The 235,110-nt window shown below is 43.8% G+C and overlaps 1 protein-coding gene and 1 long non-coding RNA gene across 2 annotated transcripts; one reads left to right on the top strand and one right to left on the bottom strand.

Moving 5' to 3' along the window:
• Window positions 1-63,133: 63,133 nt before the first annotated feature.
• Window positions 63,134-212,777, bottom strand: mlsl (malate synthase-like). The gene is given in 17 exon segments (XM_034180985.1): window positions 63,134-63,355; window positions 84,337-84,452; window positions 104,482-104,549; window positions 104,624-104,696; window positions 117,593-117,685; window positions 120,799-120,877; window positions 138,157-138,355; window positions 139,573-139,729; window positions 158,211-158,270; window positions 158,352-158,462; window positions 164,849-164,925; window positions 190,563-190,625; window positions 190,628-190,652; window positions 190,842-190,909; window positions 190,912-191,059; window positions 191,179-191,307; window positions 212,727-212,777. Coding segments are annotated over 17 exon segments (1,677 nt in total). The 3' UTR covers window positions 63,134-63,195.
• On the top strand, window positions 168,825-180,802 carry LOC117519776. The gene is made up of 3 exons (XR_004563412.1): window positions 168,825-169,085; window positions 171,416-171,428; window positions 180,789-180,802. It is a non-coding gene; the product is annotated as an uncharacterized LOC117519776 (long non-coding RNA).
• Window positions 212,778-235,110: the final 22,333 nt, after the last annotated feature.

The raw sequence follows: 235,110 nt of genomic DNA, 5'->3' as shown, positions 1-235,110 counted from the left end.
TGCCCTTTCACAACAGTAAAGTGTTGTTATTTGACTTCCTCCATTGTCCGTTCATTTGCGCCCCCTGTTGTGGGTCCGTGTACCTACACTTTCCCAACAGGCTCCTGTCTGTTCCCATGGGTTCCTGTGAGCTCCTGTCTGTTCCCGTGGGTTCTTGTGGGCTCCTGTCTGTTCCTGCAGGCTCCTGTCAGTTTGAATGGGTTCCTGCCTGTTCCTGTGGGTTCCTGTTGGTTCCTGCGGGCTCCTGTCTGTTCCCGTGGGTTCCTGTGGGCTCCTGTTTGTTTTTGTGGGTTCCTGTCTGTTTCCGTGGGTTCCTGTGGGCTGCTGTCTATTCCTGTGGGCTCCTGTCTGTTGTTGTGGGTTTCTGTGGGCTCCTGTCTGTTCCTGTGGGTTCCTGTGGCCTTCTGTCTGTTCCTGTAAGTTCCTGTCTGTTCCTGTCTGCTCCTGTGGGCTCCTGTCTGTTCCTGTGGGCTCCTGTCTGTTCCTGTGGGCTCCTGTCTGTTGTCGTGGGTTCCTGTCTGTTCCCGTGGGTTCCTGTGGGCTCCTGCCTGTTCCTGTGGGTTCCTGTCGGCTCCTGCCTGTTTCTGTGGGTTCCTGTGGGCTCCTGTCTATTCCTGTGGGCTCCTGTCTGTTCCCATGGGTTCCTGTGGGCTCCTGCCTGTTCCCGTGGGTTCCTGTGGGCTCCTGCCTGTTCCTGTGGGCTTCTGTCTGTTCCCGTGGGTTCCTGTGGGCTCCTGTCTGTTCCTGTGGGTTCCTGCTTGTTCCTGTGGGCTCCTGTCGGTTCCTGTGGGTTCATGTCTGTTCTCCTGTTGGTTCCTGTAGGCTCCTGTCTGTTCCCATGGGTTCCTGCCTGTTCCTGTAGGCTCCTCTCTGTTCCCGTGGGTTCCTGTGGGCTCCTGTCTGTTCCTGTAGGCTCCTGTCTGTTTCTGTGGGTTCCTGCCTGTTCCTGTGGGCTCCTGTTGGTTCCTGTGGGTTCATGTCTGTTCTCCTGTTGGTTCCTGTAGGCTCCTGTCTGTTCTCATGGGTTCCTGCCTGTTCCAGTAGGCTTCTCTCTGTTCCCATGGGTTCCTGTGGGCTCCTGTCTGTTCCCATGGGTTCTTGGGAGCCCCTGTCTTTTCTGGGTTCCTGTCTGTTCCCGTGGGTTCTTGTGGGCCCCTGTCTGTTTCTGCAGGCTCCTGTCTGTTTGAATGGGTTCCTGCCTGTTCCTACGGGTTCCTGTGGGATCCTGTCTGTTCCTGTGGGTTCTTGTGGGCTACTGTCTGTTTTTGTGGGTTCCTGTCTGTTCCCGTGGGTTCCTGTGGGCTCCTGTCTGTTCCTGTGGGCTCCTGTCTGTTCCTGTTGGTTCCTGTGGGCTCCTGTCTGTTCCTGTGGGCTCGTGTGGGCTCCTGTCTGTTTCCATGGGTTCCTGTGGGCTCCTGTCTGTTTCCGTGGGTTCCTGTGGGCTCCTGTCTGTTCCTGTAAGTTCCTGTCTGTTCCTGTCAGTTCCTGTGGGCTCCTGTTGGTTCCTGCCTGTTCCTGTGGGCTCCTGTCAGTTCCAGTGGGTTCATGTCTGTTCTCCTGTTGGTTCCTGTAGGCTCCTGTCTGTTCCCATGGGTTCCTGCCTGTTCCTGTAGGCTCCTCTCTGTTCCCGTGGGTTCCTGTGGGCTCCTGTCTGTTCCCGTGGGTTCCTTTGAACTCCTGTCTGTTCTGGGGTCCTGTCTGTTCCCGTGGGTTCTTGTGGGCTCCTGTCTGTTCCTGCAGGCCCCTGTCTGTTTGAATGGGTTCCTGCATGTTCCTGTGGGTTCATGTTGGCTCCTGTCTGTTCCTGCGGGCTCCTGTCTGTTCCCGTGGGTTCCTGTCTGTTTTTGTGGGTTCTTGTGGGCTCCTGTCTGTTCCTGTGGGTTCCTGTCTTTTCCCGTGGGTTCCTGTGGGCTTCTGTCTGTTCCTGTAAGTTCCTGTCGGTTCCTGTGGGCTCCTGTCAGTTCTCCTGTCAGTGCCTGTGGGCTCCTGTCTGTTCCCATGGGTTCCTGTGGGCTTCTGCCTGTTCCTGTGGGCTCCTGCCTGTTCCTGTGTGCTCCTGTCTGTTCCTGTGGGTTCCTGTGGGCTCCTGTCTGTTCCTGTGGGCTCCTGTCTGTTCCCGTGGGCTCCTGTGGGCTTCTGCCTGTTCCTGTGGGTTCCTGTGGGCTCCTGCCTGTTCCTGCCTGTTCCTGTGGGCTCCTGCCTGTTCCTGTGGGCTCCTGTCTGTTCCTGTGGGCTCCTGTCTGTTCCTGTGGACTCCTGTCTGTTCCCGTGGGTTCCTGTGGGCTCCTGTCTGTTCCTGTGGGCTCCTGTCTGTTCCTGTGGGTTCCTGTGGGCTTCTGTCTGTTCCTGTGGGTTCCTGTCTGTTCCTGTGGGCTCCTGTCGATTCCTGTGGGCTCCTGTCTGTTCTCCTGTTGGTTCCTGTAGGCTACTGTCTGTTCCCATGGGTTCCTGCATGTTCCTGTAGGCTCCTCTCTGTTCCCGTGGGTTCCTGTGAGCTCCTGTCTGTTCTGGGTTCCTGCCTGTTCCTGTGGGTTCCTGTTGGTTCCTGTGGGCTCCTGTCTATTCCTGTGGGTTCCTGTGGGCTCCGGTCTGTTCCTGTGGGCTCCTGTCTATTCCCGTGGGTTCCTGTCGGCTCCTGCCTGTTCCTGTGGGTTCTTGTGGGCTCCTGCCTGTTCCTGTGGGCTCCTGTCTGTTCCTGTGCGTTCCTGTGGGCTCCTGTCTGTTCCTGTGGGTTCCTGCCTGTTCCTGTGGGCTCCTGTCTGTTCCTGTAGTCTCCTGTCTGTTCCTGTGGGTTCCTGTGGGCTCCTGTCTGTTCTGGGTTCCTGTCTGTTCCCGTGGGCTCCTGTCTGTTCTCGTGGGTTCCTGTCTGTTCCTGTGGGCTTCTGTCTGTTCCTGTGGGTTCCTGTTTGTTCCTGTTGGCTCCTGTCTGTTCCTGCTGGCTCCTGTCTGTTTGAATGGGTTCCTGCTTGTTCCTGTGGGTTTCTGTTGGTTCCTGTGGGCCCCTGTCTGTTCCTGTGGGTTCCTGTGGGCTCCTGTCTGTTTTTGTCGGTTCCTGTCTGTTTCCGTGGGTTCCTGTGGGTTCCTGTCTGTTCCCGTGGGTTCCTGTGGGTTCCTGCCTGTTCCAGTGGGTTCCTGTGGGCTCCTGTCTGTTCCTGTGGGCTCCTGTCAGTTCCTGTGGGTTCATGTCTGTTCTCCTGTTGGTTCATGTAGGCTACTGTCTGTTCCCATGGGTTCCTGCCTGTTCCTGTAGGCTCCTCTCTGTTCCCGTGGGTTCCTGTGGGTTCCTGTCTGTTCCTGTAGGCTCCTGTCTGTTCCCGTGGGTTCCTGCCTGTTCCTGTCACCTCCTGTCTGTTCCCATGGGTTCCTGTGGTCTCCTGTCTGTTCCTGTGGGCTTTTGTCTATTCCTGTGGGCTTTTGTCTGTTCCTGTTGGCTCCTGTCTGTTCCTGCTGGCTCCTGTCTGTTTGAATGGGTTCCTGCCTGTTCCTGTGGGTCACTGTGGGCCCCTGTCTGTTCCCGTGGGTTCCTGTCGGCTCCTGTCTGTTTTTGTGGGTTCCTGTCTGTTTCCGTGGGTTCCTGTCTGTTCCTGTAGTCTCCTGTCTGTTCCTGTGGGTTCCTGTGGGCTCCTGTCTGTTCTGGGTTCCTGTCTGTTCCCGTGGGCTCCTGTCTGTTCTCGTGGGCTTCTGTCTGTTCCTGTGGGTTCCTGTTTGTTCCTGTTGGCTCCTGCCTGTTCCTGTGGGTTCCTGTGGGCTCCTGCCTGTTCCTGTGGGCTCCTGTCAGTTCCTGTGGGTTCATGTCTGTTCTCCTGTCTGTTCCTGTAGGCTCCTGTCTGTTCCCGTGGGTTCCTGCCTGTTCCTGTCACCTCCTGTCTGTTCCCATGGGTTCCTGTGGTCTCCTGTCTGTTTCCGTGGGTTCCTGTGGGCTCCTGTCTGTTCTGGGTTCCTGTCTGTTCCCGTGGGTTCCTGTGGGCTCCTGTCTGTTCTGGGTTCCTGTCTGTTCCTGTGGGTTCCTGTGGGCTCCTGTCTGTTCTGGGTTCCTGTCTGTTCCCGTGGGCTCCTGTCTGTTCTCGTGGGTTCCTGTCTGTTCCCGTGGGCTCCTGTTTGTTCCTGTGGGTTCCTGTCTGTTCCTGCGGGCTCCTCTCTGTTCCCGTGGGTTCCTGTGGGCTCCTGTCTGTTCCTGTGGGCTCCTGTCTGTTCCCGTGGGTTCCTGTGGGCTCCTGTCTGTTTCCGTGGGTTCCTGTGGGCTCCTGTCTGTTCCTGTGGGCTCCTGTCTGTTCCCGTGGGTTCCTGTGGGCTCCTGTCTGTTCTTGTAAGTTCCTGTCAGTTCCTGTGGGCATCTGCCAGTTCTCCTGTCAGTTCCTGGGGGCTCCTGTCTGTTCCCGTGGGTTCCTGCCTGTTCCTGTCGGTTCCTTTGGGCTCCTGTTGGTTCCTGTCGGTTCTTGTCAGTTCTCCTGTCAGTTCCTGTCAGTTCTCCTGTCAGTTCCTGTGGGTTCCTGTCTGCTCCTGTGGGCTCCTGTCTGTTTCCGTGGGTTCCTGTGGGCTCCTGTCTGTTCTGGGTTCCTGTCTGTTCCCGTGGGTTCCTGTGGGCTCCTGTCTGTTCTTGTGGGTTTCTGTCTGTTCCCGTGGGCTCCTGTCTGTTCCTGTGGGTTCCTGTCTGTTCCTGTGGGCTCCTCTCTGTTCCTGTGGGTTCCTGTGGGCTCCTGTGTGTTCCTGTGGGCTCCTGTCTGTTCTGGGTTCCTGTCTGTTCCTGTGGGTTCCTGTGGGCTCCTGTCTGTTCTGGGTTCCTGTCTGTTCCCGTGGGCTCCTGTCTGTTCTCGTGGGTTCCTGTCTGTTCCCGTGGGCTCCTGTCTGTTCCTGTGGGTTCCTGTCTGTTCCTGCGGGCTCCTCTCTGTTCCCGTGGGTTCCTGTGGGCTCCTGTCTGTTCCTGTGGGCTCCTGTCTGTTCCCGTGGGTTCCTGTGGGCTCCTGTCTGTTCTGGGTTCCTGTCTGTTCCTGTGGGTTCCTGTGGGCTCCTGTCTGTTCTGGGTTCCTGTCTGTTCCCGTGGGCTCCTGTCTGTTCTCATGGGTTCCTGTCTGTTCCCGTGGGCTCCTGTCTGTTCCTGTGGGTTCCTGTCTGTTCCTGCGGGCTCCTCTCTGTTCCCGTGGGTTCCTGTGGGCTCCTGTCTGTTCCTGTGGGCTCCTGTCTGTTCCCGTGGGTTCCTGTGGGCTCCTGTCTGTTTCCGTGGGTTCCTGTGGGCTCCTGTCTGTTCCTGTGGGCTCCTGTCTGTTCCCGTGGGTTCCTGTGGGCTCCTGTCTGTTCTTGTAAGTTCCTGTCAGTTCCTGTGGGCATCTGCCAGTTCTCCTGTCAGTTCCTGGGGGCTCCTGTCTGTTCCTGTGGGTTCCTGCCTGTTCCTGTCGGTTCCTTTGGGCTCCTGTTGGTTCCTGTCGGTTCTTGTCAGTTCTCCTGTCAGTTCCTGTCAGTTCTCCTGTCAGTTCCTGTGGGTTCCTGTCTGTTCTGGGTTCCTGTCTGTTCCCGTGGGTTCCTGTGGGCTCCTGTCTGTTCTTGTGGGTTTCTGTCTGTTCCCGTGGGCTCCTGTCTGTTCCTGTGGGTTCCTGTCTGTTCCTGTGGGCTCCTCTCTGTTCCTGTGGATTCCTGTGGGCTCCTGTCTGTTCCTGTGGGCTCCTGTCTGTTCCCGTGGGTTCCTGTGGGCTCCTGTCTGTTCCTGTGGGTTCCTGTGGGCTCCTGCATGTTCCTGCCTGTTCCTGTGGGCTCCTGTCTGTTCCCGTGGGTTCCTGTGGGCTCCTGTCTGTTCCTGTGGGTTCCTGCCTGTTCCTGTGGGCTCCTGTCAGTTCCTGTCTGTTCTCCTGTTGGTTCCTGATGGTGTTTAGTCGCACCGCTCCCCCACCTGTCAAAATGCATAGAACAACACTGCCACCTACTGGATGGAAATGTGATTAGCAACATATATGTGTATGGATCTGAACTGCAGTTCTACACTCAGAATGTCTCAATATTGAGTAAGTGAGCAAAGTGATGAATGCGTGTAATCTGTGATTTACAAATGCTGAATCACATTTCACAAACAGAATTTCAGCTTTGCAAATAAACATTTATTTGTAAAAATCCACACATCGGAGCAGTGTCTGCAGTGATGCGGTCGCTGTATCGGATTGTCATGGTGAAGAGAGAGCTGAGTAGGGGGGCAAAACTCTCGATTTACCAATTGATCTACATTCCGACCCTCACCAATGGTCATGAGATTTGGCTCATGACCAAAAGAACGAGATCGTGAGTACGAGCAGCCGAGATGAGATTCCTCCGCAGGGTGGCTGGGCGCTCCCTTACAGATAGGGTGAGGAGCTCGGTCACTCGGGAGGAGCTCGGAGTCGAGCTGCTGCTCCTCCACGTTGAAAGGAGCCAGCTGAGGTGGCTTGGGCATCTTTTCCTTATGCCCCCTGGACGCCTCACTGGAGAGGTGTTCCGGGCATGTCCCATTGGGAGGAGGCCCCGGGGAAGACCCAGGACACGCTTGGAGGTACTACGTCTCTCGGCTGGCCTGGGAACGCCTTGGGGTTCCCCTGGAGGAGCTGGGGGAGGTGTGTGGATCGGGAGGTCTGGGTGGCTTTGCTTGAGCTGCTGCCCCCGCGACCCGACTCCGGATAGAGCGGAAGAAAATGGATGGATGGACCCACACACAAGTTACAAATCAGAAATTTGTGTTTGTGGATCACAAAGCACATGTACAAATTAAGGGATATTTGTAAATCAGCCTCTGTGCATTTGCGATTATTAATGAGACAAATTTAACTCCATACACGCTGCTCAGTCTGTGGGCGAGTTATCACACAACACCAAAATAGCAGAGACGCCGTTCCAACGACAGCGGCGAGCTGGTGGAAGTGTCACTGCTAATTTTTTTTTAAAAGCCAAATTTATTAACAATTCAAGAACAACAAAACAACAACATTGACAACACAATCCAAACACAAAACATACAGCAAAGTACAAAGACACTAGGGAAACAAAAACAAACAAAAAATAAAACAAATTGGAAAATGAAAAAGAACAAGAGGTTACATGTACTCTAGGGGTTTTCATTTTCAAGTTTACAGTCTTTAACAAAATTTGATAATTTTATACTATTTTCTTCTTCATAAATGTAAGTGATTGAAAGAATAAAGTTTTTTTGAAAAACATTGAAGTTTGGTTTGAATTTTTTTTTTTTTTTAACTTCGCCATCATTGATAAAACATTCAAAGCTAAATCTACAGCTATAGGTACGGTTGGGCCTACATCACTTTCACGTAGTTACAGTCGCCATTTTGGGTCGCCGCTGAAAACAAACTGTACACGCACTCACAACCATTGTTGCTATAGTCATCTTTACTGCTGTTTATTCGCAAAGGCCTGCCGATTTGGTCATGCCTAATGGCGTAGATACGGCTGGATATCCGGGTCCCTGATGTGCGTGCACATAGCAACGCGCATAGTAACCAGCGAGCTGCTGAAAACAAACCGCTGTCGCGTACATTTCCTACTTGACATCCATCGCGCTCGCATCATTCTGCCACATTTTTTTCTACTTAATCATTTTTTTCTACTTTTCTACTTACCAGTTTTTACAGAGAATGCCGCGATCGTGTGCTGCAGTAATAATGCTTCAAAGGCTGTGGAACGCTACGGCCGCAGCCAAAGCAGAAATGTCTCGACCAGCCACGTCCCAGGCCAATGAGGGCGAAGTCAAAGCTTCATTTCGGCTCACCTCCTGCAGCTGCCTCTCTTGGTGAACCTGCTACAGCAGTAACCTCACCCAGAGAGTTCCTGCCTCCAGCTGACCTGAGTGACCATGAGGACCCGCCTTGTCCAACGTCACATGATTACGTTAACATGGAACAGGTGTCGTAAAAGGAAGAGCTGGAACACCCGAGAGCAGAGAACTCACAGCTGAAGACAGAATGTGTTCCTGCGAGCCAAACAGAATGAGGAGAAAAGCAGAATGTGGCGCTTTGGGAGCTCCAAAAAAAACACTTTTTGATCTTTTAACTTATTGTGGTTGGTACAGCCAACTGCAGCACACGATCGTGGCATTCTGTGTGAAAACTGGTGTATATTAAGTAGAAAATGCCGCAGCAGAACGCTGTGAGCGTGATGGACGTCAAGTAGGAAATGAGCGTGACAGCGGTTTGTTTTCAGCAGCTCACTGGTTACTATGTGCATTGTTATGTGCACACGCATCAGGGACCCGGATGTCCGACCGTATCTATACCAAGTAAGACATTCTCTTTGTCCAAATGAGACTGCGATGTAAATTTAGATGAACAGCAGAAACAAAAGTCCTCCCAGAAAACATTTACAGATCCACAGTCAAAAAACAAGTGATCAACAGTCTCAATTTCGCATTCACAAAAGGTGCAGTAATTCTCTTCAAAACCAAACCGAAGTCTCAGGAATTCTTGGAAGGATATACGAGGTCTGTTAAAAAAGTATCCGACCTTTTTATTTTTTTCAAAAACCATGTGGATTTGAATCACGTGTGATTGCATCAGCCAAGCTTGAACCTTCGTGCGCATGCGTGAGTTTTTTCACGCCTGTCGGTTGCGTCATTCGCCTGTGAGCAGGCTTTGTGTGAGCAGTGGTCCACCCCTCTCGTTGGATTTTTATTGTGAATAAATGTCTGAACGATTTGGAGCTTTGCTGCATCAATTTTTTCCTGAAACTGGGAGAGACCTCCAGGTGGTAACCATTCGGAAAATTTAAATGACTTTGAGGGACGATTTTATGGGGATTACACAGATTAAGGAGTGCTCCAGCTGGTTTAAAGACCGCCCACAGCTGCTGAGAGCGCGCCGTGCTCCGAGCGCCGATCGACAGGCTCAAACCCCTCTGAAACAACCAGATCATTTCCAACGTGAAGGCTTTGTTGATTCGGGACGTCGTCTGACTTACACAAAAATGGCAGGAGACATGGACATCAGTACTTTTTCGGCACATTCCACTGTTACAGGAGTTTTTTTCATGGAAAGAAAAGTGGAGGATTGCGGCACAAAACCACCTCCGTGTTGGTCTCAGACGGTTTTCAGACGGCTGTCAGTGGGTTTTCAGTCGTGTGACTAACCGAGAAATTGTGGATGAGCCTGGACATGCCAGAACATGTCCTGTGAGGCTTCATCACGGCATTGCTTTGCGCCATGCGGCAGCGCCGCGACGCACGGAATTACTCCGCTCCTCTTTCCATGACAAAAACTCCTGTAACACTGGAATGTGCCGTTCATTTCCAAACTGGACGCTGTGTTTTATCCGGGACGTCCTCTGACTAGCACAGGAATTGCAGAAGATGTGGACATCAGCACTTTTTCGGCACAATGAGACAGACGTGCGGAGGAATTCTGCGCGTCGCAGAAGGAGGTGGTTTTGTGTCGCACCATGAGCGACACGGTGGCGCAATCCTCCACTTTTCTTTCCATGAAAAAAACTCCCGTAACAGTGGAATGTGCCAAAAAAGTACTGATGTCCACGTCTCCTGCCATTTTTGTGTAAGTCAGACGACGTCCCAGATCAACAAAGCCTTCACGTTGGAAATGATCTGGTTGTTTCTGTTGTGTGGGCCGCCAGAAGAGGATGTACTGCTGGCCCACCACCAAAGGGCGCCCTGCCTGAAGTGCGGGCTTCAGGCACGAGAGGGCGCTGCCGCCACGGACACAGCCGGGAGTGACAGCTGTCACTCATTAATTCCTGACAGCTGTCACACATTCTTCATCATCGCACTCCATAAAGACCAGACGTTATCTCCACCTCATCGCCGAGATATCATACTTCATTGGAGGTAATTTCCTCAGCCGTTTGTGTGTTTTGCAATATATCTGTATATTGTGAGTGTTTGCAGGAGTACCGGTTCTTTTTTCTGTGGAGGCTGAGTGAGTGCAGGACGGCACTCTTTTCCCCTGAGGAATCACTGCGGTACTCTGCAACATATTGAGTGAGAGGTGGAGGTGGCATTCCCACCGCTGTTGTTACTGGGTGTACACACACCCACACGTGACTGTCTTTGTTCTTCGCCAGCAGCACCAGATCCGACAGTCGGGGACGGTGATCACCTGGGAATTCGGGACTTGGCGGCTCCAGTATTCACCAGGTTCTGTGGGGGCGGAAATCGTGTGGTTCCGGCTCTTCTCAGGACAGACGTCTTCTATCCTCGAGCCTGCCCACACGTCACCTTTGTAATTTGACTGCAATTATATTCTGAGATTGTCTGTATGTTCGTTGTGCACGTTTCACAACATTAAATTGTTACCTTTTGGCTCATCTATTGACCGTTCATTTGCGCCCCCTGTTGTGGGTCCGTGTCACTACACTTTCACAACAGGATATCTCGGCCAGCGTCATGGACTCCGAGGGGTGTCACCCGGCTGTTGAACGACCAATGGGAGAGCAGGGAGCGCAGGCGTCTGCAGGAGGCGTGATTGGTGAGCTACAGCACATTCTCACCGCCTTTACGGCTCGGTTGGATCAAATGACCGAGCAAAACATCCTCCTGAACCACAGGGTGGAGGCTCTCTCCGCGCAGGTGGTGGCAAGCGCTCAGGGCGCTGCTGCAGCTCCTCCTCCTGCCGACCCTGTGCAGAATATGAACGTTCCAGTGGTGGTTCAACAACCCCTCCCACCATCCCCTGAAGCATACATAAGCCCTCCTGAGCCGTACGAACGTTGTGTGGAGACGTGCGCGGACTTTCTCATGCAATGTTCGCTCGTCTTCGCACAACGTCCCGTCATGTACATGACATGTTTAGCCGCATGTTCTCCTTGAATTGCTGGCTGTCTGAGTGGTGTCCAAAAAATGAGGTGGGCTTCATTGATAATTGGCAAAGCTTCTGGGGAAAACCTGGTCTTGTTAGGAGAGACGGCATCCATCCCACTTTAGATGGAGCAGCTCTCATTTCTAGAAATCTGGCCAATTTTCTTGGATCCTCCAAACTGTGACTGTCTAGCGTTGGGACCAGGAGGCAGAGCTGTGGTCTTATACACCTTTCTGCAGCTTCTCTCCCCCTGCCATCCCCTCATTACCCCATCCCCGTAGAGACGGTGCCTGCTTCCAGACCACCAATAACCAGCAAAAATCTATTTAAGCAAAAAAATTCAAAAAGAAAAAATAATATAGCACCTTCAACTGCACCACAGACTAAAACAGTTAAATGTGGTCTATTAAACATTAGGTCTCTCTCTTCTAAGTCCCTGTTGGTAAATGATATAATAATTGATCAACGTATTGATTTATTCTGCCTAACAGAAACCTGGTTACAGCAGGATGAATATGTTAGTTTAAATGAGTCAACACCCCCGAGTCACACTAACTGTCAGAATGCTCGTAGTACGGGCCGGGGTGGAGGATTAGCAGCAATCTTCCATTCCAGCTTATTAATTAATCAAAAACCTAGACAGAGCTTTAATTCATTTGAAAGCTTGTCTCTTAGTCTTTTCCATCCAAATTGGAAGTCCCAAAAACCAGTTTTATTTGTTATTATCTATCGTCCACCTGGTTGTTACTGTGAGTTTCTCTGTGAATTTTCAGACCTTCTGTCTGACTTAGTGCTTAGCTCAGATAAGATACTTATAGTGGGCGATTTTAACATCCACACAGATGCTGAGAATGACAGCCTCAACACTGCATTTAATCTATTATTAGACTCTATTGGCTTTGCTCAAAAAGTAAATGAGTCCACCCACCACTTTAATCATATCTTAGATCTTGTTTTGACTTATGGTATGGAAATAGAAGACTTAACAGTATTCCCTGAAAACTCCCTTCTGTCTGATCATTTTTTAATAACATTTACATTTACCCTGATGGACTACCCTGCAGTGGGGAATAAGTTTCATTACACTAGAAGTCTTTCAGAAAGCGCTGTAACTAGGTTTAAGGATATGATTCCTTCTTTATGTTCTCTATTGTCATATACCAACACAGAGCAGAGTAGCTACCTAAACTCTGTAAGAGAGTTAGAGTATCTCGTCAATAGTTTTACATCCTCATTGAAGACAACTTTGGATGCTGTAGCTCCTCTGAAAAAGAGAGCTTTAAATCAGAAGTGTCTGACTCCGTGGTATAACTCACAAACTCGTAGCTTAAAGCAGATAACCCGTAAGTTGGAGAGGAAATGGCGTCTCACTAATTTAGAAGATCTTCACTTAGCCTGGAAAAAGAGTTTGTTGCTCTATAAAAAAGCCCTCCGTAAAGCTAGGACATCTTTCTACTCATCACTAATTGAAGAAAATAAGAACAACCTCAGGTTTCTTTTCAGCACTGTAGCCAGGCTGACAAAGAGTCAGAGCTCTATTGAGCTGAGTATTCCATTAACTTTAACTAGTAATGACTTCATGACTTTCTTTGCTAACAAAATTTTGACTATTAGAGAAAAAATTACTCATAACCATCCCAAAGATGTATCGTTATCTTTGGCTGCTTTCAGTGATGCCGGTATTTGGTTAGACTCTTTCTCTCAGATTGTTCTGTCTGAGTTATTTTCATTAGTTACTTCATCCAAACCATCAACATGTTTATTAGACCCCATTCCTGCCAGGCTGCTTAAGGAAGTCCTACCATTATTTAATGCTTCAATCTTAAATATGATCAACTTATCTTTGTTAGTTGGCTATGTACCACAGGCTTTTAAGGTGGCAGTAATTAAACCATTACTTAAAAAGCCATCACTTGACCCAGCTATTTTAGCTAATTATAGGCCAATCTCCAACCTTCCTTTTCTCTCAAAGATTCTTGAGAGGGTAGTTGTAAAACAGCTAACTGATCACCTGCAGAGGAATGGTCTATTTGAAGAGGTTCAGTCAGGTTTTAGAATTCATCATAGTACAGAAACAGCATTAGTGAAGGTTACAAATGATCTTCTTATGGCTTCGGACAGTGGACTTATCTCTGTGCTTGTTCTGTTGGACCTCAGTGCTGCTTTTGATACTGTTGACCATAAAATTTTATTACAGAGATTAGAGCATGTCATAGGTATTAAAGGCACTGCGCTGCGGTGGTTTGAATCATATTTGTCTAATAGATTACAGTTTGTTCATGTAAATGGGGAATCTTCTTCACAGACTAAAGTTAATTATGGAGTTCCACAAGGTTCTGTGCTAGGACCAATTTTATTCACTTTTTACATGCTTCCCTTAGGCAGTATTATTAGACGGTATTGCTTAAATTTTCATTGTTACGCAGATGATACCCAGCTTTATCTATCCATGAAGCCAGAGGACACACACCAATTAGCTAAACTGCAGGATTGTCTTACAGACATAAAGACATGGATGACCTCTAATTTCCTGCTTTTAAACTCAGATAAAACTGAAGTTATTGTACTTGGCCCCACAAATCTTAGAAGCATGGTGTCTAACCAGATCTTTACTCTGGATGGCATTTCCCTGACCTCTAGTAATACTGTGAGAAATCTTGGAGTCATTTTTGATCAGGATATGTCATTCAAAGCGCATATTAAACAAATATGTAGGACTGCCTTTTTGCATTTACGCAATATCTCTAAAATCAGAAAGGTCTTGTCTCAGAGTGATGCTGAAAAACTAATTCATGCATTTATTTCCTCTAGGCTGGACTATTGTAATTCTTTATTATCAGGTTGTCCTAAAAGTTCCCTAAAAAGCCTTCAGTTAATTCAAAATGCTGCAGCTAGAGTACTGACGGGGACTAGCAGGAGAGAGCATATCTCACCCGTGTTGGCCTCTCTTCATTGGCTTCCTGTTAATTCTAGAATAGAATTTAAAATTCTTCTTCTTACTTATAAGGTTTTGAATAATCAGGTCCCATCTTATCTTAGGGACCTCGTAGTACCATATCACCCTAATAGAGCGCTTCGCTCTCAGACTGCAGGCTTACTTGTAGTTCCTAGGGTTTGTAAGAGTAGAATGGGAGGCAGAGCCTTCAGCTTTCAGGCTCCTCTCCTGTGGAACCAGCTCCCAATTCAGATCAGGGAGACAGATACCCTCTCTACTTTTAAGATTAGGCTTAAAACTTTCCTTTTCGCTAAGGCTTATAGTTAGGGCTGGATCGGGTGACCCTGGACTATCCCTTGGTTATGCTGCTTTAGACGTAGACTGTGGGGGGGTTCCCATGATGCACTGTTTCTTTCTGTTTTTGCTCTGTATGCATCACTCCGCATTTAATCATTAGTGATCGATCTCTGCCCCCCTCCACAGCATGTCTTTTTCCTGGTTCTTTCCCTCAGCCCCAACCAGTCTCAGCAGAAGACTGCCCCTCCCTGAGCCTGGTTCTGCTGGAGGTTTCTTCCTGTTAAGAGGGAGTTTTTCCTTCCCACTGTTGCCAAGTGCTTGCTCACAGGGGGTCGTTTGACCGTTGGGGTTTTTCATAATTATTGTATGGCCTTGCCTTACAATATAAAGCGCCTTGGGGCAACTGTTTGTTGTGATTTGGCGCTATATAAAAAAAAGTTGATTGATTGAGTTGATTGATGTACGCGTCAGATGCTAGTAAAATAGCTTATGTGATTGCTCTGCTTCGGGGTAAAGCACGCGCCTGGGCTACGGCGCTCTGGGAACAGAACTCACGGTTGTTATCAGCATACACTGGGTTTGTGGGGGAGTTCAGAACAGTGTTTGATCACCCTAACAGAGGAGAGACCGCTTCAACCGTGCTGCTGTCAATGAGACAGGGACGCGAGAGCGCAGCCGCTTATGCAGTCAAATTCCGCATCGCGGCTGCAAGGTCCGGCTGGAATAACGTTGCGCTCCGCGCTGCCTTCATAAACGGACTGTCGTTGGTTCTGAAGGAGCAGCTGGTAGCTAAGGAGGAACCGCGGGATTTAGATGGGCTTATCAATCTTGTTATACGGTTAGACAATCGGTTGGAGGAACGCCGTCGGGAGCGAGGCGAAGGACGTGACCGGATACGCGCCGCCCCTCTCCCTTCCGGGTTCGAAAAGGCGCCGCCCTCCCCACGCTCCACAGCCACAGCGCACCGTGGGGTAACAGCTCCCCCTGCTGACGTTGTTAGGGAAACACACAGGGCCAAAATGAGGAGGCTGATCCGCGGGGAGTGTTTTCTCTGAAGCTCAAAGGAGCACATACAGAAAAACTGCCCCAAACGGCCAAAACGACAACACTCGCCCTTAGAGACTGGGCTAAGGGGGGGTCAAAACATTCAATTGAGACACACACAGATTGCCCCACGACTCCCAGTCACAATCCTGAGCGGGGATTTAACCCTTCAAGCCCCAGCACTGGTGGACACGGGGTCAGAAGGGAATTTGCTAGACAGCAGATGGGCAAGGGAGGTAGGGCTCCCTCTGGTGGCGCTTCCTTCGCCATTGCAGGTTTGGGCACTAGATGGCACCCTCCTCCCTTTACTCACACACAAGACACAACCAGTAACTCTGGTGGTGTCTGGAAACCATCGGGAGGAGATTGAGTTTTTTGTAACTCCTTCTACCTCCCGCGTGATTTTGGACTTCCCATGGATGTTGAAGCACAATCCCCGGATTGATTGGCCGTCTGGGGTGGTGGTTCAGTGGAGCGAAACCTGCCATCGGGTGTGTTTAGGATCCTCGGTTGCTCCTGGTTTACAGGCTAAGGAGGAGGTCAAAGTCCCTCCCAATCTGACGGCAGTGCAGGTTGAGTACCACGATCTTGCTGACGTCTTCAGCAAGGATCTGGCACTCACCCTTCCCCCGCACCGTCCGTACGATTGTGCCATTGATTTGGTTCCAGGCGTTGAGTTCCCGTCCAGCAGGCTGTACAACCTCTCACGACCTGAGCGCGAATCAATGGAGACCTACATCCGGGACTCATTAGCTGCCGGGCTGATCCGGAACTCCACCTCCCCGATGGGGGCAGGTTTCTTTTTTGTGGGCAAGAAAGATGGCGGACTCCATCCATGCATTGATTACAGGGGGCTGAATGAGATTACGGTTCGCAATCGATACCCGTTGCCATTGTTGGATTCCGTGTTCACCCCCCTGCATGGAGCCAAAATCTTTACTAAGCTGGTTCTTAGAAATGCGTATCACCTGGTTCGGATCCGGAAGGGAGACGAATGGAAGACGGCATTTAACACCCCGTTAGGTCACTTTGAGTACCTGGTCATGCCGTTCAGCCTCACCAACGCCCCCGCGACGTTCCAAGCCTTGGTTAACGACGTCTTGCAGGACTTCCTGCACCGATTCGTCTTCGTATATCTGGATGATATTCTCATCTTTTCTCCGGATCCTGAGACCCATGTCCAGCATGTACATCAGGTCCTGCAGCGGTTATTAGAGAACCGACTGTTTGTGAAGGGCGAGAAGTGCGAGTTTCACCACACGTCTTTGTCCTTCCTGGGGTTTATCATCTCCTCTAACTCCGTCACCCCTGATCCGGCCAAGGTTGCGGCGGTGAGAGACTGGCCCCAACCAACAAGCCGTAGGAAGCTGCAACAGTTCCTCGGCTTCGCTAATTTCTATAGGAGGTTCATTAAGGGCTACAGTCAGGTAGTTAGCCCCCTGACAGCCCTGACCTCTCCAAAAGTCCCCTTCACCTGGTTGGATCGGTGCGAAGCCGCGTTCAAGGAGTTGAAACGACGGTTCTCTACTGCGCCAGTTTTGGTGCAGCCCGACCCTAGCCGCCAGTTCGTGGTTGAAGTGGACGCCTCTGACTCGGATAGGAGCCGTGCTGTCCCAGAGCGGAGAGACCGATAAGGTTCTTCACCCGTGTGCCTACTTTTCACGCAGGTTGACCCCGGCTGAACGGAACTATGACGTCGGCAATCGAGAACTCCTTGCGGTGAAAGAGGCTCTTGAGGAGTGGAGACACCTGTTGGAAGGAGCGTCTGTGCCGTTCACGGTTTTCACTGACCATCGGAACCTGGAGTATATCAGGACCACCAAGCGGCTGAACCCCAGGCAAGCCCGCTGGTCACTGTTCTTCGGGCGTTTTGACTTCTGGATCACCTATTGCCCCGGGACCAAGAACCAGAGGTCGGATGCCTTGTCCCGGGTACACGAAGAGGAGGTCAAAACTGCACTGTCGGATCCACCGGAGCCCATCCTGCCGGAGTCCACTATCGTGGCCACCCTCACCTGGGACGTGGAGAAGATCGTCCGGGAGGCCCTGGCATGGAGCCCGGACCCAGGTACAGGTCCGAAGAACCGTTTATATGTCCCACCAGAGGCCAGAGCTGCAGTCTTGGACTTCTGTCACGGTTCCAAGCTCTCCTGTCATCCAGGGGTGCGAAGGACCGTGGCAGTTGTCCGGCAGCGCTTCTGGTGGGCATCTATGGAGGCCGACGTCCGGGAGTATATCCAGGCCTGCACCACCTGTGCCAGGGGCAAGGCTGACCACAGGAAGGCCCAAGGACTACTCCAACCGCTTCCTGTGCCTCATCACCCCTGGTCCCACATCGGCCTGGATTTTGTCACGGGCCTCCCACCGTCCCAGGGCAACACCACCATCTTCACGATAGTGGACCGATTCTCCAAGGCGGCCCACTTCCTGGCCCTCCCGAAGCTCCCAACAGCCCAGGAGACAGCAGACCTCCTGGTCCACCATGTTGTCCGTCTGCATGGGATACCTACCGACATCGTCTCAGATCGTGGTCCCCAGTTCTCCTCACACGTCTGGAGGAGCTTCTGCAGGGAACTGGGGGCCACCATAAGCCTCTCGTCCGGGTACCATCCACAGACGAACGGACAGGCAGAGCGGGCCAACCAGGAACTGGAACAGACCCTCCGCTGCGTCACATCCGCGCACCCGACGGCCTGGAGTAACCATCTGGCCTGGATCGAGTATGTGCATAACAGCCAGGTGTCTTCTGCCACCGGCCTCTCCCCATTTGAGGTGTGTTTGGGGTATCAGCCCCCGTTGTTCCCCGTGGTGGAGGGAGAGGTCGGTGTGCCCTCGGTCCAGGCCCACCTGCGGAAGTGCCGTCGGGTGTGGCGCTCCGCCCGTTCTGCCTTGTTGAAGGCCCGGACGAGAGCGAAGACCCATGCAGACCGCCGGCGATCCCCGGCCCCTGCTTACCAGCCCGGGCAGGAGGTGTGGCTGTCCACGAAGGACATCCCCCTCCAAGTGGACTCCCCCAAGTTGAAGGACCGGTACATTGGACCTTTCAAGATCCTCAAAATCCTCAGTCCTGCCGCAGTGAAGCTCCGACTCCCAGCTTCACTGCGGATCCACCCGGTTTTTCATGTGTCCAGACTCAAGCCTCACCACACCTCACCCCTCTGTGCTCCCGGTCCGGCGCCGCCTCCTGCCCGGATCATTGACGGGGAGCCGGCTTGGACACTGCGCCGGCTCCTGGACGTCCGTCGAATGGGCCGGGGGTTCCAGTATTTGGTGGACTGGGAAGGGTATGGACCCGAAGAACGCTCCTGGGTGAAGAGGAGCTTCATCCTGGACCCGGCCCTCCTGGCCGATTTCTACCGCAGACACCCGGACAAGCCTGGTCGGGCGCCAGGAGGCGCCCGTTGAGGGGGGGGTCCTGTTGTGTGGGCCGCCAGAAGAGGATGTACTGCTGGCCCACCACCAAAGGGCGCCCTGCCTGAAGTGCGGGCTTCAGGCACGAGAGGGCGCTGCCGCCACGGACACAGCCGGGAGTGACAGCTGTCACTCATTAATTCCTGACAGCTGTCACACATTCTTCATCATCGCACTCCATAAAGACCAGACGTCATCTCCACCTCATCGCCGAGATATCATACTTCATTGGAGGTAATATCCTCAGCCGTTTGTGTCTTTTGCAATATATCTGTATATTGTGAGTGTTTGCAGGAGTACCGGTTCCTTTTTCTGTGGAGGCTGAGTGAGTGCAGGACGGCACTCTTTTCCCCTGAGGAATCACTGCGGTACTCTGCAACATATTGAGTGAGAGGTGGAGGTGGCATTCCCACCGCTGTTGTTACTGGGTGTACACACACCCACACTTGACTGTCTTTGTTCTTCGCCAGCAGTACCAGATCCGACAGTCGGGGACGGTGATCACCTGGGAATTCGGGACTTGGCGACTCCAGTATTCACCAGGTTCTGTGGGGGCGGAAATCGTGTGGTTCCGGCTCTTCTCAGGACAGACGTCTTCTATCCTCGAGCCTGCCCACACGTCACCTTTGTAATTTGACTGCAATTATATTCTGAGATTGTCTGTATGTTCGTTGTGCACGTTTCACAACATTAAATTGTTACCTTTTGGCTCATCTATTGACCGTTCATTTGCGCCCCCTGTTGTGGGTCCATGTCACTACACTTTCACAACAGTTTCAGTGGGGTTTGAGCCTGTCGATCGGCGCTCGGAGCGCGGCGCGCTCTCAGCAGCTGTGGGCGGTCTTTAAACCGGCTGGAGCACTCCTTAATCTGTGTAATCCCCATGAAATCGTCCCTGAAAGCCATTTGAATTTTCCGAATGGTTACCACCTGGAGGTCTCTCACAGTTTCTGGAAAAAATTGATGCAGCAAAGCTCCAAATCGTTCAGACATTTATTCGCAATAAAAATCCGACGAGAGGGGTGGACCACTGTTCACACAAAGCCTGCTCACAGGTGAATGACGCAACCGACAGGCGTGAAAAAACTCACGCATGCGCACGAAGGTTCAAGCTTGGCTGATGCAATCACACGTGATTCAAATCCATATGGTTTTTGAAAAAAATAAAAAGGTCGGATACTTTTCTAACAGACCTCGTATGTCATTGATCATTTTGAAATGAACTTACTTTATTTTTTGGAGAGATAGGAAATTTTATATATTTACATCTTAAGTTGTTCACTTCCTGTTTGGGAAAGTATTTAGAAATCTGATTTCTGTGAGATGATATGGGATACAATTCTCCGACAAACAAACAACATATGAAGGTGTTGGGCAAATTTGGATGAGTGACAGATTGTCCATTAAATCACAGAGAAGGAAGATTCATCTGAACATGACTGAGGAGTAAATTATATGACAATAGGATCAATGGCAGAGGAAGTGCTTTCGATGCAGTGTTGTATTGTTTTCTGTCATTTAACATAAACTGAGAAGAAAAATGTTCAAAAGGAAGAACATTTCCAGAATCATCAAGAATATGCATCATTGACCACATAATAATAATAATAATAATAATATGAGCGAAGCATCGTGCAGCGGCGCGAAGCTCACTCATGGTACAGGGTGTCCTAAACAGGAAGTGCCAAAAAAACAAATCCACAGTAAAACAGGAAATGTTCAAATGTCAGGCACTTCCTGGATTGACAGACGAGATCCCATGAAATCTCACGGGAACTCAGTGGCAACTCAGTGGAACTCAAACAGGAAGTGCCAATTTATCACTCACAGTGAAACAGCAAATGTCCAATGTTGAACACTTCCTGGCATGGGTGGAGCTAGAGCGGAGGCCAGGGTTTCACTGGACTCTCCTGAAATCACATTGGACACAGACGATTGAAATGTCACAGCACCACACGTCTGGTTGAAAGAGCTGCATTTTGAAATCAGTGAGTCACATTGACTGCTAGGTTCTTCCTGTCCAGTAGTTTGTGCTGTGTACCACAAAAAGTTCTAATCCACCTTAGTAGAAGAAGAAAAATGATTGACTCAGATTTGAACTGAACACGTTGTATGAACTATGGACTTCTAATCACACTAAACGTATACGTGAGTAAACAACCGTATTTTATGCCAGAAATGAGGTCCAGGATGTTAAAAGCAGCATTTCTCCTTTAATTCGGGTTGTCTTATATACACATGTTTAAGCTAAAAGACAGCAGCTGATTCATGCTCTGTTGGTTTATTAGTGCAGCAGATAACTGAAACAATCCTTCAAATGGTCATACAAGCATCAAATTCAGCGCAAATACAGCTGGAGCAAAATTAATGGAACAACTTTAACTTTTGACCCCTGTACAAACTGAAACTGACCTTTGTCACCATTCTTGATGCTTTTACCTCATAACTCCAGAACATTCAGTCACAGATTGTCAAAACTATAGCTTTTTTGGAATCTTTATGATCAGGCAAATAATGTGGTGTAGTTTTCTATATGACTGGAGCATCTTTTAATTTTGACCCCTGTGTAATTCTTCAATTGACCTCTTCCTGGCTGCCTATTTAAAATTCAAGTGGCCAATCAGTGTTTTTTTAAAGAGTTAATGTCTATGGATTATTTGTGTCAAATTTGATGCTTGTATCACCATTTGCAGGATTCCACTCTAAATATTCTCTTATCTGCTGCACTATATATGAGATGTAAGATGCTGCTCCTCAGTGTTTCTCAATTGCCCTCAAAAGTATTGGAACATTTGGTATTTCACACATTTTAATTTGTTTATTCCATTTCAAATACATTTTTTTTCTAAAATTATATTCCTTAACTCAAACTGAAAGCAGATATCTACAACTTGATATAAATTAATTAAAAATATAAAATCCAGCTTCCTGATAAAGTGGTGTCGAGGAGGATTTTCTTAAAAAGAAGACCTGAAATTTGACAGAAAGTACATTTGAAAGCCTAGATTTGATGTTTTGGTGAAAGAAACTTTTGTATTTCTTCATAATTGATGTAAATAAAGTAAATATTCAGTGACTTGGAAATGTTCATGTTTCCATCTCCTGACTTGTCTCAAGAAAATTGGCAATAAAACTGATTATTATTTACAGGTTTTATCAAGTTTTAGAGATTTGCTTTCAGTTTGAGTTTGAGGAAGATAATTTTAGAAATTATTATTATTATTATTTATTACATTTTTATTCTTTATTTTTTGTGTTTCTTGTATTTAAAATGGCATAAACTGAGTTTGAGTTTTTATTGGCTTTGTATTATGGGGGTTTTGGTTTATTTATTCTCTTGCTGGGATTTTTCTGCTTGGGTCTGTCTGTCTCTGTTTCTCTTCTCTCTCTCTCTTGGTGATGGGTGTTTTTCTCTCTCTCTGGCCACACCCTACTTCTGGTGTTTTCCATGAGCACCTGTTCCTGATTTACTGATTACCACCTGGCGTTTTATAAGCTCACTGGGTGGTTTTGTTCTTCACCCGTTTGTCGTGCCTTGTGCCTGCATTCTACCTCTGTACCTGCGTCCTCGTTCCTGCCTGCCTCATAGTGTGTACCTCACCTCCTGCCTGTTGCTTTGACCACGCCACTTTGCCTGATGATTTCTGTACTGCTGCTTTTGTTGGACTGCCTACTCATGTACTGACCACTGCTTTCCTCTTCAGTAAAGCCCCTTTCACAACTTCCAGTTGCGTCGTGTGTCGTCATGACGACACCACGTGGAAGCAACCTAGTGCCGAGACGATGTATCTCAACACCACAACAGCGCGAGGGACGCAAAGGACAAAGCAAATCAGACGCAAACAAAAATTAAACATGTTTAATTTTTTTTGCGTCCTGTGCTCGACGCAGAAATTAAGTGGTTTCAGTGCAAGTCAGAGCAACAGGACGGTACTCAGCGTGACTGGATGCAACACACTCACAATACAACGTTACCTGATGCCAATTTATGATTCCTGCTGTGTTCCATTGTTCCCGAAGTATAAATCACGCAGGATTGTTTTTATACCATGTACACAATGCAGTAAAACTACACGCTCAAAAAAGAGCACAGAAAAAAAAAAATGCTGATTGCAGCAGCTGCTCCTCACTCTTCTCTCACAAAAGTATTTAAATAAAATCCATAAAAGTCCTGCTCACAGACTGATTGCCAGAGACAGGACATGTCCACATCCAGTAAAAAGTCTGGACATCTCCAGTCCACTCACGGACAATTCGTTCACGCATGCAGCTGTGAACATTTAAAAAAAAAAACTGTCTGGCTGCAGGCAGTTAGTTCCTCGTTCTCCCCTCAAACTCTCTCATCACTGTGTTAAAAAAGGACAAAAAAGGACATAATCCTGCTGACAGACTGATTGCCAGAGACAGGACATGTCCATATCAAGTAGAACTCCAGACATCGTCACATTTGCTCACAGACGGTTTGTTCACATGCATCTCGCAGTCAAAGGAGGAAAGATAAACTATAACAGAACTCAGAGCGCAGACCTGCAGCTCAGCACAAGAACAAATATAAACTAGAAGATAAATCAGAGTGCACAGTCTGGCTGCAGCCAAACTGTGCACTCTGATTTATCTGGGCAGAGAACCTGCAGGCTGCGTCCTCACTTCCTCTCTGCCCCCTTCTGCGCGCACCTGACGCAGAAATTCCTGCATCGTCATGACGGTACAGGAAGCAACTGGAAGTGGGCCCGGAGCTGGAGCTGTGCACTTGTGTCCTACCATTCTTGAGCATCCCGCCTGTCATAAACAAATTAAAATGTGTGAAATTCCAAGTGTTCCAATACTTCTGGATGGCACAGTATCCTAACCTTATGATGAGTGCAAAATGAGTGTGGTATTATTACTGTTTTGTTTAAGAATGTTTAATTTTCACTGTTGCTGCACTTTGTGTCAAATCATAGTCATATCGTATATCATATTGATATGAAAACTCAGTAAGGTATATCTTCTATTATACATTCCAAATCTAAGGTGGAACTCTACTAGTGTTTACTAAGCTACACCTAAATATTTTTAAAAAAGAGAGAGAGAGTAGAGCCACTTAGGTACCTGGTCTTGAGAGCCAGGGATGGCAAGTTGAAAAGCTTTTTTATCCCATGGGAACTCTCCCTACCCACCTAAGTGGCTCAGGAATATGGACAGCATGTATATAAGTGACATTTACATGACAATTTATATGACAATATTGAGAGTTTTGGTTGCCTGCCAGGCGAACGTTTTGTTCCTGTGACTCTCAGGGCAGCCGTGATTCGCTGGACAGCCAGTTTTCTTGTCATCCAGGGATTAAAAAGACTGTGTTCGTTGTGCAGCAAAGACTCTGGTGGCCAGGATTATGCAAAGATGATACTGATTATGTTAATGCCTGGCATGTATTGTATATGAATATATGAATATGAATATGTATATGGCATATATGTATATGATTGGGAGGGTTATGGCCCAGAGGAGCGGTTGTGGATTCCCTCCCGCTTGTATTGGATCCCAGTCTCATCCGCAACTTTCATGCCATTCATCCTGATTCCACTGGGCCACCAGGAGTCAGCTTCAGGGACACTGTTTGTGTCATGATCTGGTCCGTTTGGTGCCAGCTGTTATGATTCTGGACTTTTTTCCACTTTTGTGTTCTGAGTCTTTTGTGTCTTTTAGTCATGTCATGTCATGTATTATAATCCTTCTTAGGTTATGTCTGGCCTTATTTCTTGTTCATGTCAGGTTTTCATGCTCATGTTATCATTGGTTTTGTTTCTGTTCATCATCCTTGTATTTGTTCACTCTTGGTTCCTTAAGTTGCTGTACGAGTAGTTAGTTTAATTCTGTTGATCACATTTTGTGTATTATGCTTTGGTCACAGGTTTGGTTATTATTTACCTTCAAGTGTTTCCTGTCTGGTTATTTTCCTTTAGTTATTTATTGCACTCTCTATCATTTATTTTGTTGGGGAAAGTGTAGTGACACGGACCCACAACAGGGGGCGCAAATGAACGGTCAATAGATGAGCCAAAAGGTAACAATTTTAATGTGAATGTGCACAACGAATATACAGACAATCACAGAATCGGATAGCAGTCAGTACACCAAGGTGACGTGTGGGCAGGCTCGGGGATAGAAGACATCTGTCCTGAGAAGAGCCGGAACCACACGATTTCCACCGCCACAGAACCCGGAGAATACTGGAGCCACCAAGTCCCAAATTCCCAGGTGATCACCGTCCCCGACTGTCGGATCTGGTACTGCTGGCGAGGAGCACAAACAGTGAGATGTGGGTGTGTGCACACCCAGTAACAAAAACAGTCAGAAGGTGGAAAGTCACCTCCACTTCTAATCACACACTCGTGCAGCTCCTGTTACACCACTTATCTGGTTTGGGTGTGAAGCGAAGCCGTCGCTGTTCACACCAAACGCCAATCCACAGATAATGAAACGCCACAGGAATACGGCTGCAAAGAAGTTCAGGTTATTATTCAATGATTTAGGTCAGCAGAGAAAAGTACCTTCACAGGTAGATGATATCTCGGCAGCGAGGTGGAGATGACATCCGGCTTTTATGGAGTGATGAAATGAAGATGGGTGACAGCTGTCATAAGTTGATGTGTGACAGCTGTCACTCCCGGTTGTGTCTGTGGCGGCAGCGCCCTCTCGTGCCTGAAGCCCGCACTTCAGGCAGGGCGCCCTCTGGTGGTGGGCCAGCAGTACCTCCTCTTCTGGCGGCCCACACAACATATTTTGTGTTGCTTTATTATGCTTTAGTCACTGGTTTTGGTTAACCCTCTGGGGTCCAAGGGCATTTTTTGGACAGTTCACTCGCCTGGCATAAATGTTTTATTATTGCTGTTAACAGGTCTCCCCACAATCAAGTTTTATGTCTCTTTTTTCAGGACAACCTGTACTTTCAGAATATATATGCAATAGTTGTGTTTTATAAGTGTAAAATAAGTGTAAAAAAAGTGTAAAATAAGAAAGGAAAAGTAAAGCGGAAAATAATTTTCCACACACATTTATTCAAAACACAGAGCAAACTATAATAAACAACTGTTTCAACACTTTATAAAGGTAATTTGGGCTCTTGTGTGAAAGACTATAGAACAAAAAGGTTCAAACAATAAACACAAATGCACATATTGAACAATATATACAAAATGGTCTATGCATTTTGTTTGTCTTCATCTCAAAACAATTTCTGTCTGCTATTACACAAAGGTCACATCACAAACTTCTACTTCTACTTCTACTGTGTTTTGGAGTGTTCTGTCCTGCACTGAAAGCAGCTTTGACACTTTGGCTCGTTACACTCTGAGGAGCGGCCCCTCCCCCCTCACTCCATTGATATGGCAAACAGTGTTTTACGCCGGAGCGAGAGAGCCTGCCACAGGCTTATTCAATAACATTCACAGGTAATGACGAGTGGAGCATCTTTGAAACACACATTCTATGTTTGAGCACGTGAGATTGTGTGAGAGGCCCTCTGTCTGCTCACTTTCACTGATCGCTGTTCACAGCTCGCTTAAAGTGGGCAGTTCAGTCGAACCCCGACCCCCTGCCCACGGACCAAGTTTAATGCTGCTATCAACCCACAATGCAAAAATAATAGTAACGCACAGTGATTTGGAGAAGTAACTTTAATCTGATTACTGATTTGGAAAGATTAACGCGTTAGATTACTCGTTACTAAAAAAAGTGTTCAGATTAGAGTAACGCGTTACTAAGTAAGTTACTAAGTAACGCGTTACCAACATCACTAGAGGTAAATCTGCCCTATGATTGAATTTTGGAAAACCATGTGACGGTGAACCAATTCCGATTGGACACCCATATTGTGCACGTCATCATACAGCTTCTATGAGGAGTACAAAGATGGTGGACAGTGGCTCGAAAGTCCGCAGAGTTAACTTTTCAGCAACAAAAAAGTAACTTTCTATCTCATATCATTAAAAAGTTATTTATAATTTAGTAAAGCTTGGTCTTAGCCATCGTATACGATGTTGTCGGCCCCAGAGGGTTAATATTTATCTTCAATGTTTTCATCCAGTTGTGTGCCTTCTGTCTGGTCACTGTCTGGTCATTTCTTCACTGTTGGATTTTTCTGTCAATTATTATTTTCCTCCATTTTGCTTTGTTTTTGGTCTCACTACACTCTCTTGCACTTACCTTTGTCTTCCTTGGCCACACCCCTTCCAGAACCTTCACTGACACTTGGGTCTTGTTCCACTAATTACACCACCAGTTATTTAAGTCCTCACAGTCCATCGCCAGATTGTTGAATGTATTTCACTTTCCAGCCCTAGCGCTTTGTCCTGTTTTGTCTTCGTATCAGCCTGCCGGTATTTGACCTAGTTCTGTTCACGACCACGTTTTTGCCTTTGCCTCCGAATGCCACCACGGTTTGTGTTTTGACCTCAGCCTGTTTATTTGACCTAGCTTCAGCCTGCCGTCTGTCTGTACCTTTGCTTCACTGCTGGACCACCTGTGTACTGAATCCCTGCCTGTTACAACGATTAAACCTAATTCTAACTGCACCTGCTGTGAGAGTTTGCATTTGTGTCCACCCAGTTTGTGCCATGCCTTGAGAGTTTGTTTCTTTGTAGAGAGTTCTGATTGAATTTATAAAGTTTGGTCCAAAACCAAAGAAATCTAAAGTGACGTACATGAACTCGTGCTCAGTGGTATTGAAGGCTTTAAAGAAATCTAAAAATAAAATTAAGCCTTCAATTAAGTTATTATAATGTAGCAGGTCTAATTCAAGGTGGATATTGTTGTGAATTGATCGTCCTTTCTGAAAGCCTGATTGTGTATCTGAAATAATCTGAGGCATCCCTGTTCTCAGTCTGGAGGCATATATACAGGTTAAAATGTTAGAGTCATTATTAAGCAGGGATATTGGTCTCAAATGATCAATTAATCTAGAATCTTTCCCCAGTTTAGGGATGAGGGTGATGATACCTTGCTTCATGGTAGTAGTTGGAAGAGTGTAGGAATTAGAACTCAAGAGTGGAGTGGCAGGTGGGCATGTCAGACAAAAGCAGCAAAAACAGGAATGTGACAGTGACAAAACAAATGTTAAACAATGAAGAAATAATGATACTGAAAATCCAAATGTGAGCGAAACAGAATAAACAAATACAAAAGCAGATACAGAACAACAGAAAATTAAAGGCTGGATCTAAACTAGAGGAGAACTCAACATGTGGCCAAAGTATAACAGATAAACCTGAGGGACTAATGTGATCAAAACAGAGTGACTGAATAACCAGAAAATACGAAGCCTAAACTACAACAGAACTCAATAAGTGGCTGAAGAGTAACAGATAATCCCCAAACCCGAACGTGATAACACAGAATGACAAAATAAAAAGCAGACACTAAACTATAACAGAACTTAATGTGGCTAAAGTATAACAGATAATATAACCAAGACTAAAGTGGAAAAACAGAATATTATCAGGTCTGGTTCACTGGTTAGGCTGGACGCAAATGCAGGACTCAGACAACAAGCTCTGTAAGTAAAAGCAGTTTACTGGAGCAGTAAACAGGGTCCGGTACACAGTGAGGCAGTCCAGCAAGAGTAACAAAACCAAAAACATCAGGCAAAAGCATGGTCGAGGATACATGCAGGTAGTCGAAACACATGTGAGGCAAGCAGGTCGAGAATACACAAAACAGAGCTGGAGAGAATGCACTAGGCGCATCAATCTGGTGAGGGAGCAAGGCACAATGAGGAGCTTAAATACACCCATGTGATGAGGTGCAGATTGAGAGCAGGTGTGCGTGGAATGTTCCAGAATGAAGGTGTGGCCAGACAGAGGAAACACCCACCACCAAGAGCCAGCAGAGACAGACAAGAGAGAGAAAGGGACAGACAGACCCAAACAGGAAAAACCCCAGCAAGAGACTAAACAAAACAGAAAGTAACTGAACAAACAAATCAAAGCAAAGAAATAAAAGCAGACAAAATTCAAATCCTGACAGTACTCCCCCTCCCAAGGGCCGACCCCAGATGTCCCAGGAGCAGCAGGATTAGCCAAACAAAAATCACAAATGAGACCGGTCCAAAATAAAATGGGAGGGAACCCACAACCGCTCCTCAGGACTGTAACCCTCCCAGTCAACCAAATATTGGAACCCACAGCCCCGACGGCGCGAAGCAAGCAGCCGCCAGAATGAAAACACAGGCCCCCCGTCCACGCACTGGGCGGTAGGCGGGGGAATGGCCGGAGGGCACAACAGGCTGGACCTAAAAGGCTTAACGTGACTAACATGGAAAGTAGGGTTAATGCACATGGAACTGGGTAACCAGAGCCAAACAGAAACAGGATTTATAACTTTAGACACAGGGAAAGGACCAACGAACCTGGGAGCCAATTTGCGAGGAACCCCATGGAGAGGTAAGTGACGAGTTGATGACCAAACCTTTTGACCAGCATATAGGCTGGGGCGACTTATAAAGAGCGGAAGATCTACCGAGGACTCGTCAAGCCCGCTTCCAGGTTTGTTGGCACCGAATGACCAAACTGAGGGCTGACAGAACTGGGGACTGCAGAACTGTGGGGGAAAACAAGGAAGATTGATGACTGAAAATGACATGAAATGGAGAAAACCCAGAAGATGCAGGTGGTAAACTGTTGTGTGCTAACTCGATCCACGACAACTGTGAAGACCAGGTGGACGGGTGCTCTGAACATAATATTCTAAGAACTTTGTCTAATTCTTGATTAAAATGCTCAGTCTGACCATTAGTCTGGGGATGGTACCCGGACGTTAGACTGGAGGTGGCCCCAAGGAGATGGCCGAATTCCCTCCAAAATCCCAAACTGTGGACCCCGGTCGGAGACGATGTACTGTGGAAAACCATGGAGATGAAAAACGCGTGAGCATAATTTCAGCTAACTCTTTGGTTGAAGGCAATTTTGGCAAGGGTACAAAGTGACACATCTTGGACAGTCTATCAACAACAGTCAGAATTACCATGTGTCCCTTAGAGGGAGGCAGTCCAGTAACAAAATCCAAGGAAATATGAGTCCAAGGTTGTCTAGGGACAGACAGAGGCAACAATGATCAAGCAGGAGGATGAGTTGAAGATTTGTGCATGGCACAAACTTGACAGGCATTCACAAACTCCGTAACATCTTTGATCATATGTGGCCACCAAAACTGTTGTTGGAGAACAAACAAAGTCTTTTTAATACACGGATGGCAGGAGAAGTGACTACTATGTCCCCACTCGATAACTTCTCCCCTAAGGGGAGCCGGAACAAACAATTTCCCGGAAAGACAGTCGGACGGAATCCTTTCTGTCTCAAGTGCGGTCCTAATGCAAGACTCTATTTCCCAAGTAATGGCTGAAACAAGGCATGTAGAAGGCAAAATATTACCCGGATCTACTGGAGTATGGGAATCATCATACAGCCTAGACAACACATCTGGCTTACCATTCTTCAACCAAGGCTGGTAAGTGATGACAAAATCGAACCGACTGAAAAATATTGCCCAACAATCCTAGTGGATGTTCAAACGTTTTATTGAACGTAATTTTATTTACTGAATGTAAATAAGCCAAATTCTTATGATCTGTGTAAACCAAGAACGGCATCTGTGCCCCCTCAAGTCAGTGTCGCCACTCCTCCAAGGCCACCTTGACTGCTAGAAGTTCCCGGTCGGCGATGCTATAATTGCACTTCGCAGCAGACAACTTGCAGGACAGAAAGGCACATGGATGTAACCATCTGTCTGTGGGACACATGTGGGACAGGACTGCTCCCAAACCAATATCCGAAGCAACCATCTGAACCACAAACTGTCGTGCGGGTTCAGGAAGGAGTAGCACAGGGGCTGCTGTAAACCGTTGCTTTAGGACCCTAAAGCCCTCATCACATTCCGGAGTCCACTTGAACGTCCATAGTGGCGAGGTCACATTATAAAGTGGAGCAGCTACAGAACTGAAATTTCAGATAAATTTTCGGTAGAAATTAGCAAATCCCAAAAATCTCTGAACTTCTTTTCGGCTACTAGGCACCGCCCAATCACATACTGCTGCCACCTCAGGGTCCATCTGAAGCCTTACCTCAGCTATGACAAACCCCAGCAAAGATACAGTAGATTTATGAAATTCCCACTTCTCAGCCTTGACAGACAACTTGTTCAACAGTAGGGTTTGTAACATCGCCTAAACATGCTTGGTGTGAGTCTTGAGGTCAGGAGAGAAGATCAGGATGTCATCTAAATAGACAAACAAATCAAATCAAATCAATTTTATTTATATAGTACCAAATCACAACAAACAGTTGCCCCAAGGCGCTTTATATTGTAAGGCAAAGCCATACAATACTTACGGAAAAACCCCAACGGTCAAAACGACCCCCTGTGAGCAAGCACTTGGCGACAGTGGGAAGGAAAAACTCCCTTTTAACAGGAAGAAACATCCAGCAGAACCAGGCTCAGGGAGGGGCAGTCTTCTGCTGGGACTGGTTGGGGCTGAGGGAAAGAACCAGGAAAAGGACATGCTGTGGAGGGGAGCAGAGATCAATCACTAATGATTAAATGCAGAGTGGTGCATACAGAGCAAAAAGAGAAAGAAACACTCAGTGCATCATGGGAACCCCCCAGCAGTCTACGTCTGTAGCAGCATAACTAAGGGATGGTTCAGGGTCACCTGATCCAGCCCTAACTATAAGCTTTAGCAAAAAGGAAAGTTTTAAGCCTAATCTTAAAAGTAGAGAGGGTGTCTGTCTCCCTGATCTGAATTGGAAGCTGGTTCCAGAGGAGAGGAGCCTGAAAGCTGAAGGCTCTGCCTCCAATTCTACTCTTACAAACCCTAGGAACTACAAGTAAGCCTGCAGTCTGAGAGCGAAGCGCTCTATTGGGGTGATATGGTACTATGAGGTCCCTAAGATAAGATGGGACCTGATTATTCAAAACCTTATAAGTAAGAAGAAGAATTTTAAATTCTATTCTACAATTAAGATCATTCTGTACTATGATGAATTCTAAACCCTGACTGAAACTCTTCAAATAGACCATTCCTCTGCAGATGATCAGTTAGCTGTTTTACAACTACCCTTTCAAGAATTTTTGAGAGAAAAGGAAGGTTGGAGATTGGCCTATAATTAGCTAAGATAGTTGGGTCAAGTGATGGCTTTTTAAGTAATGGTTTAATTACTGCCACCTTAAAAGCCTGTGGTACATAGCCAACTAATAAAGACAGATTGATCATATTTAAGATCGAAGCATTAATTAATGGTAGGGCTTCATTGAGCAGCCTGGTAGGAATGGGGTCTAATAGTCATGTTGATGGTTTGGAGGAAGTAACTAATGAAAATAACAATAAAAAATAATAATAAAAGAGTCTAACCAAATACTGGCATCACTGAAAGCAGCCAAAGAGAACGATATGTCTTTGGGATGGTTATGAGTAATTGTTTCTCTAATAGTTAAAATTTTATTAGCAAAGTAAGTCATGAAGTCATTACTAGTTAAAGTTAAAGGAATACTCGGCTCAATAGAGCTCTGACTCTTTGTCAGCCTGGCTACAGTGCTGAAAAGAAACCTGGGGTTGTTCTTATTTTCTTCAATTAGTGATGAGTAATAAGATGTCCTAGCTTTACAGAGGGCTTTTTTATAGAGCAACAGACTCTTTTTCCAGGCTAAGTGAAGATCTTCTAAATTAGTGAGACGCCATTTCCTCTCCAACTTACGGGTTATCTGCTTTAAGCTGCAAGTTTGTGAGTTATACCACGGAGTCAGGCACTTCTGATTTAAGGCTCTCTTTTTCAGAGGAGCTACAGCATCCAAAGTTGTCCTCAATGAGGATATAAAACTATTGACGAGATAATCTATCTCACTCACAGAGTTTAGGTAGCTACTCTGCACTGTGTTGGTATATGGCATTGGAGAACATAAAGAAGGAATCATACCCTTAAACCTAGTTACAGCGCTTTCTGAAAGACTTCTACTGTAATGAAACCTATTCCCCACTGCTGGGTAATCCATTAAAGTAAATGTAAATGTTATTAAGAAATGATCAGACAGAAGGGGGTTTTCAGGGAATACTGTTAAGTCTTCAATTTCCATACCATAAGTCAGAACAAGATCTAAGGTATGATTAAAGTGGTGGGTGGACTCATTTACATTTTGAGCAAAGCCAATCGAGTCTAACAATAGATTAAATGCAGTGTTGAGGCTGTCATTCTCAGCATCTGTGTGGATGTTAAAATCGCCCACTATAATTATCTTATCTGAGCTAAGCACTAAGTCAGACAAAAGGTCTGAAAATTCACAGAGAAACTCACAGTAACGACCAGGTGGACGATAGATAACAACAAATAAAACTGGTTTTTGGGACTTCCAATTTGGATGGACAAGACTAAGAGACAAGCTTTCAAATAAATTAAAGCTCTGTCTGGGTTTTTGATTAATTAATAAGCTGGAATGGAAGATTGCTGCTAATCCTCCTCCTCGGCCCGTGCTACGAGCGTTCTGGCAGTTAGTGTGACTCGGGGGTGTTGACTCATTTAAACTAACATATTCATCCTGCTGTAACCAGGTTTCTGTAAGGCAGACTACAACTCTGCTTCCTGGTCCCAACCCTGGATAGTCACGGTTTGGAGGGTTTAAGAAAATTGGCCAGAATTCTAGAAATGAGAGCTGCTCCATCCAAAGTGGGATGGATGCCGTCTCTCCTAACAAGACCAGGTTTTCCCCAGAAGCTTTGCCAATTATCTATGAAGCCCACCTCATTTTTTGGACACCACTCAGACAGCCAGCAATTCAGGGAGAACATGCGGCTAAACACGAGGTACATGAAAACATAACGTCATTGAGAGCTTTTCCTCACAGAGAGAGATTTAATAACTTTCCAAAATTTCTGTGGCTGTTTAGGTTATTTGTGGTGACAGACAAAGATGACTGACTCAGTGATGGTGGTCTAGAAGTTCACCATCATTGTTTGTGGCAGGTTGAACTAACTTCCTCAGCTGCCGTATAAAGTACAGCTTCTGTACCACTCAGACAGCCAGCAATTCAAGGAGAACATGCAGCTAAACATGTCACTCCCGGTCCAACTGGGGAGGGGCCCAGAGAAAACTACAGAGTCCGACATTGTTTTTGCAAAGTTACACACCGATTCAATGTTCATTTTAGTGACCTCCGATTGGCGTAACCGGGTGTCATTACTGCCGACGTGAATTACAATCTTACCAAATTTACGCTTAGCCTTAGCCAGCAGTTTCAAATTTCCTTCAATGTCGCCTGCTCTGGCCCCCGGAAGACAACTGACTATGGTTGCTGGTGTCGCTTACGTCACATTTCTCAAAACAGAGTCGCCAATAACCAAAGTTTGTTCCTCGGCGGATGTGTCGCCGAGTGGGGAAAAACGGTTAGAAATGTGAACGGGTTGGTGGTGTACACAGGGCTTCTGTTTAGCACTACGCTTCCTCCTCACAGTCACCCAGTCGGCCTGCTTTCCCGGCTGCTCGGGATCTGCCAGAGGGGAACTAACGGTGGCTAAGCTACCTTGGTCCACACCGACTACAGGGGCCTGGCTAGCTGTAGGATTTTCCAAGGTGCGGAGCCAAGTCTCCAATTCGCCCAGCCTGGCCTCCAAAGCTACGAATAAGCTACACTTATTACAAGTACCATTACTGCTAAAGGAGGCCGAGGAATAACTAAACATTTCACACCCAGAGCAGAAAAGTGCGGGAGAGACAGGAGAAGCCGCCATGCTAAACCGGCTAAGGGCTAATAGCTGGGCTAAGCTAGCGGATTCCTAAAAACACACAAAGTGAATAATGTGTAAATAATTTGGAGGTGATTCAGCAGAGGGAGTGCTTTAGTTAAGGCACGTGAAGATTACACTGTGAAACAAATCATTATCTAGTTAACTAGATCAATCTAACTGCACAGATTAAACAGCTAACAGATACAGCAAAACACCGCTGTGCTCCGGAACAGGAAGTGATACAATACCGCAGTGAGAGCCAACCACCAGTAGAAGCCAGTAGATGCAGTTCCCGCAGTACATTGTTAACAAGGTTCTGGAAGTGTTAAACACAGTCTTCCATTCATCTTCCTGTCTAATCCTGACCAAATGGTATGTGTTTCGAAGATCCAATTTAGTAAATTCTTTGGCACCCTCTAGGAACTCAAAAGCAGACGACATCAATGGTAAGGGATAACGGTTCTTTACCATAATAGCATTCAAACCCCAATAATCAATACAGGGATGAAGCGTCTTATCCTTTTTCTCAACAAAGAAAACCCCGCCCCTGCTGGTGACAATGAGAGCCGAATTAAACCAGCGTCAAGCGACTCCTGTATGTATTCCTGCATGGCGGTGCGTTCAGGAGTGGACAGAGATACAACTTTTCCCGCGACGGACTGGTCCCAGGCAACAAATCAATAGCACAATCATACGCACGATGAGGCGGGAGCTAGCTTTAGCCTTGCTAAACACAGTAGCTAAATCAAGATAACAAGGTGGAACCCAGGTCAGATCTGGAAGAACGGATGAATACAGTGGTTTGGTGATGGTTAAACACTTCCCAGAGCAAGAAGAACCCCACTCAATAATCGTACCGTTTGCCCAATTGAAATTGGGGCTGTGCTGTTGCAGCCCCAATTGCTAAATTGGGGCTTGATAAAAAAGCAGTTTGAACATAATAGTTTTGAGTTTGTAGCATCAACAGCAGATGCTACTATTATTGTGAACACCCCCTTTTCTACTTTTTTTTTTACTAATAGCCCAATTTCATAGCCTTAAGAGTGTGCATATCATGAATGCTTGGTCTTGTTGGATTTGTGAGAATCTACTGAATCTACTGGTACCTTGTTTCCCACGTAACAATAAGAAATATACTCAAAACCTGGATTCATCTTTTTAGTCACATAGCACTACTATTATTCTGAACACTACTGTAAACCACATGATGAATTTTTTAAGTCATTTCAACTTGTAATTTCGTCAAAATATGTAATTGCCTTTAATGTTGTTATCAGGACAGAGTCAATTCTAAAATATGAATTTGAGCACAATAAGTGGAGAGCTTCTACTTGTGCAAATGTCTTTTGACTTTGATTCGTGGACATTTTTAATGATCTGTTCATTTATTGTTAAAATATAAAATGAAACAGCTTTTTAAAAAATAATAAAATAGTTGCTGTTGAAAGAGCCTTTTATTTAGAAGCAGGTGATGTTATGCTGAATTCTCCGGACCAGATGAAGGTCTCTTCTGCAGCTTTGAACTCTGGTGGTGTTGCTGAAGAGCAGAGATGTTTTCTTTCGACTGGACTTCATGGTGTTCAGTGTTGTGTGGGCCGCCCGAAGAGGAGGTACTGCTGGCTCAACGCCAGAGGGCGCCCTGCCTGAAGGCGGGCTTCAGGCACCAGAGGGCGCAGTCGCCACCAGGAGCACCAGGAGCCCGGAGTTGACAGCTGTCATTCATCACCTCATCACACCTCACCCATAAAAGCCTGGAGAAGACACCACACCTCTGCCGAGAAATCGTCTGAATCGTTCACGTAGACACTCAGCCGTAATATTGAATCAGCTAAGTTGTGACGTTTTTCACATCTGTACTGGTAGCTAATTTACCTTCTGAGTTTGCAGCTTCTCCACTGACTGCCGAGTCGAAGGGAGTGGTAAGAGGTGGCGTTCTCCACTCTTCACTCTTATACTTGTGTAGTGGAGTCTGCACGGATAACCAGAGGAAGTAGTGGGATTGGGAGGTGGTGTTTTCTCCCTCCATCAGGAATACTCAGCTGACTGTTTTACTGGGTGTGTGCACACACACCCACTCTTGACTGTTTCTGTTTTCTGCCAGCAGTACCCGATCTGACAGCTGGAGACGGTGGCCACCTGGGGACTCAGGACTTGGCGGCTCTCCAGATCCGTTGGCGGTGGAAATCGTGTGGGTCCCGACTCTTCTCTGGACGGGCGTCTCCTATCCTCGAGCCTGCCCACACGACACCAACTTTATAATTGACCTTAGTATTGAATTGTATCTGTATCCGTTGTGCACATTTCACAACATTAAAATTGTTACTTATTTCCATTGACCATTCATTTACGCCCCCTGTTGTGGGTCCGTGTCATTACACTTTTCACAACAGTTCAGCTCATCAAGGGAAGTTTGGTTGTCTGCACAGCAAATGTTCCTGATTGGGACAAATAAAAATATTTCTTAAAATATAAAAGAAACACTAAACAGTTTATATATATATAAAAAAAGAAAAAAAAAGTAAAAAAATGTTAAAGCGTCGGTAGGCGTTGCCTGAAGCTTATGACGTGTTCAATGTGAAAGGCCCATAAGACATCTATTGATGCTCCCTTGTGGAGGCATAAAGGCTAATAAATAAATACACTACATTTTCTGGTGCCCGCATGTTACGTTTTATGAAATAAATAATGTTACAAAATCAAATGACCTGACTGTCCACAATAAAAACAAAGTCCGTCGTCCCGTCTGCACCGTCATTCCTCTGAGAAAAATGCATGCGATCGAGCTGCATAGGCTCTTCGGTCCCAGGATGTGCGGTGTTGACGTCAGAGTGGTGAACAATGGTCGAACTCGGGTGTGGGGTGAAGGTGGGCAGGTGACGAGGCTCGCAGCGAGGGCATTCCGCCAGGCCTGGATTGCCAGGGTGATCAATTCGTCCAGGTCCTCAGGCAACTCGGTGGCAATAAGCTGGTCTTGAACCTCTGAAGCCAGCTCCTGGAAGAAGATGTCTTGGAGTGCGGCTGAATTCCACTTGCTCTTGGTGGCAAGGATGCGGAAATCCACAGCGTAATCTGCCACTCGTCCAGTGCCCTGCTTCAGCCTCAACAGGGAGCATGCTGCCTCGCACCCCGGGGATGTGTGTTGGAATATCTGCTGGAGCGCTGCAGTGAATGCTTGAAGGGAGGAGCAAGATGGCAACTCATGTCTCCACTCTGCGGTGGCCCACGCAGCAGCCCGGCCGGTCAGGTGTGAGATCATGTATGCTATCTTTGGCTTATCAGACAGAAACATATTGAACATAAGTTCATAATGTAGCTCACACTAAGTGATGAAGGGCATGATGTTACTTGTCTCCCCCGGAGAATCGTTCGGGGTAGGAAACCTGAGTACAGATGATGGCCTCCGGTACAGATGCCGACGAGGTGAACGACTGGCATGGTGAAGGGGAGCTGGTGTTCAGGCTGGCCTGAATATCAAATTTAGACAGGAGATGCTCCATCTGAGAACTCACAGAGGACACGAAGGCATCCTGTTGTTGAGCTAACTGCAAGGGCATCGAGTCTGCTGTGTCCATCGTTGGCCAGATTGATTTATCAGGTCTGGTTGACAGGTTAGGCTGGACGCAAATGCAGGACTCAGACAACAAGCTCTGTAAGTAAAACCAGTTTACTGGAGCAGTAAACGGGGTCTGGTACACAGTAAGGCAGTCCAACAAGAGTAACAATACCAAAAACATCAGACACAAGCATGGTCGAGGATACAGGCAGGTAGTCGTAACACATGTGAGGCAAGCAGGTTGAGAATACACAAAACAGAGCTGGAGAGAAGGCACTAGGTGCATCAATCTGGCGAAGGAGTGAGGCAAAATGAGGAGCTTATAAACACCCAGGTGATGAGGTGCAGATTGAAAGCAGGTATGCGTCGAACGCTCCAGAAAGAGGGTGTGGCCAGAGAAAGGGAAACACCCACCACCAAGAGTCAGCAGAGACAGACAAGAGAGAAAGGGACAGACAGACCCAAGCAGGAAAAACCCCAACAAGAGACTAAACATAACAGAAAGCAACAGAACAATCAAACCAAAACAAAGAAAAACAGCAAACAAAACCCAAATCCTGACAGGTATGATGTGGAAATGTTTGCCCAGCACATGACGACATAAATAAACATGTAACTCACCTCCGGTACCTCACGTTCCACAGTACAACACAGACAGCTGGTCAAGTCCCTTTCACCCACTGCGCTGTGTGCTGGCAATGTCGATCAGCTGACAAATACATAATGCACCTCTGGTTTGAAGAAATCCTATGTGAAGTGTCGACCCACACTGATAATCCAACTGCAGTTGTGTTAAGATGCATATCAAGTAAAATGAAAACAAAAAAAGAGTTTAAAAAAGAGAAAAGAGAAAGTCCACTGGCTGCATCCGAATGTTGCGCACATGTGGGAAGTTGACGCACTGCCAGCACAGTTCAGCAGCAGTTACGGAGTCCAGCCGGACAAATAAAATCTAGCAATGCAAGTATATACTGATCAAACACCTAAAGGGATTTTTCACCGGACTGTACAACAGTACGTGACAGCTGTCAGCCTGTTTGTGTGCTTTCTGGATGGACAGCTCCAGTGCATGTGTGCCCCACGTGTGCACGAGGAGTGGCTGGTACAGAATTTGCGAACACATATACATACAGCTGAGCAAACATTTTGGCCACACACTCACACAATGCTTTGATCACCTGTTCTACACATGCAGGCACACGTGGCTCGTTCAAGCCATTGTGAACACACGCCTGCAGCTGAGTGGACACACACTCATCACTCAGATTGCCTGTGTGAGACAGACACTGATGAGAGGTCAGCTTAGCGTGAGTGAGTAAGTGGGTGCAGCTCCAATGTCGGTGCCAGAGGCAGTCCGTATGCGTTCGGACCATGGCTGACCACGTCTCTTTTCCTCCCGACTGTGTCGGATTATGGTCATATTTGCCGTGTTGGAATTGTTTCTTTTCCATTTCTTTAATCTTGACCTTGCGTTCTTTTATGTCAGCTGCATTCGTTTCCACCAGTCAACAGATATTCACCACGATGACCGAGTTCTCTCATGGTTGGTGTCCAAGTAAGCAATTTTGGAGGTCTGTTTTTCTGTGGCAGCAACTAGAGCCTCCTCTGGCATGGCTGAAGATTCCTGCACATTTTTCATCTTTAACAGTGGAGCTGAAGTCTTTGTGGGAGTAGCAGGAGAAGATTTTCTCTTTGTGTTGGTGCTGACATCCATCAGGAAGCAATTGTGATCACAACGTGTTTGATACTGGCGCTGTTCCTATCTTATTATCGGTTTTCTTCATTACAAATACAGTATTACACACAACAATCTAGCACTAACCAAAAGTGCTCCAGCGATATGCTATGAAGTCCCAGTTAGGATATATAACCTCAGTTTTAAAGAAAGACACTTTTCTAGTATCAGTTTAGACAAATGTGTTAGAGCTTAGCAGAAGCCGTCCTCCCTGTTCACTATCCCAGCGGAAGTCTCTCAGAGCAAGATATTCTGATGTTTCGCTTCACCCTGTGAAAGATCACATGACTCCCCAAACGAAGCTTCATTACATCACATGTGTATCGGTGACGTGTCACGCTGATGTGAATTCAGGGTGGGAACGAGCACAGTCCCTCTGAACTTTGTGGGTTCATTGAGAGGAGGAGAGTTTTGTCGTGTGTTATTACTATAGTTTAATCGATTGACAACCAGAGAGAGAGACTTAGGCCAGATTATCATTAGATTAGATAAAGCATGAGGAGAAGAAACACTGGAACAATACAATTCATTGTCATAAACAATGGTAGTGTCTGGGCGCAGTTTTGTGTGCCCTGAAGGCAAAATTGAGGTAGCCAATCAGAGAGAAGCATCAGGTCACATACTGGGCACCAGTTCAAGGCTTGGCGTTGACTGCTGTTAGACCGGCGACCCTCAGTTAATAAATGACGTGTTCAAAACATCGTAGTTATTAATCCACACATTGTGAAACCCCTTGTATTAAATGACAATAGGTGCTGACAGGCTGTCATTTCATGGTAAAAGTAAATGCTTATTGCCATTTTTAATATAACATAATGAGGCAACGTGCACTGGAAACAGTGCACGTTGCCTCCACCAGGGCTGCCCTTTGTCACCGGTTCTGTTCAAAATTTCTAGGCGCAGCCAGGGTGTAGAGGGGGTCTGGTTTGGGAACCACAGAATCTCGTCTCTGCTGTTTGCGGATGATGTGGTTCTGTTGGCTTCATCAAATCAGGACCTTCAGCATGCACTGGGACGGTTTGCAGCCGAGTGTGAAGCGTCCGGGATGAAAATCAGCACATCCAAATCCGAGGCCATGGTTCTCAACCGGAAAAAGGTGCTTTGCCCTCTTCAGGTCGGTGGAGTGTCCTTGCCTGAAGTGGAGGAGTTTAAGCATCTCGGGGTCTTGTTCACAAGTGAGGGACGGATGGAGCGTGAGATCGATAGACGGATCGGTGCAGCATCTGCAGTGATGCGGTCGCTGTATCGGACCGTCATGGTGAAGAGAGAGCTGAGTAGGGGGGCAAAGCTCTCGATTTACCGATCGATCTACGTTCTGATCCTCACCTATGGTCATGAGATTTGGCTCATGACCGAAAGAACGAGATCGCAAGTACAAGCGGCCGAGATGAGTTTCCTCCGCAGGGAGGCTGGGCGCTCCCTTAGAGATAGGGTGAGGAGCTCGGTCACTCGGGAGGAGCTCGGAGTCGAGCCACTGCTCCTCCACGTCGAAAGGAGTCAGTTGAGGTGGCTCGGGCATCTTTTCCGGATGCCCCCTGGACGCCTCGCTGGAGAGGTGTTCCGGGCACGTCCCATTGGGAGGAGGCCCCAGGGAAGACCCAGGACATGCTGGAGGGACTACATCTCTCTGCTGGCTTGGGAACGCCTTGGGGTTCCCCCGGAGGAGCTGGGGGAGGTGTGTGTGGATCGGGAGGTCTGGGCGGCTTTGCTTGAGCTGCTGCCCCCATGACCCGACTCCGGATAAAGCGGAAGAAAATGGATGGATGGATGGATAGATAAAGCATCATATATTTATACACTCACATTGACAGACAGACATTCAGACACTATTCACACAGATTTACACACTTACACATATTATGCACACATCCAGAGAAAGATGAACAGGTTAGTGAGTGGATCAGTGTGAAGTGAGAGTGAGAAGATTAGAAAGTGTTTGTGTGAGGAAAGGAGACAAAGGGAGGATGGAGGCAGCTGTTCATCCACTGGACAAAATCCATCTTCATATGATACCAACGTCTGTGAGTCGTCTCCAAAACTGGAGAGAAGAGGAACAGACTTACACCTAACACCACTGAAATGAGCTTGTTTTTAAATAAAAAAAACTTTTGAAACCCCCAAATCTCCTTCATTTTGTATAAATGTGGTCATAACAGTCTCTACTTAGGGCAATAATGTTGTCTTTCCAGTGGACATATAATGTCCCTGACACCATTGCCAGCGCTCTGGGTTCACAATGATCAGAAAAGCCACACAGATGTCAGAGAGAGAACACAGAAGTGGGGCTGCAGGTCGGGACTACAAGCTGGACTACAGAAAGACGTGCACAGACCAACGATCCCCAGCCTCCTCCTCTCAAACGTCAGGACTGATGAGCTGGAGCTGCTCCCAGCTGCTAACAACAATGTACACAACTACAACGCCATGATTTTCACACAAATATGGCTTAACTCATCTATCCTGGGTACCGCCGCCAAGCTGACTGACAGGACGCTGCATAGGCAGGACAGATCCAGCCAGTGGCACTTTGTCAATAGGGGGCGCCGAGCCCTCTGACATTTCAGGAAAATCTACAAAAACATAGCAAAATTTGTCATTATGTTATATTAAAAATGGAAATAAGCTTTTACTTTTACCATGAAATGACAGCCTGTCAGCACCTATCGTCATTTAATACAAGGGGTTTCACAATGTGTGGATTAATAACTACGATGTTTTGAACACGTCATTTATTAACTGAGGGTTGCCGGTCTAACAGCAGTCAACGCCAAGCCTTGAACTGGTGCCCAGTATGTGACCTGATGCTTCTCTCTGATTGGCTGCCTCAATTTTGCCTTCAGGGCACACAAAACTGCGCCTGGACACTACCATTGTTTATGACAATGAATTGTACTGTTCCAGTGTTTCTTCTCCTCATGTGACTGGACAGCTAACGCTGTCAATCATAGACACATTATCACCGCAGCTGGTCATTTACTCGTGCACAATGATTGTACGTGCCAGTTGGTGGCAGTAATTCACTGTCTTGGTTTGCAAACCGCCAATAAGATCAACACAAGAAGAAGCCCTTTCTTTCTCTTACCAGTGTCCACCAGTGGAGCCACAGAAAACAGGGTTACTTTATTACACAATAAACAGTTCTCAAGGCGTTCACTGGAAGAGAAAAAAAAGGATGAAGTGGAGCTGATCGACCGGCGTACAGAAACGGCAGCAAGTTATCTGCGGCGAGCTTAAACCTGCTATGGTAAGTGGAGCAGACTAGCAGCTCTGCTGCTAATGGAACGTCCGGATTTCAAGTTCTTCCTGCAAGTTTTAAAATGCATCATGCCACATGTGGACGTCATCTCTACAAAAGAAAACCATTGATTCGGTCCATGTCAGTGGCTGCAGCTTCAATTAACAGGACAACCAACTGATCAGGTTATAATTATTATTAATTTTATTATTATTACAACCCCAATTCCAGTGAAGTTGGGGGGTGTGTCCAAGTGTGTTACTACATACAATCCACTGCACCAGCGACAATATGTGCCATGAACTTTGGTGCATATTGTCATGATGTGCCCCAACAGGTGTTTGTGTGTGTGTGTGTGTGAGAGAAAGAAGTCATAATAATTTTGTATTTTATTAATTTGTGTATATAGATGGCTTTGCAGCCATTTTTAAGTATTTCTGTTTTTTTTGTCTTTGTTTTTCTGTGTTCCCATGGGGACCACGATGGAAATAAGTCTGTGCTTTTTCATGCCATCTTCGGCAAGTATATGTATGTATGTCGTCATTGTTATTTCATATCATGTATTTTGCCAAATCAGTCAAAGAGAGAAAGAGGGCGCAAGAGACTTGCACAAATTTGATCCGTGCACCTCGTGTGTAAAAGCTGGTTGGATTTGCGTGTAAATCTGTGGACGCAGCGTAAATCCCCATGTGATTGTTCCTCCACCAGCAGCCTGAATCATCCTCGTGTGTGCGTACACGACAATATAATATTGTGCACTCATAATTGAACTTCACAGCAAACAGCACTTGTTTAAATGTCCCTACGTCTGACTTTGGGGGTCACATCACCACACGACAGTCATTTTCTATTCAACTGCACTCTTTGGCAAACCCATGGTGAGGAGGGAGGGGCGTGAGAGGACTCAGCAACCGCACACACCGTACGTGTATATCTTCATCCGAAATTGTCACTGTGCTTATGCACAGGGCGACGGGTCAGGGTCTCCTGTGCGCCCTGTTCTGTCACCACCATCAGCAGCAGAAGCAACACCGGCATTTTATAATTACTGAGCCAATATCACCCGAGCGCCCTGAATAAATCACCATGCCAAAAGTCATGCTGAAACGATGCGGCGTTCTGCCGCCTGCACAGAAGCATTTCTGCGTTATCTTCCTCAGTCCTGTGCGCACTGGTCGCAAAAGGCTTGCAAAAGAAAATAAATGTGACACTTTTCATGCACTCACAGCAATAAAACACCAGAACTGAACCTGGTGTGCAACCACGGGAAGCCCACTTTTTAGACCTCCGTGTGCCAGCTGTCCACGTCATGGGTTAGCTGTCTATGCGTGACGGTTTCCAGCGATGGGGTTGTCTGCACCTCCTGCAGGCCACCCCCCTCCCCCTGGGGGCCACTTGAAAAAAAAAAAAGACCGTGGCTACGGGTACAGACCTGTATCTACAGAGACCGTTCTAAAGATACGGAGGGTATTCCCCGGTGACGTCATGTCTTACCGACCAATCAGAAAGCGCAAATATGTCCATACCCGTGCGCACCTATCATTATTGTATCCATTGCTTAAGGCTTAAAGCCTTTGAAACAATCCCTGTAAACCTTAACTGTCACAGTCCGCAAATACTACTGTATACGAAATTCAATGGGAGCGGTGTGAGTTTGGTAGTTGGAATTTTTGCCCCGTTTGACCCACGCATGCGCAGGTGTCTTCTGCACTTCGCTTATTCTCCTTGTTCCATACCTTTAGCAGTCCCACAGAAGATACGGATATACGTATCCTTAACCACTTCGAAAAAAACCCCCTTTGGGCTGCGACCTCAGATCAGACGACACCAACCACTGAATAATAAAAGCATATTAAATAAATTAATGTTGTCCTTCCAGCTGCTCCGGTTTTGTTCGGGGTCGCCATAGCGGATACAGCCAGATCCGCATTGGTAATTGGCACAGGTTTTATGCTGGATGCCCTTCCTGACGCAACTCCAATTTCACCTGGAGAAACACACACAGCCGCTGGTGTTCCAAAGAGGTCTCCCATCCAAGTACTAACCAGATCCCGCTCTGCTTAGCTTCTGAGATCTGACTGGATCAGGCTGACACAGAACAGACCAGCTGCATATTAAATAAATTAATAAATGCCGATTTTATTTCCTTCTTGGCAAATGTAATGAGTGTGTGTGTGTCTAGAGAGAGAGAGACAGACAGACAGAAGTTTTAGGGCAAGAAGTTTTACCAGCCACGATATGTGCTTTGACTGTCAGTATATATTGTCACTTGGGACAATATGTGCCGGTGCTTTTGAACAGTGCGTATATCGTCGTAGCGACAATATATGCACTGTGTCAGCATGTCCACTGCGTCAGTATGTACACTGCGTCAGTATGTGCACTGCATTAGTATGTACACTGCGTCAGTATGTGCACTGCGTCAGTATGTACACTGCGTATCTGCACTGCGTCAGTATGTACACTGCGTCAGTATGTGCACTGCATTAGTATGTGCACTGCGTCAGTATGTACACTGCATTAGTATGTACACTGCGTCAGTATGTGCACTGCGTCAGTATGTACACTGCGTCAGTATGTACACTGCGTCAGTATGTGCACTGCGTCAGTATGTGCACTGCATTAGTATGTACACTGCGTCAGTATGTACACTGCGTCACTATGTGCACTGCATTAGTATGTACACTGCATCAGTATGTACACTGCGTCAGTATGTACACTGTGTCAGTATGTGCACTGCATTAGTATGTACACTGCATTAGTATGTACACTGTGTCAGTATGTGCACTGCATCAGTATGTACACTGCGTCAGTATGTGCACTGCATTAGTATGTACACTGTGTCAGTATGTGCACTGCATCAGTATGTACACTGCGTCAGTATGTGCACTGCATTAGTATGTACACTGCATTAGTATGTACACTGTGTCAGTATGTACACTGCATTAGTATGTACACTGCGTCAGTATGTGCACTGCATCAGTATGTACACTGCGTCAGTATGTGCACTGCATCAGTATGTACACTGTGTCAGTATGTACACTGCGTCAGTATGTACACTGCGTCAGTATGTGCACTGCATTAGTATGTACACTGCGTCAGTATGTGCACTGCGTCAGTATGTACACTGCGTCAGTATGTACACTGCGTCAGTATGTGCACTGCATTAGTATGTACACTGCGTCAGTATGTGCACTGCGTCAGTATGTACACTGCGTCAGTATGTACACTGCGTCAGTATGTGCTGTTCAAGGAGTTCAAGGCCTGCTGTGGTGCTGTGGACCTTTTCCAGCTAGCTGTTCATGGAAAATAATCTTGGCAAGGTCTTTTCAGAGACTGTTACTCTCCTAAAGCTCCTCATCACCACACCCATGACCACTGCAGAAGCTGAGAGGTGCTTCACCACCTTGAAAAGACTGAAAACATTTCTCAGAAACACCATGAACCAGCACAGGTTGAATGCACTGGACACACTGTCACCGGAAAAGAATCTGGTGACAGAGCTGACGGGCAGCAAGAAAGTAGCTTGATTTGTGACTTTGATTTGTCTTTAGTTTGTTCTTTTGTTGTTCCTGTATGAAGTGTTTTTTTTTTTGTTTGTTTCAACCAAAGGTACGTCCCCTTACAATTTTTAGCACCAGCTGCCACTGGTTTACACGTGTGTGTGCGTCAAAATTCACCATGTGTAATATATCAGTTGAAGAAGTGTTTTTCCACAAATTTGCAGGATTTCATGGTCAAAATTTACATTTCATTTTAATAATTCAAGACTTGTCTAAAATATTATCATACATATATAAATGCCAATTTGTGAGAGATTTTGTGTTGTTAAAGTGAATGTTGATCAATAAAACACATAAAAGTAGCACCATACAATTTTCCTTTTTTCAATTTATGTCAGTGTAGCAATATTAATAAATTTATTGGAAGAAATTTATTAATAATTTATTTACTGAATCACCTCACACCGGCGCGCCAGAAGAATGTAGCATTTTTAATTTTATTTATTCATTTGAGACACTTTGCTTTACAGATATTTAGGCCTCGCAATGGGGACCCATAAATATGTAACGTTTTTGTTTAAATCTTTATGCCTCCACACGGGAGCGCCAAACATGTAACATTTAATTAATAAAATAAAATTAGTACTGAATCGGCTCAGACACGGGGAACCAGAGGCATGTAGCAATTTATAGTGAATAAGTAGTTAAACTCCCAAATTGAATTAGAGTGGACTAGGCCCAATGTAACGGGTCACCAAAATAATTCATTTAGGGTTTAATACTTATTATTTAATTAACTCTCGGGGCACCATTTATTTATAGCGTAAGTGCTTTAATTTAAACAATTTATCAGTCTCAAATGAATTAATCAGTCTCGATTTAATTTAATCAATCTCTGATCTGAGAGTCATGAATTCTCACGTTACGGTTGACCAAGAGTTTCCTTCGAAACACAAAATAAACCACAGTAGAAAATATTTACAATTACAATTTACAATTTATTTACAATTTATACAAGAAATGAGCATTTGACTGGCAAATGCTTATAGACAGTGATGAAAATTATGTTCATTCATGGAAACAATTTTCTTACTCGCTCATGAGACGTTGGAAGAAACAGGTAAAGCTTAAAACTTTAAGTAAATACAGTAGTGTTCAGAATAATAGTAGTGCTATGTGACCAAAAAGATTAATCCAGGTTTTGAGTATATTTCTTATTGTTACATGGGAAACAAGGTACCAGTAGATTCAGTAGATTCTCACAAATCCAACAAGACCAAGCATTCATGATATGCACACTCTTAAGGCTATGAAATTGAGGTATTAGTAAAAAAAAAAAACAGTAGAAAAGGGGGTAGAGAAGCTTGAATCTTCGACTGGACTAGGTTGCTTGACGTGAGGATGTTTCGCTTCAAATCGCAGAAGCTTCCTCAGCTAAAATTCTTGCTCTGTTAGTCTGAATTCTGTCTTGACTCTTGTAGAGAAGAATAAACAGAAGCCACAAAAGCTGGAGTTTTAAACCTAACCAGACCCCTCCTACCGAGAGGCAGACTGCTATAGACTACTGACTAAACAATAGCTCTAATTAGCAACTATTGTGCTCTAGTTAGCACCCTCCTAATCAATCAATCAATCAATCAATTTTTTATATAGCGCCAAATCACAACAAACAGTTGCCCCAAGGCGCTTTATATTGTAAGGCAAGGCCATACAATAATTATGTAAAACCCCAACGGTCAAAACGACCCCCTGTGAGCAAGCACTTGGCTACAGTGGGAAGGAAAAACTCCCTTTTAACAGGAAGAAACCTCCAGCAGAACCAGGCTCAGGGAGGGGCAGTCTTCTGCTGGGACTGGTTGGGGCTGAGGGAGAGAACCAGGAAAAACACATGCTGTGGAGGGGAGCAGAGATCGATCACTAATGATTAAATGCAGAGTGGTGCATATAGAGCAAAAAGAGAAAGAAACAGTGCATCATGGGAACCCCCCAGCAGTCTACGTCTATAGCAGCATAACTAAGGGATGGTTCAGGGTCACCTGATCCAGCCCTAACTATAAGCTTTAGCAAAAAGGAAAGTTTTAAGCCTAATCTTAAAAGTAGAGAGGGTGTCTGTCTCCCTGATCTGAATTGGGAGCTGGTTCCAGAGGAGAGGAGCCTGAAAGCTGAAGGCTCTGCCTCCCATTCTACTCTTACAAACCCTAGGAACTACAAGTAAGCCTGCAGTCTGAGAGCGAAGCGCTCTATTGGGGTGATATGGTACTACGAGATCCCTAAGATAAGATGGGACCTGATTATTCAAAACCTTATAAGTAAGAAGAAGAATTTTAAATTCTATTCTAGAATTAACAGGAAGCCAATGAAGAGAGGCCAATATGGGTGAGATATGCTCTCTCCTTCTAGTCCCCGTCAGTACTCTAGCTGCAGCATTTTGAATTAACTGAAGGCTTTTTAGGGAACTTTTAGGACAACCTGATAATAATGAATTACAACAGTCAAGCCTAGAGGAAATAAATGCATGAATTAGTTTTTCAGCATCACTCTGAGACAAGACCTTTCTGATTTTAGAGATATTGCGTAAATGCAAAAAAGCAGTCCTACATATTTGTTTAATATGCGCTTTGAATGACATATCCTGATCAAAAATGACTCCAAGATTTCTCACAGTATTACTAGAGGTCAGGGTAATGCCATCCAGAGTAAGGATCTGGTTAGACACCATGTTTCTAAGATTTGTGGGGCCAAGTACAATAACTTCAGTTTTATCTGAGTTTAAAAGCAGGAAATTAGAGGTCATCCATGTCTTTATGTCTGTAAGACAATCCTGCAGTTTAGCTAATTGGTGTGTGTCCTCTGGCTTCATGGATAGATAAAGCTGGGTATCATCTGCGTAACAATGAAAATTTAAGCAATACCGTCTAATAATACTGCCTAAGGGAAGCATGTATGAAGTGAATAAAATTGGTCCTAGCACAGAACCTTGTGGAACTCCATAATTAACTTTAGTCTGTGAAGAAGATTCCCCATTTACATGAACAAATTGTAATCTATTAGACAAATATGATTCAAACCACCTTGTCAATGACAAGGCAGCTGTCCCTCCTAATGATGGGACGGTCGCCTCTCCTGATGGCTCCCTTGATGACTCTCCTGATGATGTGAATGACTCATTACCATGAACAAAAGACTGAAACTGCTTTGATATGAGTACCCCAATGTAAACAGGGGACAAAACGTGTCTCAGACCCCCTCCCCGGTTAATGCTGGGTTTCAACTGTTTCACATAGAATGCCTCCTTGACCCCTCTCTCAAACCATTTCTTCTCTCTGGCTAAGATTTTAACTTCCTTGTCTTCAAATGTGTGGTTAGTGTCTTTAAGGTGGAGATGAACTGCAGACTGAGGTCCACTGGTGCCCTCTCTGCGGTGCTGGTATAGCCTTTTGTGTAAAGGTTGCTTAGGCTCACCTATGTAGTGTTCGTTACGGGAAACTGTAATGAACACTACAGAGTCGTAGTGAGCAGTGAACCAGAGTAGCAGTGAACCAGAGCAGCAGTGAACCAGAGCAAGAATTTTAGCTGAGGAAGCTTCTGCGATTTGAAGCGAAATGTCCTCGCTTCAAGCAACCCAGTCCAGTCGAAGATTCAAGCTTCTCTACTATGGAAACCACCTGGTCAACTGAGAGCCTACACAGAAACATAGAAAAGGGGGTGTTCACAATAATAGTAGTGTGGCATTCAGTCAGTGAGTTTGTCAATTTTGTGGAACAAACAGGTGTGTATCAGGTGTCCCCTATTTAAGGATGAAGCCAGCACCTGTTGAACATGCTTTTCTCTTTGAAAGCCTAAGGAAAATAGGACGTTCAAGACATTGTTCAGAAGAACAGCGTAGTTTGATTAAAAAGTTGATTGGAGAGGGGAAAACGTATACGCAAGTGCAAAAATTATAGGCTGTTCATCTACAATGATCTCCAAAGCTTTAAAATGGACAAAAAACCAGAGATGCATGGAAGAAAATGGAAAACAACCATCAAAATGGATAGAAGAATAACCAGAATGGCAAAGGCTCACCCACTGATCAGCTCCAGGATGATCAAAGACAGTCTGGAGTTACCTGTAAGTGTTGTGACAGTTAGAAGACGCCTGTGTGAAGCTAATTTATTTGCAAGAATCCCCCGCAAAGTTCCTCTGTTAAATAAAAGACGTGCAGAAGAGGTTACAATTTGCCAAAGAACACATCAACTGGCCTAAAGAGAAATGGAGGAATATTTTGTGGACTGATGAGAGTAAAATTGTTCTTTTTGGGTCCAAGGGCTGCAGACAGTTTGTGAGACGACCCCCAAACTCTGAATTCAAGCCACAGTTCACAGTGAAGACAGTGAAGCATGGTGGTGCAAGCATCATGATATGGGCATGTTTCTCCTACTATGGTGTTGGGCCTATATATCGCATACCAGGTATCATGGATCAGTTTGGATATGTCAAAATACTTGTAGAGGTCATGTTGCCTTATGCTGAAGAGGACATGCCCTTGAAATGGGTGTTTCAACAAAACAATGACCACAAGCACACTAGTAAACCAGCAAAATCTTGGTTCCAAACCAACAAAATTAATGCTCGCAGATGTGAAGAAATCATGAAAAACTGGTTATACAACTAAATACTACTTTAGTGATTCACAGGATTGCTAAAAAAGCAGTTTGAACATAATAGTTTTGAGTTTGTAGCATCAACAGCAGATCCTACTATTCTTGTGAACACCCCCTTTTCTACTTTTTTTTTACTAATAGCCCAATTTCATAGCCTTAAGAGTGTGCATATCATGAATGCTTGGTCTTGTTGGATTTGTGAGAATCTACTGAATCTACTGGTACCTTGTTTCCCATGTAACAATAAGAAATATACTCAAAATCTGGATTAATCTTTTTAGTCACATAGCACTACTATTATTCTGAACAGTACTGTAAATCTGATTGGAATTTAGTAATGAATTTTGAAGCCAAATATGAAGAAAAATATTACATGAATGTTTTTAAAGAAAAAGGAGCCACCTGTATCCATTGACAATAAACCTCTTTCATGGAGCCTGGTCGATTAGCTGCGGTTAGGGGGCTGGTTCCGTTCGTCTGTCGTCGATATTTCTGCTCTGGGCAGCGGGGGCTCACCTGGGTCGAGGGGTTAATTCAGAGGTGTCCCCGAATGATCCCAGGGCTTGTGTCAGCTGGCTTTGCCGACGTTAACTGCTGCAGTCAGGTTTGGAATCAGCTACGTTGTCAGCTTGCAGGAATCCAGAGGTGGAAGGCATTTGTTGAAAATGATTCTTAGTAGCTTTTAAAAAGTTTGTTTGGACCAGATTAAAAATCTTGAATCTTGAATCTGAATGAATGAATGAATGCCATGTGGTAGCTTAGCTTAGCAATGAGGCCTTGGCCCACAAAGAAAATTTTAAATTAAGCGTTAAGGAAGACAGAGAAGAAAAAGTTGCCGGCAGAGAAGAGCTGCAGAAGAGAGGTGCTGAAGAGAGCGAGGCACGACTCTGTTCTAACTTTTAAAGGGGACTGATGTCAATAAACTCCGCCCATTTAGGGTGTGTGTAATCTCACAGAAAGTTTCATGTCTTCCAAAAGAGGGCAGACAGAAATTATTCAACTATTTAAACACATTAATTAATTTGAAATACTATTTGTTCTCAGACACTCAAATGAACATATCATTATTAATAGTCAGTTAAACACATCCTTTGGATAAACAGAGTACTTCAACATCAACAGTTTAGATAATGCAGGAAGAGTCACTTACACACATCAGTTAAAATGAGCACATGTCAACAAACTGGTATGATTACATGCAAAGCACTTTGTTTGACTAATAAATGCAAACAATGTTATAAGTCTTTAGATATAAATTAAAGAAATACTGATCTAAATTTTTATTTCAAACCAAAGGTCTTTTCCTTTGCTTTAAACAAAGTAGTCGTGAAGACTCAAAGATTTATGGCCCCATGTTGTCGTTGGGGCCATAATGCCTTACGGCCCTATAATGCCTTAGTTTGATCATAAATGTTGTGTGGGCCGCCAGAAGAGGAGGTACTGCTGGCCCACCACCAGAGGGCGCCCTGCCTGAAGTGCGGGCTTCAGGCACGAGAGGGCGCTGCCGCCACGGACACAACCGGGGGTGACAGCTGTCACTCATTATCTCTTGACAGCTGTCACCCATCTACACTACATCATCTCACTCCATAAAGACCGGACGTCATCTCCACCTCATTGCCGAGATATCATCTACCTGTGAAGGTAATTCTCTGCTGTATCTAAAACTGTGTCATAGTCTGAACTCTTTTGCAGCCGTTTTCCTGTGGAGTGTCTTATCTGCTGGATTGGCGTTTGGTGTGAACAGCGACGGCTTCGCTTCACACCAAAACCAGATAAGTGGTTTAACAGGAGCTGCACGAGTGTGTGATTAGAGGTGGAGGTGACTTTCCACCTTCTGACTGTTTTTGTTACTGGGTGTGCACACACCCACATCTCACTGTTTGTGCTCCTCGCCAGCAGTACCAGATCCGACAGTCGGGGACGGTGATCACCTGGGAATTCGGGACTTGGCGGCTCCAGTATTCACCAGGTTCTGTGGCGGTGGAAATTGTGTGGTCCCGGCTCTTCTCAGGACAGACGTCTTCTATCCTCGAGCCTGCCCACACGTCACCTTGGTGTATTGACTGCTATCAGATTCTGTGATTGTCTGTATAATCGTTGTGCACATTCACAACATTAAATTGTTACCTTTTGGCTCATCTATTGACCGTTCATTTGCGCCCCCTGTTGTGGGTCCGTGTCACTACACTTTCCCCAACAATAAAGTTTGGTTTCTCCTGTCCTGGAGAAGCTCAGATTCTGACGTGAAGCCATTATAATGTCATGTAATTCATGATGACCGGAGTTTACCATGATAAAAACAAGGGCTTCTCTTTGAAGAATTTGGAATTATGGCCTTGTTTTTCATCTGCTGAAGCAGTGTTGGACCATCGGGGGATGTCTCCAACACTTATCTGAAGATCTTCAGATGACTTAGGAATTTCTCAACTGGGGTGGAAATGCACTCTCTGTCTCCATTGAAAACTCAGGTTTTGTGTTCAGACAGCCTTAATGTACTTTATTTAATTAGGCGAATCAAGGCCATGGTGCTACACAGAGGTGATTTTAGAATTCCAATTTTAGGGATGCTTAGCACATTTTTCAATTTTTTAAAATCTAGATGTCCAGAAATACAATTTCCCATGATTTCAGAGTGAAAACATTGCTTGTAAAAGCTGCATTCATTGTCAAAATGATTAAAAAAAACCAAACAAACAACAACAACAACAAAAACACATATTAGCAATGGATAAGGGCCCATACATAAAATTCTTGCATTCTGGTGCAGTTTATATAACAAATAATTTAATATCCTAATGTGGTGAGGGCAAACAGTAATTGCAGGTCTGAAATATTCAGAGGCTGAGTACAGTATACTATCCTTATTTTTATATTAGTCTTATGAACCTATAGTTATTGAAGATTTTTTATTTCATCTTAACAGATTATTATGTCATAGTACTTAGTACAGAACACTCACCCTGGTATCACTTTTCAGTTACATTTAGACAGTTTTAGGCATTACTTAGACTGTGTTTTAGTTTTGGCTATTCATTTATTTATTCTACAAACTGATTGATGTCTTGGTTTTTCTGGCAGCATGCACATCCACATTGTAAAAATACAGTAGTTGCAGTTATGATCAGTGAGGTTTAGTGCTAGACTAGTACAATTTTCACAAAAGAGGAGTTCTAGCGGCAAATTTGAGGAAAAGTTGTTTATGTTTTTTACATAATTTGAGGGTGCTGATTCTGAATATTGTGTTTACCAAGATGAATTCTGAGTTTTAAGCCTTCTAATTTGCATATTAAAATGAGATAAATGAGCACCCCTAAAAATAGGCTAACTCCACCCCCGGTGCTACACCAGTTTTGTATAAAGTTGTTATGTGGGCCGCTGAAGAGGAGGTACTGCTGGCCCACTACCACCAGAGGGCGCCCTGCTTGGAGTGCGGGCTCCAAGCACGAGAGGGCGCCAGACCCAGAAGAAGTGACAGCTGTCATTCATCCCCTGCACCAGTTGTCACTCGTTCATCATCATCATCACCATCATAAAAGCCGGACTGCAACTCCACCTCCTCGCCGAGAAATCGACTACCGAGAGGTAATTTCTCTGCTGACTGACACATTGTGTAAACAACTGAACTTCTGTTGCAGCCGTTTTCCTGAAGTGTTGCCTTGTCTGGAGGATTGGCGTTTGGTGTGAGAGTGACGGCTTCACCTCGCACCCCATCCCAGATAAGTGGTAGATCAGGAGCTGCACGAGTGTGTGTGATTTGGAGGTGGAGGTGCTCCCTCCTAACTGTGTACAGACTGTAGACCACTGAGTGTACGGATTTACACTCATTCATCTTGTCTCTGCTTTTTGCCAGCAGTACCAGGGTCGACAGCCGAAGACAGAGGTCACCTGGGGATTCGGGACTTGGCGGCTCCGGTGTTCTTCAGACCGTTGGTGGTGGAGGCCGTGTGGGACGCGGCCTCTCTCTCGTCGGGGTCTTCTATCTTCGAGCCTGCCCACACGTCACCTGGTGTTAATTGACTTTGCAATTTCTGTGTATTTAGTTGTGTATTGTCACAACAGTAAATTGTTACCTTTTGGCTTACTCATTGTCCATTCATTTGCGCCCCCTGTTGTGGGTCCGTGCTACGACACCTTCCCAACAGGATTTCTCGGCCAATCGTCATGGATTCCGAGGGGCGTCAGCTCGAGCGTGAACGGCCAATGGCAGAGCCAGGAGCGCAGGCGTCAGCGGGAGGCGTGTTAGGTGAGCTGCAGCAGATCTTAACCGCCTTCACGGCTCGGTTGGATTTAGTGACCGAGCAGAATGTCCTCCTTAATCGGAGAGTGGAGGCTCTCGCCGCCAGGGTGGAAGCGCACGATCAGGGCGCTGCTGCAGCTCCTCCTCTGGCTGGTCCTGGGCCTGAATCAGACGTACCACTGGTCGTTCAACAAACCCCCCCACCATCCCCTGAAGCTTACATAAGCCCTCCGGAACCGTACGGGGGCTGTGTCGAGACGTGCGCGGACTTCCTCATGCAGTGTTCGCTCGTCTTTTCACAGCGCCCTGTCATGTACGCATCAGATGCTAGCCGGGTAGCTTATGTTATTAATCTGCTTCGAGGAGAGGCACGCGCATGGGCTACGGCGCTTTGGGAGCAGAACTCACGGCTCCTAACGTCTTATACTGGGTTTGTACGGGAGTTCAAAAAAGTGTTTGATCATCCCAACAGAGGCGAGACCGCTTCAAACGTGCTGCTGTCGATAAGACAGGGGCGCCGTAGCGCAGCCGAGTATGCAGTCGACTTCCGCATCGCGGCAGCGAGGTCCGGCTGGAATAACGTTGCGCTCCGCGCCGCCTTCGTAAATGGACTGTCACCGGTCCTCAAGGAGCACCTACTGGCTAAGGAGGAACCGCGGGATTTTGACGGGCTTGTCGATTTGGTTATACGCTTAGACAACCGTTTGAATGAGCATCGTCGGGAGCAGGCCGGGGGGCGTGACCGGGTACGAGCCGTCCCTCCCCCTTATGGTTCCGACAAGGCGACGTCGTCCCCACGCTTCACTGCCAGAGAGCCCCGTGGGGCTACAGCTCCCCCTGCTGAGGAGGCTATGGACACGAGCAGGACCAAAGTAAGATTAACTGACAGACAAAGGAGACTGGCCCGCGGGGAGTGTTTTGTCTGCGGCTCTTGTGAGCACATGCAGAGGGACTGCCCTGAACGGTCAAACTACAAACGCCCGTCCTTAGAATCTGGGCTAAGGGTGGGCCATAACACACACGCGGAAAGACCCCGCAGATCGGCACGAATCCCAGTAACAATCCTTTGTGAGGAGTTAACCCTTCACGCCCCAGCACTAATAGACACGGGGTCAGAAGGGAATCTGCTGGACAGCAGATGGGCAAAGGAAGTAGGGCTCCCTCTGGTGGCTCTGCCGGCACCATTGCAGGTGCGAGCACTAGATGGCACTCTTCTTCCATTAATCACACATCAGACACAACCAGTGACCTTGGTTGTATCTGGGAATCACAGGGAGGAGATAGTGTTCCATGTAACACCATCTACCTCCCGAGTGATTTTGGGTTTTCCATGGATGGTGAAGCACAATCCCCGGGTCGATTGGCCGTCCGGGGTTGTGACGCAGTGGAGCGAAACCTGCCACCGGGAGTGTTTAGGATCCTCGGTTCCCCCCGGCACTACAGCTAAGGAGGAGGTCAAAGTTCCCCCCAATCTATCGGCGGTGCCAGAGGAGTACCATGATCTTGCTGACGTTTTCAGCAAAGATCTGGCGCTCACTCTTCCTCCGCACCGACCGTATGATTGTGCCATCGATTTAGTCCCGGGCGTTGAGTACCCGTCCAGTAGGTTGTACAACCTCTCACGTCCGGAACACGAATCAATGGAGACCTACATCCGGGACTCCTTAGCTGCCGGGCTGATCCGGAACTCCACCTCCCCGATGGGTGCTGGTTTCTTTTTTGTGGGCAAGAAAGACGGCGGACTCCGTCCATGCATTGATTACAGAGGGCTGAACGAGATCACGGTTCGCAACCGATACCCGTTACCTCTGTTGGATTCAGTGTTCACGCCCCTGCATGGAGCCCAAATCTTTACGAAATTGGATCTTAGAAATGCGTACCACCTGGTTCGGATCCGAAAGGGAGACGAATGGAAGACGGCATTCAACACCCCGTTAGGTCACTTCGAGTACCTGGTCATGCCGTTCGGCCTCACTAACGCCCCTGCGACGTTCCAAGCTTTGGTAAACGACGTCTTGCGGGACTTCCTGCATCGGTTCGTCTTCGTATATCTGGACGACATACTCATCTTTTCCCCGGACCCTGGAGACCCATGTCCAGCATGTACGTCAGGTCCTACAGCGGTTGTTGGAGAACCGGCTGTTTGTGAAGGGCGAGAAGTGCGAGTTCCACCGCACTTCTTTGTCCTTCCTGGGGTTCATCATCTCCTCCAACTCCGTCGCCCCTGATCCGGCTAAGGTTGCGGCGGTGAGAGATTGGCCCCAACCAACAAGCCGCAGGAAACTACAGCAGTTCCTCGGCTTTGCAAATTTTTACAGGAGGTTCATCAAAGGTTACAGTCAGGTAGTTAGCCCCCTGACTGCCCTGACCTCCACCAAGGTCCCCTTCACCTGGTCGGATCGGTGCGAAGCCGCGTTCCAGGAGTTGAAACGCCGGTTCTCGACTGCGCCAGTTCTGGTGCAGCCTGATCCTGATCGCCAGTACGTAGTAGAAGTGGACGCCTCTGACTCAGGGATAGGAGCCGTGCTGTCCCAGAGCGTGGAGGCTGATAAAGTTCTCCATCCTTGTGCCTTTTATTCCCGCAGGTTGACCCCAGCTGAACGGAACTATGACGTTGGCAATCGGGAACTTCTTGCGGTGAAGGAGGCTCTTGAAGAGTGGAGACACCTGCTGGAGGGGGCTTCGTTGCCCTTCACGGTTTTCACTGACCATTGGAACCTGGAGTACATCCGGACCGCCAAGCGGCTGAACCCCAGGCAAGCCCGCTGGTCTCTGTTCTTCGGGCGCTTTGACTGGGCGCTTTGACTTCCGGATTACATATCGCCCCGGGACCAAGAACCAAAAATCAGACGCCTTGTCCCGGGTGCACGAAGAAGAAGCCAAAGCGGGGCTGTCGAACCCCACCGAGACCATCATCCCCGAGTCCACTGTCGTGGCCGCCCTTACCTGGGACGTGGAGAAGACCGTCCGGGAGGCCCTGACCAGGAGCCCGGACCCGGGGACTGGCCCCAAGGACAGACTGTACGTCCCACCAGAGGCAAGAGCTGCCGTATTGGACTTCTGTCACGGGTCCAAGCTCTCCTGTCATCCCGGAGTGCGGACCGTGGCAGTAGTCCAGCAGCGCTTCTGGTGGGCGTCCCTGGAAACCGACGTCCGGGACTACATCCAGGCCTGTACCATCTGCGCCAGGGGCAAGGCAGACCATCGGAGGACGACGGGCCTCCTCCAACCCCTGCCAGTGCCTCATCGCCCCTGGTCTCACATCGGCCTGGATTTCATCACGGGCCTCCCGCCGTCCCAGGGCAACACCGTAATCCTCACGATAGTGGACCGGTTCTCCAAGGCGGCCCACTTCGTGGCCCTCCCGAAGCTCCCGACGGCCCAGGAAACAGCAGACCTCCTGGTTCACCACGTCTTGCGGCTGCATGGGATACCGTCGGACATCGTCTCGGATCGTGGTCCCCAGTTCTCTTCACAGGTGTGGAAGAGTTTCTGCAAGGAGCTGGGGGCCACCGTGAGTCTCTCGTCCGGGTACCACCCCCAGACCAACGGCCAGGCAGAGCGGGCCAACCAGGAGTTGGAGCAGGCCCTGCGGTGTGTCACCTCCGCACATCCGGCGGCCTGGAGTCACCATCTGGCCTGGATCGAGTATGCCCACAACAGCCAAGTTTCGTCTGCTACCGGCCTCTCCCCTTTTGAGGTGTGTTTGGGGTACCAGCCCCCATTATTCCCGCTGGTGGAGGGAGAGGTCGGTGTGCCCTCGGTCCAGGCCCACCTTCGGAAATGTCGCCGGGTGTGGCGGACCGCCCGCTCTGCCCTGTTGAAGGCCCGGACGAGGGCCAAATCCCAAGCAGACCGCCGACGGTCCCCGGCCCCCACGTACCAGCCCGGGCAGGAGGTGTGGCTCTCAACGAAGGACATCCCCCTCTGTGTGGACTCCCCCAAGTTAAAAGACAGATACATCGGACCCTTCACAATCCTCAAAATCATCAACCCGGCCGCAGTGAAGCTCCAACTCCCAGCTTCACTGCGGATCCACCCGGTATTCCACGTGTCCCGTATCAAGCCACACCACACCTCGCCCCTCTGTGCACCTGGACCTACGCCGCCTCCTGCCCGGCTCATCGACGGGGAGCCTGCTTGGACAGTCCGCAGGCTCCTGGACGTCCGTCGTAAGGGCCGGGGGTTCCAATATCTGGTGGACTGGGAGGGGTATGGACCTGAAGAACGCTCCTGGGTGAAGAGGAGCTTCATCCTGGACCCGGCCCTCCTGGCCGATTTCTACAGAAGACACCCAGACAAGCCAGGTCGGGCGCCAGGAGGCGCCCGTTGAGGGGGGGGGGTCCTGTTATGTGGGCCGCTGAAGAGGAGGTACTGCTGGCCCACTACCACCAGAGGGCGCCCTGCTTGGAGTGCGGGCTCCAAGCACGAGAGGGCGCCAGACCCAGAAGAAGTGACAGCTGTCATTCATCCCCTGCACCAGCTGTCACTCGTTCATCATCATCATCACCATCATAAAAGCCGGACTGCAACTCCACCTCCTCGCCGAGAAATCGACTACCGAGAGGTAATTTCTCTGCTGACTGACACATTGTGTAACCAACTGAACTTCTGTTGCAGCCGTTTTCCTGAAGTGTTGCCTTGTCTGGAGGATTGGCGTTTGGTGTGAGAGTGACGGCTTCACCTCGCACCCCATCCCAGATAAGTGGTAGATCAGGAGCTGCACGAGTGTGTGTGATTTGGAGGTGGAGGTGCTCCCTCCTAACTGTGTACAGACTGTAGACCACTGAGTGTACGGATTTACACTCATTCATCTTGTCTCTGCTTTTTGCCAGTAGTACCAGGGTCGACAGCCGAAGACAGAGGTCACCTGGGGATTCGGGACTTGGCGGCTCCGGTGTTCTTCAGACCGTTGGTGGTGGAGGCCGTGTGGGACGCGGCCTCTCTCTCGTCGGGGTCTTCTATCTTCGAGCCTGCCCACACGTCACCTGGTGTTAATTGACTTTGCAATTTCTGTGTATTTAGTTGTGTATTGTCACAACAGTAAATTGTTACCTTTTGGCTTACTCATTGTCCATTCATTTGCGCCCCCTGTTGTGGGTCCGTGCTACGACACCTTCCCAACAAAAGTACCTGAAAGTCATACTTGAGTGAAAGTACAAGTATCATAGCATAAAGTGTCTTTTAAAAATATTACTTGAGTAAATGTATCTGACATTTCATGTACTTATGTATCAAAAGTAAACAGTAAAATCAAAAATGAGTAGAGATTGAAACAGCGGCAGAAAAAGAAAGTTAGTGTGGTGTTTGTTTTGTGTAAAATGTAAATAAAAATAGAATACAATGATTTGCAATTCCTCTTCAACCTATATTCATTTGAATACACCACAAAGACAAGATATTTAATGTTCAAACTGATAAACTTTATTGCTTGTGTACAAATATTTGCTCATTTTGAAATGGATGCCTGCAACATGTTTCAAAAAAGTTGGGGCGGGGCAACAAAAGAGTGGGAAAGTTGATGAATGCTTAAAGAACACCTAACTGGAAATAGGTGAGTGTCATGATTCTGTATAAAAGGAGCATCCCAAAAGGCTCAGCCGTTTACAGGCAAAGATGGGGTGAGGATCACCACTTTGTCAACAACTGTGTGAAAAAACAGTCCAACAGTTTAAGAACAATGTTTCTCAACGTTCAATTGCAAGGAATTTAGGGATTCCATCATCTACAGTCCATAATATAATCAGAAGATTCAGAGAATCTGGAAAAGTTTCTACACATAAGTGGCAAGGCTGAAAACCAACATTGAATGCCCATGACCTTCGATCCCTCAGGCGGCATTGCATTAAAAACCAACATCATTGTGTCAAGGATCTTACCGCGTGGGCTCAGGAACACTTCAGAAAATTATGGTCAGTTAACACAGTTCGTCGCTACATCTACAAGTGCAAGTTAAAACTCTACCATGTGAAGCAAAAGCAGAACAACATCCAGAAACGCCGCTGCCTTCTCTGGACCTGAGCTCATTTGAAATGGACAGACGCAAAGTGGAAAAGTGTGCTGTGGTCTGATGAGTCCACATTTAAAATTGTTTTTGGAAATCATGGACATCGTGTCCTCCTGACAAAAGAGGAAAAAGACCATCCAGATTGTTACCAGTGCAAAGTTCAAAAGCCAGCATCTGTGATGGTGTGGGGGTGTGTTAGTGCCCATGGCATGGACAACTTACACATCTGTGATGGCACCATCAATGCTGAAAGGTACATCCAGGTTTTGGAGCAACACATGCTGCCATCCAAGCAACGTCTTTTTCAGGGACATCCCTGCTTATTTCAGCAAGACAATGCCAAGCCACATTCTGCACGTGTTACAACAGCGTGGCTTCATAGTAAAAGAGTGCGGGTACTAGACTGGTCTGCCTGCAGTCCAGACCTGTCGCCCATTGAAAATGTGTGGCGCATTATGAAGCACAAAATATGACAACAGAGACCTCGGACTGTTGAACAACTGAAGTCGTATATCAAGCAAGAATGGGAAAGAATTCCACCTACAAAGCTTCAGCAATTAGTGTCCTCAATTCCCAAACGCTTATTGAGTGTTGTTAGAAGGAAAAGTGATGTAACACAGTGGTAAACATACCACTGTCCCAGCTTTTTTGAAACGTGTTGCAGGCATCCATTTCAAAATGAGCAAATATTTGCATAAAAACAATAAAGTTTATCAGTTTGAACATTAAATATCTTGTCTTTGTGGTGTGTCTATACCTGCCCGCAGTAGCGGTATTGGGATACCCGCCCGCTGTGCATAAAGTGATGATGTCATAGCATGCGCAACCCAAGAACTGTCCACAGACGATAACATGAAAAGGCGAGAAGTGTGTGTTGGTCCCAATATGGATATTCCGAATGATTTTCTCATGGATAGTCCGACAATGAACAGCAGCCAAAGCAGCCAGCTTGATGAGGACGCCCTGGCGAATTTGGAGAGCAGCGCAGTACCAGCCAACACAACAAAAGTTAAAGTGAGTCAACTTTTTATGTATGTGTTTGCTGGGTGTCGTGCATTTTGAAATGACATTAAATATTGTTGATGTGATTCCACGTGTTGTGTATCTCAGTAAGTGATAATAATGCAAATAACATGCAGTTGTTGCGCGGTATGCGTTTTCAGAGTCCCTCCGTCCATGTCCAGTCACCCAAAATGACCGCTATTCGCCCGTCTAACTCAGGCGAATAGCGGTCATTTTGGGTGACTGGACATGGACGGAGGGACTCTGAAAACGCATACCGCCCACCAAAAGCATGTTATTGTATTAGTACCAGTGTCAGTACTGAAGTTTTCCCCTTAACTCCGATCGTGTGCTGGACTCCAGCAGGAGCCGATCTGTGTGTATGTGTCTGTGCCTATTTGGAGTCCAAAGTGCAGATGTTTTTCACCCTCCACAGTCTCCTCTTCCTCATCAGGGGCACAGATTCAACTTGTCATCTTTTATACTGTTTGTCTTTTAAACTTGTTTTATGACAAACACGGCACTTGATGCTGCAGGGGAGGAAGGCACTGCGCTGCAGCTGTAGAGGACTGCGCCTCTTTCTGGTGTAAAGCTGCGCTCCAGTTTAGTTTCACCTCTACAAACAGGCATTGTCCAATCAAATTTCAAATTTCTTCCACTTTTAGATGTTTAAGGGAAATGTATCGTAGTAAAAGTGAAAGTCACCAGAAATGTAAATAATGAAGTAAAGTACAGATATGTCAAAATCTACTCAAGGACAGTAACGAAGTATTTCTACTTCATAACATTACAACACTGATTTCTACTTATATAGATTCATGGCTTGGGACAGAAAACTGCAGGATATTTTATGTTTAACCCAAAGTCCGTAAGGGTATAACCATTGACATGTATGATCTGATCGACCACACAGCAGTCACTGGAGCTGGGCCACACCTCTTTAGCACAATTTAGGAACATCGGTTCCTAAATTTTGGTTCATTGTGCAGACAGAACATTCTTAGGACTGATTATGAAGAAGAGACCGTGGCTCAATTCCAGGGCCGAGGCCTGGTTCATTCAGCTGTCTACCATCACAGCTTGGACCAGAACACGTCTGAGTCCTGCTCCCGGCTGTGCACGCTGAGGAAGGCGTGTTGCTGATTCAGGTAGGTGGTGAGGAACTCTGGGAAGTGCCTGCTGTGGACGAGTTCCAGGAACATGTACGCGGCGGTGTGCAGTCTCTGTTTGGACCTGGACACAGGGATGGAGAGTTACCGTGAGACAGCAGGACTGACATCTCTTCCTGGAGAATGTTTTCATGTTTCTCTGCTCCACTCACACCTGATTATTTAGTGCTGCTGCTGTTTCCTGGCTGCTGATTGGCTGAGCACACCTGTCAGAGTTATGCTGCATTCATATCCGCTGTAGAAAACCCGTCATAGCGATCATCACTGTTGGGGTTTGGTCTGTGGCTAGGGTCTGATGTCCTGTTCCCTCATCACTCATGTCTTTCTGTGATTCCTTGTGTCATGTCTGTCTCACCTCTGGTTTGCACACCAGTGCATGTAGAACTGTGCTACACGTCCCTTTTCCACTCTGTCACTGTGAGTGTGGTGGGCATGGACGTCTTCCTCTGTCTTTCTGTCATGTCTGGTCCGTTTCCTGTGTGCACCTTAGTCTGTCATCTGTGGGTGTGTGTGACGTTATGTGGATGAATGTGCTGCTGTTTTATCTTTGTGTGTGCCTGCTTGTCTTTTTGTTCCGTCTGCCAGTGGTCTGTGTGCCTGCTTTCAGGTTTACTCTTTTCTTGTTCAGTTTTAGTGTAGTCTAGTCTTTATTTCTCATTATTTTCATTTTCATTACGTTGCATTTTCATGAGGTTTGGTCATCTTCATGTTTGGTTGTTTCTTAATCTCTGGTGTTCTCTTTTGTTACTACATGTTCTGCCATGTAATCAGCACGTGTTCAATCAGTGCAGCTGCTTATTTAAGGTCACAGTTTGGGGTTGGTCTTTGGAGGTCCATTGTTGTGGGTATTGTGTCGAGCAGTTTTGTTCTCCTGTGTCTTCCAGTGCTCCTGTCTCAGTGAGTAGTTAGTTTTGGATTTTCTGTACTGACTGAGTTCTGGATTTTTGTATTCCCCTTTGTTGTTGGTTGTCTTAAGAGTTTTTCCTCACTTCCTCACATCCCAGATTTCCCTCGCCCTTTCTGCGTTGAGTTTGTATTTTGGTTGAACTCCAGTCCTCACCTTTTCATATTTTTTGGGGTAACCTTTACTTCAATGAATATTGACTGTTTTTGTTCAGACCTCCTCTCCCCTGGATGGAGTGCTTTGTTAATAAAACACTGTTTTTGGAATTTACCTTTTGTGTCCTTGCTGTCCTGCATATTGAGGTTTGATTTTTGATTAGTTCCTTGCTCCTACATCATAACACATCACAGCAGAATGCCTGTCATCTACAGTTGTCATTTTACTCATTTATTTAATTAAAAGATATAACAGAGGGTTTTTTGGTGATTTGCTCGGCGTTCTATTAAAACAGGAAGACTCTGATGGCAACTTAAAAACTTCACTCTCTCAGAGGTTACTAAATGGACTGCATTTAGCACTTTTCCATCTGCATTAGACGCTCAAAGCGCTTTACAATAATGCCTCACATTCACCCGATGTCAGACTGCTGCCATACAAGGCGCTCAGTACACACTGGGAGCAACTAGGGGATTAAGAACTTTGCCCAAGTGATTTTCCAGTCAGGCTGGGATTTGAACCGAGGAGCCTCTGGTTTCAAGCCCAACTCTTAACCACTAGACCATCACCTCCCCTGAATTATTCACGTTTATGCTCTGCACCTCGATAATCCGGCTCTCGCTGTCTGTTTTTCCTCCTCTTATAGACGAAACATCCAGTTTGTCCTTGTCGCTGCCGTGAGCAGTAAAAGTTGAACATTTTTCACTTTTGACGGCAGGTGTTATTGCAGTGAGCGGCTGCTGCTCTCACAGCGAGAGGTGGCAGAATTTTTCCTTCAACCTCTCACTGAAAACAACGGAACATCCGGTTTACTGTCTGCTGTTTACAGCATGACATGAACGTAGGGTCAGTCAGCTGTGGGCGGAGCGACACAAGACAACACATAAGACAGGTGTCTTCTGGATTTGGATTTTATTATATTATTTCATTATATCACTGCAGTCTCAGTCCATCCACCTGTCCGCCTGTCTGGTTCTCTGTCCGACCATCCGTCCGTACTAACTCAGAATATTTTGTGGGTTTTTTCTTGGTCAACTTCATGTCATTTGTTCATATCCGTATGTCCATTCCTGCATTTAAGGTCTGAAACACATTCCAAAAAAAGTTGTGACACCAAATTAGCTTCAGAATGGTGACAAAGGACACTCAGTAAATATGTTACAAAATATGAAGTCTTTACAACTGTCAGATGTAAACAAATGTGTGGAGACAGTGTTGAGACCTCGATTCTCGTATCTTAACACTGTTGATGGATATTTTTCCTTAACGTCCCCCTGACCTGATGGATTTTTTTCTCTTAATGTCCCCCTGACCTGATGGACTTTCCCTTAACGTCCCCCTGACCTAATGGACTTCCTCTTAACATCCCCCTGACCTGATGGGTTTTTTTCTATTAACGTCCCCCTGACCTGATGGACTTTCCCTTAACGTCCCCCTGACCTAATGGACTTTCCCTTAACGTCCCCCTGACCTGATGGACTTCCTCTTAACATCCCCCTGACCTGATGGACTTTCCCTTAACGTCCCCCTGACCTGATGGACTTTCCCTTAACGTCCCCCTGACCCGGAGGACTTTCCCTTAACGTCCCCCTGACCTGATGGATTTTTTTTCTCTTAATGTTCCCCTGACCTGATGGACTTTCTCTTAATATCCCCCTGAACTGATGGACTTTCCCCTAACGTCCCCCTGACCTGATGGATTTTTTCTCTTAACGTCCCCCTGACCTGATGGACTTTCTCTTAACGTCCCCCTGAACTGATGGACTTTCCCTTAACGTCCCCCTGACCTGATGGATTTTTTCTCTTAACGTCCCCCTGACCTGATGGACTTTCTCTTAACGTCCCGCTGAACTGATGGACTTTCCCTTAACGTTCCCCTGACCCGGAGGACTTTCTCTTAACGTCCCGCTGACCTGATGGACTTTCCCTTAATGTCCCCCTGACCTGATGGATTTTTTTTCTCTTAACGTCCCCCTGACCTGATGGACTTTCCCTTAACGTCCCCCTGACCTGATGGATTTTCCCCTTAACGTCCCCCTGAACTGATGGACTTTCTCTTAACATCCCCCTGAACTGATGGACTTTCCCTTAACGTCCCCCTGACCTGATGGATTTTCCCCTTAACGTTCCCCTGACCTGATGGATTTTCCCCTTAACATCAATCAATCAATCAATCAACTTTTTTCTTGTATAGCGCCAAATCACAACAAACAGTTGCCCCAAGGCGCTCCACATTGCAAGGCAAGGCCATACAATAATTATGAAACACAGTCTACGTCTAAAGCAACATAACCAAGGGATGGTCCAGGGTCACCCGATCCAGCCCTAACTATAAGCCTTAGCGAAAAGGAAAGTTTTAAGCCTAATCTTAAAAGTAGAGAGGGTATCTGTCTCCCTGATCTGAATTGGGAGCTGGTTCCACAGGAGAGGAGCCTGAAAGCTGAAGGCTCTGCCTCCCATTCTACTCTTACAAACCCTAGGAACTACAAGTAAGCCCGCAGTCTGAGAGCGAAGCGCTCTAATGGGGTAATATGGTACTACGAGGTCCCTAAGATAAGATGGGACCTGATTATTCAAAACCTTATAAGTAAGAAGAAGAATTTTAAATTCTATTCTAGCATTAACAGGAAGCCAATGAAGGGAGGCCAACACGGGTGAGATATGCTCTCTCCTGCTAGTCCCCGTCAGTACTCTAGCTGCAGCATTCTGAACCAACTGAAGGCTTTTTAGGGAACTTTTAGGACAACCTGATAATAATGAATTACAATAGTCCAGCCTAGAGGAAACAAATGCATGAATTAGTTTTTCAGCATCACTCTGAGACAAGACCTTTCTGATTTTAGAGATATTGCGTAAATGCAAAAAGGCAGTCCTACATATTTGTTTAATATGCACTTTGAATGACATATCCTGATCAAAAATAACTCCAAGATTTGTCACAGTATTACTAGAGATCAGGGAAATGCCATCCAGAGTAACGATCTGGTTAGACACCATGCTTCTAAGATTTGTGGGGCCAAGTACAATAACTTCAGTTTTATCTGAGTTTAAAAGCAGGAAATTAGAGGTCATCCATGTCTTTATGTCTGTAAGACAATCCTGCAGTTTAGCTAATTGGTGCGTATCCTCTGGCTTCATGGATAGATAAAGCTGGGTATCATCTGCGTAACAATGAAAATTTAAGCAATACCGTCTAATAATACTGCCCAAGGGAAGCATGTATAAAGTGAATAAAATTGGTCCTAGCACAGAACCTTGTGGAACTCCATAATTAACTTTAGTCTGTGAAGAAGATTCCCCATTTACATGAACAAACTGTAATCTATTAGACAAATATGATTCAAACCACCGCAGCGCAATGCCTTTAATACCTATGACATGCTCTAATCTCTGTAATAAAATTTTATGGTCAACAGTATCAAAAGCAGCACTGAGGTCCAACAGAACAAGCACAGAGATAAGTCCACTGTCCGAAGCCATAAGAAGATCATTTGTAACCTTCACTAATGCTGTTTCTGTACTATGATGAATTCTAAAACCTGACTGAAACTCTTCAAATAGACCATTCCTCTGCAGGTGATCAGTTAGCTGTTTTACAACTACCCTCTCAAGAATCTTTGAGAGAAAAGGAAGGTTGGAGATTGGCCTATAATTAGCTAAGATAGCTGGGTCAAGTGATGGCTTTTTAAGTAATGGTTTAATTACTGCCACCTTAAAGGCCTGTGGTACATAACCAACTAACAAAGATAGATTGATCATATTTAAGATTGAAGCATTAAATAATGGTAGGACTTCCTTGAGCAGCCTGGCAGGAATGGGGTCTAATAAGCATGTTGATGGTTTGGATGAAGTAACTAATGAAAATAACTCAGACAGAACAATCGGAGAGAAAGAGTCTAACCAAATACCGGCATCACTGACAGCAGCCAAAGATAACGATACATCTTTGGGATGGTTATGAGTAATTTTTTCTCTAATAGTCAAAATTTTGTTAGCAAAGAAAGTCATGAAGTCATTACTAGTTAAAGTTAATGGAATACTCAGCTCAATAGAGCTCTGACTCTTTGTCAGCCTGGCTACAGTGCTGAAAAGAAACCTGGGGTTGTTCTTATTTTCTTCAATTAGTGATGAGTAGAAAGATGTCCTAGCTTCACGAAGGGCTTTCTTATAGAGCAACAAACTCTTTTTCCAGGCTAAGTGAAGATCTTCTAAATTAGTGAGACGCCATTTCCTCTCCAACTTACGGGTTATCTGCTTTAAGCTACGAGTTTGTGAGTTATACCACGGAGTCAGACACTTCATGATTTAAAGCTCTCTTTTTCAGAGGAGCTACAGCATCCAAAGTTGTCTTCAATGAGGATGTAAAACTATTGACAAGATACTCTAACTCCCTTACAGAGTTTAGGTAGCTACTCTGCTCTGTGTTGGTATATGACATTAGAGAACATAAAGAAGGAATCATATCCTTAAACCTAGTTACAGCGCTTTCTGAAAGACTTCTAGTGTAATGAAACTTATTCCCCACTGCAGGGTAGTCCATCAGGGTAAATGTAAATGTTATTAAAAAATGATCAGACAAAAGGGAGTTTTCAGGGAATACTGTTAAGTCTTCTATTTCCATACCATAAGTCAGAACAAGATCTAAAATATGATTAAAGTGGTGGGTGGACTCATTTACTTTTTGAGCAAAGCCGATAGAGTCTAATAATAGATTAAATGCAGTGTTGAGGCTGTCATTCTCAGCATCTGTGTGGATGTTAAAATCGCCCACTATAATTATCTTATCTGAGCTAAGCACTAAGTCAGACAAAAGGTCTGAAAATTCACAGAGAAACTCACAGTAACGACCAGGTGGACGATAGATAATAACAAATAAAACTGGTTTTTGGGACTTCCAATTTGGATGGACAAGACTAAGAGACAAGCTTTCAAATGAATTAAAGCTCTGTCTAGGTTTTTGATTAATTAATAAGCTGGAATGGAAGATTGCTGCTAATCCTCCGCCCCGGCCCGTGCTACGAGCATTCTGACAGTTAGTGTGACTCGGGGGTGTTGACTCATTTAAACTAACATATTCATCCTGCTGTAACCAAGTTTCTGTTAGGCAGAATAAATCAATACGTTGATCAATTATTATATCATTTACCAACAGGGACTTAGAAGAAAGAGACCTAATGTTTAATAGACCACATTTAACTGTTTTAGTCTGTGGTGCAATTGAAGGTGCTATATTATTTTTTCTTTTTGAATTTTTATGCTTAAATAGATTTTTGCTAGTTATTGGTGGTCTGGGAGCAGGCACCGTCTCTACGGGGATGGGGTAATAGGGGGATGGCAGGGGGAGAGAAGCTGCAGAGAGGTGTATAAGACTACAACTCTGCTTCCTGGTCCCAACCCTGGATAGTCACGGTTTGGAGGATCCCAAAAAATTGGCCAGATTTCTAGAAATGAGAGCTGCTCCCTCTAAAGTGGGATGGATGCCGTCTCTCCTAACAAGACCAGGTTTTCCCCAGAAGCTTTGCCAATTATCAATGAAGCCCACCTCATTTTTTGGACACCACTCAGACAGCCAGCAATTCAAGGAGAACATGCGGCTAAACATGTCACTCCCGGTCTGATTGGGGAGGGGCCCAGAGAAAACAACAGAGTCCGACATTGTTTTTGCAAAGTTACACACCGATTCAATGTTAATTTTAGTGACCTCCGATTGGCGTAACCGAGTGTCATTACTGCCGACGTGAATTACAATCTTACCAAATTTACGCTTAGCCTTAGCCAGCAATTTCAAATGTCCTTCGATGTCGCCTGCTCTGGCCCCCGGAAGACAATTGACAATGGTTGCTGGTGTCGCTAACTTCACATTTCTCAAAACAGAGTCGCCAATAACCAGAGTTTGATCCTCGGCGAGTGTATCGTCGAGTGGGGAAAAACGGTTAGAGATGTGAACGGGTTGACGGTGTACACGGGGCTTCTGTTTAGGGCTACGCTTCCTCCTCACAGTCACCCAGTCAGCCTGCCTTCCCGACTGCACGGGGTCTGCCAGGGGGGAACTAACGGCGGCTAAGCTACCTTGGTCCGCACCGACTACAGGGGCCTGGCTAGCGGTAGAATTTTCCACGGTGCGGAGCCGAGCCTCCAATTCGCCCAGCCTGGCCTCCAAAGCTACGAATAAGCTGCACTTATTACATGTACCATTACTGCTAAAAGAGGCCGAGGAATAACTAAACATTTCACACCCAGAGCAGAAAAGTACGGGAGAGACAGGAGAAGCCGCCATGCTAAAACGGCTAAGAGCTAGTAGCTACGCTAAGCTAGCGGATTCCCAAACAGGGAATCCGACACTAGACAGGCTGTGGAGCAGCACAGGTAACGCACGACAACAGTGCTAAAATAAAATAAAAATCCACTAGACAGGCTGTGGAGCAGCACAGGTAACGCACAACAACAGTGCTAAAAAATAAAATAAAATAAAAATAAAAATCCACTGGACAGGCTGTGGAGCAGCACAGGCAACGCACGACAACAGTGCTAAAACAAAATAAAAATCCACTAGACAGGCTGTGGAGCAGCACAGGTAACGCACGACAACAGTGCTAAGATAAAATAAAAATCCACTAGACAGGCTGTGGAGCAGCACAGGTAACGCACAACAACAGTGCTAAAAAATAAAATAAAATAAAAATAAAAATCCACTGGACAGGCTGTGGAGCAGCACAGGCAACGCACGACAACAGTGCTAAAACAAAATAAAAATCCAATAGACAGGCTGTGGAGCAGCACAGGTAACGCACGACAACAGTGCTAAAACAAAATAAAAATCCACTAGACAGGCTGTGGAGCAGCACAGGTAACGCACGACAACAGTGCTAAAACAAAATAAAAATCCACTAGACAGGCTGTGGAGCAGCACAGGCAACGCACAACAACAGTGCTAAAACAAAATAAAAATCCACTGGACAGGCTGTGGAGCAGCACAGGTAACGCACGACAACAGTGCTAAAACAAAATAGAAATCCACTAGACAGGCTGTGGAGCAGCACAGGTAACGCACGACAACAGTGCTAAAACAAAATAGAAATCCACTAGACAGGCTGTGGAGCAGCACAGGTAACGCACAACAACAGTGCTAAAACAAAATAGAAATCCACTAGACAGGCTGTGGAGCAGCACAGGTAACGCACAACAACAGTGCTAAAACAAAATAGAAATCCACTAGACAGGCTGTGGAGCAGCACAGGTAACGCACAACAACAGTGCTAAAACAAAATAGAAATCCACTAGACAGGCTGTGGAGCAGCACAGGTAACGCACGACAACAGTGCTAAAACAAAATAGAAATCCACTAGACAGGCTGTGGAGCAGCACAGGTAACGCACGACAACAGTGCTAAAACAAATAGAAATCCACTAGACAGGCTGTGGAGCAGCACAGGTAACGCACGACAACAGTGCTAAAACAAAATAGAAATCCACTAGACAGGCTGTGGAGCAGCACAGGTAACGCACGACAACAGTGCTAAAACAAAATAGAAATCCACTAGACAGGCTGTGGAGCAGCACAGGTAACGCACAACAACAGTGCTAAAACAAAATAAAAATCCACTGGACAGGCTGTGGAGCAGCACAGGTAACGCACGACAACAGTGCTAAAACAAAATAGAAATCCACTAGACAGGCTGTGGAGCAGCACAGGTAACGCACGACAACAGTGCTAAAACAAAATAGAAATCCACTAGACAGGCTGTGGAGCAGCACAGGTAACGCACGACAACAGTGCTAAAACAAAATAAAAATCCACTAGACAGGCTGTGGAGCAGCACAGGTAACGCACAACAACAGTGCTAAAACAAAATAAAAATCCACTGGACAGGCTGTGGAGCAGCACAGGCAACGCACAACAACAGTGCCAAAAAATAAAATAAAATAAAAATAAAAATCCACTGGACAGGCTGTGGAGCAGCACAGGTAACGCACAACAACAGTGCCAAAAAATAAAATAAAATAAAAATAAAAATCCACTGGACAGGCTGTGGAACAGCACAGGCAACGCACGACAACAGTGCTAAAACAAAATAAAAATCCACTAGACAGGCTGTGGAGCAGCACAGGTAACGCACAACAACAGTGCCAAAAAATAAAATAAAATAAAAATAAAAATCCACTGGACAGGCTGTGGAGCAGCACAGGTAACGCACGACAACAGCGCTAAATAAAAATCCACTGGACAGGCTGTGGAGCAGCACAGGTAACGCACGACAACAGTGCTAAAAAAATAAAATAAAAAATAAATAAATAAATAAATAAATAAAATAAAATAATAAAATAAAAATCCACTGGACAGGCTGTGGAGCAGCACAGGCAACGCACGACAACAGTGCTAAAACAAAATAAAAATCCACTAGACAGGCTGTGGAGCAGCACAGGTAACGCACAACAACAGTGCTAAAAAATAAAATAAAATAAAAATAAAAATCCACTGGACAGGCTGTGGAGCAGCACAGGCAACGCACGACAACAGTGCTAAAACAAAATAAAAATCCAATAGACAGGCTGTGGAGCAGCACAGGTAACGCACGACAACAGTGCTAAAACAAAATAAAAATCCACTAGACAGGCTGTGGAGCAGCACAGGTAACGCACAACAACAGTGCTAAAACAAAATAAAAATCCACTGGACAGGCTGTGGAGCAGCACAGGTAACGCACGACAACAGTGCTAAAACAAAATAGAAATCCACTAGACAGGCTGTGGAGCAGCACAGGTAACGCACGACAACAGTGCTAAAACAAAATAAAAATCCACTAGACAGGCTGTGGAGCAGCACAGGTAACGCACAACAACAGTGCTAAAACAAAATAAAAATCCACTAGACAGGCTGTGGAGCAGCACAGGTAACGCACGACAACAGTGCCAAAAAATAAAATAAAATAAAAATAAAAATCCACTGGACAGGCTGTGGAGCAGCACAGGCAACGCACAACAACAGTGCCAAAAAATAAAATAAAATAAAAATAAAAATCCACTGGACAGGCTGTGGAGCAGCACAGGTAACGCACGACAACAGTGCTAAAACAAAATAAAAATCCACTAGACAGGCTGTGGAGCAGCACAGGTAACGCACAACAACAGTGCCAAAAAATAAAATAAAATAAAAATAAAAATCCACTGGACAGGCTGTGGAGCAGCACAGGTAACGCACGACAACAGCGCTAAATAAAAATCCACTGGACAGGCTGTGGAGCAGCACAGGTAACGCACGACAACAGTGCTAAAAAAATAAAATAAAAAATAAATAAATAAATAAATAAATAAAATAAAATAATAAAATAAAAATCCAAACATCCCCCTGAACTGATGGACTTTCCCTTAACGTCCCCCTGACCTGATGGATTTTCCCCTTAACATCCCCCTGACCTGATGGACTTTCCCTTAACGTCCCCCTGACCTGATGGATTTTTTTTCTCAATGTTCCCCTGAACTGATGGACTTTCTTTTAACGTTCCCCTGACCTGATGGATTTTCCCCTTAATGTTCCCCTGACCTGATGGACTTTCCCTTAACGTCCCCCTGACCTGATGGATTTTTTTTCTCAATGTTCCCCTGAACTGATGGACTTTCTTTTAACGTTCCCCTGACCTGATGGATTTTCCCCTTAACGTCCCCCTGACCTGATGGATTTTCCCCTTAACGTCCCCCTGACCTGATGGACTTTCTCTTAACGTCCCCCTGACCTGATGGACTTTCCCTTAATGTTCCCCTGACCTGATGGATTTTCCCCTTAACGTTCCTCTGACCTGATGGATTTTCCCCTTAACGTTCCCCTGACCTGATGGATTTTCCCCTTAACGTTCCCCTGACCTGATGGATTTTCTCCTTAACGTCCCCCTGACCTGATGGACTTTCTCTTAACGTCCCCCTGACCCGGAGGACTTTCTCTTAACGTCCCGCTGACCTGATGGACTTTCCCTTAATGTCCCCCTGACCTGATGGATTTTTTTTCTCTTAACGTCCCCCTGACCTGATGGACTTTCCCTTAACGTCCCCCTGACCTGATGGATTTTCCCCTTAACGTTCCCCTGACCTGATGGATTTTCCCCTTAACGTTCCCCTGACCTGATGGATTTTCTCTTTAACGTCCCCCTGACCTGATGGACTTTCTCTTAACGTCCCCCTGACCCGGAGGACTTTCTCTTAACGTCCCGCTGACCTGATGGACTTTCCCTTAATGTCCCCCTGACCTGATGGATTTTTTTTCTCTTAACGTCCCCCTGACCTGATGGACTTTCCCTTAACGTCCCCCTGACCTGATGGATTTTCCCCTTAATGTCCCCCTGAACTGATGGACTTTCCCTTAACGTCCCCCTGACCTGATGGATTTTCCCCTTAACGTTCCCTTGACCTGATGGATTTTCCCCTTAACGTCCCCCTGACCTGATGAATTTTCCCCTTAACGTCCCCCTGACCTGATGGATTTTCTCCTTAACGTCCCCCTGACCTGATGGACTTTCCCTTAACGTCCCCCTGACCTGATGGATTTTTTTTCTCAACGTTCCCCTGAACTGATGGACTTTCTCTTAACGTTCCCCTGACCTGATGGATTTTCCCCTTAACGTCCCCCTGACCTGATGGATTTTCCCCTTAACGTCCCCCTGACCTGATGGACTTTCTCTTAACGTCCCCCTGACCTGATGGACTTTCCCTTAATGTTCCCCTGACCTGATGGACTTTCCCTTAACGTTCCCCTGACCTGATGGATTTTCTCCTTAACGTTCCCCTGACATGCCAAATCAGAAGCTGAAGTTAACTTCAGCGTTGTGGCAAAAGAACAGTGTTGCCACATACAGCTGATGGTTTCCAGCCCCAAATGTATTCAAAAACCACCAAAACACACACAAAACAACCCACAATTCACAGTTTCACAGTTGTGAATCTAGCGCCGTCTCGCAGTCCGTGACTTACGCAAGAGGTCTGTTTCAGCAGAGTTCCGGTGTCAGGAGCTCAGCATTCACAGTGTAAATAAACCTTGTGATGTGTGGACAATAAGACAACATCGGGGCATGGCAGAAGTCCATCACAGGTGCTACACCTGCTCTAGATAACCCTCTCAACTTGGGAGACTGTGTCATCATCATAATCACCCATGAACTTGCTGAATCAACGCCATCCACATCCTTGCTTTGACATTATTTACATGAGCTGTGAGCCGGCGGAACTCTGCTGGCGCCGCGGTGCATTCTGGGAAGCGCAGAGGGCCACCAGGGGGATTATGGCAAACGATAAAGAACCTAATATGGGATGGACATTTTGTTCAGTATTTTCACTGTCCTGGTTGCTTCATTTTGTGTATCTTAATCATCCAGCAAGGAAACAGCCAGCCACCTCATCGACTGACACTGACCTATACAACACTGTTTGATGAGGTCACAAGTTAAATTTTGACTGTCTTTAAATGGTTAATTTCAAGTGCAATGACGACTTCATAATTACTGGAATTTACAGACTGACAGCAGTATTTGTGAGATCAAACCCTGCAGACCACGTCGAGGTATTGGAGGGTGTGTTCACCCCCCCATTCTACAATTTGACTCAGATTTATCAGCAGATGTCTGTCAAAAGTCAAAGCGTGCAGGTTTGACAGCAATGGAAGTGACTGAAGAGGTTTTAATCATCGAATTATGTTTATACTCAGAAATCCATTCAAGAACAACAAATATAGATGAGTAAAACTTTTGCAGCTGTCATGATACATATATAATTATTTATCTTCACATTTGTGAATATTTTTCTCACAGGTTTGTGATTATTTTCTGCCACTGAAAATGACAGCGTACAGATTCTGATTTTTTTTTACAAGCTCTTGTGTTTTTGTCCACTGTGACGTCAAATTAATGTGTGCATTTAATAAGTGAAAAGGTGAGACTACAAATTCAGATTTTTGATGTATAAGTTCTCATCTCAAGTGTACAAGCTCTTCCATTTTGACACATATTCACCATCATATTTGTCTGACCACAACATGTTTGCACTCCGTGATGGTCCATCCCAGAGGCCTCCAACTCCAGAGAAGTCAACGCCACTTGTGGACAAGGTTAACAGAAGGCGTCTTTTTGGCACAGTAAAGTATTACAGTTTTTTTACAGTCACTATCAAGCATTTGTCCAAACAATTGTGACATTTTCAAAACTCTAAATACAATTAAATGCAAATGTTAACACACAATGTACCACAATAAAAAAAAACAATATTCAAAACCTTAGATGCAGTTTAAATCCTCAATTTCTGCAATGATATTGGCTCAAAAAACACAGCTAATAATAAATAATCAAACAATTGACACAGCTGACTCATGATGGGTTAATTGGGCCAAAACATAGCTGATTCCAATTAGCGTTTGACTCTGAGGCAGGTGGTGAAGTTTCTTCAATTACTTTGGCACATATACAAGGAGGATTTTGAGGAGTGACATTTCTGGAAACAGAAAAAGGAAAGACACCTACTACTGTCACTGAAATGTCTAGAAGAGGAAGAGGAAGGGGCCGTGTGAGAGGAGCTGGCCCAAGAAGAGGACAAGGGAGAGGTGTAAGGATGCGTGGTGGTGCCATTGCAAGGGCTGCGAGAGCAGTGGTCACTGATGAAATACGTGCCACGATCATTAACCATGTAATTAACAGTGGTGGGCACAGATAACCAAAAAATTAACTTCGATGACAGCTGATCAGATAACTGAAAAGTTATCTTTGATAAAGATAAAACGATAAACCACCCAAAAATGCATCGGAAGTTACAGATAACCGATAAATTCCAGTATTGTCTATGGTATAGTTGCAGCTACTAACCATCTGATTTTGAGTTTTAACACCACGATTGCTTTTGGAAGCATCAGAAGTGATAACAGACCCAAACAATGAGTCAGCACTTCTGTCTTTCAGCATCCTGCCCCCTGCTGGAAGCTCCAGTTTACTACATTTCTTTCAGCACAAGCAAGCTGAGAGGAGTCACAAAAGCTCAACTCTACTCAATCACAGCGGCGCCATCAGGCAGAGGTCTTGGAAAATAAAGCAATGTGACTTATGGTTTGGTGTATAAATAAAATGAATACTGATAGAATAACTCCATTAATGTCAATTCTGTCATTTGTGCAAAGTTAAAATATAACATATATCTTTTTATGTTGAATAATGCACTAATTCTGAAGTTTTGTAACAAACACAGACAGATGGCATTCTGGGTAAAATGTGCCTCTGGTAACACTGGTTGACTCATTCATTCTATGTAAACCAACACATTAATGTGAGGTGTGTCGTGTGTTGGTGTTTACAGATAAATGTGCTTTTGTAAAATATGCCATTTTTTATTTGTAAAAAAAAAAAGCCAAGTTGTAATTAGATAACTGTCTGATATAACAGGTGTCAAAATAAATAGGACATTGTCAACTACTGGTGGCAGTGTGAGTTTTGGCCCTTTTTTCAGTTGATTTTTCATTCGTGTGAGAATTTTTCGCACCGAGTTTCAGATTAATTGCGCATCCTGCATCGTTTAGTATACATGGAGTAACGAGCTGCGTTTAACATCTCACGACCACCTCCTGATCGGCGATCGTATGGTCAGATGAAAATCAAACCTGTTTGATATTCTTGTGCCAGTGCAAACACTGCAGAGCTGTCTTGTAATGTTTTTTGTTTTGTTTTTTTAAACTTTGATGTCTCCCATTGAGAGTTTTTGTAAATTAAGTTTGAAAAAAAAGCTTCTGTTTACGTTTTGCTTCTGACGTGTGGTTTTTGAACGTACAATGTGTGTGAGAACATAAATCGGGCGCTCTGAACTTTCACACCGTGCGGTTCTGTGGTACAGTGTCTGCCAGCTTCAGTCTGAGCACTGCCATGAACACTACTGGCCAGTAGATGGCAGTAGAGACCTTGAAAACTTGCCAAAACAAAATTCCAGATAATCTGTGTTGCTACTTCCTACTTTTAAGATGTGTGGAATTTAATAAAAGCAAACACAAAAACAACGTCTATAAACTCAGAGAATATATTCACGAGAGTTTTAGCCTCTAGAGTTTAATGCTGTTGTCCTTATCAAAGTGCTGTTGTACAAATGGTTATTGCTAACAATGCAATAAAATTACATGAGATTAAGACACAGATTGTGGAGGACCATGGAATATTTATGAATATAAATTACATCAGCCTCACAACTATTGCTCGCACATTGTCCAAACACAGAGTACGGATGAAGCAGCTCTACACTGTTCCATTTGAAAGGAGCAATGAGAGGGTCAAGGAGCTCCGGCAACAATATGTCCAGGTATACTGGACTGTATATTCAATGTCCAGTTGTATAAGCTTTACACTTTGCAAGTATACATATAGATATCCTATTACAGTATAAGTTACAGTGCAGAATGGTCTATGGTCTAATTTATGTAAACTTTGTTTCAGAGAGTTATGGAATCCAGGCCCCGCATGAATTCATCTATGTAGATGAGGCAGGATTCAATCTTGCCAAAAGGTGTCAGCGAGGACGGAACATAATAGGAAAAAGGACCACAGTTGAAGTGGCAGGACAGAGCGGGGCCAACATTACAATGTGTGCAGCAATTGGAAATACTGGTTTGGTCCTCAGGTTGATCTCAGATCTCAGGTTGGACTTTACAACACTGAGCGCCCCCTTGTCTTTTTGAATGATCTGCACCAGCGCCTGATTCCAGAGGAGGAAGGTGAAAAGGTGGCTTATGTCATTAATTTGCTTCGAGGAGAGGCACGCGCCTGGGCTACGGCGCTCTGGGAGCAAAATTCACGGCTCCTAACGACATATACTGGGTTTGTGAGGGAGTTTAAACAAGTGTTTGATCATCCCAATAGAGGCGAGACCGTTTCGACCATGCTGCTGTCAATGAGACAGGGACGTCGGAGTGCAGCTGAGTATGCAGTCGACTTCCGCATCGCGGCTGCGAGGTCCGGCTGGAATAACGTTGCACTCCGCGCCGCCTTCGTAAACGGACTGTCTCCGGTCCTGAGGGAGCACCTGCTGGCCCAGGATGAGCCGCGGGATTTTGACGGGCTTGTCGACCTGGTTATACGGTTAGACACCCGGTTAGAAGAACACTGTCGAGCCGTCCCTCTTCCTTCCGGGTCCGAAAGGGTGCCGCCATCCCCACGCTCCACAGTCGGAGAGCTCCGTGGAGTCACAGCTCCCCCTGCTGACAAGCTATGGACACGAACAGGGCTAAAGTAAAATCAAATGACAGACAACGGAGGCTGGCTCGCGGAGAATGTTTTTCTGTGGCTCTCAGGAGCACATACAAAGGAACTGCCCCAAGCGGTTAAACTTCAACGCCCGCCCTTAGAGACTAGGTTAAGGGTGGGCCATAACATACACGCGGGGAGATCCCGTAGATCTGCACGCATCCCAGTGACGATCCTGAGTGGGGATCTTACCCTTCACGCTCCAGCACTGGTGAACACGGGGTCTGAAGGGAATCTGCTGGACAACAGATGGGCCAGGGAGGTAGGGCTCCCTCTAGTGGCTCTACCTTCCCCATTGAAGGTACGGGCACTAGATGGCACCCTTCTCCCATTAGTCACACACCTTACACCTCCTGTGACTTTGGTGGTGTCTGGAAATCACAGTGAGGAGATTGTGTTCTATGTAACACCTTCTACCTCCCGAGTGATTTTGGGATTTCCATGGATGTTAAAGCACAATCCCCGGATTGATTGGCCGTCTGAGGTAGTGATGCAGTGGAGCGACACTTGCCACCGGGAATGTTTAGGATCCTCGGTTCCACCCGGTGTGACAGCTAATGAGGAGGTTAAAGTCCCCCCCAATCTGTCAGCGGTGCCTGAGGAGTACCATGATCTTGCTGACGTCTTCAGCAAAGATCTGGCACTCACTCTTCCCCCGCACCATCCGTACAATTGTGCCATTGATTTGATCCCAGGCACTGAGTACCCGTCCAGCAGGCTGTACAACCTCTCTCGTCCTGAGCGCGACTCAATGGAGACCTACATCCAGGACTCCTTAGCTGCCGGGTTGATCCAGAACTCCACCTCCCCGATGGGTGCAGGTTTCTTTTTCATGGGCAAAAAGGACGGCGGACTCCGTCCATGCATAGACTACAGAGGGCTGAACGAAGTCACGGTTCGTAATCGATACCGGAGCGGAGAGTCCGATAAGGTTCTCCATCCTTGTGCCTATTTTTCCCGTAGGTTGACCCCGGCAGAGCGGAACTACGACGTCGGCAATCGGGAACTCCTAGTGGTGAAAGAGGCTCTTGAGGAGTGGGACACCTGTTGGAGGGAGCTACGGAGCCCTTCACGGTTTTCACGGACCATCGGAACCTGGAGTACATCCGGACCGCGAAGCGTCTGAACCCCAGGCAAGCCTGCTGGTCACTGTTCTTTGGTCGTTTTGACTTCCGGATTACCTACCGCCCCGGGACCAAAAACCAGCGATCTGATGCCCTGTCCCGGGTCCATGAAGAGGAAGTCAAGGTCGAGCTTTCAGATCCACCAGAACCTATCATCCCCGAGTCCACTATCGTGGCAGCCCTCACCTGGGACGTGGAGAAGACCGTCCGGGAGGCCCTGGCATGGAACCCGGACCCGGGGACCGGCCCAAAGAACACACTCTACGTCCCACCAGAAGCCAGAGCTGCTGTCCTGGAGTTCTGTCACAGGTCCAAGCTCTCCTGTCACCCAGGGGTGCGAAGAACCGTGGCAGTGGTCTGGCAGCGCTTCTGGTGGGCGTCTATGGAAGCCGACGTCCGGGAGTATGTGTAGGCCTGCACCACCTGCGCCAGGGGAAAGGCAGACCACCAACGGGCACAGGGTCTCCTCCAGCCGTTACCTGTGCCCCACCGCCCCTGGTCCCACATCGGCCTGGACTTCGTCACGGGCCTCCCGCCTTCCCAGGGCATGACCACCATCCTCACGATAGTGGACCGGTTCTCCAAGGCGGCCCACTTCATGGTCCTCCCGAAGCTCCCAACGGCCCAGGAGACTGCAGACCTCCTGGTCCACCACGTCGTACGTCTGCATGGGATTCCATCCGATGTTGTCTCTGACCGTGGTCCCCAGTTCTCCTCGCAAGTCTGGAGGAGTTTCTGTAGGGAACTGGGGGCCACCGTGAGCCTCTCGTCCGGATACCATCCCCAGACCAACGGACAGGTAGAGCGGGCCAACCAGGAATTGGAACAGGCCCTTCGCTGTGTTACCTCATCTGCCACCGGCCTCTCCCCGTTTGAGGTGTGTTTGGGGTACCAGCCCCCATTGTTTCCGCTTGTGGAGGGAGAGGTCGGGGTGCCCTCGGTCCAGGCCCATCTGAGGAGGTGCCGTCGGGTGTGGCGCTCTGCCCGCTCTGCCCTGCTCAAAGCCCGGATGAGGGCCAAGGCCCATGCAGACCGCTGGCGATCCCCGGCCCCTGCATACCAGCCCGGGCAGGAGGTTTGGCCATAGACGAAGGACATTCCATTACAGGTAGACTCACAGAAACTGAAGGACCGGTACATCGGTCCCTTCTCCATCATCAAGGTCCTCAGCCCTGCCGCGGTGAAGCTGAGGCTGCCAGCTTCACTGCGGATACATCCGGTCTTTCATGTCTCCCGGATCAAGCCTCACCACACCTCTTCCCTCTGTACCCCCCGGACCGGTGCCACCTCCTGCCCAGATCATCTATGGGGAGCCCGCGTGGACAGTTCGCCGGCTCCTGGACGTCCATCGTAAGGGCTGGGGGTTCCAGTATCTGGTGGACTGGGAGGGTTATGGACCCGAAGAGTGCTCCTGGGTGAAGAGGAGCTTCATCCTGGACCCGGCCCTCCTAGCCGACTTCTACGCCCGTCACCCGGACAAGCCTGGTCGGGCGCCAGGAGGCGCCCGTTGAGGGGGGGGGTCCTGTTGTGTGGGCCGCTGAAGAGGAAGTACTGCTGGCCCACCACCAGAGGACGCCCTGCCTGAAGTGCGGGCTTCAGGCACGAGAGGGCGCCGGAGCAACCGGGAGTGGCAGCTGTCACTCATCAACAACACCAGCTGTCACTCATCATCATCAACCACATCTCCATAAGAGCCGGGCAGCATCTTCACCTCACTGCCGAGAAATCGTCTACCGATCAGGTAAACTGCTCAGCCCGTGTAAACTCTACAGTAGTAACGTCTTTACTTCTGTGTGTAATCCCTGCTTTTGCAGACGAACCTTTTTCGTACGCTAAGGAGTAGTCGTGTGTTGGGGGAGCTGGCGTACTCCGCTCCTCAGTTGTGGACTGCTAAGTGTACCATCAGGATCTGCAGTTAGTTCGGGAGTATAGAGGTTAAGAGGTGGAGGTGTTTTCCACCACTGTTCTGAACTGTTTGCTGGGTGTTCACGCACCCACCATCACCTGTTTGTTCTTCCTGCCAGCAGTACCCAATCTGACAGCCGGAGGCAGTGGCCACCTGGGGACCCAGTTTTTTGGTGGCTCCGGGGTGCTTCAGATCTGGTGGAAGTGGAAGGCGTGTGGGATCCGGCTCTTTTCTGGACGGGCGTCTTCTATCCTCGAGCCTGCCCACACGACACCGTGACTAATTTACTGTTAATCTCAATTGTGTTGTCTGTTGCTCTGTTGTGCACATTCACAACATTAAATTGTTATATTTTGGCTTATTCCATTGTCCGTTCATTTGTGCCCCCTGTTGTGGGTCCGTGTCCCTACACTTTCACAACAAGGACCTTTGTCATCAACTGGGACAACATGGCTTTTCATCACTCGCAAGCTGTCACAACGTGGTTTGAAGCCCACCCAAGACTGTTGCGTCTCTTCCTTCCACCTTATTCACCTTTCCTCAATCCCATAGAGGAGTTCTTTTCTTTTCTGCGTAGTGTTGGAAGGTTTATGACCATCAGCCACATGACCAGATGACCCTCCTTGATGCCATGGATGCCGGCTGCAGGGACATCACAGTTGAAGCCTGCCGAGGGTGGATCTGACATGGTAAGAGGTTTTATTCCGGGTGCATTGCTGTAGACATCCGATGCGACGTTGATGACCCTGACCCTAACCCTGAAGACCGCAGAGATTAGATGGGGGTTTGTTTTGTTTCCCCCCTTTCATCTGGGTCTTTTTGTTGCTTTTTGTGTGCACATTCAGGATGTTCTTGTATGTTTCTTGGATATTTCCACTGTGAGAAATATAACTTTTTCTGTTCTATCACAACACAAAAAAAAAAAAAAAATCTGATTTGTGTTTTTGTTGGAATGCTTTAGAATGTGAACATCGTATGTAGACATGTAGTTCCCAATAAGAAAATGTAGTGTAAAAATGGTGGCTTGCATGTTTTACATGCAAATACCTGTAAAGCTGAAAGTCTATGCAGTTTTTGTAATGCCAGCATTTGACAGTATTTTGAAACCTGGTTCACTTTGTTTGACTGCATGTACCTTGTGAAGTGAAAATATGTGTTATTCGCTGACAGAATGTTTTCATTTTGAGTCAGATTATCAGTGTTTTGGTGAAGTTAGTGTGTACAAATAGATGTATTTTGAAATGAAGAGTTAGTATATATTCAACGAAATGTGCTGTTGGGAGGAAAATTAACCGTTTGGCTAATTGTGTTTTGTGGTTGTGTCACTGTGTTAGGAGTTCAGAAAAAGTATCTGAAGTATGGGTAAGCGTGTGTTAGCGATTATAGAAAACTGTAAGTGGCATTTGTGACTGTAACTCCATATTAGAGTGCTTGATAAAGGTTTCCTAAAGTAATCTGTTGCCCATGTGGTTATATCAGCTATTGATGAATGACACGTTTGACATGCCATCTGAGGGATCAGAGATCATAGGTGTTCATTCATCTTTGCACCCTTTATGCTCTGAAATTCCTCCAAATTCCTCGAATCATTTCATATTATTATGCACTTCAAGGGAGAAAAATGTAAATCCCTTCAGATCTTTCTTTGAGGAACATTGCTGTGCCCTGGGGACTGGTGGAGGACAGTGAGGCTGAACGTTCTGCTTACCGACACAGACTACGGAGCTCCAACATCACCTCCTTGGTGAGCTCAGTCACCAGACATCTGCTCACCTGCCTGCCGTCATCCTCCAGGTGAGTGTGATGACGAACCCACTGCCACACCTGAGACACACACACATAAAGACATGACAGCCAAGCGTTAAAGGTCCAGAACCATTATTTTTGATGTAGATAAACTTTCACACACAAGCAACAAATGTCTCCATAATAAAAATGAAAAGAAGTGGATTCTCTGTTAGCTAAGCTGTCAAAAAGGAGTGCAAACCGCAGTGTAAGTGTTGTTAATTTCTGTTCTGAGCAGTTGTCATTTTTAACCCCTGTACCCACGTCCTCTAAATACCAATAGCACTTGTGGTTCTGTGGGTGTGTTAGTCTAAAAATGATGTATGGTCTGGCAAAGAGCTGATGTGTCATCATCCTTCATCACTGGAATGCTTTTACACCTTAGAAGACCATTAACCAGGTTTAAAGTCCAGCCCTGTCTTGAGCTGTGTAAAGAAAGCAAGTCGGGTTCGGTATATGCAGTGTTTATTTACATGGAAAACCATACAAAAGAATTGCCAGTTTTGCTTTTGTCTGGTGAGTGTGAGTATCTGGTTTACACTGTTAGATAATATCTGTGACAATTCCTCATTCTATTATTTCATGTTGGTTATCAAGTATTTGGTATGTTTAAATGGTTATGTTTTGGTTGTCTGCTCGAGTATATATATCAAATGGTTTGAACTGGTTTTATCTGATCAGAAGCAAAGGAATTAGATTCCACCATGTACAACCCCAGTTCCAATGTAGTTGGGACGTTGTGTAAAATGTAAATAAAAACAGAATACAATGATTTACAAATCCTCTTCAACCTATATTCGATTGAATACACCACAAAGACAAGATATTTAATGTTCAAACTGATAAACTTTATTGTTTTTGTGCAAATATTTGCTCATTTTGAAATGGATGCCTGCAACACATTTGAAAAAAGCTGGGACAGTGGTATGTTTACCACTGTGTTACATCACCTTTCCTTCTAACAGCACTCAATAAGCGTTTGGGAACTGAGGACACTAATTGTGAGTGTCATGACTGGGTATAAAAGAAGCATCCCCAAAGATGGGGCAAGGATCACCACTTTGTGAACAACTGTGTGAAAAAAATAGTCCAACATTTTAAGAACAATGTTTTTCAATGTTCAATTGCAAAGAATTTAGGGATTCCATCATCTACAGTCCATAATATAATTGTTTATTTCATTCATTTCATTCAGTTCCAACCACACAACCAAAAATCATTCCAAAAGAAAACATAAACACCTGAATGAAAGGGAGTAGAAAGAAGGGAACTTATATTATCTTCCCCTTTTTACAGAAGATTAATTTACAAAATAATAATCACATTATTAACGTTACAATCAGAATATCTAAAAAAAAGCAAAAGAAAAATAAACAGTAAAAAAAATATACATGTGGTTTCATTATTACAACATCAGGTCGTATTTCTGAATCATATTAATTTTAACTGCCTTTTTAAATATATTGCCTGATTTAGCTTCTTTAATTTCCTTGTTCAGATTATTCCATAAACTGACTCCTTGATAGAAATGCAACGTTCCTTCAATTTAGTTCTTGGTTTGTTAAATATCTCTGTTCCTTTTAAGTTGTACTGGCTTTCTCTTTTTTAAAATTTGTTCTGGATGTTAGTTGGTAGTATTTTTTGTGAGCCTTAAACATTATCTGGAGAATAGTGTAATCAACCAGGTCATGAAAATTCAACAAACGTAACTGCAGCAATATTGGACTCGTGTGTTCTCTATAATGCCTCCGACTAATTATCCTTATTGCTCTTTTCTGTAAAATGAAAAGTGAATGTGTGAATGTTTTGCAGGCATTTCCCCATATTTCAATACAGTAGGTCAGATGTGGAACAATCATAGAACAGTGTAATATATATAGTCCTTTCTCATCTAACATCTCTTTTACTTTGTGTAGTATAGCAATAATTTTTAATAATTTATTCTTTGTATAGTTAATATGTGATTTCCAACTCAAGTTCTCATCAATCATGACACCCAGAAATGTTGTTTCCATCACTCTTGTTGTGTGGGCCACCAGAAGAGGAGGTACTGCTGGCCCACCACCAGAGGGCGCCCTGCCTGAAGTGCGGGCTTCAGGCACGAGAGGGCGCTGCCGCCACGGACACAGCCGGGGGTGACAGCTGTCACTCATTATCTCATGACAGCTGTCACCCATCTACACTTCATCATACTACTCCATAAAACCCGGACGTCATCTCCACCTCGTTGCCGAGATATCATCTACCTGTGAAGGTAATATCCTCAGCCAGAAGCTAATTGTGTCTTAGTCTGAATTCATTTTGCAGCTGCTTTCCTGTGGAGTGCCTTATCAGTGAGGTTGGTGTAATCAGCCATGGCTTCGCTTCACACCCCAGCCAGATAAGTGTTGAGACAGGAGCTGCACGAGTGTGTGTGAGAGGTGGAGGTGGAATCTCCACCATTGTTGTTACTGGGTGTACACACACCCACTTCTTATTGTTTCTGCTCCTCGCCAGCAGTATCAGATCCGACATTCGGAGACGGTGGCCACCTGGGGACTCGGGATTTGGCGGCTCCAGTATTCTCCAGGTTCGGTGGCGGAGGAAATCGTGTGGTTCCGGTTCTTCTCAGGACAGACGTCTTCTATCTTCGAGCCTGCCCACACGTCACCGTTGTGGATTGACTGTTTGCAAAATTCTGTATTCCTCTGTATTGTGGTTGTGCTCATTCACAACAGTAAAGTGTTCATATTCGACTCTTTCATTGTCCGTTCATTTACGCCGCCTGTTGTGGGTCCGTGTCACTACACTTTCCCAACAACTCTTTTAATTTCTACACCATCTATAATAATTGGGGTATTCATACTTTTTTCTGTATTATTAAATATCATGAAATTAGTTTTGTCAAAGTTAAGTGATAATTTATTAATGTCAAGCCAAGTTTTTGTTCCCATGAATTCTTTTTTCACTACTCTCAACACATGTAAATTTTTTTACCAGAATAGAAAAATGTGGTATTGTCAGCAAACAGAATACAATGTAACATCTTAGATACATTAACAATGTCATTGACATACAGTGTAAAAAGTTTTGGTCCAAGGACCGACCCATGAGGTACCCCACAGGTAACACTTAATTATCCAGATCTTACATCATTTACCTGTACAAAATGTTTTCTGTTGACTAGATAGCGCCTTGGGGCAACTGTTTGTTGTGATTTGGCGCTATATAAGAAAAAAGTTGATTGATTGATTGATAGATAGCTTGATACCCATTTGTGAGCAACCCCTCTGATTCCATAATTAATAAATTTAATTTTTGAAGAAGTATAGTATGGTCCATGGTATCAAAAGCTTTTTTGAAGTCCACAAAAATGCTCACAAAAAAATCCTTATTGTCTATTGCAGTGCATATTTCTTCAGTTAGTTCCATAATCGCCATGGCTGTAGAGTGACTAGTTCGAAAACCATACTGACTATTACTTAGAATGTTATATTTATCAAGGAACTTATCCAATAGATTTCTCTAGTATCTTGGAAAATTGTGGAAGCAAGGAAACTGGTTTGTAATTAGAAAAACATGTTTATCCCCACTTTTATATAGTGGAATTACCTTAGCTGTTTTCATGCTGTCAGGAAAAGTTCCCGTTGAAAATGACAGATTACAAATATAAGTAAATGGTACAATGACTGATTCAATAATGTTCTTAATTAGAAACATGTCTAGATCATGAGAATCTGTTGATCTCTTGCAATGTTCAGTATTTCTTCCTCTTCAACCTTGCCAAGAAAGATGCTGTTCACATTGTCCATGATTAGACTTCCAACTGCAGTATCAGTAGTATTTGGAATATTAGCCGCTAAATTTGGGCCCACCCTTACAAAAAAATCATTAAAACTATTCACTATTTTTGTCTTATCTTGTATGCATACATTTTCTTTCACAAAATAATATGGAATCATTGGTTTCTCTTTGTGATTTTTTATTACATTATTAATTACTCTCCATGTAGCTCTTATGTTTTTCCTATTTTTATCAAGTAATTTACCATAATATTCCTTTTTGTGCTTTTTAATTATCTCTACTAGTTTATTTTTATACCTCATATCTAACATCATCTCATGACCTTGATTTTAAGTAACATTTACATAAATTATTTTTCTTTTTGCAGGCATTTCTTAACCCTTTAGTCATCCATGGTTTGTCAACAGCATCCCTCTTGGCAAAATTCATCAATTTATAGTTTTTATGATACAACATTGTGAAAATTTTCATAAATGCATCATACGCTTCATTGACATCATTTACAAATATTCCATCCCAATTCTGGTTTTTAAGGTCTTCCTTTAATGCCAGTAATGCTTTTTCGGATCTGTTTCTGACTTTTATTTTATTGGTGGTTTCCTTAATATTATAGCAATTTTTTTCATATATAGCAAACACAGGTATGTGGCCCAGCAGCCCGGTCCATGCTCACAGCCCCTGGCTGTTGGGACGTGGAATGTCACCTCGCTGGGGGGGGAAGGAGACTGAGCTTGTGCGGGAGGTTGAGCGATACCAACTAGAGATAGTCGGGCTCACCTCCACTCACAGCTTGGGCTCTGGTACCCTCCTGGAGAGGGGCTGGACGCTTCATTTTTCTGGAGTTGCCCACGGGGAGAGGCGGAGAGCTGGGGTCGCATTGCTTATTGCTCCCCAGCTCAGTAGCCATGTGTTGGAGTTTACTCCAGTGAATGAGAGGGTCGCGTCCCTACGCCTTTGGGTCGGGGACAGGTCTCTCACCGTTGTCTCGGCCTACAGGCCGAGCGGCAGTGCAGAGTACCCGACCTTCTTGGAGTCCCTGGGAGGGGTACTAGATAGCGCTCTGACTGGGGACTCCATTGTTCTCCTGGGGGATTTCAATGCCCACGTGGGCGGCAACAGTGAGACCTGGAAGAGGGTGACCGGGAAGCACGGCCTCCCCGATCTGAACCCGAGTGGTGTTCCGTTGTTGGCCTTCTGTGCTAGTCACAGTTTGTCCATCACGAACACCATGTTCGAGCACAAGGGTGTCCATAAGTGCACGTGGCACCAGGACACCCTGAGCCGGAGGTCGATGATCGACTTTGTAGTCGTATCATCTGACCTTCGGCCACGTGTCTCGGACACTCGAGTGAAGAGAGGGGCAGAGCTGTCGACCGATCACCACCTGGTGGTGAGTTGGATCTGCTGGGAGGGGAGGAAGCCGGTCAGACCTGGCAGGCCCAAACGTATTGTGAGGGTCTGCTGGGAATGACTGGCGGAACCCTCTGTCAGCGAGGTCTTCAACTCCCACCTCCGGGAGAGCTTCTCCCAGATCCCTGGGGAGGTTGGAGACATGGAGTCCGAGTGGACCATGTTCTCCACCTCCATTTTTGATGCGGCCGCTCGTAGCTGTGGTCGCAAGGTCTCTGGTGCCTGTCGCGGCGGCAATCCCCGAACCCGGTGGTGGACGCCGGAAGTAAGGGATGCCGTCAAGCTGAAGAAGGAGTCCTACTTATCTTTGTTGGTAGGTGGGACCCCAGAGGCAGCTGACAGGTACCGGCAGGCCAAGAGTGCCGCAGCCCGTGCGGTCGCAGAGGCAAAAACTCGGGTCTGGGAGGAGTTCGGGGAGGCCATGGAGGAGGACTATCGGTCGGCCTCGAAGAGATTCTGGCAAACCGTCCGACGCCTCAGGAGGCGGAAGCAGCTCTCCGCCAGCATTGTTTACGGTGTGGGTGGGGAGCTGTTGACCCTGACTGGGGATGTTGTCGGGCGGTGGAAGGAATACTTCGAGGATCTCCTCAATCCCAGAATCACGTCTTCCAAAGAGGAAGCAGAGACTGGGGACTCAGAGGCAGACTCATCCATTACCCAGGCCGAAGTCACCGAGGTGGTTAGAAAGCTCCTCGGTGGCAAGGCTCCTTGGGTGGATGAAGTCTGTCCTGAGTACCTTAAGTCTCTGGATGTTGTGGGACTGTCTTGTCTGACACACCTCCGCAACATCGCGATCGGGTCAGTGCCTCTGGATTGGCAGACGGGGGTGGTGGTCCCTCTGTTTAACAAGGGGGACCGGAGGGTGTGTTCCAACTATAGGTGGATCACACTCCTCAGCCTCCCCGGTAAGGTCTATTCCAGAGTACTGGAGAGGAGAATTCGACCGATGGTCGAACCTTGGATTCAGGAGGAGCAGTGTGGTTTTTGTCCTGGTCGCGGCACACTGGACCAACTCTACATGCTCCATCGGGTGCTTGAGAGTTCGCCCAACCAGTCCACATGTGTTTTGTGGATCTGGAGAAGACGTTCAACAGTGTCCCTCGGGGCACCCTGTGGGGGGTGCTCCGCGAGTACGGGGTCCTTTGCTAAGGGCTATCCGGTCCCTGTACGACCGCGGCAGGAGCTTGGTTCGCATTGCCGGTAGTAAGTCAAATCTGTTTCCAGTGCATGTTGGCCTCCCCCAGGGCTGCCCTTTGTCACCGGTTCTGTTCATTATTTTTATGGACAGAATTTCTAGGCGCAGCCAGGGTGTAGAGGGGGTCTGGTTTGGGAACCACAGAATCTCATCTCTGCTGTTTGCGGATGATGTGGTTCTGTTGGTTTCGTCGAATCAGGACCTTCAGCGTGCACTGGGGCGGTTTGCAGCTGAGTGTGAAGCGTCCGGGATGAAAATCAGCACCTCCAAATCTGAGGGCATGGTTCTCGACCGGAAAAAGGTGCTTTGCCCTCTTCAGGTTGGTGGAGTGTCCTTGCCTCAAGTGGAGGAGTTTAAGTATCTTGGGGTCTTGTTCACGAGTGAAGGACGGATGGAGCGTGAGATTGATAGACGGATCGGTGCAGCATCTGCAGTGATGCGGTCACTGTATCGGACCGTCATGGTAAAGAGAGAGCTGAGTAGGGGGGCAAAGCTCTTGATTTACCGATCGAGCTACGTTCCGATCCTCACCTATGGTCATGAGATTTGGCTCATGACCGAAAGAACGAGATCGCAAGTACAAGCGGCCGAGATGAGTTTCCTTCGCAGGGTGGCTGGGCGCTCCTTTAGAGATAGGGTGAGGAGCTCGGTCACTTGGGAGGAGCTCGGAGTCGAGCCGCTGCTCCTCCACATCGAAAGGAGTCAGTTGAGGTGGCTCGGGCATCTTTTCCGGATGCCCCCTGGATGCCTCGCTGGAGAGGTGTTCCGGGCACGTCCCATTGGGAGGAGGCCCAGGGGAAGATCCAGGACACGCTGGAGGGACTACATCTCTCTGCTGGCTTGGGAACACCTTGGGGTTCCGTCAGAGGAGCTGGGGGAGGTGTGTGTGGATCGGGAGGGCTGGGCGGCTTTGCTTGAGCTGCTGCCCCCACGACCCGACTCCGGATAAAGCGGAAGAAAATGGATGGATAGATGGAAGGTAAGTGATCACTCACATCCGTTATTAAGATTCCGCTCACTACTTTTCCAACGATTATATTAGTAAATATATTGTCAATTATAGTCTCACTCTGAGATGTGATTCTTGTTGGTTTTGATATCATTGGAAATAGACCCAAACTAAACATTGTATCAGTAAAAACATCAAAAGAGTGAAGTCCACTAGGATTATCCATATCGATGTTGAAATCACCACACAAAAACACTTCTTTGGCTTGGTTTTGCTCAAACAGTTCTGTTATAATGTCAGTGAATGACTCTACATTAGTTCCTGGTGCTCTATAGACACAGCTCACAAGTACATTTTTTGATTTCTCATTTACTATTTCCACAGTTATAATTTCCATTATATTATCAACCACTGATGTCATATTGCTAACGACTTTGCACCTCAAGGATGAGTTGATATACAAAGCTGCTTTTATTTTTTCTATTTACATTATATAAATCATATCCTTCGATCTGAACTTCTTCTAACTCATCATTCTTTATCCAGGTTTCAGACACAGCAATTATAGTAAAACTGTCTTTAATCTAGTAATCTATTTTAGATAAATTACAATTTAAACTTCTGCTATTAAAGTGAATAAAGGATAGGTTACCCTTCATCATATCTTATTCATAAACTGCTCCTCAGTATAATAATCACAGTTGTTACTTTCAAGGATTGATAAATTGTGATCTGTATCCCTATCTATGTTGTATATCTTGTCATCTAAATCCTCTACTATGCTATGTGACCATGTTTTAGTGTAAGTATCACGCTCTATCAAACACAGAGTTCTTGTCAATGATACTCCCTGAATACTGAGCATGTTCTCATTTATATTGTTCAAGTTCTTTTAGTTCTCTTATCACAATCACCTTTGCTTCCTCTGGTGTTCCCTTCAGTCGGATCATTACTTTGCAGTTTCTTTTCCATGTTGCTTGAATTTTGTAAAGTTTTCTCAGGAACCTTGCCTGTCTGGCAATTTCCGCATTCTTTTTTGTTAGATGTTCATTTATGTACACACCAGTTCCTTTCAGATATTTTGCTTGTGTCAACAGGTCAATTTTATGCTTTCGATTCACAAAACGAACCACAATTGCTGATTTTGTCTTGCTGTTCTGGCGAGGAAGTATAGGGCATGCTGCAACACTGTTTGGATGAATTCTTATCTCTTTGCTTTCAAGAAATTGCATTACTTGCCATTCCAGTGTTTGGAAGATTCAGAGAATCTGGAGAACTGAGGACACTAATTGTTGAAGATTTGTAGGTGGAATTCTTTCCCATTCTTGCTTGACTTCAGTTGTTCAACAGTCCGGGGTCTCCATTGTCGTATTTTACATTTCATAATGCACCACACATTTTCAATGGGCAGGACTGCATGGACTGCAGGCAGGCCAGTCTAGTACCCACACTCTTTTCCTACGAAGATTTTTCCTCTTTTGTCTTGAGGACACGACATCCATGATTTCAAAAAACAATTTGAAATGTGGACTCATCAGACCACAGTACACTTTTCCACTTTGTATCTGTCCATTTCAAATGAGCTCGGGCCCAGAGAAGGCGGCAGCATTTCTGGATGTTGATAAGACTTTATTGATCTCACGGTGGAGAAAATCACGTTACGTCAGCTCTTAAAAAACACACAAGATGGGTGCAAGTACAGGAAAATGTGCATCAAACAGCATGTGCAAGGATAAGCAATAATAATACTTGTAACAATACAATAAAATAAGAAAATAAGGTAGAAATAGAATATATATATATATATATATATATATATATACAGTTGTGTTCAGAATAATAATAGTGCTATGTGACTAAAAAGATTAATCCAGGTTTTGAGTATATTTCTTATTGTTACATTGGAAACAAGGTACCAGTAGATTCAGTAGATCAGTGGTGCCCAAACTATTCCAGAAAGGGCCAAGAGGGTGCAGGTTTTCTTTGCAGCCACTGACTCCAGCAGGTGATTTTACTGATTAACATCCCTTTGAACAGGTGGGATGAGTTCATCAGTGAAATCACCTGCTGGAGTCAGTGGCTGCAAAGAAAACCTGCACCCTCTTGGCCCTTTCTGGAATAGTTTGGGCACCACTGCAGTAGATTCTCACAAATCCAACAAGACCAAGCATATACACACTCTTAAGGCTATGAAATTGGGCTATTAGTAAAAAAAAGTAGAAAAGGGGGTGTTCACAATAATAGTAGCATCTGCTGTTGAAGCTACAAACTCAAAACTATTATGTTGAAACTGCTTTTTTAGCAATCCTGTGAATCACTAAACTAGTATTTAGTTGTATAACCACAGTTTTTCATGATTTCTTCACATCTGCGAGGCATTAATTTTGTTGGTTTGGAAGCAAGATTTTGCTGGTTTACTAGTGTGCTTGGGGTCATTGTCTTGTTGAAACACCCATTTCAAGGGCATGTCCTCTTCAGCATGAGGCAACATGACCTCTTCAAGTATTATGACATATCCAAACTGATCCATGATACCTGGTATGCGATATATAGGCCCAACATCATAGTAGGAGAAACATGCCCATATCATGATGCTTGCACCACCATGCTTCACTGTCTCCACTGTGAACTGTGGCTTGAATTCAGAGTTTGGGGGTCGTCTCACAAACTGTGTGTGGCCCTTGGACCCAGAAAGAACAAATTTACTCTCATCAGTCCACAAAATATTCCTCCATTTCTCTTTAGGCCAGTTGATGTGTTCTTTGGTAAATTGCAGCCTCTTCTGCACATGTCTTTTATTTAACAGAGGGACTTTGCGGGAGATTCTTGCAAATAAATTAGCTTTACACAGGCGTCTTCTAACTGTCACAGCTGTTGGGAAAGTGTAATGACACGGACCCACAACAGGGGGCGCAAATGAATGGTCAATAGATAGTTAAATAAATACAATTTATTGTGGCAAATGTGCACAACAGGTCGAATACAGCTTTTAGACAGTCAATTACAAAATTCAACAGGTAATGTGTGGGCAGGTCCGAGGGTGGGAGACGCCTATCCAGAGAAGAGCCGGGGCCCACAAGGTTCCGCCGCCAACAAAGACCTGCACTATACTGAAGCCGCCAAGTCCCGAGTCCCCAGGTGGCCTCTACTTCAGCTGTCAGATCCGGTACTGCTGGCAGGAACAGAAGACAGGTTAATGGTGGGTGTGTGCACACCCAGCAGAACAATCAGCAACTCAGTTCAATTCCGTTTGTGGGAGAATCTCCACCTCCAACACAAAAACACAGAAACGTGCAGAGACCGACTGTTACTTCTCTGGTTTTGGAAAAAGGAGTGAAGTCCGTCACTCTTCAAACGTCCAAAACCCAGCTCCAGCTGATTTGAAGATAACAGGTCCATCTGCAAAGGTTTCAAAGAAAGACAATGAGCAGTGCGTTGAGCACAGACACGGCTGAGAGTTTTACCTGAGTGGTAAACTGATATCTCGGCAGAGATGTGGTGTCTCCTCCAGTCTTTTATGGGATGGGATGGTGATGAGATGATTTCTGACAGCTGTTAGTCCTGGCTCCTGGGTGGTGACTGCGCCGTCTGGTGCCTGAAACCCGACAACAGGCAGGGCGCCCTCTGGCGTTGGCCAGCAGTACCTCCTCTTCGGGCAGCCCACACAACAACAGCACTTACAGGTAACTCCAGACTGTCTTTGATCATCCTGGAGCTGATCAGTGGGTGAGCCTTTGCCATTCTGGTTATTCTTCTATCCATTTTGGTGGTTGTTTTCTGTTTTCTTCCACGCGTCTCTGGTTTTTTGTCCATTTTAAAGCATTGGAGATCATTGTAGATGAACAGCCTATATTTTTTGCACCTGCGTATAAGTTTTCCCCTCTCCAATCAACTTTTTAATCAGACTACACTGTTCTTCTGAACAATGTCTTAAACGTCCCATTTTTCTCAGGCTTTCAAAGAGAAAAGCATGTTCAACAGGTGCTGGCTTCATCCTTGAATAGGGGACACCTGATTCACACCTGTTTGTTCCACAAAATTGACAAACACACTGACTGAATGCCACACTGCTATTATTGTGAACACCCCCTTTTCTACTTTTTTTTACTAATAGCCCAATTTCATAGCCTTAAGAGTGTGCATATCATGAATGCTTGGTCTTGTTGGATTTGTGAGAATCTACTGAATCTACTGGTACCTTGTTCCCCATGTAACAATAAGAAATATACTCAAAACCTGGATTAATCTTTTTAGTCACATAGCACTACTCTTATTCTGAACACTACTGTGTGTATATATATATATATATATATATATATATGCATTTATAAACATGATTGGAATTGAAAAAAGATAGGAGCATCTTCTTTACAATATGTGAAGTGGAAGTGGAATTTAGATGTGATAAGGTGACACTAGTGCTGGGATTTGTAAATGAGATGTTATTGCACGTGATTTGTGGACATATTATTGCATGTGGTTATTTCACAGTATTTCACAGTATTGTACAGTCTGACAGCAGCAGGGAGGAACGACCTGCGGTATCGTTCCTTCTTGCACTGAGGGTGCCTCAGTCTGTCACTGAAGAAGCTGCTCAGCTCCACTACAGTCTGCAGTCCGGTGCAGAGGGTGAGAGGAGTTGTCCATGATGGATTTGAACTTGGCTAACACCCTCCTCTCAGCCACCTCCTCCAGAGAGTCCAGAGGACAGCCCAGGACAGAGATGGACTTCCTGACCAGCTTGTTCAGTCTCTTTATCTCCCGCTCTGTGCTGCCCGGGGCCCAACAGACGACAGCATAGAGGAGAGCAGAGGCTACAACAGAGTCATAGAAGGTCTTAAGCAGAGGCCTGCTCACTCCAAGGATCTCAGTCTCCTCAGGAGGTGGAGGCAACTCTGTCCTTTCTTGTACAGGGCATTAGTGTTGTGAGTCCAGTCCAATTTGTTCTTGAGGTGAACACCCAGGTATTTGAAACTGTCCACAGTCTCTATGTCCTCCCCCTGGATGTTCACCGGTGGGTGAGGTGGTGGTTTCCTCCTGAACTCAATCACCATCTCCTTCTGTCTTACTGGTGTTGAGACACAAGTGTTTGCGCTCACACCAGTCCACGAAGTCAGTGATGACCGATCGGTACTCCAGCTCGTTCCCCTCAGACACACGACCCACAATGGCAGCGTCATCAGAGAACCTCTGGAGGTGGCAGCTGTCTGTGTTGTAGGTGAAGTCTGAGGTGTAAAGGGTAAAGAGTAAAGGCGGTGCTGCACCTTACCACCTCAGACTGACAGCGGCGCAGCCGCATGTACTGCGGGCAGTCAGTGAGGTAGTCGATGGTCCAGGCGGTGAGATGTCCATCCACACCTGCGTCCTCCAGCTTCCCCCGCAGCAGCACCGGTCTGATGGTGTTGAAAGCGCTGGAGAAATCAAAGAACATGACTCTCACAGTGCTCCCGCCGGTCTCCAGGTGGGTGAGCGCCCGCTGCAGCGTCATCTACCCCGATGTTGGGCCTGTAGGCGAACTGCAGTGGGTCCAGGATGTCGCTCACCATGGTGCGGAGGTGAGACAGGATGAGCTGTTCCCTGGTCTTCACGAGGTGGGAGGTGGGAGTGAGCTGGTTTCTTGGCATGCTGTGTTTTGGGAACCGGGATCACACAGGAGGTCTTCCACAGGGTGGGGACCACCCCCAGGCTGAGGCTCTTGTTGAAGATGTAGCTGAGGACCTCACAGAGCTCATTTGCACAGGTCCTCAGCAGCCTCGGGGAGATCCCATCAGGTCCTGCTGCTTTCCTCTGCTTCAGCCGCAGGAGCTGGCCTCTCACCTCAGTCAGAGTCACAGTGAGGGGGGAGCTGAGGTGTGAGCTGAGGTGGGCTGGTGCTGAATACAGTCCAGGGGGAGGAGGGACAAAGTCTGAGGTGCAGTGGAGGTGACCAGGGGGAAGAAGGTGGGGGGTCAGAGGGACTGGAGGGCTGGCTGCTGGAGACGTGTGGAGAGCCGGGAGCAGGCAGGGGGGCAGGTGTGGAGGAGCCAAAACGGTTAAAGTAACTGTTTAGCTCCTCTGCAAACCGAGAATCTCCATCTGCAGTCCTGCTGGCACCCTGCCCAAATCCAGAGGCACTCTTAAGGCCTCTCCACACATCCCTGACATTGTTCCGGGCTAGCTGCTCCTCCATCTTCCTTCCATATTCCTTCTTGGCTGCCCAGATCTTCCACTGGAGTTCCCGTTGGACTCTATGCTGCTCCTCTCTGTCTCCCGAGTTGAAAGCCCTCTTCTTCTGGTTCATCAGGACCTTCAGCTCAGGGATCATCCAGGGGTGGTTGTTGGGAAAGCACCGTACCCTCCGGGTGAGCACAGTGCTCTCCACACAGAAGTTCATGTCGTCAGTGACACACTGGGTCAGGCCGTTGATGTCTTCACCATAAGAGTTTTAAAACATGCTCCAGTCTGTGGTTCTGAAACAGTCCCTCAGCCTCTCAGTGGCCTCTTCAGTCCAGAGTTTCACTGACCTTTTCTGCACTGGCTTTCCTCTCACCCTGGGTGTGTATTGGGGGAGGAAGTAGACAAGATTGTGCATTAGCATAAAAAAGGTGTAGTATTCTATTGTCCCTGGTTTTACACGTGACATACTGGGTGAACGTGGGGAGGGTGGTGGGAGGGAGGTGTGGAGGGAGGTGTGGTTAAAATCCCTGGTGATGAGGAATAGGGCGCGGGGGTGTTGTGTCTGCTCACAGGCAGCGGTGGCATCTGCAGAGGGAGGAATATACGTGCAGCGCTTAATCACACTTCCAAACTCCCGTGGGAGATAGTACGGCATCATGCTCACCGTGAGTAGCTCCACATGCAAGGAGCAGATTGGATCCTTCACGTGAACATGAGCTGTGCTGCACCATCTCTCACTCACATAAACAGCGAGTTCCCCTCCTCTTTTCTTCCCGCTCTCCACCAACATCCTGTCTGCACGGATGAGTGTGAAGCCGTCCATGTTAATGACCGAGTCCGGTACATGTTCATCCAACCACGTCTCCGTGAAGCACATGAGACTGCAACCTTTATGCAGCCTCTGGAAACGGGTTACTGCTGCTAGCTCTTTGGTCTTGTTGCAGAGAGACCTTCCATTCCCCATGACCACAGACAGAATATATGTCCATCTCCACTTCGTCCATCTGCCCCTGCAGCCTCTCCGTCTCCTCCGTATGTCCGCAGGTATGTCCAGGTGCTCAGCATAGTGGGGACCCGGCCCACTGTATAGTCTCTTAGTCCAAGCAGCTGATCCCAGCTGTAAACAATGGGATGTCCAGGGCCGCAGAGAAAGGGATTTCCCCGCGCTGCCTAAAATAATGCTTAAAGGAGCAGAAAACTAATCATAAGAGTTACAAAAGTGGGTTTCCCATGTGCACACTTGCACAGGGTACCACCTACTGCAAATAAAGTCAATAAAGCACTATTAAAAAGTATTAAAAATAGCGAAAGTAGGAAAAGAGGGGGCAGAGCTGAAGTAACAAGCAGCTGCATTGGCAGCGCCATCTTGTTGATGTATGGCTTTTGCTATGCATGGTAGAGTTTTAACTTGCACTTGTAGATGTAGCAACGAACTGTATTAACTGACAATGGTTTTCTGAAGTGTTCCTGAGCCCACGCGGTAAGATCCTTTACACAATGATGTCGGTTTTTAATGCAGGGATCGAAGGTCACGGGCATTCAATGCTGGTTTTCAGACTTGCCACTTACTTGTAGAAAGTTCTCCAGATTCTCTGAATCTTCTGATTATGTTATGGACTGTAGATGATGGAATCCCTAAATCCCTAAATTCTTAAACTGTTGGACTATTTTTTCACACAGCTGTTCACAAAGTGGTGATCCTCGCCCCATCTTTGGGGATGCCTCTTTTATACCCAATCGTGACACTCACAATTAGTGTCCTCAGTTCCCAAACGCTTATTGAGTGTTGTTAGAAGTAAAGGTGATGTAACACAGTGGTAAACATACCACTTTCCCAGCTTTTTTGAAACATGCTGCAGGCATCCATTTCAAAATGAGCAAATATTTGCAACAAAAAACAATAAAGTTTATCACTTTGAACATTAAATATCTTGTCTTTGTGGTGTGTTTAATAGAATATAGGTTGAAGAGGATTTTCAAATCATTGTTTTCTGTTTTTATTTACATTTTACACAACGTCCCAACTTCATTGGAATTGGGGTTGTACCAAACGACTTGGTTGAAGACAAGGGGTGGCGCTTCCCCTCAGTCTGTGGGGAGCCGGTAAGATTACGTTTGTGAGACTAAAACCCACCCACTGTACCACCTACACTGGCTTGTATAAAAGCATTATGCCAGCCATGTTCGAGGTCTTTCAGAAGATGGTCCCTGGGGACCCAGGCCTAATTTTCAGCGTGACTTTCAATAAATTCAAACTGAGGAATACATCAATTTCATTTTTTATAAGGGGTTCTTTATTACAAAACGAACCAACGAGTTTTACTGTAGGGTTATTCCATGACAAGTCAGCCAGTGGTCCCCACATGACCCCCTCCAAAAAAAGTGAAAAGCACTGCACTTGCTCCCCAGCCAGAGAAACAAAAATACCCCAAGTTTTAATGAGCCAGATCTAATACTTTAGGCACAGCAGCTGTTTCAAAATTGCAACATTTTGTTTGTATTTGAAAAAAGCACTTTCTGTGTTGTGTGTTGGGGGGGTTTGGCTGGATATTTTGGTGTTCTTTTCTTTTCTTTGCTCTCCAGGTGGTATGCAAACTGATTTATTGTCTGTGGACAAGGTGCTGGCAGAAGAGTCCTTCACCCTCATCAACGTGATATGCAGCACCTGTGGATGATGCTCACGTGCAACCTTAAAGACTTTCAGCTGAAGCAGATAATGAGATGGCGTTCTGCATTTAAGCCATGTGTGATTCAAGCAGAATTGCCAGGAACTCGACCTTGTGATGTTCGTTTGTGAGACGCTGAGGACCGCGCCTGGGTTTGACACATCGTGCCTGTGAAGGAGGACGGGTGAGGGACACATGCTGTCAGCACACATCAGAGGTGATTTGATTGTCTGAATAATTGTTAACAGTAATTTGGTATTTTGTTACGCAGTATATGTGAATATTGATGAGAGTTGTGCAGCTTGCTTCTCACGGCTGTGGCGTGCGGACAGATGATCCTCCACCTGTTGTGAGAAGCTGCTCATATACATAAAGCTTAAATTGAGACCTGAATGTGTTGCTGATAGTGTGTGCCTTTGAAGGATATTAGTTGTAGCTGCTGACTTACCTCACCTTTTCTATCCTTCACAGAGTTGGTTTGTCGTGTCCACCTGGGGGGTGTTTGGCGGTGAACGTGGGTCCAGAGGCGCCGGGCTTCAATCCCTTTGGGCGCTGGAGAGTGCGCCGTCCTTCACTCCGCCAGACAGACGCATTTTATGTTTGTACACCGAGTATTGCACAAAAGGGGGAAAATAAATTGTTTTGTTATTGGAACCGTTTTCTGGTTATTTTAGCGCTGGGTTCAGTCAGACGCAGGTCCGCTTCTCAACCCGCGTCGACACATAACATTCTGGCCAACTTTGGAGAGCAATATAGCCTAGCCAAATTAAGTGAAACCCCTCAAACGTAGTATCCTAGGCAAAATCATACTGGAAAAGTCATATCTGGCATCAAAACAATGATATCTGGCTTCATTTTTTATCCAACTGTTCTTAAAAACTGCCAAAACGGTATATTTTCTAAACGAGGTCTTACTTTGAGCATGCACTGGGTCAAAATGGATAAATACCCACACTTCTCTTTACAGGCATAGACTCTCATGAACTAGTTCCAATGCCAGAATGTTTCAATTTTGCATTTCAGCTTAAATTTTGCTTGCAAGAGAAAAACTGAAGTTACACATTTCGATTTTTTGCAAAAATACCCCATAATTGACCACAAAAATCACCAGTTGAGCAATTGATAAAAAATTGGAAATTTCAACCATGCAATTATATGGATTTAAAGATTATATATACTAAATTTCAAGTTTGGGCAAGAAATATTAATATATTTTTAATTTTTCAGAAAAGTTATAATTTTTATGAATAGAGATCCAACAACACATGATATACAATGTCATGTAATCTAAAAATACTTTCAAGGTTTACCTGAATGATTCATTCCTTATATTTATTTAATAGTTAAATACACAGTGAACAAGTAATATTTCCTACATAATCTTTAAAATGCACATATTTGCAAACAGAGTGCTCTTAATCTAGGTATACCATGTATACCAAACAAAGCCTCATGTCCAAAAACTATGTTCTTGGGTTATTTACAGGAAAACGTGTTTTCTGCAGACACAGCACAGGCAAAAAGGCTAATAGTCAATCAGCTACTGTAATAATATTTGTCATCAGTACGCATGTTATGAGTGTAAAAACCCTGGGAGAAGTGACTCAACTTTGTTCTGATCACTGTCATCAACAAAATTGTGAAAGCGAACTGTCTTACACAATGTCTTTGGATGACATCTTGCAAAGTCAACCCTAGAGCACATTTTACCTCCATGATTGATGCGAATATGATTAGGCAATGGTCAGAATTCCCAGAAATTCTTTGACCTATTTCTGGGAAACCAGGTTGAAATTAGGCTGTTCAGTTAATCCCACCTTCTGGGAAATTCTAAATATAGCCTGACCTTTTCTGGGAAATTGTGAAAATTATCATCATTTGGGTACCCTGTGCTGTTCACACAATATTGCCTATTGTAAAAAATAAAATAGAAATATTTCTTGCCCAAACTTGAAATTTAGTATATCTTTTGGCTGAAATGAAAAAAATGAAACATTCTGGTGTTGTAACTGATTCATGAGAGTCTATGCCTGTAAGGAAAAGAGTTGGCATTAATTTATTTTGACACAGTGCATGCTCAAAGTCAGACCTCGTTTAGAAAAAATACCATTTTTGGCAGTTTTTAAGAACAGTTGGATAAAAAATGAAGCCAGATATCATTGTTTTGATGCCAGATATGGCTTTTCCAGTATGATTTTTACCTAAAACGGAACGTTTGAAGGGTTTCACTTAATTTGGCTAGGCTATATTGCTCTCCAAAGTTGGCCAGAAAGAGCTTTTTTCAAATAAGAACAAAAATGCTGTGATTTTGAAACTGCTCCTGTGTTTAAAGTATTAGAGCTGGCTCATTAAAACTTGGGGTATTTCCATTTCTCTGGCAGGGGAACAAGTGCAATTTTTTTCTTTTTTTTTTCTGGAAGGCGTCATGTGGGGAATTTTTAAAATTTGACCCATTTGGCATGGAATGACCACGTATTATCTAATATTTTGGTGAAATAATTGTCCAGGGATATCATATAGTCACTCCACAGACTGATCAGTTTTTATGATGGTTCTGGGAGGTGCAGGTGTTAAAAACCCTGACCCATGCATCAGTATCAGTACAAGTATTATGCAGTATTTTTTTTCATTTTGTCAAGAATCGTTTGACTGCAGTAGTGAAGCTGAAGCTGATGTTTTCTTCATCTGTCTCCATCTTTATTATTTGGTGAATCCATAAATTCCATTGTCAAAGAAAATCAGGTATGATTTTTAGGCCATGTGGTGTGTTTCTGTGTCAGTGTGGAAGGTCAAGGACATGCCCATATTTCAGCCATCTGAGGCAGACAGGTGGTTTTGCTGCATTTCATTTAGCCCAGAAGTTGGACGTCATGAGTGTGAATGACATCACACCTGAGCTCAAAGTGACAAAACAACATGCCGTCCATCAAAGAGACCTCATGGAAGAGAACAGATGGCGCAGAAGGCACAAACTGATTTTCTGCTCGACATGCAACACAATGCAGCCAGTTACCATGTCATGACTGACGCACAGCCGGTGACCCCAAAGCGAGAATGTTAACACAACTCTCATTACCCAGGCTTGGGACTGGCACTCAGAATGCACTGGTTTTTCACCCCGTGTTGCTGCGATTGTCAGACAGAACTGTGTAGAAATCTAAATAACTAATACCTCATCTTTCACTTCCCTTTGATGTTTGGAGCGAACTCACAGAATGTGGAGTTCAAGGGAGTTCATGGGTTGGAGATATGAACCTTCCTACCTATGACCTCTGAGCAGAAATGAAGGCACTAGAAGTGGGGATTAGCTGGATGTCTGCATGGTTGCCATCCAGGACCCAAATAATGCATTGGATGCAGCAGCACATGACACCAGTGCTTTGTGTCGGACCTTGTAAATCAGTGGAAAGTCTATTGGTGATATTTCTTTAGTTTGTGTTGTTGCATGTTGTGACAGAAGCAGAAACACATAGTGGATTAGAAAACGTCTGAACTCAAAACAATGAAGTGTCAACCTTACAACGTGGAAATAAAGTTGACCAGAAATAAATAAATAAATAAATCACACAATATTTAGAGTTCATGCCATCTGCAATGAAACAGAAGACAAGTAAATGTTAAAATAACTGCATAATTTTTAAATGATAATTTTCCATACATCCTAACGTTTTCTGACTTGAGGTTGTAAAACCTGCAGCTTCTGATTTAGTCAGAGGTAATAAAAGCTGACGTTTGTGCAGACAGCACAGTGAGACGTGCAGGAAGCAGTTTTTGTTCCTGGATTTCAGAGTTCAGGATGAAGACACCTGGACTGTGCAGATGGAATCTTGCAGGATGTATTTTGTTGGTCCTTGCGGTGGCGTTGGGTCGCACCATGTAATGGTCTATGGATGCTGAACTGAAACCTACCTGTGATCTGGAGATCTCTGCTGTGGCTGAATCTTCTACCTGACCTTTGTAGAAGAAGTGTCCTTTACCTGAAAAAGAGGCAGAGTCCACATTTAGACCTCTTGTGTCCACGAGGAAACACAGCAAATCTCAGCAGACGTACCTGACAGCCAGCTGTCAATAAACAGTACAGAGACGGCAACGTTGTACCTCAGACCATCGATGGTGACGCCTCCCTGAGGAACAGTATCACATTACACGACACACACCTCATCGTGACCAAATACTTTACTGGGACATTTATACGTGTCATATTCTGACATATTTAACAGAACATAAAATGTTACACTGTGTTCACACAAACGTGTCCTTCTGGATCAACAAACCAGCTTCCTGCTGACTCATGTGCTTCTTGTGACATCTTGTTTGTGCAACAGTTACAGAAGCAGCAGAAGAAGTGATGTCATACTCACTGAAGGTGGGAGGAGCAATGTTGTTGGGGTGTGGTTACAGGCGGTCTCGGGCCACATAGAGTCTGCCACAAGTGACAAGTGACATGGAGTTGTGGTGTTAGCTCCCGGTGGGATGTTCCCACCGGGAGCTAACACCATCGTCCTTTTTAGTAAGATGCCCCACCTACATGTGTGACCATCATCATTTATGTAGGATGCCTCGCAAATAAGTGTAATAACCATTGTCCTTTTTGGGAGGATGTCACATCAAGAAATGTGACCATCGTCCTTTCTGCAGGACATCCCATCAAACAATCTAAAAATTGGCCCCAGGTTAAAAAATGTCAGAATTCTCCTTTGACTGGATTTGATCCAACACACTTGAGGCTACGCCCACATGTCACCTAACTGCAGTGGATAGATGGGTATGTAAAGGTGAGGATGAACCTATTATGGGCCTGAGTGGTTGCCATCCAGGAGCCAAAATGGTTGTGTAGCATGCTGGATGAACTAAACCGTGACACGGGCACCTCTCAGACCTCACATGAAACTAGTGAAGTCTAATTTAATTGTGGTCATTTTTCAAAAATAAGGACTTTATGAAGAAGACATTCAATTAATTACATTTTATGTAGCGCCAAATCGCAACAAAGGTGCATCAAGACGCTTCACACGTGTAAGGTCTAACCTTACCAACCCCTAGAGCAAGAACACAGGTGACAGTGGCAAGATAAAACTCCCTCTGATGATACTGAGGAAGAAACCTGAAGCAGACCAGACTCAGAGGGGTGACCCTCTGCTTAGGCCATTCTAACAGTTCCAAGGTTTTTACAAACCTGAAGAAACAAAAAACATGAAATCAATACAACATGACACAATAAAAAAAGAATATGTATTTGATGAGAAGTCCATGCAGGCGGTTATGCCACAGGCAGGTGTCATCCAGCGGTCCTCATGCCGTCAGTGGGCCTGTTCCCACGGCAACATTCATTACAAACACAGACTGCAGTGTGTCAGTCCAGCACCCTGTGTTCAGTAAACATCCCGCTATCCGTACCTCAGACAGAGAGAAAAAGAGCAGAATCAACCTCCATTTCCATTTTGTTCCAAATGTAATTGTTTTAACAGTTTTTTGTTTTGTATTTTGTTTTTTAGTGATCTTTGATGTGAGGCACTTTAAACCGCCTTGTTTTTAGTTGCTGGATATTTAATAATGGATATTGCTGGAAATGTTTGACCTTTTAGAGCTCTTTAAGGTGGCCTGTGTTGCCTCACAGTAAGAAGGACAACGGGTTGCTTCTTGCCTGGTCCTTTCTGTGTGGAGGTTGCATGTTGTCCCCGTGTTCACGTGGGTTCCCTCCAAGTTTCTCCCCCATTGAAATTGAGATCAATTGTTGACTCTAAATTGTCTGTAGGTTGAATGTGTTTTTGTCTATATGTGTTCCTGTGACAGACTGGCGTCCTGTCCAGGGTGGACCCTGCCTCTCTCATCTTATGACTGCTGGGATAGGCTCCAGCGTCCCGTGACCCTTAATCAGAATTTAATTTATTGCCAAGTAAGTTTGCACATATTTGTTCTGGTGTTGTCACTGCATAAACAATAAGAAAAGAAACACTTTGTAAGAAGTAAAAGAGTCAAATAGACAAAACTATATTCACTGTTAAATAAATAAAATGTAGTGGAGTGGGGCTGTGCAAAAACAGGCGCTTGGAGTACAGATGTACAGTACCTTTCAGTGCAGGGATCGGTACCATGTGGCAGTGGGTGGGTGCGGGGGGGGGATAGTGGGGGTCTCTGGCATTATTTATAAGTCTAGCTGTAGACGGAAAGAAGCTGTTTTGTGTCTTGAGGTTTTGGTCCTGATGGACCTACACCAGTTAAAGACAACCTACTCCAATTAAAGATGACCTACAACAGGGGCGGCCAAGTTCGGTCCTCGAGAGCCACATTCCTGACACTCTTAGTTGTATCCCTGCTCCAACACACCTGAATCCAATGAAAGGCTCATTAAAAGTCTGCTAACGAGTCTTTCATTGGATTCAGGTGTGTTGGAGCAGGGATACAGCTAAGAGTGTCAGGAATGTGGCTCTCGAGGACCGAACTTGGCCACCCCTGACCTACAATTAAAGACAACCTATCGCAGATATGGCCTATTACAGTTAAATATGATCTAAAGTTAAAGACAACCAATTGCTTTTAAAGACAACCAACTCCATTTAAAGACAACCTACTCCATTAAAGATGGCCTACTACAGTTAAAGATGACCTACAGTTAAAGATGACCTACAGTTAAAGATGACCTACAGTTAAAGACAACCCATTGCTTTTAAAGACAACCAACTCCATTTAAAGACAACCTACTGCAATTAAAGGTGGTCTACTACAGTTAAAGATAACCTACAGTTAAAGACAACCTGTCGCAGTTAAAGACGACCTACTCCAATTAAAGATGGCCTACTATAGTTAAAGACGACCTACTCCAATTAAAGGTGGCCTATTACAGTTAAAGATGACCTAAAGTTAAAGACAACCCATTGCTTTTAAAGACAACCAACTCCATTTAATGACAACCTACTGCAATTAAAGGTGGCCTACGACAGTTAAAGATGACCAACAGTTAAAGACAACCTGTTGCAGTTAAAGACGACCTACTCCAATTAAAGGTGGCCTACGACAGTTAAAGATGACCTAAAGTTAAAGCCAACCCATTGCTTTTAAAGACAACCAACTCCATTTAAAGACAACCTACTCCAATTAAAGGAGGCCTACTACAGTTAAAGATGACCTACAGTTAAAGACAACCTGTCGCAGTTAAAGACGACCTACTCCAATTAAAGTTGGTCCTTTCTGTATGAAGTTTGCATGTTCTCCTTGTGTTTTAATGGGTTCCTTCCAGGTTCTCTGACTTCCACTCACGTCCAAAGATATTGGGCCTCATATACAAAGCGTGCTTACGCACAAAAACCTGGCATACGTCTGTCTCCATGCCAACGTTTAGATGTACCAAAAGTGAAATGACCGTGGAAATGTGCAGTGCGTCACTGGCTAGCGTATGTCAGGATTGGGCTTTGTTTACCGTGCCTCTTGTCGTGGTTTGTTGGTTCTGTGGGGTTTTGTCTCTTGTTGGGGTTTTCCTGTTGGGTCCCTCTGTGCCTTTCTCTCTTGTCTGTCTCTGCTTACTCTTGGTGGTGGGTGTTTCTCCCTCTCTCTGGCCACACCTTCCTTCTGGTTCACTCCACGCACACCTGTTCCTCATCAACACCTCATCACTGGGGTGTATTTAGGCCTCTCTGATCCTCTTGTCTTTTGCCAGATTGATGCGCCTAGTGCATTCTCTCCAGCTCTGTTTGTATTCTCGACCTGCTTGCCTCTGGTGTTTTCTGACCACTTGCCTGTATCCTCGACCACGCCTAGCCTGATGTCTTTGGTTTTGTTATTCCTGTTGGACTGCTTTACTGTGTACCGAACCCCGTTTACTGTTTCAGTAAACTGCTTTCACATACAGAGCTTGTTGTTTGAGTCCTGCATTTGCGTCCAGCCGTTCCTGCTATCTTGGTCTGATAGATCAATCTGGCCAACAAAGGACGCAGCGGACTCCACGTTGTTCCAGTTTGCAGTACACCTCCACAGTAAGCAGCTTGCCCAGCAAGAGGATCGGCTCACTGCTCTCTGCACTGGCCTCGGTGAGCTAGCTCAGCGACAGGATGCCTTCAATACCTCTGTAAGTTCTCAGTTAGAACAACTCCTGTCAAAGATTCCAATTCAGGCCAGCCCGGACCTGGCAAAGGGCACGCCCTGCTCTTTGTCACCACTTCCGCCTGCGTCCTCCACGGCCTCCGTACAGGATGCCGCCATCTGCACCCAACTTTCCAGTCCAGAGCGCTTCACTGGTGAGACGGGGGACGTCATGCCTTTTATCACGCAATGTGAGCTGCATTATGAGCTAATGTCCAGTATGTTTCCGTCAGACAGGATGAAGATAGCATACATGATCTCCCACCTGTCCGGCTGGGCTGCGGCGTGGGCTACCGCTGAGTGGAGCCGACACTTGCCATCTTGCTACTCCCTCTGAGCATTCACAGCAGCGCTTCAGCAGGTATTCCAGCATACGTCTCCGGGATGCGAGGCGGCGCACTCCCTATTGAGGCTAAAGCAGGGCACTCGCCGGGCAGCTGACTACGCAGTGGACTTCCGCATTCTTGCCACTAAAAGCGAGTAGAATCCAGCCGCACTTCAGGGTGTTTTCTTTCAGGGTCTGGCTGCAGAAATTCAAGATCAGCTTATCGCCATTGAGCTACCCGAAACCTGGACGAGCTGATCGCCCTGGCTATCTGGATCGACCGGCGTCTGGCAGAACGGCCGCGGCGCGAACCTCGTCATCTGCTCCGGAGCTCCTCCTTGTCGCACTCGAATCGTACTCCAATCCACCATACTGACATCATCGACGCTTCTCCTGGAACCGAAAAACCGATGCAGCTCGGCCGCTCGCATCTGTCACAAGAGGAACGCCAACGCAGACGGAATGACGGCCTCTGTTTTTACTGTGGCCAGTCGGGTCATGTGATCACTCATTGTCCAGTCAGGGATGCCTCTGCAAGGTCCCGAGCCTCCGTGCGGGAGAGTCACAGTTCAATTTCTCTCTCAGGCTCTCAGAATGCTATTCCAGCCAAACTGGAAACTGATCAGGACATTAAAACGGTGCATGCATTTGTGGACTCTGGCTCTGATGCTAACTTAATGCTATCCTCGCTCGCCAGGTCCCTGCACTTAGATTGTTTCGTCTTTCACAACCTGTGGTGGTCAGGGCAGTGGATGGCCACGAACTCGGCCAAATCACACACAGAACCCAGTCAGTCCATCTCAGTATAAATCAATCAATCAATCAATCAACTTTTTTCTTATATAGAGCCAAATCACAACAAACAGTTGCCCCAAGGCACTCCATATTGTAAGGCAAGGCCATACAATAATTATGAAAAACCCCAACGGTCAAAACGACCCCCTATGAGCAAGCACTTGGCCACAGTGGGAAGGAAAAACTCCCTTTTAACAGGAAGAAACCTCCAGCAGAACCAGGCTCAGGGAGGGGCAGTCTTCTGCTGAGACTGGTTGGGGCTGAGGGAAAGAACCAGGAAAAAGACATGCCGAGAAGGGGGGCAGAGATCGATCACTAATGATTAAATGCAGAGTGATGCATACGGAGCAAAAAGAGAAAGAAACAGTGCATCATGGGAACCCCCCCACAGTCTACGTCTAAAGCAGCATAACCAAGGGATGGTCCAGGGTATTTGTATACTTGGATGATATTTTGATGTTTTCTCCCGACCTAGAAACACACACTGAGCATGTACGGACTGTGTTGCAAACTCTCTTACGAAACGACTTGTATGTCAAGGCCTAGAAATGTGAATTTCATAAATCCACAGTGTCGTTTTTGGGGTTCGTAATCACTGAGGGGAAGATCCAAATGGACCCCGACAAAGTGGCAGCAGTATGTGATTGGGCGGTACCTAGTTGTCGCAAGGACGTTCAGAAATTTTTGGGCTTTGCCAACTTCTATCGCAAGTTCATCCGAAACTTTAGTTCTGTGGCTGCACCCCTTTACCATGTGACCTCATCATTACGGACATTCAAGTGGACTCCGGAGTGTGACGAGGCCTTCAAGGTCCTTAAGCAACGGTTTACCGAAGTCCCCGTGCTACTCCTTCCTGACCCCGCACGGCAGTTCGTGGTAGAAGTCGATGTTTCGGATGTGGGTTTGGGAGCCATCCTGTCCCAGACGTGCCCTGCAGACAGACGGCTTAATCCATGTGCCTTCCTGTCTCGCAAATTATCATCTGCTGAGCGCAATTATAGCATTGGCGACCGGGAACTGCTAGCGGTTAAGGTGGCCTTGGAGGAGTGGTGACACTGGCTCGAAGGGGCACAAATGCTGTTTTTGGTTTACACGGATCATAAGAATCTGGCTTATTTACGGACAGCGAAATGTCTGAACGCTCGTCAGGCACGTTGGGCCATCTTCTTCAGTCGATTCGATTTCGTCATTACTTACCGACCTGGGTCGAAGAACGGCAAGCCTGATGCATTATCAAGGAAGTACGATAACTCCGACGTGCCGGTGGATCCGCGTAACATTCTACCTTCTTCTTGTTTTGTTTCTGCCATTACGTGGGAGACTGAATCTCGTGTTAGAGCCGCTCTGGAGACAACATCCATCCTGGCCGATTGTCCAACAGGGAAGTTGTTTGTTCCAGATTCTCTTAGGAGGGAGGTCATTGAATGGGGTCACAGTAATCAGTTTTCTTGCCACCCGGGTATTAAGAAGACTATGTTCGTGCTTCAACAACGGTTTTGGTGGACACATATGTTTGATGATGTTACCGAGTTTGTAAATGCCTGTCAGGTCTGTGCCATGCATAAATCCTCAACTCACCCTCCTGCTGGGGCACTATTACCACTGTCTATTCCCAGACAACCATGGACACATATTTCATTGGACTTTGTCACTGGACTCCCTTCTTCCAAAGGACATACGGTAATATTGACTGTTGTTGATCGTCTTTCCAAGATGTGTAATTTTGTGCCCCTGCCAAAGCTGCCTTCTGCCAAGGAACTGACAGAGATCATGCTCACTCATGTATTTCGTCTCCATGGTTTTCCTCAGGACATTGTCTCTGACCGGGGTCCACAGTTTGTTTCTGGGTTCTGGAGGGAATTCTGCTGTCTCCTCTGAGCCACCTCCAGTTTAACATCTGGCTACCATCCACAGGCTAACGGTCAGACTGAACGTATGAACCAAGAGTTAGAAAAGGGTCTTCGTATTCTCTGTTCTCAGCACCCGTCCACGTGGTCCACTCAGTTATCATGGATTGAATTAGCACACAATAGTCTGCCATCTGCGTCTTCTGGGTTTTCACCATTTCATGTTGTCTTTGGTCACCAGCCTTCTTTGTTTCCACCAACTGTTCTTCGATCCCCAGTTCCGTCAGCACTCAGTCTGGTCGTTAGGTGCCAATGAACCTGGGAGCGGGCTCGGCGAGCCCTTAGTCATTCCGCGGCTCTCTACAAAAGGGCGGCTGACTGTAAACGTTCAGCAGCTCCTGATTACTCTGTAGGTCAGAAGGTTTGGTTATACACCCGCAATTTGCCTCTTCGTGGGTCTCCTCGTAAGCTGTCTCCCAGGTTCATTGGTCCATTCCCCATCACTAAGGTCGTCAATCCTGTTTCGGTTCGGCTCCGGTTACCCAACTCTATGCGCATTCACCCCACTTTTCATGTCAGTCACGTTAAGCCTGTTCCTCATCAACACCTCATCACCGGGGTGTATTTAGGCCTCTCTGATCCTCTTGTCTTTTGCCAGATTGATGCACCTAGTGCCTTCTCTCCAGCTCTGTTTGTATTCTCGATCTGCTTGTCTCTGGTGTTTTCTGACCACTTGCCTGTATCCTCGACCATGCCTAGCCTGATGTCTTTGGTTTTGTTATTCCTGTTGGACTGCTTTACTGTGTACCGAACCCCGTTTACTGTTTCAGTAAACTGCTTTCACATACAGAGCTTGTTGTTTGAGTCCTGCATTTGCGTCCAGCCATTCCTGCTATCTTGGTCTGATAGCGTACACACATTTCTACAGGTGGTGTTCCTCTGCCAACACATAGTGATGCTGGGAAATGTTAATAGTGTGAAAACAAGAAGTCAGAGTGCTGTGCACATCAGAGACACATTTATAAACAATTAACACACCCATGTGTTTGCAATTATATGGATGGATATAAAACCATGCGCAAAGTGATGGTAAAATGGCACTATAACAGTGGCTACGTTAGTGTCAGAGGACCTTGTAAATGGTGCAATCTGACGTGAGCACGTATTCAGTGAACACAAGAATTTACTTGCAAATGACAATAATTGGCTCATAAACCAATTTCGATTACCAAGGCCACCATTACTGGAGTTGCGCGCAGAACTGTGGCCGGCCCAGAGCGCACTACGGCGAGGAGCCAGGGATTGTCTGTGCCCAGGTGCTGACCACACTGGACTTCCTGGAAACAGGGGCATTCCAGTGTGAGCTGGCCGATCAGTTAGGAGTGTGCCAGTCAACCTTGAGCCAAGCCATGCCAACTGTGTGCAACACAATCATCCGAATGTCATCAGGTACATCACATTCCAATATTAAAGTGCCATTTGCAGCAAGAGCTGGTTTCAGTTGGAGCTATTGGCTGCACACATGTTCACATATGTGATATGCAAATGCGCATCAGGCTGGTTGGTGGCTGGCACGGTGCATGGTGGCAGCTGTATTTGTGTAATTAATCTGAATGTAAACCAGCGCAGCCACATTTGGGCATGTGCGCATTCAAATATGTTTTTTTTTTTCTTTTTTTTTTGCTTGATGGTGAGCTGCAGAGCTTCTTAACAGGCTTCCTGTGTTCAGTATTTACCAATAAACGCATGTGTAAGTTGTGATGTCACACAGTCAGTGGAGGCGCACCTCACCTTTTAAAGCTCACAGCTGTTGGCCTCACACACACACACACACACACACACACACACACACACACACACACACACACACACACACACACACACACACACACACACACACACACACGCTCCGTAGCGCCCACAAACATTTTTCCAGTTTCATGATTAATCCGTTTAACAGTGCAATGAATAAACTCCCCCTCCATGTCTCCACATAACTTCCAGTTGTCTATAGTATCTTTTCTGTGTTCATGTTGTCTGATGTGACGTTGTGGGGAATCCCTGCTCAAAGGGCTTATTTACATGAAACTGCATATTTAAATGGGGTGTGGCCAGGGAGGAGTTTGGTTCCATGTTCAATGCCACATTCAGTGGGATGTACAAACGGAACGTGGACCAATGCCTATGCACACATTGATACATCTGAATATTTTTGTGCTTACATCAGTTTCTGGGTTTTGGTGTATGCCATGTTTTAGTAGGAAATCCATGCAAGTCTTTCTACATGAGGCCCCTGCAAGTTTGGTGAACTGGAGACTCTAAAGCAGGGCTATTCAACTGGTGGCCCATTTACCCATAAATAATAATAAATACACGATCAAAAGCCGCTACAAAGCGCATTCGCCAATTTTCGGCATTTTACGACACTTTGTGGCGCTTTGCGGCACATTGAGTCCTTTACGGCATGTCAGCAGTGTTTCCAAACAGACACACCACAGGCATTGCTGGCACTCGAACAGTTGGTGGCAGTAATGTACCATCTCGGTTTGCAAACCGCCAGTAAACTCGAAGAAGACGACGACGACAACGATGACAGGGCGCATTCACAGGAGAAGAGACGTAAAGTTGACAACAAAATTAGAAGATTTAATAATGACTGGCCTGGTAAATATGTGCATGTAGAAAATGCCGAAGGCAATCCTATGTGCCTGCTGTGTTCTGACTGTTGCTCGGTGAATAAGGAATATAACATGCGGAGGCACTTCACTCCTGTTTTGACAATGAATATCCACCGGGTTCTGATGCTCATCAAATAAAAATAAAAGGACTTAATCTGAACTACAAGCGAAGCACTGCAATCTTCTCCCATAGCTGCACTCTGCAACAACAGCAGCAACAGAACATCCCTGCGTGTTCTTGCTAAAAAGAAAATGCCGACTGACTCTGAAACAGTGAAAGAATGCGTCTTAGCTGCTGTCGACGAGCTGGAACAGCAGGTAGTGTCTTCAATCAAGTCAATGTTTTAGCCACCCCTTACCAAAAAGTAGTATATGCAAGTATGTTTCAAGTATACTTCTAGTTTACTTTTTATATACTTATCAGTACTATTTTTTGGTAAGGGACAGACGTTTTTGAGACTCTTCTCAGTTGAAGAAAGCTGAATTCATGTCGCTGGCTGTGGATGAGTCAACTGACAGCTCTGATACAGCACAACTTTGTATGTGCGGTTTTTCAACGGTGACTGTTTGAAGGAGGATCTGTTGGGCCTAATTCCAATGGAAGGACAAACAACAGGGGAAATAATTTTCCAAAAGATTATTGCTCTTTTTTTAAGACAATGGACTGGACCTGGAGCGTATTAACCTGCTGGTTACAGATGGAGCTCCCTCAATGGCAGGAAGGGTCAAAGGACTGTCTGCACGACCATCTGCTGTTGCACCAAAACTACAGTCTGTCCACTGTCTCGTTCACCAGAGTGTCCTCTGCTCTCAGCTTAGTGCTGAGTTGAAAAGTACCATGGACTCTGTGATTGCTGCAGTGAACTTTATCAGAGCAACATCCAGTCTTCAGCACAGGTTGTTTCGCACACGACTTGTTGGTTTGTCAGCTGAGCACTCTGACCTACTGTTACACAACGTCAGGTGGTCTGTGAACTGAGGGAGGAAATGATCACCTTTCTATGTGAATGCAAGCACAAGAAGGCTGAAACATTTCTGACAAAAATGCTGGATGAGAAATTTGTTTCAGAAATGTGCTTTTTAAGTGATATCATGCATCATTTGAATGGTCTTAATCTGAGTCTTCAGGGGATGATAAAACAGTGTCTGATGTGGTTGAAAAGCTGACTGCTTTTATATAAAAAAAGAAAAGAAAAAAAAAAGACATTTTCGCATGTGATCTTAATGACAGCCTGCTGCACTTTCCCACACTCAGTGACTTCATTAGTACATACTTTTGATGTTCTGTTAAGTTATAAAGGGAAAAAGAAATGCAGTAGCATTTGTCTCAATTGTACAACCGAGAGTAATAGTACAGGTCACGAGAATGTCCGGCCCACAGATCATAGTATTCTGACAAATTTGGGCCCCAGAAAAATATAGTTGAACCCCACTACCTGGGGATCACCATCACCCAGGATCTCAAGTGGGAGCTGAACATCAGCTCTCTCACCAACAGAGCACAACAGAGGTTGTGCTTTTTGCGGCAGCTAAGGAAGTTCAACCTGCCAAAACCAATGATGATGACCTTCTACACAGCCATCAATGAGTCCATCATCTCCTCCTCCATCACCATCTGGTACGCTGCTGCCACTGCTAAGAACAGGAGCAGACTGCAGCACATCATCCATGCAGCAGAGAAGGTGATCGACTGCAGTCTCCTCCAGGGCCTTGAGGTGAGCAAGGAAGATTGTGGCTGATCCCTCCCTCCCAGGACACAATCTTTTTGTCACCCTCCCCTCTGGCAGATGGCTGAGGTCCATCAGGACCAAAACCTAAACAGATACTTTCTGTCCACAGCTAGGATAATAAATAATGCCAGAGCCCCCCATTTATCCTGCTCCCCCCCACAAAGTACAGACTGATCATCCCTGTACTGTTCATCTGCCTGTCTGCACAGCCCCATTCCACCATATCTATTTGACAGTAAACATACTTTTGCCCATTTGTCTATTTGACTCCTTCCAGAAGTATTTTTTTCCTTTTCTTGTTATTTTTGTTTACGGAGGTGATGGTCTAGTGGTTAAAGCATTGGGTTTGAGACCAGAGGATCCTCAGTTCAAATCCCAGCCTGACTGGAAAATCACTAAGGGCCCTTGGGCAACATCCTTAATCCCCAAATTGCTCCCGGTGTGTAGTGAGCGCCTTGTATGGCAGCACCCTCACATCGGGGTGAATGTGAGGCATTATTGTAAAGCGCTTTGAGTGTCTGATGCAGATGGAAAAGCTCGATATAAATACAGTCCATTTATCATTTAGAAGTATTTTCTTTGATTGTTGTTTATACACCAATGACACCAGATCAAATACCTTGTATGTGAGAACCTACTTGGCAATAAATTCAGATCTGATCATTTCATTTTGACAGAACTGTAGCTGCTCCGGAGAGTCTCTTTATATAGTCTGCGTGAACTCTTGAGCTCTTACACACCTGAAAGTTGGAATGATACATTCTCATATTGGCCTCTGTGAGTTTAAACACAGAGTAAAAAAAGACAAAAAAAAAAAAAAAAAAAAAATCTCTACATCATGATGAATGAAATAAAAACATAAGAGCCATAATGATGTAGGGGAACAAGTAAATCTTCACTTTTACAGCCAGTTTCAGTCAGAGGATGAAGACATGAACATTTTTTTGGACGTCATTTCCATCAGTCTTTAAGAAACAAACAGTTTCCTGTGCAGTAAACCTGTATTCTGGAGGCACTTCTCAAAAACTGAGTGACTGCGCAAGGAGGAGACTGGTGAGGGAAGCCACCCAGACAGCTCTGCAGAAGTTCTAGGCTTCTGTGACTGGAGAAACTGTGTAAAGAGCAAGTACTTTTTCATGACCACTCAGCTTCAGAGAAGAGTGGAGCAGAGAAGGACTTTCATATAACAGAAAAGATCAAATCCAGATCATCGCCCATGTGCCTTCTGGTAAACAGCAGCACTTTCAGGTCTTTTTCTAAATCCTCCTCTATGCCACGTCATCTTGAAGCTGAAACTTATTGAACTGTTTAAAAACAATGTTCCTCATAGAAACACTGAAAGCGACTTACATATTTCACTTTCTACAGAATATGAATAAACAATTCAAGGAACCTGGAGGAAGCCGAGTGCATAAAGAATGAGAACACATGTGATCTGTGATCCCTGAGAAGGACCTTCTTCTGATGTGAGATTTTAATATGATGAAGCATGATGATTTTAAAATTGTGCACATCACACCATTAAATCGCTCAGAAGCATTTCAGGTGAGTTATGGCAGGATGACTCACCAAAGGCATGGACAGCAGGTCGTCACGGGTCACTCTGGCATCATCTCGAACACAGTCAAGCTGGTTGTCACCTTCAGTGTGGAGCTTAAAAAGCTGGACAGGTGGAGAAGTGTGACTGGCAACATGAAAGGAAGTGTACAGCAGCATCACAACAGACGTGGTGAGCCCAGACGTCAGTGAGGACAGTCCGAGCGTGAAACAGGTGGTGAGCTCGTCCACCTGCCTGAAGCCTGAACTGATTAGAAGCAGCTGGTTTAGCGGGTGAAAGGAAGAAGTACGCGGTCGGACTTTTACTCACTGAAGTTGGAGTTATCCACCTCTGCACAATACTACAAATAAAACAAAAGTAAATCAAGATCTGGGAGTAAGTTGATAAAATACCACCTCGTCGCAGGGCTGACATACGAGTTACATGTCAGTGGTAGTAAATCTTTTGCAATGAAAAATAACATGCAATGAAAAAACTGGCCAACTTCTGTACATTTACTTGCCAAATTGTCTTCTTTCAGCTGCTCCCACCACAGCAGATCATCCATCTATATCTATTTGACAGTAGACTTACCTTAACTTAGCCCCATCCTCCCTCACCACATCCATAAACCTCCTCTTTGACTTCCCTCTTCTCCTCCTGCCTAATGACTCCATCCTCAGCATCCTTCTCCCTATATACACTGAGTCCATCCTGCACATGTCCAAACCATCTCAGTCTCACCTTGTCTTCAAATCATCCTACTGATCCTGTCCCTCTGATATGTTCATTCCTAATCCTGTCCATCCTCGTCACTCCCAAAGAGAATCGCAACATCTTCAGCTCTGCGTCCTGTCTTTTTGTTAGTGCCACTGTCTGTTGTGCTGCCTTTATTTGCTGCACTTTGCTGCGGTGTCTGCCTCACTCGCCCTCCCTTCCTGTGTCTGCTGGAGCCACCTTTGGAACTGATTGGAGTCACCTGCTCACACTCATTAACCTCCTGTATAAGTACCTCATCTCTTCACGCTTTCAGGTGCCGGAAACTCAGTTGCCTTCAGGTTTCCTCGGCCTCATCTTTGCATTTTTTGTTCTCTGTTCCATTTTTTTTTTGGTAGCCACTCCTAACCCTTGTTTCCTGCGTCCTCAGTGCTCCCGGTTCCACCTGGTCCTGTTCTGTATTGGCTCCTGTCGGATTGTTTGGAAGTCGGTGTTTCTGCCTCCTGTTGCTCCAGCAGTCTCTCCCTCCTCCAGTGCTTGGCTTCTCGGCTTGTACCATTTGCAATATCACAATAAATCATTCTGTTTTTGTTCCTAAAACACTGTCACTGTCTTGTAAACTTTCCCCTTCACTCTTGCTGATATTCTTCAGACACAAATCACTCCTGCCATCTTTCTCCACCCTGCCTGCACTCTCTTCTTCACCTCTCTACCACACTCTCCATTACTTTGGACACTTGATAGACAGACTGACAGGGAGGCAGACAGACAGGGTGATTTCAGTATCAAAGATTCTACCGCTGTGCAGCACTAACAGCATCTGTAGGCTGGCTAGCAACCTTGTCAACCGAGTCAAAAGCTTTCAGACAAACCTCATTAGCAAGAAAAACCACTGCCAATATTCACTCACTCATCGTCAACTGCTTACTCCAATGAAGGGTCACGGGGGCCAATATTCAGGCTTGCATTCAATATGTGCTAGCAGAGCCATGATTCAGAACTGAATCCTGAAAACATTAATCTTTGAAAGCACCTTTCCCAGCACAGAGAGCAGTGTAACACCTCTGATTACTGCAGCCTGGGAGAATGAGCTTTTCATTCAGAGTGAGACAAAAAGTCCTACATTCCAGCTACAGAGCACAACCAGAAACCCCAGAGCAGAGAACTCGTGAAAAGTTCAAAGAGTATTTAATGGAACTGTAGCTGTTATGGTTTGGTATCCCTAAAAGTGAAGGTTGGACCCCATGATGCAGGTAGCCAGACACACGAGGATTGGGTGCAGAAATAAGGTGTTTGAATGTCCAAACGTGGCAGTGACAAAAACACTGATGTGTCAGAAATCCCAACTGTAACAAGAGTCCTGATGAACGGCCAAACAATGGACATCAAAAAGGGACGGTCAAAAACCGACAGTAAGCGGGAACCACATCCAAACATACAAGGGCCTAGTGAACTAACAAACAAAAGGTGACTGTCCAAAAAGCTGAGAGAGAGTGGTGAACGACTGGCAAGGAACATAAACCCAGGTGTGACTTAAATACAGGCTAGCTGATTACAACAGGCGTGAGGATTGTGTGAAGGAGAGGAAGCACAGGTGGAGAAAAAGGATCAAAGTGAAAAATAAAACTCAAAATACGTGACATCAAACCCAAGCGACAGGTTACAGATAACATCAGCCTGACAATAAAACAAACAGACAAGGTGGACAACAGAAACACTATAAATACAAGGAGAAAATAAAAGCACAAAAGAATCACAGTAGAGGCACAAGGGGCAGCGGTGAACATCTGTCAAACGCCACGCTCGGCTGCCCGGCGTTACACTGACACCCGAGTGCGGCCGCAACCCCGGAACTGAAGGGAAAACCAAGATAATAAACCTTAAAACAAACAATACACTCACACGCACGACAGACAAGGATGACATCGCACCTACATATAAATCAGGAGGGGCGCATGGGGAACCACATGGGCTCACATCCACACACACACAGACAGAGGAGGAGGACAGATAAGTCCCACACACATGCCTACACACACACACACAGGTCAGAAGAGAAGCCAACACACTTGTACCCTCACTCCCACATTCAATCACGACAGGCTAAACCACACACATCTTCACACACACGTTCTCACTCACAACGTCCACCCACCTATCCAGGGGTCCACACAGACACACACCCTGCACCGCTCCTTTCTGAACCGCAAAAAAGGGGTGTCTAAAAACAAGATAAAAACCTGAGTCTGAGGGAAAAGGTACTCAAAGATCCTTGAATTAAGATTGTTAAATCTAGAAATAAGCACTTAAACACTCTTAAAACAATTAAATTATGTAACACTTCTAAATCTTCTAAAAGTTGTTTTTTTTTTCTTGTAAGAATCAATGATCCAGCGCCACTAATAATGTCCATGTTGGTGCAGTGAACAAGGCAGCATGTCATACTAATAAAAAACATGCTAACAGGAATGAACAGAGTCGTCCTGACCAACAGGCGTCAGAATGATGAGCACGTACTTACATTCTGCATCGGTTCTATCAAACCCAGGTCAAACACCAAGAACCCGTCAATGCCCGCACTGATCTCCAGGGATTTCATTCTAAAACAGTGGAACAAAAACAAGTCACAGTTTAATTATCATGGTGAACATGACATGAATCATTTATCAATCCCAGTGTTTCCTTTCCTGTATGCTGATGATACTGTGTTTGATATGATGGATGACATCTTAGAGCACAGGGGTCACTGCTCATTTCCACTAAAGATGTAATGAATCACAGAACTCATGTCTCGGACTGCATTATTTTTCAGATTAGCAAAGAGAGACAGAAAGAGAGAAACAGAGAGACAGTGTGTGTAAAGAAAATAGGGTTCATTTGCACATGGTCCTGAATGAATAAGTCCAAGATGACCAATCATAAGACTCACAGCAGCAGATTTGACGTTGTATAAATGTGTGCAAACTCCTGATCATTCGCAAACAAATGTGCAACCCGATCTACTGATTGTGTGCACAGATGCCTGCATCTTTCAAAACAAAGTACAATAACATATTGTCCCTTTCCTATGTTTGCCATCATCAATATCTAATTTGGATATGTCTGCCTGACTATGAAAAATGCTGAGGTGAACATGTGCACATAGGTTAATTTTGCACACGTGATTTATCAAGCCAGAAAGCAACTTAAGGAGATCATGGCCTGATCTCCTGAAGTTGCACCTGCACATTTGTAAGCAGTCTGCTGAATGACCCAATGTGGATGGCAGACAGGCAGAAATGTGATTCAAAGTCACTCCTGGTGAGATGTCTGGGGTATGCATTTCTTTATATTCACTCAGCAATCTATATTATAATAGCCAAGTGGCCTCTATGTCTGTGAGTATGACTTTGATCACACAAAAACCAGGGAGAGCTGGCTTTTGTTGTTCAATATGTTTATGTATTAACGCTGCAAAACAGAAAGTTGCTAGGACAAATATTTTTGGAGAAGTAAGCAGTTTTAACTAACTGATGCTGTGCTGCAATGCACCATGGGAGTTTGGGGTTTTGAGGTTTTAAATGTTATTGTGGTTTAACAGTGTTGTTAGTGTTATTGATTTATTGTGATTTTGTAGTTCAACGTTGCTCTTACCATGAGTGACTTTAGTTTCGTGTTGTACCAAATGTGTAGTGGTTTTAATGTCTTCAGTCTTTTTGTCAAATTCAAAGCAACTGCTTACACCAGCCCTGCGTGTGTGCAACTCTGATCAGGGACAAACAGAGCACAGCTGACATTTGCTGTTTGGTATGCTTATGTATTTTGGGTCAAGGATGAACAGTGCCAAAATGGAACACTGATAGGAGTAATAGTTTTGAAGAAGCTAAGAATGTTAGCTAACATTACTAACTACATTTTGGACTCGCACGCATTTCCAGCAGGGGGCAGTAAATCACCTTTATATTAAAAGTGTGAGTGTAAATGCATATAATTGTAAATACGAGGGCTGTCAATAAAGTATAGGTCCTTTTTATTTTTTTCAAAAACTATATGGATTTCATTCATATGTTTTTACGTCAGACATGCTTGAACCCTCGTGCGCATGCGTGAGTTTTTCCATGCCTGTCGGTGACGTCATTCGCCTGTGAGCACTCCTTGTGGGAGGAGTCGTCCAGCCCCTCGTCGGAATTCCTTTGTCTGAGAAGTTGCTGAGACTGGCGCTTTGTTTGATCAAAATTTTTTCTAAACCTGTGAGACACATTGAAGTGGACACGGTTCGAAAAATTAAGCTGGTTTTTGGTGAAAATTTTAACGGCTGATGAGAGATTTTGAGGTGATACTGTCGCTTTAAGGACTTCCCACGGAGCGCCGTCGTCAGGCTGTTTCAAGCTGAAAACCTCCACATTTCAGGCTCTATTGATCCAGGACGTCGTGAGAGAAAGAGAAGTTTCAGAAGAAGTCGGTTTCAGCATTTTATCCGAATATTCCACTGTTAAAGGAGATTTTTTTAATGAAAGACGTGCAGACGGGTCCGCGCGTCGGGACGCAGCCGGCGCGGTGCGGCGGCACAGGAAAAACACCTCCGTGTTGATAACCATTTGTAAAATCCAGGCGGCTTTTGAGTATATGAGAAATTGTTTAACAGCTGGACATGTTCCAACTTGTCCTTAAGGCTTCCAACAGAGGTGTTTTTCCTGTGGCGGAGCGTCGCAGCGGCTGCGAGCCGACGCTGCAATCTGCCCGCACGTCTTTCATTAAAAAAATCTCCTTTAACAGTGGAATATCCGGATAAAATGCTGAAACCGACTTCTTCTGAAACTTCTCTGTTCTCTCCCGACGTCCTGGATCAATAGAGCCTGAAATGTGGAGGTTTTCAGCTTGAAAAAGGCTGACGACGGCGCCTGAGAGCGCTGCACGACGTCTCGCACCGTGGGAAGTCCTTAAAGCGACAGTATCACCTCAAAATCTCTCATCAGCTGTTAAAATTTTCACTGAAAACCAGCTTAATTTTTCGAACCGTGTCCACTTCGATGTGTCTCACAGGTTTAGAAAAAATTTTGATCAAACAAAACGCCAGTCTCTCAGCAACTTCTCAGACAAAGGAATTCCGACGAGAGGCTGAACGACTCCTCCCACAAGGAGTGCTCACAGGCGAATGACATCACCGACAGGCGTGGAAAAACTCACGCATGCGCAACGAGGGTTCAAGCATGTCTGACGTAAAAACATATGAATGAAATCCATATAGTTTTTGAAAAAAATAAAAAGGACCTATACTTTATGGACAGACCTCGTACATTAAAAATACATGGATGACACAAGAAAGTGAAAACACTTATCTCCATTGTGGTCCATTTAAAAATCAAATGACAAAATAGAATAAATAATAATAATAGCGTGTATATGATAACAACAACCTAAACAATTTATCAATACATTAAGACAGTAAAAATTACATTATTAAACAGGAAATAAAAGGGTTGAGTTCCTTTTGCTGAGGTCTAAGGCTCAAAAAAACACTTTGGATTCACACTCCATTCCAACTCATTGATTAATTTATTACAACACTTGAAAAATGTCAGCTACCTATTTTATAAACACTGCCCAATCTAGAGCCCGTGATCCCCACGGGCAACATGCTAGTGTTCTTTAACACAGAAAACACCACAATGTGAAGTTTGTCACCTTAAACCAACATTCATTTATTTTTTTTTTCTATACCCACTTACTCCAGTCAAGGGTCACTGTGGGGCTGGAGCCTATCCCAGCAATCACAGGGTGTGAGGCAACGTTCACCCTGGAGAAGTCGCCAGTATATCACAGGGCCACAAACACACCGTCACTCAATCCTGTGGTTAATTTAAAGGTCCCAGTTTCCCAAAGCTCCACGCCTTTGGAAGTAAACATGGGGACTCAAATTTGAGACTCAAGTAGCAGTTAAGTCACACAAACAGTGATCTCAGATTTGAACTGCGACTTGACTTCAAAGATCTGAGACTTGACTTGGACTGAAGGTTCAAGACTTGTCAACAGCATCGGTGTCGGCAAATCCAATGACATTATCGGACTCCGCCGATTCAAAAAGAGCTGCTTATGTAAGAATTGTGTGTGCAACAACTCCGTTTACAGACAGATTTCCCTCAGTTTGTATTTTCTCTCTGTCAAGTCTGCCGCTGCAGCACAAACTGATTTGCAGTAGCTGCAGTGTGCATTTGTTACGGTTGATAGCGGAGTTCAATTGAAATTCAAAATGCAGGCAGTGTGGACACGAGGGACCATATCAACCAAAGTGAGCTATTGTGACAAAATTCCAAAAAGTACAAAGGCGTTTAACAGCCCCAAAAAATCCCATTAATACAGTGCAGCAAAAAACAGCAGAGACTGCAAAGTGAAACAATAAAAAAAACTAGGACCAAAATGACAAAGACTGGGGTAAACACAAGGAACATTAACACATGAGATTATACAGGAAACCGGGCGAGGAGTTTTCACAGGATAAATATGCAATGAACCAGCACCGACTGACAACCAAGGAAGAGCTTAAATAACCAAAGTAAAGAAGGAACAGGTGTGTTGAATCAGGGGAAGGAGGAGGAGCAAGTGCACAGGAGGAGCTGACTGAACAAAATGGACAGCCGTGTGTGATGGGGTCAAAGGTCATGTGACAACTAACAGCAAAAGGTGAACAGAACTGAACAGAATCTGCAGGTGAGTGGAACATAATGAAACATACAGAAAAGGTGTACATAAGGTGACTGCAGAAAACAGTGAGATAATAAGAAGCAATTCACAAAATCACACTGAAAACTAAAGAATGACCAGAATGAAGTACATAACTCAAACTAGTGAGGGAGTGCAACAGAAAAATGAAACAGGACACGAGAACATCACACAAAACCACTGCAAATAAACACTTAAAGGGGCACTAACAGGTGCAAACCACAACAGCATTAGCTGAGTCTGACTCTTCTGAAGCATTGCTTCATTTCGCTGGAGGCAGAGCGCGCTAACCGTGACATAATGGTATTATTGGTTCATGAAAATAAAAGGCAAGCCAGAGAGGTACAGAGCGGTGCCATAAAGTGCTTCATTATGAATTGTCTGCTCCATCTGGTGAGGCTACAAATTCTGAGCATCATATTCCTGGGCAGCGTTAAAGCATCATTTTCATGAAAAGGCTCATTAGATTTCCACGTCCCAACAGCCAGGGGCTGTGAGCATGGACTGGGCCGCCGGGCCACCCGCCCTCGACCGCCACCCAATCCTCTCTGCACCCGACCCCCATGGCCCCCTCTGCAGGTGGTGAACCCACAGGAGGGCGGGCCCACGTCACTCTTTCGGTCTGAGTCAGGCCGGGCCCCATGGGCTAAGGCCCAACCACCAGGCGCTCGCGCGCGAGCCCCAACCCCAGGCCTGGCTCCAGGGTGGGACCCCGGCTCCGCCATACCGGGCTACGTCACGGTCCTTGATCTTTTACTGGTCATGGAGGTTCTGAACTGCCCTTAGTCTGACCCGTCACCTAGGACCTGTTTGCCTTGGGAGACCCTACAGGGAGCACAAAGCCCCCGACAACAGATGCCACTCGGTGGAGTGTCCTTGCCTCAAGTGGAGGAGTTTAAGTATCTCGGGGTCTTGTTCACGAGTGAGGGACGGATGGAGCATGAGATCAATAGACGGATCGGTGCAGCATCTGCAGTGATGCGGTCGCTGTATCGGACCGTCGTGGTAAAGAGAGAGCTGAGTAGGGGGGCAAAGCTCTCGATTTACCGATCGATCTACGTTCCGATCCTCACCTATGGTCATGAGATTTGGCTCATGACCGAAAGAACGAGATCGCGAGTACAAGCGGCCGAGATGAGTTTCCTCCGCAGGGTGGCTGGGTGCTCCCTTAGAGATAGGGTGAGGAGCTCGGTCACTTGGGAGGAGCTTGGAGTCGAGCCGCTGCTCCTCCACGTTGAAAAGAGTCAGTTGATGTGGCTCGGGCATCTTTTCCGGATGCCCCCTGGACACCTCGCTGGAGAGGTGTTCCGGGCACGTCCCACTGGGAGGAGGCCCAGGGGAAGACCCAGGACACGCTGGAGGGACTACATCTCTCGGCTGGCTTGGGAACACCTTGGGGTTCCCCCGGAGGAGCTGGAGGAGGTGTGTGTGGATCGGGAGGTCTGGGCGGCTTTGCTTGAGCTGCTGCCCCCGCGACCCGACTCTGGATAAAGCGGAAGAAAATGGATGGATGGATGCATGGCTCATTAGATTTCAGTGCTGTCTGGCCCGGTGACACAGATGATATTTTAGAACATGAAAATACGATGTAATCCAAATACACAGAACATTGAGAAACTATTCACAGCACCTCAGTTTGTCCACATTTGTTTATGTTACAGCCTTATTCCAAAATGAATGAAAGTCATTTTTCCACAAGCTTCAACACAAATTATCTCAAAATGACATGTACATACATAAGTATTCATATTCTTTGCCATGAAGCTCAAAATTGAGCTCAAGTGCATTCTTTTTCCACTGACCATCATTGAGATGTTTCTACAGTTTAATTGGAGTCCACCTGGGGTAAATTCAGTTGATTGGACATTATTTGGAAAGACACACACCTGTCTACATATAAGGTCCCACAGTTGACAGAACATGTCAGAGCACAAATCAAGCATGAAGTCAAAGGAATTGTCTGTAGACCCCTCAGAATTGTCTGGAGGCATAAATCTGGGGAAAAGTACAGAAACATTTCTGCTGCTTTAAAGGTCTCAATGAGCACAATGGCCTCCATCATCTGTGAATGGAAGAAGTTCAGATCCACCAGGACTCTTCCTAGAGCTGGCCGCCCGTCTGAACTGAGCGATCGGGGGAGAAGGGCCTTAGTCAGGGAGGTGACCAAGAACCCAATGGTCACTCTGTCAGAGCTCCAGCATTCCTCTGTGGAGAGATGAGAACCCTCCAGAAGGACAACCATCTCTGCAGTAATCCACCAATCAGGCCTGTTTGGTAGTGTGGCCAGACAGAAGCCACTCCTTAGTAAAAGGCACATGGCAGCCAACCTGGAGTTTAACAGAAGGCACCTGAAGGACTCTCAGACCAGGAGAAACAAAATTCACTGGTCTAATGAGACAAAGATTGAACTCTTTAGTGTGAATGCCAAATGTCAAGTTTGTAGGAAACCAGGCACCATCCCCATGCCCGTATATAGAGGGGGTTCAGGGGGTTCAACCGAACCCCCCCTGAGAATTCTGCTGATTTTTTTCTGCTGATTTTTTTCTGATCTGGATATCAACGTTATGTATTTTCTTTTCACTGATAATAAGCAACAAACACTAACTGTTACACAGCTATTATCACACACCCTCAAGTTTCAATTTCCTCTGCCAGAGTAATCCCTTAAGTGATGAAAGGGGAAACTGCTAGATAAACTTTTCCTATGGGGGTTGAGAATTTTTTAAAGGGAGCTTCTCCTTCCTGTTGCAAATACTGTAAAGGTGCAAATATTCGCGTGGGATTTATTATGCGAATTTCGCGAGTTAAACAAGGTCGCCAAATGAAATACCGCTATTTTAATACATAACGTACATATATGTACATATTCATAATGTAAACGCGAATATTAATACCGCTAAATGTGAGGTCTGTTAGAAAACTATCCGACCTTTTTATTTTTTGCAAAAAGTATATGGATTTGAATCATGTGCGCTTGCATCAGCCAAGCTTGAACCTTCGTGCGCATGCGTGAGTTTAAAGGCAGGTATAAAGTTTGCATTAATGTTATCTTGGTTCTTCCTGGGTGGTTCTTATGGCAACTGATCCAATCCAAAGCAAGGACTATTTGTATATAAAAATGTATTTCCTAAAATGATACATTTTGGGTTTCAAATGAAATTTATGTAGCTTTTTACCCCTCGAAATCCTCAAAAAGCTTCTGCTTCGAGCCCCGCACAAGGGAGTTTCCCCTCGACCCCACCGGGGGCCCTGTGGCCCACTGGACCCCCAACTCAAGGATTTGAACCCCCTCCTTTCACATTCCTATATACGGCCCTGATCCCTACAGTGAAACATGGTGGTGGCACCATCATGCTGTGGGGATGTTTTTCAGCAGCAGGAACTGGGAGACTAGTCAGGATTGAGGGAAAGATGAATTCAGCAATGTACAGAGACATCCTGGATGAAAACCTGCTCCAGAGCGCTATTGACCTCAGACTAGGGCGACGGTTCATCTTTCAGCAGGACAATGACCCCAAACACACAGCCAAGATGTCAAAGGAGTGGCTTCAGGACAACTCTGTGAATGTCCTTGAGTGGCCCAGCCAGAGTCCAGACCTGAATCTGATTGAACATCTCTGGAGAGATCTGAAAATCATATTCAAGAAGACTTGATGCTGTAATTACTTCCAAAGGTCAGAGGTGGAAAACGCCGGCTTCAGAAAGTAAAAGCCCCACCATGTGTTGTTTCTACCTGTGCATCTAAAATAGGTGATCTCAATAACACTATGTAACACAGTTTTTGTTCCTGGCTTCTAAGTGTTATATTTCAACTGCTTATGTCTAAAGTCTATGGAAAAATGACTACATTCAGCACAAACTTTGATTTTATTTTTTTTTAATGTTCTAAAAGTTTCTTGAAATTTCTAGATAATTCTGGAAACTTCTAGAAAATTCTGGACAGTTCTAGCAGTTAAAGAATATTCTAGAAGACTACTCAGTAGTAGTGAAGGCGAATCGAGAATATTCTTGAAAACAGACAAATTTCAAAATATCATTGTCCTGATCACAGAAGCAAAGTTTCTGTGGAATTACAGCTATTTTCTATTTATTTAAAGCATAACAGGTTAGGAAAACACACTGTGTACCCAGGAACAAAACAAAAATAAAAAGTTGTTACATAGTGTAATTAGTTCATCCACCTGCCTGAAAATCTGAACTAATTACATTCAGCTGGTTTATCAGGTGGGCAGCACAGTGGTTTAGTGGTCGGCACTGTTGCCTCACAGCGAGAAGGTCATGGGTTCGATTCCCACCTGTGGCTTTTCTGTGTGGAGTTTGCATGTTAACGCCGTGTTTGTGTGGGTTCTGTCCGGATGCTCCGGCTTCCTCCCACATCCAAAGACACTCAGGTTAGGTGGACTAGAAACTTTATATTGTCCGTAGATGTGTGTGCGGGTGTGAATGTGTTTGTTTGTCTATATGTGGCTCTGCGACAGACTGGCATCCTGTCCAGGGGGAACCCCGCCTCACACTCCATGACTACTGGGATAAACACCAGCTCCCCGCAACACTTAATTGGACTAAGTGGGTGAAGATGAGTGAGTGAGAGTGGTTTATTAGGTTGGTCTTTTACTTTCTGAAGCCGGGGGGGGGGGGGGGTTCCACCTCTGACAAAGGTGCAAATATTGAGCAAAGGGTGTGAATACTTGTGTACACGTGCTTTTAGGTTTTTATTTTTAATAAATTTGCAAAAAATCCAACACCTTTTTTTCATGTTTTCATTACAGGGTGTTGTGAGTAGAATTTGGAAGGGAAGATGAATTCACTCTATTTTGAAATAAGGCTGCAACATAACACAATGTGGAAAAAGTGAAGCACTGTGACTACGTTCCGGATGTACTGTAAACACTACTGCTAGTTGTGAGAGCAGAGCTGAGACAGGATAGCCAATCAGAGTGCAGCTTTATATCATGTGATGTGTCTGAACCAATAGCCAATTAGAAAACTCATAACCTTCATAATCTGAAGGATATGATGATGGTGATCATGAACAATGATGATGTGGGATATTGATGATACTGATGATTGTGATAACGGTGATTTTGATGGTGATGATGATCGTGGTATTGGTGATAACGGTAATGATAATATCAATGATGACGATGATTATATTAATGGTGATGATGATTATATTGATGCTGATATTGATGATGGTGAATGTGATTAAGGTTATGATGATTATTATGACGATGTGATATTGATGATGATAATGGTGATACTGATGGTGATGATGGTCATATTGATGATCATCATGGTGATAATGATGGTGATACTGATGATAATGGTGATTATGATATTGATGATGGTGACTGATTAAGGTTCTCACAATGATACTGAGGATAATGGTGATGATGGTGATATTGATGATGATGATAATGGTGATGATGATGGTGATATTGATGATGGTGACTGATTAAGGTTCTGACAATGATACTGCTGGTGTTAATGGTAATGGTGATGATGGTGATATTGATGCTCATCATGGTGATAATGATGGCGATATTGATGATAATGGTGATGATGGTGATATTGATGATGGTGACTGTGATTAAGGTTGTGATTATGATGGTGATATTGATGATAATGATTACCATGATATTGATATTGATGGTAATATTAATAATGATGAAAATGATGATGTTGATATTGATAATGTTGATGTTAATGGTGAAGTTGATGATTGTGTTGATGGTGATATTGATGATTGTGTTGATAATGATGATGATAATGATGACAATCATAATATTGATGATAATCATGATGATCGTGATACTGATGATAATGATGACAGTGATGTTCCTGGTGGTGATGATGATGGTGATTGTGATTAAGTTTATGATGATGATGACGACAATGATGATGATGGTAATGTTGATGGTGGCTGTGATTAAGGTTATGATGATGATGATCATGGTATTGATGATGATGATGGTGATATTCATGATGATGATAATCATGATATTGATGCTGATGATAATAATGATGGTGATATTGATGATTGTGTTCATAATGATGATGATGGTGATACTGATGATGGTGACTGATTAAGGCTATGATGATGTTATATTGATGATAATGATGGTAATGATGATCGTGATACTGATGATGATGATGGTGATGATGTTCATTTTTATGATGATAATCATGATGATTGTGAGCGATTAAGGTTATGATGATGAAGGTGATATTTAATCCCCTAGTTTCTCCCGATGTGTAGTAAGTGCCTTGTATGGCAGCACCCTCACATCGGGGTGAATGTGAGGCATTATTTGTAAAGCACTTTGAGCATCTGATGGAGATGGAAAAGTGCCATATAAATGCAGTCCATTTAATGATGATCGTGATATTAGTCAATCAATTTGTCTGGTGGTTGAGTCTCTGGTGGCATATTGATGACAATAATGATGATTGTGATACTGATTTAATTTAATCTTTATTTTACCTGGTTAGTCCCATTGAGATCGAGTTCTCTTTTGCAAGGGACACCTGTGTAATTATAAAGTTTCCACTTCACCTAACCAGCATATCTTTAAATGCGGGAAGTAACCGGAGCACCCAGAGGAACCTCATGCAAACACGGGGAGAACATGCAAACTCCACACAGAAAGGTCACAGGTGAGAATCGACCCCATGGCCTTCTTGCTGTGAGGCAACAGTGCTAACCACTAAGTCACCATGTTGCGGTGATGATAATCATATGATATTGATGATGCAAAGATAGTGATGGTGATGACGATGATAGTGATTGTGACAGTAATTATGAAAATGATGGTTATGATGGTGATACTGATAATGATGATGTTGATGTTAATGGTGATGTTGATGATTCTATTGATTGTGATGATGGTGATGAGAATGATAACCATAATATTGATGATATCATGATGGTGATGTTGCTGGTGGTGATGATGATCGTGATTGTGATTAGGTTTATGATGATGACAATGATGATGATGGTGATGTTGATGCTGTGATTAAATTTATGATGATGATGACAATGATAATGACGGTGATATTAATGATGATCATAGTACAACCCCTGGCAAAAATTATGGAATCACCGGCCTCTGAGGATGTTCATTCTGTTGTTTAATTTTGTAGAAAAAAAGCAGCTCACAGACATGACACAAAACTAAAGTCATTTCAAATGGCAACTTTCTGGCTTTAAGAAACACTATAAGAAATCAGGAAACATAATTGTGGCAGTCAGTAACGGTTACTTTTTTAGATCAAGCAGAGGGAAAAAAAATATGGAATCAATTATGGAATCACCCTGTGAATTTTCATCCCCAAAACTAACACCTGCATCAAATCAGATCTGCTCGTTAGTCTGCATCTAAAAAGGAGTGATCACACCTTGGAGAGCTGTTGCACCAAGTGGACTGACATGAATCATGGCTCCAACACGAGAGATGTCAATTGAAACAAAGGAGAGGATTATCAAACTCTTAAAAGAGGGTAAATCATCACGCAATGTTGCAAAAGATGTTGATTGTTCACAGTCAGCTGTGTCTAAACTCTGGACCAAATACAAACAACATGGGAAGGTTGTTAAAGGCAAACATACTGGTAGACCAAGGAAGACATCAAAGCGTCAAGACAGAAAACCTAAAGCAATATGTCTCAAAAATCGAAAATGCACAACAAAACAAATGAGGAACGAATGGGAGGAAACTGGACTCAACGTCTGTGACCGAACTGTAAGAAACCGCCTAAAGGAAATGGGATTTACATACAGAAAAGCTAAACGATAATGATAACAATAATGATATTGATATTGATGGTGGTAATGATGATGGTGACTGTGATTAAGGCTACAATGATGATGGTGATGAAGTTGATGATGGTGACTGTGATTAAAGTTGTGATGATAATGGTGATATTGATGGTGATAAAATTGATGATTGTGATATTGATGATGATGATAATGATATTGATGGTGGCGATTGTGATTAAGGTTATGATGATGATAAACATGCCATTGATGGTGGCATTATTGATTATAATGATGATGGTAATCTTGATGATGATGATGATAGTTCTGGTTTTGATGGTGGTGACTCTGATTAAGGTTATGATGATAATGTTGATACTGATGATGATGAAATGACGATCATGATATTCATGATGACGATGATGGTGGTGATGATAATGATGATGTGATTTTGATCATGATGATACAGATGGTGATGATGGGATATTGATGATGGTGATTGTGATTAATATTATAATGATAATCATGGTATTGATAATGATGATGGTAATATTGATGGTAATGATGACGATAATATAGATGGTGATGATGGTGATATTGATAATGATGTTGATATTGATGATTATAATGGTGGTAGTGCTGGTGTTAATGGTAATGTTGATGATGGTGAAAATGATGATCGTGACATAGATGATGATGAAAATGATGATCGTGATATTGATAATGATACAGAGAGTGATGATCAGGGGCGTAGGCAGAAATCATAAAATGGGTGGGCCCAGAAAAAATCAGATGGGCCCAACCTTTGGGGTTGTAGGTAAGGTGTAGATATTATAATACACCGTTTGAAAAAGTATGTCTCGTTTGGACATCGGAAGCAACGTTATAACTTAGCCTACAGCACTGGCAAAGTGAGCACACAGACGCAACACGTCAGACACAAGTACTCTTCATGGATAATGCAAGCTGCAGTGCAGCGCCACACACACACACACACACACACACATTCAGTGCAAGTCTGGTAGCCTACTTGGCTGGGCCTAAACCCAAAACGTCAATAAGTATTTAAATAAGGCATTGTTTCAAAAATGAATTCCAAGTTTAATGATGAACACATCTCAGCCAACTGTTAATATTATATTGCAACTGCCACGAATCATGTTGGTGTCCGTTCTGATGGTTTTTAATTTGGCCGCCGAGCCAACCTGTTTTCATGTTGCGGATATATTTTTAATTTTTATTTTAAAGGACTTTACATGACTAAGCTTTGCGTTGCTGCTTGCATTGTCCATGGCGTGCTTGCGTCTGTGTAACTGTGCACACAGCGTCTGTGCCTATTTAGAAGTAAAAAGTAATTAATGGTCTCACACTTACATTTGATGAATCCTTTTAATGCTACAGCAGGAGACGACGGGTTTTTTGTTGAACTCTCTCTCTTATCACGTCATCATAGTCCAATGATTCAGTCAGTTCTCTTTCAAGGGAAAGCACAGAGACTGCATTCAGTCTGAGTCAACATGGATGTTCTGGTGGACGTTTTTATCTGATTAACAGTAGAAAACAGCCGTTCGACGGTGCATGTTGTTATTGGTATTGTGATGAGGGCCCGCAGAAGACTATTTATTTGAGGAAAAATGTGCTCCCTCGTTTATCGCCGGAGTTACGTTCAAAAATAACCCGCGATAAACAAAATCCGGCGAAGTAGTCAGCGCTATTTTTTACAATTATTATAGATGTTTTAAGGCTGTAAAACCCCTCACTACACACTTTATACACTTTTCTCAAACAGGCATTAACATTTTCTCACTTTTCTCTCCTGTGTAAACACTCTCTTTTTTCTTCTGTGCAAGAAGATTATAAACAGACACACACAGAACACAATTTGTGTGCTCTTCCTTCGCTCACTGCCTCCAGAGGTACGGATGCGGGACCCGCAAAGAATCCAAGTCCTCTCTCGGTGGCCACGGAGCTCTGCAGCTGCAGTCAACATCCGGATCAAAACAGCGAGCGTAGTCTCTGGACCTGTTGCCAGATTTGGCACAATTCCGCACAGCAGACAGGAGGAGGTGTGGCCCGCTGCAGCGTTTACTGAGCCTTCAGAAAGCGCATCGGAGGCAGTGAGAGCAATCACTGTGATGCAAACCGGTGCCGCGACCGGCCTGCCTGATAAGGACGCAGAACACAATGCGCCGTAAAAAAAAGCATGCAAAATTGCTCTAAAAAAATCTGCGAGGCCGCGAAAGCTGAACCGTGTTATAGCGAGGGACCACTGTACTCTGAAAATGAATTAATAAAAATCACAGAAGATGAACCAGATTTTTTTGACAAAATGTATTAATTGTTGTTCAGTGCTAATGCAATACCATATCATAGGAATACAATGAGGCAACAACAGGTGACTGTCGAGTGTTGACTCAGCCTTCTCATTGGATGGGGCGGGCCTGGCTGACAAGTGGGCGGGCCCAGGCCCACCCGTGGCTACGCGTAAGGTGATGATGATTAACAATAGAGTGTTAGGAACAAATCAGATGGCTAATAATAAATACATTTATACAAGATATCCTAGTGGCAGCATGGTGGATTAGTCATGAGCGCTGTTGCCTCACAGCAAGAAGGTCATAGGTTTGATTCCCACCTGTGGTCGTTCTGTGTGGAGTTTGCATGTTCTCCCCGTGTTTGTGTGGGTTCCCTTAGGGTGCTCCGGCTTCCTCCCACATCCAAAGACATGCAGGTTAGGTGGACTGGAAACTTTAGATTGTCTGTAGGGTTGAATGTTTTTGTTTGTCTCTATGTGACCCTGCAACAGACTGCCGTCCTGTCCAGGGTCCACCTCACCTCACGCCCTATGAGTGCTGGGATAGGCTCCAGCTCCCCGCGACCCTTAAATGGAGTAAGCGGTTGAAGATGAGTGAGTGAGTGAAGATATCCCAGCTCATCAAGTGAGTAAAACCAGAATTAACTTTAAACATAGTGGGGTTTTTTTCATGGGAGTGGTACTGAATCCAGGCTGAATCCAACAAATTCTTCACACCTCCCTTGAAATCTTGTGATTGCGTTCATGTCAGCATATCACCTCTGTGAGTTCCCTTACTGTGTATATTCTTCAGCATGTAGATTAAAAATATAAAGATACACATTACTTACAAAGTCAGAGAAAAGAAGAAGAGGAAGAACAAGAAGAAGAAGAGGCAGAGAACATGTCCAGAGGCATCGAGAGATGACGAAAGGTAGAAGGGTGGAAGTGAGAGTCGGGACTTTGAATGTTGGCAGTATGACTGGAAAAGGGAGAGAGCTGGCTGACATGATGGAGAGGAGAAAGACAAGGGAAGGGAAGTAAGAGCAGGAACATAGGTGGGTTCAAGTTATTGTATGTGAGGACAGGAAGAGAAATAGTGTTGGGGTCATTTTAAAGGACAAGTATGTTAAGAGTGTGTTGAAGGTTAAGCAAGTGTCTGACAGGGTGATGAGTGTAAAGTTGGAAATTGAAGGGGTGATGATGAATATCATCAGTGCATATGCCCCACAGGTAGGTTGTGAGATGATGGAAAAAGAAGATGCCTGTAGTGAGTTAGATGAGGTGGTGGAGAGTGTGTCCAAGCATGAGAGAGTGGTGATATGAGCGGACTATACTGGACATGTTGGCAAAGGGAACAAAGGTGATGAGGAAGTAATGGGTAGATATGGTATCAAGGATAGGAATGTGGAAGGGCAGATGGTAGCTGATTTAGAAAAAAAGGATGGAAATGGCTGTGGTGAATACCTACTTTAAGAAAAGGGGAGGAGCACAGGGTGACATATTAGAGTGAAGGAAGGTCTACACAGATGGACTACATTCTTTGTAGGAGATGCAAACTAAAAGAATATAGAGACTGTAAGGTGGTGACAGGAGTGCAGCTAGACAGCATAGGAGGGTGGTTTGTAGGATGAGTTTAGAGCTGAAGAAGAAGAAGAGAGTGAGAGCTCAACAAAGGATGAGATGGAGGAAGCTGAAGGAAGAAGACAGGAATGTACTGGGTGTGACATCAGGATAGTGGAAGGAAGACAAGGAGATATGGTGAAAAGTGGAATGTGAAAGAGCAACACGGGGGCACCACAGGGGATGGTCCTGTCTCCCTTTCTGTTCACACTCTACACCTCAGACTTCAGGTTCTGGTCACAGTTCTGCCACCTGCAGACGTTTATGGATGACTCTGCCATTGTGGGCTGCATCAGCGGAGACCAGGAGGCTGAGTAGAGGAGTGTGGTGGATAGGTTTGTGGAGTGGTGTGGACTCAACCACTTGCATTGCAAGATGATGGTGGACTTAAGAAGATGGAAGACCTAGTTACCATCAGTGGAACGGAGGTGGACATTGTAGACTACTACAAGTACACTCTAAAACATGCAGCTGCGTTTAGTTATGTCCACTCGCCACCTCTCTTTAACATAAAGAGCTCTTACAAGTTTTGGATGTTGAACTCAACTTTACACGTTGAGTTCCATAAGTTGAGACATGAACATTACTGCTGAGATCAGTGAAGGTCTCTACAAATTCAATACTTTCACCACATACAGACACTTTTCTGATGTTCAAGTCCAGGAAGTCACTAAAAGCCTAGATCTTTGTATGGATCAAGGACATTCTCAAACCCAGACACTGTGGTTCCTCACTCAGCTTCTCAAGTGCTGCAATCAGCATATCCATTGATTTCACAAAGATCACATTATCATCTGTGAAGTCAAGTTATTAAACCTTTCCTTCCCAATTAAAGCACAGATGTTGCTGGTATCCTCGACCTGACACTTGTACCAATCTCTACGGCAGATTCAAACTGAAGCATTTAGAGTTCTGAAGCATTTAGAGAACAGCTTGCATCATGGCTGCCACTTAAATGTTTCAAGGTTGTTTCATTCATTTCAGAACCTTCTGAAGAAAGGAGGACAGTCCTGATGACATCATTGAAAGAACACAAAACTGTAAAACTAAACCTTATAAACTGATCATTTTCATGAAGCTACATTAAACTGAGTGAGGACAATATTTGTGTGAATAACCCAGTAATTTCTCTCATTAGTCATTCATCAATCTACACGTCGTTCTACTTTTCCACACGTGTGCGTGTCTGGCCCACTGGAGTGGACTGAGCAGCTTCCCTTCACTGAGACTCTGCTGAAAGAAGAAGGTACCATACGCGACCTGCTTCCTCATCATCGCTCACGCATTCAAAACAATCACCCGCAATGTGACGCGCTGACGTGACACGGGTTTTCAGTGACAGCCGGCCCTGATCACCTCCATTTCCCAGCTGAAGTAAGATCCAAACCAAAGCAGGCTCAGGTTTGTGACGACTTCCTGACCTTATGCCTGTAGCGCCCCCTTTAGATCAGAATAAAGACCCTTTCAGATCAACACTAAGCTGTGGATGTGATATGTGGTGTTCTTGCCTGGTGACTTTCGCCAACACCGTCCTGTAGGAGTCACTGTGAGGATCTGGGGGCAGCAGCTGGGCCACCATGCCTCCGGTGGCCGGCGCTCCACGCCGATGACACGTCTGAACCAGCAGGTCCATGTAGCTCTGCAGGAAATGCCGCTCCATACTGACATATTTAATGCGATCTGGCAGCAGGAAGGACTGTCGGTGACCTGGAACAGAAAGAGCAAAGCTGCACATGCACGCTTACGCCTGCATGTCATGTAAACGACAGCGAGTCGGCAGCCCTGTGACTTTTCTTGTATGTGTGTCAAGAAAAGATACTTAATGGGACGGACAAGTGTCTGGAATTGAAATTTACTGAATCTGAATTTAATTGATGTGATGCCGACATGCAGCTGGAGACCCTGAGGTCAGGCGGGTTTGGGTATAAAGGGGTCGGACTGTGTGTTGAGCAGTTTAGTTTGTGAGCTTGGTGAAGGGTGATGACTGCATCGAGTCCTGGACACTGTTTGTCGGCTGTGAGTCAGGACAGTGAAGCACATGTTTGAGCTTTGTGAGTACTGATTTAGCCTAGCCGTAATGGTAAATATGACTGAATTAGCGGGATGATCTCGGTTCAAATAAGTACTCACACGTGACCAACGCATGCAGGGAATACTTTTTAGTTGAACTGTTAATTCATAGGAATTTAATGAAGGATGTGGCAGAATAATCCCACAGATCACCAAATTTATGAATGGAGGAGGTAGAATAATCCCACAGATCACAAAATTTATGAATGGAGGAGGTAGAATAATCCCACAGATCACAAAATGTATGAATGGAGGAGGCAGAATAATCCCACAGATCACCAAATTTATGAATGGAGGAGGTAGAATAATCCCACAGATCACAAAATTTATGAATGGAGGAGGCAGAATAATCCCACAGATCACCAAATTTATGAATGGAGGAGGTAGAATAATCCCACAGATCACAAAATGTATGAATGGAGGAGGCAGAATAATCCCACAGATCACCAAATGTATGAACGGAGGATGCACAATAATCCCACAAATCACCAAATCTATGAATGGAGGAGGCAGAATGATCCCACAGTTCACCAAATCCATTAATGGGGTGGCGGAATAATACCACAGATCACCAAATTTATTGATTGAGGCAGAACAATCCCACAGTTCACCATATTTATTAATAGAGGAGGCGGAATAATCCCACAGATCACCAAATTTATTGATTGAGGCAGAACAATCCCAGAGTTCTCCAAATGTATTAATGAAGGAAGCGGAATAATCCCACAGATCACCAAATTTATTGTTTGAGGCAGAACAATCCCACAGTTCTCCAAATTTATTAATAGAGGACGCGGAATAATCCCACAGATCACCAAATTTATTGATTGAGGCAGAAGAATCCCACAGCTCACCAAATTTGTTGATGAAGGAGGCAGAATAATCCCAGATTCCACAGTTGAGTCCTGCTGAATGCTCTTGTAACTCAAACAGAATCTCTTCCATCTCAAAGGCTGCGAGGACGTTTTCAATCAGCACCGTGGCCTTGATGGATCCTCGTGGAAGAGCCAGCTGGACACAGTCAAATGAGTCATTCCACCTACACAGAAATTACTGCACGACTACTACTACAGTACTGTGCTGATTCAAGTGTTTTACAGATTATAAAAATACTGTGAACCTGCTAAATAACTAATATTTAAAAATAAATAAATAGAATATATGGCTAATGTCCATATCTATATCTGCGTATGTGTGTCTGTCTCGGTGTCTGTCTGTTTTTGTGTCTGTGTGTGTATGTGTGTGTGTCTTTGTGTCTCTGTGTATGTGTGTCTGTCTTGGTGTCTGTCTGTCTTTGTGTGTGTGTGTCTCTGTGTATGTGTGCCTGTGTGTCTGTCTTTGTGTGTGTGTGTCTCTGTGTATGTGTGCCTGTGTGCCTGTCTTTGTGTGTGTGTGTGTGTGTCTCTGTGTATGTGTGCCTGTGTGTCTGTCTTTGTGTGTGTGTGTGTGTGTGTCTTTGTGTCTGTGTGTATGTGTGTCTGTCTTGGTGTCTGTGTGTGTCTTTGTGTCTCTGTGTATGTGTGTCTGTCTTGGTGTCTGTCTGTCTTTGTGTGTGTGTGTCTCTGTGTATGTGTGCCTGTCTGTCTGTCTTTGTGTGTGTGTGTCTCTGTGTATGTGTGCCTGTGTGTCTGTCTTTGTGTGTGTGTGTGTGTGTCTCTGTGTATGTGTGCCTGTGTGTCTGTCTTTGTGTGTGTGTGTCTATGTGTATGTGTGCCTGTGTGTCTGTCTTTGTGTGTGTGTGTGTCTTTGTGTGTTTCTCTGTGTATGTGTGTCTGTCTTTGTGTCTGTGAGTCTCTGTGTCTCTGTGTATGTGTCTTTGTGTCTGTGTGTATGTCTTTGTGTATGTGTGTCTGTCTTGGTGTCTGTCTGTCTTTGTGTGTGTGTCTCTGTGTATGTGTGTCTGTCTTTGTGTCTGTGTCTTTGTGTATGTGTGTCTGTCTTGGTGTCTGTCTGTCTTTGTGTGTGTGTGTCTCTGTGTATGTGTGTCTGTGTGTCTGTCTTTGTGTGTGTGTGTCTGTGTGTCTGTGTATGTGTGTGTGTGTCTTTGTGTCTGTGTGTATGTCTTTGTGTATGTGTGTCTGTCTTGGTGTCTGTCTGTCTTTGTGTGTGTGTGTGTGTGTCTCTGTGTATGTGTGTCTGTCTTTGTGTGTGTGTGTCTTTGTGTGTGTGTGTGTGTCTCTGTGTATGTGTGTCTGTCTTTGTGTGTGTGTGTCTCTGTGTATGTGTGTGTGTCTTTGTGTCTGTGTGTATGTGTGTCTGTCTTGGTGTCTGTCTGTCTTTGTGTGTGTGTTTCTGTGTATGTGTGTTTGTCTTTGTGTCTGTGTGTATGTGTGTCTGTCTTGGTGTCTGTCTGTCTTTGTGTGTGTGTCAGTCTTTGTGTCTCTGTGTATGTGTGTCTGTCTTGGTGTCTGTCTGTCATTGTGTGTGTGTGTCTCTGTGTATGTGTGTCTGTCTTTGTGTCTGTGTGTATGTGTGTCTGTCTTGGTGTTTGTCTGTCTGTCTTTGTGTGTGTGTGTGTGTGTGTGTCTCTGTGTATGTGTGTCTGTCTGTGTGTATGTGTGTCTGTCTTGGTGTCTGTCTTTGTGTGTGTGTGTCTCTGTGTATGTGTGTCTGTCTTGGTGTGTGTGTCTCTGTGTATGTGTGTCTGTCTTTGTGTCTGTGTGTATGTGTGTCTGTCTTGGTGTCTGTCTGTCTGTCTGTCTTTGTGTGTGTGTCTCTGTGTATGTCTGTCTGTCTTTGTGTGTGTGTCTCTGTGTATGTGTGTCTGTCTTTGTGTCTCTGTGTATGTGTGTCTGTCTTGGTGTCTGTCTGTCTGTCTTTGTGTGTGTGTGTCTCTGTGTATGTGTGTCTGTGTCAGTGTGCTTCTCTGTGTATGTGTGTCTGTCTGTGTGTGTGTGTGTCTGTCTGTGTGTCTCTGTATGTGTGTCTGTCTTTGTGTGTGTGTCTGTCTCTGTAAGTCTGCCTTTGTGTCTGTCTTTGTGTGTGTGTCTGTGTCTCTGTGTATGTGTGTCTGTCTCTGTGTCTCTGTGTATGTGCGTCTGTCTTTGTGTCTGTGTGTCTCTGTGTATGTGTGTCTGTCTTTGTGTCTGTCTGTCTGTCTCTGTGTGTCTCTGTGTGTCCAGGTTGGTGACCAGGAACTAAACAGATTTAGGACAGACTGTCTCAGCAGGATGTGTGTCTAAAGATCCAGATGATTTATTAGAGCTCAAAGTGAAACGAATAAAACCGTGTAGACAACTTGGTGAAGGACCAGGATACCAAATACTAACAAAAATACAGTTCTTTACAGAAGAAATAAACAGAACGCAGTACTCACAAACTGGACTGGGAATAAATGCAGACCTCTCTGACCCACAAGGAAAGACACACAAGGTGTGGTTTAAATACGTAGACTCAAGAAAATCAGGTGCAAATAATCAAAGCCAATCAAAACGTGAAGAACTTAAAATGAACACACAGGCGCAGTAAAACCAAGGCATCCACAAGACAGAATCTAAAGGCCCGGTCCCACTGGCGTTTAGGATGATTTGCATATGAATTGCGCAGAGAATTGGTTCATATTCACTAAACGTCCGCAACATCCGTGAAACATGCTTGTATGAGTCGGCCGACAACCGCACACGTCTGCAATTATCCGCAGAGGCACATTTTTCCGTTGCCAAGATTTTTGAGCTGCACAAAATTTTGGCAGCGGATGACATCCGCCTTACATACTCCATACATACTCACTACATATTCCATACATACTCAATGCATACTCCAGACATCCTCACTACTTACTCAATACATACTCCATAGATACTCACTGCATACTCCAGACATACTCACTACTTACTCAATACATACTCCATACATACTACATATTCCATACATACTCCATACATACTCACTACATATTCCATACATACTCACTGCATACTCCAGACATACTCACTACTTACTCAATACATACTCCATACATACGCAATACATACTCCATACATACTCGCTGCATACTCCAGACATACTCACTACATATTCCATACATACTCAATGCATACTCCAGACATACTCACTACTTACTCAATACATACTCCATAGATACTCACTGCATACTCCAGACATACTCACTACTTACTCAATACATACTCCATACATACTACATATTCCATACATACTCCATACATACTCACTACATATTCCATACATACTCACTGCATACTCCAGACATACTCACTACTTACTCAATAAATACTCCATACATACTCAATACATACTCCATACATACTCGCTGCATACTCCATACATACTCACTACATATTCCATACATACTCAATGCATACTCCAGACATACTCACTACTTACTCAATACATACTCCATAGATACTCACTGCATACTCCAGACATACTCACTACTTACTCAATACATACTCCATACATACTACATATTCCATACATACTCCATACATACTCACTACATATTCCATACATACTCACTGCATACTCCAGACATACTCACTACTTACTCAATACATACTCCACACATACTCAATACATACTCCATACATACTCGCTGCATACTCCAGACATACTCACTACTTGCTAAATACATACTCCATACATACTCACTACATATTCCATACATAGTCACTGCATACTCCAGACATACTCACTACTTACTCAATACATACTCCATACATACTCACTGCATACTCCAGACATACTCAATACATACTCCATACATGCTCACTGCATACTCCATACATACTCACTACATACTCCATACATCCTCACTACTTTACTCAATACATACTCCATACATACTCAATACATACTCCATACATGTTCACTGCATACTCCATCCATACTCAATACATACTCCATACATACTCACTACTTATCCACTGATATCCGCAACTGATGGGGATTTGTGCAGCAGACTGGGACAGTGTGTAAAACAGATATTTTGCGTGCCCATCATGTCCACATCACAAACTAAAATAAGATGTAGCGACTGCATACAGAGTGGCCACGAATAAAGTGTTTGTATTACATCAGCTTTGCATCCGATTTGTGGACAATTTGTGAATGCACAACAAACACTCCACGTAAACCCAAAGTACCATGGCAGACATCCACATACCTGCCAGTCAGTGCCAGTCCAGCTGTGGAAACGTACAGATATAGTTATGGATCCCCAAAAATGCCATCCAACAACATAAAGGCGCACTGACACGAGCATGTTTTGCTTCACGCAGCAGCACGACCTGTGTCATGATGATCCCACCCGCTGTGTTCACAGCTGGACGCCGTTCTTTGTTCTACCGGCTGCCACACGCTCTGTGCTGGACGCTGTGTATATAAAATAATTATTTTGTGGTGGATTAATCATGTTTTCTGGAAATTCACCGTTGAAAACGGCTCTAATCACTTCCTGAATCACAGAGGAGGCTGCAGCCCTAACGGCTAACAAGCTGCAGAAAGCATTTTGAGCCGTCTAAAAGGGTAATTATTTGACTTGTTTACATTGTCAAGGCTTGATTAAACAGTTTTTTTCTTTCTTGTCTGCAGCTGTTACAGTATTTATTCCTGTGTTTATAACAGATTTCCCTTCGTTCAGACGAGCTGCGCTCTGATGCGATCCGCTGACGTCACCACTAACCCTGTTCACTGCTTGTTTTCTTCAATCAACTTGTCCAAGTCCAGCAATTGAATAGTGATGCTGAAAGGCCCGAGTGCACTTCATTTATGACCACAATGCAGATGCCATGCATGCGCACAACACGTGCGCAATGCATTGTCAATACATCTGTAATATCTCTGTGATAATCACAATGCGTCCAATCCGTTTGCTCAATACATGTGTTATACATCCGTGACTGTTTGTCATATATTCTCTATATATTATTGATATATCCGTAATTCATACTGAGACATCTGTCATTTTTGGCCACTTTTGTTGCGGACGACAACAAACGCCCAACATTTGTATACTCAATTCATGCTGTAATTAATCCCCTCCGCAGTGGGACTGGGCCTTAACACAAGAGAATCACCCACAACAACTGAACACCTAAAAGAAAACAAACATTTAATGGAATAATCAAAACGACCAGTGGCGGCTGGCCCATAGGGGGCGCTGGGGCGCCGCTCTCCCACATGTGGAGAGGAAAAATGATAAAATATATATTTTTAAAAAGTATTATCAATGTCAGATTTACTTAACCTGTGCCTAAATTATTAAAATAACATTTCCACCATCTGACTCTCATTCAACACTGAATTTCCACAGACAGAAGCACAGAACGTATCATTTCTTGTCTTGTCCGCCGCTAACTCATCAGCCTCTTGAAGTGCAGTGAAATGACCAACTGTGTTTGTTGCAAAGGGAAATAATAAATATTTGGCCAATCAGCATCGCCAAATTTAATGGACTGGGTCGCCCGTGGATTTATCAAAGTGCTGCTGTTTTTGGCGAAAACAGAAACTCCACTGATGTTTGGATTATATTTATTTTTTTGTCTCCGTGTGTTTCGCTGGAGTAAGTTGAACTTTGGGACTTTACGATGCTGCTCCTCCTGGCCGTTATGTCTCGGTGGTTTTCAGCTGCTGATTTGCTTTTGGATCCACATCAGCTCAGGGGAGCTGATGTCGAGCTCTCCCAATGTTGCTCCTGGTGTGGAAATGAGGATGAAAATTTAACATAAGACGAACGAGTGATGTTTGATTGTTTGTTTGTTTGTTTTAGGGGGTCAAAGCTGTGGTACAGCGGACCAGTTATAACAGTTAGGGGAGACTGGGGCTGTTTGTAACAGTGTTCAAAGCTGCAGCCATTGGTGGCATTTTGGTCATAAAATATTGGAGTAGTTTCAACTTGATTTCAGTTGACACATAATGAAAAAGAGAGAGAAAGTATGAGAAAGTATTTCTCTGAAACATCACTGCCTCAAATTTACAAGGACATTAAGGAGAAAGAGCACTTTTCAAATTCAATTTAATAAAGTTAAAGGCTCACATTTGACTTTTCAGGTGCTCTGTTTGTGAAATTTGTTTTTTTACAGCACTGACTGAGCAGAACAGTTAAATAAGCTACTAAAGTAACTATTTTTATTTGTGTATTATACATTTTACTTACTACTTTTGAAGTCTAGGGTTTTAAAAGAGCACTTTTCAAATTCAGTTTAATAAAGTTAAAGTCTCACATTTGAGTTTTCAGGTGTTCTATTTGTGAATTTTTTTTTTTTTTTTTTTTTTTTTTTTTACAGCACTGACTGAGCAGAACAGTTAAATAAGCTACTAAAGGAAGGATTTTTATTTGTGTATTATACATTTTATTTACTACTTTTGAAGTCTAGGGTTTTAAAAGAGCACTTTTCAAATTCAGTTTAATAAATTTAAAGTCTCACATTTGAGTTTTCAGGTGCTCTGTTTGTGAAATTTGTTTTATTACAGCACTGACTGAGCAGAACAGTTAAATAACCTGCTAAAGTAACTATTTTAATTTGTGTATTATACATTTTATTTACTACTATTTTAATTTGTGTATTATACATTTTATTTACTACTATTTTAATTTGTGTATTATACATTTTATTTACTACTTTTGAAGTCTAGGGTTTTAAAACAGCACTTTTCAAATTCAATTTAATACAGTTAAAGTCTCACATTTGAGTTTTCAGGTGTTCTGTTTGTGAAATTTGTTGTTTTTTTTACAGCACTGACTGAGCAGAACAGTTAAATAAGCTACTAAAGTAACTATTTTAATTTGTGTATTATACATTTTATTGACTACTTTTGAAGTCTAGGGTTTTAAAAGAGCACTTTTCAAATTCAATTTAATAAAGTTAACGGCTCACATTTGACTTTTCAGGTGCTCTGTGAAATTTGTTTTTTTACAGCACTGACTGAGCAGAACAGTTAAATAAGCAACTAAAGTTACTATTTTTATTTGTATATTATACATTTTATTGACTACTTTTGAAGTCTAGGGTTTTAAAAGAGCACTTTTCAAATTCAGTTTAATAAATTTAAAGTCTCACATTTGAGTTTTCAGGTGCTCTGTTTGTGAAATTTGTTTTATTACAGCACTGACTGAGCAGAACAGTTAAATAACCTGCTAAAGTAACTATTTTAATTTGTGTATTATACATTTTATTTACTACTATTTTAATTTGTGTATTATACATTTTATTTACTACTATTTTAATTTGTGTATTATACATTTTATTTACTACTTTTGAAGTCTAGGGTTTTAAAACAGCACTTTTCAAATTCAATTTAATACAGTTAAAGTCTCACATTTGAGTTTTCAGGTGCTCTGTGAAATTTGTTTTGTTTTTTTGTTTTTTTTACAGCACTGACTGAGCAGAACAGTTAAATAAGCTACTAAAGTAACTATTTTTATTTGTGTATTATACATTTTATTGACTACTTTTGAAGTCTAGGGTTTTAAAAGAGCACTTTTCAAATTCAGTTTAATAAATTTAAAGGCTCACATTTGACTTTTCAGGTGTTCTGTTTGTGAAATTTGTTGTTTTTTTTACAGCACTGACTGAGCAGAACAGTTAAATAAGCTACTAAAGTAACTATTTTAATTTGTGTATTATACATTTTATTGACTACTTTTGAAGTCTAGGGTTTTAAAAGAGCACTTTTCAAATTCAATTTAATAAAGTTAACGGCTCACATTTGACTTTTCAGGTGCTCTGTGAAATTTGTTTTTTTACAGCACTGACTGAGCAGAACAGTTAAATAAGCAACTAAAGTTACTATTTTTATTTGTATATTATACATTTTATTGACTACTTTTGAAGTCTAGGGTTTTAAAAGAGCACTTTTCAAATTCAGTTTAATAAATTTAAAGGCTCACATTTGACTTTTCAGGTGCTCTGTTTGTGAAATGTGTTGTTTTTTTTACAGCACTGACTGAGCAGAACAGTTAAATAAGCTACTAAAGTAACTATTTTAATTTGTGTATTATACATTTTATTGACTACTTTTGAAGTCTAGGGTTTTAAAAGAGCACTTTTCAAATTCAGTTTAATAAAGTTAAAGTCTCACATTTGACTTTTCAGGTGCTCTGTGAAATTTGTTTTTTTACAGCACTGACTGAGCAGAACAGTTAAATAAGCAACTAAAGTTACTATTTTTATTTGTATATTATACATTTTATTGACTACTTTTGAAGTCTAGGGTTTTAAAAGAGCACTTTTCAAATTCAATTTAATAAAGTTAAAGGCTCACATTTGACTTTTCAGGTGCTCTGTTTGTGATTTTTTTTTTTTTTTTTTTTTTAACAGCACTGACTGAGCAGAGCAGTTAAATAAGCTACTAAAGTAACTATTTTTATTTGTGTATTATACATTTTACTTACTACTTTTGAAGTCTAGGGTTTTAAAAGAGCACTTTTCAAATTCAGTTTAATAAAGTTAAAGTCTCACATTTGAGTTTTCAGGTGCTCTGTGAAATTTGTTTTGTTGTTTTTTTACAGCACTGACTGAGCAGAACAGTTAAATAAGCTACTAAAGTAACTATTTTTATTTGTGTATTATACATTTTACTTACTACTTTTGAAGTCTAGGGTTTTAAAAGAGCACTTTTCAAATTCAGTTTAATAAATTTAAAGGCTCACATTTGACTTTTCAGGTGCTCTGTTTGTGAAATTTGTTTTTTTACAGCACTGACTGAGCAGAACAGTTAAATAAGCAACTAAAGTTACTATTTTTATTTGTATATTATACATTTTATTGACTACTTTTGAAGTCTAGGGTTTTAAAAGAGCACTTTTCAAATTCAATTTAATAAAGTTAAAGGCTCACATTTGACTTTTCAGGTGCTCTGTTTGTGATTTTTTTTTTTTTGTTTTTTTTTTTTACAGCACTGACTGAGCAGAGCAGTTAAATAAGCTACTAAAGTAACTATTTTTATTTGTGTATTATACATTTTACTTACTACTTTTGAAGTCTAGGGTTTTAAAAGAGCACTTTTCAAATTCAGTTTAATAAAGTTAAAGTCTCACATTTGAGTTTTCAGGTGCTCTGTTTGTGAAATTTGTTTATTTTTTTGTTTGTTTTGTTGTTTTTTTACAGCACTGACTGAGCAGAACAGTTAAATAAGCTACTAAAGTAACTATTTTTATTTGTGTATTATACATTTTACTTACTACTTTTGAAGTCTAGGGTTTTAAAAGAGCACTTTTCAAATTCAGTTTAATAAAGTTAAAGGCTCACATTTGACTTTTCAGGTGCTCTGTTTGTGAAATTTGTTTATTTTTTTTGTTTGTTTTGTTGTTTTTTTACAGCACTGACTGAGCAGAACAGTTAAATAAGCTACTAAAGTAACTATTTTTATTTGTGTATTATACATTTTACTTACTACTTTTGAAGTCTAGGGTTTTAAAAGAGCACTTTTCAAATTCAGTTTAATAAAGTTAAAGTCTCACATTTGACTTTTCAGGTGCTCTGTGAAATTTGTTTTTTTACAGCACTGACTGAGCAGAACAGTTAAATAAGCAACTAAAGTTACTATTTTTATTTGTATATTATACATTTTATTGACTACTTTTGAAGTCTAGGGTTTTAAAAGAGCACTTTTCAAATTCAATTTAATAAAGTTAAAGGCTCACATTTGACTTTTCAGGTGCTCTGTTTGTGATTTTTTTTTTTTTTTTTTTTTACAGCACTGACTGAGCAGAGCAGTTAAATAAGCTACTAAAGTAACTATTTTTATTTGTGTATTATACATTTTACTTACTACTTTTGAAGTCTAGGGTTTTAAAAGAGCACTTTTCAAATTCAGTTTAATAAAGTTAAAGTCTCACATTTGAGTTTTCAGGTGCTCTGTGAAATTTGTTTTGTTGTTTTTTTACAGCACTGACTGAGCAGAACAGTTAAATAAGCTACTAAAGTAACTATTTTTATTTGTGTATTATACATTTTACTTACTACTTTTGAAGTCTAGGGTTTTAAAAGAGCACTTTTCAAATTCAGTTTAATAAATTTAAAGGCTCACATTTGACTTTTCAGGTGCTCTGTTTGTGAAATTTGTTTTTTTACAGCACTGACTGAGCAGAACAGTTAAATAAGCAACTAAAGTTACTATTTTTATTTGTATATTATACATTTTATTGACTACTTTTGAAGTCTAGGGTTTTAAAAGAGCACTTTTCAAATTCAATTTAATAAAGTTAAAGGCTCACATTTGACTTTTCAGGTGCTCTGTTTGTGATTTTTTTTTTTTTTGTTTGTTTTTTTTACAGCACTGACTGAGCAGAGCAGTTAAATAAGCTACTAAAGTAACTATTTTTATTTGTGTATTATACATTTTACTTACTACTTTTGAAGTCTAGGGTTTTAAAAGAGCACTTTTCAAATTCAGTTTAATAAAGTTAAAGTCTCACATTTGAGTTTTCAGGTGCTCTGTTTGTGAAATTTGTTTATTTTTTTTGTTTGTTTTGTTGTTTTTTTACAGCACTGACTGAGCAGAACAGTTAAATAAGCTACTAAAGTAACTATTTTTATTTGTGTATTATACATTTTACTTACTACTTTTGAAGTCTAGGGTTTTAAAAGAGCACTTTTCAAATTCAGTTTAATAAAGTTAAAGTCTCACATTTGAGTTTTCAGGTGCTCTGTTTGTGAAATTTGTTTATTTTTTTTGTTTGTTTTGTTGTTTTTTTACAGCACTGACTGAGCAGAACAGTTAAATAAGCTACTAAAGTAACTATTTTTATTTGTGTATTATACATTTTACTTACTACTTTTGAAGTCTAGGGTTTTAAAAGAGCACTTTTCAAATTCAGTTTAATAAAGTTAAAGTCTCACATTTGAGTTTTCAGGTGCTCTGTGAAATTTGTTTTGTTGTTTTTTTACAGCACTGACTGAGCAGAACAGTTAAATAAGCTACTAAAGTAACTATTTTTATTTGTGTATTATACATTTTACTTACTACTTTTGAAGTCTAGGGTTTTAAAAGAGCACTTTTCAAATTCAGTTTAATAAATTTAAAGGCTCACATTTGACTTTTCAGGTGCTCTGTTTGTGAAATTTGTTTTTTTACAGCACTGACTGAGCAGAACAGTTAAATAAGCAACTAAAGTTACTATTTTTATTTGTATATTATACATTTTATTGACTACTTTTGAAGTCTAGGGTTTTAAAAGAGCACTTTTCAAATTCAATTTAATAAAGTTAAAGGCTCACATTTGACTTTTCAGGTGCTCTGTTTGTGATTTTTTTTTTTTTTTTTTTTTTTTTTACAGCACTGACTGAGCAGAGCAGTTAAATAAGCTACTAAAGTAACTATTTTTATTTGTGTATTATACATTTTACTTACTACTTTTGAAGTCTAGGGTTTTAAAAGAGCACTTTTCAAATTCAGTTTAATAAAGTTAAAGTCTCACATTTGAGTTTTCAGGTGCTCTGTTTGTGAAATTTGTTTATTTTTTTTGTTTGTTTTGTTGTTTTTTTACAGCACTGACTGAGCAGAACAGTTAAATAAGCTACTAAAGTAACTATTTTTATTTGTGTATTATACATTTTACTTACTACTTTTGAAGTCTAGGGTTTTAAAAGAGCACTTTTCAAATTCAGTTTAATAAAGTTAAAGTCTCACATTTGACTTTTCAGGTGCTCTGTTTGTGATTTTTTTTTTTTTTTTTTTTTTTTACAGCACTGACTGAGCAGAGCAGTTAAATAAGCTACTAAAGTAACTATTTTTATTTGTGTATTATACATTTTACTTACTACTTTTGAAGTCTAGGGTTTTAAAAGAGCACTTTTCAAATTCAGTTTAATAAAGTTAAAGTCTCACATTTGAGTTTTCAGGTGCTCTGTTTGTGAAATTTGTTTATTTTTTTTGTTTGTTTTGTTGTTTTTTTACAGCACTGACTGAGCAGAACAGTTAAATAAGCTACTAAAGTAACTATTTTTATTTGTGTATTATACATTTTACTTACTACTTTTGAAGTCTAGGGTTTTAAAAGAGCACTTTTCAAATTCAGTTTAATAAAGTTAAAGTCTCACATTTGAGTTTTCAGGTGCTCTGTGAAATTTGTTTTGTTGTTTTTTTACAGCACTGACTGAGCAGAACAGTTAAATAAGCTACTAAAGTAACTATTTTTATTTGTGTATTATACATTTTACTTACTACTTTTGAAGTCTAGGGTTTTAAAAGAGCACTTTTCAAATTCAGTTTAATAAAGTTAAAGTCTCACATTTGAGTTTTCAGGTGCTCTGTGAAATTTGTTTTGTTTTTTTGTTTTTTTTACAGCACTGACTGAGCAGAACAGTTAAATAAGCTACTAAAGTAACTATTTTTATTTGTGTATTATACATTTTATTGACTACTTTTGAAGTCTAGGGTTTTAAAAGAGCACTTTTCAAATTCAGTTTAATAAATTTAAAGGCTCACATTTGACTTTTCAGGTGCTCTGTTTGTGAAATTTGTTGTTTTTTTTACAGCACTGACTGAGCAGAACAGTTAAATAAGCTACTAAAGTAACTATTTTAATTTGTGTATTATACATTTTATTGACTACTTTTGAAGTCTAGGGTTTTAAAAGAGCACTTTTCAAATTCAGTTTAATAAAGTTAAAGTCTCACATTTGAGTTTTCAGGTGCTCTGTTTGTGAAATTTGTTTATTTTTTTTGTTTGTTTTGTTGTTTTTTTACAGCACTGACTGAGCAGAACAGTTAAATAAGCTACTAAAGTAACTATTTTATTTGTGTATTATACATTTTACTTACTACTTTTGAAGTCTAGGGTTTTAAAAGAGCACTTTTCAAATTCAGTTTAATAAAGTTAAAGTCTCACATTTGACTTTTCAGGTGCTCTGTTTGTGAAATTTGTTTATTTTTTTTGTTTGTTTTGTTGTTTTTTTTACAGCACTGACTGAGCAGAACAGTTAAATAAGCTACTAAAGTAACTATTTTTATTTGTGTATTATACATTTTACTTACTACTTTTGAAGTCTAGGGTTTTAAAAGAGCACTTTTCAAATTCAGTTTAATAAAGTTAAAGTCTCACATTTGACTTTTCAGGTGCTCTGTTTGTGATTTTTTTTTTTTTTTTTTTTTTTTTTTACAGCACTGACTGAGCAGAGCAGTTAAATAAGCTACTAAAGTAACTATTTTTATTTGTGTATTATACATTTTACTTACTACTTTTGAAGTCTAGGGTTTTAAAAGAGCACTTTTCAAATTCAGTTTAATAAAGTTAAAGTCTCACATTTGAGTTTTCAGGTGCTCTGTTTGTGAAATTTGTTTATTTTTTTTGTTTGTTTTGTTGTTTTTTTACAGCACTGACTGAGCAGAACAGTTAAATAAGCTACTAAAGTAACTATTTTTATTTGTGTATTATACATTTTACTTACTACTTTTGAAGTCTAGGGTTTTAAAAGAGCACTTTTCAAATTCAGTTTAATAAAGTTAAAGTCTCACATTTGAGTTTTCAGGTGCTCTGTTTGTGAAATTTGTTTATTTTTTTGTTTGTTTTGTTGTTTTTTTACAGCACTGACTGAGCAGAACAGTTAAATAAGCTACTAAAGTAACTATTTTTATTTGTGTATTATACATTTTACTTACTACTTTTGAAGTCTAGTGTTTTAAAAGAGCACTTTTCAAATTCAGTTTAATAAAGTTAAAGTCTCACATTTGACTTTTCAGGTGCTCTGTTTGTGATTTTTTTTTTTTTTTTTTTTTTACAGCACTGACTGAGCAGAGCAGTTAAATAAGCTACTAAAGTAACTATTTTTATTTGTGTATTATACATTTTACTTACTACTTTTGAAGTCTAGGGTTTTAAAAGAGCACTTTTCAAATTCAGTTTAATAAAGTTAAAGTCTCACATTTGAGTTTTCAGGTGCTCTGTTTGTGAAATTTGTTTATTTTTTTTGTTTGTTTTGTTGTTTTTTTACAGCACTGACTGAGCAGAACAGTTAAATAAGCTACTAAAGTAACTATTTTTATTTGTGTATTATACATTTTACTTACTACTTTTGAAGTCTAGGGTTTTAAAAGAGCACTTTTCAAATTCAGTTTAATAAAGTTAAAGTCTCACATTTGACTTTTCAGGTGCTCTGTTTGTGAAATTTGTTTTTTTTACAGCACTGACTGAGCAGAACAGTTAAATAAGCTACTAAAGTTACTATTTTTATTTGTATTATACATTTTACTTGACTACTTTTGAAGTCTAGGGTTTTAAAAGAGCACTTTTCAAATTCAATTTAATAAAGTTAAAGGCTCACATTTGACTTTTCAGGTGCTCTGTTTGTGATTTTTTTTTTTTTTTTTTTTTTTTTACAGCACTGACTGAGCAGAGCAGTTAAATAAGCTACTAAAGTAACTATTTTTATTTGTGTATTATACATTTTACTTACTACTTTTGAAGTCTAGGGTTTTAAAAGAGCACTTTTCAAATTCAGTTTAATAAAGTTAAAGTCTCACATTTGAGTTTTCAGGTGCTCTGTTTGTGAAATTTGTTTATTTTTTTTGTTTGTTTTGTTGTTTTTTTACAGCACTGACTGAGCAGAACAGTTAAATAAGCTACTAAAGTAACTATTTTTATTTGTGTATTATACATTTTACTTACTACTTTTGAAGTCTAGGGTTTTAAAAGAGCACTTTTCAAATTCAGTTTAATAAAGTTAAAGTCTCACATTTGAGTTTTCAGGTGCTCTGTTTGTGAAATTTGTTTATTTTTTTTGTTTGTTTTGTTGTTTTTTTACAGCACTGACTGAGCAGAACAGTTAAATAAGCTACTAAAGTAACTATTTTTATTTGTGTATTATACATTTTACTTACTACTTTTGAAGTCTAGTGTTTTAAAAGAGCACTTTTCAAATTCAGTTTAATAAAGTTAAAGTCTCACATTTGACTTTTCAGGTGCTCTGTTTGTGATTTTTTTTTTTTTTTTTTTTTTACAGCACTGACTGAGCAGAGCAGTTAAATAAGCTACTAAAGTAACTATTTTTATTTGTGTATTATACATTTTACTTACTACTTTTGAAGTCTAGGGTTTTAAAAGAGCACTTTTCAAATTCAGTTTAATAAAGTTAAAGTCTCACATTTGAGTTTTCAGGTGCTCTGTTTGTGAAATTTGTTTATTTTTTTTGTTTGTTTTGTTGTTTTTTTACAGCACTGACTGAGCAGAACAGTTAAATAAGCTACTAAAGTAACTATTTTATTTGTGTATTATACATTTTACTTACTACTTTTGAAGTCTAGGGTTTTAAAAGAGCACTTTTCAAATTCAGTTTAATAAAGTTAAAGTCTCACATTTGACTTTTCAGGTGCTCTGTTTGTGATTTTTTTTTTTTTTTTTTTTACAGCACTGACTGAGCAGAGCAGTTAAATAAGCTACTAAAGTAACTATTTTTATTTGTGTATTATACATTTTACTTACTACTTTTGAAGTCTAGGGTTTTAAAAGAGCACTTTTCAAATTCAGTTTAATAAAGTTAAAGTCTCACATTTGAGTTTTCAGGTGCTCTGTTTGTGAAATTTGTTTATTTTTTTTGTTTGTTTTGTTGTTTTTTTACAGCACTGACTGAGCAGAACAGTTAAATAAGCTACTAAAGTAACTATTTTTATTTGTGTATTATACATTTTATTGACTACTTTTGAAGTCTAGGGTTTTAAAAGAGCACTTTTCAAATTCAATTTAATAAAGTTAACGGCTCACATTTGACTTTTCAGGTGCTCTGTGAAATTTGTTTTTTTACAGCACTGACTGAGCAGAACAGTTAAATAAGCAACTAAAGTTACTATTTTTATTTGTATATTATACATTTTATTGACTACTTTTGAAGTCTAGGGTTTTAAAAGAGCACTTTTCAAATTCAGTTTAATAAATTTAAAGTCTCACATTTGAGTTTTCAGGTGCTCTGTTTGTGAAATTTGTTTTATTACAGCACTGACTGAGCAGAACAGTTAAATAAGCTGCTAAAGTAACTATTTTAATTTGTGTATTATACATTTTATTTACTACTATTTTAATTTGTGTATTATACATTTTATTTACTACTTTTGAAGTCTAGGGTTTTAAAACAGCACTTTTCAAATTCAATTTAATACAGTTAAAGTCTCACATTTGAGTTTTCAGGTGTTCTGTTTGTGAAATTTGTTTTTTTTACAGCACTGACTGAGCAGATTAAATAAGTTGCTCAATAAATAGTATAAACAGATTCACATGTGATGTGTATTTTGGGGGAAATATGCCTCCTGACTGTTGGCATCATTATGCAACTTTTTCACTGGTATTAAGAAAGCAAAACTAAGAATCCCAAAAATCTGCAATATTGTAAAAATCGCAATTTAAATTGAATCAGCACCCAAAAATCATGAGAGAATTGAATTGGGGGGGGGGGGGGGGGATATCATCCCATCCCTATTAACTTTATCTGTGAAACTGCTGATTTTGAGAAAGACATGCAATGATTATTGTGGAAATGTAGTAATTTTCGGACAGCCCCACCAAGCCTTTTTTCCACCAGCCGCCACTGCAAAACGATCAAAACACACACAAAAAAACCACAATGCATAAACAAAAACCTTCAAAGAAAACACAAGAAGCATACATCAGGACCCAGAAAATACACGTGAGCACAAAGAAACCAAACTCTAAAAGATAATAGCACCACAAAAGACATGTCAAACATTATGCAGAAAAACCCGAGGAAATAAGTAACACAACATATTATCATCAAAGGAACCAAAGACACAAGATGCATAATAAAAAAATAACAACCAGACATGCAACACAGATAAACCAGAATCTGAACGGCCGTGACTATTACTTCAGATCAGAGAGGATGGAAGACTGTGAGACTGTAAGACATACTCAGAGACACACAGAAAGGCATGAGATGCTAAGACAGAGAGACAGTGACAGAGAGACAGTGAGACAGAGATACACTGAGGCAGAGAGACGCTGAGACAGAGAGATGGCGAAACAGAGAGATGGTGAGACAGTGACACAGAGCTAGAGTAAGACAGAGAGACGGTGGGACTCAGAGACAGTGAGACAGAGAGACTGTGAGATCGAGAGAAAGAGAAAGTGAGACAGTGAGAAACAGAGAGGGTGAGAGACAGAAATACAGTGAGGCAGAGGGACAGTGAGACAATGAGATAGAGAGACACTGAGACAGAGATGAAGAGACAGTGAGTCAGAGATACAGTGAGACAGAGCGAAAGTAAGACGGTGACACACAGAGAGATAGAGAGACGTGAGACAGAGAGACTGAGATGGTGAGACAGTGACAGAGAGAGACAGGGAGACAGTTACACAGTGAGACAGTGAAAGAGAGACAGGGAGACAATGACGCAGTGAGACAGAGAGACAGTGAGACAGAATGACGTGAGATGGTGAGACAGTGAGACAGACAGACTGTGACAGAGAGACGGTGAGACAGAGACAGTGAGACAGAGATACAGTGAGGCAGAGACATGGTGAGATGGTGAGATGGAGAGACTGTGTGAGACAGTGACAGGGAGACAGTGACACAGTGAAACAGAGAGAGAGAGAGAGACAGTGAGACAGAGATGGTGAAACAGAGAGACAGTGAGACAAAGAGACAGAGAGATAGTGAGACAGAGACGTGAGACGTGAGACATAGAGACAGAGATGAAGAGACAGTGAGACAGAGACACAGTGAGACAGAGAAACAAAGAGACAGTGACACAGAGAGACAGTGACATAGTGAGACAGAGAAACAGAGAGAGAGTGACACAGAGAGACAGTGACATAGTGAGACAGAGAAACAGAGAAAGAGTGACACAGTGAGACAGAAAGATGGTCAGACAGGGAGACAGTGACACAGAGAGATGGTGAGATGGTGAAACAGAGAGACAGTGAGACAGCGAGACAGAGAGACAATGAGACAGAGACAGTGCAAGAGATACAGAGAGACAGGGAGACAGAGACACAGTGAGACAGAGAGACAGTGACACGGAGAGACAGTGAAACAGAGAGACAGAAAGATGGCCAGACAGGGAGACAGTGACACAGAGAGACGGTGAGATGGTAAGACAGAGAGACAGTGAGACAGTGAGACAGTGAAAGAAAGACAGGGAGACAGACAGACAGTAACACAGTGAAACAAAGAGACAGTAAAACAGAGAGAAAGGGAGACATAGAGGCAGAGAGACAGGGAAGATAGTGACACAGTGAGACAGAGATGGTGAAACAGAGAGACGGTGAGACGGAGAGACAGTAAGCCAGTGAGACAGACACAGTGAGACAGACAGATGGTAAGACACAGACACAGTGAGACAGTGAGACAGTGAAACAGAGAGACAGTGAGACAGAGATGGTGAAGCAGAGAGACAGTGAGACAAAGAGACAGGGAGACAGTGAGACAGAGATGTGAGATATAGAGATGGTGAGACAGTGAGACAGAAACAGAGAGACAGTGAGACAGGGACCCAGAGAGACGGTGAAACAGACTGTGAGACAGTGAAATTCAGAGACAGAGAGACAGTGAGACAGTGAGAGAGAGATGTGCTTGTGTGCAGACCTTCTGTTGGGTCCAGATGAATATGTTGTTCCACAGTCTGGCCTCCATGAAGCTCTCCACCTGGAAGTCAAACAGGAAGACGCGTGGGACACGGGACACTATGTCCACATGAAAAACAGAGCCATCAGGTGTCTGAGTTACTTTTGACAGGTAGAAGAACGGCCCACTCTGGTAGTCAAACAGCATCTTTCCACAGTGGAACATCAAGAGTCCAAAGTCGAACAGAGGACCAGGAACCTCTTTCCCCTCCACCTGACAGCGACACAGACCACATTAGATCAAGTGTCACAGCTAGTGAACAGTACAGACGGTTGCCCAGTTCCGGATCACCTTTTTTAAAGTCCAGCTATACGGAGCCATAATGCAACTGAATGTCCTTTACAGTATTGTGTATTGTTGTATTTGGTATTTGGATGTTATCTTACTGCAGAAGTCTGGATGGTGTAGCCCTTCTACTTAAAGTGTGAAGCCACATTATGTGTGGTACAAATATTTGCCAGAAATGGATCACTTTTGTAGGTTCCGGATCACGACACTCTGTGTCACTTTGGGTTCATTCCTGACATCTGGCTGGAGCCCTTCTAAAGCAGAATGATACACACTGTGCTCAAGAATGTGTTTTGAACACAAAATGATAGAAATTATACTTATTAAATGAGAATTTACTTAGTTTCAAAAGGCACCGTTATACGTTTTTACGAGCAAAAAATGAAGTGTGTGAGATTTCTCCCGAATTAAAAAGTAAAAGCCCCCACATTCATATCCATTTGTGATGTTGAGATGATCCCCAAAGTACACAAGACTCACAACTACAGACACGAGGCTGCTGCTTCAGTGATCCACAACCGGCAAATTTTCACGTTGGAGATAAATGCGCGCAGCAATTAAACAGCAAGACATAATACACTGACATTTTCTACCCAAGTAAGTATTTTCCCACTCTAGAACCAAAAACACAGAATGGCTAACTCACCTTTGCAATGTTTTAGAGATCGTTACTTTAAAACTTGCAGGAACAAGTGAATGAGAAAAAGCTCGCACACCACGGAGACCGGGATGTTTTGATTCCTCTGCTGATCACAAGGACGAATGGATCCGGTCAAGCTTGTGGTTGTTTGTAGACAAAACATCAGTCTTTCCATTGGTACCAAGTATTAGCTTATTCACGCTGATTACGAGAAACGGTGGCACAGAAACTACAGCGGTGATCCAGAACTGGGCAAGTGACTGTACCACTGAACTATAGACAGGTAAAGGTACCACAGACAGTGAACAATACCACAGCAAGCTAACAGTACCACAGACAGTGAACAATACCACGGTACCATAGAAAGGTAAAGGTACCACAGACAGTGAACAATACCACAGCAAGCTAACAGTACCACAGACAGTGAACAGTACCACGGTACCATAGAAAGGTAAAGGTACCACAGACAGTGAACAATACCACAGCAAGCTAACAGTACCACAGACAGTGAACAGTACCACGGTACTATAGACAGGTAACGATACCACAGGCAGTGAACAGTACCAGAGCACTATAGACAGGTAAAGGTACCACAGACAGTGAACAATACCACAGCAAGCTAACAGTACCACAGACAGTGAACATTACCACATTACTATAGACAGGTAACGATACCACAGACAGTGCACAATACCACGGTACTATAGACAGGTAAAGGTACCACAGACAGTGAACAATACCACAGCACTATAGACAGGTAAAGGTACCACAGACAGTGAACAATACCACAGCAAGCTAACAGTACCACAGACAGTGAACAGTACCACGGTACTATAGACAGGTAACGATACCACAGACAGTGAACAATACCACAGTACTATAGACAGGTAACGATACCACAGACAGTGAACAATACCACAGTACTATAGACAGGTAACGATACCACAGACAGTGAACAATACCACAGCACTATAGACAGGTAAAGGTACCACAGACAGTGAACAATACCACAGCAAGCTAACAGTACCACAGACAGTGAACAGTACCACAGTACTATAGACAGGTAACGATACCACAGACAGTGAACAATACCACAGCAAGCTAACAGTACCACAGACAGTGAACAATACCACAGTACTATAGACAGGTAAGGTACCACAGACAGTGAACAATACCACAGCACTATAGACAGGTAAGGTACCACAGACAGTGAACAATACCACAGCAAGCTAACAGTACCACAGACAGTGAACAGTACCACAGTACTATAGACAGGTAACGATACCACAGACAGTGAACAATACCACAGCAAGCTAACAGTACCACAGCCAGTGAACAGTACCACGGTACTATAGACAGGTAACGATACCACAGACAGTGAACAATACCACAGTACTATAGACAGGTAACGATACCACAGACAATGAACAATACCACAGTACTATAGACAGGTAATGATACCACAGACAGTGAACAATACCACAGCAAGCTAACAGTACCACAGACAGTGAACAGTACCACAGTACTATAGACAGGTAACGATACCACAGACAGTGAACAATACCACAGCAAGCTAACAGTACCACAGACAGTGAACAGTACCACAGTACTACAGACAGGTAAGGTACCACAGACAGTGAACAATACCACAGCACTATAGACAGGTAAGGTCCCACAGACAGTGAACAATACCACAGCAAGCTAACAGTACCACAGACAGTGAATAGTACCACAGTACTATAGACAGGTAACGATACCACAGACAGTGAACAATACCACAGCAAGCTAACAGTACCACAGACAGTGAACAGTACCACAGTAATATAGACAGGTAACGATACCACAGACAGTGAACAATACCACAGTACTATAGACAGGTAAAGGTACCATAGACAGTGAACAATACCACAGCAAGCTAACAGTACCACAGACAGTGAACAGTACCACAGTACTATAGACAGGTAACAATACCACAGACAGTGAACAATACCACAGCAAGCTAACAGTACCGCAGACAGTGAACAGTACCACAGTACTATAGACAGGTAACGATACCACAGACAGTGAACAATACCACAGCAAGCTAACAGTACCACAGACAGTGAACAGTACCACAGTACTATAGACAGGTAAAGTACCACAGACAGTGAACAATACCATAGCACTATAGACAGGTAAAGTACCAACAGACAGTGAACAATACCACAGCAAGCTAACAGTACCACAGTACTATAGACAGGTAACGATACCACAGACAGTGAACAATACCACAGCAAGCTAACAGTACCACAGACAGTGAACAGTACCACAGTACTACATACAGGTAAGGTACCACAGACAGTGAACAATACCACAGCACTATAGACAGGTAAGGTCCCACAGACAGTGAACAATACCACAGCAAGCTAACAGTACCACAGACAGTGAATAGTACCACAGTACTATAGACAGGTAACGATACCACAGACAGTGAACAATACCACAGCAAGCTAACAGTACCACAGACAGTGAACAGTACCACAGTACTATAGACAGGTAACGATACCACAGACAGTGAACAATACCACAGTACTATAGACAGGTAAAGGTACCACAGACAGTGAACAATACCACAGCAAGCTAACAGTACCACAGACAGTGAACAGTACCACAGTACTATAGACAGGTAACAATACCACAGACAGTGAACAATACCACAGCAAGCTAACAGTACCACAGACAGTGAACAGTACCACAGTACTATAGACAGGTAACGATACCACAGACAGTGAACAATACCACAGCAAGCTAACAGTACCACAGACAGTGAACAGTACCACAGTACTATAGACAGGTAAGGTACCACAGACAGTGAACAATACCATAGCACTATAGACAGGTAAAGTACCACAGACAATGAACAATACCACAGTACTATAGACAGGTAATGATACCACAGACAGTGAACAATACCACAGCAAGCTAACAGTACCACAGACAGTGAACAGTACCACAGTACTATAGACAGGTAACGATACCACAGACAGTGAACAATACCACAGCAAGCTAACAGTACCACAGACAGTGAACAGTACCACAGTACTATAGACAGGTAAGGTACCACAGACAGTGAACAATACCATAGCACTATAGACAGGTAAAGTACCACAGACAGTGAACAATACCACAGCAAGCTAACAGTACCACAGACAGTGAACAGTACCACAGTACTATAGACAGGTAACGATACCACAGACAGTGAACAATACCACAGCAAGCTAACAGTACCACAGACAGTGAACAGTACCACAGTACTACAGACAGGTAAGGTACCACAGACAGTGAACAATACCACAGCACTATAGACAGGTAAGGTCCCACAGACAGTGAACAATACCACAGCAAGCTAACAGTACCACAGACAGTGAATAGTACCACAGTACTATAGACAGGTAACGATACCACAGACAGTGAACAATACCACAGCAAGCTAACAGTACCACAGACAGTGAACAGTACCACAGTAATATAGACAGGTAACGATACCACAGACAGTGAACAATACCACAGTACTATAGACAGGTAAAGGTACCACAGACAGTGAACAATACCACAGCAAGCTAACAGTACCACAGACAGTGAACAGTACCACAGTACTATAGACAGGTAACAATACCACAGACAGTGAACAATACCACAGCAAGCTAACAGTACCACAGACAGTGAACAGTACCACAGTACTATAGACAGGTAACGATACCACAGACAGTGAACAATACCACAGCAAGCTAACAGTACCACAGACAGTGAACAGTACCACAGTACTATAGACAGGTAAAGTACCACAGACAGTGAACAATACCATAGCACTATAGACAGGTAAAGTACCAACAGACAGTGAACAATACCACAGCAAGCTAACAGTACCACAGTACTATAGACAGGTAACGATACCACAGACAGTGAACAATACCACAGCAAGCTAACAGTACCACAGACAGTGAACAGTACCACAGTACTACAGACAGGTAAGGTACCACAGACAGTGAACAATACCACAGCACTATAGACAGGTAAGGTCCCACAGACAGTGAACAATACCACAGCAAGCTAACAGTACCACAGACAGTGAACAGTACCACAGTACTACAGACAGGTAAGGTACCACAGACAGTGAACAATACCACAGCACTATAGACAGGTAAGGTCCCACAGACAGTGAACAATACCACAGCAAGCTAACAGTACCACAGACAGTGAATAGTACCACAGTACTATAGACAGGTAACGATACCACAGACAGTGAACAATACCACAGCAAGCTAACAGTACCACAGACAGTGAACAGTACCACAGTACTATAGACAGGTAACGATACCACAGACAGTGAACAATACCACAGTACTATAGACAGGTAAAGGTACCACAGACAGTGAACAATACCACAGCAAGCTAACAGTACCACAGACAGTGAACAGTACCACAGTACTATAGACAGGTAACAATACCACAGACAGTGAACAATACCACAGCAAGCTAACAGTACCACAGACAGTGAACAGTACCACAGTACTATAGACAGGTAACGATACCACAGACAGTGAACAATACCACAGCAAGCTAACAGTACCACAGACAGTGAACAGTACCACAGTACTATAGACAGGTAACGATACCACAGACAGTGAACAATACCACAGCAAGCTAACAGTACCACACACAGTGAACAGTACCACAGTACTATAGACAGGTAAGGTACCACAGACAGTGAACAATATCACAGCACTATAGACAGGTAAGGTACCACAGACAGTGAACAATATCACAGTACTATAGACAGATAAGGTACCACAGACAGTAAACAATGCCACAGCAAGCTAACAGTACCACAGACAGTGAACAGTACCACAGTACTATAGACAGGTAAGGTACCACAGACAGTGAAAATATCACAGCACTATAGACAGGTAAGGTCCCACAGACAGTGAACAATACCACAGCAAGCTAACAGTACCACAGACAGTGAATAGTACCACAGTACTATAGACAGGTAACGATACCACAGACAGTGAACAATACCACAGCAAGCTAACAGTACCACAGACAGTGAACAGTACCACAGTACTATAGACAGGTAACGATACCACAGACAGTGAACAATACCACAGTACTATAGACAGGTAAAGGTACCACAGACAGTGAACAATACCACAGCAAGCTAACAGTACCACAGACAGTGAACAGTACCACAGTACTATAGACAGGTAACAATACCACAGACAGTGAACAATACCACAGCAAGCTAACAGTACCACAGACAGTGAACAGTACCACAGTACTATAGACAGGTAACGATACCACAGACAGTGAACAATACCACAGCAAGCTAACAGTACCACAGACAGTGAACAGTACCACAGTACTATAGACAGGTAAGGTACCACAGACAGTGAACAATATCACAGCACTATAGACAGGTAAGGTACCACAGACAGTGAACAATATCACAGTACTATAGACAGATAAGGTACCACAGACAGTAAACAATGCCACAGCAAGCTAACAGTACCACAGACAGTGAACAGTACCACAGTACTATAGACAGGTAAGGTACCACAGACAGTGAAAATATCACAGCACTATAGACAAGTAAAGGTACCACAGACAGAGAATAGTACCACAGTATTAGTACCATCATATGGTGTTCCACCATGTTCCAGGCTCGTGGGCGAAGCATCAGAACTGGAGCCTCAGAAATGTGTGGAACACCTGTGAAGACATGAACACAGATCAACTTTACCCATGGATCATGTGACAAAGCCCAATACAAAACGTTACCAAAGCATGGAACGTGACAAAGCACGATACGAAACGTTACCAAAGCATGGAATACGTGACAAAGCACGATACAAAACATTACCAAAGCATTGAACACGTGACAAAGTCCAATACAAAACATTACCAAAGCATGGAACACGTGACAAAGCACGATACGAAACGTTACCAAAGCATGGAACACGTGACAAAGCACAATACGAAACGTTACCAAAGCATGGAACACGTGACAAAGCACAATACGAAACGTCACTAAAGCATGGATCATGTGACAAAGCCCAATACAAAACGTTACCAAAGCATGGAACACGTGACAAAGTCCAATACAAAACATTACCAAAGCATGGAACACGTGACAAAGCACAATACGAAACGTTACCAAAGCATGGAACACGTGACAAAGCACAATACAAAATGTCACTAAAGCATGGAACACATGACAAAGCATGATACAAAACGTCAGTAATGCATGGAACACGTGACAAAGCATGATACAAAACGTCACTAAAGCATGTAACACGTGACAAAGCACGATACAAAACATCACTAATGCATGGAACATGTGACAAAGCATGATACAAAACCTCACTAAAGCATGGAACACGTGACAAAGCACGATACAAAACGTCACTAAAGGATGGAACACGTGACAAAGCACGATACAAAACATTACCAAAGCATGGAACACGTGACAAAGTCCAATACAAAACGTTACCAAAGCATGGAACACGTGACAAAGCACAATCAATCAATCAATCAATCAATTTTTTTTTTATATAGCGCCAAATCACAACAAACAGTTGCCCCAAGGCGCTTTATATTGTAAGGCAAGGCCATACAATAATGATGTAAAACCCCAACGGTCAAAACGACCCCCTGTGAGCAAGCACTTGGCTACAGTGGGAAGGAAAAACTCCCTTTTAACAGGAAGAAACCTCCAGCAGAACCAGGCTCAGGGAGGGGCAGTCTTCTGCTGGGACTGGTTGGGGCTGAGGGAGAGAACCAGGAAAAAGACATGCTGTGGAGGGGAGCAGAGATCGATCACTAATGATTAAATGCAGAGTGGTGCATACAGAGCAAAAAGAGAAAGAAACAGTGCATCATGGGAACCCCCCAGCAGTCTACGTCTATAGCAGCATAACTAAGGGATGGTTCAGGGTCACCCGATCCAGCCCTAACTATAAGCTTTAGCAAAAAGGAAAGTTTTAAGCCTAATCTTAAAAGTAGAGAGGGTGTCTGTCTCCCTGATCTGAATTGGGAGCTGGTTCCACAGGAGAGGAGCCTGAAAGCTGAAGGCTCTGCCTCCCATTCTACTCTTACAAACCCTAGGAACTACAAGTAAGCCTGCAGTCTGAGAGCGAAGCGCTCTATTGGGGTGATATGGTACTACGAGGTCCCTAAGATAAGATGGGACCTGATTATTCAAAACCTTATAAGTAAGAAGAAGAATTTTAAATTCTATTCTAGAATTAACAGGAAGCCAATGAAGAGAGGCCAATATGGGTGAGATATGCTCTCTCCTTCTAGTCCCCGTCAGCACTCTAGCTGCAGCATTTTGAATTAACTGAAGGCTTTTTAGGGAACTTTTAGGACAACCTGATAATAATGAATTACAATAGTCCAGCCTAGAGGAAATAAATGCATGAATTAGTTTTTCAGCATCACTCTGAGACAAGACCTTTCTGATTTTAGAGATATTGCGTAAATGCAAAAAAGCAGTCCTACATATTTGTTTAATATGCGCTTTGAATGACATATCCTGATCAAAAATGACTCCAAGATTTCTCACAGTATTACTAGAGGTCAGGGTAATGCCATCCAGAGTAAGGATCTGGTTAGACACCATGTTTCTAAGATTTGTGGGGCCAAGTACAATAACTTCAGTTTTATCTGAGTTTAAAAGCAGGAAATTAGAGGTCATCCATGTCTTTATGTCTGTAAGACAATCCTGCAGTTTAGCTAATTGGTGTGTGTCCTCTGGCTTCATGGATAGATAAAGCTGGGTATCATCTGCGTAACAATGAAAATTTAAGCAATACCGTCTAATAATACTGCCTAAGGGAAGCATATATATACGATACGAAACGTTACCAAAGCATGGAACACGTGACAAAGCACGATACGAAACATCACTACTAAAGCATGGATCACGTGACAAAGCACGATATGAAACGTTACCAAAGCATGGGACACGTGACAAAGCCCAACACAAAACATTACCAAAGCATGGAACACGTGACAAAGCACGATACGAAACGTTACCAAAGCATGGAACACGTGACAAAGCACGATACAAAATGTCACTAAAGCATGGAACACGTGACAAAGCATGATACAAAACATCACTAATGCATGTAACACGTGACAAAGCACGATACAAAACATCACTAATGCATGGAACATGTGACAAAGCATGATACAAAACCTCACTAATGCATGGATCATGTGACAAAGCACAATACGAAACGTCACTAAAGGATGGAACACGTGCCAAAGCACGATACAAAACATCACTAAAGCATGGAACACATGACAAAGCACAATACAACACGTTATTAAAGCATGGAACACGTGACAAAGTCACACAAAATGTCACTTAGGACCCCTTCACACATTACGAATAAGTACAAATCAGGACGAATCACGGCGGAACAGCTTGTATGAGCGAACTGTGAAAACAGGTGTGAATGATCCCGCTGCGACGGTTTCACGCATGTGATGGTGTCATGCACTAGCATGCATGAAACCGTCACAGCGGGAACACAATGCCAGCAGCTGGAGCATGTGTAACAACATTGCGCAGTTGCTGTGAAAAAAGAAAAAATTCATGCCACCCATGGGATTCGAACCTGTAATTTACAAAAGCTCTGATTGCCAGCCAGAAACTTTACCACTGTGGTACCATCGCTGGCCTGTAAAAGGTGTGGAAAAATGCCTGAAATCAACAATGAGATGACATATTTAAAAAAAAAAAACAACACACACCATAAAAACACTGCATTTTATTGAATCCCTCTTATCGAGTGGACAATATATACAATAAGTATGATCCGTCCATTCCTCTGTAGATGACCAATGGTCACAGACGTACAGTCATGAAATGACATGAATAAGAAGCAGGGCACTCTTATGTCCACATCTGCTGAACCCGGCGTGTCAAGCCAACCCCACGCGCATGTCCAACCCGACACGCAGGTCTTGTTGATGGCACGCCACAGGACAGACACCGCGTCATGTGGAACAGAGCTCACGTGGGTGACGTGACATTCAGATCGCCCGCTACGTGTTATGATTTGACGGTCCATTTCACCTGGGGCAGCCTGTCAATATGCGTGTTATACGCCCTCTCCAGCCCGTCGCAAAAGCGATATATGTTTTTATGTATTTACATGTGAGGACAGCAAGCACACACAGACGCATATCAATCAAAACACGGTACAACAGCCATGCCCCCTCTCTGTTCAGCACACACATCAAGGTGTCACTCTGTGATCAGATGAGAGGCACTTTGCCTGTGGGGGGGGGGGCAGACCACACGCATGCCATGTGTTGGGGGGCGGGGATCATGTGAAACACACACAGACGTGTTGTGGGGGAAATGGAACACGTGTATCACCTGGAATTTGGCCAACACCTGCCGTGAGAGGTATCAAACGGGCTCTCACAGGGCACTCTGTCTTTCAGTTGCTGGTGTGCGCAAATAGTTGTAGCAACAGATGTACGAGGCATTGGAGGCAGCTGCGATTTTACACAATTGGCATGCAATTCCTCCTTCGTACACTAGTCGACTTAAATCGTGTTATGTGTGAAGGAACCCTAAAGCATAGAACACGTGACAAAGTAGTGCTGGGCGGTATGACCAAAAATTTATATCACGGTATTTTTCAAAATTATATCGATTTCGTGGTATTTGACGGTATTTTTTTTTCAAGCAGGACTGGGTGCTAACCTTATTTTCTAATAATTTAGAGAGTAATTACTGCAGTAAATTAGCTTGGAATAACATATTTTACTGTCACGAGGAGTGAATATTGTAGAAAAACATTAATGTCCATACTAGTATTGATAAAGTGTAGGAATCAGAATGCATGACTGTTGCAGTGAAAATACAAAACACTTTATTGTGCAACTCTTTTGTAAACCAACTGGCTACAGTGTAAACAATATGTCTCCTGTAACTGCAAAGTGAAGACTTCTTTATCCATAGAACATTCACTATGGCAACATCCATAAATATTATTGAAACAAATAAATAGAAAAGGTGTGCAGCTTGAATTAATATATTGCTTCAAGCCCAACCAGGTAGTATTCAAGTATTAAAAATATAAATGTTTAACTTGAAGACTTCTTAAACAACTAAACTTTCACTATAAGGCAACTTGCATCCATATGGGCTTTGCTTCAAGATGAGGTATACTGGTACACATATTTAAACAAATAAATAGTAAACTAAAACTTTTAAAGTATGCAACTTGCATTAGTAATACTATTGCTCAAGGCCATTCACAGAACACAATCAGTAGGTATAAAAAAAATGCAAACAATATTGACACATTTCAACTTTATGGGCAAGCTCCACAAATTTCATCTTAAGTGTTACAACTTTTGAGCAAGAAAAACCAGACGGTCCACAGCATCTGGTTTGAGTGCAGCTCTGTGGCATGTGACACACTTTGTGCCACCAGTGCTGAACACTCTTTCAGATGGAGCACTTGTGGCAGGTATACATAAATACTCTCGAGCTAGTTTTGCAACATGAGGGAAATTTGCCTGATGACATCTCCACCACTCCAAAGGGTCTGCATCACTGTCAACCTCTGTGGTCTGCAAGTAGGCTCTCAGCTCCATCTTGATGCTTTCCTCCTCTGAGTGTTGTGTGGGCCGCTGAAGAGGAGGTACTGCTGGCTCACCACCACCAGAGGGCGCCCTGCCTGGAGTGCGGGCTCCAGGCACCAGAGGGCGCTGCCGCCACATAGGAGCAGCCAAGGTGACAGCCGTCACCTATCAACTGAGACAGCTGACATCCATCAGCGGAGGGGTATATCAGCTGGACGGCATCTCCACCTCATTGCCGAGATATCGCTCTACCAAGGAGGTAATATACTCAGCCAATTGTGTTGTCTTCTTGACATAATACCTTGTTACTTTTGCGCAGATAGCGAGTGGAACAGCAGGAGACTGTATTGGACCTTATTGATAAGTACACACATTCCTGCACTAACCAGTGTTTTTCTGACGAGAGGTGGAGGTGGTTTTTCCACCCTACGTGTTGCTGGGTGCAGCCGCACCCACATCTGACTGTCTCTGTTCCTCGCCAGCAGTACCGGATCCGACGAGCGGAGGCAGTGGCCACCTGGGAGTTCGGGACTTGGCGGCTCCAGTATTCCCGGGGTTCAGTGGCAGAGGAAATCGGGTGGTTCCGGTTCGACTCGGACAGACGTCTCCTATCGACACCATTGGAATTGGTTTATTTCCACAATTGTGATCTGTTGTGTTTGTTGTGCGTGTTCACAACAGTAAAGCTTTGTTATTTGACTTTCTTCATTGTCCGTTCATTTGCGCCCCCTGTTGTGGGTCCGTGTTCCTCACTTTCCCCAACACTGAGAGCATGTCTCCCATGCAGCCCATGCTGCTGGTGCTCTGCTTTTTGAAAAAGCTGGACAGGGTCTTTTTTCTTTTTTCCTCAGGTGGAGCAACAGGCCCTGCTGCTGCTGCACCACAAGGCCCTGAGAGAGGGTCTTGCTGTTGATCCTTTAGTGACTTGATTTCTTCAACTGCTCTGGAAATTATGTGTTCCACCTTTTCTTTCTGTGTGTAGGTGGTTCTGAACCGTGGATCAAGGAAAGATACGAAATCAAGCAGGTCATCTGTGTCAGTATTGTTGTCTTCCTCAGCAAGAATGCTGGTGTTGAACAGATGAAGTACTGACTTGACGTAGGACACGCTGACGTACTGCTCTCCAGACAAAGCATCAAGTGAAGTCCTGGAGTGGGTTCAACACCTGATACACACACACACACACACACACACACACACACACACACACACACACACACACACACACACACATACAGATTTAATATTATTTATTTCCCTAACAATATAATTAAGGTGCATCCATTGCAGACTAGAAAAGAAAAAGAAAACAAAGAGCACATAAAGAAAAAAAACATCCACACTCCTTGTTGACAGCCTCCAGGACGTCCATATCTTGCCAACTGATGACCAAATGCCTTGATTTTCTGTCAGCTTTTAGAACCTGACTGATGGCTCTCTCCTGCTAACATACTCTTTGCATCATCATCTGACGTGAGCCCCACCTGGTGGTGAACATGTGCTTTGGTAGACCCAGTTCATCCTGAGCCATGACCAGGTCCCTCTTTTTTTCCAAGAGTATGAAAAGGCTGCCACAGTTTTTTTGCAGACTCCAACTGTGCGTTGTATACGGTCATCTTTCACACCTCCCTCTGTAAAAACAACAAAGAAAGAATGTTAGTTTGCTAATACTAATGTTAAATTAATTACAGATTCATTAAAAGGACTAATTGTCTCAGAAATTGAGGAGGAAGCAAAATCTTTTAACTGCTGGTTGTGTCCAAACTGATACCTAACATTCTTAATGCATTCATAACATCACGGCCAATCACAGGGAGTTTATAAGGACATTTCTGACAAAACAGGGACACTTTTCAGGGCTACTGTCCAAAAAAAAAAAAAAAAAAAAAGAAAAATCAATAATAGGTGAAAATAACTTTATAGTTACATAGACATCTTATTCCACAAACCACTGCATATTCAATATACTTAAAAGAAGGATAAATAAATACAATTTCACTACTAGTCAAAAAATCAGGTATAGTACCCCCCCCCCCCCCACACACACACAAATTATTCCAATAGTCCCACACATATGTTGAAGATAAATCTCACATCATGACAAGTCATATTAATATAATAACTAGTACTTACCAATGGCAAGGTGAAGCCTGTGATCGAAGCACTGGCGTCTTGTCCAGTTATTCAGCTCAATGGCCTTAATGACGTTGGCTCCACTGTCTGTTGTTATGGCCACTAGTTTCTGCTCAGAAAGCCCCCAGGAACAGTGTTGGCGCCAAGGGGAGCTTGGGGGGGCTTAAGCTAATGAGCCAAACCCCCCCCACCCCCCGGCTCCCCCAACAAAAATTTTCTGGTGCCGCCACTGCCCAGGAATCAAGTGCCTTAAGTAACTCGCCGGTGTTGGTCATCAGGGAAATAGCTTCTTTCATCACTTATAAAATGGACAGTCAGGCTTAGGTATGGTTCCATGCCTCGACTCAACCACAAACATGTCGTTGCTGAGAAGTGGGGAACTGTAGCCACGCCTGCTTCTAGCTTGGCTCTGTGCTTTTGGTACAAGTTGGGGATTGCTGTTTGGCTGACATATTTTCGACTTGGTAAAACATAACTGGGATCCAGTGTTTTAATCATCTCCCTGAAACTGTCTTTCTCAACAGTACTAAGTGGAACCATGTCTTTGGCTATGTGGATGGTGATAGCGTTTGTAATGTCATTCCACCATTTGCTTTTCTTATTGTAGGCAGTCCCCGAGCAAACGCGCCCTTGAGTGACGTCTGACTCGTCTTTTCTCCCGCAGTGCCAACTTTACCTGCAGACGTGGAGGATGCAGATTGTAGGTTCATGCATTCTTGATATTCCAGGATATGCTTGTGGCTGAGGTGGTGAAGCAAATTGCTTGTGTTGCCTCCTGCGGCTACAACTTTAGTCCGACAACATTTGCAGAATATTGTTGTTTGATTGACATCGGATTTTGTAAAGCCAAAGAACTTCCAAACAACAGACACCGCTCATCTTTTCAGAACAAGTTCTTCAGTTTCATTGTTTACTCATTTAGAAACTTCACTTTCTGAACTTTCACCGTGTTTATCCATTTTGTTCACCGCTCAGTGACATCAGTACGCTCAACACAGGCTGTGCTCTCACATGCTGCTTGTTTGGTGCAACTGCAAAACAGCTCCCTCTCAATGTCCGGCTGTGCAACACGATGTTCCGAAGCTCTGCGATCTTGCACTGCACACTCACCGGTATTGGGGTATATAAAAAATTCAGATCATAAAAAAACAAAAAACACCAGTATTCAGTATGAATCAGTATACCGCCCAGCACTGTGACAAAGCATGATACAAAATGTCACTAAAGCATGGAGCACGTGATAAAACACGATGCAAAATGTCACTAAAGCATGGAACACGTGATAAAACACGATGCAAAATGTCACTAAAGCATGGAACACGTGACAAAGCATGATGCAAAATGTCACTAAAGCATGGAACACGTGACAAAGCATGATGCAAAATGTCACTAAAGCATGGAACACGTGATAAAACACAATGCAAAATGTCACTAAAGCAGGGAACACGTGATAAAACACGATGCAAAATGTCACTAAAGCATGGAACACGTGACAAATCATGATACAAAATGTCACTAAAGCATGGCGCACGTGATAAAACACGATGCAAAATGTCACTAAAGCATGGAACACGTGACAAATCATGATACAAAATGTCACTAAAGCATGGCGCACGTGACAAAGCATGATACAAAATGTCACTAAAGCATGGCGCACGTGATAAAACACGATGCAAAATGTCACTAAAGCATGGCACACGTGATAAAACATGATGCAAAATGTCACTAAAGCATGGAACACGTGACAAAGCATGATGCAAAATGTCACTAAAGCATGGCACACGTGATAAAACATGATGCAAAATGTCACTAAAGCATGGAACATGTGACAAAGCATGATGCAAAATGTCACTAAAGCATGGAACACGTGATAAAACACGATGCAAAATGTCACTAAAGCATGGAACACGTGATAAAACATGATGCAAAATGTCACTAAAGCATGGAACACGTGACAAATTATGATACAAAATGTCACTAAAGCATGGCGCACGTGACAAAGCATGATACAAATGTCACTAAAGCATGGCGCACGTGATAAAACACGATGCAAAATGTCACTAAAGCATGGAACACATGACAAAGCATGATGCAAAATGTCACTAAAGCATGGAACACGTGATAAAACACGATGCAAAATGTCACTAAAGCATGGCACACGTGATAAAACACGATGCAAAATGTCACTAAAGCATGGAACATGTGACAAAGCATGATGCAAAATGTCACTAAAGCATGGAACACGTGATAAAACACGATGCAAAATGTCACTAAAGCATGGAACACGTGACAAAGCATGATACAAAATGTCACTAAAGCATGGAACATGTGACAAAGCATGATGCAAAATGTCACTAAAGCATGGAACACGTGATAAAACACGATGCAAAATGTCACTAAAGCATGGAACACGTGACAAAGCATGATACAAAATGTCACTAAAGCATGGCGCACGTGATAAAACACGATGCAAAATGTCACTAAAGCATGGAACACGTGACAAAGCATGATGCCAAATGTCACTAAAGCATGGAACACGTGATAAAACACGATGCAAAATGTCATTAAAGCATGGAACACGTGATAAAACACGATGCAAAATGTCACTAAAGCATGGAACACGTGATAAAAACACGATGCAAAATGTCACTAAAGCATGGAACACGTGACAAATTATGATACAAAATGTCACTAAAGTATGGCGCACGTGACAAAGCATGATACAAAATGTCACTAAAGCATGGCGCACGTGATAAAACACGATGCAAAATGTCACTAAAGCATGGCGCATGTGATAAAACATGATGCAAAATGTCACTAAAGCATGGAACACGTGATAAAACATGATGCAAAATGTCACTAAAGCATGGACCACGTGATAAAACACGATGCAAAATGTCACTAAAGCATGGAACACGTGACAAATCATGATACAAAATGTCACTAAAGCATGGAACACGTGACAAATCATGATACAAAATGTCACTAAAGCATGGAACACGTGACAAATCATGATACAAAATGTCACTAAAGCATGGCGCACGTGATAAAACACGATGCAAAATGTCACTAAAGCATGGAACACGTGACAAATCATGATACAAAATGTCACTAAAGCATGGCGCACGTGACAAAGCATGATACAAAATGTCACTAAAGCATGGCGCACGTGATAAAACACGATGCAAAATGTCACTAAAGCATGGCACACGTGATAAAACATGATGCAAAATGTCACTAAAGCATGGAACACGTGACAAAGCATGATGCAAAATGTCACTAAAGCATGGCACACGTGATAAAACATGATGCAAAATGTCACTAAAGCATGGAACATGTGACAAAGCATGATGCAAAATGTCACTAAAGCATGGAACACGTGATAAAACACGATGCAAAATGTCACTAAAGCATGGAACACGTGATAAAACATGATGCAAAATGTCACTAAAGCATGGAACACGTGACAAATTATGATACAAAATGTCACTAAAGCATGGCGCACGTGACAAAGCATGATACAAAATGTCACTAAAGCATGGCGCACGTGATAAAACACGATGCAAAATGTCACTAAAGCATGGAACACGTGATAAAACACGATGCAAAATGTCACTAAAGCATGGCACACGTGATAAAACACGATGCAAAATGTCACTAAAGCATGGAACATGTGACAAAGCATGATGCAAAATGTCACTAAAGCATGGAACACGTGATAAAACACGATGCAAAATGTCACTAAAGCATGGAACACGTGACAAAGCATGATGCAAAATGTCACTAAAGCATGGAACACGTGATAAAACACGATGCAAAATGTCACTAAAGTATGGCGCACGTGACAAAGCATGATACAAAATGTCACTAAAGCATGGCGCACGTGATAAAACACGATGCAAAATGTCACTAAAGCATGGCGCATGTGATAAAACATGATGCAAAATGTCACTAAAGCATGGAACACGTGACAAAGCATGATACAAAATGTCACTAAAGCATGGAACATGTGACAAAGCATGATGCAAAATGTCACTAAAGCATGGAACACGTGATAAACACGATGCAAAATGTCACTAAAGCATGGAACACGTGACAAAGCATGATACAAAATGTCACTAAAGCATGGAACATGTGACAAAGCATGATGCAAAATGTCACTAAAGCATGGAACACGTGATAAAACACGATGCAAAATGTCACTAAAGCATGGAACACGTGACAAAGCATGATACAAAATGTCACTAAAGCATGGCGCACGTGATAAAACACGATGCAAAATGTCACTAAAGCATGGAACACGTGACAAAGCATGATGCCAAATGTCACTAAAGCATGGAACACGTGATAAAACACGATGCAAAATGTCATTAAAGCATGGAACACGTGATAAAACACGATGCAAAATGTCACTAAAGCATGGAACACGTGATAAAAACACGATGCAAAATGTCACTAAAGCATGGAACACGTGACAAATTATGATACAAAATGTCACTAAAGTATGGCGCACGTGACAAAGCATGATACAAAATGTCACTAAAGCATGGCGCACGTGATAAAACACGATGCAAAATGTCACTAAAGCATGGCGCATGTGATAAAACATGATGCAAAATGTCACTAAAGCATGGAACACATGATAAAACACGATGCAAAATGTCACTAAAGCATGGAACATGTGATAAAACACGATGCAAAATGTCACTAAAGCATGGAACACGTGATAAAACACGATGCAAAATGTCACTAAAGCATGGAACACGTGACAAATCATGATACAAAATGTCACTAAAGCATGGCGCATGTGATAAAACACGATGCAAAATGTCACTAAAGCATGGAACACGTGATAAAACACGATGCAAAATGTCACTAAAGCATGGAACACGTGACAAAGCATGATACAAAATGTCACTGAAGCATGGCGCACGTGACAAAGCATGATACAAAATGTCACTAAAGCATGGCGCACGTGATAAAACACGATGCAAAATGTCACTAAAGCATGGAACACGTGATAAAAACACGATGCAAAATGTCACTAAAGCATGGAACACGTGACAAATTATGATACAAAATGTCACTAAAGTATGGCGCACGTGACAAAGCATGATACAAAATGTCACTAAAGCATGGCGCACGTGATAAAACACGATGCAAAATGTCACTAAAGCATGGCGCATGTGATAAAACATGATGCAAAATGTCACTAAAGCATGGAACACATGATAAAACACGATGCAAAATGTCACTAAAGCATGGAACACGTGACAAAGCATGATGCAAAATGTCACTAAAGCATGGAACACGTGATAAAACACGATGCAAAATGTCACTAAAGCATGGAACACGTGATAAAACACGATGCAAAATGTCACTAAAGCATGGCGCACGTGACAAAGCATGATACAAAATGTCACTAAAGCATGGAGCACGTGATAAAACACGATGCAAAATGTCACCTAAGCATGGAACACGTGACAAATCATGATACAAAATGTCACTAAAGCATGGCGCACATGATAAAACATGATGCAAAATGTCACTAAAGCATGGAACACGTGACAAAGCATGATACAAAATGTCACTAAAGCATGGCGCACGTGATAAAACATGATGCAAAATGTCACTAAAGCATGGCGCACGTGATAAAACACGATGCAAAATGTCACTAAAGCATGGCGCACGTGATAAAACATGATGCAAAATGTCACTAAAGCATGGAACACGTGACAAATCATGATACAAAATGTAACTAAAGCATGGCGCACGTGACAAAGCATGATACAAAATGTCACTAAAGCATGGCGCACGTGATAAAACACGATGCAAAATGTCACTAAAGCATGGAACACGTGACAAAGCACGATACAAAATGTCACTAAAGCATGGCGCACGTGATAAAACACGATGCAAAATGTCACTAAAGCATGGAACACGTGACAAAGCATCATACAAAATGTCACTAAAGCATGGAGCGCGTGATAAAACACGATGCAAAATGTCACTAAAGCATGGAACACGTGACAAAGCATGATACAAAATGTCACTAAAGCATGGAGCGCGTGATAAAACACGATGCAAAATGTCACTAAAGCATGGAACGCGTGATAAAACACGATGCAAAATGTCACTAAAGCATGGAACACGTGACAAAGCACAATACGAAATGTTACAAAAGCACGATACAAAACGTTACTAAAGCATAGAACACGTGACAAAGCGCAGTACGAAAGTTACTAAAAGCATGATACAAAACATTACGAAAGCAAGCAGCACGTGACAAAACGCAATACGAAAAGTTACTGAAGCACAATACAAAACGTTACGAAAGCATGCAGCACGTGACAAAGCACAATATGAAATATTACTAAATTTCAATTTTCAATTTCAATTTTCAGTTTATTTAATCTGTATAGCACCAAATCACAACAACGTTGCCTCAAGGCGCTAAACTTACCAACTCGAGAGCAAGCACACAGGTGACAGTGGTAAGGGAAAAACTCCCTCTGATGATTTGAGGAAGAAACATCAAGCAGACCAGACTCAAAGGGGTGACCCTCTACTTGGGCCATGCTACTGACACAATTGACAAAACAATTTACAAAGCGAATATCTAGGAAATGTTGCCGGTGCACAGGACAGGAGGGTTACAGAAGACGACACCCACTCCCATCTATGGATGGAGCCGCATCTCAAACAGAGAGAAAAAAAAAAACAGAATCAGGCATCAGAAAGACAACAAATACAGTATAATTTGTCAGGATTAAGCAACAAGAAAAACAGAAGAAATACTAAGGTGATCGCCGACCAATATCCCTAAGCTTCACTAAAGGACCCAGAATTTAGATACAATTGAATGAATTTAAAAGGGTAAAATGCATAGTAACATACTATGCCAGTATGCTAGAGATACGAAAGGGAAAATAAGTGTGTCTGAAGTCTGGACTTGAAAGTCTCTACAGAATCTGACTGTTTTATTGATGCAGGGAGATCATTCCACAGAACAGGGGCACGATAAGAGAAAACTCTATGACCCACAGACTTCCTATTCACCCAAGGGACACAAAGTAGTCCCGCACACTGAGAACGCATAGCCCAGGCCGGTACATAGGGTTTAATTAGGTCAACTAAGTAGGGAGGTGCCAGTCCGTGAACACTTTTATAGGTTAGTAGCAGAACCTTAAATTCTGATCTCACAGGGACAGGAAGCCAGTGAAGAGACGCCAAAATGGGTGTAACGTGGTTGAACTTTCTGCTTCCTGTCAAGAGTCTGTCAGCAGCATTTTGAACCAACTGGAGACCCCTAATGTTGGACTGTGGTAAACCAGAAAATAGAACATTGCAGGAGTCCAATCTAGAAGAGACAAAAGCATGAATCAGGGTCTCAGCATCAGCCATAGACAGGATGGGACAATTCTTTGCGATATTTCGCAGGTGGAAGAAAGCAGTCCTCGTAATATCTCTAATGTGGAGGCTAAAGGACAACATAGGATCAAAAATTACCCCAAGGTTTATCCAGATGATGTATGACACACAAGCCTAGGCTAAGTGTTAACTGGTCAAATTGATGCCGATGTCTCACTGGACCAAGAACCATCATTTCAGTCTTATCAGAGTTTAAAAGTAGGACGTTTCTATACATCCAGCTTCTCACTGATGCAAGGCAATCTTCTAAAGATTTTATGTGGATGTGATTACTAGTAGCAGTTATCGGCATGTATAACTGAGTATCATCAGCATAGCAGTGAAAGGTAATCCCAAAATGCCGCAATATGTACCCAAGGGGTACTATATAAAAGGAGAAAAAGGGGCTTAAGACGGACCCCTGTGGAGCCCCAAATTTCATGTCACTAAGGTTAGAGGTAGTGTTATTTGTCAAGAAAGGTTGAAATCCCTCTCTGCATGCTGATATTAATTTTAGTAATCAATAATCTAACGCTGGAGGGACTATATCTCTCGGCTGGCTTGGGAACGCCTTGGGGTTCTCCCGGAGGAGCTGGGGGAGGTGTGTGTGGATCGGGAGGTCTGGGCGGCTTTGCTTGAGCTGCTGCCCCCGCGACCCGACTCTGGATAAAGCGTGTTTTAAAGCTGCTAAAGAGGAAAATTTGTTATGATTGAAGAGAAATGATTAAAGTAAGGTTGTGATTAGGATGGTTTCATGACAAAAAGTATTAAGGATGATTTTTATAATGAAGATATCAAGATAATGCTGTAATTAAAATTGTTTTTAATACAAAATGATTAAGAATTGAGAAGAATTTCTGATAAAAGAATGTTAAAGTAATGCTGTGGGATGCATGATTATTGAATGTCTGTTTCTACTGATATTAGAGGAAGCTGGGTAATTTCCAGTGAAGCGAGGAAGGGTTGATACTTTCTGCTTGTGAAAGAGTCTATTGTGTTGAAATGATGTACTTTCATGTAACTGTTTACATGACCAGACATGTCCAGCAAAACAGGAAGAAGGGGAGGAGAGTCAGTCCAACTTATAACTATATTAGGAGAAGAATGTGAGCGGATGAGATAGTGCACGCCCATTGAAACAAGAGGTATTTAAGGAAAAGAACGGGAAAGATTGGGGTTAGTCTTCTTCCTTCCTCTGCCTGGACCTACTGGGAGGATCGACCACACCCACCAACAGACCCCAGGACAAAAAGAATTCAACTGAAAGGAGAGAGGATCTGAGCACTTTTCACCACAAGAAAGAGACTTCATACTTTATTCTGACTGAGCTAAATGCTAAGGAGGAACCAGCAATAGGAGATAACCATCTACCCCCCACCCTCAGCCAGAAGACAAATTTTCGGTATGGAGACTCTCAGGCTCACCCAGCGAGGAACATCAAGACTTTGTACAAGGTTTAGTGTTTCATTGAAGGCTTAAAGGACAAAAGATTACAAGGCCAAGGCGAAGGCGATTATGAATCAGTTAAGTTCTAGTACCCGCACTCTTTACTACGAAGCCACGCTGTTGTAACATGTGCAGAATGTGGCTTGGCATTGTCTTGCTGAAATAAGCAGGGACGTCCCTGAAAAAGACGTTGCTTGGATGGCAGCATGTGTTGCTCCAAAACCTGGATGTACCTTTCAGCATTGATGGTGCCATCACAGATGTGTAAGTTGTCCATGTCATGGGCACTAACACACCCCCATACCATCACAGATGCTTGCTTTTGAACTTTGCACTGGTAAACAATCTGGATGGTCTTTTTCCCTCTTTTGTCCAGAGGACACGACGTCCATGATTTCCAAAAACAATTTGAAACGTGGACTCATCAGACCACAGCACACTTTTCCACTTTGCATCTGTCCATTTCAAATGAGTTCAGGCCCAGAGAAGGCGGCGGCTTTTCTGGATGTTGTTGATGTATGACTTTCACTTTGCATGATTGAGTTTTAACTTGCACTTGTAGATGTAGCGACAAACTGTGTTAACTGACAATGGTTTTCTGAAGTGTTGCTAAGCCCACGCGGTAAGATCCTTTAAATGGTAAATGGTAAATGGACTGCATTTATATAGCGCTTTTCCATCTGCTTCAGACGCTCAAAGCGCTTTACAGTTATGCCTCACATTCACCGACATCACACAATGATGTCGGTTTTTATTGCAGTGCCACCTGAGGGATCGAAGGTCACGGGATTCAAAGTTGGTTTTCGGTCTTGCCGCTTATGTGTAGAAAGTTCTCCAGATTCTCTGAATCTTCTGATTATATTATGGACTGTAGATTATGGAATCCCTAATTCCTTGTAATTGAACATTGAGAAACATTGTTCTTAAACTGCTGGACTATTTTTTCATGCAGTTGTTCACAAAGTGGTGATCCTCACCCCATCTTTGCTTGTGAATGGCTGAGCCTTTTGGGGATGCTCCTTTTATACCCAATCATGATATTCACATGTTTCCAATTAGATGTTCTTTGAGCATTCTTCATGTTTCACAGTTTTTGTACGATATAGATGAAAAAAAAAAAAAAAAAAACGCCTTTTCAGCAACAGCTCAAGGAAGCAATATATCATAAATGTATCCCTCCCATTCATGATTATGTTGCAAAATATATGATTATGTTGCCCACCTGCAGCCTCATTGACTATGTGAATTATGCAAAACATGCAGAAAATATTCACCAACAAAAGGCAGCGAAAAAGGACAAATCCAACGTACTGGTCATGGACTCAGTGATGTACGTGGATGGATGAAGGGGTAGAGGACCATTTAGCAGAAGAGTTAGAGGTCAGAGAAGTGGCATGCAGCAAAGGCAGAGAAGTGGGGGAGACTGGGATAGGCGTTCCATTGTGGGAAAATAGGACATTGGGCCTGAGATTGTTGTTCTAATCCTGAAGGTGCTGCATGACCAAGCATGGAAAAGACACTGTAAGTTGTATGGAGAATGAATTGGAGGTGCTGGAGCTCGATGATGTTTTGTTTCATGGGACTGACACCAATGATTCATTTGCAAGTGAGAAGTACAATGTACCCATACCAACCCGCACCCACACCCATACCAACTCTAATAATGACACATCAGCCAATTTTGGTCAGGACAGCAAACGGGGGAGTGAACAGGGAATATTTTTCTAAACCTATTACCATTTCGGATCCTCTAACTAGAATGTCTCACACTGCTCCTATTGTAGTTGTGCCATCTTGTCCGTTCAGCTTATTAGGAGTTGATTTCATGTACCACCTTAAGTTAGGTGTGGTCCCGGGTCGGGACACTGTGGTAGAGATGCGAATGACAGACACACAGACACACAATGTCAGAGCTAAAAAAATATTATTACACACTGGATTTGGAACCAGAGTAAAGTTTACATGTTCTGATAGAAAAGTGAAAGCTTTAACTCCTCCCACTGCAGATCGCCTGCCAGTGCTGGATCTCCAATGCACCATGTACTACAAACAGAAACCAGGGCCAGATATGGCCTATCAGGAAAGAACACTGAGCTTCCTTACCTGTATTGGGACAATTTAGGATGCTGTGCTACTTCTTGTGTTCTTCCTTTACAGCTGGAACAATTTTTCCTGGGTCCACCTGTAGTTCATGCTCACTCTGTAAGCCACGCTGCTCCCCATGGACAGCAGCAGGGTTATGGCGGCGATAGGGGAAAAGTGTCAGATTGGCGCTTCCATGATTCTGCAAGTCAGATTTGGTGTAGTCCATCTCAGGGGATTTACAGGATGTCTTTGAAACAGCTGGTGACTGTGGTACCTGCTGAACATTTAGATGTTCTATTCAGTAACTGACAGGCTCTCGTCCTCCTCACTGATGAGGACCAAGAGGCATTTTCAGTGTTACCACAGAGCTTGTGGTCACAAGGTCCAGCTGATGTAGGCTTAATCAGGGGAGCCAAGTCGGTGCTTATTACCCCAAAGTCAAATTATCAACCTTTCCAATGACAGTATCCCTTGCGCCCTGAAGCAGAGTGGGGAATAGCGCCAGTAATCAAACAATTATTGGATATAAAGATTATGGTGCCATGTTGGGATTCATCGTGTAATACACCTTTGTTTCCAGTAAAGAAAGCACCTCCCTCCACAGGATGGAGAATGGTACACGATTTACAAGCAGTGAATAAAGCTGTAATGCCCAGCGCACCTACTGTTCCAGACCCACATACGTTGCTTAATGACCTATGACCTTAAGCAACAATATTTACAGCAGTAGACATAAGTAATGCAGTTTTCTCCATCCCTATCTATCGTGATAGTCAGTTCTGGTTTGGATTTACCTTCCAGTGGAAAAGATACACCTTTACGTGTTTGGATATACTGATCTCCTACAATTTTTCACAATACATGTCGAGTCATTTGGCGCATTTCGTTCCTTCAGGAAGTCAGATTTTGTTATATGTAGATGACATACCTGTGGATTCTAAAGATGAGCAGTCATGTAACCTTGATACTATGTCTCTTGTTTTTCCTGGCTGAGCAAGGACATAAGATAAACAAGGACAATTACAGCTGTGGGAAATCCCAGGTTAAATATTTAGGACATGTCCTTATCATCAAGGGAAAGCTATAGATGAGGACCGCAAACAAGATGTTTGCAAGCTCCTCAACCTCAAACGAAAAAACAAATGATGTCTTTCTGTCAGGATTTCCCCCAAATCCTTGTATTAACTGTCTTTTAACCAGTGCCATGTGTTAGTTTCTCCACCAGATGGCGCCCACGGTTATTTTTCACACCTGGATCAGATGAGTGATTGATTACTAACAGATTATTTAAACCCTGACTTTCTGTTCAGTAGTTGCCAGATACTTGTTAGCATTGCCAGACTTTGCCAGACTCTTGCAGACCTTCCAGGTTCTTCCAGATCCACAATCCATGATCCAGACCTTTACCGGGATGCCCAAGCCTGATGTGCCCCTCTGTGACCTTGGACTGTGGTCGTCACTGCTGTGTGCTTAAGACACCAGAGCGTCTCGCAGCTAAACTTCAGGTAACCTGGCCTCCCCTCTATTCCGGTCTTATGGAAACAAGCTCAGTCAGCGCTCAAGGAAACACAGGGTTGGACCCACTGCCATGCAGACCGGAGGAGAACCCCGGCTGCTGATTACCACCCGGGCAGGAGGTGTGGTTATCTTCCCATGATATTCCCTTGCAAACTGGGAATGGGCTAAACTGAGAATGGGCCAGTATACCTGGGAGACCTAAACTGTCTCTCAGGTTATGGACCAGAGGAGCGCTCCTGGGCGAAGAGGAACCTTATCCTGGACCCTTCTCTCCTGAGTGACTTCTACCGGCATCACCCGGATACGCCAGGGAAGCACCAGGGGGCTCATGTCAGGATTTCTACCCAGATCCTGCTATTAACTCTGTCTTTTAACCATGTCTTGTGTTAGTTTTCTCCAGCAGATGTCACCCTCAGTTATTTTTCACACCTGGATCAGATGAGTGATTATTTAAACCCTGACTTCACCTTTCTTCTGTTCAGTAGTTGACAGATACTTGTTAGCATTGCCAGACTTTGCCAGACTCTTGCAGACCTTCCAGGTTCTTTAGAGCCATGATCCATAATCCAGACCGTTACCAGAGGCCCAGCTTGACTGCCTCTCTGTGACCTTGACCGTGTCTTCCTGCTGTGTGCTTAAGATGACAGAGCTTCCTGCAGCTAAACTTCAGGTAACCTGGCCTCCCCTCTAATTCCCATATTAGAGCAACTGTATTTCCTGGTGTTCCAGATGATTCCTACACAGTTCCCATGGTGCCCTGGCTCCTGGTTTCTGGCTACCTGTACAGCTACGTCACTTTGGAACTCCTCGGTTCTCTTAGAGCATGGCTCTGCTATACACCAGTTAGTTCCTCCTGTCTCAGTGGGATCCCGTTCCCACTAGTTCCTGTCTGTGACTGTGGTATGATAAACAACTGTTCCAAGAACTCTTCATAAGAACTGCATAAACTCTGATATCAAACAATTAAGAACCCAGCTGTATCAAGTCCTGCTTAATTGGAACTGCATCACAACATGCAGTACCTGACCTCTGACCTCTGATACAATTTATGAACAATTCATGAACAGTAACCTTATTTCTTAAGAAGAAAACATTATTTCCTCACCTCTGAAGCAACCTGTATTAAGCCTTTTTTGAACTGAGACTGTTTTGAGACTCCAGCGTTATGCGTGCATTCACTCACCCTGTGTGTCTTTATTCACCATAGTTCCTGCTTTCAGAGGCGAGAGTTCCACCTGGTCCTGGTCCTTGAACCTTAGTAATCATTCTCCTTCAAGACTGGTTCGGGATACTGCAGCTCCCTATTTTCACCACCAGGAAGCACAACACTTTTTATTTATTGTTTAAATATATTTTCCTTTCTACTCCTTCCCGTGTCCAGCTTCCTGCATTTTGGTCCATTACCTGAAATGGTCCGGTTCCATCCAGACCCCTAACCATAACAATTTCTTAGGGATGGTTCATTTCTGCTGGTCCTGGATTTGCAATTATGCAGAAATTGTAGCACCTCTGACAGCCCTAATGTATGACTCCCCACTTATAATGTCTGATCTCCTTCAGTGGACCAGGACTAGGATGCGACCTTGCTTATTATTCAGCTAGGTTTGACCCTGTGGCTTGTGCCCTCCCATGTTTGTGTGCAGGCAGTGATAGCAGCTTCCATGGTAGTACAATCTTCTGCCTCTTTAGTTTTGTTTCACCCTTTGACACTGAAGGTAACACACGCTGTTTCGGTTCTTTTACTGCCAAGTAAAGTTGCATTTTTATCCCCATCCCAACATCTTCCATGTATTTCTGTTCTTCTTTCCCAACCACATTTAACAATTGAAAAGTGCACCACTTTAAATCCTGCCACTCTCCTTCTGAATCCTACAGATGGCGCTCCCACACGACAGTCCTGGCAGATACTTGTTGAACTGTACTGCCATCGTCCGGATTTGCTTGATACATACTCTTATCTCAGGTTCCACTGTCCTTTATGTTGATGGCTCATGCAGGAAAAATTTAGATGGCTCTAATGCCTGTGCATACACTGTGGTCACCCAAACTGATGTCATACACTGATACTCTTCCACCTCATTACTCAGCTCAGGCTGCTGAATTGATTGCACGTGCATGCATCCTGCGTAAGGACAAAACTGTGATTGTCTACACCAACAGTCATATGCTTATTCCACTATTTTTGGTATTTGCTCAGCAATGGGCATAATTGTGATATGATTACATCAACTGGAAGTTGGTGCAACATGCATCCCTCCTCAGGACTTGTTTAACAGCTATCCAGCTGCCTTACAAATTAGCCTCTGTAAATGTGCTTCACATAGTAACGGTAAAGACCCCATATCCTTAGGGAATGCATTTGCTGACAAAATTGCCAAAGGAGACGGGCCAACATAAACAGACCACTTTAGTTTTCATCCCCTCTGAAGTAGATATGACAGTACTTTCAGACATGCAAACAACCGCACCATGTAAGTGTGTCCCCGATGGTCACCCCCTCCTTCCTAAAGGTCTATATTGCTGGGTTGGCTATTTGAGCCATGGTCCTTGCCATGTCTCTACAGGAGTGATGAATACTATTGTACTATTGTATTGTAGTTTTCACTACATATGGATTTACAAATTACTCAACACAAATTTTGTCTTTCTTGTCCAACTTGCGCCCGACACAACTCACAGGGAAACTTGAGACCAAAGATGGGATGTTTCCCCTCACCACAATATCCTTTCCAGCATCTCTGTATGGATTTCATTGAACTAAGTAAATGCGAAGGGAACGAAATTCTGTTTACTTATAGATGATGTTTTGTCTAGATGGGTGGAATATTCTCAGTAACACACCCTGACGTTAGTACATCGGGTGTGTTACTGCTAAAATATTGTGTAGAGAAATAATACCCAGATATGGAATACCACAAAAGTTGTACAGTGATGATGGAACACATTTTGTTAACGAAATAATAAAAAATGGAGCACTCGCTTGGGGATCACCTTAAAGAATCATTGTGTGTACCACCCTCAAAGTGCAGGCCTAGTGGAATGTACGAACAGAATAATAAAAAGTACATTACGAAAAGCTGTGGAGGAAATGGGAAAAAAATTGGATATATTGCCTCGATCAAGTGAGATTCCACATGCGCATAACACCAACCGGTGAAGCAGGGCACTCTGGTCTGATGTAGGAGTTCCTCAAAATGTTTCTTCCAGCACCAGATTACCCTCTCAACTGAAGTAAATAGACTCTCATCTTTACTGTATACAGCTTGGATGGTTCCTGTTTTCTTCTCCTGAGGTGTCTCACAGTCATCCAGAAGCACCTTGGTGCCAACTGCCTCCAGAGTCCTCCGAGATAACATATCCCCGAACGACTACTTCTTCAGTCTGATGTCTTCCCTGACCACTGGTGTTCACCATGGTGTTCCAGAGTTGCCGCCCTTTGAGGCACATTAAGTCCTTCAGGCCACAGCACCCCGCTACAGCTTGGGATGGAAGCTTTGAACATTGTTTATTCTGGTTAAATCCTCCCAACCTCCACAGGTATGTAAGAAAAGCTCCTTGCATGAAGACCGATGGAGGAGACTTCCAAGCTGGCTTCAGGCACGGCTTTAGGTACGGCTTCAGCCTCTCCACCAATTCCTGCCTTGGGGCCAGTCCTGGAGGAGGCTTCCAGCCCCTGAGCAGAGCCACCACATGGCTCCGGGGTCTGAGAAGGGATATGGTCCAGGACTCAAAGACAGAGCGGGGGAAGACTACCTCACATCCAACGACATCATGGAGGAGGTTCCCCGTCTCCACCCCTGAAGACATCACGGAGGAATTCCTCAGCACTGCCCCCAAAGATGTCTCAAAGGAGCTTCCTCTGAGCTCGGGGGAAGGAGCTGTATTCTAATGACTGTGTCAAGTTCTGCAGGTCTGTAGGCAAGTTGGGGATGGAGATGGAGGAAACCTGCTCCATTTTCACCGACAATGACACAGAAGTGAATTTCCTTGCCAGCCCCTGCTGAATTCACAGAGGAGCAACCTGCCTCCTCTCCGGAGGACACCACCGAGGGGACATCAATGTTGTTCCCTGATGATGTTCAAGAATAGTCGCAGGGCCACTCATCAGAGCAGCCTCTAGGCTACAGGGATGGGCCGGGGTGGCTAATGAATGTGCCTTATCTTTCAGTATGGTAAGTAGTTTTGATAATGTACCGGTGGAGGCGGAGAAAGCACAACTTCACTCCTGGACGTGTCCTAAAAGGGGCTACCTTCCGGCCCTGACGACATCACGAAAGAGCAATCCACCTCTGATCCTGCTCACATCTCTGGCACAGCAGCAAACGGTGTTCCTGGGGAGCAGCCTGCTCCCACACCTGAGATTATTGACACTAATCCATCACCTGCCGAAGACATCCTCAAGGAGTCATCAGTCTCCATGTTTGATTGATGTCAGTATGGCGGTGTTGGTCATCCCTGGGCACAAAAGACATCGACAGGACGGAGCTGGACGTCCCCACCCTATGATTATACTGAACTCCAGAAGGGCCGCATGATCACGCTGCAGCCTCTGCCGTGGACTCCTGCTGACCAGCGGGCCAGACTCCTGTTCTCCTCTGGACTTCTGCTGGCCAAGGGGCCGGACTCCTGGTTTTTCTCAGGACTCTGCTGGTCAACAGGACAGACTCCCAGGTTCAGCTTCAGCCAGCCACCAGCTCCAATTTTGGTGCAGGGGCCGAAACTTTTCAGTTTGTATGTCCCAAGTTGTCTCTGTATCCACCTTCATTGTTGAATCGTGGTATTCTAGGTGGCTCGCCCTGGTTTAGGGGCGTGCCCACGCGCACTGCCGCCCGCCTCCCACCCAGTGTGGGTTTTGGGAGTCTGGGATTTTTCTTGGTTTTCTTTGTTTGAGGGTCCCAGTCTGTAACCATTGTTATGTTTGTTCTATTTGGTCAGGCATTTTTGGGGGGGGAGGGGGGCTGCCCAGGACTGACAGCCCTTGGAGGGGAGGGTGTCCTGTTGGGGTTTTGGTTCTGGTCTGGGGTTTTTTGGGTTCTTGTCCCCATGGTCCCCTTTATATACCTGTTTACTTCTTGTCTTGTCTTCCCTGACACCATGTGAGTGTGGTCTTGTCACCCATCTGTGTTTCTGTCTTATTGTAGTTCCTGCCCACTGTCCTACAGTCCTTAGTTATTCAGGCTGTTCTTTCATGTGTGTTTTTTGGATAATTCACTTGTCATGCTCACTGTAAGCCCTTTCCACATTCTGTCAGATGTTTGTTTGCTGCCTCCTAGTGTTCTTTTCCTGTCAGCACCTTCAGCCTGATCATCCATTTCGCTCATCAGTATCCCTGTGGTTAATCAGTTAGGTTATTTAAAACCACTCTTATGGTTTTTTCCGGCACCAGTCACTTGATACTCCTGTTTGTAAGTCTTCATCTCACTATAATGTTTTGATAGTTTGGTGTTCATAGTTTATTTTGTTCATTTTGTCTTTTGAAGAATTTGGTTCTGTTCACTTTGTTGATTTGTTCACTTTGTTGACTGAAAGGATTTTGCATTTTCTCATTTTGTTAATTTGTTCACTTTGGACTGTTGAGGAATTTTGGATTTGGAGGTCACTTTGAACTGTTGGTCATTCAATGTCACTAGGAAAAATAAAACCTGTTCTTTACACCTAACTCCTGTGTTTGCTGCTTGCATATCAGGGTCCAGTTTTAGTCTTAGTGGTACTTAACTGTAACAGTCTCAGCCACAGCGCTACATACAGGCCTGGCATACCTACTATGGCATTTTCAGGGGTTTTCATGTGGGCACAGAAATTTCCTGAAATGTGCCATGTTTACAGAACACTTTGTGAAAACAACAAAGATCGTATTGGTAAAGTTCCATTTCTGTGTGGACAAGAAGTAAAGCCACAACACTGTGGAGATCAGTCGAAGACAGTGTTACCACTGTGCATGTGTTGACGTGATGCATGTGCGCGATGATGTGACGTTTGTATGTGGCGGTATGACGTTTGTGCGCGGCGATGTGATGTTTGTAGACGGTGGCATGATGTTTGTGCGCGGCCATGTGATGTTTGTATGTGTCAACATGACGTTGTGCGTGGCAAAGTGATGTTGTGCATGGCGATGTAACTTTTGTATGCAGTGGAACACTTACCAGGCAGCTGGTGGTGAACTGCTTTGAAAACGTTGTGGATGCCTTTGATCTGGTTGTAATACTTGGACAGTTTCCATCATCAAAGTCCACCTGGGAATTCCAAAGAGACGATCCATGTTGAATGTAAGGTGTAAGATGGGAAAGTGAGTCGAGTGGTCACTGCCCTCTTTGGATTTTTGCTCGATACTCAGAGATCACATTGTGTGTTACGCAGGGCACTGGATGTGCCAGTGTGTGTGTTTCCAGACCGACCCAGCAGAGCCCAAGTGCAGATGTTACCTGTATGCCTTGTGCAGTTGACTGCAGTGCTTTAATGAAGCGCTGGGTGTCACAGGGAGCCAGATCCCAATGTCCACATGTCTCCTCTGCAGCCTGGTGGGCACGGGCTGCACCCTCCAGGTCCGGTCTCTCCTCACATGAGACGTGCTTTCCAAAAAGTTTGGCAAATCACCGGACCGGTCCAGCTGGAGTTTTCTCAATGCTCTCAACCGTAGTACCTGAGCAAAGGAAGCACAGATTCACAGTCCTAAATTAAGACACACTCTGAGTCTGTTAAGACACACATTCTCCATTCATGATAGGAAAGAACATTTAGCACTTTTCTGGGTTATCCTACCTTATCTACCTCTTCATCAAATACAGAAATCAGCTCCTGGAGGAAACGGAGTGAGTCAGCCGTAAAAAGCGTCTTGAATTCTGCCTCTAAGCCTGAAGGACAGGGAGAGAGGTCCAGGCCCACTGGACCCTGTGGACAAAAGGCTGAAATAACACAGCTGTCTGAATGAAATCATCTTCTTAAAAATCAAATCCCACAGACAGAGTTTGTGTTCTTAAAACAGCTGCAGTCAGGTTACACGCCTCTACTTAGTCCCATGAAAGTTGTATTTGTCTTATTGGACTTGGGCCCATACTGAGATCACCAGCATTTTCCCACAACTCTTTTAAGGTGCCAACAAGCTGAGCGGCAGCACCATTGTGTCATTGCTGGAGGTTCCTGAAGGTCCTGTTTTAGAGTGTGTGGTGCCTGGGCAGTGTTCTCCCATCATCTCGTGCTACAGCCACATTAGCTACAGATGACAGTGACACACAGTTGGCTTTGTCACTTCATGGGCATTCCCGGGGCGTGCACGCTAACATCCGTAAGATGTCTTGCTAGTCACTTCAGAGAGGTTGCCTGATTACAAAAGCAGCATTTTTAGATTGAGAAGTGGATAAGTGTTTATTTCTCACCAACTCTTAGAAAATATACAGTGAGGAAAATAAGTATTTGAACACCCTACGATTTTGCAAGTTCTCCCACTTAGAAATCATGGAGGGGTCTGACATTTTCATCTTAGGTGCATGTCCACTGTTAGAGACATAATATAAAAACAAAAATCCGGAAATCACAATGTATGATTTTTTAATAATTTATTTGTATGCTACTGCTGCAAATAAGTATTTGAACACCTACCAACCAGCAAGAATTCTGGCTCACACAGACCTGTTAATTTTTCTTTAAGAAGCCCTCTTATTCTGCACTCTTCACCTGTATTAATTGCACCTGTTTGAACTTGTTACCTGTATAAAAGACACCTGTTCACACACTCAATCAATCACACTCCAACCTGTCCACCATAGCCAAGACCAAAGAGCTGTCTAAGGACACCAGGGACAAAACTGTAGACCTGCACAAGGCTGGAATGGACTACAGGACAACAGGCAAGCAGCTTGGTAGAAGACAACTGTTATGATTATTTATTAGAAAGTGGAAGAAACACAAGATGACTGTCAATCTCCCTCAGTCTGGGATTCCATGCAAGATCTCACTTTGTGGGGTAAGGATGATTCTGAGAAAGCTCAGATCATGTATTGTGAGATTTTGGCAGACAACCTCCTTCCCTCAGTAAGAGCATTGAAGATGGGTCATGGCTGGGTCTTCCAGCATGACAATGACCCCAAACACACAGCCAGGGAAACTAAGGAGGGGCTCCATAAGAAGCTTTTCAAGGTCCTGAAGTGGCCTGGCCAGTCTCCAGACCTGAACTCAATAGAAAATCTTTGGAGGGAGCTGAAACTCCAAACCTGAAAGATCTAGAGAAGATCTGTATGGAGGAGTGGACCAAAATCCCTGCTGCAGTGTGTGAAAACCTGGTGAAAAACTACAGGAAACATTTGACCTCTGTAATTGCAAACAAAGGCTACTGTACCAAATATTAACATTGATTTTGACAGCAGCAGTAACATACAAATAAATTATTTAAAAAAAAATCACACATTGTGATTTATGGATTTTTTTTTAGATTATGTCTCTCACAGTGGACATGCACCTAAGATGAAAATTTCAGACCCCTCCATGATTTCTAAGTGGGAGAACTTGCAAAATCGCAGGGTGTTCAAATACTTATTTTCCTCACTGTATGAGAAACAGATGTGAAACAGAAAAAAGATGTTTCTGAGCATATGCCACCATCTTGGATCATTTTGTTCGAGTGAACAACCAGCTGACATCACGTTGCCTTTTTACTGATTGGCAGTTACCGTGTCCTGTTGCTCATCATTCACATAAAATAGACTTCTGGTCTATTTTGGCCATACCTAGCTAGCAGTAGAGTGACCATTGTTGTCTTGTCACTGCAAAACATCCACTCTGATAGAAAATGGCGGGAAAAATTCAAACAGAAAACACATATCTCAAAATATTACACACAAGAACAATCATGGGGCAGACTGCTGCCTTCACAGCTGTCTAGAACACACTCACTGATGCCCTCTACTGGGAGTGTAAGACACAGGTCACTGATGACCACAAAGCGCCCCATTAAAGCATTTTCATGGAATGTTGACTGGAAGAGAAAAGAGTGGTTGGATGACTGCAGCCTGGAGAAGATTGTCAAATAAAGCTGATTCAAGAACTTGGTGGAGTTTGACAAGGAGCGGACTGAGTCAGAGTCAGAGCATCAAGACCTACTACGAACAGATGTGTCCAGGACAAGTGTCACATTCCACGTGTCCAGCCACTCCCAAACCACAGACAATGTCAGAAGAGTCTTACAAGTAGACAATGCTTCAGAACCCAATGCAGAGAAAGGTCAGTACACAGGCTATCAGCACAAACATTGTGGCGTCTCTTCACTGGCTTCCTGTCCCATTGAGATCAGATTTTAAGGTTCTGCTACTAACCTATAAAATTATTCATGGACTGGCACCTCCCTACCTAGCTGACCTAATTAAACCTTATGTACCGGCCCGGGCTTTACGTTCTCAGGGTGCAGGACTACTTTGTGTCCCTAGGGTGAATAAGTCTGCGGGTCACAGAGCTTTCTCTTATTGTGCCCCTGTTCTGTGGAATGATCTCCCTGCATCAATAAAACAATCAGATTCTGTGGAGACTTTCAAGTCCAGACTTAAGACGCACTTATTTTCCCTTTCATATGGCTAACATACTAGTACAGTTTTGTTTTACACTTTTTACTCTTTTAATTCATGTTATTAGTAATTGATGTGGGCCGCGGCCTCAACTTCACCTAAATTCTGGGTCTTTTAGTGAAGCTTAGGGCTAGCGGCTGGCGATCACCTTAGTATTTCTTCTGTTTTTCTTGTTGATTAATGCTGGCAAATTATACAGTATTTTTTTGTCTTTCTGATGCCTGATTCTGTTTTTTTCTGTTTAAGGTGCAGCTCCATCCAGAGATGGGAGTTGTGTTTGTGTTGGTGACCCTCCTGTCCTGTGCACCAACAGCAATTCTTGTATATTTGTCCATGAATTGTTCTGTGAATTATTCTGTAATTTATGTTTGTAGCATGGCCCAAGCTAGAGGCATACCCCTACGCCTAACCCTTTAAAACAAGGGGTAAGGCGAAGGGGTATGCCTCTAGCCCTATGAACTGAGACACCCCCCGCCTTAGGAGAAAAAAAATTGCCCGTGTCAAACTGCCGTCTTCACTGTTTGTTAATATGGCAACCGAAATGCAACTTGTGTTGCCTCTGTGTTGATAACCATTCGTAAGATTTAGGCAGCTTTTGATGGCTTTCAGTCGAGTGAGTATCTGAGAAATTGTTTAACAGCTGGGCATGTTCAAACTTGTCCTGTAAGCCTTCCAACGGAGGTGTTTTGCTGTGGCGCCGCGCCATGAGCGACTGGGTGCCGACGCGCGAATCCGTCGGCACGTCTTTCATTACAAAATCTCCTTTAACAGTGGAATGTCTGGATAAACTTCTGATTCCGACCTCTTCTGAAACTTCTCTGTTCTCTCACGACGTCCTGGGTCAACAGAGGCTTAAATTTGGAAGTTTTCAGCTCGAAACAGGCTGACGATGGCGGCTCGGGGCGCGGCGCGCCGTCCGGCTCCGTGGGCAGTCCTTAAAGCGACAGTAACACTCCATAATCTCTCATCCGCCCTTAAAATTTTCACCGAAAACTGTCTGAATTTCTCGAATGGTGTCCACTCAGATCTGCCTCACAGTTTCTGAAAAAATTTTGATAAAGCAAAGCACCAGTCTCTCTGCCATTTCCCTGACAATAAAAATCCGACGAGGGGGGTGGACCAGTGCTCACTCAAAGCCTGCCCACAGGCGAATGACACAACCGACAGGTGTGAAAAAACTCATGCATGCGCACGAGGGTTCAAGCTTGTCTGATGTAATTGCACGTGATTCAAATCCATATAGTTTTTGAAAAAAAATTAAAAGGTTCGTTTCTTTTCTCACAGACCTCGTATAATAAACAACTGTTTTGACACTTTATAAAGGTAATTTGAGGTCTTGTGTGAAAGACTGCACAACAAAAAGGTTTAAACAATAAACACAAATGCACATTTTGAACAATATATACATGGTCTATGCGTTTTGTTGTTCTGGATAACTCTGTTTCTTTACGCAAAGAAAGCAACAGAGTTATCCAGTAACATTCACATGCAAACTAGTGGAGCAATCCTGATACTTACACACTCTTTGTTTGAGCATGTGAGATTGTCATCAGAGGCTCTCCGTGTGTTCCTGCTTTCACTGATTGCTGTGCGTAATGGCGCAGGGCACACTGAGTATATACTAATAGTATGTACTCATTGGAGCACCCAGGGGCTATTCAAACGGGCCAACTTGTAACATATCACTCCTGAAAACGATCTTTGGCTTTTCACATGAGGTAAATCTGCCCTACAATTGGATTTTGGAAAACCATGTGATGGTGAACCAATTCTGACTGGACACTCACATTGCGCACATCATCAGACAGCTTCTATGAGGAGTACAAAGATGGCCGATGGCTGGCTCGAAGGTCCGCAGAGTTAACTTTTCAGCAAAAAAAGAGTAAGTTTCTATGTCATATCATTCAAATCTTATTTATAATTTAGTAAAGCTTGGTCTTAGCCGTCATATACGACAGCATCGGCCCCAGAGGGTTAATTAATTAATAAATAAATAAAATTTTTCATGATGTTCTAATTATATGACCAGCACCTGTATGTATGTTATGGGCTACATCTAGTTCTGTTAACCTTATATTTCTTTTTAAAATTCTCCCATTTTTGGCATCCAGCCCTATTTCCTTTAGAAATTTATTTGACAAATAATAGCCATCTTTTAGGACATCAGGTTAGGTGTTACACATATACATGTGTGTATATATTTTCCAACTTGTTCCCATTGGTGAAACGTCTCCTCATTTTCAGCCCAAAAGCTTATTAGGAGACGAGTTTGCTCAGGGCTACCTGTTTGTTTACTAAATACACACACGTTACAGACCTTAAAATCCAACAGCAGGGATTGATATTATGCAAAGATTTATGAACATACAAATTAACGTGCTTATCCTTTGTCATGATTTTCTCCATTGTGAGCAGTGGTGGGCACAGATAACCAAAAAATTAACTTTGATAACAGATAATCAGATAACTGAAAAGTTATCTTTGATAAAGATAAACCGATAAACCACCCAAAAATGTATCGGAAGTTAGAGATAATCGATAACCGCTAAATTCCAGTATTGTCTGTGGTACATTTGCAATTACTAAGAAGCTGAAATTGACTTTTAACACGATCGCTTTTGAAAGCATCAAAAGCGACAAAAGACCCAAAAATGAGACAGTATTTCCATGTTGACCATGCTGCCCCCTGTAGGAAGCTGCACAGAAGAATCCTGAGAGCACCCACAAAATCAGCTCTCTACTCATCATAATGCTCCGGTCAGGCAGAGGTCTTGAAAAATAAAGTCATACTAACTTATGGTTTTGTGAAAATACTAGATAGAATAACTCCATTAATGTCAATTCTGTCATTTGTACAAAGTTAAAATATAACATATATCTTTTAATGTTGAATAATGCACTAATTCTGAGGTTTTGTAACAAACACAGACCGCAAAGCATTCTGGGTAAAAGTGCCTCTGCTAAACACTGATTGGTTCAGTCATTCATTATGTAAACCAACACGTTAATGTGACGTGTGTCGTGTGTTGGTTTAAAGATAAATGTGCTTTTGTAAAATATTCCATTTTTATTTGTAAAAACAGGCATTTTTACGGAGCCCTGGAAGTGTCATCGCAAGATGTTTTGCATGTGGAGAGAATGTTTGCACGTTTTATTAGTGCCGTGCGCACATTTGATGATGTGCGCACGTTTTATGATGTTGTAAAACGTGCACTCAATATTAGTAAGTAAGTAAGTAAATTTATTTCTATAGTGCCTTTCACAGACATAAGTCACAAAGCACTTCACAGGTTAAAATGCAATAATAAATAATAAAAACATAGATAAAACAAAGGACAAGGTTAACAATTGGTCAGTTCTGAAAAGCCTTATCTTGACACATAAATGTTGGCTTTACACTGTGCGTGTTTTGGCCATTTTTCAGATGATTTTTCATTCGTGCGAGAATTTTTTGGACCGAGTTTCAGGTTAATCACGCGTCCTGCATCGTGTAGTGGAGTAACAAGCTTTAACATCTCATGACCACTTCCTGCTGCTGAAGAGCTACAAGCATCCAACCACAGAGCTGTCTTGTAATGTTTTTTTTTGTTGTTGTTGTTTTGTTTTTAAACTTAATTTGTAAAAAAAAAAAAAAAAAAAAAAAAAGCCATTTGCAAAGCCAAAAAGTTGATTTGACCACCGTCTGATAACCGGGTCAAAATAAATAGAACACTGCCATCTACTGGTACCCAGACGCTTAGTACTTGGGGCGAATACTGCCATGAACACTACTGGCCAGTAGATGGCAGTAGCGGCCTTGAAAACTTGCCAAACAAAATTCCAGATAATCCGTGTCTGCTACATTTAAGATGCGTGGAATTTAACAAACGCAAATACAATAACATCTATAAACCCAGAGAATATATTCACGAGAGTTTTAGGCAGTAGAGTTTAATGCTGTTCAGAGTGTCTGAAATGCATTTGTCCTGTCGTGAACATCTGAGATTACCCTATGCTACTCATAATGCATTGCTGCCGGGAACAGCATGTGCTCACAAAACCTTAAAAATTAGCACATTACTTTAAAATGAAAACATATATCTGATATTTTCACTTTATAAAACTTCAGACATGACAGTAATTTTAAATAACTTGTCCAAAATGAGTAGGTTAAAATTTGAACCATAAGTTAAAAATGTATGCCTCTGGATGACTTGGGTGATATTGCGATTATATCAGTATGGTGTTAAAGGAAATGATTTTTTTTTTGGGGGGGGGGGTCACCAGGTCTCCTTTGCCTACAGAGGATAGAGTGGTTTCTTCTGAAAACAGCTCTCTTCTGTTTGCAGAGGGTAGAACAATATACCTGTTAGGAAACTTAACAGGTAGGTCTCAACTGCTTTTAAGTTTTAAAAATGTTTTTCACTGTTTAGCTTGGTTTACTAAGTTATCGGTCTAAAAGTTATCGGATGGCAATTCATCGGAAGATAATTAGTCCGATGATGGTTTTTAAAGTTATCTAAAAAGATAATCTGATAATGAAAACATTATCTTCGATAATTATCTGTTATCGGATTATCGGAAGTGTGCCCACCACTGGTTGTGAGATATAAAAGTGTCTTATCGTATCGTTCGTGTGTATGTGCATTATAACGCCTCAGCGCATGAGCAAAGTTACGATATTCTTTCAAACAACAATATACGCAACATGCATCCAGCAGCATACACATTGCTGTCACAGACAACTGCCTGTAAAGTTTTTTGGCAAGTTATAACTTTCTAAACAGCGTAATTTGTAATGAAAGCCGTTTTATTTGTGCGGCTCTTTCTACGCCATGTTTGTTTTTTCTGAGACAGTGGTAAGCTCCTCCTACCCCTCCATACGGAGTGTGCATCCAAGATTCACTCCGTTCGGAGGGGTTTGAAGACCTCCGCCTACCCCTCCGCCTCGCTCCAAAAAGAGAAATGAGACACCCCTCTGTCTCTCGTGCCCACACAAAATGGAGGGGAAGGGGTAAGGGGAAGGACCAAGGGGTAGAATTGAGATTCAGCCTAAGAGTCTGAAGAACGAGTAGAGAGACCCAGAGTCTAAAGAACGAGTAGAGAGGCCCAGAGTCTAAAGAATGAGTAGAGAGACTAAGAGTCTGAAGAACAAGTAGAGAGGCCCAGAGTCTACAGAAGAAGTAGGGAGACTAAGAGTATGAAGAACGAGTAGAGAGGCCCAGAGTCTAAAGAACGAGTAGAGAGGCCCAGAGTCTAAAGAATGAGTAGGGAGACTAAGTCTGAAGAACAAGTAGAGAGGCCCAGAGTCTAAAGAACGAGTAGGGAGACTAAGAGTCTGAAGAACAAGTAGAGAGGCCCAGAGTCTAAAGAACGAGTAGGGAGACTAAGAGTCTGAAGAACAAGTAGAGAGGCCCAGAGTCTAAAGAACAAGTAGGGAGACTTATGATTCTAAAGAACAAGTAGAGAAGCCCAGAGTCTATAGAACAAGTAGGGAGACTAAGAGTATGAAGAACGAGTAGAGAGGCCCAGAGTCTAAAGAATGAGTAGGAAGACTAAGAGTCTGAAGAACAAGTAGAGAGGCCCAGAGTCTAAAGAACGAGGAGGGAGACTACGAGTCTGAAGAACAAGTAGAGAGGCCCAGAGTGAGTAGGGAGACTAAGAGTCTGAAGAACAAGTAGAGAGGCCCAGAGTCTAAAGAACGAGTAGGGAGACTAGGAGTCTGAAGAACAAATCAATTTTATTTATATAGCGCCAAATCACAACAAACAGTTGCCCCAAGGCGCTTTATATTGTAAGGCAAAAGCCATACAATAATTACAGAAAAACCCCAACGGTCAAAACGACCCCCTGTGAGCAAGCACAAGTAGAGAGGCCCAGAGTTCACGATGCCTGAAGTCCAATGTGAAGTTTCCACAGTGCGTGATAGTTTGGGACCATGTCCTCTGCTGGTGTTGGTCCACTGTGTTTGATCAAGTCCAAAGTCAACGCAGCCCTAAAACAGGAGGATTTAGAGCACTTCATTCTTCGCTCAGGCGACATGATTTATGGAGATGTTATCATTTTCCAGCAGAACTTGGTACCTGCTCACACTCCCAAAACTACTAGTACCCGGTTTGCTGACCAGGGTCTGACTGGACTTGATTGGCCCAAAGGACAATCCCCCATAGATTCTCTGTGGGGTTTCATCAAGAGAAAGATGACACCAGACCAACAGTCCAGATGAGCTGCAGGCTGCTATCAAAGCAACCTGGACTTCCAGAACACTTCAGCAGCTTCACAGGCTGATCTCCTCCACGCCACACTGATGCAGGAACTCAATGATAAGGAGCCAAGAACTGAGAACTGAGTGCACAAATGAACTTTGTGACTTTTCAGAATCTGTTGATTAAATCTTTTTTAAACTGATCTTTTGAAATGTTCTAATATTTTGACATATGCGTTTTCTATTTTTTTTCCAAGCAGTACGACATAATTATCAAAATTTAAATTTAAAAATGCTTGAAACATTTTAGGTTGTATGAAATGATTGTAGAATTTGTAAAAGTTTCACTTTTCACGGTAATATCATTTTTCAGCTGCTCCTGTATCTGCTCTCATGGGTCCTGCTGCTGTTTAGCTCAAGAAATATTTACACAAATAAGATACAATAGACTTACTGAAGACCCTGAAGCCTTTGACAAAAAAAGGCTTTTTTTAATGCAGTAAAAATCATTGTGGCCCAGGTGTTGGTCACCAAACACATTTCTGCAAATAGTCCATTGTTTTTGTTTGTTTGTTTACTTACTTTAACAGCAAAGCAGCAGAGTATGGAGTACTTACAGACATGCTGGCGGCAGGTCTCTGCTGACTCCGGGCAGCTGGACTTTGGCTCTGAATGACTTTTCCAGAGCGTCACTGTTTGACCAAAAATAGTTTGAGTTTAAAGTCTGACACATGCACATGCTGCGCTGCACAGGAACACCATCTGTCATCCATAAACATACAACACATTTTTAAACATGGTGCATTTAAAACACACTGTATTTTGAATGCACCACATTTTAAATGCAGTGCACTTTTAAAATAGGTGCATTTTAAATAAGATGCATGCACTAATGAACACGGCACATTATGAACTTCATCACGGCGTTGCTGTGCGTCATGCGGCACCGCCGCGATGCGCAAAGCCTCCGCTCCTCTTTCCATGACAAAAACTCCTGTAACAGTGGAATATGCCGTTCATTTCCAAACTGGACGCTGTGTTTTATCCGGGACGTCGTCTGACTAGCACAGGAATTGTGAAAAGACATGGACATCAGCACTTTTTCGGCACATTGAGACAGATGTGCGGAGGAATTCTGCGCATCGCGGCGGTGCCGCATGGCGCACAGCAACGCCGTGATGAAGCCTCACGGGACATGTTCTGGCATGTCCAGGCTCATCCACAATTTCTCGGATAATCACTGGATTGGAAAAACCACCGACAGCTGTCTGAACGCCATCTCAAAGCCGTCCTGTGAGACCAAAACGGAGGTGGTTTTGTCTCGCTCCAGTAGCGAATCCATCGTGATGCGCGAAGCCTCCGCTCAGCTTTCCATGACAAAATCTCTTGTTAAAAATGAAATCTGCCGGAAAATGGTTGATGTCCAGCTCTTGTGATAACCAGAGCCATCCGTTTAGAAATGAAATGGTCGTTCAGCCTGTCGATGGCGGCTTCGGAGCACGGCGCACCCCACAGCCGCTGGGTGCCGTCCTTAAAGCGACAGTAACACTCCTTATTCTCTACCAAGCCCGTAACATTTTCACTGAAAGCCAGATACTTTTTTTTAATGGTTTCCAGCTGCCAGTCTCTAACAGTTTCTGAAAAAATTCTGATGGAAAAAAAGCCCAAATCATTCCGCCATTTCCTGGCAATGAAACAACCACTCCTGGACCATTCCTCACTCAAAGCCTACTCACAGGTGAATGACGCAACCGACAGGCGTGGAAAAACTCACACATGCGCATGAGGGATCAAGCTTTTCTGACGCAATCACGTGATTCAAATCCATATGGTTTTTGAAAAAAATAATAAGGTCGGATACTTTTCTAATAGACCTCGTATATATATATATATATATATCAATCAATCAATCAACTTTTTTCTTATATAGCACCAAATCACAACAAACAGTTGCATATATATATATATATATATATATATATATATATATATATATATATATAATATATATATATATATATATATATATATATATAATTTCTCTACATTGATTACAGACCTGCAGCGGGTCTGTAATCAACTTTTCTGCCCGGCTTTGCTTTGAACCTTGAACTATTCGAAGCAGTGATTCGTGGATTCATTGTTTAATTTTGCTTTATCCTAATTTTTCCCTGCTAAAACCCTGAAGAGCATATGTCTGTGAGTAATATTTAATATTTTTATGTTAAACCGACCTGTTATGGTCTTCTGAAACAGTTGATAAATGTATTTTATAACTTAAAAACGGGACCAATGCTAACGCATTAGCATATCTATGGCATTTTCAATGTTAAAGTTAGCATTAAGCTGTTCGCATCAGCACATTTGTGTTGATTTGTTTTCTGTATAATTAATGGCTCAGCGTTCGTTGTCGTAAAAGAGTCAAATTGTAATTTTTTAAATTTATTTTATTCATATATTAATAATAGCAACAACAATAATAATCTACATAATAGACAATAATAGTCAATAATAATAGACTAATAATGTTACAATACAATTTTAGAGAAAGAGACAAAAAGAACCTAATGAAACAAAAAAGATAAAACCATGTAACAATGAAAATAAATAAATACATATAGAAATAAATAACGGTTTCCTGTGAACACCTAGTGAGTAGCCTACTCTCATTTAGGTTTTGAAACCTTGTTTCTGAAGTGTTTTTGTGTGATGTGCACAATTTTCAGTATTTTGACTAATACTACCAGTCATTTACAAGCCTAGATAAACTTTGTAATATAATAAAAAATCAGTCCGTTTTTGATTATTAACATTTACTTGTACTTTTACTTTCAATACTTGAGTACATTTAGTTGTACATTACTTGTCATACTTAAGTACAATAAATACTAGATACTAGATACTAGATTTAAGACTTTTACTTGAGTAGCATTTCAATCGGAGACTTGAACTTCTACCAAAGTCATTTTTTAAATGGGTATCTGTACTTTTACTTAAGTGTGATTTTCCGGTACTTTATCAATCAACTTCAATCAACTTTTTTCTTGTATAGCGCCAAATCACAACAAACAGTTGCCCCAAGGTGCTCCACATTGCAAGGCAAGGCCATACAATAATTATGAAACACAGTCTACGTCTAAAGCAACATAACCAAGGGATGGTCCAGGGTCACCCGATCCAGCCCTAACTATAAGCCTTAGCGAAAAGGAAAGTTTTAAGCCTAATCTTAAAAGTAGAGAGGGTATCTGTCTCCCTGATCTGAATTGGGAGCTGGTTCCACAGGAGAGGAGCCTGAAAGCTGAAGGCTCTGCCTCCCATTCTACTCTTACAAACCCTAGGAACTACAAGTAAGCCCGCAGTCTGAGAGCGAAGCGCTCTAATGGGGTAATATGGTACTATGAGGTCCCTAAGATAAGATGGGACCTGATTATTCAAAACCTTATAAGTAAGAAGAAGAATTTTAAATTCTATTCTAGCATTAACAGGAAGCCAATGAAGGGAGGCCAACACGGGTGAGATATGCTCTCTCCTGCTAGTCCCCGTCAGTACTCTAGCTGCAGCATTCTGAACCAACTGAAGGCTTTTTAGGGAACTTTTAGGACAACCTGATAATAATGAATTACAATAGTCCAGCCTAGAGGAAACAAATGCATGAATTAGTTTTTCAGCATCACTCTGAGACAAGACCTTTCTGATTTTAGAGATATTGCGTAAATGCAAAAAGGCAGTCCTACATATTTGTTTAATATGCGCTTTGAATGACATATCCTGATCAAAAATAACTCCAAGATTTCTCACAGTATTACTAGAGATCAGGGAAATGCCATCCAGAGTAACGATCTGGTTAGACACCATGCTTCTAAGATTTGTGGGGCCAAGTACAATAACTTCAGTTTTATCTGAGTTTAAAAGCAGGAAATTAGAGGTCATCCATGTCTTTATGTCTGTAAGACAATCCTGCAGTTTAGCTAATTGGTGCGTATCCTCTGGCTTCATGGATAGATAAAGCTGGGTATCATCTGCGTAACAATGAAAATTTAAGCAATACCGTCTAATAATACTGCCCAAGGGAAGCATGTATAAAGTGAATAAAATTGGTCCTAGCACAGAACCTTGTGGAACTCCATAATTAACTTTAGTCTGTGAAGAAGATTCCCCATTTACATGAACAAACTGTAATCTATTAGACAAATATGATTCAAACCACCGCAGCGCAATGCCTTTAATACCTATGACATGCTCTAATCTCTGTAATAAAATTTTATGGTCAACAGTATCAAAAGCAGCACTGAGGTCCAACAGAACAAGCACAGAGATAAGTCCACTGTCCGAAGCCATAAGAAGATCATTTGTAACCTTCACTAATGCTGTTTCTGTACTATGATGAATTCTAAAACCTGACTGAAACTCTTCAAATAGACCATTCCTCTGCAGGTGATCAGTTAGCTGTTTTACAACTACCCTCTCAAGAATCTTTGAGAGAAAAGGAAGGTTGGAGATTGGCCTATAATTAGCTAAGATAGCTGGGTCAAGTGATGGCTTTTTAAGTAATGGTTTAATTACTGCCACCTTAAAGGCCTGTGGTACATAACCAACTAACAAAGATAGATTGATCATATTTAAGATTGAAGCATTAAATAATGGTAGGACTTCCTTGAGCAGCCTGGCAGGAATGGGGTCTAATAAGCATGTTGATGGTTTGGATGAAGTAACTAATGAAAATAACTCAGACAGAACAATCGGAGAGAAAGAGTCTAACCAAATACCGGCATCACTGAAAGCAGCCAAAGATAACGATACATCTTTGGGATGGTTATGAGTAATTTTTTCTCTAATAGTCAAAATTTTGTTAGCAAAGAAAGTCATGAAGTCATTAATAGTTAAAGTTAATGGAATACTCAGCTCAATAGAGCTCTGACTCTTTGTCAGCCTGGCTACAGTGCTGAAAAGAAACCTGGGGTTGTTCTTATTTTCTTCAATTAGTGATGAGTAGAAAGATGTCCTAGCTTCACGAAGGGCTTTCTTATAGAGCAACAAACTCTTTTTCCAGGCTAAGTGAAGATCTTCTAATTTAGTGAGACGCCATTTCCTCTCCAACTTACGGGTTATCTGCTTTAAGCTACGAGTTTGTGAGTTATACCACGGAGTCAGACACTTCTGATTTAAAGCTCTCTTTTTCAGAGGAGCTACAGCATCCAAAGTTGTCTTCAATGAGGATGTAAAACTATTGACAAGATACTCTAACTCCCTTACAGAGTTTAGGTAGCTACTCTGCTCTGTGTTGGTATATGACATTAGAGAACATAAAGAAGGAATCATATCCTTAAACCTAGTTACAGCGCTTTCTGAAAGACTTCTAGTGTAATGAAACTTATTCCCCACTGCAGGGTAGTCCATCAGGGTAAATGTAAATGTTATTAAAAAATGATCAGACAAAAGGGAGTTTTCAGGGAATACTGTTAAGTCTTCTATTTCCATACCATAAGTCAGAACAAGATCTAAAATATGATTAAAGTGGTGGGTGGACTCATTTACTTTTTGAGCAAAGCCGATAGAGTCTAATAATAGATTAAATGCAGTGTTGAGGCTGTCATTCTCAGCATCTGTGTGGATGTTAAAATCGCCCACTATAATTATCTTATCTGAGCTAAGCACTAAGTCAGACAAAAGGTCTGAAAATTCACAGAGAAACTCACAGTAACGACCAGGTGGACGATAGATAATAACAAATAAAACTGTTTTTTGGGACTTCCAATTTGGATGGACAAGACTAAGAGACAAGCTTTCAAATGAATTAAAGCTCTGTCTAGGTTTTTGATTAATTAATAAGCTGGAATGGAAGATTGCTGCTAATCCTCCGCCCCGGCCCGTGCTACGAGCATTCTGACAGTTAGTGTGACTCGGGGGTGTTGACTCATTTAAACTAACATATTCATCCTGCTGTAACCAAGTTTCTGTTAGGCAGAATAAATCAATACGTTGATCAATTATTATATCATTTACCAACAGGGACTTAGAAGAAAGAGACCTAATGTTTAATAGACCACATTTAACTGTTTTAGTCTGTGGTGCAATTGAAGGTGCTATATTATTTTTTCTTTTTGAATTTTTATGCTTAAATAGATTTTTGCTAGTTATTGGTGGTCTGGGAGCAGGCACCGTCTCTACGGGGATGGGGTAATAGGGGGATGGCAGGGGGAGAGAAGCTGCAGAGAGGTGTATAAGACCACAGCTCTGCCTCCTGGTCCCAACGCTAGACAGTCACAGTTTGGAGGATCCCAAAAAATTGGCCAGATTTCTAGAAATGAGAGCTGCTCCCTCTAAAGTGGGATGGATGCCGTCTCTCCTAACAAGACCAGGTTTTCCCCAGAAGCTTTGCCAATTATCAATGAAGCCCACCTCATTTTTTGGACACCACTCAGACAGCCAGCAATTCAAGGAGAACATGCGGCTAAACATGTCACTCCCGGTCTGATTGGGGAGGGGCCCAGAGAAAACAACAGAGTCCGACATTGTTTTTGCAAAGTTACACACCGATTCAATGTTAATTTTAGTGACCTCCGATTGGCGTAACCGAGTGTCATTACTGCCGACGTGAATTACAATCTTACCAAATTTACGCTTAGCCTTAGCCAGCAATTTCAAATGTCCTTCGATGTCGCCTGCTCTGGCCCCCGGAAGACAATTGACAATGGTTGCTGGTGTCGCTAACTTCACATTTCTCAAAACAGAGTCGCCAATAACCAGAGTTTGATCCTCGGCGAGTGTATCGTCGAGTGGGGAAAAACGGTTAGAGATGTGAACGGGTTGACGGTGTACACGGGGCTTCTGTTTAGGGCTACGCTTCCTCCTCACAGTCACCCAGTCAGCCTGCCTTCCCGACTGCACGGGGTCTGCCAGGGGGTAACTAACGGCGGCTAAGCTACCTTGGTCCGCACCGACTACAGGGGCCTGGCTAGCTGTAGAATTTCCACGGTGCGGAGCCGAGCCTCCAATTCGCCCAGCCTGGCCTCCAAAGCTACGAATAAACTGCACTTATTACATGTACCGTTACTGCTAAAAGAGGCCGAGGAATAACTAAACATTTCACACCCAGAGCAGAAAAGTACGGGAGAGACAGGAGAAGCCGCCATGCTAAAACGGCTAAGAGCTAGTAGCTACGCTAAGCTAGCGGATTCCCAAACAGGGAATCCGACACTAGACAGGCTGTGGAGCAGCACAGGTAACGCACGACAACAGTGCTAAAATAAAATAAAAATCCACTAGACAGGCTGTGGAGCAGCACAGGTAACGCACAACAACAGTGCTAAAAAATAAAATAAAATAAAAATAAAAATCCACTGGACAGGCTGTGGAGCAGCACAGGTAACGCACAACAACAGTGCTAAAAAATAAAATAAAATAAAAATAAAAATCCACTGGACAGGCTGTGGAGCAGCACAGGCAACGCACGACAACAGTGCTAAAACAAAATAAAAATCCACTAGACAGGCTGTGGAGCAGCACAGGTAACGCACGACAACAGTGCTAAAATAAAATAAAAATCCACTAGACAGGCTGTGGAGCAGCACAGGTAACGCACGACAACAGTGCTAAAATAAAATAAAATAAAAATAAAAATCCACTGGACAGGCTGTGGAGCAGCACAGGCAACGCACGACAACAGTGCTAAAACAAAATAAAAATCCACTAGACAGGCTGTGGAGCAGCACAGGTAACGCACGACAACAGTGCTAAAATAAAATAAAAATCCACTAGACAGGCTGTGGAGCAGCACAGGTAACGCACAACAACAGTGCTAAAATAAAATAAAAATAAAAATCCACTGGACAGGCTGTGGAGCAGCACAGGTAACGCACGACAACAGTGCTAAAATAAAATAAAAATCCACTAGACAGGCTGTGGAGCAGCACAGGTAACGCACGACAACAGTGCTAAAATAAAATAAAAATCCACTGGACAGGCTGTGGAGCAGCACAGGTAACGCACGACAACAGTGCTAAAACAAAATAAAAATCCACTAGACAGGCTGTGGAGCAGCACAGGTAACGCACGACAACAGTGCTAAAATAAAATAAAAATCCACTAGACAGGCTGTGGAGCAGCACAGGTAACGCACAACAACAGTGCTAAAATAAAATAAAAATAAAATCCACTGGACAGGCTGTGGAGCAGCACAGGTAACGCACGACAACAGTGCTAAAATAAAATAAAAATCCACTAGACAGGCTGTGGAGCAGCACAGGTAACGCACGACAACAGTGCTAAAATAAAATAAAAATCCACTGGACAGGCTGTGGAGCAGCACAGGCAACGCACGACAACAGTGCTAAAACAAAATAAAAATCCACTAGACAGGCTGTGGAGCAGCACAGGTAACGCACGACAACAGTGCTAAAACAAAATAAAAATCCACTAGACAGGCTGTGGAGCAGCACAGGTAACACACAACAACAGTGCTAAAAAATAAAATAAAATAAAAATAAAAATCCATATGCAACACTGCTATTAATAATTTCTTATGTATCCAACCTCGTAGGTTGATCGTTAAAATTAAATTCGTTAGTTCTAAAAGCCATCATAATTATTTATAGGAAAACGTTCTATTTTTATTTCTCAAACAAATGTTTGGGCCAGAAAACAGGCTTTGATCTTTGGTTTCATTCTATAATACTGGACTTATTTTTCTACTAAGGTTTGAACTTTGAGAGTGTTTACACAGGAGAGAAAAGTGAGAAAATGTTAATGCCTGTTTGAAAAAAGTGTATAAAGTGTGTCGTGAGGGGTTTTACAGCCTTAAAACATCTATAATAATTGTAAAAAATAACGCTGACTACTTCACGGATTTTGCCTATTGTGGATTATTTTTTGGAACGTAACTCCCGCAGAGCAATAGATTTAAAAATTCTTTTGTTCCTTTGTCTATTACTGTTTCCTGTGTTTTTGTAATGGTATATTATGTGGTTGTTGCATGATTGCATGTGCTTTTACTTTTTTAATCACAGCATTGCAAGCCCAAGACAAATTTCTCTTGGGACAATAAAGTAAAACTTGACCTTGACCTTGATAAACGAGAGCCCACTGTACAGGGAATCTTGTTAAAGTTGAGTGTCACATGGATTCCAGTCATTATCAGCAGATTCTTGAGACCAACGTTCATGAATCAGTGACAAAGTTGAAGTTGCACTAGGGCTGGATCTTTCAACAAGACGACGACAGTAAACACTGCTCAAAATCTACTCAGGCATTCATGCAGAGGAACAAGTACAATGTTCTGGAATGGTCATAGTTAGGGCTGGATCAGGTGACCCTGAACCATCCCTTAGTTATGCTGCTATAGACGTAGACTGCTGGGGGGTTCCCATGATGCACTGTTTCTTTCTCTTTTTGCTCTGTATGCACCACTCTGCATTTAATCATTAGTGATCGATCTCTGCTCCCCTCCACAGCATGTCTTTTTCCTGGTTCTCTCCCTCAGCCCCAACCAGTCCCAGCAGAAGACTGCCCCTCCCTGAGCCTGGTTCTGCTGGAGGTTTCTTCCTGTTAAAAGGGAGTTTTTCCTTCCCACTGTAGCCAAGTGCTTGCTCACAGGGGGTCGTTTTGACCGTTGGGGTTTTACATAATTATTGTATGGCCTTGCCTTACAATATAAAGCGCCTTGGGGCAACTGTTTGTTGTGATTTGGCGCTATATAAAAAAATTGATTGATTGATTGATTGATTGATCTCAGTCCTCAGACCTGAATGTTATTGAAAATCTGTGGTGTGATTTTAAGCGGCTGTCCATGCTGGGAAACCAACAACCCTGAGATGTTTTGTACAGAAGAATGGTCCAAAATACCTTCAACCAGAATCCAGACTCTCATTGGAAGCTATAGGAAGCGTTTAGAGGCTGTTATTTCTGCAGAAGGAGGATCTACTAAATATTGATGTATTTCTTTCTGTTGGGCTGCCTAAATTTATCCACCTGCCTAATTTTCTTTAAAAATTATTGCACACTTTCTGTAAATCCTATAAACTTCATTTCACTTCTCAAATATAACTGTGTTTGTCTGGATATATGATATTATAAGGCAGTTAAGTTGTTAATAAGACTACAAGCATGCTGTTCTATTTTGTTTTAATCTTTCCAAGCCTAGGTTGGGTCAGTGAATGCAGCATCACTATCTAAGTAACATTTTACAATTTCAATTTCAATTTATTTTCATTTATGAGGTCTATTAGAAAAGAAACCGACCTTTTTATTTTTTCAAAAACTATATGGATTTGAATCACGTGTGATTGCGTCAGACAAGCTTGAACCCTCGTGCGCATGCATGAGTTTTTCCACACCTGTCGGTTGCGTCATTTGCCTGTGAGCAGGCTTTGAGTGAGGAGTGGTCCAGCCCCCTCAGCGGATTTTCATTGTCAGGAAATGGCGGAATGATTTGGGCTTTTTTTCCATCTGAATTTTTTCAGGAACTGTTAGAGACTGGCAGCTGGAAACCATTAGAAAAATTTATCTGGCTTTCGGTGAAAATTTTATGGGCTTCACAGAGAATAAGGAATGTTACTACAGCTTTAAGGACGGCTTTAAGGATGCTCGGCGCACCGCGCTCTGTGCCGCCATCGAGAGCCACAAACCACCGGATCATTTCTAAACGGATGGCTCTGTGGATACGAGACCGTCGTGTGCACTTTCTCTGGTTATCACAAGAGCTGGACATCAACCATTTTCCGTCAGATTTCACTTTTAACAAGAGATTTTGTCATGGAAAGCCGAGCGGAGGCTTCGCGCGTCACGACTGATTTGCTGATGGAGCGAGACAAAACCACCTCCATTTTGGTCTCACAGGACGGCTATGAGATGGCGTTCAGACAGCTGTCGGTGGTTTTTCCATCGAGTGATTATCCGAGAAATTGTGGATGTGCCTGGACATGCCAGAACATGTCCCGTGAGGCTTCATCACGGCGTTGCTGTGTGCCATGCAGCACCGCCGCGACGCGCAAAGCCTCCACTCCTCTTTCCATGACAAAAACTCCTGTAACAGTGGAATGTGCCGTTCATTTCCAAACTGGATGCTGTGTTTTATCCGGGACGTCGTCTGACTAGCAAAGGAATTCTGAGGAATGTTCTGGCATGTCCAGGCTCATCCACAATTTCTCGGATAATCACTCGATGGAAAAACCACCGACAGCTGTCTGAACGCCATCTCAAAGCCGTCCTGTGAGACCAAAACGGAGGTGTTCCTTTGTCTCGCTCCATCAGCAAATCGGTCATGACGCACGAAGCCTCCGCTCGGCTTTCCATGACAAAATCTCTTGTTAAAAGTGAAATCTGCCGGAAAATGGTTGATGTCCAGCTCTTGTGATAACCAGAGAAAGTGCACACGACGGTCTCGTATCCACAGAGCCATCCGTTTAGAAATGATCCGGTGGTTTGTGGCTCTCGATGGCGGCACGGAGCGCGGTGCGCCGAGCGTTCTTAAAGCCATCCTTAAAGCTGTAGTAACAGTCCTTATTCTCTGTGAAGCCCGTAAAATTTTCACCGAAAGCCAGATAAATTTTTCTAATGGTTTCCAGCTGTCAGTCTCTAACAGTTTCTGAAAAAATTCTGATGGAAACAAAGCTCAAATTATTCCACCATTTCCTGACAATGAAAATCCGCCGAGGGGGTGGACCACTCCTCACTCAAAGCCTGCTCACAGGCGAATGATGCAACCGACAGGCGTGGAAAAACTCACGCATGCGCACGAGGGTTCAAGCTTGTCTGATGCAATCACGTGATTCAAATCCATATGGTTTTTGAAAAAATATTAAGGTTGGATACTTTTCTAATAGACCTCGTATATAGTGCCAAATCACAACAGAGTTGCCTCAAGGCGCTTCACACAAGTAAGGTCTAACCTTACTAACTCCCAGAGCAGCAGTGGTAAGGGAAAAACTCCATCTAAGGAAGAAACCTCAAGCAGACCAGACTCAAAGGGTGACCGTCTGCTAGGGCCATGCTACAGATATAAATTACAGAACAATTCACAAAACAAATATACAGGAAATGCCATTGGTGCACAGCACAGGAGGGTCTCCAGCACAAATACCACACCCATCTCTGGATGGATCATCTGCCATCGCAAGCTTTATTATTCAGTTCTCTTAGTTGTATGGCGCTCATGGCTCACTGCATGGACACTGCTAAAACGCTGTCTGTGCCAGAGCTAGAGGCCAACACAACACAGGTATTATCCAGGCGATCATCAGCTATGATTGTACACTAACCTGTTGCCGGAGCCAAGTAAAGTTTGCAGAAGAAGATCCTTTGTCGTGTGAATCTGTCAGGACGTGAGTTTGCTCTGTTTTGCTTTGTTTTGTCTTTATCTGTTTGGTTGCTCTCCAGTTTGTCTGTTCCTCCGTGTGATCTTTTTCTGCATTGGCTTCTCTGTCTCTCTTGGTGGTGGGTGTGTCTCTGCTCTCCTGACCACGACCTTGTTCTAGGCTCCTCCTCACGCACCTGCTGTCAATCTGCTGCTAATCACTGGGATGTATTTATACTGCTCATTTTGCTCTGTTTCTTCACCAGATTGATGCGCCCTGTACCTTCTTTCCAGCTCTCGATCCTGTTTCCTCTTGTTCTGCCAGCCTCATCATGTTCACGATCTCCAACCTGTTTAATCCGACCGTGTCTAAGCCTGACGTTTTTTGTACTGCTGCTGTGTATTTTGGACTGCTTTTCTGTGTATCGACCTCTGCTGTTTACGCCACTAAAGTCTTCTAACCAGAGCTGCCTGAGTGAGCCTTGCATTTGTGTCCAATCCATACATTCTGTCAGAATCACTGTACCCACGCACCTCCGACGCACCGGAAGGTAAAGCACAACAATATATTTAACTAAAATTGCTGATCCAAACAACCAATGATTTGTAAAGGAAAATCATGGAAATGCCCAGACTTTTACATACAACTGTATATACACATAAAAGCCTCATTGAGATTAAAAATGCTGTGGTGAGCAGCAGTGTGAGGTGTGAGCAGCACAGAAGACGGTCGGTGTATATACAGACGCCCGTACCGCTTGCTACAGCCTGCGACCATGGTCGGTGTCCGCAGGCTAGGCCCGCTGTTGTGTCGGTGCCCCATCCAAGCTCATGGCTCGCCGAAGGTCGCAAACCAGGCCCACGGCTCGTCGGAGGTCACTAATCAGGCTCGCAGCTCATCTGTGATTGCCATCCAGGCTCGGGGCTCACTGGAGGCTGCCAGTTGGACCTGCGACTCATTGGTGTCTGCCATCCAGGCCCACAGCTCGTGGAAGGCTGCTAGCCGGACTCACAACTTGTCAGAGGCCGCTGGTTGGGGCCGCAGCTTGTCGAAGGTTGCTAACCAGGCTCGTGGCTCATCGGCGTCTGTCAGACACTGGAAGTCGCCAGCTGGACCCACAACTCTTCAGAGGCTACCAGCCAGGCCCACTGCAGCGACAGAGGCCACCACCACCTCGGCAGTCTGCTTGTCTTTTCTGCTGGGAAGTCGGGACACCATAGGCTAAGATAAGCTAAGCTAAGCTAACTGAGCTAAACTGCATTTAGCTCAGCTGACTTTTGAATTTCAGCTTATTATTTTATTTTTACTTTATTTTACTATTCTATTTTATTGTTTTTATTCTTTGTTAATTTTAGGAGTGGGTTACTTTGGGAGCTTTAGGGGCCTTAGGTGTTTTTATGAAATTTTGCACGATGCTGGCAGAAAGGGTGGCTCTCTTAGAGAGCCGTGTTCATAATCTAGAACAGCTTATTAGCTTAGACGAGATAGATGTTATGGGCAAGGTTGATGTTGGGCCAGCTGGTGTGCCTACTGGCATCAGCTCAGAACTGCTGGCTGTGGAGGACGGTTTTCAGACTGTAGTTAGGCGGAGAAAGTCACATGGGGCTCGGCGGAAGTCATGTGGGGCTCGTCGCCCAGTTGTGGCACCCAAATTACATTCGCCTCTGCAAACTACGAACTGATTTTCTCCCCTGGATATGCCTGATATCAGTTTTTTGACTTCCACTCCTATCTCTTGGCCGAAATGTCGGGTGTTAGTGATAGGGGATTCTATCACCCGCAAAATTAGGTTGCAAACTCTGGCTGATGTTAAATGTATTCCTGGGACTATAGCTCCTGACATTGCCTCCCACGTCAGGGTACTGATGTTGCAGAAGGGTAAACAGACTAAGAAACATGACATGAGATACAGTCACTTAATTATTCACATTTGCGCCAATGACATAAAGATGAAGCACTCAGAAGTCACAAAAATGGATATAGAGAGGACTTGTGACCTTGCCAGAAAGATATGTCTGCATTGATTAGTAGTCTCTGGTCCCCTCCCCTCCTGGGGTAATAATGAGGCTTTTAGCAGGCTGATTTTGTTAAATAGGTGGCTGGCACAGTTTTTGTAGTTTTATTGATAACTGGCCTTCGTTCTGGGGCCACCATGACTTGCTGATGCCGGCTGGCCTTCACCCTACTGGGGAAGGCACGGCCATCATGTCCGCCAACATAGATAGAGCTCTACAGGGAAGGTAACATTAGGGTTTTACAGCAGGTCACAGAGCAGGGGATTAGAGACACTGCAGGGCTTATGACAAATGTGGATGTGGTATCCACCAGCTTAGCGGGGAATTTGGTGCAGACAACCCATTGTGGTGATAGTGGTTTTTCAGGGAGGTAAATTTATCGGGATGAGACTGTGGTTTGCTTCTGCAGACATGTCCTTAAAAATCATAGAGGGATGTGTTTTGCAAACTTAATACCCATTACTAAACTGGATGACACTAAATTCGAGGATGGCCTACTGGTTGTTCCAGCAAAATTAAATATTTCATGTCTATAGCCTACAATCCGCATGGAATGTCTCAAACCTAAACCTACTTCCAGGCACCTTTTAAATGTTACTCTGGAACCACCCCCAAACCTGAACAGGCCAGTGGTTAACTCCACTGAGGTCCCTAGTTTGGGACTAATTAACATCAGATCACTTTCCTCAAAATCTCTGTAATTAATGATCTAATCTTGGATCACCACTTAGATATGATTGGGTTATGTGAAACCTTGCTTAAACCTACAGCTGTCCTTCCCTTGAATGAGGCCTGCCCACCGGCATACACATTTAGTCACGTTTCTCGTGGTGCGAAGCAAGGCAGACATGTTGCTTTTATTTATAATCTAGGTTTAAGTTATTAGCTGTTGGGGGTCACAAATATAATTCGTCTGAGCATCTGATTCTCTGCTCTGCCCATGATGCTACGTATTGTCAGGGTCAGAAGTATGGAAATCCATTGTGTTATTTTGTCACTGTTTATAGGCCTCCCGACCCATACTCTAAATTCTTAGATGAATTTGGTGCATTCATCTCTAGCTTGTCAACTAGTGTGGATAACATTTTGATTATTGGTGATGTTAACATTCATATAAATAAGCCCTCTGATCCCCTTTGGAAATCATTTATGGAAATTATGGATGCATTAGGATTCCAGCAATGCATTCGGGACTTGACGCACATTTGTGGAAATACCTTGGATTTGATTCTCACACGTGGTTTTGCTGTCATTAATATCGACATCTTGCCTCTTATTAGGTTTACATTTACGCTGCCACATTTAGTGGAGCAACAACCTTGTCTATTACTGCGGCGACGCAGTTGTATGTAAAATATCAGGACTGCCTGATATTTTAGATTCAAGTCTGGAAAATGCTCAATCAGTAGATAGTCTTGCGGATAGTTTAAATTCAGCGCTCAAAACTACACTTGATAATACTGTGCCTCCTCTATTAAGGCCAGGCCTTCCCAAGGCACAGTTGCCTTGGTTCAGTGGTTACTTGCGTGACCTCAGGCAGAAGGCTAGAGGTTTCGAATGGAAATGGCGTAGCTCCAAATTTGAGGTGTTCCACCTTGCACGGTGTGATGCTATCTTAGATTATAAGCATGCACTACTGCCTACAAAGCGGACATATCACTCTGATTTGATCAATAAAAATAAGCATAAGTCAAAGTTTTTGTTGACATGGTAGCAATTCTCATTCATGGACAGCCACCTGTTCCTTTTTCAGCACAGGATGTCTTGGATTATTTCGAAAAGAAAATAGAAGACATCAGGTTGAGCATATCTCAGCATGTCTTAGTGCAGCCACCACACCCTACTATGGAGGTGGGTGCTACCACTGAGGTGTTACCTAGATTTATAGAATTTGATGGGCGCGCTGATGAAACTCATGACGTCTACAAAAAGCACTTCTTATTTAATCCCATACCAAAAAAAAAAACTGTTTAAGTACCTGTGGTCCATTCTTGGGCCAACTGTGCTGGAAATTGTTAATCTCACTAACTTCTGGATCTGTTCCTAAATGTTTTAAATCTGCAGTGATTACTTAAGAAACCTAATCGTGACCCCAGTGTATTGAAAAATTATAGGCCGGGGGTCACGAGGGTTCACCGAGCAAGATGGATGCTTGAAAGAGCTCTCCCGATTGAGGCCCTCGATTTTACTTTATTTCGCTATCAAAATTCGCTTCTCAGTAACGAACTGTTGTTGCTGGCTGTGGACATGATTCTACAAACCAGGGTTCTCCCCAGACAATGGAACAACAGCGCCATGCCATCATACCGCCACCTAGCGCTGCTATAGTGTAGTATCATCTCATTTTGTCCTTTTCTTAGAGGAAAATGTCTCAATGCACACTTCAATGCTGCTCACGTTAAAAACAGAACCACAGATTAATTACAAAGTTCATATACTGTAAGTGTGATGTGGTGTTATGGTGACTCATTTTTTAAGTTATAACTGTTCATTTTGATGCAGTCATGGTAAAAAGAGCTGCTTTCCACTGTGCAAACTTAGTGTGTGTGCACATTGCGTGACTGTGGTGCGCGCTGCTCCATTACAGAACAGTGTCACGTCAAGACAGACACCCAAAGTAAAATGAAAATAAATCCTACCAGCTCCAGTAGAAGAAAAAAAATCTGAACTGTCATCCACTTGTGACGTCTAAAGTCTGCTCCACCAAGCTGAGTGAAGCTGACACCCCACCCACGTGAAAAATTCCAGCAAATAGATTAAATGGTTAGTGCTCCGTTTGTGCTGGTTTGTGCCGTTAAAACTGTCGTTTGTGCTGCTTTCGTTTCTGAGATAATAAGAATTATAATTTCGACGTCACGTCACCATCCCCCCATCCTGCTCCAAAACAAACCAGCGTGGTCTGCTCCATTTGTGCTGATTTGTGCCGTTAAAACCGTCATTGTGCTGCTTTCTGCTTTCAATGCAAGGTACATAAGGTAAGTCTCCTTATTTCTCCTGTCCTCTGAAAAACAGTGGGGCAATAAAAGTTTTCTGTTCTAATTAACTGATTAAAGTAACGTACTATGACTTCTAAGCTCACGCATAACAAAGTTACTGTTTGAAAATGTAATATAATCATACTTTCAAAGGAGAATAAACACTTCTGGTTTGGAAAATTCTCTTTATGTTAACAACTGAACATTCTGAAAGTGCCTTTTTGCACACTGCTGGATGGTCACAACAAAAACAGTTCTCAATCTGCTGAGTATAATGCAGCATGTGGTTGTATTTTTGTCTTTTCAGACACTGTCTTCACAACATTTGCCAGGTCATCATAAAGCTCCCACGTACACGGAGCTCTCTGGCAGTATGCAGTGTAATGTCCCAGACCACCTTTGGTCACGCTGCCACTGAATGCGATGACTCCTCTCAAAGTGAATGTCTTTCCTTGGAGAACCACAATGGAGGGAAATTCACTCAAAGGATATTGAGTTGTGTTTGCCATGTCAGTGTCAGTCCAGGCCATTTCTCCAATCCTGGAGCTGTGAGTAACAGTTCCTGCACAGAGCACTTTTCCTGAGGTGCTGGCTCCTGTTTTGAATTCAGCTGGACATTCTGATTCATTATGAAGTGGGCAAAGACAGGGAGAGTCTCGGAGGATGAGTCCGTTTTCCACTGCTGTGTCCAGTTGAGCCATGCCAGAGTCCATCAGGACAGAAAGGTCAGGAGAAAGAAACGGTACTTCCCTTGTTGTTCCTTTGTTGAGCTGGCAGTACTATGAAGAGCAGTGTTTTGAGAGGTAAACGCTTGATATAGTTCTCACAGTTTTTCCCAGGATGGTGGAGATGTTGCACTGGGCATCGATTTGTTGGGCACCAGTCCTCAACTGGATTTTTTTCAAACACTGCACTAAGCAGCTCTTCCCTCTGTGAACATATTTTTGGGGTCACACCATCTGTACCAATGGCTTTCACCAGCTGCAAGACTGGGTTGTCACTGTCATCCCTGACAACATTTTGAAAAGCTGAGCTGTCACAGAAAGCACAGCATAAACACTGACAAAAAGCATCAAACGTTTCCTCATCGTTTTTTGCTGAACAAATCCTCATTTTTCCTTCAATAAAGGAAAGATGACGAGAAATAAAGCGATCAACTTGAATGAGTAAGTTCTCATGTTTCAAAAGGCCATGTTTTACGTTTTTGAATTCTGCTTCAACAGTGGCTGAGCTTGCTGTGAGGCTGGTGCTTTTGAAGAGGGGGGCCATTACTCCTGTCCAAAGTGGTCAGTAACTTGCAAGTCTTATTATGTGTGGAACAATGTCAGGGAGGAAATGGATGTTATCCCTATCCCTATTGGCTGCAGCGAGTGACCTGCTTTCCTCGCATAAGTCTGATACCCAGTCAAGTATCTCAGTCTGGATCTCATCAAAAGGATCCACTTGATGCACTTCCTTTGTGTCTTCAGCTGTAATGGTGATGGAGTCTTCTGTGATCTGGGTTCTTAGATATTTTTTGCACCTCTCTGGTTCGAGAGGGACTCCAGAACTATCATTACCCTCTGCCTCACAGAGGGCCACAACAGTGATGGCATGAATTAGCTCTCTTGCATGGTCCAAGGACTGTGATTGAAGCAGCTTTGCTATTGCCCTGACAAAGAAGTCTTTGATACGGTGTGACTTATTTTTCAGGCAGTCCCACTGGCAGACCATCTTTATGCAGTGTGCAACATCAACCCTGATAAAACAAGGAGGAAGTGTTGCAGACTGGTTCCCAAGTAGCACACGGAAGCATTCATTAATGTATGTCTTCAGATCGGGGTAAGGAGTGAAGGCCTTCACCAGAGCACCAAGAATAGCCAGGGAAAAGTCACTCACGGCTTCCTTTGGTACAGCAGCACCTGTACGAAGCCATTCTGTCAGCCATGTTGCAATTGCATTAATGTCATGTCTCTCTGACAGCATCTGCACAACTGGAACGGAGCAGCTGTCCCCTATCAGAACCCCTTGATATAAGAAGATGTGGCCAGATGTACCATTTGGTCTCACCAGTCTTCTCACAACTGAGCCAGTTGCATCAAAGCAAACAACTGAGGGACATTTTTTGGACAGTGCCTTATACACATGTAGCTGAGTTGGACTCCAATAGTGACAAAAGAACTTGTCCAGACCAATGTCTCTTATACTACCACTGTGAGGTGTGCTATATTTTAATAACTGCAAAGACAGAATGGGATCTTTGTCACGTAATTCTAAATCTCTTCTCTCTTGCTTGGCCTTTCGTAGGGTGGCCAAATTTAGAAGGTGACTTGGCTCAGGATCTCCAACATCCATCAAATCTGCTGCCTTCGCTGACCTCCATACAGATGGCTCCATCCTGCCCTCACACAACTCTTTTGAAATCTTTTTTCGAAGATTTCCAGTCATGAACCTCTTGGACTGCCCAGTGTGCAGGGACAGATCGGTTTCTTCAATGGAACACTGGAGCAACATTGGGCTGTTGACAGCTGGCTCTTTGTCACATGTCATTTTAACATGGCCTTGACACTCTTTACAGAAGCCTTTAATATCTATGTAGTTGCTGGTGACAGTTGGATAAACCTTTGCTCTTTGGAAGACAAATGTACAGGTGCTTTTGATCTTTTTCCAAATCAGATGGTTAATTACATGACTCCAAGTGCCAGGCTTCAAAAGTGTACAACCCCTGGTAAAAATTATGGAATCACCGGCCTCGGAGGATGTTCATTCAGTTGTTTAATTTTGTAGAAAAAAAGCAGATCACAGACATGACACAAAACTAAAGTCATGTCAAATGGCAACTTTCTGGCTTTAAACACTATAAGAAATCAGGAAAAAAAATTGTGGCAGTCAGTAATGGTTACCTTTTAGACCAAGCAGAGGGAAAAAAAAATATGGACTCACTCAATTCTGAGGAAAAAATTATGGAATCATGAAAAACAAAAGAACGCTCCAACACATCACTAGTATTTTGTTGCACCACCTCTGGCTTTTATAACAGCTTGCAGTCTCTGAGGCATGGACTTAATGAGTGACAAACAGTACTCTTCATCAATCTGGCTTCAACTTTCTCTGATTGCTGTTGCCAGATCAGCTTTGCAGGTTGGAGCCTTGTCATGGACCATTTTCTTCAACTTCCACCAAAGATTTTCAATTGGATTAAGATCCGGACTATTTGCAGGCCATGACATTGACCCTATGTGTCTTTTTGCAAGGAATGTTTTCACAGTTTTTGCTCTATGGCAAGATGCATTATCATCTTGAAAAATGATTTCATCATCCCCAAACATCCTTTCAATTGATGGGATAAGAAAAGTGTCCAAAATATCAACGTAAACTTGTGCATTTATTGATGATGTAATGACAGCCATCTCCCCAGTGCCTTTACCTGACATGCAGCCCCATATCATCAATGACTGTGGAAATTTACATGTTCTCTTCAGGCAGTCATCTTTATAAATCTCATTGGAACGGCACCAAACAAAAGTTCCAGCATCATCACCTTGCCCAATGCAGATTCGAGATTCATCACTGAATATGACTTTCATCCAGTCATCCACAGTCCACGATTGCTTTTCCTTAGCCCATTGTAACCTTGTTTTTTTCTGTTTAGGTGTTAATGATGGCTTTCGTTTAGCTTTTCTGTATGTAAATCCCATTTCCTTTAGGCGGTTTCTTACAGTTCGGTCACAGACGTTGACTCCAGTTTCCTCCCATTCGTTCCTCATTTGTTTTGTTGTGCATTTTTGATTTTTGAGACATATTTCTTTAAGTTTTCTGTCTTGATGCTTTGAGGTCTTCCTTGGTCTACCAGTATGTTTGCCTTTAACAACCTTCCCATGTTGTTTGTATTTGGTCCAGAGTTTATACACAGCTGACTGTGAACAACCAACATCTTTTGCAACATTGCGTGATGATTTAATCTCTTTTAAGAGTTTGATAATCTTCTCCTTTGTTTCAGTTGATATCTCTCATGTTGGAGCCATGATTCATGTCAGTCCACTTGGTGCAACAGCTCTCCAAGGTGTAATCACTCCTTTTTAGATGCAGACTAGCAAGCATATCTGATTTGATGCAGGTGTTAGTCTTGGGGCTGAAAATTTACAGGGTGATTCCATAATTTATTCCTCAGAATTGAGTGAGTCCATATTTTTTTTCCCTCTGCTTGGTCTAAAAAAGTAACTGTTACTGATTGCCACAATTATTTTTCCTGATTTCTTATAGTGTTTCTTAAAGCCAGAAAGTTGCCATTTGAAATGACTTTAGTTTTGTGTCATGTCTATGATCTGCTTTTTTTGTACAAAATTAAACAACTGAATGAACATCCTCCGAGGCTGGTGAGTCCATAATTATTGCCAGGGGTTGTATATTCCCTTTTGCCAGAAGATGAAAACTAGTCATTATATTCCACTTTTTCTGGTACAAACTTGATCCACTGCTCAAAGGGAACTTCAAGCTGAAAGCCTGAGCAATCATCCTGTCTAGGAGAAATGGAGCCAGAGTCCAACTCTGTGCTCACACTGCTGTCATGATCACTTTCCTGCTCACTGATCTCCAAACATGACCAGATGTTGTGTCTGTTTAACTTTACAAATGTGTACAGGGCCTTTGGAGACATCTGGTTTTCCAGCTGCCGGCTTAACTCTGTCCAAATAGTGGCAGCTGGAATGGCTATTTTGCCATTTAGAAAGATATCCTCTTTACATGTGCAGAGAACTGCAAAAAGGGAATCCCGGTCTATTGATGGCTGCCATGGCATCTAGTTAAAGAATAGAAAGGCTTTGATTAGCATTAATCACAATATTATTCCTGCCTATATAATCATTGATATTCCAGTAGTGTCTGTCACAACTCCAAACTTCTGTTTAAATTAGTCTTGTCTCCTTAATCTGTTTGCCATTTATGCTGGACTTCAATTATAGTATTTTTTTTTAATTGTAATTTTCAATATTGCATTATTACTACTCGTATTCTGAATTTCCAATTGAAGTACAGTGCATCCAGAAAGTAGTCAGCCCCTTGGTATTTCACATATTTTAATTTGTTTACGGCATTTCAGATACAAAAAGTAAACCAGGCTTCTCAATATAAAAATTTCTAAAATTATCTTCCTTAAATTCAAACAAAGTAAATCTCTACAACCTGACATAAATTAATTAAAAATATAAAAGCCAAGATGATGGGTTGCATAAGTAATCAGCCCCTTTGGTATAATACCTGTAAATAATCAGTTTTATTGCCAGTTTTCTTCAGACAAGTCAGGGGATGGATACATGAACATTTCCAAGTCACTGAATATGTCTCAGACCTTATTTACATCAGTTATGAAGCAATACAAGGGTGATTCTTTAACTACGGGCACTATTGGCCTTGTAAATGTAATTTCCACCACACCATTGCCTTACACTATAAAGCGCCTTGGGGCAACTGTTTGTTGTTGTTGTGTGGGCCGCTGAAGAGGAGGTACTGCTGGCCCACCACCACCAGAGGGCACCCTGCCTGGAGTGCGGGCTCCAGGCACCAGAGGGCGCTGCCGCCTCACAGGAGCAGCCGGGGTGACAGCTGACACTCATCACCTGTGACAGCTGTCACCACTCATCTGATCTGCATCGGTATATCAGCAAGACGTCATCTCCACCTCTTTGCCGAGATATCGTTCTAACTGAAAGGTAATATCCTCAGCCTGACTGCTTGATAGAAAGCCTTTTTTTGTGATTTTTGTGAGTGATAACAGACTTTTTCTCCAACGACAGGTGGAGGTAGCTTCCCTGCCGTGCAGATTGCTGGGTGCAGACGCACCCACGTTTAATTGTGTTTTTGTTCCTCGCCAGCAGTACCAGGTCCGACACGCGGAGGCAGTGGCCACCTGGGAGTTCGGGACTTGGCGGCTCCAGTATTCCCGGGGTCTGGTGGCGGAGGAAATCGTGTGGTTCCGGTTCTGCTTTGGACAGGCGTCTCCTATCTTCGAGCCTGCCCCACGACACCTTGTAATTTGACCTTTGATCTATTGTGTAATCTGTTGTGTTTGTTGTGCACGTTCGCAACAGTAAAGTGTTGTTATTTGACCTATTCCATTGTCCGTTCATTTGCGCCCCCTGTTGTGGGTCCGTGTACTTACACTTTCCCAACAGGATATCTCGGCCAACGTCATGGATCCCGAGGGGCGTCAACCGGCGAAGGACGTGACCGGATACGCGCCGCCCCTCTCCCTTCCGGTTTCGAAAAGGGGCCGCCCTCCCCACGCTCCACAGCCGCAGCGCTTTGTGGGGCAACAGCTCCCCCTGTTAACGTTGTTAGGGAGACGCACAGGGCCAAAATGGGGAGGCTGATCCGTGGAGAGTGTTTTCTCTGCAGCTCAACACAGCACACACAGAGAGACTGCCCCAAACGGCCAAAACGTCAACACTCGCCCTTAGAGACTGGGCTAAGGGGGGGTCAAGACATTCAAGTGAGACACACACAAATTGCCACACGACTCCCAGTCACAATCCTGAGCGGGGATTTAACCCTTCAAGCCCGAGCACTGGTGGACACGGGGTCAGAAGGGAATCTGCTAGACAGCAGATGGGCAAAGGAGGTAGGGCTCCCTCTGGTGGCGCTTCCTACGCCATTGCAGGTGCGGGCACTAGATGGCACCCTCCTCCCTTTACTCACACACAAGACACCACCAGTAACTCTGGTGGTGTCTGGAAACCACCGGGAGGAGATTGAGTTTTTTGTAACTCCTGCCACCTCCCGCGTGATTTTGGGCATCCCATGGATGTTAAAGCACAATCCCCGGATCGATTGGCCGTCTGGGGTGGTGGTTCAGTGGAGCGAAACCTGCCATCGGGTGTGTTTAGGATCCTCGGTTCCTCCCGATTCCCAGGCTAAGGAGGAGGTCAAAGTCCCGCCCAATCTGACGGCAGTGCCGGTTGAGTACCACGATCTTGCTGACGTCTTCAGCAAGGATCTGGCACTCACCCTTCCCCTGCACCGTCCGTACGATTGTGCCATTGATTTGGTTCCAGGCGCTGAGTTCCCGTCCAGCAGGCTGTACAACCTCTCACGACCTGAGCGCGAATCAATGGAGACCTACATCCGGGACTCATTAGCTGCCGGGCTGATCCGGAGCTCCACCTCCCCGATGGGGGCAGGTTTCTTTTTTGTGGGCAAGAAAGATGGCGGACTTCGTCCATGTATTGATTACAGGGGGCTGAATGAGATTACGGTTTGCAACCGATACCCGTTGCCATTATTAGATTCCGTGTTCACCCCCCTGCATGGAGCCAAAATCTTTACTAAACTGGATCTTAGAAATGCGTATCACCTGGTTCGGATCCGGAAGGGAGACGAATGGAAGACGGCATTCAACACCCCATTAGGTCACGCCCCTGCGACGTTCCAAGCATTAGTTAATGATGTCTTGCGGGATTTCCTGCACCGATTCGTCTTCGTATATCTAGATGATATACTCATCTTTTCTCCGGATCCTGAGACTCATGTCCGGCATGTACGTCAGGTCCTGCAGCGGTTGTTGGAGAACCGGCTGTTTGTGAAGGGCGAGAAGTGTGAGTTCCACCGCACCTCTTTGTCCTTCCTGGGGTTTATCATCTCCCCCAACTCCGTCGCTCCTGATCCGGCCAAGGTTGCGGCGGTGAGAGACTGGCCCCAACCCACTAGCCGTAGGAAGCTGCAACAGTTCCTCGGCTTTGCTAATTTCTACAGGAGGTTCATTAAGGGCTACAGTCAGGTAGTTAGCCCCCTGACAGCCCTGACCTCACCAAAAGTTCCCTTCACCTGGTCGGATCGTTGCGATGCCGCGTTCAAGGAGTTGAAATGGCGCTTCTCGTCTGCACCCGTTCTGGTGCAGCCCGATCCTAGTCGGCAGTTAGTGGTTGAAGTGGACGCCTCGGACTCAGGGATAGGAGCTGTGCTTTCCCAGAGCGGGAAGACCGATAAGGTCCTTCACCCGTGTGCCTATTTTTCCCGCAGGTTGACCCCGGCCGAACGGAACTATGATGTCGGCAATCGAGAACTCCTTGCGGTGAAAGAGGCTCTTGGAGAGTGGAGACATCTGTTGGAGGGAACGTCCGTGCCATTCACGGTTTTCACTGACCACCGGAACCTGGAGTATATCAGGACCGCCAAGCGGCTGAATCCCAGGCAAGCCCGCTGGTCACTGTTCTTCGGCCGTTTTGACTTCCGGATCACCTACCGTCCCGGGACCAAGAACCAGAGATCGGATGCCTTGTCCCGGGTACATGAAGATGAAGTTAAAACGGAGTTGTCGGATCCACCGGAACCCATCATCCCGGAGTCCACTATCGTGGCCACCCTCACCTGGGACGTAGAGAGAACCGTCCGGGAGGCCCTGGCACGAAGCCCGGACCCTGGAACTGGGCCGAAGAACAGACTTTACGTCCCACCAGAAGCTAGGGCTGCAGTCCTGGACTTCTGTCACGGCTCTAAGCTCTCCTGTCATCCAGGGGTGCGAAGAACCGTGGCAGTTGTCCGGCAGCACTTCTGGTGGGCGTCCCTAGAGGCCGACATCCAGGATTATATCCAGGCCTGCACCACCTGCGCCAGGGGCAAGGCTGACCGTCGTAGGGCTTCGGGTCTGCTCCAGCCGCTGCCCGTGCCCCATTGCCCCTGGTCCCACATCGGCCTGGATTTTGTCACGGGTCTCCCGCCGTCCCAGGGCAACACCACCATCTTCACGATAGTGGACCGATTCTCCAAGGCGGCCCACTTCGTGGCCCTCCCGAAGCTCCCGACGGCCCAGGAGACAGCGGACCTCCTGGTTCACCACGTCGTCCGGCTGCATGCGATCCCAACAGACATTGTCTCAGATCGCGGTCCCCAGTTCTCCTCGCACGTCTGGAGGAGCTTCTGCCGGGAACTGGGGGCCACGGTGAGTCCCTCATCCGGGTACCATCCCCAGACCAACGGGCAAGCAGAACGGGCCAATCAGGAGATGGAGCAGGCCCTGCGTTGCGTGACAGCCGCGCACCCGGCGGCCTGGAGTACCCATCTGGCCTGGATCGAGTATGCCCATAACAGCCAGGTGTCGTCAGCCACCGGCCTCTCCCCTTTCGAGGTATGTCTGGGGTACCAACCGCCTTTGTTTCCAGTGGTTGAGGGAGAGGTCGGTGTGCCCTCGGTCCAGGCCCACCTACGGAAGTGCCGTCGGGTGTGGCGTGCCGCCCGTTCTGCCTTGCTGAGGGCCCGGATGAGGTCAAAGGCCCATGCAGACCGTCGGCGGACCCCGGCCCCTGCGTATCGGCCAGGGCAGGAGGTGTGGTTGTCGACAAAGGACATCCCCCTCAAAGTGGACTCCCCCAAGTTACAGGACCGTTACATCGGTCCCTTCAAAATCCAGAAGGTCATCAGTCCAGCCGCAGTGAGGCTTCAGCTGCCGGCCTCACTGCGGATCCATCCTGTATTTCACGTGTCCCGAATCAAACCACATCACACCTCACCCCTCTGTACTCCGGGTCCGGCACCGCCTCCTGCCCGGATCATCGATGGCGAGCCGGCTTGGACTGTGCGCCGGCTTTTGGATGTCCGTAGGATGGGCCGGGGCTTCCAGTATTTGGTGGACTGGGAGGGGTACGGACCTGAAGAACGCTCCTGGGTGAAGAGGAGCTTCATTCTGGACCCGGCCCTCCTGGCCGATTTCTACCGCCGCCACCCGGACAGGAGGCGCCCGTTGAGGGGGGGGGTCCTGTTGTGTGGGCCGCTGAAGAGGAGGTACTGCTGGCCCACCACCACCAGAGGGCACCCTGCCTGGAGTGCGGGCTCCAGGCATCAGAGGGCGCTGCCGCCTCACAGGAGCAGCCGGGGTGACAGCTGACACTCATCACCTGTGACAGCTGTCACCACTCATCTGATCTGCATCGGTATATCAGCAAGACGTCATCTCCACCTCTTTGCCGAGATATCGTTCTACCTGAAAGGTAATATCCTCAGCCTGACTGCTTGATAGAAAGCCTTTTTTTGTGATTTTTGTGAGTGATAACAGACTTTTCTCCAACGAGAGGTGGAGGTAGCTTCCCTGCCGTGCAGATTGCTGGGTGCAGACGCACCCACGTTTAATTGTGTTTTTGTTCCTCGCCAGCAGTACCAGGTCCGACACGCGGAGGCAGTGGCCACCTGGGAGTTTGGGACTTGGCGGCTCCAGTATTCCCGGGGTCTGGTGGTGGAGGAAATCGTGTGGTTCCGGTTCTGCTTTGGACAGGCGTCTCCTATCTTCGAGCCTGCCCACACGACACCTTGTAATTTGACCTTTGATCTATTGTGTAATCTGTTGTGTTTGTTGTGCACGTTCGCAACAGTAAAGTGTTGTTATTTGACCTATTCCATTGTCCGTTCATTTGCGCCCCCTGTTGTGGGTCCGTGTACTTACACTTTCCCAACAGTTGTGATATGGCGCTATATACATGTGCTCTGATGTCACTGTTTATCTCCATAGAAACTACCCAAACAATCTTTCATACAAACTGTTTAAAGGGATATTACAGTGTTGTGGTGGAAATTACAGCAATAGTGTGGGACAACTACATTTTGTTTTAAAAAATCACAACAGTTGTATGACACTGAATACCCCAATTATGTTTTGATTATTTTACTGATATTTTATTCAGAGATATTTTAAAACATTAGAAAAAATGTTTCTTTACCATTCATTTTTATCATTGAAAATCAAAAGTCTGGGTGTGGGACAAGCACAAAATGGCAATATGTGCATATAATGATGCTGAAAAAAGGTGAAAAAGTCATCATAGACTACTAGAACAAATTTCTTAACACACTTTCATTGTAAAGATAACTATAAAAGTGTGAAATTTCCCCTTTTTTCTGTTTTTCATACGATATGATCAAAGGACATAATAAGTGCCCGTAGTCTAAGAATCACCCACAAACAGTATGACACTCTATGGTAAATCTGTGTGGAGTAGACAGTTCTGAAAAACTAAGTGACTGCGCAAGAAGGAGAAGAGTGAGGAAAGCCACCAAGACACCCAGACAACCCAGAAAAAGTTTTAGGCTTCTCTGGCTGTGACTGAATAAATTGTGCACAGTACAAATTCTGCATTTTGTATCCCCAGTTATACTTCATGCTTCATGATGAAGTGGTATAGAGGAGGGTATTCTTTCACTAAAACATCAAATCTAGGCTTGCATCTCAGATGTACCTTCTGGCAAATTGTATGTGAACTTTCAGGTCTTGTTTCAGAGAAAATCCTCCTCTGCTCGACTTCATCATGAAGCTGTATAACTGGGGATACAAAATCCAACACTTGCACTGTGCATAATTTCTCCAATCACAGCCACAGAAGCCTGTAACTTTATCTGGGTTGTCAAGGAGTCTAGGCGGCTTTCCTCACTCTTCTCCTTCTTGCACAGTCACTTAGTTTTTCAGAACTGTCTACTCCACACAGATTTATCACAGAGTGTCATACTGTTTGTATTTCTTCATAACTGATGTAAATAAGGTCCAAGACATATTCAGTGACTTGGAAATGTTCATGTATCCATCCCCTGACTTGTCTGAAGAAAACTGGCAATAACTGATTATTTACAGGTATTATACCAAAGGGGCTGATTACTTGTACTTATGGAACCCATCATCTTGGCTTTCATATTTTTATTTAATTTATGTCAGGTTGTAGAGATTTACTTTCAGTTTGAGTTTAAGTAAGATCATTTTAGAAATGTTTATATTGAGAAGCCTGGTTTCCTTTTTGTATTTGAAATGCCATAAACAAATTAAAATATGTGAAATACCAAGGGGCTGACTACTTTCTGGATGCACTGTACCTGTTCAACTTTAAAAATGTGTCTTAACCCTGTGGAATGAGCTGACGTGCCGAAGCATCCATGACTGAATATGAAGGTAAAAGCTGCAGGAAGAAGCCTTGAAGAATCTTTGTTTCAACTTGTTTAAAAAGTCTGGACTTCAAATAGAAGTTGTGGATTTACAGAAATATTTATGTCACGGGATACGACCATGCTAATGGCTCTGCTAAACTGGGGCTGGATTGTAGTAGCAGCAGGGAGTGTTTAATCTAAAACCTCAGGATTATTAGTTTACTTACCTTGTACAAAAGTCACACAGAGGGTTAGAAAATGCTAAGGATATATATATATATATATATATATATATATATATATATATATATATATATATATATATATAACTCTTACTCCTGTTTATTACTGTTTATTACTCATTGCATGGGTGGAGCCGATCCTGAGTTCACACTGCTGCCTTCCGGCCGCAGGTTCACTGTCCCCAAGTGTAGAACCAACAGATTTAAAAATTCTTTTATTCCGGTTGCAGTTGGTGTTTTAAACTAGTCTTTGTAACTGTAATTGTTGTTCATCTTTTTAATTGTCTATTTTTTGTTATTGTTTTACTGGATGTGTGAATTGGTGTGTATTTTTGCTGCTGCTGCAAACCAAATTGCCCCTTTGGGGATAATAAAGACAACTTGAACTTCAACTTGATGACAGTAGTTGACATTGCCATCTAAAGCACATTTCTTTAAATGAGAAAACATTCTTTTTCATAATCTTTCTTAAGATATAAAGTGAAAAAACAATACAAGAAGGCACACATTTTACAACAGCGGCAATACCAGAATTTAACTTGCATGATGAAAGAAAAATACGAAATGAATAATTGCTTGCTTTGTGACGTCCAGCGCAGACCACAGACGTCATCAATTTAGCTCGTCAGTGATGGCCTGAAAGCAAATTATATATATCATAAACGAAAGCAGCACAAACGACAGTTCTAACGGCACAAACCAGCACAAACGGAGCACTAAAAAAGTAGACCACCCTGGTTTGTTTTGGAGAAAGATGGGGGGATGGTGACCTTTGGATGACCTAAAAAATAATTCTTAATATCTCAGAAAGGAAAGCAGCACAAATGACAGTTTTAACGGCACAAACCAGCACAAACGGAGCACTAACCATTTAATCTATTTGCTGGAATTTTTCACGTGGATGGGGTGTCAGCTTCACTCAGCTGCTCCACCAAAGAAGTCCCCACGCACGAATCGCATGCGATTGCCAGCTGGTTTTGCGGAGTATGGCAAGCTAACTGTGCCACAATTACGCCACTTTCAGACATATTTCACCAAAAAATATGCCGTAACAAAATCCCGTTTTGACGATTATTACATTGTTTTTTATGTTGTAATTAAAGACGACGCCATTAAATGTGCCGTAATGTGTGAAACAATACGCCGTTCTTTACGCCGCAATGGAGCCCTTAAAAAAACGCCGTTCAAATGCCCACAACGCACGTTGTGCGGTATGATAATTATCTCCAGCCTCCTTTTCTCACTGATCAAGACGAGCAGACAGAATCAGTCGAGCACAGATCTCTTTGCAGCAAAGTTTGCTCCAACTTACATGTTGTGTCATTTAACATCGGCTGAAATTTTGGGGATTAGGCAGGAAAATATGTCATAAATTAACATCCTCTTTTATACATTGTTTCATTGTTTTTTAAAATTAAATACGTTTCCCTCCTTATTTATTTGAAAGATTTTACGCATGCGTTTTGTAGCTATGGTCGTCTACCGTTGAGCTCTTTTCAGGTTCGAATCCTGCGCTGGGCATGTTTTTTTATTCTTTAAACTTAACCAGAAAAACTCCCTTTGAGATTAAGAACATCTTTTCCAAGGGAGTCCCGGCCAAGATAAACAGCAGCAAATACAAAGCACAATTACACATTTACACAAACACAAGTAAATAATAAAGTAAACAAGGCAAATAAAAAGATGGATAAAAATTTAAATTACAAGCATAGTATAAAAAAGAAGTGCATATTATGGAGTTGGCCTCAAGTGATCTCAATGTGGCTTTAAAAGTGCTCAGTGCAATTAATACTTTTAATTTCCACTCCTCTTGTAATTTATTCCAGGCAAAAGCAGTCAAGGAAGTCAGTCTGAACAGTTTCAGTTCGGATTGGAGAACGTTCCAATCAGAGGAAGCTGAAAAACTAAAGGCATTCTTTCCTGCTTCAGTGAATCAAATCAAATCAAATCAATTTCATTTATATAGCGCCAAATCACAGCAAACAGTTGCCCCAAGGCGCTTTATATTGTAAGGCAAGGCCATACAATAATTATGTAAAAACCCCAACGGTCAAAACGACCCCCTGTGAGCAAGCACTTGGTGACAGTGGGAAGGAAAAACTCCCTTTTAACAGGAAGAAACCTCCAGCAGAACCAGGCTCAGGGAGGGGCAGTCTTCTGCTGGGACTGGTTGGGGCTGAGGGAGAGAACCAGGAAAAAGACATGCTGTGGAGGGGGGCAGAGATCAATCACTAATGATTAAATGCAGAGTGGTGCATACAGAGCAAAAAGAGAAAGAAACACTCAGTGCATCATGGGAACCCCCCAGCAGTCTAAGTCTATAGCAGCATAACTAAGGGATGGTTCAGGGTCACCTGATCCAGCCCTAACTATAAGCTTTAGCAAAAAGGAAAGTTTTAAGCCTAATCTTAAAAGTAGAGACGGTGTCTGTCTCCCTGATCTGAATTGGGAGCTGGTTCCACAGGAGAGGAGCCTGAAAGCTGAAGGCTCTGCCTCCCATTCTACGCTTACAAACCCTAGAAACTACAAGTAAGCCTGCAGTCTGAGAGCGAAGCGCTCTATTGGGGTGATATGGTACTATGAGGTCCCTAAATTAAGATGGGACCTGATTATTCAAAACCTTATAAGTAAGAAGAAGAATTTTAAATTCTATTCTAGAATTAACAGGAAGCCAGTGAAGAGAGGCCAATATGGGTGAGATATGCTCTCTCCTTCTAGTCCCCGTCAGTACTCTAGCTGCAGCATTTTGAATTAACTGAAGTCTTTTCAGGGAACTTTTAGGACAACCTGATAATAATGAATTACAATAGTCCAGCCTAGAGGAAATAAATGCATGAATTAGTTTTTCAGCATCACTCTGAGACAAGACCTTTCTAATTTTAGAGATATTGCGCAAATGCAAAAAAGCAGTCCTACATATTTGTTTAATATGCGCATTGAATGACATATACTGATCAAAAATGACTCCAAGATTTCTCACAGTATTACTAGAGGTCAGGGTAATGCCATCCAGAGTAAGGATCTGGTTAGACACCATGTTTCTAAGATTTGTAGGGCCAAGTACAATAACTTCAGTTTTATCTGCGTTTAAAAGCAGGAAATTAGAGGTCATCCATGTCTTTATCTCTGTAAGACAATCCTGTTGTGAAAGTGTCATGACACGGACCCACAACAGGGGGCGTAAATGAACGGACAATGGATAAGCCAAAAAGTAACAATTTAATGTTGTGAATCACACAACGACGTACAGACAATCAATCAATCAACTTTTTTCTTATATAGCGCCAAATCACAACAAACAGTTGCCCCAAGGCGCTCCATATTGTAAGGCAAGGCCATACAATAATTATGAAAAACCCCAATGGTCAAAACGACCCCCTATGAGCAAGCACTTGGCCACAGTGGGAATGAAAAACTCCCCTTTAACAGGAAGAAACCTCCAGCAGAACCAGGCTCAGGGAGGGGCAGTCTTCTGCTGAGACTGGTTGGGGCTGAGGGAAAGAACCAGGAAAAAGACATGCCGAGAAGGGGGGCAGAGATCGATCACTAATGATTAAATGCAGAGTGATGCATACGGAGCAAAAAGAGAAAGAAACAGTGCATCATGGGAACCCCCCCACAGTCTACGTCTAAAGCAACATAACCAAGGGATGGTCCAGGGTCACCCGATCCAGCCCTAACTATAAGCCTTAGCGAAAAGGAAAGTTTTAAGCCTAATCTTAAAAGTAGAGAGGGTATCTGTCTCCCTGATCTGAATTGGGAGCTGGTTCCACAGGAGAGGAGCCTGAAAGCTGAAGGCTCTGCCTCCCATTCTACTCTTACAAACCCTAGGAACTACAAGTAAGCCCGCAGTCTGAGAGCGAAGCGCTCTAATGGGGTAATATGATACTATGAGGTCCCTAAGATAAGATGGGACCTGATTATTCAAAACCTTATAAGTAAGAAGAAGAATTTTAAATTCTATTCTAGAATTAACAGGAAGCCAATGAAGAGAGGCCAACACGGGTGAGATATGCTCTCTCCTGCTAGTCCCCGTCAGTACTCTAGCTGCAGCATTCTGAACCAACTGAAGGCTTTTTAGGGAACTTTTAGGACAACCTGATAATAATGAATTACAATAGTCCAGCCTAGAGGAAATAAATGCATGAATTAGTTTTTCAGCATCACTCTGAGACAAGACCTTTCTGATTTTAGAGATATTGCGTAAATGCAAAAAGGCAGTCCTACATATTTGTTTAATATGCGCTTTGAATGACATATCCTGATCAAAAATGACTCCAAGATTTCTCACAGTATTACTAGAGATCAGGGAAATGCCATCCAGAGTAACGATCTGGTTAGACACCATGCTTCTAAGATTTGTGGGGCCAAGTACAATAACTTCAGTTTTATCTGAGTTTAAAAGCAGGAAATTAGAGGTCATCCATGTCTTTATGTCTGTAAGACAATCCTGCAGTTTAGCTAATTGGTGTGTGTCCTCTGGCTTCATGGATAGATAAAGCTGGGTATCATCTGCGTAACAATGAAAATTTAAGCAATACCGTCTAATAATACTGCCTAAGGGAAGCATGTATAAAGTGAATAAAATTGGTCCTAGCACAGAACCTTGTGGAACTCCATAATTAACTTTAGTCTGTGAAGAAGATTCCCCATTTACATGAACAAACTGTAATCTATTAGACAAATATGATTCAAACCACCGCAGCGCAGTGCCTTTAATACCTATGACATGCTCTAATCTCTGTAATAAAATTTTATGGTCAACAGTATCAAAAGCAGCACTGAGGTCCAACAGAACAAGCACAGAGATAAGTCCACTGTCCGAAGCCATAAGAAGATCATTTGTAACCTTCACTAATGCTGTTTCTGTACTATGATGAATTCTAAAACCTGACTGAAACTCTTCAATCAACTCAATCAATCAACTTTTTTCTTGTATAGCGCCAAATCACAACAAACAGTTGCCCCAAGGCGCTCCACATTGCAAGGCAAGGCCATACAATAATTATGAAACACAGTCTACGTCTAAAGCAACATAACCAAGGGATGGTCCAGGGTCACCCGATCCAGCCCTAACTATAAGCCTTAGCGAAAAGGAAAGTTTTAAGCCTAATCTTAAAAGTAGAGAGGGTATCTGTCTCCCTGATCTGAATTGGGAGCTGGTTCCACAGGAGAGGAGCCTGAAAGCTGAAGGCTCTGCCTCCCATTCTACTCTTACAAACCCTAGGAACTACAAGTAAGCCCGCAGTCTGAGAGCGAAGCGCTCTAATGGGGTAATATGGTACTATGAGGTCCCTAAGATAAGATGGGACCTGATTATTCAAAACCTTATAAGTAAGAAGAAGAATTTTAAATTCTATTCTAGCATTAACAGGAAGCCAATGAAGGGAGGCCAACACGGGTGAGATATGCTCTCTCCTGCTAGTCCCCGTCAGTACTCTAGCTGCAGCATTCTGAACCAACTGAAGGCTTTTTAGGGAACTTTTAGGACAACCTGATAATAATGAATTACAATAGTCCAGCCTAGAGGAAACAAATGCATGAATTAGTTTTTCAGCATCAC

This window comes from Thalassophryne amazonica, chromosome 11, assembly GCF_902500255.1.
Source record: "Thalassophryne amazonica chromosome 11, fThaAma1.1, whole genome shotgun sequence".
NCBI classification, from domain to species: Eukaryota; Metazoa; Chordata; class Actinopteri; order Batrachoidiformes; family Batrachoididae; genus Thalassophryne; species Thalassophryne amazonica.
Note: the sequence above shows the minus strand (reverse complement) of the source record. Positions and strands in the feature narration are given on the sequence as shown.